The following is a 267,914-nucleotide window of genomic DNA, read 5'->3' as shown; positions in this document are numbered from 1 at the left end:
AAGGTAAGGGATCCATAAATGCTTGTCATGTGTCAGGTGTGGACAGTGAGCTCTGGAAGACCTCTTCCTGGCCTCTCTGCACACAGAGATGCCACCTCCTACTCCTGGTCTTCGAATCCCTCTACAACCTCCATCAACACACACACTTACAAAGTAAGACCACCGTCTTCTCTTTGCTCTCAGCCTTTTGAATTCACCCTTATCTGCTATATTAAGTAGAACTCTGGTTTCAAATAGTAAAAACAAAATCATATTAGCTTAAACCAAATGAGAGTGTATTATACAGTAGACGACAAGGAGGAATAGGAAAGCTATTAGGAATTAAGCAGCATTTTCTCTCCATTTCTGCCCTTCTCCATACATCTGTCTCATTGTTCTCTCTCTTTGCTTTACGTTTTTTTTCTGCTTTCCAGAATATGGCCACTGTTACTTAAATTTACTCATTAAATGGTCCATCCAATAGAAAGACTGGATCACTCTTTCATTACTATTTTCAAATACCTGGGAAAGGAATGATGATTGGTGTCAGTTGCTTTCCAATCAATTGTAACTAGAACAGACAGGGTCTCTTTGAACTGAAGTGGCTGCCAAGAGGAAGGAGATGCTGGTAGATGGCTGTAACACACTCTACTTTCCAATATGTCTAGGTTAAACCTTGAGTCAGTCAAGTCTTGACCAGGGCTTCTCAAAATTAATGTGCATTCAGATAACCTGGGGATCTTGTTAAACTGCAGATTCTAATTCAACATATCTGAATTGGGTCCTGAGAGTCGGTATTTCTACTAAGCTCCTAAGAGATGCTGCTACTAGTGGTCTGTGAACCATGCTTTGAGTTACAAGACACCAGACTATAAGCTACATGAGGGTGAGGACTTTATTTGGTTCACAACTCCATTCCTAGTGCCCAGAAAGTGAACACAATATTTATTGAAATTCCTTGTATAAAACCTTGTCTCCTTCTTACAGATAAAGCCTTAAATGAAGTCTGGCTTTTCCCCTAAGACCTTTTCAAAGGCTCTCTCTCCATAACCCCAAATAACCACGAGGCATGGAAAAGGCAGGATTCTTTGACTACTTTCAGGTTATTACTTAAATGTTCTCATATTTTAAAAACCTCCTTTAAAATTCATGTCTTCCCTCTACCCCTTCACAGTGCCTTAACTTATTGACTTCCTTAGGCAGTCCCCCCATTCACTGAAGGTTTGGCATCTAACAGCCTTCCATTCAGTCCCAAGCTATCATCATCATGGGTGACTTCAAAGGCCATGAACATTTGTATGTTCAAAGAATCCTTACCTCTAATGACTTTGATCCTCACACCACTTCAGCAATCCACCATCATGTTCATAACCCACACTTTGTCACCTCCTGGACCTGCTCCACCTGTGAAGTATTACATTCCAAAATCCTACCTTCTATCCTATCAACTCTTTGACCTTAGCCAGATGTCCAGTCTCTCAGCTGTTCCATAGTCTCACAAGCTATGAGCTTCCTCCTGGCTTCACCCTTTTCTATCTGGTCTAAACCCCCAAGAGATCAGAACTTCAGTCAAGGACCATTAGCCTCAAATTTCATATCCATTGCCATTCTGTGATACCTGCATTTCAAAATTTTAATTCTTGATCAGTCTGCCTTTTTCAGTTCCATTCTGAGCATCAAACGTATAACGTGGATCATTCAACAAATGATATTGATCTAATGAGGTTCACTGTTATTTTTCCACCTGGAAAGAATAATGTTGGGTTCCTACTTCACACTTTACACATAAGTTACAGATAAATAACAACCTAAACAAAACAAAGCAAAACAAAAAAAATATTAATATCACTAAAAAGGGAGAAATTCTTTTATAATTTCCAAATTTGTAGGTTTTTCACATGACCCACATGGTACAAAACCCAGAAGCCATAAAAGAAAAGACTGATAAAATCAACTACATACAAATAAAAAATTTTCTGTATGGCAGAAAGGAAGAGAGAAAGAGAAAGAAAGAAAAACATTATTTGTAAAATAAGTGACAAGGCCTAATTTTCTTTATGTAAAGAGCTCCCACAATTCATTGAGACCAACAATCCAATAAAATGTGGTCAAAGGATATGAACAGCTCATAGAAAAGGAAATACAAATGGCTCAAACATATGGAAAGATACTCAGTGACATTCACACTAAGAGAAATGTAAATTACTACCATAATGAGGTGTCATTTTCCTCCTGATTAGCAAAAATCAAAAAGCTTGATTATACACTGTATTGGAAAAAGTAGGGAAACAGGCATAGCCATACAGTACTAATAGGGATACAAATTTTTGTTGTTGGTGGGTTTTTTTTTGGCTGCGTTGGGTCTTTGTTGCTGCGCGTGAGCTTTCTCTAGTTGCGGCAAGCGGGGGCTACTCTTCGTTGCGGTGTGTGGGCTTCTCATTGTGGTGGTTTCTCTTGTTGCACAGCACGGGTTCTAGGTGCGTGGGCTTCAGTAGTTGTGGCTTGCAGGCTCCAGAGCACAGGCTCAGCAGTTGTGGTGCACGGGCTTAGCTGTCCCGCAGCATGTGGGATCTTCCAGGACCAGGGCTCAAACCCGTGTCCCCTTCATTGTAGGCGGATTCTTAACCACTGAAGTACCAGGGAAGTCCGGAAACAAATTGTTAAAAACTTCTGTGGAGGACAATTTGGCCAAAACTATCAGAAGTGTAAATGAGCATATCCTTTATCTCAGCAATCGCATGAACTTGTGTATATTCAAAAACATTCATCGTGGCAAAAAAAAAAAAAAAAAAAGAAATGTTAATAAGTGAGTAAATCATGCTATATACATACATTGAAATACTGTGTGTATATGTGTGTTTGTGAGAGAGACAGAAAGAAAGGGAGAGGCTTTATATGTGTTGATATAGAAGGATCTTCAGTATAAGTGGAAAAAAGCAAAGTGTTAGTATGGCAAATAGCAAAAGAAGAAAGAAAGAAAGAAAAACATCATTTGCACCTATGACAAGGGACTAGTTCCTTTATATAAAGAACTCCTACATATCTGAGGCATATGACAGAGGCAATATTACCGATCGGTGAGAAAGCACGGGCTATTCAATGAATCATAAAAAGAAAACTGATTATCCACATGGGAAAAAAGTAAGTAAAGTAAAATTAGATCATGGACATCCACATGCAAAAAATGAATCTAGACACAGACCCTTCACCAAAATTAATCAAAATGGATCATAGACCTAAATATATAACACAAAACTATAAAACTCCTAGAAGATAACATAGGAGAAAACCTAGATAATCTTAGGTATAGTGGTGCCTTTTTCAATACAACACCAAACACACAATCCATGAACGAAATAAATGATAAGCTAGATTTTAATAAAATTTAAAACTTCTGCTCTGCAAAAGACATTATCAACAGAGATAGAAGACAAGCCATCAACTGGGAGAAAACATTTGCAAAAGATGAATCTGATACAGGACTGTTATCCAAAATACACAAAGAACTTTAAAACTCAACAATAAGAAAACAAACAACCTGATTTTAAAATGGACCAAAGACCTTTACAGACACCTCACTGAAGAAGATATACAGATGGCAAATAAACATATGAAAAGATGCTTCACATCATATGTCATCAGGGAAATGCAAATTAAAACAACAATGAGATACCACTACACATCAATTAGAATGGCCAAAATCCAGATCACTGATAGCAGCACCAAATGCTGGAGAGGATGTGGAACAACAGGAACTCTCATACACTGTTGGTGGGAATGCAAAATGGTACAGCCACTTTGGAACAGTTTAGTGGTTTCTTACAAAACTAAACATACTCTTACCATATGATCCAGCAATTGTGCTCCTTGGTATTAACCCAAAGGAGTTGAAAACTTATGTCCACACAAAAACCTGCACATGGATGTTTACAGCAGCTTGGATCATAACTGCCAAAACTTGGAAACAACCAGGATGTCCTTCAGTAGGTGAATGCATAAGTAAACTGGTATATCCAGATAACGGAATACTATTCAGTGCTTAAAAGAAAAAAAAAAGAGCTATCAAGCCACGAAAAGACATGGAGGAAGCTTAAATGCACATTACTAAGTGAAAAAAGGCTGAAAAGGCTACTTACTATATGATTCCAACTATATGACATTCTGCAAAAGGTAACTATATGACATTATGGAGACAATAAAAAGGTCGTTGGTTGCCAGGGCGGGTGGAGAAATGATTAGGCACAGGCAAATCGCGGAGGATTTTTACAGCAGTGAAAATACGATGTACGATGTTACAATGAAGGACATATGTCATTATACATTTGTCCAAACCCATAGAATGTTCAACACCAAGAGTGAACCCTAAGATAAAAACCATGGACTTCAGCTGATTATGATGTGTCAGTGTAGGATGTAGGAACATCCTTGGTAAAAATGTACCTGGTGAGTGATGTTGGTAACAGGGGAGACTATGCAGGTGTAGCTATAGGGAGTATTTGGGAAATCTCTGTATCTTCCTCTTAATTTTGTTGTAAAACAAAAATTGCTCTTGGGGCTTCCCTGGTGGCGCGGTGGTTGAGAGTCCGCCTGCCGATGCAGGGGACACGGGATCGTGCCCCGGTCCGGGAAGATCCCACATGCCGCAGAGCGGCTGGGCCCGTGAGCCATGGCCGCTGAGCCTGCACGTCCGGAGCCTGTGCTCCGCAACGGGAGAGGCCACAACAGTGAGAGGCACGCGTACCGCAAAAAAAAAAAAAAAAAAAAAAAAAAAAAATTGCTCTTAAAAAAAGTATGACAACTTGAAGTGTTATCAATGGTGTGGACGAACAGGAGCTCTCCCTATGGGTAGGAGAAAATTGGTACGATCCCTAAGAAAAATATTGCAATGTCTAGTGCAATTGAAGCATTTAATCTCCAACTCAGGATTTCCATTTCTAGTTGCATAATCCAGAGAAGCCCTCTTATATGTATGATAATCATTATTGCAGCACTGATGGTAATAGCAAAATATTGGGAACTTAAATGTCTACCAGCTCACCAATAGTAGAATGAATAAATTAGGGTATTCGTAAAATGCAATACTATAATTCCATAAGTATAATAAATGAGCATGAGGGATTATCAAAAACACAATGCTAAACAAAACAAACAAAAAAACCAACATGCAAATTGCTTCATAATATAATGACATACTACGATGACACAGACGGTTCAGTTGTCAAGACTCCACCTTCCAATGCAGGGGACACGGGTTCCATCCCTGGTCAGGGAACTAAGATCCCGTACCACATGCAGTGCAGCCAAAGAAAAGAAAAAAAAATAACCTGATGATACACATATATATATTAACAACCTGCAAAACAATACTTTGTAATGCCTATGAATACACATATGTAGTGGAAGTATAAAGCATAAATGGGAAAGAACAACAACAAATGCTTGATAATGTTTATCTCCGAGAAGGAGGGAGGGGAATGGGATCAGAGAATTCACAGGAACCTCAACTGTATATATATTTTTAATTGAAGTATAGCTAACTTACAATACTGTCTTAGTTTCAGGTGTACAGCATAGTGATGTGATTCAGTTGTTTTGCAGATTACATTCCATTATAGGTCATTATAAGATAACGGGTATGATTTTCTGTGCTAAACCATATATCCTTGTTGCTTATCTATTTTATATAGTTTGTACAATATCTGTTAATCCCATACCCCTAATTTGTCCCTCCCCCTCTCTCTCCCCTTTGGTAATCACAGGTTTGTCTTCTGTATCTGAGTCTGTCTCACATATACATTCATTTGTATTATTTTTTAGATTCCACGTATAAATGATAGCATATAATATTTGTCTTTCATTGTCTGACATTTCACTAAGCATAATATTCTCTAGGTCCACCTATGTGGCTGCAAGTGGCAGTATTTCATTCTTTTCTATGGTTAATATTCCATTGTATATATACCACATCTTCTTAATCCAATTGTCTGTTAATGGGCACTTGGGTTGCATCCATGTCTTGGCTATTGTAAATGGTGTTTCTATGACCATTGGGGTGCACGTACCTTTTTGAATTAGTGTTTTCAGTTTTTCTGGATATATACCCAGGAGTGGAACTGCTGGATCATATGATAGTTCTATTTTTAGTTTTTTAAGGAAATTCCACACTGTTTTCCATAGTGGCTGCACCAATTTACATTCCCCATATTTCTTTCTTTAGAAAGATCTACAGCAAATATAATTAATTTTAAGATTTGATAAAATTAGCTGTATGAAATGATAGAGTGAACAGAACACCCAGATGGGCGTTCATTACCTTGACTATATTATTTGTATGATTGAAACAGTATGCAATTTAATAAAAATATTTAATTGGAATGAATGATAAAAGCTATGGTTGAAAGATTTTTTAGAAACAAGATATTCATGGTCTCAGCGTATCAAGCCACAGATTACTCATTGCAATGGGAAACAGAGAACCTTTACAATAGAGATGGTTTGTCAAATACTACCATAACCAAATGGTCAAACAATATAATGGGACAAACTGATACGTACCTCCTGATATGACACGCCGAGGCATATCACCTGAATAATTGCAGTATTCTTGCCAAAAATGTTTAACCTGAATCTAATAAAGAAAAACCAAATACCCTTTTCAAAACAGCTAAAAAAAGTCAATGTTGTAAAAGACCCTCTCCTCCCCCAAAAGACAGAGGAACTGTTTCAGAATGAAGGAAGCTAAAGAGATAATTAAATGTAACGTGTGATAATTAAATCCTGGGTTTAAAAAAAAGTTCTAAAAGTACATTTTCGGGGCAACTGAGACAATGTGAATATGGACTAAACATTAGAAAATATTGTTGGGAATTCCCTGGTGGTCCAGTGGTTAGGACCCCTCGCTCTCACTGCCAAAGGCCCAGGTTCAATCCCCGGTCAGGGAACTAAGATCCCACAAGCTGTGAGATACAGCCAAAAAAATTTAAAAAGGTAAACATCTTTAAGTGTGATAATTGTATTGTGGTTAGGAAGGAAATATCCTTGTTCTTACCTGCTGAAATATTTAGTGATAAAGTGTCATGATGTCTATGACCTACTTTTAAATAGTTAAGGAAGCAAACCAGTATATATACATATTAAAAAAAGAGATAAAGCAAATGTGCAAAATATTGATAACTGATGAAGCTAGGTGAAAGGTATATGGGTTCATTACTTTTCTTTCAACTTTTATGAAGATTCAAAGTTTGTCAAAATAAGTTGTGAAAACAAGAGACAAATACTTAGAAAAGACTAGATTGTGTATGACTACTTTTATAAATAGCTCAGCTAAAGCTCAGACAGCTACATTTAAACATCACTAATTTATCAAAACTAAAACACTAATAACTAGGAAGAAGGTACTCACCTCTTTTTGATTTTCTGATTCCACCAAACTAATTAACTCAGTAAAAACAACATATTAAGATCCTATATTTATTATTGTTGAGGAATAGATGAATCTACCTTTAAATGCTAAAACATTTTTAAACAAGCCATCTAAAATCTCTTTCAATCTCCTTTGCTTTGCTGAAGAGCACATGCTGCATCCAACAGCCTCTCTCCACGCCTCAGGAAACAGTGCCGAGTCAGGCGGCGCGTGCCTTTAGTGCTAGCCTCTCCCCATTGTATTTATTACACAAACAGCATTTCTGGCCAGTCTTTTAAAAGTAGCATACGTGCAGCTGCAATCGTTCCTTCTTCTCCCTCCCACACACTTCTCCACTGCCCTAACTTTTGACCCCCAGTCTGCTGTAATTTTGGAAGAAATGATGGGAAAACAAAATAAAGAAGCTTAGTAAATCCCAAATCTTAACTAATTCCAAATTAGCTAATATCTCTGTCCTGCAGAAGGCTTCACACTTCAGAGGTTTATAAGATGCTTTGAATCTGTGCCCCAGGCTCTTTTTGATTATTTCTGCGTTCATGCCTGTGTTCCACATGATAAAATTTACCATATGCCTCACCAGTGGAGCAACAGCCAGTATTACTATATCTTGGACCAGTTAATTATTCATTCACATCCCTCTAAGAATGCTATTTATTAACAGGATGCTTTCCAGCTAAGGCTTGATATTTATAAGCGGTAGGCAGTAGATTAATTTCAAAATACAATAACAATGACAAAGCCTTTTATAAATGCTTAAAAAGCCATGGAAATTTTATTATAAGATTAAGGGTAAAAACCCCATAACACCATAGAACTAAGTGTTAATTTTCTGCCACTACCTTAGAGTCAAGACTCTTTCCCCTCTCAGCAGTCTCTTCTATATATCAGGCTGAAATAATTTTTGGCTGGAAACAGGAAAACGGACTTTCAGATGAGGTAGTCACATGCACATAAATACTATCGGGCAAATTGGGTAAATTATTTTTTATTTATTTATTTATTATTTATTTATTATTTATTTATTATTCCTATTCTTTTTTATTGGGTAAATTCTTTTTCTCTAACTGCAGCCATCCTATTAACTATATGAGAAATACAGGCAGATGATTTATTTGAAAAGTTCCACAAATATTTTAAGGAACAAATGCAAGTGATTATTTTATCATTTACATGCAGAAAAGAAAAAATAATTTTAGTAAAGAGATGGCTTGACTTTAAAGAGCATTATCATAAAAAGTGTAATGTAGGGCTTCCCTGGTGACGCAGTGGTTGAGAGTCCGCCTGCCGATGCAGGGGACACGGGTTCGTGCCCCGGTCCGGGAGGATCCCACATGCCGCGGAGCGGCTGGTCCCGTGAGCCATGGCCACTGAGCCTGCGCGTCCGGAGCCTGTGCTCCGCAACGGGAGAGGCCACAACAGTGAGAGGCCCGCGTACCGCAAAAAAAAAAAGTGTAATGTAGCTACAAAGAGAGAAAAAATTAGAATTTTCAGACCATGGCTTTAATTTAGCATTCCGAATAATACCCCTGGGGGAAAACCATCACTGTGGAAGGATTATTTGTTGAATTCCTGATAATATTGACCATATTCTGGATAAAATTTCAAGAGACTGACCACATATTTGTTTTTTTTAAAAAGTATTTATTTATTTATTTTTTACTAGTGAGGACGAAACCAGGCAAAGAAGTTTACAGAAAAGAAGTCCATATATAAAGAAAGAAATAGCAAAATATCTTTTGGTCATAATTTAGAAAGAAACTATAAAAAGGAGACAGTTTTCCCCAATTCCTCTCTTCCTCAGAAGAGCATAAGCACGGGCTCTCAGTTCCGTGATATCCTCAGCAAGCCTCGGATACGTCTGACAAGAGCTTGTATGAAACTATAGCGAGATCGAACTTTTGAATACAATCCTTCAATGTCCAGAAGTTTCTTTTGTAGTGATTCTCCAAAAGCACTGATGGCATCGGCCTGAAGCTACAGGTAACGCAGGTGACATTTCATTATTAAGTAGTCTCAAATATTTCTTTTATTCTATGTCTTCCTATTTTAAATACCTTTGGATTTTTGTAATGTGGTCCTTTCCCATGTGCCAAATTAACTCAACATTCACATTTTCCACCCTAGAATTTACTGGTATGATACTAATGTTTTTCCTTCTTTCCCTTGTTGTATAAATGCGTAAAACTTAAAATTTGCTTTAAACAGCAATAACTATTGATATACGGAGTTTCCAGATCATGATGCTTACCCTTACTGAACTCTTACTATGTTCTAGGCACTACCCTACGAGTCTTACACATGAAACCTCATTTAATTCTGACAAAATGCTTAGAGGTTGAATTATCATTCCCATTTCTGAGCTGAGGAAATGGAGGCTCAGAAGCTAAGTAAATTGTTCTGAGTCACGTACCTAATAGGTGGCTATGCTAGAATTCAAACCAGGTCTTTGGATGTAAACTTGAAAACTATTATCTTACTAATATACCAGGCTTTCCCTTTTTACTTTCAAAAAAAAAAAAGAGTATGAGAATAGAACGTTACCTGGTCTATATCATGTTGGCTCACTATAGTCAGCCCACTTCTAAAATCCAGATTGCTTTCCGAAGCGAAGGAATCTAGAGATAAAGACACAGTCAAACCAGCTCTGCAGGTGTGTGTCTACTACACAATGGAAGAACCCGATGACAATGAACCACAGCACCGTGAAAAGCATGGGTCTAGACTGAGAACTCTATTTCAGCTTTCAGTAAATGGAAGCCCCTAGGAAGCATTTCACTGTTCTAGGCCAGGGTTCTCAAGCTTTCCTTCTGTTTCTTGCCACCTAAGGGATCCAATACACGCTCATCAGTCACAGAAGGGCCCTCGAGCAACAAGAATCATGGCCTAGGCTGACCCATTTCCATTCTTCTGGAAAATTATTTGTGACCAGAGGACTCTGGACCTGGGTCAGCCATTAACTGCAAGAAGCTGAGAAGCAGCTGAAGGCAGCCTCTACAATGCTCTGTCCAATTTCCCATGGACAGAAGGGAAAATACAAAACATAGCTAGCTATGCCTAGTAACTAAGTAGCTCTTGATTACCTAGTCCACCCTGTTACTGTTCAGTAACCTGCACAGTAAAAAGCAGATTAAATGTAACTAGTTTTTTAAGGTGCTAAAATCTATAGGCATTTATGGTTCACTAATTTTCAGAATAAAGTTTACCTTGTAGCCTTCTGCTTTTAAATAAGGTCCTGGAGGCAAATAAGGAGTCTTGAGAATCCGTGGGTGTGCAATGTAACAAGTAGTACTCCAGATGGCGCCAGAGAATAAACAGGCAGGTCTCTGTGATAACTATAGAGGAGAGCTCAGATTAAAGGAAAACAATCTCATCACATGATTTTGCAAAACAGTTTCTGAGCACGAGGGAAAAGAAGAGACTGCACCATTCAGTGATGTACCACAGCCTCAGTCTAATAAACTGGACGTAAGGTCTCTCCAGAAAGCAGCAAGATGTGCTGAGAGGAAGGAGGTGGAAACTGTGGGATGCTGGGCCAGCATAGCCTTCAGTGTCCTTGTCTCCTGTCCGGACAGAAAGTGTCTGTGTATATTATGAGGATTACTAGTTACTTTAAAAGGTAAGAAAAATATTTTCAATTTAGAAATATATCACACATTTAACTAGAAAAAAACTAACAGTAATTATGTCCCTTTCCATGTGATTTTGATACCCAAGTAATGTGAAAATAAGTACACAGTTCCCACATTTGAAAATTCTCTTAAAGGTCACCCTTCAAGCCCCACTATGATCTCATTAAGGATACAAGAACAAAGGGAAAGCAGTTTAGCTCGATTGTTGATCAGCTTCACCAAACGGCGTCTTGCTAGAACATATTTCTGGGTAGTGGAGATTTTATCAACACCAGCAGGCATCACAGACTGACACAACTAAGAAAAAAAACAAACACAGTATTAAGAATGACATATATTGTAACAAAAATTTAATGAAAATCTATACACTATAAGTAGTCACTTGTGATACGTACTGTGAAAAACATTCAAATAAATTTAAACATCCTTGCAGACAAGAGTTAATTATCTAATTAGGAAGCTAGTAATTTTAAAAAACGAGAGCCAAAGAAGCAGTTGAATTCACAAATGAACGTTCATCTGCTGCTTTCTGAAAGTCCAGTCCCTGAAACAGACATTTCCAATCTGCTGAGGGGCCAACCAATCCTGAATTTCTTGTCAAATTAAAACAAAACAAAACAGTGGGATTTCCAAGCAGTAAGTGTCACAATGCCGTGTGGAGAATTTCTATAACAGCTGTCAGGTATCTTCTGAAGAAAATGTGAATTAGACTTGCAGAGCATAATAAATATATGATCATCAACCAGAACCTCCCCTGATCCCTTCTCCATCTGGCATACTTGCAAGCACAGTGGGTCAATTTAACGTGCAGACACTGGGTTTGGCAGCAGGTGTTCTACAGTGGGACTGGTGGAGTGCCACATGCTTTACCGTGATGCTGCAGCCCCTCCTGTGTGTACTAGCATCACCCATAAGCTGTGCACGATGGGGAAGGACTGCCGGGTGTAAACCACACAATTTCAGGGGTTACCTGAACCCAGTCAATAACACCTGCCTCAACCTGTACTTGCTAGCTGTGTGGCTTTGGATAAGTTAGTCTGTCTTGCAGTGCCTCAGCTTCCTCATCTGAGAAATGGGAGACACAACAATATCTGCCTAAGGTATTCAGGTAGAATATGTAGCTCATGGCTTGGCACATCATAAACTCTCAATAAATGTCCCCTAGAATTATAAGAATGGTAAAAGAGAGTAGGCTCTGACTACTCTTAAGAGTGACATGGTGTTTTTCAGAAAACCTGGTGTGAACCAGGAATGGCAAAATGGCTCAACATGCAGGCTGCCACAAAAGACACGAAGCTTCAGCACTGGCCAAGGGAAGCCTTATAGCTCAGCTGTGCCACATGGAAAGAAAGAGCAGGCCCAGTAACTCAGCATCTTTAGTTACAATAAGTGCCAGGGTATGATTCTGGATCATTGAGAAAAGGCAGTCAAGTCTGATACGCCATCTCATTTGTCTGAAAAATTCACTTAACAGATACTGAAAATGCTGAAGGAACAGAGACATCTTGCCTAAGGAGTCACTTCTAACTGAAAAAGCATCTGCACCTAAGTTTCTCAGCACAGATTTTTAGAGTATAAATTACCAAACTCTTTATGCAAGGGCCAGCTACCGAAATTTCTACTGAATAGCAGGTGGTTTTCTTGAACAGGTACAACTTCCTGTCACTCAGTCAAGAGTTTCTATGCTCATGAGGTGTGCTGCTTAGGTGAGGAGCTCTTCTTCAAGCCACACAGAGCTCTGAGTCATTGTAATTCCTTTCATCTCACTGCACGCATCATCTTTACCTACAAGTCTGACATCAGACCCCTGGTCCTTATCAGTAAAAACAATGGCTTCTCAAAAGTCTCCATCGCTTGGGACCTCCCTGGTGGTCCAGTGGTAAAGAATCTGCCTTACAATGCAGGGGGCGCAGGTTCCATCCCTGGTCAGGAAGCTAGGATCCCACACGCCGCGGGGCAGCTGAGCCCGCACGCCAAAACTGCTGAGCTCGTGCGCCTCAACTGGGGAGCCTGCATGCCGCAAACTGCAGAGCCCAGGCGCTCTGGAGCCCACGAGCCACAACTAGAGAGAGAAGGCCTGCACGCCACAATGAGAGAGGCCCGCACACCACAACAAAGAGCCCGAGTGCCGCAACTAAGACCCGACGCAGCCAAAAATAAATAAAATAAATAATAAAATAACTCTTAAAAAAATAAAATTATCTACCGCTCATTATAAGATTTATACCTCTTTTATCTCATCTGGGGGAAGTTGCTCCACGTTCTGTAGCTTGTTGACACTCCGTCGATGACTGTCATAATAGCTGAAGAAATCATTAGCGCTCTGTTTCAGCAGGTAGACAATAATGCCCAAACCAGGTAGGCGCCAGTATGGAACCACTGGAGCTTGGGTATCTAATAGAGTTGATAAAAAACAATGTTCTACTTATAGCCATCTTATATGAATCTCAAATGACCTGTTTTTTTTAAAAAAAGGAAAGCCCAGGAACTTAAGGGCATGTAAACTATTATTAAAACCAATCCAAGACTACTTTTAAATACCACTGACAGTTCAAAGGAGTGGTTAGGAGCTACTGTAATGAGGTAGGTACATAAGGCTGGAGCCTTGAGACAATAAGGAGAGCTGGCTGATGGACACTGAGACAGCTTACCCTTTACTGGGTGAAGACCTCTTTGAGAACTCTATAGAAGTTATAAACCTTTACACCTGTCTCTCCACCACCCCCCACCCCGTGCACACAAATACAGTTTACAGTTTCCTGACCCCAGGTGAATAACTCCTGCCTCGCCCTGCGGCTCTACTTATATGGACTCATTTCCAGTCTGCATCTTTCTGGTTGCTGAGTTCCCAGATCAAAGTTATTCTTCCAAAGAGACAAGGAGAATGCTAACAAATAGTTAAAAAATAGATAATTAAATTTAAAGTTTAGTAAGTCTTCTACCACAATAACTCCATTTGGATAGCAAAACAAAATGATCTGCCTTTTACTTGACGACTTTCTGATGAAGGTATAAAAGAAAAACGTGATGTTGGAAAAGCTGTTTGTAGAGGAAAGAAAAACAAGGCGAGCAATAATGTTCCTATTCTATTGATAGAGATGGTTTGTGTGGTGCAAGTAAAGCAATTTCCTCTTGTGACTGAGGGATTTCTTTGAGAAACACCTTGGTAATTTCAGGTTTAATTTGGAGATAATCTTTGTTTAATGGCCCCAACTGCCATGAACACTGAAGGAGAGATCTACATTTGCTTCCTTCACTGCCACCCCCTTGAACTTTGCTCCAAAGTCCAATCTCATAGACCTTCATGTGGAGGGGAAAAGAGAAAAGAGTCCCTTGTCAGTGGATTCTGCCACCAAAAAAATATCCTATACTCATCGGATTTGCCAATTCTCCTTCACCAGTCTCAGTGAAGATATGACAATCTTTATGATACAGGTCATCACAGAGAGCCTTCTTCTAGTGAAATTAGGTACGCCAGTCCCCAGACAACATTTGTGTGACCTCAACTTGGTAGGAAGCTATCCATAAATATGATGGTCTAATGCTGAGAGTATTCCAAATCACTTCAGGAGTTCTTATATACTAACTTGCTTAAGCCTAGGAAATATTAGAGCATTCAGAGGCACCAGACTTAGACATCAGATGAGGATGGCCCATGAGATATCTAACTACAGAAACAGATTCTGCAGAAAAGACCATGAAGTCAAAGAAGTGGAAGTGCTACAGAAAAGGGTCCCTTGATCACAAGTAATAGTAAATATACTAGAGGATAACAATAATACAAGAGCAATAATAAGAATAATAATAGCTAACACTGATGTCATGCCAAGCACCAGGCACTGTTCTAAAGCACTTTACACATATTAACACATTTAATCCTTACAATAATTCATTGGAGGGAGCTTGTTATTACTTCCACTTTATAGACAAGGAAACTGAGGCACAAAGAGATAAGTCATTTTTCTTAAGTCACTTGTAGCACTGGGATTTAAATCCAGGCAGTTCATCATCAGTCCGTGCTCTTAACCACTAGGTTAAACTATCTCTCTATAACTAAATATTCTAGAACCTACCAGATACCTACCCATTCATATGTCTAGAATTGGCAGAGAAGAATATGCTTATTAACCCTTAAAAAAGTCTGAAGAAAAATAAAGACCAATTTATAAGGTTTCATAAAGTTCATCTTTAAGTATTAAAGATCAAAAAACAACATGGTATGCAAAAGATTGGCTCAAAATGATAAGAAACTAATGAAATTTTAATAATTATTAGTGATATTAATGTTTTGAAGAATAAATGACAAAATTACAATTTTGTTTAAAAAATCTTATGCTCAGGTTAAATTTGTTTTAAAAAGTTAGATTCAGGGCTTCCCTGGTGGTGCAAGTGGTTGAGAGTCCGCCTGCCGATGCAGGGGACATGGGTTCATGCCCCGGTCCGGGAGGATCCCACATGCCGCAGAGCGGCTGGGCAAGAGAGCCATGGCCGCTGAGCCTGCGCGTCCGGAGCCTGTGCTCCGCAGCGGGAGAGGCCACAGCAGTGAGAGGCCCGCGTACCACAAAAAAAAAAAAAAAAAAAAAGTTAGATTCAAAGGGGAAGAAAAGGATTGCCCTCTTGAGGCAGTTAGAGGTCTGCATCAAGCTACAGACCTACAGGGATTAGTAAACAGATTCATGCTCATTTACAAACTCCCAGACAGAAAGGGGACACAGCAGGTTAAATGTCACTGCTGTGTGGTAGGAAAACCACTCTTCTGAATGAAAAGGGGTCTCTGAGTAGGATTCCCAGTCATTCCATGCCCCTCCAAGTGAAGAAGACCTCCTTTTTCCTATCTGCTGAGCCACCTGAACTAGCACTTTTCCCGCATGCCGGTGAGGCTGCACCTTTGTAGTCTAGTGATCTTCCTGGCAGCAAACTTTTTGAATATAGGAGAAAGCTAGAACTATGTAGAATTAATTTGCTTAACTAAGTCAAAGAAATTGTTTTATATATCCAGTTTGAATGATTTAAGCACTTTACTCCATAAAATATTACTATAAATCTTTATAGTTACTTCCTCAATTTATTTAAGACATACTCTCACCCAAGGCTACTCCAAATGAATCACTGAATGACAGGTATTTTTAAGTAAAGGTATCTTACTAGGTTTTAAGAACTTCTGTTTCCAAATATGTCAAACTAAGACCATACTAGACAACAGCCCACTCCCCGCTCATGGCAGAAAATAAAAAACCTAGACATAACACAAAAAATAACTACCTAAAGTTACCAAAGTAAACAGAAGCAGACAGATGCTGGTAGGGAGTGCAGGCGCAGTGGGAAGAGGGCAGATGGAACCGGTACAACTCTAAGCTCACAGCTCATGGCCTTCGGCCTGGGGCTAAGTACACCCAGCAGTAGCACAAGCAACACAATGCAGAAGCAGGAGTGCTGATGGAAAAAGCATAGTCATTAACGCCTGACAAACCAAAAAAACAGCAGCTGAGAAGCCTGGAAACCATGACCAGTGAAGAAAGTTTTAGGGGAATCCCAGGAGAGTAGAGAGGGGATCCCTATAGCTACCCACATCACTAACTGACCCCTGAACCATGCACGTAACACACTCAAAACATCTCAGCTAAAGGCAAAAGACATAAACTGACGCAGCATCTGTCACCCAAGAAGCAGTGTTCACAGGTCAAAACAGCCAAGGTAATTAAGCCAAAACAAAAGAAAAACACCATACAGGGAAAAAATAATGGAATCTAGAACCTTCAAACCTTTGTAATGTTCAGTATACAATTTTAAATACCCAACATATAAACAACTAAGAAAATGGAACACATTCTCAAGAGACAAGAAAACCAAGCAAGTCTAATCCCTGATAAACCAGATGTTGGTAACTAATGAATGAGCATTTTAAAGTAGCTATTATAACTGAGGGAAAACAAACAATGAAAACCTAGTTAATCTCAGTAGAGAAAATAAAAATGAGATAAGAGAATCAAACAAAAATTCTAAAACTGAAAAATACAATTTCTGACATAAAAATATTCACTGGATATATTTTGCCAAATAGAGCTTATTGAGGAAAGAATAAGTGAACTTGAAGATAAAGCAACTGAAGTGGTCAAAAAGCACAAACTTCCAGTTTTAAGATAAATAAGCACTAGGGATGTAATGTACCATGCAATAAATATAATTCACACTGCTCTATGTCATGCATAAAAGTTGTTAGGAGAGTAAATCCTAAGGGCCCTCATCACAAGGAAAAAAATTTTTCCCCTTTTATTTTGTGTCTATATGAGATGATGGATGTTCACTAAACTTATTGTGATAACCATTTCATGATGCATGTAAGTCAGATCATTATGCTGTACACCTTAAACTTATACAGTGCTGTATGTCAATTATATCTCAATAAAACTGGAAGAAAAAAATTCCAGTCTTCCATTATCTGTAAATATAGTTGCTAACGTAAAATTTACATATTCATGATACCAAGATATAAACAAAAAATTACAAGGAGGAATAGTTGCAAAAAATAAATGATCTGACCATTACATTTACCTTCAGGGCCTTGAAATCATGCTAACATACATAAACTGTAATGCAACTTTACATGAGATAGTAAATCAAATAATAAAAAAGTATAGCAGGGGCTTCCCTGGTGGCGCAGTGGTTGAGAGTCTGCCTGCCGATGCAGAGGACACGGGTTCGTGCCCCGGTCTGGGAAGATCCCACATGCCGCGGAGCGGCTGGGCCCGCGAGCCATGGCCGCTGAGCCTGCGCATACGGAGCCTGTGCCCCACAACGGGAGAGGCTACAACAGTGGGAGGCCCGCGTACCGCAAAAAAAAGTATAGCAAATGTTCTCATCCTATTTCTTATAAATAAAGAGCATTACAAAAAAACCCCATAGTATCAGACCATCTAATATATGTTTGAAGAGAATGGGGCTGAAAATATTTGAAGAAAAAAAGAGTCAAAATTTCCCCAAAATTGATAAAACAAAGAAATGTATAGATAAAAAATTCTCAACAACACTAAACGGAATAAAAACAAAGATGCCCACACCAAGGCACGTTAACAGTCAAACTGTTTAAAGAGGAAGAGCACATCTCAAGTGCAGCAACAGAAAAACAACACTTTACATATAGAGGAACAATATTCCCATCAATGACTGACTTCTCATTATAAATCATGGAAGACAAAAGAAAGTGAAACCATATCTTTAAAGTACAGAAAGCACAAAACTACCAGCTCAGAATTCTATATCCAGCAGAATTATCCTGCAAGAATGAAGGCAAAATCAAGACATTTTCAATAAAAGAAAGTTAAGAGAATTCATCACTAACGGACCCATACTTATGTAAGAAATTTTTCTGCCTGAAGGGAAATGACACCACGTGGAAACTCTGATCATTGAGAAAGAATAAGGAGCATCAAATGTGTTTAATATCTAAATAAATGCAAAAGACTTTTTTTCTTTTTTACCCTTTTGTTCTTTACTTATAAAGCATTAAATTGTTTGAAATAAAAATTATTGTCTAAGGGAATTTATAGTGTATGTAGATGTAATACATGTAACAATTATAACATAAAAGAAGGGGGGAATGTGGGCCTATACAGTTGTAAGAGTTGTAAATTTTGAATGAAGTGGTACTATATTAACAATAAATAGGCTGTGAAAAACGATGGCAATTCCTAAAAAAAAAAAATACAAAGAAGTGTAGGTAAAAACCCAATGGTAAAATTAAAATCAAATTCTATAAAACAGACTTTTTTTTAAAGCAGGTAAGGAAAAACAAAAAAACAGAGAAAGGAGGTAGAAAGCAATTAATAAGTAGAAAACAATTAAATGATAGACCCAAGTCCAATCATATCAATAATTATATTAAATATTAAAGGACTAAACACACCACTAAAAGCAGAGATAGTCAAAATGGATTAAAGAAAAAAAGACTCAACTCTCTGCTGTGTACAAGAGATGCACTTTAAACAGAAAAACATGGATAGGATGAAAATAAATGGACAGAAAGAAATAAACCATGTAAACCATAAGCATAAGATATTTTGAAAAAGAAGAACAAAGATAGAGGATTTAAACCACCTGATTTCAAGACTTATTGTTGATATAAAGCTATTGAAGAGTAAGTATATAAAGACATTGTGTATAAAGTATATAAAGACAGTGTGGTATTAAGAGAAAGAACAGACATACAGATTAATGGAACAGAATCGAGAGTCCAAAAATAAACCCAAATTTATGTGGTCAATTGATTTTTGAGAAAAGGTACCAAAGTAATCCAAACAGAAAAAGATAATGTTTTCAACAAATAGTACTAAAACTGGACACAGGCTCATCACTAGTCATCAAGGAAATGCAAATTAAAATCACAGTGAGATATCACAACACAACCACTAGAATGGCTGACAAACCAAGCATTGGCAAGCATGTGGATCAGCTAGAACTCTTATACATGGCTGGTAGGAATGCAAAATGACTGTACTTTGTAAAACAGAATGGCAGTATCTTATTTAGTTAAACATACCACAGAAGCCAGCAATTGCATTCTTAGGCATCTAATCAAAAGATATGAAAACATTATGTCCACATAAAGATTTATATCCAAATATTCATAGTGGCATTATTCACAATAGCTAAAAATCTGGAATGTCTATCAACTAGTGAAGAGATATATTATGGTATATTTTTAATATGGAATACCAGCCAGAAATAAAAAGGAACAAAATAGTAATACACACATGGATGTCTATCAATGTCTATGTCTATCAACTAGTGAAGAGATATATTATGGTATATTTTTAATATGGAATACCAGCCAGAAATAAAAAGGAACAAAATAGTAATACACACATGGATGGATTTCAAAAACACTGAGCTAAATGAAAGAAGTCGAAACACAAAAAACACTACATATTGTATGATTCCATTTATATAAAATTCTGGAAAAGGCAAAATAATAGAGACCTTGACCAGGGGTCAAAGGAAACAATCACATGCAAAGGGACAAGAAGAAACTTTTAAGGATGAGGGAATTATTCTATATTTTGGTTGTGGTAGTGGTTACACACTGCATAAAATTACAAAAAGCACTCAAACTGTACACCTAAGATGGGTATATTTTGTTGTATGTAAATAAAAAACCTCAATAAAAAAATATTTCTTAATCCCACTTGCTAGGACATTTTATAATGGAGTTAGACAAACAAGAGTTCTTGGCATAACATATTTTTTCATAATATTATTCTATTAAATAGATACTTTACGTGATTAAGCAATTTTCAGAGAAAATAAGATCCTGAAGACGATGAAAATGTGACAAAATGATTCACAGAAATCTCAAACAAAAGGTTTCTTGAGATCATCACCAGTCCATCACAATACAACCACCAAGATCCAAACGGGCTTTGGCTTTTGAATGTCCCATGGGACAAAAGCTTTAACCAATCCATAATCCGGCCTCATATTCCTAATCTTCCCTACTGGGTCACTAGGGAATCATAGGCTACATCAGTTTACTAACTATCGAAATTTTACTTTGCTATGTTACAGAAATTTGGAGCTAAATACAAAACCTAACTGAGACACTAAATTCAGCTTAACATGATTTAACATACAAACTATTTTCATACTTTTCACCTGGCTAGTTTACTCTCCAATCCTAGAGCCTTTTGGGTCTCACACGCTACATAAAACTATACTCTCCCCACACGGCTCTTCCAGATTCATCCTCAGAAAATCTTAAATTTCTCTATTCTTTCCAGTTCTCCAGCTGTATCCACAGGTCTGACAAGAGTACCTCCTCATCACTCCTTCTTAAAGAAGTCGTTTTAAAAATTTCCCATTCATTACTCGTGGTTAAAAAAAAAAAAATTGCATCATACTGGGGCCAACTAGAGCTTGTCATAATCCTGGCAACTTAATTCCTCAAATACAGAAAGAAAGAACTAGCTAGCTCACCTTGCCGGGGCCCATCTCTATTAATGGTTTCTGACAGGCTAGGGGTGAAGAGACACACAGCATGCTGAAAGGTAGGGGAACTCTGTAACATGAGTGACTGGCAATATTCCATGACATTGGCACAAATCTACAAAGGAAGAACAAGCAGTAACAAAAATATTAGTTCCCCAAATGCCTCATATCATGGAAATCCAGATTTGAAGGAGAACAAAGTTATAGATCAGTTTGTAAAATTACAACAAAGTTACAAATCAATTTGTAAAATTACCCACATCTATTATTTTTCTCAAATATCTCCAAAAACATAAAAAGCTTAAAGAATAGCTACACAACTCTCACTCCTCTTACCTGCTGCATAGCCAGTTCGATCTCATCTTTCTTGCTCACTCTATCCCCCTCCACATTATCATCTTGAAATTTAAACTGACGCAGTCTGTCGGAGCCACCAAAGCGACTTAGTAGTCCTAAGCACTGGCGCTAAGGAAAGAAAAGATACTTCCTTGTTCATATCTAGTTGTATATGTTTAAAGTTAGTGACCTATCTTTCTTGAGGGAGAAAAAAAAGAAAAACTCAGCGGGGAATAAAATCACTCTTTAAAGCATCTAATTTCTTACTTCCAACTGACTCAACTAAAGTTAGCAATATTAAAATTTACCTTTCTGCAAATGTATTTACTTGGCAGACAACTCATTAAAAGAATATTAATTCTTCTAGCAGTTAACCCCGACTAAAATCTAAGTGCTTGCCAAAGATTTTTTGTATCACACCAAATAATTCCTTAGTAGATTCCCATTAAATAAATACTAATCAATAAACAATGAGAAACAAAATGAGATGGCAAACAGAAGCAGATTCGTGATAATTTTGTCTACTAAGGCTCAAATTTAAAGGCTCTAACTCCTGTGGCTGCTTCTGGGGACTTCAAAAAGGAGTTGGGAACACAGAAGAAACCTTGGCAGATAAATCGCAAAGCTCATTTGTTTGAAATGTTGGTAATTTTCACCTGAGAATATAATTGTTCCTAAGGTTCTCAGTGGGAAAGGACAAGCTTTGCAAAATTGGCAGTATGTCCAGAATCAGAGATGTGGGTTCCAATTACAGGTACATGACTTTTTGCTATATGTCCTGGGACAAGTTACTTAACTTCCTCAAGCCTCTGTGTTCATATTTCTAGAGTGATAATAGCAATTCCTACCTTATAAGATTATTGTTAGGATTACCTGAGACATTGAATTGTATTTAAAGTGCTTAGTACAGTGTTTTGCACATAGTAAGTGCACAATAAAAACACGTTTAAAACACTGGTATTACACATACACACATTCACCCCTACATATATACATCCATATATATTATATAATATCTAACTTAAACTGATGTTAGTTTAAATAATAAGTATGGATAAGGCAAAACATACTAAGGAGATTATAATGTAAATTTAATTTGTCAAAATACTCTTTTTAAATCTTAAAACTGGCTGTTTGCTATTCTTACAGACAAAAACAGATGCACTATCACATTTCCAGAGGCTACCTTATGAAAGATTCATCAAAAATATTTTTTTCTCCCCACCAATGAAAAAAGTTAGAAGGCTTAAAAAAACAAAACAAAACAGAGTATTTTGGCTTGGTTAGAGAGAGTACAAGCCTTTCTGGAGTGCTATTTGACAATGACTCAAAATGTACTACTTGTATACCCATGCACCCATTGATAACAATTATGCTGATGGCAGCATTTTTCTTTTGGAAACTTGAAAAACAGCTCATGAAAAGAGGACTGTTTAAGAAAATTACTGTATCAAAAATAATGGAATATAAATATAATTCTTCTGCAGCCAAAAAAAAGTGAAGGTGCTCAAATCAAAGCAGGCCAGGAGGCTCCCAGAAAGACTGCGATAAAATATCTAATTGATAAGCTATCTACTCTGTTTGAACATATTGAAAGAGATTACATAACTGGAGGAGAGTTCGGGAATAAATTAGAAATAAGTACATAAAACCAAGCAAATAAAAAAAAAGAAACAATTACTTACTCTAGGAAAAACAATGTTGTATAGAAAAGTAAAATATGGTCCATCCATGGCTTATTCATAAATGACATTTCATAGTAATAATAATATAACACTAAATATTAATCTAATCGAAATTATGATATGATTAGAGTTGGGGGTGGGGACACGTTACAAGCGAGGTACATATTGTATGACAGAAGAACAGGAGTAAAGAGATCTAAATTCTCATCCTTCTCGATGGAAGGTCAACAGATGACTCTTAAAATTGGAAAATCAAGTAGTAGTAACATAAGCATATTATTTAGAGATATGAAAGAATCAATTAAAACCATTGCTGGGTTTACCCAAATTCAGGGAGCAGAATGGGGAGGATCAGTGAGAGGACTGTTGTATTTTGTTACAAGTCTTATAGCTGCTCTTTAAAGAAGTAAAAAAAAATTTTTTAATTTAAAAAATAAAAAAGAAATAAGAAAGAATCAGTTACCTGGAATCTTCCAATATGTCCCTGTAGCTCCATTAGAGATCCTTCATTAACATCAACATCAAGTTCACTTAGTATACCTATAAAATTTGGAATGCTTTTAAATGTAGTGTTATAATCAAAAAATTAAAAACATTAAAAAACCAGGAATGGTAGTTTTACTATTTTATATTTATATATGTATACATATATATATTTATATATGTATAAATATATATTTTTATATATATATGCATAAATAGACACAGACTCTGCCATGAAGGAGGTTTGAGAAATACGACTTTACAAAGATTGTGTACCACCACACAATATGTTAAGTGTACCACATCACACATTCAGTCATATGCAAGCTAAATCTAGACTGAATCAGTAATTCAAAAAGGCACTTCAAAGTTTTTGAGAAAAATCGACTTTTTATTTATAAACATAAAAGTTAAAATTTTCTAAACTCAGCAGTAAATTACTTTCTCATGTAACAGTTCAGAATATAAAACACTAAAAATGAAATGCATTTTTTTTCTTTTATCTCGTCTATGTATTGTACCATTTGATTTTTTTTCTTTTCCCTTAGGTAAAGTACAGTTTACACATACACAAAAAAGTTGCCATTCAATTTCTCAGTTTGGACCCATTACGAAATCCCTAAAGCTGATCAACCTTTTATAGTACCATGGACTCCCTTTATTTCTATTGAGCCCTCCAAGCAAACCCATGGGTCATTCTCTCCACTGGTTTATTTCTTTGTTCTATGACTGTAGCCATGAGGAGAACCCAGCTGATCCTGTCCCAGCCACCCTAACTATCCATGTGTTTTCACAATCCCTTTAATCCATTTCTTACTTCCAAGCATACACTCCATAGCACATAACCTGGAACCTTATCCTTTGCTCCTTATAATGACAAGCCTTCCTCCTTTTAGATTTCTCAGCCCATCAACCTCTACACAAACCTACAGAAAATACTCATATCACTTGGCACATGCTGGCTTGTTACCTCACCTGCGCCTCACTGCTCCACTAGCTCCTTTCCCTTTCCCACCTCCACCTCCACGGGGAGTAGGTTCCCAGAATCACTTTATTTAATTACTTTCTAAAATTTACCCTACCGCAGAGGATTTTTCTGCACTATCTAAAACTGTGTTCAGGTCTCCCTTGTACTCCAAAACAAAACAAAACCAAGTAAAACCCTGATTAATATCAAATTCTTGAAATATTTTTTTCTCCATTTGTTGCTTGTGATTCTCATGCCCTCCTTTTCCATCTTAACCCCTTGAAAGCTGGAGTTTGCACTTAACACTACCGTGGAACTTTGGCTTTTTCCTGTTTGTCCTTAACCTTTCTGATCTCTGCAACCTGTGTTTCTGTTCCCCAGTTCTTTCATTCCTCCTGCACATCAACTGCTGCCTCTATTTTAAAAAACTAGCAATTCTCAGATTCTTTTTTCTTTTGGCAGCACCGAGTGGCATGCGGAGCTTCCCCAATCAAGGATCGAACCCGTGTCCCCTGCAGTGAAAGCACAGTCTTAACCACTGGACCACCAGGGAAGTCCAATTCTCAGATTCTTAAGACCTTTCTGCTACATGCCACCTGAGTGCTGTGGACCATATATATCATCCTCAACTCCAAAACACTTTACAGAATATCTGTGGGTCACAGATAAAAAATTAACCTGATGATAAGTAGTTGAGGAGGTACAACATATCTGGTACTGGGCTAAGCATTTAAGACAAAACCATATAGTAAAATTACAGGATAATACAAAACCATAAGTAATCAAGGGCTGAACTGGGCAGAGTAGGGTTAAGAGGAGTATAAATTATTTTTTAAAGTTATTTTAAAAAATTAGGAGGGTATTTTGCATTATCTTTTAAAATTATTTTAAAGTGTGTGTGTGTGTGTGTATATATATACACACACGTATGTAATGGTATATATGTATGTGTGTATATATATATAAAAGTATATTTATATCTGACAAAGCACTGCCAGGAACTTACCAAGCCTACCAGCTCAAATATACAAAAATGTATATGTATATGTATACACACACACAAAGTTATTAAATGCCATACTGTTTGACATTTTTAAAAAGATCGGAAACAGTCAACGTGTCACAGGGGTCTGGGTAACCACCTCACAATTGGAAAACTATTCCACCAATTAAAGAGTCAGGTAGGAACTATACATGCCGATGAGAAAAAATCCCCAAAACATAATGTGGGGAAAAAATTACAGAGCAGTGTGTATGGTATTTCATTTGTGTAGGGAGGAAAAAATTTTTACACCACGAGCAGAGAAACTGCTAGAAAAACAAAGTATAAATTGATAATTGGTTCCTTTTAGGAAGCAGGAATTGCTGGTCAGAGTGCTTTATTGTTTTATTTTGTTTGAATATACCATGAGCATGTTAAAATAAACTGTGCCTTTCTGAAGATAATTTTAATACAGTGACAGGGTTAAATGCTGCTATTAGTAAAATACAGAATATTTCAAGTATTTTTAAAAAGTAACGAAAGGGGACTTCCCTGGTGGCACAGTGGTTGAGAGTCCGCCTGCCGATGCAGGGGACATGGGTTTGTGCCCCGGTCCGGGAAGATCCCACATGCCGCAGAGCGGCTGGGCCCGTGAGCCATGGCCGCTGAGCCTGCGTGTCTGGAGCCTGTGCTCCGCAACGGGAGAGGCCACAACAGTGAGAGGCCCGCGTACCACAAAAACAAAAACAAAGAAAAAGGAACGAAAGGAAAATTCATCAATAAAATCACCTTGCCAGAGGATATGATAAAAGGTAAATTCTCTCTGTACTAACTCAGGACTTCTGGATTAAGATGGCAGAATGAAGTAGTATCATAGAATGTCCCTTCTATAATCAACTATAAATAAATGAAATTCACCAAAAAGGGAAAGGGGCCAACTTACGCCATAAATACTAAAGCATGGTGGTGCTTAAGGAAAAAAAAAAAGGGGAGGTGAAGAAAATTCCAGGGGAGTAAGTAGCATAATTCAACTCATGACCCTCATCCCACCCCTCAGAAGCAATACAGAGAAAAGAAGATAAGCCAACAAACTCTTGCAAATTCTCATGGAGACCCCACAATTTGCGAAGCAGCACATTCGGGTGATTAAGTAAATTAAGTAATTAGGAGAACTAGCAATTAGGAGAAACCAAGGTAAAAACCATTTGGAGAAGAACCACTACATAGCACTATGGGACCTTAGTAAAGGCAAGGGTGGCCTGTCTTGGTATCATCTCAGGACACTGGAATGAAGTGGGGAAATGAACATAATAAGCACACAGGACTAAGACACTCCAAGGCTGGGTGGAGTTGACCCTGGGATCTCCGAAGAATGAGCACAGTCTCTAAGTACCTTAATATGCACTGCACTCTGCCCTTCCAAACTCTCTCCTTCTCCCAACACAAAGGGCTCAGGTACTGAGGCATGCCCAGAGAGGAAAAAATATTGTGGGTGTTGGGGCAGAATCAGAAGTTGGCCTCAGACTTCTCCACAGCAATATAAAGATGGAGGTAGTATAGGCTAGTAGTTAAGCACACAGACTCAGAAGCCACAGTGCATGAAAAACCCTACAGTATTATTTGTGTGACTTTGGACAAGTTAACCTCTCTGTGCCTCAGTTTCCTCATTTGTAAAAAAAAATATGACATTATTATTAATAGTAGGCCATGCTTTCATTCAAGAATAAAGGTAACCTTTAGATGTCTGTAAACATTAGAGAGTTCAGGGAAGATTATATACTTTTTCTTAGGGGAGGGGACCTCAATACAAATTAAAAACACCAAGAGATAAATCAAAAGAAAGAACTCAGAAATGGTGAAGCTATAGGAGGAAAAAAAAGAATTGGTGTTTTTCTGTGAATCCATGTAAATATACAAGTAAAACTAAATAACTGAAGTTATTATGGTTACAAGACTGAATATAAATGATATTTACTTGTAAATATAATACAAGCAAACAACATGAGGGTGGAAAAAGAAGTGTAAAATAACTCATTACTTCATCTTTCACATCAGGAGTTAGTTGATTCTGTCTAAATTTTTTTTTTTTTTTTTTTTTTTTTTTTGCCATACGTGGGCCTCTCACTGTTGTGGCCTCTCCCGTTGCGGAGCACAGGCTCCGGACGCGCAGGCTCAGCGGCCATGGCTCACGGGCCCAGCCGCTCCGCGGCATGTGGGATCCTCCCGGACCGGGGCACGAACCCATGTCCCCTGCATTGGCAGGCGGACTCTCAACCACTGCGCCACCAGGGAAGCCCCCTGTCTAAAATTTGTAGTAAAAAAACATGTAGTAAAATATGTAGTAAAAAAAATGTTTTTAATGACCAAAATATCTTAGTAGTTTATCATAATCTTTTTTTCTTCTTAATCATAGTGATATTTTAAGAACTAATATCTCTTGTACACTTGTAGTAAAGAAACATTTGTCTGGAATTCATCAATGTCTTCAGTTTCTCTTCAATTAGTTTTTCATCTGTAAAGTTCACGTAAAATTAAATAGTTGTTTTCTAAAACTGAATGTAAAAGGTATCCCATTCTCGAAAAGTACCTCTGTATGTCTGTTTCTCTCCACCGCCCCTCCCCCCCACCAATACATACATATACATAGAGCAATGTTTGAAAAGCTACTTATCTATGTTAACATTTGATAATTTCTAGATAGTGGGATTTGAGTGTTAATTATTTTCTTGAACTTTTTGAATTTTTTATACTGACCATATATCACTTTTATAAACATATTACTTCAAATAAAGGCAGTTAAGGGGACTTCCCTGGTGGTCCAGTGGTTAAAAATCCACCTTCTGATGCAAGGGACACAGCTTCAGTCCCTGGTCAGGGAACTAAGATCCCACATGCCGCAGCAGAGGATCCCACGTACCGCAACAAAGACCCCGTGTGCCTCGACTAAGACCCGACGCAGCCAAAAATGAAATAAATAACTAAATAATTTTTTTTTAAAAAAGGCAGTTAACTCTGTTAGTTCCAATCTCAAATAAGTAATATATAGCTGCAAAGTAACAATAACCTCATTCTATTAAGTGTATGTCAGTCTGTAAAGCACTGGTAAAAATCCATTCAACATAATCAACTCACCAGGAAGTGCTGCTTTACTTATAATTCCTGTCAGCAGAGCCAATTCCTGCAAAGACCCAGCACTAACATCCTGACAGCGCAGGATTGCTTGTATGGTATCAGAATGAGAAATGAGAAACTGCAACACCTAAGACGAAGAAAAGGAGGGGAAATGGAAAAACAGGTGGAAGAGTAGAAAATTGTATTATAAATTTATATCCATCTGTTTAATAACATTGAAGCAAGTAATTTAATGTAATGAAGAATATTAGATAAGCAGTTGTCTTTTGCATTTACGTAGTTTATTTTCAAGAAGCAAACATCTAACTAAATTTTATAAGAAAGCTAAAGATAAGGATTATTTCAAAGTTTAGAGATTAATACACTTAGAAGCTACTATAGAAGAGTATAATATAACTTGGAACTACTGTATGAAAACTATTATTTGACCCCTATTTTTTAAAATTTTTGTCTAAATGGAACTAGAACATGAATTTAAAATGAGTGTGTTCAAAAATGACTTACTGGGACTTCCCTGGTGACTCAGTAGTTAAGAATCCGCCTGCCAATGCAGGGGACACGAGTTCGAGCCCTGGTCCGGGAAGATCCCACCTGCCGCAGAGCGACTAAGCCCGTGCACCACAACTACTAAGCCTGCGCTCTAGGGCCCACGAGCCACAAATACTGAGCCCACGTGCCACAACTGCTGAAGCCCATGCGCCTAGAGCCCGTTCTCTGCAACGAGAAGCCACTGCAATGAGAAGCCCACACACCGCAACAATGAAGAGTAGCCCCTGCTCGCCGCAACTAGAGAAAGCCTGCGCACAGCAACGAAGACCCAATGCAGCCAAAAATAAATAAATAAATAAATTTATTTTTAAAAAATGACTTACTGAATTCAAGTTTGCTCTGTGAAAGTCTGACTAGTGTGACATGGGGACAATCACATAAAAGCTTTTGTCTAACTCTCCTTTTGATATGATGAAAGTAAATGAGATACAAATCTTGACCTCTAAACTGTGCCCTTTCAGCTTAGCATTTTACAGTGTACCATCATAGAAGACTCTACTCATTTTCACATTCAAACATCTTCTTAACTAGATTATAGATTCCCTGAAGGCAGGGACTACACCACAACTGGCTGAACATTTGAATCTCTCAGGAACTGTGCCACTTTTATTTTTTAATACAAATTCCTGGCCTCAGAGTCCATCATTGTTGGACATGAAACTCAGTAATCTGTATTTTTTAAAGAACCTACTCAGGTAATTCCACTATGCTCAGTATAAGACTGGCCTTGTATCACAATGTCCCACTTCTTCTAAAAAACCTTAATCTCGAGAAAGTAGAAGACAAAGTTTTTGAGTGTTAAAGAACTGACTCAAAGGCTGCATATGAAAGGGGTAGAATGTCACTTAGACTAACGCAATATAAAATCAGGTAGCACACTAGAAACAGCAGCATTCTATCTTGGGAAAGTATGCCTGAAGACTGATGGCAGGGAAAGCAGATAAAATCACCATAAATTATTAGGATGTGTCCTAATTCCTGAGGGTATCATAATAATAGAGCAACACAATAAAAAACTGCAGATTCTTAGTGATAAGCCTAATTAATCAGTAAAAGGTTAAATTGCATATTGCATTATTAGTCTAAGAAACAAACATATTTTTGAAGATTTCACTGAAAAGCAATGAAAATAAAACTAATTTATGGTGTTAGAAGGAAAAATATTTTATTAGAAACTCACTTATTTAAATTACTCATTCTTTAAACATCACAACTAAATGTGGCATCATCATTTATCTTTTGTATTTTCTGCAAGGTCTAATAAAGGAACAGCATTCTCTAATAAATACCTGGTTAAATTACATTTTAGAAGCCAGCTTATTTCTATCACAATAACTGCTTCCTTTTGCAGAACAACAAATTTAGATCTCTTGCCTTCTATCTCACTATTCTATTAATTAGCTGTGGTGTTTCATTCAAACAAGAGTACAAAAACAGACCGATAAAGTTCAGAGCAAAGTGCAAGGGGTCTATGTTCAATACCCAGCTCTGCCACAAACAGAACGGTTACGGTAAATTCACGTTAAGCGTTCTATGCCTAGGGCTTCTGCATTTGTAAAATAAAGATTTTGCACTTGATGATTTCTACACTAAGGATCCTCTTACCTGCCCTGCTGCCTGCAAGTGCTGGGCCATACTAGACGTGAGGATGACCTGGCACAAGCGGAGAGCTGGAAGCAGAATCTGGCGGTACCGGTCCACTGGAGTAGGGATGAACACTGGGGCATCTCTCAGGCCAAACATGCTTGATTTGCATCCAGCGAACAAGGAGAGAGCAGCAGTCCAACAGTTAAAACAGTCCCCGACCATCTCCACGGCAAACAATCACAGGTGGCTAATTAAGATGTGAAGCTACTAATGAGGACTCTGTATCCCAGAGGTACAGTTAGTGAAAAAATCTGAATTTTTAAAAATCTTCGTAAAGAATAATTGCATAAATTTGAAAAGACAGTGCTAAAATTCCCCAAACATACTTATTCTACTCTAAATATTCCCTTGGGCCACAGAGACTATGTGTGAGAAACAGACAGAAACAAAAGTTACTCTCCCCAAATTTCCCTCTTGTACACCAAAAGCCAAAAATGAATCTACATTGTCCATTATATAAAATAAAACAAGATTTTAAAAATTAAAATGAGATTGTAAAATCACTTAACCTTTAAGATGAGGTCTCAGAACACTATTAATAAACTATTATTTATTGTAAATATTTCTATTTAAATTTTTGAACAAAAAAAAATGGTTGCCTGTTGAAGAGAAGAGAATGAAAGCAGAATATGGAAATAAAAAGAAATAACAGAAAGGCTTTCCAAAGACAGGCAATAATAATGTGCCATGAACTGAGGAATACAATTTACTCAATCCTCTTCACCTAAGGTGAAAGTAATAACTCTTGTGTTTAAAACCTTAGAAAGTTATACTAAAAAAATTTTCTTTTCTAGAAGTAAAATATTTCTATAGTTAAGCCTGAAAAACTCAAACATACAATTTGGTAATGGATCTTTTGAGGAAAATTACTCAAACTGACCTAAATCGTTATTTAACAGTAGGAGGGTATGCTATAGGCCCTAACAATGCTGCAGCCATGTAGACAAAAAAGAAAAAATTCATATTCAAACTCAACTGAGAAATCTGCTAGAAAGTTTGAAACTTAAAATAATTTCACTTGAAGCTTTCAAATTAGCAAGCAGTTGGTAAAATGTTAAAATGAGAAAAATATAAAATACTATTCAAGTCATCAAGAAAAGAAAATCCACAACAAATTATAATTTCATTACAATACTTTAAAAGACCAGTATAACTGAAAACATGTACTTCTACTAAACAGAACAATAAAGTTGGGAAGAAAAACGTCTAACAAAATGCTCTCCCATTTCCCTCTTACGTTACTGCTCTAAAATGGAAAGCACTAGGTCCCTACCCACTTTTACCCTATTAGCAACTTTCATTTATTAGTTAATGGCAGGGGTATATGACCAAACAAAACCATCAAGATGAGAGTACTGCTCCAACAGAATTATAAACGGCAAAATTATGTTTGAAATTTTTTTTTTCCCTTAATAATCCTTTACTGGTAACTTTAAAAAAAGCGGCAGGGGGTGGGGATGGTGGTGTGATGAATTGGGCAATTGGGATTGACATGTATACACTGATGTGTATAAAACAGATGACTAATAAGAACCTGCTGTATAAAAAAAAATGAATAAAATTAAATTTTAAAAAAATCATAAAAAAATAAATAAATTGATATGGATGCTTACCCCTGTGGGTCCATTTCTGGGCGCATGTCATAGACTTGGCATTGTGCCAGCCTCACAATCACCCCGGACCTCAGCAGCTCTAAAGCGCCCTGTTGTATCTTGGCCACTCTTGTGAGAAATGCCTAAGAAGTTATGAAACAAAAATCATCAGTACAGAGATCAGAGCCAAGCGTCTCACATTAAAATGAGACTTTCTCATAGCACATTTCTGATCTGTAATCACTGGTGAAGAGAAATTCTGAGCTAGCTAGGAAGGGGCATATTATACCACCTTAACCATAGGATTTTCATGAGGAGTAAATGGCACAGCGTATCTGAAGCGTTACATACACCTTGCAAGGATTAAGCATTCAACTAAATCATCATGTGGGCTTATGGAGGGCAGGGAAGATTGTTTTGCTCACAGCTGTATCTCTACTACCTAGTGCCATACCTGGCATGTAACAGATATTTAATAAATACTTGTTGAATAAATGAATGAAGGAAGGAAAACAGAATTAATGAAGAATCTAAGACTTTAGTGCTTCTCTTATTGTGACATTTGTGGTATTTTTAAGCAGGAGGAAACAGAAATTAAAACAGATTTGGAGGAAAGGAAATGAATTATATACACTGTACTGAAAAATCCTGTATTTAAAGTAGAACCAGCACATCTACATTGGAATTTCAACAGGCAACTAACAGTCTGATTTTCGTTGCGGAAGGACATTTTTGCTCACTCTTCTCCTCATAGACCACTGGGTGTCATGTGGCTTTGCCACCACCAGCAATCGAAGTGAGTAAGCAGCAGTCTCAGTACCCAACTAACCCTCTCAGGATCATTTCAACTCAACTTTGGCATGCTCAGAAGATACAGTTCTAGCACATGTGCCCAAATTTAAAACTCCTTAGAAATGATTACAGTTTGTATGATAGAAACATGCAAAATGTAGGCCACGTTAGTTTTCTTTAATATATCCTTAACCTCAAGAGGAAGTGACCTGTTGATCTAACTTCAAGTGAATATAAAGCCTTACCATTTTGGATTCGTATGTATAAAGGGCTTTTAAAAGGGGAGGCTGTGGAGTGAGTAAGCTCTGCAAAGTACGGTCATCTTCTACCAAGCTGTCCACAAGCACCTTCAAATAGCCACTGTTAGAAAGATACAGAAGCCACTGCTGCTGCTTATCTACGGAGACAATCCGATCAAGTAGAGCCAGTGCCAGCATCTGACAGAAGAACACATCAAAATCCAAAATGTGGAGATGGCTACCAAAATCAACAACAGTAACTCCCTTTATCTGGAAATGTTTAAAAGTTTTCTTATAAGGAGAATGGTTGCCTGCAATACAATTCTCTCTCTTTTTTTTTTGAGAAAAATGTATGTATGTATCCAGAATCTTGATTTATTAATAAAAGAAAAAATTTCAGGGTAAAGTTATATTTCTGAAACAAAACCTAACACATTAAAATAATGGCATTAAATATATTTTAGCAAAATCTAAACATTACTTGCTGGAGGAAAGGGATTTTTAAAAATAGCTTTTCCCCCCAATTGTAAAGTTTCACATGCTCCTTGTAGAAAACAGAAAACTTATACAGAAAATACATTATCTGAGAAACACAGATTACTTCGTTCTATGTCTTCCCAAATATTTTTTTAACATAATTGAGAGCGTACTACATGATTCAAATGCTATGTAATTTTCCACCAGCAGGGAATTATCTTCTCACTGTATTATCACCAGTATGACATAATATTTTAAAGACATATAAATGCAAATACTCATTGAAAAAGCAGAGAAAGATACACTCAGTATAAAAGCTACGTATCCAGCATTCTCTTATGCCAAGATCTTGATTAACCAGCATCTCTGCTGGTTAATTTCTACCAGTGTAAGGGAAATCTCAAAATTAGCAAAAAGATTATTCTGAGGGTACAGTCTGAACAAATAAAGGATTCTGAACGTAAGTAAACAAAACATATGAATGAACAAAACAGGAATTCAAAATTATAGTAAATAAGAAAATGCACTAAAATATATTACAGAAAATAATTCCCAATATATAACATACATTTGAAAAGCTGATCCAGTTTATGCCTTAATAAGTCAAAATATCTATCCAATTATAATACTAAGCAGGAGTTACTGTACCCTTCCAATCTCATGACCATCACAAGCATCTCGACAGACCACTTCCATGAGGGCAGCACCATAGCTCTCAATGATGGCTATGTTTTCTCGCTGTAATTTACTAAACACATCTTCAGGGGCGGTCAGCCTTTCCCACATGGTTTTCTTGGCTAAAGGGTTACAATAGAAGACATATAAAACACTCCAGCAAAAAGCAGTTTGGTAACTGAGTAATTACACCTCATACATGACGACAACAGAAAAATCCTTCCATTATTGCCTGCACACAAAGACCCATCAACCAATGAGTCTAGGCAGGTAAACTTTAAGAACACAATGCACTATTCCATGTATGTACACTGAGAACAATGGTATTAGGAAAAGGATAAACTATCCTTAAAGAAATCAAAATGAACTATGAAACCCCAGGAGAAACATTCCTGTATTTATTCCACTAATCAATCTGGTTTTATCTTTTATTGAGATCTATGAGAATTTGGCTACAAAGGAGCAGGTACAAAGTAGACAAAGATCTGCTTCCAAAAAACAGATATTTTATTCTTTTATATTTTTTAATTGAAATATTTATTAAAAAGAAAAGGTATACTCATTATGAAGATAATTTAAATTAATTAAATTTAATTTAATTCAAGGAACACTAATAATTAAAGATAGGATCATATGCTTTACATAGATTCCTATAAACCTTTTAGAAAAGTTTCATAAATACACTACATAAAGCAATAATCTGTATTTGAAACTAATCTTATGACTTTTCCCCAACTAGCACATGGTAGCAGTTTTTTTTTTTAACATCTTTATTGGAGTATAATTGCTTTACACTGGTGCGTTAGTTGCTGCCGTATAACAAAGTGAATCAGCTATACGTATACATATATCCCCATATCCCCTCCCTCTTGCGTCTCCCTCCCATCCTCCCTATCCCACCCCTCTAGGTGGTCACAAAGCATCAAGCTGATCTCCCTGTGCTATGCAGCCGCTTCCCACTAGCTAACTATTTTACACTTGGTAGTGTATATATGCCAACGGTAGCAGTTTTTAAACTGAGGAAAGATTCTCAAGACAGGGTGATCAGAATGGAGGGCAAAACAAAGCAGGTTTAACCATGAAAAATAAAAATAACACACAAGGGCTTCCCTGGTGGCGCAGTGGTTGAAAGTCCGCCTGCCGATCCAGGGGACACGGGTTCGTGCCCCGGTCCGGGAAGTTCCCACATGCCGCGGAGTGGCTAGGCCCGTGAGCCATGGCCGCTGAGCCTGTGCGTCCAGAGCCTGTGCTCCGCAACGGGAGAGGCCACAACAGTGAGAGGCCCGCGTACCACAAAAAAAAAGTACACACAAGGTGGCCTATATTCCACTATAAAGTTTGCAGCAGTCAAACCTTCAGAGTTTTTTTTTTTAACTTTGTTTGTTTGTTTATTTTTTCCCTAAAATATCTTTACCACTACTCTGATTTTATTTTAGTCATAGTTAATTTCCAATAGTGTCAAAGCAGGGTATGAGATTATTTTCTCAACCGTGTCACTTCCTTTGGTCACCTGGTCCCATCTACTTCTATTTCACCTCCCTCCACTCTCCACCTCCACCCCAATGCTGCCGCCACACTAGCCCTCAAATTCAGCACTTCCTTCAGTCTCAGGATCTTTGCACTAGCTGTTCTTTATATTCTTCCCCAGATCTTAGCATGACTGCCTCCTCTTCATCATTTCAGCCTCTATCAAATATCACTTCCTCAACTACATCCAGCTTCCCTCCTCCTCCCACCCCACACACAATATATCACAGTACTATTTTATCTTCTCCACAGTACTTATTTATCAGATTTACTCAAATTATGTTAGTTTTTAGTTTCCATGCTTGTATCTCTGTCTCCTCACATCGAATGTAAGCTTATTAACAATGGGATTCTGTCTTGTCTGCCACTGTTTCTCCAGAATTTAGCACAGTGTCTAGCACATAGTAGAAGCTCAAATATTAATTACTGATAGATTGACAGCTTAAAGGCAAGTTTAGAAACTTTGCTCCAGGGATGCCACCAGATGCTCTCAGGGTGGGGTACCATGGTGGGTGGGTTTTCAGGAACCCAGCCTGAGGAGCTATGGCATCTCCTCTTCTGTTTTACGCATAGGATTGCCACAAAATTATCTGAATAAAGGCTTTGGACAAAAGTCTGAAAGCCACTACTTTATAGGTTTAACATTTTTTAGCCATGAATTCCTTAGTTGAAACATTCTTATGTAAATGCAACCCCACCAGAAGAGTCCAGCAAAACTCTTAATTTCCTTTCTCTTCTTAACTCTTATAAAACTTGTAATTTATACTTGGGGTTGGCAAACTAAGGCTCGTGGGAAAAATGTGATCTCCCACTTGTTTTTGCAAATAAAATTTTAATGCAACATAGCATACGTCTCTGGCTTCTTTTGCACAATAATGGCAGAGTTGAGTAGTTGCAACAGAGAACATATGGCTTGCAAAGTCTGAATTAGTTATTATCTGGCCCTGTACAGAAAAAGCTTGCTGGCATCTGGTCTATATCATCCAATTTAAGGCTTATTGTTTTATAAACACATATATTGCCATTTTTACTAGGATAAAAGATTTTATGAAAGCAAGAACCCAATTAATGTTTCCTGCTTCCTGGAACAACTAAAAATAATCAACCACCAAATGATTACTGATTTTTGTTTGTATTGTAAAAAGGGGAAATAATCTAAATGTCCAAAATGGGTAGGCTAAATAAATTATGGTATATCCATAAGTGGCAAAATCTATACAGGTATTAAAAATGTTACTTAATGAGGCAGGAAAAGCTGAGAAAATACTAAATAGAGAGAAAAGGGAAGATTTAAATCAATAAAAAAAGATGGCTGGCTATAACCAAAATGTCGTGATAGTTATCTTAGAAGGTAAAATGTGTGACTTTTCCTTTTGTTTATTAGTGTGTTCTAAATTTCCTATAATCAATATTTATTTTTAAATAAAAAAATAGAAGCTAAAAGATTTTTTTTTTTTTTTTTCAGTATGCGGGCCTCTCACTGTTGTGACCTCTCCCGTTGCGGAGCACAGGCTCTGGACGCGCAGGCTCAGCGGCCATGGCTCATGGGCCTAGCTGCTCCGTGGCATGTGAGATCTTCCCGGACCGGGGCACAAACCCGTGTCCCCTGCATTGGCAGGCGGACTCTCAACCACTGTGCCACCAGCGAAGCCCTAAAAGATATTTTTAAAATATCTGATTATGAATTTTTAGTCAGGTTCTAAGGTTCTAGGACCTGCCTCAGGTTGTAAAAAAAATAAAAGGAGTGGTGAGAAATGTACATCTAAATTCACATCAAGCATAAAGCCTGCACCCACTACACACATATATATAGCCTCAGCTGGTATTTTAATTTTTTTTTTATTTTTATTTTTTGGCCACACTACGCAGCATGCAGGATCTTAGTTCCCCGACCAGGGATGGAACCCACGCCCTCAGCAGTGAAAGTGCGGCGTCCTAACCACTGGACTGCCAAGGAATTCCTGTAGCTGATACTGTATTTTTTTTTTTTTTTTTTTTTTTTGCGGTATGCGGGCCTCTCACTGTTGTGGCCTCTCCCGTTGCGGAGCACAGGCTCCGGACGCGCAGGCTCCGGACGCACAGGCTCAGCAGCCATGGCTCACGGGCCCAGCCACTCCGCGGCATGTGGTATCTTCCCGGACCGGGGCACGAACCCATGTCCCCTGCATCGGCAGGCGGACTCTCAACCACTGTGCCACCTGGGAAGCCCCTGGTACTGTATTTTTAAGTCACTTATTGGAGTCAGATTCACAAGAACGGAGTTAACAACAGGCAAGATGCTCTATGAAATCCTTTTAGTCCCACTACTTTATGACTAAAATCAGAGGTGTACTTGTACTATAATTCTAGATCATACTAACACCTAGACCATAAAAACTGAAAACCTCATGATAGGATCCTAAAAAATTTAATAATGGCAAGAGATTACCTTTTCTAATCTCTTTTAAAAAGATGATTGGATATTATGGTTTCATAAACAAAGAACAACAGGAATATTCTTGATCAAAAGTCGCAATAGCCCAGAAGAATTATGAGCAGAGCAGAAAATTCTTCATTCTTATTATAATTCCTAATTCTTATTTATAAATAAAAGATACTACTGAGTACCATTAACTTGTCAAACTTAAAAAGAAAAGCCAGTTTAGAAGAAAATAGAACATATGAGAAAAACTTATAATAAAAGTACTTAAAATTACAATTTAAAAAATTTTTTAATTAAAAATTCTAACTGACATCTTCCATACAGCTATATCAATCAACTATAAATTAAAGGTGAATGATAAGCTCCTAGAAAATAGAAAGTTAAAAATGAATCTGTTTTAAAAGCAATATAATCCATTTTACTGAAATTACAACAAAACATTCAAACAGGGCTAATGTCACAGAAATAAAATTAAGGAGGATGCACTATATCCTCTACACTGAGGTGTTAGCATAACTTTATAGGTTGGCTTTATAAACTTTTATTGAAAACATTAATCTGATTAAAAATATGCTGAAAAGTATATATCTTTGTCATTATCAATCTGTTTTTAAATGTGAAATATTTTTATAATACTAGAGCTTAAGGAACAGAACAATAGAGAAATTAAGAACATAATAATTGGGGTTCATATTAAACATTTAGGCTCTGGTCAAATTATCCACTTTTTCTTTCTAGTGGTCACTGGTAGAAAAGAGAGAGAATAAAAAGGTGAAAAAAATACAAAGAGAGATATTTGTGATGTCAATGGCTGTCAACTAAGCCCCAGTAATTACATATGCAAAAACAATGTCAGATTTGAACTACACTGTTCTTAATTAAGGAAACATATAAGATCCTCCAAATAATTTTATCAAAAAAAATATTGGGTTGGCCAAAAGGTTCATTTGGGTTTTTTCATATCATCTTACAGAAAAACCCAAATGAACTTTTGGGCCAACCCAATATATGCTTTGGTTCCTCCCCAGATCTACTGCATTGCCAGCTCAAAGTGATAGGATCCACCCATATGGATTTTCAGAAAATTAACTATATGCTTAAGAGACGTCTGAATTTCCTTTTCCCTAAACTGCTCATATCCTTTGCCCATTTTTCTGTTGGGTTATTGATTTGTAGATGCTCTTTATTTATTAGAAATTAGTCATTTGTGATACGAGCTACAAATACATTGCTGATACTGAATTCTAATTCTCAGATCTGTCAAAAAGAAGCAAGTCACTTAGCCTCTCTAAGTCAGATTCCTTTTATACCAAACAGGGAAAATGGCTGCCCAGTATTCAGTACATATGTTTATGTAAAAATAAAGAAAAAGTGGTATGAAAAAATAAGTATATAAACATTAAAAATTCAGTTTTTGTTTTAAAACAACAGAAAATAGGTACACTAGCACAGAAGTATGTGCTCAATGAATATTTATTAAATATAGTATTTCTAATTTGAAAATTAAAAACACTAGTATCTAGGGAATAAAGTACTTTGCTATCTATCTAAAACAAGTCAAAATAAGCAGTAATTATGACTAAGAAAAAAAAGGTACTTAAGGGATAAAATTGCTCTAAAAATAGATCATTTGAAAATTAAAAACAAAGGAGAGGGACTTCCCTGGTGGCACAGTGGTTAAGACTCCACGCTCCTGGTGCAGGGGGCCCGGGTTCGATCTCTGGTCAGGGAACCAGATCCCACATGCATGCCACAACTAAGGAGCTGGCGAGCCACAACTAAGACCCGGAACAACCAAAATAAGAAAAATAAAAATAAATAATAATAATAATAAAAAGATAACAGATTTTTTTTTTAAAAAAGGAGAATCTTCTTTTATGGTCACATTGCTTTTACCACATCTTGATAATGACTTCTTATAAAGCACGTTGTAGAGCTCCACCTAGTGGTTAAGTGGTGATTTTTGCCAATTCAACTAAATACAACGTTAAAAACTTTTTTTAGTCAAGAGGAAAATGGGGGAGGTGTATTGGCGGATTATCTCTCTTAAAAAAAGCTCCTATTTCTTCAAAAAGTTTCTCTGAACTATTATTTTTTGTTGTTGTTGTTGTTGTTGTTGTTTTCGTTGCGGAGCACAGGCTCCGGACGCGCAGGCTCAGCGGCCATGGTTCACGGGCCCAGCTGCTCCGCGGCATGTGGGATCTTCCCAGACCGGGGCACAAACCTGTGTCCCCTGCATCGGCAGGCGGACTCTCAACCACTGCGCCACCAGGGAAGCCCTGAACTATTATTTTTAACGACCTTAAAAATATTTTTGTGTATTATTTATGCTGGTAGGAAATTCCTATAAATACATCATTTGGCTATTATTACATTCTAAGAGAGATATTATACAAAAATATATAGCCAGTAATGAATAATATGAGATAATCTAAGTCTTACACACAGAGTGGTTTTTAAGAATCTGTGTTCAGGACTTCCCTGGTGGCGCAGTGGTTAAGAATCTGCCTGCCAATGCAGGGGACACGGGTTCGAGCCCTGGTCCGGGAAGATACCACATGCCATGGAACAACTAAACCTGTGCACCACAACTACTGAGCCTGTGCTCTAGAGCCCGCGTGCCACAACTACTGAAGCCCGCGTGCCTAGAGCCCGTGCTCCGCAACAAGAGAAGCCACCGCAATGAGAAGCCCGCGCACCGCGAAAAAGAATAGGCCCCTGCTTGCCACAACTAGAGAAAGCCCACGTGCAGCAACAAAGACCCAACGCAGCCAAAAACAGATAAATAAATTTATAAAAAAAAACAAAATAACAATACTCATTAAGGTTCTCAGAAAGCACAAGGAGCCCATTATGAGAAGGTACTTATGACAAGTTCTTAAATAGCAGAGTAACTCTGGCAAAGAGTATTATACGCTGGTCTCCTGAATAGTTAAAAACATTTTTCACATTTGGCAATGAAAGAATCCATATTATTAACTCTTATTTAAAAATGCTAACTATATGGGAATTCTTTGGCGGTCCAGTAGTTAGGACTCCGTGCTGTCCCTGCCAAGGGCCTGGGTTCAGTCCCTGGTTGGGGAACTAAGATCCCAAAAGCTGAGCGGTGCAGCCAAAAAAAGATAACTATAGTTTACAAAGTTGATTTATCATTGTTTTAAATACACACATCTTTGACCAAGAAATTCTACTCCTTGGAATTTATCCAAGAAAAACTTCACATTAGTACAAAAAGACATATGTATACTACTGATGAGAATTTAAGCTGGTAGAAGGCCATTTGGTAGAATCTATTAAAATAAAAATGTGCACCCTCTTTCACATGGAAATTCCACCATGAAGTATCCTTCTTGAGAAATATATAGGCATATAAAAGAATATTTGATGCAGCTTTTTTGTGATAGTAAAAAATTAGAAACAATTTAAACACTTATGAATAAGGCAAATGGTTAAACAAATGGTACTTCTATACTATGGAATAACAAAGCTATTTTAAAAGATATGTACTGTATGTATTGTTCAGTGGGACCAGAGGTGAGTGGGAGTTACAAAAATATATAAGCTAAAGTAGTATTTGAGGGTCTGTACTTACATTACTTTTGCACTATTGTCACAATTTTAGAAAACTAAACATTCTTCCTTGACTTTAGAGCAAGCACTTTGATTCCATAAAGACTCATTTATTATAGCTTCGCTGAGCCAAAAGATGAAAAGGTGATTTTTTTTTTAAATTTAAAGTAACCAATCTCTAAACACAGAAAAGACAGAAATCTAATTCTACCTGCTTCTAAGGTGTCTGGTTCATCCGGTCTCTGGGCAATCTGTAAGTAATAAAGCAGAGAGCCATACAGGTGTGTCCTCACTCGCTGGAATCCGCCACCTAGGAAAATATGGTAGCGTAAAAACCTTTTTTCAAATTAAGTTAAAACAAATACAGAAGTTGTAAGTTATAGAAAATTTAGATGAAAAAACCTGTCTTCAAAATGAAGTCTAACAGTTTCTTCAATATGATATGAAGTGAAGAATCTCCAATAGAAGCGAACCCCACCACTGCATTCTCTGCAGGCGGAGGTGAGGTGAAAGAGTTATCAAGCACAAAAGCATAATGAGCCTCTCCGGGTCCCAAGACTACTGGTTGCTTCTGTTCTGTGCGAACGGCTTGGCTTAGGTGAGCGGTCAGGGTGAACACAGCACCTGCTACCACTGGCATTAACTCCTGTGCTGCTTCATCATCCAGTATCTTAAAGCAGAAAGACAAATCAGAGTGGGTACCCTGCTTTCAGCTACAGTCATTAACATGTCTTATACATTTAGCTTTTCAATTACCATAAGAATAAAAGAATGGAATTGTATTGTTCAAAGACAGTAGAAGCTAATACACAAAAAGAAATTTAAATAGAATGCAGGGTAACATGTTCTTAACAAGAAGGGAGCCCTATCAGAATTCCCTAGAGGTTTTTCATGGAAATTAACATAATGCCCTCACCACTAGAGTCTCCCATTCAGTAGGTCTAGGGTAAGATGTGTCATGTAGATTTTTAAAAAGCTTCCTAGAAAATTCTGATACACACTCTGGTTGAGAACCATTACTGTACAGAGTTAATACCTTTCTCAAGAAAAGTCTTAACACTGGCATTGCACAACTCTGTTTACTCCAAATGGGAAAAAAGGAGTGGCAAACTATATGTTTAAATGATATAAATATTCGTTTGGCAGTATAAAGTAACTTATGAAGCATGTCACCTTATCATGCACATCTTGTAAAATATCACGAATAATCAGCTGTCGATCCTCTGCCTGAATGAGGTCCTGAGGGCAAGCTGTCAGTATAATTTCTACCAGCTGCCTCCATGACTCCAGAGCATGCCGTTTTGCATGAAGACACTGCAACAATTTGTTTCTTCCTACCACGTACTGAAGTATAGTGCTGATTTCCTAAAGCCGCAGAAATTGAATTGCAAGGTTAACACACAGGCAAATAACGTCTTTTAACCAACAGGTTCCTATTTTTAACACTGTCAGCTAATCCGAAAACATTTATAGAATACTCTGGAAACCTTCCACATGCTTGCAAGTCAGCAGATAACTTTTCACATTATACTGGTAGCCAGAGCTATGAAAAATAATAAATAAGGCTGTGTGTGTGTGTGCACGCACGTGCGCATGTGTAAGGCAGAGGGCAGAGGTGATATGCGTGGAAATGAGTTTTTAACCCCATCTTCTTTTTTCTTGCAACTGTCTAGTTATACTTACTCTGGAACACTAGAGTTCCCTAAAACCCAAGTTCAATGGCATGTTTCCTTGATGTGTCTTTTATTTCTTTGCCTCTTGCTTTGACCTCACCAACTGTGTTTCCACGAATGTGGTTCTTCCCACCTGCTCTCTGACCCGTATCTCCCCATTTGTGGTGACAAATGACTCCTTCCTCGCTGATAGGGAGCAAGTGAACTCTATTACACAATATGAAAAGGTTACAAAATCCTCAACTAACTTAGCAGAAAAGATGTTATTTCTTCTGGCATCCAGACACTAACTTCAGTTCAGCTTTTAACAGTCACAAAGTCAAAAGTGAAAGATACAATTAAAATTTAACTTCTAAGTAGTTTACTAATAATGAACTAGAAGTCAATTCACTGTTTTGTCTTCTAACTGGCAATTTAAGTAGTTAAGCAGTTAAAAGGGTAAAACTAACATATATTCAACAGGGCTTACCTCCATTAGTAGAGGTCTCTGTCCTATGGCTGCCATACCCTGAAGGGCATTTACTTCGGCTACAAGAACTCTATGAAGAAGCTATATAATTGAGAAATGAGAGAAAAATAAGACCATTTCAGACACTGGTAGAACAATAACCTAGCAATTACTCTAAACTGCCCTGGACGGAAAAGTTTCAGATACCTTTATATATAATCTAATAGTGGCACTGTCCAAGTTTCTGTCAAAAACAGTATATCCCTCACATGCCAGAGAGTGATACCAAAGAGCGTCTATGGCAGGAAAGTTAGTGGAACTGCACGGGATAGCTTCTTTCTACTAGTGAGGTGATTACCATTTACCTGGTAGAGAGTTAAATGGGTAAAACCACTCCATTGTGATAGCTGGGTAGCATGAATACTAAGAGGTAGGTGATAGGGAACCTTTTATAGAGGCAAAATTAGTGTGGCCTATTCAGTTTTCTTTCCTGACTGTTTGAAAAGTGAAAACCAGTCCAATAAACCAATATCTCTATTAGAAAATAAAAAGTTATTTTTTCCTTAACGACTCAAAGTCTGAACCACTTGATACTGCACATGCTCTAAAGCAACGCTCACCTTGACATTGCAGACTGTCTGTCCCCGTAAATTCTTGTGTTCACAGTTAGCAATAACTTGTTCAATCTGGGCCCGATCAAAGAAATCCAATTGCAAAGGCTCGGGGATCTCCTGACTGAAGTCAATGGAGTCGAGAATACTGAGAATTTTTCGACGTACTAGAAATAATAAAAAGTAGTTCTATTTCACTTGGGACACTGAAGAGAAGAGCTAACCACCGTACTCAGCTCACCCTCTAAGGCAGCACTATGTTCAGAAAGGACATCAGTCTGGAAATTGAAGACTGTGTTGAAATCTAAATTGGATTTTATTTCTAATACATTCATTCGCAAAAATATTGTTTTCCCATACTATCATCTTAGTTATAAAAAAAATTTTTTTTGATGAGAAACAATCCCTTATATAGCTTTTCTACATCAGTTCAGAATTTGCAGATACAGGCATTAATTACCTCTTGAGATTTTATGCAATTTAATATATACGTATCTACAAATTTATTACAAATTCAAAGGGTTTTACCTTTTGTAGTAGTATCAAAGTGCAGGAACCCAGAGACAGACCTATTTTCATCTTCTATTCCTCCTTCCCCATCTGTTGGAGCATCAGTAATAAAAATCAGAAAAAGAACAACACACTCATAAAATTTATTTGGAAATAACAAACACAAGGTATTTTATTTCTAAGTCACTGTTTCTAGGTCAAAGAGCCCCTTGCAAACGGATAATTAAAATGCAAAGATGATGAGGACTTATCAACAACATTCATCTAATTCTTTCCGTCTCTATGGGATCCACTTCACAATTGTACAGAGCATAATCAGAACTCCAAGAGAGGCAGGACCCAACCATGCCAGTGAGATGATTAGAAAAGCTTATGCTTAATTTGCATGTAAAATACGTATTAGAATATCTTGGGTCATGCTGGCTCAGTGTGACAAACTCCACTGTGTATCTGTGTGTATGAATACAGCAAAATGTGAATGCTCCAAACAACAATAAAATTGCAATTATGGGTGATTTTGTGTTTTAAGGAAAAGAATTCTAAAGGCAGAAAGAACTTGTTTGGCCTACAATCACATACTAACCATAAGATTCAGATTTGTGCTTGCATTCACACAGACCAGTCAGCAGCATAACAATACAAATGCCAACACATGTTCACCTGAGTATGGTTTCACTGGCATGTCATCCAGTAGGAGGTGAAGGAGCCTCTGGGTGTGTGACCGTTGGCGATTCAGAGAAGTCACCCTTAGTTCTATCGAGGCAGTCTTCATCAGCCATGACATTTGGTTCAGCATAGATATTTCATATTCTGGAATTGAAATATGAATGTTTAGTTTCCCAGTATAATAACACAAGATCAGAACAGACCTAAAATCCATAACTCACCAGATATTTTCCCATGTAACATAGTCAATATTTTATGAAAATTGGCACCATAATAATTTATCGCTCTAGAAAATTAAAAAATAAACAGATGCCAAGGGAGAAAAAATAAACTAGTATATGTGTATGAAAGTTGAGCAAAAGCAACTGAAGAACAAAAGAGAATCAAGTTTCTGTCAACAGAATAATTTCACACAGACGTAGAGGATTCTGAGTCTACCATACCAGATGCAGGCCATCAAGTGTGTGGTGGCGGGAGACGGCGCAATAGGTAAAGTTTGCCTCCTCATCAGTTACACGACCAATGCCTTTCCTGGAGAGTATACCCCACTGTCTTTGACAACTATTCTGCCAATGTTATGGCGGATGGAAAACTGGTGAATCTGGGCTTGTGGGATACAGGTGGACAAGATGACTATGACCTATTACGTCCCCTATCCTATCCGCAAACGGATTCTTAATTTGCTTTTCTCTTGTGAGTCCTGAAAATGTTCATGCAAAGTGGTACCCTGAAGTGTGACACCACTGTCCCAACACTCCTATCATCCTGGTGGGGACGAAACTTGGATCTGAGGGATGAGAAAGACACGATTGAGAAACTGAAGGAGAAGAAGCTGACACCCATCACCTACCCATAGGCCCTGGCCATGGCCAAGGAGATCGGTGGCATCAAATGCCGCTCGGCGCTCACGCAGCGAGGCCTCAAGACAGTTTTTGATGAAGCTATTTGGGCAGTTCTCCGCCCACCTCCCGTCAAGCAGAGAAAGAGAAAATGCCTGCTGTTGTGAATGTCTGGGCCCCTCCTGCCTGTCCCGTCTTCCCAGGACACTTTGTACGCTTTGCTCAATCAGTGGAGACTTTGCACTCAATGCCAAGTTTTTGTTACAGATTAGTTTTTCCATAAAACCATTCTGAACCAATCAGTAATTTCCAAGTTTTGTTTGTTTAAAGTACTTTCACATTCTATTAAAGTTTAGCCCTAAAATGACAAGCTTCCTTAAAGCCTTATTTTTCAAAGCCCCTGTTCTTGCTCAGATTAAGAGTTGCCAAAATACCTTGTGAACTAAGTTGCACTGCTGGGCTAAGAACACTAACCACTAAACTGTTTAAAGACTTTTGTTTGGAAGAGACTGTAGCTTCTGAGGCAGGAGATGCAGACGCTCGCTAATGAGTTTCAGACGTGAAGAGCAGTACAGCCTCCTTCCTGAAACGCTGTCATTTAATGCATCCTGATTTACCAGCCCGTGTTCACTACCTAACATGTACTTTACATCATAATGAATGAATGTAACAGCTCAGCTCTTTGGATCAATCTTTTTGATTTCATAGTGAGATTTTTTTTAACAAATTAGTGTATTAGCTTTTGTGAGATTTTGAACAGAGCTCTTACTGCCGTGCTCCCTCCGATGAAGCATTCTGCTCTGGCCGTGGGTGCACTGGGTGGAACACTTGTGATCAGATGAAGACAGTATTTTAACAAAATATGGAAATTTCCACTACATTGTATACGTAATAATTAAACTATGAAAAGTGTCACAGGTAAAAGTTTTAAAAGGTTAATTTCTGTCAAATGCAGTAGATGATGAAGAAAGGTCAGTATTATCAGTAAGTGTTTTCTTAAGCTTTTCCTTTTCTTTAAACCTGCCTATCCCTCCTGAAATTGGGCATTTAATGCATCTTTGATCTGGTCATTCTCATAGTTGCAAACTTAGTATAAGTGCTTTTCTTATAGAACCCCCCCCTTTTTTTTTTACAAACTTATTTATTTTATTTATTTATTTTTGGCTGCATTGGGTCTTCATTGCTGCTCGCAGTCTTTCTATAGTTGCAGCGAGTGGGAACTACTCTTTGTTGCGGTGCGTGGGCTTCTCCCGTTGTGGAGCACGGGCTCTAGGCACGAGGGCCCAGCAGTTGTGGCTTGTGGGCTCTAGAGTGCAGGCTCAGTAGTCATGGCGCACAGGCTTAGTTGTTCTGTGGCATGTGGGATCTTCCCAGACCAGGGCTTGAACCCGTGTCCCCTGTATTGGCAGGTGGACTCTTAACCACCGCGCCATCAGGGAAGCCCCTAGAACCCCTTATTAACGAGCAATATGCCTCCTTGTATTATAAAATCTTTCTGAATATGAATTAGAAAAAATTTTTTGTAGATTAGTAAAAGTGCATTCCTGTTTTCATGTTACTTTATTCAAAGCCAATAAGTGCTTTCCTTGGTCTTCTAGTAACTAGGTATAAAAATCATGCACTGCAGCTTTACAGTTTTTAAAATACTTTAGATATTCTTAAACTGTAAACCTTGCCAGATCACCGACACTGCACCTGGACTAATAACACTGATCTCCCACCGCTTGCCTCACTGAGTGCACACACACTTCCTGTCTTTGCCCGAACGATGTTCCTTGGGGTCTGTGAGGCTATGTAAACCCTGTGCTCGTGCTAACGAAGTTCTGCACAACTTACCCACTGGCAAGAATATGAGCTTGGACCTTTCAACCACTAGAACAAAATCGTTTAAGCTGACAGTTGCAGAATGGTGGAGTGTTTTTACATTGATCTTTTGCTAATGCAATTAGCAGTATGTTTTGCATGTATGACTTAATAAATCCTTGAATCATGAAAATAAAAAAGAAAACTCAAGTAATTCGCAAATATTTAACTTGTTAAAAAAACACTATCATAAAATTTGATTCTTATTTCAGAAACAAATACATTTTTAAAAACTAAAATAAATCTAAATTGCATAATTTTATGATGTCTTGAGATTATGAAGGACATTTGGTCTAATATATAATTAGGACTGGGAATCCCTTATACAATATAAGTTTTTGAATCCAATATTATTTCAATATGCCTGGCTTTGAAGTCCTAAATTATGACAGTTTTATAAATATAAAATTCACCAAACACTACTACTACTGCTAGTAATAATGATTACAAGCAAAGCTAGATCAATTTTTAAAAAGTAGAAAGCATAACAGGCAAGATATTAACTGTTTTTTTTTTATTAGGTATTAAAAAGGGTTTCTTAAAAACCTTATAAACAAAATCTTAGGGCTAAAAATAAAATACACTTATTATGAAAATGAAGTGAAAATTTTCTACCACTAGGTAATTCCCAACAGTCTCTCACACCATACTCTAAAAAGTAAATAGAAGCTGATAACTACTAGTAATGGAAATTTATTATGAAATTTGTGAGCCTAGATTTCCTAAAACATAAAGATAATACAAAATAAACTTTAAAAAAACTCAATAAAACCACTACTGTCTGGATATAATATGAACTCAGAAAACTTATAACTTGATCAAAAAGAAAATTATATAAAATAGAATCCTATAAAACATAGGTAGCCTGGGATAACTGTGTTGATCAGGCCAATAATCTAAAGTTATAGTTTCCATCGTAATTAGTTTTCTATTTTTCATTTCAAGACCTGAATTCGTTTCAATATATACACAAGAAACAAAAGTAAAACAGATTTTTATGAAACAATTTCACTCAAAATATCTAAATTTCCAGAATCTTCTTATATATTTTCTTATCCCTTCAACACAATTTAAAATTTTTATTTGTTAGTAAAAGGATCAAATTCCATCCTTAACAGGCTATTTTAAAATAATTTTATGCTGGCAGTTAAAACATCAGGTTTCTCAAGAACAAATTACAAAAGCAACCCAAAGGAACACAGAAGCAAAGTAATAAAATGAGAACAGAATTCCACAAATTCTAAAACCGCTACCCCCAACTGTTATGAAATTAAAAATCACTCAACACATACTTTACAGATTTGTTTTAATAATAAGGGAAAATAATGTCCTACCTTTGTTAGAAAATGGTAAATGTTGCAACTGAGAAAATAAGAAGTCCTGGCTGGTTCTCAAGTATCTCATAGTAGGACCAGATGTATCAGAGCATGCACATAACTGATATATCACCTAAAGAATTACAGTAAAATAAGAAAACTGCCAAATCAGCTTTTTTATATTATACATTTTAAGAAAAAAGGCAAACTTAAATCTACTAAGTGGAAACTAAGACCCATTAGCAACTAAAGCAAAATGGATAACACATGTACAAATAAAATAAAAGCTCAGAGTTACAAGCAGTTCTTGGCACACTAACTCAAAATATACTGGAATACAATTGGAGAATGCTGACAACAGTATTATGGGACTAATCTTGAAATCACCCTAAATGTATTAATATTGAGTTGGCCAAAAAGTTTGTTCGGGTTTTTCTGTAAGATGTTATGAAAAACCCAAACAACATTTTTGGCCAACTCCAATATATATACATGTAGTTAATTAACAGTTTTAGTATTTTAACTATTATTAGTAGCAAATTACTCAGAAGTAACTTCTAAAAACCAAAGTTATGTATTAATCAGTTGATAAAAACTTTGGGATCAGAGAATCCCTTGCAGGCATCTAACTCTATGTATTCCCAAAGAGCAATGGTTCAGTATTCACCAATTCAGTGTTCGCTGTGACTATACAACTAGTAACGACAACGGACTGTAAATTCAATTTGTGTCTAGAAATACAGTCTTAAGAAAAATATAAAATAACAAAAGGTAACTAAAGATGTTGAGTAAAGCAAAGTAAAAAGACTAGAAACAACCTAATGTAATTTATACTGTAACAGCATAGAAGTTTACGGGGGGGGGGGGTGGGGGGGACACAAAACTGTATGTCTACTGAACATACCTAAATAAATAACATGTATACCCAAGGAAAAGATAAGAAGGGAACACAAGGTAAAGCTTAAGTACTTGCAGATGTATGCTTGTCTTTCAAACAGCTTTGATATTGTTTTTGACACTCTATAAATACTGAACTTCTCAAAACAAAACCAAGTTATTCATATTAGATGGTAAGTTAAGAAGATTCAAGAACAGATGCTCAAATATGCTCAGATATGGGAGAGGTAATACTATTAGAGGGAGAAGGACACAACAGTGAGTTCCAAAAGCATGAAGAGCCACTTTGCAAGGGTTTGTGTGATACATTTCCTAGTTCCCAAGACCGGGTAGGAAAAATTTCCATCGTTAAAGTGAAGAGAGCAAAGGCACAAGATTCAGTGTCAACTCTTCAACCAGAAGACCTCATACTGCTGGATGATGAAAGTATCAATAAGGCCCAAATTATTTCCCTTCCATATGATCAAATTTATTTATTTTGATCAAATTTATTTTTAAACTAACAAGCTCTTCTTAGAGGTTTAATTTTTTCCTGAAGCATAGTGAAGTATAAACCTAGAGGTTGGAACTTCCCTGGTGGCGCCACAGTTAAGAATCTGCCTGCCAAAGCTGGGGACACAGGTTCGTCCCCTGGTCCAGAAGATCCCACATGCCGCAAAGCAACTAAGCCTGTGCGCCACAACTGCTGATCCTGCGCTCTAGAGCCCACGAGCCACAGCTACTGAAGCCCGCGCGCCTAGAGCCTGTGCTCCGCAACAAGAGAAGCCACCGCAATGAGAAGCCTGTGCACCGCAAGAAAGAGTAGCTCCTGCTCGCCGCAACTAGAGAAAGCCTGCGCACAGCAACGAAGACCCAACACAGCCTAAATAAATAAATAAACAAGCAAACAAACAAACAAATAAATAAACCTAGAGGTAAAGGAAGCCTCTTTCATTAAAAATGGAGCAGTGCTTCTTGTTAAAATGCAGATTCTGACTCAGCAGGTCTGGAGTGGGGCCTGAGATTCTGCGCTAACAAGCTTCCAAGAGGTGATGCTGATGATGCTGGTCCACATTTTGAGTAGCAAAGTCATAGAGCACGTGTAATAAACTGGCAGACTGCTGGTTTAGACATGTTTTGTTTGGCCAGTACAGTGTTTCGATAAGCAGAGGATCTGGCAAACCAGGGCCTGCATCCCAACAGGGTAAAAATGAGCAGGGGCTGAGTAGCAGGGCATGTGCTCTCCAGTCTGCCAGATTCTCCTCTCCCTCCCCTCCCCATCTATTTGTCTTAAATCTGGTTTCATTCACTTACTTCACCTGCCTAACTCCTTTAGCCCAGATGATTAACCTTATCAATTGCTTCTACCTAAATATGTCAAAATCTGTAACACTGTGCTAAAATATACATCAAGTTTGTTCCCAAATTAAGGGATTCACAGGAAGACCTAGCTGTAGTACTCAGAGGTGAAGGGCTGTTTGGATAGCTAGAGGATAGAGGAAAACAGTAAAGAATTACAAAAAGAAAAACAGGAAAATAACAAAGAAAAATCTCCATGTTACTAGAAGTTAATGACGCATTTCTTATCATGAAAATGAGAATCAGGGTGTCACTTAAATTGAGAAATTAGTCGTATCTTATAAAGCCTAGTTCTTAAAATACTTATAAAATGAATAAAACAAGAAATAAACAAAAGAATAAAACACAAGTAAGACAACAGTTCTCATTACAGTTTAAACTTACATTAATTTCACTGTCTACCACCTTACATATAGCTATAGGGCAGCATAATTTACATGGTTCTTAAAAAGTACTTTCACTTACATCCTTGCATTCTCATGTAAGTCTCACAACAGCCCATTTCACAGATTTAAAAACTCAGAGAAGTTTCATGGTATGCCCAAGGTGACGTAGCTAGTTAAGGGGCAGAGATAGGAACCAGAAGTCTTCTGACTCAAATCTACTACTCTCATCACCAAAAAGAAACAACTTGAAACACAGCATCCTTGAAAAGTTCCCACATTATCTGGTCTAAATGCATCCAACTTCCCTTATTTTTCAAGTGATCAACATATAGGATCATGTAGATCTACAGGATTTTTATCCATAAATGAAAGACTGGTCAAACCGCTAAATGAAACTCATTTCAATTCAGTCATACTGTTATTCTTTCATATCTGCGATGGAATCAAGCATCTAATTAAGCTTCTTCTCCTAGGTGCTACAAAGTGCAGCCCTCTGTATACCTGGTAACACAGCTCAGCGAGTTGAGGAGATTCTCTCACTGCCACCGGGCCTGTTCTCCCTTCAGTTCCCTTCTCCAAGATGTTTAAGATGGCATGAAGGCAGGTCCGAGGGCAACCTAACACTCCTGCATAAAACCAAAAGGAAATTCAGCTTCTCTTTTCAAATTTCTGCATTAAAAACCTTAATATCGTTATAAAACTTAAATTCCATATACATATACCCTACCATAAACATCCTTTCAAATATTGATACAGAAAATGTATTAAATACTAACTTTTCAAGGCTTAGTTTGTCCACACTTGATTTAAGTCCTAAAGATTGGCCCATCACATTACCTTTCATACATTATTTATTTCTTTCAATGAATTATCCCATGAGCCTGGAATTCAATAAATGACCATTTAGCAACATAAATATGAAAAGAAATAAATGCCTATGTGTCTTATGGCTATACCTGGGTCTTGTAGGTTTGTGGTACTGACAGGTTTCTTCAATTCAAAGCCCAATAGGTAGAGAGCAAGATTTGGTGGATTGCGTTCCAGAGAGGTGATGAGAAGATTCAAGATGTGGATTCTTGTTTCATGACGGATTCCAGCTAATTTCTTTTCAAGTTCTGATCCTTAATGTGGAAATCACAAAACAATGAAAAGTTAACATATAACAAATGGAAAAATATAAAACTTGTATCCCAAACCTCCATGTTTTCTTTAGTTTTAGTTTACTTGATTAGCCATTACATTAAGTTCAGATTTAAGAGGTTTCCCAAAAGCCTTATATACTTTTATGCTAGCAAATTCTCAAATTTCTCTTACATCACCACTAGACATCCAACAGTTTTCTTTACAGTAAGCATTTACATAAAATAAAAAATATACATGTTAATCTAAGACATACCCTCTTCTAGACGTACAAATTCTTCTGTATCTTCACTATCCAAACACTCCACAAATCCAGCCATCAGCTTCTGACTTACACTCTGAAGTCATATAAAGATTTTAAAGTGACTAAATATTAGAGAAACTATGATAAATATGATATATATTTATAAACATTTTTCTATAAAGAAAAAAGGCAAATCTGCTCCAAGGAAAGTATTTAGGTTTTAGTTACATTTTTAATTAATATAAAACTGAGTTCCTTAACTGAGTGCCATTTAGCTTGCTATAGAAATAAAGAAACAAAAACTTTTAAAGTTTATTGGTTTTAAAACTTGCTTCACTAATTTTCTTTCCCAAAGAATCAAACTAGTTTTTTAAAAAAATAACATTAAATTGCTATTTCATAACTTCTTCATTATATACTCAACGCTATCAGATCTTAACTAAAATATAAAATAAAATTCTCACCTTCTCTCTTTAGAAATGTACACATACACCAGTTTTATATTTCTGGGCTGAGAGACTAGATACTACTTTACCTCCTTTAAGAACTCTAGCAGGATGCTATGGGGACTTCCCTGGTGGTTCAGTGGTAAAAAATCCGTCTTCCAATGCAGGGGACACGGGTTTGTTCCCTGGTCAGGGAACTAAGATCCCACATGCCGCAGGGAAACTAAGCCCACGCGCCTCAACTAGAGAGCCTGCATGCCGCAGACTACACAACTCACACGCTCTGGAGCCCGTGCACCACAACTAGAGAGAGAAAACCTGCACGCCACAACTAGAGAGAAGCCCGCGTGCCGAAACGAAGAGCCCGTGCGACACAACTAAGACCCAATGCAGCCAAAAAAAAATAAAAATAAACAGATACACTTAAAAAAAAAAAAACAAATAAAAAACAAGAACTCTAGCAGGATGCTAAAATTGGTAATAACAATTCATACTCAAATGAATGCCAGCAAACTGAAAATCTTCATTCAACATCCCCTAATTAATTATGTGGTTTCATGAACTTCATCCAAAAACCAGATTAGACATCTATATTTTACTATAAATAATGGTTCTCAACTTGGGCAGTACTGCCACTCCAGAAGGCACTTAGAAATATGTGGGGGCATTCTGAGTCATCACAACTAGAGATTACTACTGACAGACAGTGGCAGGGAACCAGGGATGCTAAGAGTCCTGCAATTTGAGGGACAGTTACACATAAAATGAAGATCTGTCCCACCCAGAATGCCAGAAGAGTCCCTGTTTCAAAACACGGAAAGACAATAATATTCTTCAACTAGCAAAAGCAGTGATTACCAGCATAAAATACAAAAGGCCAAATGTCTATAAAGAGAAAGAAAAACAGCAGATTCCCCAATTATAGCTATTCAGTGAATAGAAAGAGAACTATTATAAATTGGACTAAAAGAGGAAAACATCTAAAAACGTTCTCCAGTGTATCAAATGAAGTGACACAAATGTGGGTCACCAAAAAGCCATGGAAGTAGACAACTCACAACAGTGAAATCAGAATAGCAGAGGCTCACTCACCACTGAGGAAGGGTGAAACAAAGGATGCAAAAAACAAACAGAAGTTGCACTTACAAACCTAATAATCACTTTAATGTGCCTGGAGTAGCAAGAGTCTCATTAGGCCATACAGTCATATACCATAATACAGAGTATAATCACATACTATAGTGTATATAGTATCACTGGGAATGGTATTATCGTCAAACACAAATCACAGCCCAGCACATGGGTAGGCTTTCATCCATCATATACAGATATATTTACTCTCAGAATTTTTCCACATACAAGAATAAGATGTACTCAGGAAACACCAAAAAATAACAACAACAAAATCAGTTACCTGGTCATGTGTGAAATCTCCAACCAATTTTATCTGAATATTGGAATTGCAAGAGATACAGCAGAGGATCTTGGCACTTTCAAAAGCCAATTCTGGATTAGTATTGCCATGATATAGGTATCTTTAAAACAAGAGAACATTTGAGGAACTATGTGATGAAATTTTTGCTTCTTACTATTCTCGATACAGAACATTTAGGATCAGGGCTTCCCCTACTCATACAGCACTTCTGGGTAAATTAGACAAAGGTTTTCCCTTCTAACTAGATGTAACCTGTTACAGGTTGAATCATGTTTTCCCAAAATTCATATGTTGATAGTCAAACCCAGAATGACCTTATCTGGAAATAGAGTCTTTGAAGATATAATTAACCAAGCTAAGATGAGGTCATCAAGGAGAATCCTAATCCAATGACTGATAACCTTATAAAAACGGGAAATGTGGACACAGACACACACACAGGGAGAATGCCACGTAAAGGTGAAGGCAGAGATTGGGAGATGCTTCCACAAGTCATGGAACACCAAGCACTGCCAGCAAACCACCAGAAGTTCAGATTATACAATGAAAAGTTTGCTCCCCAGTCCTATCCTCCAAACATCCAATTTCCCAAGAGGAGACAAACAATATTAAGATTATGTCATTTTGTACTTAGAAATTTTTAGGACATAGAGTAAGTTAGAAAGGGACTTCCCTGGTGACGCAGTGGTTAAGACTCAGTGCTCCCAATGCAGGGGCTCTGGGTTCGATCCCTGGTCAAGGAACTAGATCCCACATGCATGCTGCAACTAAGACTTCACATGCCACAACTAAGGAGCCCATGAGCTGCAACTAAGAAGCATGCCTGCTGCAACTAAGACCCAGTGAACCAAATAAATAAAATAATTTTTTTTAAATGTACTTAAAAAAAAAGAGTAAGTTAAAAAGAAGAGAAAGATTATAAGGTTCAGAGTAATTAAAATCAGAGAAGCAAAAGAAGATAATAATAAAATGAGACAAAAAAAAATTTTAAGCGATGCATTAGGGATCTGACCAGATTTGGAAATCAAAGCTAGAATGCCATCTCATTCATTTCATCATTTCTCTACCTACAAATGCAACTTACCTGGCAATGTTCACCACATTATCAGCCTTCTTAGTTCTGGGATTGATTCCCTGCAATAGCTGTTCTAAAGGACAGACTATTAGAGCCAGCTGACTCTCTCTTAGAAGATCCATAAAGAGGTTTTCCTTTTGCAGAGTAAGATTGAGAAGTGCAAGGCAATGTTGCACTGCTTTCTCCAGGTGTTTCTTCCCTATAGAGCAAAATCAAAATTAGAAAGTTCTACATGAATCTTAGAAACTCATAATCAATTCTTAGGAAAACAAGATAAAGGACAAGTTCCAGATTCAAAAAGACCTCAAGTTTTCAAACCTTCAGCAGTAACTTTACAAGACTCCTCACCCAGACAAGTCATGGTAACTTTTGTGACTCAGATTACTTTAATGCAATGGCTTCTCAGTAATTTTTCCTGTATCCTTTCCCTGATTATTTAGAGCAATGGTTCTCGGATGGGAGTGAGCTTGGCCCCAGAGGACATATAGCAATATCTGGAGACACTTTAGGTTGTCACAACAAGGGATGTGCTGCAGGCATCTAGTGGGTAGAGGACAACAGGACAGCCTCTACATTAAAGAATTATTCTACCAAAGGTGCCAATGGTGTTGAGGCCAAGAAACTGATTTAAAGTAATACATAACCATTGTGGAAAATCTGGAAAATAAAGAAGCAGAAAATATAAACAAGAGTCACCTATAATCCCACCATTCAAATTGAAAATACATGTGCTCTGGAGCCAAACTGCCTAAGTTCAAATCACAGCCCTGACCCTGAAGAAAGATGTGAAACCTCTTTATGCAGCAATTTCCTTATTCATTACATGGAAATAATATCATCTACCACATAGGGCTTTTGTACAGGTTAAATGTATTAATACATGTAACGTGCTTTTAAAATTGCCAAATGCAGGGCTTCCCTGGTGGCGCAGTGGTTGAGAGCCCGCCTGCTGATGCAGGGGACGCGGGTTCGTGCCGAGGTCCGGGAAGATCCCACATGCCGCGGAGCAGCTGGGCCCGTGAGCCATGGCCGCTGAGCCTGCACGTCTGGAGCCTGTGCTCCGCAACGGGAGAGGCCACAACAGTGAGAGGCCCGCGTCCGGCAAAAAAAAAAATAATTGCCAAATGCATAGTAAGCGCTCAGTAAATGATAATAACTACTAGTAATAGTAAATGAAATTTATTGAACACTATGTACCACACCCAATAGCAAGGGCTTTTACAAATACTGTGAAGAAAACAAAACAAAGATTAAAATTTAATTAATTAAATTAAAAAATTTAAAGTTAGACATGTTAAAGATGTTAAAGTGATAAGAGATAATTATGATTACCTACCAAAGATCCTGCAATAAGACAGTTATAATGAGAGTCTCTGTACTTTAGTCTGCTTTCACTTTTAATATACTTTCATTGTATGACTCACTAAAACAACACTGTAGATACAGAGAGAAAATCTTACAGTGGAAAGGAAGTTCAGAGGTCATCTACTTCAAACCTTCAGTTTACAAAAGACAAAACCAGCAAAACTGTTTTCAATATATGAAGACATTCAGGCACATACCAGGGAAAGGAGCATAGGTATCAAGCTGCTTAACGCCTTCCTCCAGTAAACTAAGAGCAAGCTCCAACATTGGTGACTCATTCAGAAGATGATACATCAGACTAAATCCTGGTGGCTTATAGGCTATAATTTCTTCTCCTAAATAGAATATAACATAGTGCAAAAGATGGTGAATTAGTATTTTTGTCACACCCTTGATTTCTATGAAATATGTGAGATTTGTAAATTAAATGGTATCTAAACAGATGAAGGCAAGTTTCAATTTAGAGACAGTGACACCAACTATATACAGAGGTAATTTCCAAAAGAGCTGATCTGCACAAAGCAGTTAGTTCACATGTTATATGTTAACTCACTAAAGAATCTGTAAGGCAATGTTCTTACTCCTCCATTCAGTGAAGTTTTACTTTATTTTATCTTGCTCAGAACAATCAAAATGACTTAAACAATGCACCAAAAAACATAAAATTATAAGTTAACTTATAACCAGAAACAATTTATAGCTTATGTATAATAATTTATAAATTATAAATAGGTTTATAAATAGCTGACACCTTGTTTGAAAGTGACAGAATTAAATTACCTTGTAGTTCCACAAACTGGTCTACAAAATCTTCAAGTTGAGGTTCATAATCTCCGAGCAATTTATAAAACACCGCCAAAACAACCTCAGCGACTTCCCACTATAGAAAAACATAAATATTTCAATAACAGTAACAGTTCAAGGTGATAACCTTGCTAAGTTTTTCATTCCTCCTACTTTTCTCTAGAAAATGAGTGAAGTCCCCTTTCTACTTTATTTATGCTAAGCAATATAGAAATCCCGGTTCATTTTGCTTTGTTTTGCTAAAGAACAATGGATTGGTTAATTTTTCAAGGTAAAACATTTGTAAAAGCATTAGTCTAAAAGAAACATTTCTATAGCAGATATTTGGGCTTTGTTAATAAATCTAAAGCACTCAGTACCTAGCCATAGTCAATTTATAATTAAGCAACACCAGATTTGAACACCTCTCCAAAGTGTCAAATATTTCAGTTTCTCTAAGAATCTCAGCTGGACAGGATCGGAGAAATCATCTCATTTAATCAACACTTATTTTGCAGGTGAAGCAAGTGAAGCTCAGAGCAGTGAATGATATCCCCAAGACCATAAAGCTTGGAAGCAAACGTGCTGGAGGTCCAGCCCTGCACTTCTAATTCCCAGACCAGTGTTCATGGCTCTAGCCAAAGTTAAGAATCAAAAAAAAAAAAAAAAAAAAAGTTAAGAATCACTGGTAGGCTTCCCCCAAATGACCTCATTATCACCTCTTTGTTTAAAATGTTTTTAAAAGCTAAGTAACAACAAGGAAAAATATTTATGCCAAAGGGAAAATATATATAACTGTACAGACAATAAAATTAAACTGTTTAAAAAATCCACTGCATAGAATTTTAATGAGGCTGAGTTTGGTAACTGTACATGGTGGTTTTTTAAATATTACTTTAGTCATTATTTCCACTGCACATTGTTTTATCACGGCTGATTTTGAGAATTGGGATAATCATTTTTAAATTATTTTTAAAAAATTATTTACTTTTCTCTATTTTCCAAATTTTTCAAAATAATTTGTTTAAATGAAAAATACTTATCACCACATAATAATGGATTTTAGGATTAATAAATATACACACTGCCTCTAACACTCTGTTTATAGTTATTTATCTCAATCCAAAGCACTGTTTTTGAGAAGCTAGTGTTCTAAAATACAAAGATGTAAGTTAAACCTTAAGAAGACTTCCTAGTGAAATAAATTCACAAAATTGAGGGAAAATTTCTTAGGGTAATATGTGGGGAAATAAATGGTAGCTGGGAAGAGCAGCAGTGCTAGAAATATAGAAATGCATGGGTGAAAAATAATAAACACGGAAACAAAGTTGCTGACTAAAGCTCTAAACCCTTAGGTCATAATGACCTTTGTAAGAAAAGGCAAATAAGATATTTAAAAGAAATGCCAAAAAGTATCACAACATTTTGTTGAAGAGATTGCAATTATCAGCATCCATTATCCATCGGAAATGACTTCTATTAATGAGGCATGGCTGCTGTTATAGTTTTCATCCAATAAGGAAACATATGTTAATAAGGTAATTCTAGGGCTTCAATAAAATGTATGCCCCTCTCAGTGTTTATTTCTACCACATGAGAAGCAAAACTTCTAAGGCAACTGACAAAAAATAAACTTGTTATTTGGGACTAAATATTAGAAACAAACTATGTCCAATGATACGGCAATGAAAAATAAACTATGCTAGATACAAGTAATGATTATGCAGTCATTAAAAAGACTGTTTTCAAAGAATCTTTAAGAGCATGAAAAAAATCCTCATAATACTGTTTGTGGCCAAAAAGGGATACAAGCTAATGCAGCTCATTATCTCAGTTTAAGTAGATATGCATAAGAAAAAGAATAATAGTTAACCTTCCCTCGGCAACAGGATTATGGGTGATATAATTTCTTCATATATTTTTCTATATTTTCCTAATTTCCAAAATTAGCATGAACTATATTATTTTATAGTCAATAATACAACAAATAAACCCAACAGGTTCGAAAACAGCAAACTATAAAAATAAAGCAGAAATGTCCCTACAAGATATATCCAAGGGTAGTCTGTGAACCAATAAACAGTATTATAGACTAAAGTGAATTACATCAGAACCTGGAAGGGTTTCTTACATAGCTTAGTGGTTATGAGCTTGGATCTGGAATCAGAGTCCTAGGTTCAAATCCTGGTCCTGAACCTTAACCAAGTTCCTTAACTTTGCTAAGCCTCCATCTGTAAAATGGGAATATTAATAGTACCTGCCTCACAGTAATATTAGAATTACATAAGCTGATATATACATTTAGCTCAGTTGTGAGTGTACTGCAACCAGAGCAAATATGTACATAAATGTCAGTGCTCCCTCAGCCGCTATCCACGGCAAACATACCTAATGAATCACAATATGCCTTTCCACTAAACCAGACTCCACGACCCAGAAGTGCTACTAATCATTAGAAATTAGTGCGCAAGTTTAAACTTATTTCAATCCCTAACCAAAATCATCCCAATAAAGAATAGTGTGTTTCCAACTGCCAAAGGTGTAACACTTTTGGTTCAATTTTGGTCAAAATTTGTTCAATTAAGGATCTAAATGACTATGACTTCATATTAATTAAATTACTGATCACTAAAAAGTCACTGCTTTGGTTTTAATGCCTTAATTTATTTTTTAATGCATATAAACCAATCAGACCATGGATATGTCAGTATAAGACTATGAATTTTACTAATTTTCAAAAGCTAAAATGAGCTTATAGCATCTTGTACCTCTAATAAAAGAAAAAGCAGCAATAAATGAGTAAGGAGACAAAAGTTTTTCTCTGAACATAACCTTTTCAGCTGCTCTCCGGTAAGCTCTTGTACGGAATCGGAGAAACACAGAATCTCTAAGGAACTGCAAATAAGGGTCAAAGCCGGGAGGCCGCAGTCCAGCGCCCAAATTAGAAGGAAAGGAGCTCTCCACCAGGGTACTAATTAGCTGGCAAAACGCACGAGTTAATGGGTATTCTTCACATCGGGATTCTATCTCATTTAGTTCCACCTTCCAAAGAAAAATAAAGGAAATTTGGTAACATAAAACCATCAGCTATAAAGTGCAAAGCATTTTTCAGACATTAACTCATTAATATCGGTATAATATCACACCCAAAGACCCACACAGATATTATCCTTTTTTATTTAGAGATAAAGACACAAAAGTTAAAAATGGAAACCTTAAATGTTTCTTTAAAAAAGAGGAAGGGAGCGTACAGAGAAGAAAAGAAACTAGAACAAGTAAATTCTCACTTTAGGGTTGACCCAAGTAGCCTAATTAAACTGAGTTCAAACCAAACTTTCAGTTTGGATGGCTGCCATCTAACATGCCTTTCCAACTCTGAAACCAAAAGTATTTTTATTTCTTTCATAAAAAGTTTCATCTCCATTTCAACACAAAAAACCCTCAAATGAAAATACATTAAAGTTGAAAATTACAGAACCCTAACAGGGTAAGAATATTTTTTCTTAGTCTTTTTATCATGTGAATGTATGAATATAGCATTTAAACTAAAAGGAAAGCTTTACCTCAATACCAATAGCTTGCCTCTGGCTTGGAACTCTTACGGTTTGCAGTACCTTAAAATAATAAGAATTAGATGTCAGGAGCACTCATTTATCAATGAAAAGAAGCAGCTTTGCAATAATAGTCATATACAACACCCACCACATTCTACATCTTACAATGTCGTTCAGAAATGACAACCGAGAAGTCTCTGATGAACTTTCATTAGCAATTGTGTCCAGGTTCAGGGAGAACTTCCAATTACCTGGGCTTCAGAAAATTGGTAATTTCTAAGTGCACACAAGATGTGTTTTCAGCAACTTTCCTCTCAGATATTCCAGGAATGAACCTTAAAAGGATTTATGAGAGGAAACCTCACCCAAACACACTTCATCTTAGGTATAAAGAAGCACTCAGGACAATAAGTACTGACACACTCATGAATGAAAAAATGAAGTATCAACACTAAACTAAAAGTGGCCAAGCCTCCAGCACACACCAACTCCCTTAATTTTTGTTTTTATAAAGTATCATTAACATCTTCAGGACACGTATGTCACAAAACAACTAGAATACTGCTTCAAAACAGTAGTTTTACCAATGTGTCAGAATCATAGGCTCCCTTATGTGGTATTATTTCTAAGACAAACATATATTCCTCCTAACCATTTTACTAGAAAAATCTCTATAGGACACATTCTTATTTTCCTTTTTTTACTTTACCACATATAGAATAACTCTATCTTGACATAAAAATTCTAACAGGGCTTATAACTGAAGAAATAAGAGTTGATAGAGACACTTCACTCGTCTGCTGTAAGACAGAAAGGGCACAGAAGGAAGCAGCAAAACAAATAGGCATCTCCCACATTTAATGAGTACAGATGACTTCGGAAGGCTTCTATCAGCCTAGTGTCAAAGACAGAGTTGAGGAATTTATTAATCTTACAAACACTGAAAAAACAAAGAGAAGAACCAGTCTCCAGTAACCCAGTGAAGCTGTCAGCTGATCCAAGAGAAAAACCCAAGCCTGTTAGTTTCTGACGCTATGCTTAGTACCAAAATCATAACTTTCTATCTGTGAAGTTCGTGGTATACTATACGTTTCAATTGGATGCACTTGCTTGTACAATATTATCAAATCTCACTTTCAAACTGTAATAATGTAAATAAGAGAGCTCATAATACTACCTGAGTATATTCCAACGACTGCCAGAGAGAAGCAGCAATTTCAGGAGATTTTCCAAACGCTGCAAGTGTCTTCAGTAGTTCGGCCTTTAATACAGGAGGGATACTGCACTGCAGGAGTCCCAGAATCACCACCACGGGGGTCCACTGAGGATGTTCACAGAGTGCCAAACGAGCATTTTCACTCTGAGTATTGAATTGAAAAGAACAAGAGAGACTTTCCATTTTCAAAAGCTAAGAAAAATGACCAGTAATCATCTAAATTGCTAACACTTACACTGAGTATTCATAGGCTTAATACATACTAAAACAAAGATAAGCCTACGGCAAATGCTTGAGCTCTACCAGTAGATCAAATCAGATCACTAGCTCAGTCAGTGTAAAAAATGGAGAAAAGATAGCCTTTGTAGAATTACTTTGACAGCTCTAAGAATGGAAAATAATACATACAAACAAAGAAAGTCTTCCAGGGTCACATAAATCTTACATAGGTATTTAACATCTTTTCTGGAACAATGTTAGATATGAATGAATAAAATACCTTGTCCTTTACTGAGAAAAAAATGGAAATACACACACACACGCATGCACACACACACACACACACACACGGTATCAAGTATCACTCCATTTTAATTCAACAAGAAATAATTACAAACTTTATGTTTCGACCTTTAATACTATTTAGCATTACTGGGAAAACCAGTAAGTTAGAAGACACTCTTCCTATCCTTTGGAGAGAATGTCAGAGTAAGGAACTTAGCTTTGCTCTAGTGAACAAAAGAAACAACTAGAAGAGCAAATGGGACCTAATTAAACTTAAAAGCTTTTGCACAGTAAAGGAAACCCTAGACAAAACGAAGACTACCTACTGAATGGGAGAAAATATTTGTAAATGATATGACCAATAAGGGGTTAATATCCAAAATATATAAATAGCTCACACAACTCAACATCACAAAAACAAACAACACGACTAAAAATGGGCAGAAGTCCTGAAAAGACACTTCTCCAAAAATGACATGCAGATGGCCAACAGGCACATGAAAAGACGCTCAACGTCACTAATCATCAGGGAAATGCAAATCAAAACCAGTGAGATACCACCTCACTCCTGTCAGAATGACTATCATTAAATAAAAGAACACAAAGGCGAGAATATGGAGAAAAGGATAAACTCTCCTACACTGTTGGTGGGAATGTAAATTGTACAGCCACTGTGGAAAACAGTATGGAGGGTTCTCAAAAAACTAAAAACAGAACTACCATATGACCCCACAATTCTACCCCTGGGTATACACTCGGAAAAAACAAAAACACTAATTTGAAAAGATACAAGCACCCCAATGTTCATAGCAGCATTACTTACAATTGCCAAGATACGGAAGCAACCTAACTGTCCATCAAAAGATAAATGGATTAAGAAGATATGATATATATATATATATGTATATATGAGAGAGAAAAAATATTCAGTAAATTTTCTAATTAAAAATACTCTTTATGTGTATATATATATGTATATACACAAGAACCTATATATCCACACCTATGCTAGGAAACCTTCTAGAAGGATGTGTATCCAACAGCTCATTCTTTTTTTTTTTTTTTTTTTTTTGCGGTACGCGGGCCTCTCACTGTTGTGGCCTCTCCCCTTGCAGAGCACGGGCTCCGGACGCGCAGGCTCAGCGGCCATGGCTCACGGGTCCAGCCGCTCTGCGGCATGTGGGATCTTCCCAGGCCGGGGCACGAACCCACGTTCCCTGCATCGGCAGGCGGACTCTCAACCACTGCGCCACCACGGAAGCCCCAACAGCTCATTCTTATTTGCCCTTCTGATTATTTTCTTTCAGGCTTAGGCTATTATTTTCATACACATTTATGGCAGTAAGCAGGGGCTACCAGAACTACACCCTCTAAAGGTGAAGAAACAAAGAACTTAAGAACAGAATAGCATAAAATACTAACCACAAAAAAAAAAAAAAAGAACAGAATGCCAAATATATATGCTAAATTTATCACTCATAAACTTCAAGCATTATAAGGAAACTTGGGGGCTCCTTACAATGCCACTGTGTTAGAATACAAAGTTACATTCTCACATGCGGTGGGTGGGTTACCTACCCAAGTAATGATGGTAGACGTGAGCTGTAAAAAAGCAATCAACCCGTCCTGCTCCTTCTGGGTGATGCCACGTGAAGGAAGGTGACGGTACTGGACACTATCTGCACTTGGAAGATCCTTCCGGAGGTGTTCATGGTAAAGCATCAAGGAGTGAAAGAAATGTTCCCAGGAAACAGGACTGCCGCCTGCCCCCTGAATATTTTCAACTGTAAAGAGACACAGCATAGAATTTCCTTTCAAAATTGTCTAAGCATTTGCTTGGAAATGGAGGAAGAAAATAAATTTAAAACAATAAACTTTGTTTGCCTTTGTCCTAGATAAGCTGTGTGTTGAAAATGGGTTAGAAACCCTCTTCAAACTAAACTCTGGATCAGTTTATCCCTGGGACTAAAACTGGGTGGTGCCCATGTAATGCAAAGGTAAATTACTTTGGATGTCAGTTACCTACTTCGAATCCAGGACAGTACTCTGTGTTGTCATGTAACTATACAAGGCTGCTTTTCCCATGAGTAGTTCTCAAATGTTGAGCTTAAATTAAATTCCCAAAGAGAGAGAGAACTACAATCTAGATTTGCAAATTACAGTACTCTATTACATACCAAGCACTGAGAGCAAAAGCCGAGCAGATAAGACAAGGAAGGCTTGACAGAATAGTCAAAACACAGGTCTTGGAGCCAGACAGATCTCAGTTCCTATCATGGCTTCCCTGTGACTCGTGACCTTCGGTAAATTACTTAACTTTGCTAAACCTCAGTTTCCTCACATGTAAAAACGAAGTAATAATATCTACCTGACAGAGGTGTTTAATAAATATTTCTTTCTCTTCCCTTTTGCACTATTTTTGGTGTAACCAGACTCAAGTCTGAAAATTAAGTGAGGAAATTGGGAGAGGGTTGAGAGAAAAACTGTAAGAACAGAAATTTAGAAAATAAGGACTTATGAAGATAAAGAAATCAAACTTATGTAGCAAAGGTGTATATTTTGCTTTGAGCACCAGATGTGTTCTTAAAAATGTATATTAATTCTCATTTCTTAAACTGAACTGTATTTTTTTTAAAGCAAATGGTAACTCTCCAGTCTGTGAGACCATAATCAAAGCATCGCCGTACATAAAACCAGCAGTGGGCTTCTCTCTGTTATAAAAATAACGTATACGCCCAGTAGAACCTAGCACATATAACCAATATGCTTTAATAGGTAGAAGGATACTGAATGTCACAACAAACTTAGACAACAACTAGATTTTTCTTACCGTGACTGCTACCATTGACTTTGAGTAGACTAAAACAGTAGTGGGCACACTGGGGCCCATTAGCCAATCCCTGGAGCATTTTCAAATAAGGAATATAAATAGTTGGAGGCAACAGGTCACCCATTTGCCTAACAAACTTGGACAAGACAACCTGAAATAGGGAAAAACCAACAGTTTACATAAAGCATATCCTAACTTTAAGCCAACATGGACTAGCTAATAAAGACTACATATGAACTAAAATGAATTATGTACTCTCATTTAACTCCCCACCCAAGACAAAATAATCTGGTATTCTATTTATGAAAAATTGCATTTTCAAGTTTGTCATTAGCAATTTAATGCAATTATAGAATATCTCTGTGAACATAAAGTATATTTTTATAAACATCGTAATGTCACAAAACGTAAGACTACTCACATTCTAAATATGTAAAACAACTGAAGAAATTTACTCATTTAAAATTAACTAGCAAATTCAAAGGTACACTTAGAACCCAGAGTTCCTAAATCCCAGTCAAATTTAGTATGAAGATCTAGGAACCTGAAAGAACTTTTTATAGTAACCTAAACATATTCTGTTTTGTGTTCTGGCCAATACATGTTCCTACACTCCTGTTCTCTAAGTCTACTTCTTAGATTTCTCTTTTCTCTTGCTTATGCCTTAAATCTATTATCAACAACTAAACATATTATTCAGACTAATTAGTTGGAACTCAGAACGAAAAATGTTACAGATCTCTGGAAATTATTGTTAAATCTGTTAGGTATAACAATTTTATGATTATACAGAAAAAATATCCTTATTTTTAAGAGATACTAACTTAACCAGTGAGAGGTGAAAGGTCATGCTGCCTATAATTTACTTTAAAATAACCCAGCAAAATAAAAGCAGTAGAAATAACAAGAGTGGAAGTGAACATGGCAAGATGTTAACAGCTATTAAATTAAGATGTTGGGGAATTTCCTGGTGGTCCAGTGGTTAAGACTCCATGCTCTCACTGCTGAGGGCCCAGGTTCAATCCCTGGTTGGGGAACTAAGGGACCACAAGTCGCAAGGCAAAAAAAAAAAAAAAGAAATTCTTCTGGGGAAATTCCCTGGCAGTCCAGTGGTCAGGACTCCACCCTTCTACTGCAGGGGGCACAGGTTTGAGGCCTGGGAACTAAGATCCCACATACCACAACGCAGTCAATAAATAAATGATTAAATGGAAAGGGGCATTTGCTGTAAAAAAATAAAAATAAATTAAGATGTTGGGTGTTTATTATAATTATTCTCTCTTCCATATGTTTGAAAATTTTCATAATGGAAATTTCTTTTAATATTTATAAACTTTTAATAAACCCTTCTCCAAAACTTTTTAAATGGAAAAAAGTGAAACAATAAATGTAAGAAATACAGTTACAAAAAGGGGGGGTCCTGATCTTAGACTCTAGCTAGCATAAATGAAAATTGTATTATATGGCATGAAAACATATAGAACAGAAAATCCCAAAGAGATGAAGACAGATATGGCAATCCATCTGATTTGCTGCTGCACAGCATCCTTTAGTTACTACAGGATATACAATGGACTTTTTCCTACATTATCTACTGACTCATAGGCATTCTGTCATTAATTATAACTTCTAAGCCTTTTTCCTATAGTATTTTTACCTCTCCTATCTTCCTCAACTTGCTAAGAATGATGTATATTCTTTGTCATGCCTATAGAGGACAGAGTAAGTTAATAAATACTAATTAAATCCAAGTAAGTGACTCATAAAGAAACTAGACACTTTTCTGTGTCTAATGCTTCGATGCATAGCTAGTATCTAATAAAAGGCTGACTATATAAACTCCAAAATGATCAGATCAATTTAAGAGTTTCAATTTCCTTAAATAAAAGGAAAAAGTATAAATGTCTAAAGGTTACAATAGTGTTCATTTGCATGAACAGCAATAACAGCAGGAAATACCATTTTTCATGTTTTTAAGATTTCCAGTTACCATCCCACAGTACAAAAGTAGAAAAACTAGGAGCTCACCTGGCGCTGAGGGGGTCGCTGATGAGCCACCCCAAGGTAAGAACCCAGAATAGTGGAAGTCTGAAGAGGCTCTGAGGGACACCAGTATTCTAGTGCAAGCTCCAAATTAAAAGGATTCTTTTTATATAGCTCACCAATCTGCAAACAGTAAACAAAGATTGTGGGAAAATGCCTGTAACTCAAATTACTTTTAAATAAAAATTTACATTTTTATTGAATTCACTTGTATATTTAAGATATTAGATCTGAAATTTTCCAAAGGTGGGGAAAAAATAACAGAGAGAGGGAGATGATAGTCCATCCAATATAACAACTTACCAAGAGCATTAATTGTTCCAGATCCCTTCTAAGTGAAATGGGGGGTTCGTTGCCCATCTGCATACTCATGTGAATCATTCGAGCATCTTCATCTGCCCGATTCCTCAACTGCTTCACCTATTAAATTTATTATATAGTTTATATGTAAATTTATTATATGGGTTAATAATAATGAAATGAGAAAATCAGGCAACTGTCTAAAAGTGATTACATAAAAGAAAAATATTGTTTAAATATCTATTCCACTTTAATAATGTGAAGAAATATGCTAGGAATTTTACTGCAATGTTATTAATCATAATTTATAATATCTTAAGACTTCAATGCATTTTCCACTACAGATAAGTTAATTTTAACTAAAGTGTTTCTCAATTACTGACATTTTGGGTAGGATACTTCTTCACTAGGTTGGATGATTCTAAACATTACAGGACATTTAGCATCCCTGGTACTACCTACTAACTACTAATACCACCACTATAGTCATGTAATGAGCAAAACTAGCTCCCCAAACATTTGCTAATTAAACAATGTACTTGTAAATAACTCAGCAATCAAAGAAGTCTCAAGGAAAACTACAAAATACATTAAATAGAATAAAAATGAAAACACAACATATCAAACTTTGTGTGACCCAGTTAAAACAGAAATCACAGATAAATTTATAACATTAAATGCCCATAGTAGAAAAAAATAAAGGTTTCAAATCAATAATCTAAGCTTCTGCAGTAAAAAACTGAAATGATTAGGGCAAATTAAAACCCAAACAGAGAGGAAAAAATAATAAAAGCAGAAATCAATAACAGTGAAAGAAAATATAAGAAAATCAATAAAGCCAAAGGCTGGCTCCTTGGAGAGATCAATGAGATTGATAAATCTCTAGCCAGGTTAAGAAAAAAGGGAGAAAACACAAATTAACCAATATTAGGGATGAAAGAAGAAACATCACTACAGATCATACAGACATAAAAAGTATGATATTAGGAATACTAGTAATAACTTTATGCCCATCGATTTGATAACTGGAATGAAACAAATTCACTGACAGACACAAATCTTCAAAGCTCATTTAAGAAGACATAGATAACCTAAATAGTACTATATCTATTAACAAAATTCTAGTGTCCCAAAATTGTGTGAATAAGTTCATTGTTTACCCTATTCAAGCCACATATGACTTTGTTTATTCAAACTCCTCTCAGCCTTTATCCTTCCAGATGACCACTATCTTTCCATAGTAAAAGTCCCTTCTGGACTAATAACTAGGAAAAAGTTAAAGCCTTAACCCTTTCTAAGGCTTCATTTCCACAAATGTAAAATGAAAGGATTTCTTCCAATTCCAAAATTCTATGATGTTCATCTACCACATCCTTCAAGGCTGATGAGGTCTCAAGTTACCTGTTAAACACTCCTTGACTATTCCAGTCCTAAGTGAGCTATCCTTAGCCTAAGAAATCCACTGTAATTTACTGTCTATACCTGTCATTTACTTACTGTTACTACCTGTATTTTTCTGTGTATATCTCATTTCTCCAACTAGACACCAGGGGTCCCCAACCCCCAGGCCGTGGACCAGTAGTGGTCCGTGGCCTGTTAGGAACCGGGCCGCACAGCAGGAGGTGAGCAGCGGGCAATAAGAGAAGCTTCATCTGCCGCTCCCCATCGCTCGCATTACTGCCTGAACCATCCCCCACAACCCCCTCCCCCCGCTTCCATGGAAAAATTATCTTCCACGAAACCAGTCCCTGGTGCCAAAAAGGTTGGGGACTGCTGAACTTGACTATATATTCTTTGCTGGCAGGGAATCAATCTCCTACTTATTTGTTTTCTTCACAATTCCTAGCATGGTTACCTGGAATACAGGAGAAACTCAATGAACACTTGATTCATTATGTCACGAGTAAGCACTTCATTCCCTGTTTGCTACCATTCTGGGTAGTTTTTCCATTTGCCTTATGTTTTTCAGTAGGTATGATATCAGAACTGCACATTGGAATTATAAGTGTAGACCCTTCGGGTGCTTTTTTTATGCACACACACACAAAAGGCAGTTTTATAGGACTTTACCCCCTCCTTTACTTCCTGCCACCACTCTGATGGCTTCCTTGACACAAAATGGCACAAAGAACATACGCTAGGTAGGAACTGTCTGAAATGGCTCTAAGAATTCCTTTTTGGATCAATGTTATAGCTTGAGCACTTTATTCAAATGTAACCTCACTAAAGGTAGGCAGGGCCCTTGGGCCCTGTTATTAAGAAAAAAAAAAAAGAAAAAAGCAACCTTTGCATTAGTGTCTTAAACCCATCACTTTACCCATATCTATGTGGAGGTCTATTTATACACTATAATTAAGAGTCTAAACAATTATCTATGAAACTATAAAACTGGAGAGTCTCCACTATACCTCTTCCAAATCATGTATAAAAGGCATTAAATAAGACAACCTTAGCACTGATTCTCCAGGGTAGCATGAAGTTAATAATTTGCTCCCCACAGAAGCATTTTCATTTGCCTATTATTTTCTCATTACAAACAATTCTCAATACCAAATATTTCTTCCTTTTAGCTTGTTCTCAGTTAATGGGTCTTACATTATTTCATTTTCATGAATCACAAACTAATTCACAAGCTGTAACATAACAACTACTGCCAAATATTAGTCTACAGTAAAAGGTTTTATTAGTTTCCAAAACATAAAGTTGGTTAATTAGTCAATTTTAAATTATTTTATAAAATTCTTCTACTACTTTTTACTCATCCTACATTATAACACTTACCTTCATTGGCATAAGTGCCAGGAAATCTGTAATGAGATTATGGATTCTACGAATATAAAATTCCTCCTGATAGAAGTTTTCTGACACCACTACGGATTCAGTGAGGAACAGGAAAACACTGTCTGCAATTGCGAGCTCTGCCATTGCTTCATCTGCTTCTGTGAATTCAGCCAGAGCTAGGAACATATTTAGAAAAAGAGCACATGGAGGAAAAATTACTAAACTAGATTACAATATCTCAAAATATTCTGCTGATAGTTCAAAATTCAGATCTCTTCTCAACCTTCTAATATGTTCTGTACACAAAATAAGACAGTGTGTAACTGTAACTGACTCACAAACCCCAAAGAACTACAGAAAAAGTACATTAGAAAATCATCGACTCTTCGCAATAACATTGAGAGCGATAAAAAAATTACTTAAGGGATTTTCCTGGTGGCGCAGTGGTTAAGAATCCGCCTGCCAATTCAGGGGACACAGGTTTGAGCCCTGGATGGGGAAGATCCCACATGCCACGGAGGGACTAAGCCCGTGCACCACAAATACTGAGCCTGTGCTCTAGAGCCCGCAAGCCACAACTACTGAGCCCGCGTGCCACAGCTACTGAAGCCTGCGCGCCTAGAGCCCATGCTCCACAACAAGAGAAGCCACCACAATGAGAAGCCCCTGCACCACAATGAAGACTAGCCCCCGCTCGCCGCAATTAGAGAAAGCCCGCGCACAGCACCGAAGGCCCAACGCAGCCAAAAATAAATAAATATATTTTTTTTAAAAATTACTAGGTAATTTTGTGATAATCTGTCTTCGAAAAAGAAATGTTAAATAGCTTATTCTGCTTCACTGTCATAGAGACCAAATACATTCTGTTACTTAAAGTACACTTTCAATGCCTTTAAAAGGGTCAGGAATAGATATAAACCAGGATAGTCTCAACCAGAGGAAAAGAGATTGGTTGGTTTTTCCCTTTTTTTGTTTATGTGTTGTTTTTTTGAAATAAAGCCTGCATATCTACCCATATCATACAAACTCCTTGAGAACAAAATAGTTTCTTAATTCTTTATTACTACTAACAGTAATGATTACTAAAATTATTAATTATTAATATTAATTAAATATTAATAACTAGTTCCAAGACTTCACTTGAATTCAGAAATACTGAAATTAAGAACTATTGCTTGAAGACTACTTACTTAGGTAATAAAGCACACTAATATCTTAATGTAAATTGAGTTCTATCGTCTCAAAACAGTATATAAAAATTTTAATCAGTTTAGTAAAATTCAAAACACACTTTTTATAAAATAATGTAATAAACATATTTTATAAAATGTCCAGAAGTCTACAAAAAGAGTAGGAACTAATTTATCAAAATTCACATCTTTGTTAAAACTCATCTGGATTATTTCAAGAAATGACCATTTCTGCAACATAAGCTATTCATCTTTTCTAGTAATTTTTAAAATATAAATTAAGAGATAAAAATGTATACTTTAAAATGTTCATTATAGCGAATTCTCTGGTGGTTCAGTAGTTAGGACTCCATGCTTTCACTGCTGAGGGCCTGGGTTCAATCCCTGGTCAGGGAACTAAGATACCACGAGCCATGCAGCACAGCCAAAAAAAAAGAAAAACATTCATTATAATACCCCTAATTTTAAAGATTATAAAAGGGTATGAGCATGTAAAACTAAAGAGATTAAGTAGCCAAAGATCTAGGACTTGAAACTAGGTCTGGATTCCTATTCTTATCTAGTGAAGTATATAGTATTTTCTACTGTGCCTCTCAAGATTAGGCCAATGGTACAGTAATTTACAGTATATGAATTTGATTAACTATCACATAGCTACTTAAAAGTACACAGTAATTTTATGCCAGAAAAGTACTGAAATAAGACTTGTAAATGAGTAAGAGGTATAGCTGAGAAACAGAATTTGTACATGATTGTAAATGTCTAATTCTCCATCTACCAGCTTTAATATAAAAAATACTTGGCCAGGGACTTCCCTGGTGGCTTGGTGGTTAAGAATCCACCTGCCAATGCAGGGGACACGGGTTCGAGCCCTGGTCCAGGAAGATCCCACATGCCATGGAGCAACTAAGCCTGTGCACCACAACTACTGAGCCCACATGCTACAATTACTGAAGCGCATGCGCCTAGAGCCCATGCTCCACAAGAGAAGCCACTGCAATGAGAAGCCTGCGCACCACAGCAAAGAGTAGCCCCCACTCCCCAAAACTAGAGAAAGCCCATGTGCAGCAACGAAAACCCAATGCAGCCAAAAATAAATAAAGAAATAAATTTATTTATTAAAAATTTAAAAATACTTGGCCAAAGAAAAACTTGTAACACAAAAAAAACTTTCCACAGCAGTCTTGAGGGAAAAAAACGGAGCTGGAGGAATCGGACTCCCTGACTTCAGACTATACTACAAAGCTACAGTAGTCAAGACAATATGGTACTGGCACAAAAACAGAAATATAGATCAATGAAACAGGATAGAAAGCCCAGACAGAAACCCATGCACCTATGATCAACTAATCTATGACAAAGGAGGCAAAGATATACAATGGAGAAAAGACAGTCTCTTCAATAAGTGGTGCTGGGAAAACTGGACGGCTATATGTAAAAGAAGGAAATTAGAACACTCCCTAATACCATACACAAAAATAAACTCAAAATGGATTAGAGACCTAAATGTAAGACCAGACACTATAAAACTCTTAGAGGAAAACACAGGCAGAACACTCTATGACATAAATCACAGCAAGATCCTTTTTGACCCACCTCCTAGAGTAATGGAAATAAAAACAAAAATAAATAAATGGGACCTAATGAAACTCAAAAGCTTTTGCAAAGCGAAGGAGGCTACAAACAAGACAAAAAGACAACCCTCAGCATGGGAGAAAATATTTGCAAACGAATCAATGAACAAAGGATTAATCTCCAAAATATATAAACAGCTCAAGCAGCTCAATATTAAAAAAACAAACAACCCAATCCAAAAATGGGCAGAAGACCTAAATAGACATTTCTCCAAAGAAGACATACAGATGGCCAAGAAGCACATGAAAAGCTGCTCAACATCACTAATTATTAGAGAAATGCAAATCAAAACTACAATGAGGTACCACCTCACAACATTTAGAATGGGCTTATCAGAAAATCTACAAACAACAAATGCTGGAGAAGGTGTGGAGAAAAGGGAACCTCTTGCACTGTTGGTGGGAATGTAAATTGATACAGCCAGCAGTATGGAGATTCCTTAAAAAACTAAGAATAGAATTACCATATGACCCAGCAATCCCACTACTGCGCATATACCCAGAGAAAACCCTAATTCAAAAAGACACATGCACCCCAATGTTCATTGCAGCACTATTTAAAATAGCCAGGTCATGGGAGCAACCTAAATGCCCATCGACAAACGAATGGATAAAGAAGATGTGGTACATATATACAATAGAGTATTACTCAGCCATAAAAAGGAACAAATGGGGTCATTTGCAGAGATGTGGATGGATCTAGAGACTGTCATACAAGGGAAGTAAGACAGAAAGAGAAAGACAAATATCGTATATTAACGCACATATGTGGAACCTAGAAAAATGGTACAGATGAACCGGTTTGCAGGGCAGAAATAGAGACAGATGTAGAGAACAAACATATGGACACCAAAGGGGGAAACTGGCCGGGGGCTGGTGGTGGTGGGATGAATTGGGAGATATGGATTGACATATATACACTAATACGCATAAAACAGATAACTAATAAGAACCTGCTGTAGAAAAAATAAATAAAATAAATTTCAAAAATTAAAAAAAAAATCTTTCCACAGCCCACTTGGGAACAGCATGAGACTAGAGAACAAAATGTTCTGGAATCATACAATTGATAAGATACTGGAATCTGCTGACACTCTAAGACTAGGAAACATTGACATGGACTGTAAACTTTAATAAAACCTTTCCAGATTTACAGTAAAAACCTACAGAAATGACAATTTTCGGGCCTTCAAATTACAACAAAAGCATAGCTCTCATCCTGTTAGAGTAAACCACTATTAGTATGATAATTAAATGCATGTAAACAGCAGAAGAGGATATGCTATAGTGGGTAACAGATTGTTAGATGTCAGATTCCACATCCATTGTTGATTGAACCAAATATCACCTAATATACTGTAATTTAAAATAACAGTAGTTTTTAATCTGACACAATGTAAGAAAAATTAGTCTGTCTGTGAACAAAACCAAAAAGAAAAATGTAAAAGTATTGTTATACTGTCATTTCAAATTTAAAACTCTTAAGGAAAAAAAGAAGCTAAAAGAGAACTGGCTGCAAGAAAGGGAAAAATTTTTTCGAATAATTTCTTTTGGGAGACAAGAAAAAAGGAAAAGGTCCGTACTTCTCAATACAAAATTTCAATTACCACAACTCTAGGTATCTTCCTAGGCTCATGCTTATACATGTCAAAGATAACACCTTTTCCTTACATGGCACAGCCAAAAAAAAAAAAAGAAAAAGATAACACCTTTTCTGAAATGCCATTAAACGCTGATATGTCATTTCCTCATAACAAAATGACCTACAATCAGTTTACCTGTCACATCAGGGAGCTGAGATATCCCCCTCAACGCCAGTGCCCAGGCAAGTCTCACAGTGGCTTGCAGCCCCGGCAGTTTCCAAGGCTGTGAGTCTTGAAGACGAGAGTGAATTGTTGCAATGTATTGTCTCTCTGTCAACAGTGGAAGTTGATGAATCATATCTGAAAACAAAAATAGACGACTATACCAAAGTAGAGAAATTTTCACTTTTGATATACAGGAATAATGTCTAAGAATCAGAAAGTCAGAGTATTCCCATCAAAAAATTATGACTAATTATAATTAATGTTTGAAATAATAAGTATACTATCATAAAAACAGACTACATCTACTTAATTCTGTGATTCATTTCATTCAATACAGGAAATCTGACCAATGCATTAACTGGCAGCATTCCTATATGAGAAGCACAGGTACTGCTTGTTATGTGACACACAATGTACTATGTGACAATTCGATTGGAGGTAAGGGGTAGTTTTATTTTAAATAAGCCTTTTGTAATGGCTAAGGATGATCACCAAAGAGGAGTGGGAAGTGTCTGGTCTCCTCACATACCTAACGAAAGGAGACGGGGATGATACAATCAAAAGCGGACAGTGGACAACTGTTGGAATAATTATAAATATTTATGACATTAAATGGCAATAAGCTTCCTTTGTGGGAATCATTTTTGAGATCCTCGGTTCTAAGCAGTAACTGTTTACAAGGTTACCAAGAGAAATTTTATCTACTTCACAGAAAAAAAAAAAGTTAAAGATAATATATTACTAAAAATTATAGTTATCCTCCCTTAGAATGAAAGGTTTAAAATGTGAATAGTAAAGAAACAAGCAAGTAGGGGAACTTCCCTGGTTGCGCAGTGGTTAAGACTCTGCGCTCCCAATGCGGGGGGCCCAGGTTCGATCCTTGGCCAGGGAACTAGATCCCACATGCATGCCGCAACTAAGAGCTTGCATGCCGCAACTAAGGAACGGGCGAGCCACAACTAAGCAGTCCACCTGCCACAACTAAGGAGTCCATGTGCCGCAGATAAGGAGCCCACCTGCCGCAACTAAGACCTGGCACAACCAAATAAATAAATTAATTTAAAAAAAAAAAAACAAGCAAGTAAATTAGGCATGCCTAATTCAACAAACATATATTGCAAATCCTTTAGCACGTTCCCATTCCAAAACCTCAAAAGATAACAGAAATATCTAACGGGGCTGCAATTACTTTAAAAATGTGATCTTATATCTAAATATTCAAATATGGATGAATTACACACAAAGGAATAAAATATACTATTTTTATCTTAGTTGTTAAAAAATCACCCTTCTTAAATGTTATCTCCACAATTAAATCTGATTTTTGAAATAAATGTATTAATAGGTACAAAATCCAATACCATCACGTTCCTCTGTGCTTTGTTCTATAAAACTGATATCAAAGCAGTACAGAAGTGCCATAAGAAGAGCCAGATTCACTGCATCCAACGAGCCATTAGCCTCAACAGTCACTCTTTCCAAATGTCCAATAAGGAGCAGAGTGTCATCTTTGCCTAAAGGTGATTGGCAAGCCCAGGCAAAAAGGCTTTCTGCCAGAGACTGCCTGCACTCCTTGATGAGATCAGAAACCTAGAAATAAAGATGAATGATTATCGGTATAAATAAATTACACTGAAGCCTGATCTTATTCCAAAATGTAAACTACGTATCATAAAGGCAAACTATATAAATGTATCTGAATCCATAAGCGACCCTAAAATCTCACCTCTGCAATTCTGAACAAACCCTACTATTAATTCCTCAATCTTAAGTCCCAACCTCCTCTATAGGACAATTTCTTAAAGGCCTCGGGGCTTCCCTGGTGGTGCAGTGGTTAAGAATCAGCCTGCCAATGCAGGGGACACGGGTTCAAGCCCTGGTCTGGGAAGATCCCACATGCCGTGGCGCAACTAAGCCCATGCGTCACAACTATTGAGCCTGTGCTCTAGAGCCCACGAGCCATAACTACTGAGCCCGCATGCCACAACTACTGAAGCCCACAAACGTAGAGCCCATGCTCTGCAACAAGAGAAGCCACCACAATGAGAAGCCCGCACACTGCAACAAAGAGTAGCCCCTGCTCGCCGCAACTAGAGGAAGCCTGCGCACAGCAATAAAGACCCAACACAGCCAAAAATAAATTAAAAAAAAAAAATTTCTTAAAGGGCTCATTCCAGAAAAAGTGCTAGCATGGCACATAGTGCCTAGAAAGAGGCTGAAACAAGTGCAAGTCAATTTCATGGACACAACCGCCTATACACTTTCCTAGGCATTGTTAATTTTCCTATGCCTGTATTAGAAGAATGTTCTAAGTGACATGACTTTTCTGCCTCCAAGATGTGACACAGACAACCCGTGAATTGATGTCATTGAACCCTTGCCTCTTTTCGATGTTTTTCACTGCCTAAACCTCTCTCACGCTGTAGTTTCTCAAACTCGTTGTTAACATCAATCTGTGACACAAGAGTAAGAACTTTGTAAGTCAATCCTTGCTCCATCAGCTCATCAGTAAACCGTGTTGTCATGGAAACCAGCTCTGGACTGTAATGAAAATAATCAATAAAGTTATAATGAACAGTAATGTTTATACTTTCTCATCACATGGATATAGCAAACACTCTTTTGATGATAATGTTAGGTTACTGGAAACAACCAGGATGAGTTATAACCTAGCTCTTGCCATTCTTTTTAAATCTTTGTGTTTCAATAAACTTCTAACCATAAATAACTGAATTACCTTTCATTTGTAAACAAAATAAAGCAGGTTTAAACTGTTGTGTCATTCTTGGCAGAATAAGGGAGTGATTTATTACTCAACTTAGGTTATACACTTAAATTATACATACTAAAGTGAATTTTTGTTTCTAAAATTATAATTCTTCAAGCAATTTCTAATTAACCCCTTGAAATCCTAGCATGCAAACAGACCTGAGTTCGAGGGTCCATGTCTTTCCTCGTCGAGACTGTATCAAGGCTTTCAGGGAATTTGCAATGCACCGCTTTCCATCCCAGTATAAAAGAACAGCTACTAAGCCTCTGGTGAGGCCAGGAAAATGTGGTTGCTGGTGCTCTCCTAGGAAAGGGAGTTGAGAAATAATTTAGTAAATAAACACATATGTGTTTAGGCTGAGACAAAAATCACTATACCAATGTTCAGTTCAAAGAAATCACAGAACCTTAGGGTTTAAAGGGTCTTAAGAGTCCTCTACTTGGGCTTCCCTGGTGGCGCAGTGGTTGAGAATCCTACTGCCAATGCAGGGGACACGGGTTCGTGCCCCGGTCGGGGAAAATCCCACGTGCTGCGGAGCAGCTGGGCCCGTGAGCCATGGCCGCTGAGCCTGCGCGCCCGAAAGCTGTGCTCCCCGACGGGAGAGGCCACAGCAGTGAGAGGCCCACGTACCGCCAAAAAAAAAAAAAAAAAAAAGTCCTCTACTTCAAACATCTACCCATTGTTTTATCTCTTTCACAAAAAGTCTTTCAAATATTTGTATGTTTCTTCCCCTAGTAAATTAAATAACATTTTCTTATGTTTCAGCTTTCACTGGCCCTTTTTTTTTTTTGCGGTACGCAGGCCTCTCACTGTTGTGGCCTCTCCCGTTGCGGAGCACAGGCTCCAGACGCGCAGGCTCAGCGGCCATGGCTCACGGGCCCAGCTGCTCCGCGGCATGTGGGATCTTCCCGGACCGGGGCACGAACCCGTGTCCCCTGCATTAGCAGGCGGACTCTCAAGCACTGCGCCACCAGGGAAGCCCTACTCGCCCTTTTAAACTGCTCTCCTTTGAATAAGTTCTACTTTGTCTTTTCTGAACTACTTTGCCTATAGTTTCTGTTTCATTTCCTATGGTATTTTTCGCCCCTTGGCCCAATCGCTCTTACACTCTACTCCCTTCTGTTCCCCAAATTCATCTCACTGCCTCACACCTCTTACAGGCGATTTCTTCTGTCTAGATGCCCTCTGTCTTCCTGAGTACACACCTACTCCACCTGACATATGCCTACTCATTTTTCAACAACTACCGTAAGCCTCGTTATCTTTGTGGACTTCCCTGTACAACCTGAGGTCAATTTAAATGCCTCCCCTCTGGACCATCCCTAAACCATGCATTAATCTACTTAATGGTGGCATAGTTATTGGTTTCTATGTCTTTCTCAATTACTAGACCATGAGCTCCTTTACACTAGTTGAAGTTTTATTCATCTTTATATCCCTGGAGTCTTAACACAGTGCCTGGCCCATAATATGCACAGAAAAAATAACTGTTAAATGAAGTTTTGAGTTAAACTCAAAATTCAAGCATGTTCAGTTAACATCTGCATCACAGAACGGGAAAACGACCTTAGTCATTCTCAATATCATATTTCTTTTAATGCAGCCTTAGGTCAAAAAGGATTCTGGCAGCCACATGCTACCTTCAGACATATTAGACTTTCTTTCAATTAAAATGCCCACCTGGCTTCTTCACATGGTTCCCTTGCTATAATTAAAATGAACTGCTTATTTTATGGAAATTTCAATCTTTTCTCTCTACAGCAGCCAGAGAAATAATTTCAGTTATTCTGGATTCTGTAACTCCTGCTTAAAGCCCCTGCCAACAACCTCCCACTGTAATTAGAATAAAATCCAAATAATCTTCATGGCCTGCAAGACTATGATCCGACTCCTGCTCTGTCCTCGTCTTCCTTCATTCTCCCTAGTTCCTGATGTTCCAGCCACAGTGGTCTTTGTATCCTTCAGCAGGCCTTTATTCGCACCTTGAGCTGTCTACTCTCCCTGGAACACCCTTCCCCAACAACTCTGGTATCTTGTCATCATGCAGGTCGCAGATCAAATGTCCCAATCTCAGAGAGGCCTCCCCTAAGTACCCTACTTACAGGTGCCCCCTATCATCCCCCATGTCTCTATATCCCACTGCCTTGTTTTATTTTCTTCCTAGAACTCAGTATTATCGAAATTATCTTATTCTTTACTCATTATCTGAATCACCCCCTCAAAAAGAAACTCCAAAAAAGCAGTGACCTTACCTTCTTACTCATTATATGACAATAAATGCTTTCTGCTACAAAACTTGAGATGCAGTCATTCTTTGCTAGTCAATTACCATGAAAAAGTCTATCTTAAAACAGTTAAATTTCCTTTAACAACTCTAATCACTAAACTAAAGCCTTCCCATTAGTCAAAGATAAACAAAAGGAAACACTCTGAATATCAAATAAACTACATCTTTAGAAACTATTTTGGAATCTAAATGATATAATATTTTAAATTACAAGTGAATAATTTTACATTTATGTACTACCTTACCATAGGTTCAGTTAAATGTCAACCTACCAGCAAGGAGAAGCTCAACAGCTGCCAATTCTCCAATATCAAAAAGGTCACTGAGGATAAAGGCTTCTTTAATAAGCTGTTCAGGAAGAAGTCGGGTTCCCTGTTGACCCTGGATAGCAACTCCCTCTGTACTGGCTTTCTGAACCTTCTCATGTTGTTGAACATTTTTGGGCTACAACAATAAAAATAAATAAATAGGATCATGTAATGACAATAGCACATGGAGACAAGGTAAATTGTTACCTAGAGAAGTTTATTCACAAGGCAGTCTGGTAAAGTGACAAACAGGAGCATTGCTTATCAGATAAAGGTCTAACTATCAGATATAGTTAGACCTTTATGAGGTAACATTTTACATCACTTTCAACTTTTTATACTGTTATTACCTTCTCAATAACTGCTTCTGCTAAACTCTGAACTAAAAAATGTTGAGAAATCACACAAAATAGCATACTATTTTTCAAATGTCTAAGAAACTTTCCAAGTATATCTTTAATAAATATAAAAACAATAAATCTTCAAGTGGGAAACAGCAAATCGAAAAAAATTATAGAATTAATTAGTAGGGCTAATGATAGCTTATTAGTATGTTATTTTAAAATGTAGTCTTATTTGCAAAAAGGCTTACTTGGTGCAAATATTTAACAAATAACATATAGTATAGAATTACTTGATAGATCATAAAATCTTAGGTATTTACACCTTGAAAAATGCCACATAGTCATTTAATTCAACTGCTCTATTAACAGAATGGAAAAACTGATGCCCAGATAAGTCAGGTGACTTGCCTGTGGTCATACAACTCTTTAGTGGTAGAGCCAAGACTGGAACTCAGCTCAACTGGCTCCCAGGCTAGGGCTCTTAAATAGTTCTTAGATGGTCTTGCTGGTCTATAAAAAAAAATTGTCAAGCAGCAGGGAAAGGAGCTTCCAAATATGAATCCCTGCCACTGAAGTACTCTATCCCTGGTTGAAAAGTACATCAAGATGCAGTGATTAACAATATGTAAGAATTAACTGCTAACACAACTTACATAGCATTATGAAGAGTTAAAATGTTGAAGTGTACCTGGGAATAAATAAAATAATCAATCTTACTAAGCTTAGACAGATTAACTATAAGTCAGAAATTCCAAGGAGGCTCATATTTCTGAAATATACGGAACTTTCTAAATTGTATTCAAATACTATTAAGATATCTCCTAGCTAGAGATAAATACAATATTAACGTCTATGGAGAAGAGAAAAAAGATAATAATTGCTCCCAGGAAACTTCCATTTTTAGAAAAAACTTGAATCAATGGACTAGAACAAGTAACATTTCATTTACATGCATTAAGAATTTACTTGCTCCTTCAATCTTTAAAGGAAAAAGCAAATCCAAGAAGCAAAAAAAGAAAATTTCCTACTGGGTTTCTGAACAATGAGATGAAGTCAGGTTTGTGTTTCTTCAAAATCATGTCAAGAAGGTGAACAGCTTCAGGTTGTCTTCTCCAAAGAGCATTTCCCACAGTCTGCCAAATGTCTTTGTAAGGACCCCACAGACTAGCAGCTTAAAGAAAAAAAATAAAAATCAGCATCAAATAAAACATATATTTGGAAAATAAGGTAAGGTTATCGTCTATACATTTTAGTCATGCTCACAGCTCCTTTTTTTTTTTTTGCTCACAGCTACTCTTAAATATAAGGAGTTATATATACAAACCAAAGATTAATATAAAAGAATATTAGAATTCACAAGCAATAATATAAACGTCATTTTACCTAACTTAATATAAAGTAAATCCTGACTTTAAATTGGAATATCAGCTGAACCTGGTTTTGTCACTTAATATTAGTTACGTGACATGGAGTGAGAAAATAACCTCTTTGAAGTTCAGTTTCCTTTTATATAAAATGGGGAGATCACCTGCTTCATAGGGTTGAACGAATTAAATGAGATAAACTAGGTAAAATATACAATATAGTGTCTGGCATATCATAGTCACTCAATAAATGTAACTGCCTTTCCTTCCCTCCCTATCATCTAGAGGAAAAGCAAGAATACGGGGGAAAAAAATCAGATTCTATAAAACTTGGAAGCTGAAAGAATAAGTTTTTGTTTTGGCTGGGACACTAGCTATTAAAAAACAACATAGAAATATGGAATTCTTTTGTAAACTCATATAAAAAGGATCACATTTTGCTTTGTAAAGGTAATAACAATAATAAGTAATACTTAGAGAGCTTTTGCTACTAAGCATGGTTAGAAAAACACGACCTGGAAGCCCAAAGTTTCTGTTTGCAAACAATCAGATATGGCACCCCTGTGTTTATAAAGACTCTGAAAGAGAAACTAATCAAAACCACTCACTCACTCAACAGATGAACTATAGCTTAAACCGTAAAGGGTGGTCTGCAAACATGTTTAACTGCCATCTGAGAAAACACAAATCCCACTAAAGTCACCAGAACAGTCAGAATGACATGCAAGATAACCTAACTAAATGCACTACAATCTTATGAACAATGTTGTCAGAAGAAGGCAATTTACTGGGCAAATTTTTTTTTTTTAAAAAAGGATGTGCAGGTTGGGCTTCCCTGGTGGCGCAGTGGTTGAGAGTCCGCCTGCCGATGCAGGGGACACGGGTACGTGCCCCGGTCCGGGAAGATGCCACATGCCGCGGAGCGCCTGGGCCCGTGAGCCATGGCCGCTGAGCCTGAGCGTCCGGAGCCTGTGCTCTGCAACAGGAGAGGCCACAACAGTGACAGGCCCACGTACCGCAAAAAAAAAAAAGGATGTACAGGGAGAGGACAGACTAAACCAGTCAAGCTGGATCAGCCATTCACTCAACAAACATTTACTGAGGGTCATGCATGTGCCAGGGACTACAGAGCAAGCAAGACAGACAGGATCCCAGGCCTCAGAGAACTTATAGACTGACAAGAAAGACAGGCATTAAATGCAGGATTCAAAACACAACTAACTACCAGGGCTTCCCTAGTGGCACAGTGGTTAAGAATCCGCCTGCCAATGCAGGGGACAAGGGTTCGAGCCCTTGTCCAGGAAGATCCCACGTGCCATGGAGCAACTAAGCCCGTGGGCCACAACTGCTGAACCTGCGCTCTAGAGCCCGCGAGCCACAACTACTGAAGCCCGTGCGCCTACAGCCCGTGCTCTGCAGCAAGAGAAGCCACCGCAATGAGAAGCCCGCGCACTGCAACGAAGAGTAGCCCCTACTCGCCGCAACTAAAGAAAGCCCACGCACAGCAACGAAGACCCAACACAGACAAAAATAAAAATTAAAAAAAAAAAACAAAACAGAACTACCAGTCTAAGGGAGAGGTACAGAGTGCTATGTGAACATATAAAAGGAAGACTCTAACCTAATCTGAAGGGCAGAGCAGGAAGTTTTGCATCAGGTCTTTGGTGTGGGGATGTGGAGGAATGGGAATCACCATGTCTAGACCTTACATAGAGACAACCATCCAACTCCCTACGTTGCTTCTCCTGTTTTGATCCTAAACTTGCCAATCTTCTAATGAAAAATATAGCTTGTCATATAAATTTCTAGAATTAAAAATGTGCTGATGAAATGAGTATCCATGCAGATGTACTTCCCACTAAAGATCAATTAATTGACATACTGGTTTATATATCTGTCTTTTCCCAATGTGATCAGAGAGCATCAATTACTGGAATCTACTCAACTGTGGATACACTAACAAACATCACAGTTCCAGGCCTGCCAAAATGAGGACCTGACCCTGGATCCTGGTGACTGCCTGTGAGGTGCTAGTTGGATGGTGACTAACTGACTTCCCTAGAGATCATCTTCTTGGCTCTTTCCAGCTGCAAAGGACAGAGTAGGTTTGAGCCTTGTATTCCTGGCCAAGATGGAAATTTTCCTGTTAGTAAATGGGAATGTTTCAAGTAGTAGATGACAAAATGAAATTGGACAATGGTGTGACCAATGGACTAACTAGAATATGAAGTGTCAGGACCCAAGGATGTTGGGTAGGTAAGCTACTCATGAGGTGATGGAACCTTAACCAGGATGAGGGCAGTAAAGTAGAAAGGCAAGGTCTGTTGGTAGAGTCAGAACTGGTAACTGATTGGCACAGGGGATGAAGGAAAGTTATCAAAAATGACTTGTAGGCAAATGTGAAACTTGCCTTACCACAGGTATTTTTAAAACCTGACAAAAAGCGAACAAAAGTAAACTGTCTATAAAAGTAATACTCAATAGAACCCCTGAAGAATAACTTTCTTTGCACTATACATACTTAGTTTGAATAAGCTCAGTGAATTCTAGAGAGAATTCCACTTCCCCCCATTTGTGGGGAGGCATCCAATAACAGATCAAAAATCTACACTAAAAAACCCCACAGATACCAGCCTCCTGAGTCCATCATTAACATCAACACATCACAGAAGGTAGTTGCAACAAAGATTTATATTCATTTTGTCTTTGGTTTGACTAATTTTGGTAAATATCTCCCTGTTATTGATTACAGATGAAAGGAGGCTATAATTTTTCCAAATTACTAAATATGTATTTTTAACATAAGTCATTTGCTTGTTTGAGGAATACATTTACTTTCCTAAATTTTAGGAATACCTCCAGCAAGTCAAATTTATTCACTCATTCATCATGTACTAGGTATGGGTAAGCTCACAGTGTAGTGAGGAAGCACATTTACCATATAGTCATACATAAGGGCAATATCCATTATGGTATGTGCTATGAAGGTGAAGTACCCAGGGCAACGATCACATAATAGGGGAATGTGACCTAGCCAGGGAGATCAGGGAAGGGAAGGATTCACTGAACAAGTGATAATTGGGCTGAAATGTGAAGGATAAAAGTAGGAGTGGGAGGGGCTTCCCCGGTGGTACAGTGGTTGGGAGTGTGCCTGCTGATGCAGGGGACACGGGTTCGTGCCCCAGTCTGGGAAGATCCCACATGCCGCAGAGCGGCTGGGCCCGTGAGCCATGGCCGCTGAGCCTGCGTGTCCGGAGCCTGTGCTCCGCCAACAGGAGAGGCCACAACAGTGAGAAGCCAGCGTACCGCAAAAAAAAAGAAAAAAAAAAAAAAGTAGGAGTGGGAGGTGGTGGATGTACACTCCAGGAAGACAGCATGTGGGTTCCCGAGGCAAGAGGAAATGCTGCACTCTCAAACCCCTGAAAATGCCAAGAGAGCAAGAGTACCAAGAAGGGATCAGCAAGGGAGGCAACTGCCATACCATGCAGGGCTTACCTGCCCATGTTAAGGATTTGGGTCTTTACCCTAAAAGATCAAGTGAGATAGATTTCAAGTGTCTGGTGGACTTAGTGAAACAGAAAAGCATGTAAATGTTGAGAGCTGTTCAGGAGGATGGGAACAGACTGGAGTGGGTAGAGGAGGAGAAGGTATGGCAACAGAGTCTGAACACTGATGAATCTTTGAAAGGTTTGACTGTGAAGAGGAGCAAGAGGACAGTAACTGGAATGAGGCATGAGATCAAGATAAAGATTTGGGCAATTAGTGGAAAGAAAAGGAACAAAAGAGAGAGGAGGGGATAATGGGGAGAAGAGTGTAAAGGGCAGGATTTACCTTAGACAGGAAGACACAGGGAAACTGACTCAAAAGAGTGCAGATATATCTAGGTTTGTAGGTTCAAGCGTGAAAAAAAGAGTTCATGCCTGTTGGCTTTTATTTTCTCTGTGACTAGGAGACTAGATTTGAGGAGTGTGGAAAAGGTCTGAAATAGACAATGCTATGAACAGGACAGGGGTGACCAGACAGCCATCCAAGGATTGTCAGTGTTAATGGTTGCTTACTCACAAGCCTGTAGGTCTACTCAGCCGGGCTGATACAGGTCACAATACTAGTAAATCATGCCGCTGAAACTCAGGCATAGGCCTTCAAACTCTACCTCTACTTTTTCCCCCTTCTACAACTCTGAGATGTTTAATTTTTTTTTATTATGGTAAAAAAGCACATAATATAGAATTTGCCATCTTAAACACATTTTGAAGTGTGCAGTTCAGTAGCATTAAGGGCTTTCACACCGTTGTACAACAGATCTCCAGAACTCTTTCATCTTGCAAAACTGAAATTTTGTACCCGTTAAACAACTCCCCATTTCCCCCTCCTACCAACCTCTGGCAACCAACATTCTTTGTTTCTATTACTTTCAATCCCTCATACAAGTAGGATCATACAGTATTCGTCTTTTTGTTACTAGCTTACTTCACTTAGCAGAATGTCTTCAAGGTTGATTCATGCTGAGCATAAGACAGGATTTCCTTCTTAACGCTAAATAACATTCCATTATATATCTATAGACCACATTGTTTACACATTCATTCGTCAATGGGCATTTGGGTTGCTTCGCTGCACATTTACTTTTTTAAAAAATATATTCTCCTGACTGGGCTTTTAAAAATGTTTCCCTTCAGGCTTCCCTGGTGGCGCAGTGGTGGAGAGTCCGCCTGCCGATGCAGGGGACACGGGTTCGTGCCCCGGTCCGGGAGGATCCTGCATGCCGCGGAGCAGCTGGGCCCATGAGCCATGGCCGCTGAGCCTGCGCGTCCGGAGCCTGTGCTCCGCAGCGGGAGAAGCCACAACAGTGAAAGGCCCGCGTACCGCAGGAAAAAAAAAAAAGTTTCCTTTCTACGTTGCCAATTAAACACTCCTGCCACAAGGCCTTGTCATACAATGTATACTCTTTGCAACTGTTGGCAACTCCTTTTCCTTCAATGATTTATGTTTAATGATAGTAACTTAAAACAAGTACATACTAAAGAGAAGTATATAACCACACATACAACACACAAGCCTTGTTTCAAGTTTACATCTGTGTGGGAGGGCAGGACAGCAGTACTAAGGAAGTAATTTCACTACTAACATTGAGATATATGGAAATATTACGTAGTGAAATGAATTAGGTTTTACTTAAGTAGGAGCATGTAGACGTTTAAGTATCAAAGACTGGCTTCGAATCATTAGCTGTATAATCTTGGAGAAGTTACTTAACCACTCTAAGACTCTATTTCCAAACCTGTAAAATGGGGTGTTTAATAGCAGCTACCCCAGAGTTGTATAAAGGGGACTAAATAAGATGAAAGTACAACGCTTAGTCCAGTGGCTGCGAAAAAGGAGGTACTTGATAAACATAATCATTCATTATTATAAAACAATTTATCGTAGTGTTTCCGAAATGGTTTGATTTGCAAAAGTCAGGTTTAGATAAGTTTTCAAGAATATCAGTCGTGTGAAAAGAACAAACCAGCAACAAAAAGACTGTATAAGGACGGAAAGAAAAGGCGCCCAGAAAAGACTCCTCTTGAGTGAGATCGTCTACGAGCATTTACCACACAGACGTGCTCTTAACCGCCCATTAAGTTTAGTACGGCTCAATCAAGGCATTCTGAGCAGGAAATTCTTCATTTTCAGGCCCGCTCCGGCCGCTGCAGCACTTTTGGCATCCTTGGCCCGCCCACTAGGAGCCAGCGGTGCATCCCAGCAATGTTGACAGTCAAAATGCACCCACTCTTTCAAACGCCCCGATGGAGACGGGGGGGGGGGGGGTCCGCCCCTGATTGAGAATTGCCCAGAGGACCCAATCCAAATCTTTCAGAGTTTCTTTACTCCCTTCTAGATTCTACCCCTCCCCGAAGATCTACTGCTCCAAAGGTACAAGAGCATCCAGGGGTGGGCCACACACGCAGAGCTGGGAGTCACGGCACTCCTGGCCCACCTTCCGGATTGCAGGCTTCGTAATTAAGGGGCCTCTCTTCCTGTAGGACCCCACCCACCCACCCAACCTCCAAGAAGGGCCCCAGTGTCCATTTTGAGGTGCGAGTTTTCAGCCTGCGCTCGTGGATGAAAAATATCTCAGGTCTCCCGGCCTCATTGCCGGAGAACTGCAAATCCTGCAGGAATTCGGACCGCAGACACATAATGGGGTGGGGAATGGAAGGGACCAGACTCGGCCCTGGGCTGCGAGAACTGCACGCCCGGTTCCAGGGGACCAAGCCTCCGTGCCTCGATCCTTAAGCCCCAACGCTAGGGCTAGAGCCGCAGCGCCGACGCGCGCCATTCAAACTGGGGAGGGGCGGGACTCTAGGCCCAAAGCTAGGGAGAAGCGGGAACTATGCACAAGTGCGGACCTGGACTCCGAGGAACCTCACTGCCCACGTCTCTGCCTGAAGAACGGACCAGCACCCTGCCCCACAGCTTGCCTTCTGGCCCGGCCGTACCTACCCGAATTTACCGCCAACAGCGTCGCCATCTTGGAGGCGAACTAACGGAGCCCTCCCGCCGCACGGAAGCCCCAGAAGAGGGTGAGGCTGCCCGGGGCCACGCCTAATCAGAAAGATACCACGCTGTCCCTTCCGAAATGCACGCTCGACCGACACAGGCGTACAAATACTCCAAAATCTGTTCTAAGTCACAGACGTCAATTTTCGCTGGGATTGACGAAAATTCCCATTTAAGTCAGGCGAGGGTAAGACCCGAGGTCCTCGAGTTGACGTTAATCGTGCAGTGCATCCTGGGACTTGTAGTTTATTTCTAGTGATTAAAGTTGGTTAGCTGGAACAGAAAGAGACTGTTTATTGAAATGACGCCCACTTATGATATTATGAAAGCCGTAAATCCAAATAATAATCTCCATTTCAAATTAAATCTTCCTTGCGTTACTCCCTTACTTTGGGGAGTGGAGTGGGGTGTAAGGTGTCTAAACCTCAAAACTCCACTTGATGGGTTGCCAACTAAGTTCATTACATTTCATCTACTGTATATACCAGTGTATTGCGTCAATATAGTTGCATGCAGTTAAACAATCATAACTTTTTATTATGAAAATTTCAGATGTATACAAAATTAGAATAATGAATGACCAGCTTCAATAGCTGGTCAGTTCCTGTTCCTCACCCCCAACACAGGAGATTATTTTGAAGCAATTTGCAGACATATCATTTCATAAACACCAAATATTTTTCTACCTAAGCACCCCAAATAACTGGACCTTCTTTTTTCACTTGCTAAATTTTAGTTTGCTAATTTTCAAACTAAAATACAGTCATTACCATTTGCTATCATATGCCAGATAATTATTAAGAATTTATTAAGAATTTGCTTTCAAACAACAAGGTCCTACAGTATAGCACAAGGAACTATATTCAATATCCTGTGATAACCATAATGGAAAAATATAGGAAAAAGAATGTATGTATATATGTGTATAACTGAGCCACTTTGTTGTACAGCAGTAATTAACACAACATTGTAACTCAACTATACTTCAATAAAAAATAAATTAAAAATGAATTTGCTATCATATACCAGATATTTATTAAGAATATTTATTAAGAATGTTGTTGTTGTTACATTATCTCATTTAATCCCTGAAACAATCCTACTAGGGAAATATAATTATAGCTGCTTACTTCATAGATGTTCCATGTACCTCACAACCTCACTTTATCAACTCCTCCAACATTCCACTGAGATTGGGAGAAAATAGAGTTTATAGTCTCATTTCACTACTGGAAATCAGAATTAAATAATTTAAACAAAATCACAGAGTACATTTTTAAGAATAGCAAGCATATTCATTCTTCTGAACAAATAATATTGAATGACACAATGTACATTAGGTGGAACACAAAAGTCACAGGTAATTTTTTTGAAAGTCATTGTTATATAGAGACAAATGCCGGATTACAGTGAAAGTGGTCTTAAGGAGTGAAGGGGAAGAGAGAATGAAAAGGTAAAGGGATTTTTTCCGAAGTTTAGCATGAAAGTGAGAAAAATATTGAGCAGAAACTTGGCAGGAAGTGGCATTCAGAGAAGATTTTCTTTCTCAGCACAACTATTATGAGCCTTCCCCTCACACACTCTTTAAGCCCACACATTTCCCTCTTGGTAGATCACTTTCGATGAAGGAAATCTAACTTCCTGCAACTCCCCCTCACCCATCATCTCACATAACAGGCATGCTCTCGCTTGATTGAGGTTTACTCAATCCATAGCAATTGGGTTATTTAGCTCCTCTAAAACTTCTCTCAGCATGGTCACCAGTGATCGCTTGTCAAACCCCACAAGCACTTTTCCGAATACCTTAGAAATTCTTTTCTCCCTTGACTTATGGGGCACCACCCCTCCTAGTTTTCCTCCTGTCTTTATAGTTCTCCTTTTTAAGTTTCCTATATGGCCTTCTCTTTCTCTCTCTCTTTTTTTTTAATAAATTTATTTATTTTATCTATTTATTTTTGGCTGTGTTGGGTCTTCGTTTCTGCTTGTGGGCTTTCTCTAGTGGGGCTACTCTTCATTGCAGTGCGCGGGCTTCTCATTGCAGTGGCTTCTCTTGTTGTGGAGCACCGGCTGTAGGCGCGTGGGCTTCAGTACTTGCGGTATGCAGGCTCATGTAGTTGTGGCTCACGGGCTCTAGAGCACAGGCTCACTAGTTGTGGTGCACAGGCTTAGTTGCTCTGCAGCATGTGGGATCTTCCCAGACCAGGGATTGAACCCGTGTCCCCTGCATTGGCAAGCGGATTCTTAACCACTGTGCCACCAGGGAAGCACCTTCTCTTTCTCTTCTCATCATTAAATGTTGTTCTTCCCTTTTGGTCATTCCCAGCCTCTATTCTACCATTCTACATGCTTCTGGGATCTATGGCTTCTTACCACCACCTGTCTGTTAATGAATTTTGTACTTGTATCTTTAATCCAGTCCTCTCTCCTAGGATTCAGATTTGTATATCCAACTTGTCTACCCACGCTTCTATTGACTGTCATAAGGTATCTCAGAATCAATTGATCCAAAGCTTAAATGAGCACTTCTCTCACAAAACTCAGTCCCCTGTATCTACTCAGTTGCCAAAGTTGGAAACTTGGGATTCACTCCATATTCTTCCTTCAACTGCCATATCCTATTCACCTTGCCTCATAAATATTTCTGGAGTCCTTTTTCTTTTCTCTGCTCCCTATGCCACTGTTCCATTGAGGTCTCATCTTCTTATACCTGGTATTTTGCAATAGCTTTCTCAAGGGTCTTCCTGATTTCCATCTCACCCCTTCTCATGGTCTCCCAAAGTGATATTCAAATACACAAATCATATCATGTACATGCCCTAATCAAAATTTCTCAGTGACCTAGTTCCTATGGGTAACATTTGAAACTTCTTAGGAAGGCACTCATGCCACTTCCTGATCTGGTTCCGCCTCCTTCTTCAACCTCCTCACGCTTATTCTCCCTCAAGTGCCCTTTACTCTAATCACTCTGAACTATTTGTTATTCCCCAGGTACAACATGCTTTCTGGTACGTACTTGTACATCTGCTTTCCTATCCGCCTGGAATACCTATCTTTCTTTCTATGCCCCTCTGTCAACCACCCACCAATTTACCACCACCCACGTCCCTGAATTCAAGCTATTATGTAATCATCTGCCACACTGAATCTGGGTGGGCCTTCTGACTTGCTTGGACCAAAACAGTACAGTGGAAGTGACGTTGGGTGAGTTCCAAGCCTGGCATTTGAGAGGCCTTGCTGCTTCCACTTTTGCTTTTTACTGCCCTGAGATATCATGAAAGGAAACCCCAGCCAGCCTCCTTGAGAATGAAAGACCAGGAGGAGAGAAGCCTAGCCAGCCTCCAGCCGTTCCAGCTAAACCAGCTGAGATGCTAGACATGAGTAAGGCCATCTCGGATGCTCTAGTCCTAGTTGAGTCATCACTTGACTGCAATGGGTAAGTGAGTCCAGCCCAGAGTTCCGAATTGTGAGCAAGTAAAAGGCTGCTGTTTTAGACCACAGTTTTGTGGTTGGTTATGTTCAATAAACAATTGATTTACTCCCAGAGAGCAACAGCTATGTCTTTTTACATTTGTATTCCCTGCTGCTGCCACATCCCTGGTTTACAGTCACAATTCAGGAAAAAACAAGTTGCAGACCTTGGTGCTTGCAAGATCTACGGGGGGGCGGAGAGAGAGGCCACTTGTATGCAATTGTGGCTAAGAGCACAGACCCTAAAGCTAGGCTTCCTGTATTCAAATTCTGTGTCCCTTACTTATTAGCTGTGAAACCCTCCTTAGTGGCTCAGTTTTCTCATCTTGAAATGCGGGTGATAATATTAGTATCTACACTGTAGAGTCGTTAAGAGGCTTATTCATAAAGTGCTTAGACTGTGCCTGACATTTAGTGCTCTGTGAGTGCTGTTTAAATAAAAATAAACTTTTTCTAAGGCAAAATAAGTGCTAAGTGGAGGTATACTCAATTAATTAGAAGGAGTTTAACCAAGTTGTAAGAGTGCACTGCAAACATGGAAGTAATAGCAATTAACCAATTTGTGATTTATCTGGGGTGAGTGGTAGAACTGCGCCCTAGTCTAATTGATCCATTGTTTGTAACTTCCCTCATTGCTCCAATTAATTGTTTTAACTGTATACACAAAATTCTTTGAAATCTTAAAATAAGAACAGTTAATTCTTTTTTCTTTTTTGAAAAACATGAAGTATAATTACATACATTACATTAGTTTCAGGTGTACAACATAATGGCTCAACACCTGTATGTACTGCAAAATGATCACCGTATAAGTCTAGTTAACATGGTCACCATACACAGTTACAGAATCCTTTTTCTTGTGATGAGAGCTTTTAAGATTTACTGTCTTAACTTTCAAATGTGCAATACAGTATTATTAACTATAGTCACCATGCTGTAATTCCATCCCAGTGGCTTATTGATTTTATAACTGGGAAGCTTGTATATTTTGACTCCCTTCACCCATTTCACTTATCCCCCAGCTTCTGCCTCTGGTAACCACCAATCTGTTCTTTGTATCTATAACGTTTGGTTGTTTTTTGTTTTTTTGTTTTTGGCTGCACCGCATGGCTTGCGGGATATTAGTTCCTGGACTGGGGATTGAACCCCAGGCTCCCAGCAGTGAAAGAGCTGAGTCTTAACCACTGGACCGCTAGGGAATTAGTTCCCTGTTTGCTGGGTTTTTTTAAGACTCCACATATAAGTGAGATCATATAGTACTTATCTTTGTCTGTCTGACTTATTTCACTTAGCATAATGCCCTCAAGGTCCATCCATGTTGTTTCAAATGACAAGATTTCATTCTTTTTTTTTTTGGCCGCGTTGTTTCCATATCTTGGCTGTTGTAAATAAGATTGCAATGAACATGGGGATGTAGATATCTTTCCAGGACAGTTAACTCTTATTTGGAGTCCAGGAAATAAAAATTGGAAAATTACATGAAGGAAGTGGCACATGAATGGACAGATGCTAGAATTTTACATGGTCACGAGAGCGTATGGGGGCTGGGAGTGGGGGAACAGATCAGTGAAAAAGTGACAAAGTCCAAGGTTTCATATTTACAGAGCTGCCAGAATTCCTCTGGACAAGGCTTAGAAATTTAGGTGAGTTTCAAGTTCTGTGATTTTCCATATCCTGCCAGGGGAGGACTCCAGGCATGACAGATTCACCGTCATGTTTGCCCCCAGTCAGTGGCCAGCTGTGGGTTTGCAGTGGCAGAGCTACTGGCCTTGGAACACTGGCAGTCTCTGGTGGAGTAAGAAATAAATTTTCCCCAGATTTTCCCTGAGAGAGTCGCAACCACAATGCAGCAAATGACTCTGTGTAAAAGCCTCCCTTCGAAGGCAGGATTATTCCAACAGCCCCCTAACTGGTCTTCCTGCCTCCAGTCCCACTCATTTCCAGTTTACCTTCCACAGTGTGACCAGAGGGTCCACTTCATCCTCCCCCTAAAACCCCTCAAGTTCTTGTCACTATCCTGAGGACAAGTCCACACTTCTTACAATGGAATACAAGGCAGTTCTCGACCTGGTCCCTTCAGGCCTCTTCAATTATACTCACACCTACTCCCCTTAGGCGCTTTAGTGATTACTGGGTTACTTAGATACACATTCTGAGCCTCTTCAGCTCCTGGAGCCCTTTACCAGGGCAGCTCCCTTCTTAATGGGGTATTCCAACTAGATGCTGGAGTCACTCCTTCTTCCCTCCAAATCTTTGTTGGCACTATCTTCTCGTTCAGGAATAACTTTAGCCCCTTCATCTGGTTACTCTTCTCAGGCATCACTTCCGCCCCGCCCCTCCTACCTCAGCCTGGACTACACACCATCCTGTGCTCTCCAATAATGTACTATAATTTCCCAAAAGTTTGTCTGTCCTCCTGGACTGAAAGCTGCACGCAGAAGAGTAGAGGCAGCTAGTAGCCAACAAATGTTTGTTGAATGAATAAAGGTAAGGAAAGGTCAAGCTGCTATCTTCTACCCATTGCCAGACTATACCATGGGCTCCTTGAAAATGGCTTCATATACCACCATCTCTCTTGCAAGTGCCTGAAAACTCTTGGAAAAGAAGGCTGGTCCCTCTTTTCCTCATGCATGGATTGCCAATACGGACCTGAAGGGGATAGGGTATTCCATACTTCGTTATATGAAAAACACCAGGGCTCCAGCTAAGGAATTAGCTGGTTGAAACCTCTTGAGAGGTTTTCCTATACATACATGTGAGAACTTGTGTCCTGACAGGAGGCATGTGCCACAGAGGTGTGTGACATAGAACAGGAAAACGAGCAGGAGCAAAGGAGTGTAAAAGTGCTGGTGGCAAAGTCAATTTACCTGATCAAAAAAGAGTCTGGGTTGTATTCTGGGAATTAGCATGAATACTTGGCTCCAGTCTTGGGCAGCAGTGTGTGAAGGACAGTGGGGAGTTACTGAGGAAAGCAGAGCTCTGTCTGAGTGTGATGAAAAAGCAGAGCATTCATCCTATCAGAAGAATACTCAAATGAAACTATGTACAAGGAACAAGAAAGCATTAATTGAAATAAACTACCGTACTGTTCAGGACATGATGTAAACTCAGAAACAAAGGACAATAGGAAACATTCCCAAGTGCAAACAAATGCAAAATAAATAAATTAGAGAAAGAAGATTTTAAGACACCAGATTACCATGAAGCTGTTGTGTGTGTCATATCTCTGCTTCCATTTTGGCCTAGGGCCATTCTTCAGTGATGTGTATTGTGTATCTTCTCTTCCTGCTTCATGGAAGAGTTGAGATTTTAGGAAGGGACTAATCAGCAGTGTAAGGTTTACGTGCTGGTGGAGTTGAGGAGAGACTTTTGAGACAGGTTGCCCTGAATCTAAATTTCTACCTTGGGCTTCCCTGATGGCGCAGTGGTTAAGAATCCTCCTGCCAATGCAAGGGACACAGGTTCGAGCCCTGGTCGGGGAAGATTCCACATGCCGCGGAGCAACTAAGCCCGTGCACCACAGCTACTGAGCCTGCGCTCTAGAGCCCACGAGCCACACTGCTGAGCCCGCGTGTCACAACTACTGAAGCCCGCGCACCTAGAGCCCGTGCTCTGCAGCAAGAGAAGCCATCTCAATGAGAAGCCCACATACCACAACAAAGAGTAGCCCCCACTTGCTACGACTAGAGAAAGCCCGTGTGCAGCAACAAAGACCTGATGCAGCCAGTAAATAAATAAATAAATTTATTTATTTTTAAAAAATAAAATCTTAAATTTCTACCTTGCCAGTGACTCACTGTGTGATAGTAAGCAAGTTTTTCAACCTCTCTGAGTTTCCTCATCCATTAAAATAGAAATAATACTTTCCCTGAATTGCTGTGAGGATTCAGTAAAATAACATATGAATATAATATAAAACACTTGTAAGATATTCTGCTGTAGTCATAGGACGATCAGTATAAAGAACAATGAGGGTAAAATATGGGGATTAAATAAAGAAAAAAGGAGCCATTGAATGAGTGTCTGATAAAGATACATTGTATTAATTGCAGTCAGCCCTCTGTATCCGTGGGTTCCACAACTAAGGATCTAACCAACAACAGATCAAAAAATTGGGGGAAAAAAAATTACAGAAAGTTCCAAAAAGCAAAACTTGTATTTGCCTTGTGCTGGCAACTATTTGCATAGTATTTACATTGTATTAGGTATTACAAGTAATTTAGAGATGATTTAAAGTATGGTTGGGGGGGAGGACATGTGTAAGTTATATGCAAATCCTATGCCATTTTATATAAGGGACTTGAGCATCCTCAGAATTTAGTATTGGTGGAGGGTCCTGGAACGAATCCCCTGTGAATACCCAGGAGTGACTGTGTTAATAATAGCATAGCATCAACGAACTCTTCTAATGAGGCTCTCATGGCAGCGTTAACTCAGCCATGTTGCATAACCTTATACATTTTAATTTACACATTTCATTTAATAAGCATATAAGTAGTAATAAGGCTAATTTAGATGCTTTTAAAATTAGACAGAAAATTAATGTAGCTTCTAGAACTTAGTTGAGTATATTGTGATTTTAAGATTTTTTAAAAATATATTTATTTATTTTATTTTTGACTGTGTTGGGTCTTCGTTGCTGTGCGCTGGCTTTCTCTAGTTGCAGCGAGCGGGGGCTACTCTTTGTCGCGGCGCGAAGGCTTCTCACTGCAGTGGCTTCTCTTGTTTCAGAGCACGGGCTCTAAGCGCATGGGTTTCAGTAGCTGAGGCTCAGTAGTTGTCGCTTGTGGGCTCTAAAGCGCAGGCTCAGTAGTTGTGGCTCACGGGCTTAGTTGCTCTGCGGCATGTGGAATCTTCCCGGAGCAGGGCTCAAACCCATGTCACCTGCATTGGCAGGTGGTTTCTTAACCACTGCACCAGGGAAGTCCTGATTTTAAGATTTTTAATCTCCAGTCATAAGCGTGACAATGCCAAAGCAAGATAATCATTTTTAAAATGTAGTTTTAAAAAAAAAAAGGTACTTTCTAGCATTAAAATATTGTTGCTTCTTGGTTTCTAAAATTACACCTGCACAGTACCTAGACCAAGTCTGGGTATTTATTTTTTTTAATTGTGATAAAATAAACATAACCTAAAATTATGACCATGTTCAGGTGTACAGTTCTGTGGCATTAAGTGCATTCACACTGTTCTCAAAGCATCACCACCATCCATCTCCAGAACTTTTTCATCTTTCCCATCCAAACTTTGTACCCATTAAACAATACCCTATTCTCCCCTCTTCCCAGCCCATGGGCAACCGCCATTCTAGTTTCTGATTCTGTGAATTCGACTACTCTAGGTACCTCATATAAGACGAATCATACAATACTTGTCCTTTTGTGACTGGTTTATTTTCACTTATCATAATATCAGTGTTCATCCATGTTGTAGCAGTTATCAAAACTTCCTTCTTTTTTAAGGTTAAATAATAGCCCCTTGTATGTGTAGACCACATTTTGTTTATCCACTCATCTGTTGGACACCTGGGTTGCTTCCACCTTTTGACTATTGTGAATAATGCTGCTATGAACATGGGTGTACAAATATTTCCAGTTCCTACATTCAATTATTCTGGAATTATACCCAGAAGTGGAATTGTTGGATCATATGATAATTCTGTGTTTACTTTTTGAGGGATCACCATAACGTTTCCACAGCAGCTGCACCATTTTACCTTCCCACCAAACAGTGCACAAGCTTTTCAATTTCCCCACATTCTCATCAATACTTGTTATTTTCATTTTTTTGATAATAGCCATTCTAACGGGTATGAAGTGGTATCTCATTTGGTTTTTATTTGCATTTCCATAGTGATTAATGATGTGGAACATCTTTTCATGTGCTTATTGGCCATTTATATATTTTCTTTGGAAAAATGTCTATTCAAGTCCTTGGTCCATTTTTTTTTTTTTTTTTTTTCTTGGTCCATTTTTTAAATAGATTTTTTGTTGTTGTTGGATTTTTAAAGTTCTTTATATATTGTGGATATGAATCCCTTCTCAGCTATTCATGTTTTGGTTTCATTTTATATGTATTTGGTTTTTTTACTGCATTATTTTAAAAACTGTCATCAGTCCACAAGTGACCAGGAAAAGTTGTTAATTATGTTCACAGTTGTTGGAGAGTCTCCTTACTTTGTTCATTTTTCAAACAGTGAAAGTATAAAAGAGAAAGTTTAAATCAGCATAATCCCAGAATTTTTTTTGTTGACAATGTTAGGAAACCTTGGTTATGGTTCAATCCTAAAGCTAGCCAATGCTTATGAAAATTCAGTCCATCTTCCTGAGTTCAGAGAGAACAAGGCATAAATATGACAGAGAAGAACACATCTCCCAATAAATACCATCTCTCTCAAAAAGATGATTATAAATTTAGGAAATATGCAGACAGGAGATTTGAATCTACTGTTTAAGTATAATATAAATAAGAGGCATTAAGTACTTTTTAAATGTAAAAGTCCCTGGTATCATTGCATAGTTGTAAATAAGTTCTGTAAAGCCATAAGGAAATATAGGAAGGAAATAGTATGTCAAGACTTCAAAAGGAAGGTGACCCTTTGATAGGAGTAAATACAGGCCAAATCATAAAATAGTAACTCCTACTAAAACATATGTTCTGTGTGGGCAGGGATACTTAATTTATTCACTCTTGTCTCTGAAGTACCTAGAACAGTACCTAGCACCTCATAGCAGGCGATCAATAAATACTTGTTGAATGAATGAATATACAGTAAAAAAAATGTTGGTGCACAAGGCAGAGTGAGATTGAGAGAGAAAAAACTACTGAGAAGGACCCAAGGAGAAAAAAATCACAAGCAAAATGAGAAGATACTTTAAACTGAATGAAAGTTAAGCATGTCTTACTCAATATTTTATAATAACCTACACTATTGGTGGGAATGTAAATTGCTGCAGCCACTATGGAGAGCAGTATGGAGGTTCCTCAAAAGACTGAAAATAGAGTTACCATATGATCCAGCAATCCCACTCTTGGGCATATATCCCAACAAAACTATAATTCAAAAAGATACACGCACCCCTATGTTCATAGCAGCACTATTTACAATAGCCAAGACATGGAAACAACCTAAATGTCCATCGACAGATGAATGGATAAAGAAGATGTGTTATATATATATATACAATGAATACTACTCAGCCATAAAAAGAATGAAATAATGCCATTTGCAGCAACATGGATGGACCTAGAGATTATCATACTAAGTGAAGTAAGTCAGAAAAAGAAAGATGAATATCATATGACACTCTTATATGTGGCATCTAAAAATTGATACAAATGAACTTATATTTACAAAACAGAGATAGACTCACAGACATAGAAGACAAACTTATGGTTATTAAAGCAGGTAGTGGGAGGGTGGGGAGATAAATTAGGAGTTTGGGAGTAACATATACACACTTATATATAAAATAGATAAACAACAAGGTCCTACTGTATAGCATGGGGAACTATACTCAATATCTTGTAATAACCTATAATGAAAAAGAATCTGAAAATGAATAATACATGTATAACTGAATCACATTGCTGTACACTTGAAACTAACTCAGTGTAAATTAACTATACCTTAATAAAAAAATAAAGAAAAAGAAAAGAAGAAAGGAAAAAAAGAAAAGGTACAAAATCCTTTCAACAACGAAAACCAGTCCAGGACCTGAACATAGATGTGAGTGGCAGTACTACCTACAATAATGCAGGGCGACATTTCTACTTAGGGCCAACCAAAAGAGGTTAGAGTAACAACACCTGCATCTGGGCCTCCCCAGAGGTCACTCCTGCAACAGGCCTTCTTGGCCTTCTTGACCTCTAACTCATCTCAGCATTTATCGCCCCTACCCCTAAACTGTTCACTGGTGGGTGACCTAATGGAGCTCTGGGAAGCATTTGCCTTTTTGCTGTTCTGGTAGGAAACTTGGATCAGTAGCAAGAGGAAAAATCCCCAGGGAGAAACCTCACTTGCAGGGGCTGCTGCTGGCCTCCTGGCTCCTGGGTGTTTCAGATCATGACTCTAATTTGCAGAGTCCTCATTTCATCCGCAACCCGATCAGTCTTGGACCTCTGCTGGAGGTGGAACTGCGTCCTTATAGCTAACCTTAATTTGCTGAATCTGAAATATGGAGCTGAGTAGCACAGTTAAACTTTGGGGCATAGGCCGTTAGCTGCACAGGTGACTCATTCTCTCATTCTGTCCTACCCAGAGTGAGAAAGACCACTGTTGCTCAACAGGGTGAAGGCAAGGTGAGGTTGAGGGCGGAGGCAGTTCAAGCAAGGTGCTACCCATCAGCTAGAGCCTGAGCAGAGACCGGGGGAAAAAACTGCGGCAAGGGAAGGCCCCCAGCAGGGTTTGGAGGATAATGGGAGACAGAGCCTGGGGCCATTGCCAGGAAATGTGAAAGCCAGGAAGTTGTTGCAGAGGGCAGCTGGCAGCCTAACCCTGAATCTAGAGGTGCTACTGATGCATCATCCCAAACTGGACTATCACAGTGTGATGCCAACTAGCATTAAGATGATTTGACTCTGATTTTGAAATTGCAAGCTGTCACACATTAGTAGATCTTGAAATCAATTTATTGGGCCTATGCCTCAATATTTTTTTACCGAAAAAAGATAGAATACAACAAAGTATCAGTGTCTCATGAGTAATAAGGGTATGTTCTGATTTGTAAAAATTTTGTTTCAGCTCTATTTTGCGTGGTGCAAACTAGGTCTCCATGTAAAATGTACTTCCGACTAGGGGTCATGCCAACAAAGTTTGCTAGCAATGGCTAATTCCCCTCGCTCTGATTTTTTGCAATCCCATCAAATAATCTATTGACTTGAATTTAGCTACCCATGTAAAAAGATGACATTAATCAATAAACACAAGAATTCAGTTGCCTGACTGTTTTATTTTTCATTGTGAATTAATAAATGGCATTTTGATTCTACCATTATCACTCTCTTGTGAATTTTTCTAGCATGAGTCAACTCCTTACTGCCCACATTCCACTGCGTAACTAATAAAACAGATTTCTAAGTCAACCAATGCGAGGACTCTGTATCAGAACAGGGTTATTTCAAAGCAATCACATCCTTACTGATCTTTTCCCTGCCCTCTGACCTGCCTCCCATCTATCTTCCACCCAGCAGCCAGGGTGATTTTTTAAAACATAAATCCAGTCATTGCAGCCCCTGCTTAGAACTTTTAAAGGTGTTTAACTGCATTAAGTTGAACCAAGTGAAATAGAAATCTAGCAGGACTCTGGGGGGCTCCTGGGCTCAGAAGCCTTTCTCTGTCCCCTGTTACTTGTTTATAGGGAATAGAATCCAGCCTCCATGACCTTCCCTGAGTCCCAAAGGGCAGATTGGAAGGGTTGCTAATCAGAGAATGGAGGGGATGCAGAGACACAGGAGGAGCAGCCAGAAACAATAGTGCAGCCTTGGGACAGGGTCCTGGTTCAGCCTCAAGGGATACACATAACAACATCTTTGAGCTCTTTACAGGACTAAAATCCCCAACAAATAGAAGATGTTATTATTCTTCATTCCAGAAGAAGACCACCTGAGGCCAGATTAAAGGAGTGCAGGCCCTGCACACACCCTAATCTTTATCAGCAATCCCGCCCTTGAACCATTGCTGTAAAACCCCTCACCAAATCTTCCCGGGTTGGGACACACAGTTTTGAGGGGCACGAGCCTGCTGTGTCCCCCTTTGCCTGACAAAGTAATAAAGCTATTCTTTTCTACTTCATCCAAAACTCTGTCTCCAAGATTCAGTAGGCACCGGTGCACAGAGGCTATGTTTTCAGCATCAAAATCACTGGTCAAAAGTGAAAATCAACAATTTTATGTTGATCAATCTAATAAAAATAAAACTGAGGGCTTCCCTGGTGGCACAGTGGTTGAGAGTCCGCCTGCCGATGCAGGGGACACGGGTTCGTGCCCCGGTTCGGGAAGATTCCACAAGCCGTGGAGCCGCTGGGCCTGTGAGCCATGGCCGCTGAGCCTGCGCGTCCGGAGCTTGCGCTCCGCAACGGGAGAGGCCACAATAGTAAGAGGCGCGCGTATCACAAAAAAAACCAAAAAACCGAAACTCCTCGCCTATAAGGACTTGTATGATCTGGATCCAATCTTGTCTCTTTGTTTTACGCATGTTCATATCTTCATCATGCGAGGTTTTCCTTTTTTTTTTTTTCTTTTGACAACCCACAATAAGAAATACATTTACATCATCATCCAGGATCCACATGTATATAAGAAAATGTAATGTGCTTCTGGCCTTGATTGCAACATTACTTTCTAAGAGAAGTTTTCTTTAACCAACTTATGTAAATGGATCCCACCTCATCCTTGATTCTCTATCATTGCATCCTATTAATTTTGTATAGTACTTAGCATAATCTGAAGTTCCACATTTACTTACTTACTTGTGAGAAAAAGTAGCCCCCTGATATCCAGGAGCTGGCCAGATATAATCACTTAGGCCTTGGTGTTGCTGTGAGTTGGCCCAGTGCTCGTAACTAGGTCTTGATGTTTTCCCACTGAATATAAACAATGTCACACAATATCAACAGCAGATAAAGGCACTCTGTGACCATGATGAATCAAGACCAAAATAAGACCACTCTGTAATCACATCTGAATAGGAGAGAAAATGATAACATTTTCCAAGCTATAAAATGCCAAATATCCTCCCTCCAGCTAATGTGAGTGACTGTCACTTCTTTCCCAGCTACAGTTTTAGCCTTACTCCAGTCTGCCCTCCCTATAGATAAGATAGATTGATATGATGAATCGTAGAATTATTCCTGCTTCGTGAAAGCACACAATCCAGACCAAACCTCTGTTTCCTTGAACCCTCCCCCAAATTACCCAAACAAAATCCAAATCTTTTAAGTCCTTTCTAAAACCTTCTTACTGAAACGCCCCTCGTTTCCCCATGGTGTTATTAATTCATTTGCAACAATGAGTTAATAAACTCAGCTTGTTCAGCGATACCTGTGTTCCTGGTATGTTATTCACCAATATATTCCCTGGGCTTTTCACAGTGCCTGGTACTTATGAGGTGCTTAATAAATATCTTAAATAAATAAATAAATGAGAATAATTTGTTAGTTTCCACCTTCCTGGGCAGAGGTGGGGGACCTGTCTGGGTGACTGGCTGACCTTCCCAGGACACTGTTCTGCATTGCTGTGTGACTTCTTAGCTGTTAGCTTTTGTTAAACTATTGGTGCTCTCTTCTCTGATCCTCTCTCCTACAAGACAGAGGGGTTTTCAATTCTTTTAAACATGTTCAAACCAAATTCTTCCACGATCTTGGCTTTCTGAGTTCTCAGTGCTTAAATATTCTCTGGATGGCAATAGGCAAAGCCCAGCTCTCACCTCTGGGTCTGCAGAGTGGTCCACAGCAATGCTCTTTCAGACAAGAATTTCTTTGACAAACCTCTCCTGACTCCCTCACTCACCCAACCTGGCTTCTAGTATAATAGTTTATCTCCGTGTTGAGGTTCACTGTTATGCATCCATAATTTTAAATTATTTTTTTCTGATTATAACAATAACACATGCTCATCACTGAGCATTTAGAAAACACAAACTAGTTCAAGGAATAAAAACTGAAATTAGCTGTAATCCCATCGTTAGAGATCTTGCTTTAATTCCAGCTGGACATATTGATATTAATATAAATTATTAATACTATGTATTTACATTGTTTCTTATGTGTAGTTTTTTTTTTTGGGCCGAGCAGGATCCTAGTTCCCCAACCAGGGATCAAACCCAGGCCCCCTGCAATGGGAGTGTAGAGTCCTTAACCACTGAACTGCCAGGGAAGTCCCTCTTATGTTCTTTATCATTAAATATTCTTCGAAATCACCATTTTCAACTTTGTCATTCTGCTCAGAGAACATTTATGTACTAAGAATTCAAAAGCCAGTGTATTAATCCAGTGCATGGATATACAGTCCTAAATTTATGTAGCTGAGCTTCTAATACTGAATATTTAGATTTCTTCTAATTTTTCATTGTTATAAATACTTTGATGAATATCTTTATGTATGAATCTTTGTCCATATTCTTTAGAAAGGTTTCCTAGCAGTAACATTATTAGTTTAACATGCAAGAATTCTTTAATGCTCTCAATAGATATTGCAAAATTGTTTTAAAGAATTTACTTTCCTTCCATAGAATGAACCTGATTCTCCAACCTTCACCCACACTAAGTACTATAACTTTTAAATATATGTTATTAGGTAGTTTTTTTTTAAGTGATATCTACTTTTAACTTGCATTTTTTATTGCTGGTCAAGTTCGGTAATTTGTTGAAATATATTTCTTTAGGAATCCAAATACTCTCCCTACCTTATGTTTAAAAACATAATTAAATAAATCATAATACCTTAAAAATAATGTCAGCTAGTCATTTTCTCACATAAACTATTTATTATAGGACCCCCGTAAATATGAAACAAAAAGGAAACAAGTCTGATACTGAGATAATATTTTAAATCAAAACTGTGGTGGAAAAGTCAGGATATGCAGTTGCCATATTTATATTCCATGTTGAATTCAGAATTATTGGTGGGGGAAGAAATTGCCAGGTCGTAATTTCAAGGGATGAGGATTTAGAAAAAGACTTCTATAAAATTTGCATATTTATTATGTGCTACTGGGTTAAGCTATGACTAAGATTAGAGACATGAGGGAAGAGAAGGAAGTGTATTCCAGACAGAAATACAACTCTGCCAAAGGTTCAAAAATACCCAGACATTTCCCCAGTGGTGTTTTGCAATTCTTCATATTTGCATTTTTCTCATTACAAAGACCCTAGCCTGCAGCCAGAGCTATTTTACCCCCTCAAAATTCTCTGAACAAAACTGCCTGGATCCAGATCTCTATTTTTACCCTCCCATGAAACTCTTTTTGAATAAATCACTTGATCTAAGTGTGTGAAATACACTCTGAGCTCTGAATAGCTTCAATTATATTACACTCTATTCAGGTAAATTCAATCCAACAAACATTTATTGAGAACACACCATGAAAAACAAACAAAAATAGAGATCTGTTGGAATAACAGATATATCAACACATAACTTCAATACACCATGACTCTCTATGTGATACAGATGGAAATAAAGGACCATAGAAATACAGATAAGGGACAGAAAGAAAAACTCCTCTTACCTCTTTTCCTTTTGTTGAATGGGCAGTTCAAAGGTTTTTCAGGAAGTAAAGGAGAGAGAGAAGAAAGAGAACGGGGTAAAAAAGAAGAAAACAATTTTAGTTTCTTTCCCATACCCACAAACCTACCTCTCTCGCAATTTAAACCCTAGTTAGGCCTCTGAGATTGATCTGGAATTGATATAAGTAGCCAAAGCTTTGGGGCAGATGGCTGAGGATTTATTGGGCAACATGAATGGGCCACAGGAGTGACCAGCTATGTGGAAAACTAGATCAGATATTCTAAGAGGTATATTCATGTGGTTGTATTTCTAATTTTCTTACCACTTGGTTGAGATATGATTCATATGTAAAAAGCTGTACATATTTAATGTATACAACTTGATGAGTTTGGGTTAAGTATATACCTGTGAAACCACCACTATCAAAGCCATAAATATATCCCACATTTTCCTCCCACCTCCCTCATTAGTATTATTATTGTTATTTGTGTGTCTATGTGTGTATGTGATAAGAACACTTAAGGATTATCCTCTTAGAAAAATACGGAGCTGGAGGAATCAGGCTCCCAGACTTCAGACTATACTACAAAGCTACAGTAATCAAGACAATATGGTACTGGCACAAAAACAGAAATATAGATCAATGAAACAGGATAGAAAGCCCAGAGAGAAACCCACACACCTATGGTCAACTAATCTATGACAAAGGAGACAAGGATATACAATGGAGAAAAGACAGTCTCTTCAATAAGTGGTGCTGGAAAAACTGGACAGCTACATGTAAAAGAATGAAATTAGAATACTCCCTAACACCATGCACAAAAATAAACTCAAAGTGGATTAGAGACCTAAACGTAAGACCAGACACTATAAAACTCTTAGAGGAAAACATAGGAAGAACACTCTTTGACATAAATCACAGCAAGGTCTTTTTTGATCCACCTCCTAGAGTAATGGAAATAAAACCAAAAATAAACAAATGGGACCTAATGAAACTTCAAAGCTTTTGCACAGCAAAGGAAATAATAAACAAGACAAAAAGACAACCCTCAGCATGGGAGAAAATATTTGCAAACAAATCAATGAACAAAGGATTAATCTCCAAAATATATAAACAGCTCATGCAGCTCAATATTAAAAAAAACAAACAACACAATCCAAAAATGGGCAGAAAACCTAAATAGACATTTCTCCAAAGAAGACAGACAGATGGCCAAGGAGCACATGAAAAGCTGCTCAACATCACTAATTATTAGAGAAATGCAAATCAAAACTACAGTGAGGTGCCACTTCACACCAGTTAGAATGAGCATCATCAGAAAATCTACAAACAACAAATGCTGGAGAGGGTGTGGAGAAAAGGGAACCCTCTTGCACTGTTGGTGGGAATGTAAATTGACACAGCCACTCTGGAGAACAGTATGGAGGTTCCTTAAAAAACTAAGAATAGAATTACCATATGACCCAGCAATCCCACTACTGGGCATATACCCTGAGAAAACCCTAATTCAAAAAGACACATGCACCCCAATGTTCATTGCAGCACTTTTTACAATAGGCAGGTCATGGAAGCAACCTAAATGCCCATCGACAGACGAATGGATAAAGAAGGTGTGGTACATATATACAACGGAATATTACTCAGCCATAAAAAGGAATGAAATTGGGTCATTTGTAGAGACGTGGATGAATCTAGAGACTGTCATACAAAGTGAAGTAAGTCAGAAAGAGAAAAACAAATATCGTATATTAACGCATATATGTGGAACCTAGAAAAATGGTGAAGATGAACCGGTTTGCAGGGCAGCAATTGAGACACAGATGTAGAGAACAAACGTATGGACACCAAGGGGGGAATGTAGCGGGGGTGGTGGTGGTGATGGGATGAATTGGGAGATTGGGATTGACATATATACACTAATATGTATAAAATAGGTAACTAATAAGAACCTGCTGTATAAAAAATAAACAAAATTCAAAAATTAAAAAAAAAAAAGAATTACCCTCTTAGCAAATTTTAACTAATCAGTAGTTACCTATAGGCACTATTCTGTATAGCAGATCTCCAGAACTTAATTATCTCACATAATTGAAACTTCGTACCCTTCAACCATTACCTCCTCATCCCCCTGTCCCCCCAGCTCCCGGCAATCACTTCTACTCTCTGCTTCTATGAGCTTGACTATTTTAGATTCTACATATACGGGAGATCAGCTGTATTTCTAATTGAATGGATCTTTACAGGTTACAAAGTCCTCCTTCCTTCCTATGTATTCTCATCTGTCCTCGTAACAACTCGGTAAATGAGGAGGTATTTTTAAAATTTATTTTATTTATTTATTTATTTTTGGCTGTGTTGGGTCTTTGTTGCTGCGCGTGGGCTTTCTCTAGTTGCGGTGAGTGGGGGCTACTCTTCGTTGCAGTGCGCGGGCTTCTCATTGCAGTGGCTTCTCTCATTGCAGAGCACGGGCTCTAGGCGCGTGGGCTTCAGTAGTTGCCGCATGCGGGCTCAGTAGTTATGGCACACGGGCTTAGTTGCTCTGCAGCATGTGGGATCTTCCCTGATCAGGGCTCAAACCCGTGTCCCCTGCATTGGCAGGCAGATTCTCAACCACTGCGCCACCAGGGAAGCCCAAATGAGGAGTTATTATTCTCCAGTTTTACAGATGAGTAAACTGAAGATCAGACAAATTAGGTGACTTGCCCAAGACCAGAAAGTCTTGCCATCCAGAAAGTGGCACAGCCAGGCATGAAACCTAAGTCTTCTGACTGCAAGTTGAGTGCTCTTTCAAGAAGCGGAAAGCCAAAATACATTAGAAGGCATGCTGGTATTATCCATGCATGCAATGGCTCCAGCTTCTAGCATTTTAAAGATCCCTTTTAAAACCTGTACTAAAAGCTGGACTTCAAGGACTTCCCTGGTAGTCCAGTGGTTAAGACTTTGCTTTCCAATGCAGCAGGTGCGGGTTCGATCCCTGGCTGGGGAGCTGAGGTCCCACATGCCTCAGGCAAAAAAAAAGAAACTAACAAACGTAAAACAGAAGTAAAATTGTAACAAATTCAATAAAGACTTTAAAAATGGTCCACATCAAAAAAAAAGAGAAAAACTTAAAAAAAAAAAGCTAGACTTCAAAGGGGAGGAAGTAAGGAGGAAGTTTTTAGTTATACCACGGATTTAGGCAAAAGATGCAGGAAAAACATAACACTCTAAAATGCTCTAAAATTTTCACCTGTCTCATAAAAGGAGAGGTAAAGCTGAAGAAGAGAGCTAGATAAGATCAACTACAACAGAGACTTCCCTGGTGGCACAGTAGTTAAGAATCTGCCTGCCACTGCGGGAGACACAGGCTCGAGCCCTGGTCCAGGAAGATCCGACATGCCACAGAGCAACTAAGCCCATGCTCTGCAACACGAGGAGCCACTGCAATGAGAAGCCTGCCCGCAACTAGAGAAAAGAAAGCCCACGCGCAGCAAGAAAGACCCAATGCGGCCAAAACTAAAGAAATGTATATTTTTAAAAAAAAGATCAACTACGACAGTATTATCATATTATCATCCTACTTTCAATTATTACTTATTATTAAGTAATAATACTAATACTCAAGTAATACTCATTATTAAGACACTTAAAATGTACTTACAATATTCCAGGTACTGTTTAAGTATCTTAGATGTGTAAACTCATTGAATCCGCACTACAACTCTAAGAGGCAGGTACAATTATGATTCCCATTTTGTAGATGAGGAACCTGAGGTACAGAGAGGTTAAGTAAGTTGCTCAAGGGCACATAAGCAGTAAGCGACAGAGATCCATGATACAGACCAAGAAAGCTGGGCTTCTCAGGGCCACTTAACCACTATACTGTACTGCCCCTCTGGTGCCTGCAAAGCTCCTCCCAAGAACAGCCAGACTTCCATTTGACATAGGCTAGGGATGTTCCTCCACACTGTGCTCCCATAATGCCTTATACATTCCTGGTCAAAATATTCCTCACATTTTCTGTTATCACGAGTTTAATTGTGTCTTTCTCCGTCGTCTTAAAGTTAAGGCGGCAGATTCTGTGACTGTCTTATTAACCACTGTAACCCAAGCATCAGGCTCAATGCCTGGACCATAGTAGTTGCTCAATGCATATTTGTTAAACTATTGAGTTAAATTAATCTAACAAGCACTTCTATAATGTTTACTATGGGCCAGGCACTGTTCAAAGAGCAAATGTTAAACACCCTATGAAGCACTATGTACTATTTTACAGATAAGGAAACTGAGGCACAGAGAAGTTGAATGATTGGAACAAGGTCACACACTAGCAATAAGTAACAAAGTGAAGATTAAAAGTCAGGCAGTCTGACTCCAGAGTCCACATTACTACTAAACTGAATAAATACATAAATGAATGAATGAAACATCTATCTGTATGCACTATGTAATCTGGGACTGCTGTTCCTTAGGCTTTTGTGGTCAATTAGCTTTCCTAGTGGCTTCTTGATGGCTCACACTTATTTTTCACTGGCCTCCCCCAGTGGAAAGATGATGAACATTACGATTGTAACTTGGCTGAGTAAAGTACCAGATATTTCTGTCTCAGTTACACTGCTTTTTATTTAGTCTCTACAAATGTCCCAAGGTGGAAATAGTTGTCTAAATTTTTGGAAAAGAACTAAAGAACTGGATTTTCATAGCATTGCTAGATGTCAGTAGAGTGCCAAATGGGGAAAAAAGGCTAAAAGAATGATTTTATTTCCAAACATGCAGCATTATTTTGCTGAAATCCCTCAGGTCCCAAGTAAATTTTGTGATAAAATGTTGAAACAAAATTAAATATACATATTTAAAATATTCAAACAGATTTCTATGACATTTTCTGCAGTTTATTACTTATTTGATTTGTCCTACAAAAGCTTGTGCCATGAAAATAGGATCCGGGTTTCTTAGAAATTATTTAATACCTACTGGAATATTGGGAGGAATAAAAGGCATAGTTTGGAAGTAAATGTGCCTGAACATAAAAAAAATTTTTTTTAATTCTTGAGTCTCTTTACTGGTATTTCAAGGACTTGGAATGAGAAAATCATACAGAACTGTGTTCTCAGTGATGGAGCAAGAGTTATTATAGTCAAGTTTATATTTTCTCCCACTTTATTCTCATCAGAATATGAAACCTGTTTGCAGCATATGGGCCACTTCAGTGTGTAGCACTGGCCCTGGTATCCCCACAGGTGTTCAATTAATACTTGTTGAAGAGAGAGTAACATAGAAGGTTAGATATCCAACTCCTGTGTTCTAGAATGGCTCTTCCAAAATGCAGATCAGCTTCTCCAAAGAGATAAAAGTGAAACCCCAAATCCTGTTTTCCCCAAAGTTTTTGTGGCAATCAAACCCAAATGCGAAATCAGAAACCATGAACCCAAAGTCTTTAAATGGAGTTGTTTCTCAAGGTCTTTCAGATGAATCATAAATTATTACGGTTTTTGTCTCTGTGTCTGAATTTTTCCCCAAGTAGAAATAATTTATTTTATTTTGGTACCACATTGAGCATGAAATGAAAAGAATCTCTCCCTCTCACCTCTTTCCCCAGGCAACAGATTCCTTCTCCAGAGGGAATTACTATTACTAGTTTTTTATATATCCTTCTGAAGACATTCTTTGCACATACATAAAATGTTTTTTCACAAATGATAATATACCATACACATACTTCTTGTCTCTCTTTTTCACATAGCAGGACGTGATGGACATGGCTCCACACCAGCACATATGGATCTATATCATTCTTTACATGAACTACACAGAGTTCCACTATATGAATATACTATAATTTCTTTAGCCAGTCAACTATCATTGGACATTTAGAATTTTTATAAGCAATTACCAGCTATTATAAACAATACTGAAAAGAATGTACCTAAACATACAGACCACAGGTATTTCAGAGGGAAAATAATATTAGGTAAACACAGGAAAAAAAGGCTCTTTGAAATCCTTTTAGGGGTACTTATTTTCAAATTTTAAAAAAAGGAAAAAAATTTAAATCTCCAGTAATTTAGTAGGACAATGAAGTATAATAGAAATTAGAGGTTTGTAACATGCCGAAGAAAACTGGATTTTTTTGGAATGAATGTCCTCTTTATGAATAGGTTGGTTTAAGAGTTAAGTGAAGGGCTTCCCTGGAGGCGCAGTGGTTGAGAGTCCGCCTGCCGATGCAGGGGACACGGGTTCGTGCCCCGGTCCGGGAAGATTCCACATGCCGCGGAGCAGCTGGGCCCGTGAGCCATGGCCGCTGAGCCTGTGCGTCTGGAGCCTGTGCTCTGCAACGGGAGAAGCCACAGCAGTGAGAGGGCCACGTACAGCAAAAAAAAAAAAAAAAAAAAAAAAGAGTTAAGTGAAGTGTTTGGATAGCAGCACAAGATGGTTGAAGAGAAACAACTTTAGCTACATGTGTGCAGATTTTTCCATTGTACAAAAGCCTTAAAGCTGGAAAAGGTATAAAACATGGGGCTACAAGTTTGAAATGATTAAGCCTGGGAGAAGGGTCTTAGTCATGAAAACAAAGTAGAATGAATAGGTTCAAATAGTTTTGCAGAGAAGCATGGCAAAGGGAAAGGCAGAGAACATGAGCAAGAGAGTTATAATGGAACTAAGGGCAAGTCTTGAGTTGAAAAGAAAGGCTAACTATCCAGAGGATGGCTATACAATGATCAGTCCAAATAGGGTCAGCATGAAATCTATGGAAGCCTCTTTGCCAAAGTGATTTTGCATCTCCATGACCGATCCTGATTCTTTCAACTTGGAGGAGTATCAGCCAGGGGAAGCCAGTGGCAACAAAGCAAAAATACCAATCAATATGCCACCAAGTTTTGCCTGAGTATCTGGACAGCTAAAGACCATGCATGTGACCTAGGGTCCGCAATTAGATGCTCTTTCTAGGACTCTGAGTGATGCAAGGAGGAAGGGTTAGTCAGATTTGCTTGTGGCAGTATGCAACAGAGGCAACAGCACAATGGTGATGGATGCGATGCCCGTGACATTTGTGCTCTTAACCAGACTGCTTCAGCTGCCAGCCCCCTGGTTCCTGCCTGTTTTCTGCATTTCCAAGCCAGCTGAGTGAGTCATCCAATGTCCTTCTAATACATTTATTTTCCACTTTTGTTAGCCAGGACCCATCACTGTTCTTTGTCTTCAAGAACCCCAACTGATACAGCGAACGTGAAGTGATTGGGGCCAGCCTCTGAAAGAAATAAGGACAAGGACAGAGATCCCCAGAACTGGGTCCTAAAAGGGAAAACCTCTGACACTGGCCTATAGACTTGGTCTCAACATGCAAGGCCAGAAAAGTAAAAAGCAGGGCAAAGGTACATAAGGGCTGCACTGGTCTCTGGGGATTAGATAACACTCCTTCCTTCCGATGAGGTTATTAAGACTATTGGAGGATAAATGTCTGAATGCTCTTCTCTCCAGCAAATGGGAGCTGGTTGCATGCAGGAGAGGGGAAGGGCAGAGTGAAGAGGAAATTGATGAAGATATCCAGGGTAAAACTGCAGATCCCAAATCCAATTGTTCAAGGGGAGCTTGGTGGAAGGCGGCAAAGGATCTATAACTTGGAAACAGTAAGACACTATGAGGAGGCTGAGTGATTCTTTGTGAAACTAGTACAGAGGGAGTTGAGCCCTTGAACTCATTTGCTTTCCTCGCTGCCATGTCCTCAGTGGTGCCTGGTACATTGTAGGTCCTCAATAAGTATTTGTTGAATGAATGAAAGAATCGTTAAAATTGGACACCCACCGTTAGTTGGGGCTTTATCAGGGCACCTCATGTAGGTAGGATGGGATAATATTTGTGGTTTCAATCTAGACCTGTCTGATTCCGAAGTCCAAATTCTTAATCATTGGTATATATTATTTACTTGGACTCCAGCAGCAGTAATTGCTCAGGGTTTTGCCACCTGCCAAGCCACGTGAAGTCTCCCATCATGGCTACTAGTGCTCACCAAGCTGTCACTTGCCGTAGTTGCCATCGCCTCCCTCTCTGAGCATCATCATGGAAGATATGCTGGATTTTTCAAGGTGCCCAAGATCTTCTGCATTCTGGGCAAATGTGCTTTGGATGTCATACTTTATGAATGAGTATTAATGACATGATATGCTCGTATATCAATGTCTCACAGAGATTTTAGGGACACTGCTCTTTCAGAGTTGACTCAGCTCACACTTCCTCCTCTCCCTGGTGCATACACCTGCACTTGGGTGCCCACATTACTCAGATATGAGTTTATGGAGGGGGCTGAACTGGGACACAAATCTGAGTAACACACATGAGTCAGTATCATCCCCTGTTCCTCCAATGACTAAGGCTCTGTTACAATCCTGTATACCAGGTTCTCCCCTGGAGACTCATGTCTCTCAGGAGATTTTTGGGGATCTTCTACAGGTGGAATTCTGGTGGCCATCCCTCGGTCTCCCAGAGGCCTCATACTTGTATGAATCCTAGCAGTAGATACAAACGAGATTCTCCTTGGGGTCCTTCTTGGACAAAATTAGCAGTTTCAATCACATATAATAAATTCTCTTTAAACTTCCATGCAATAAAATCAATAAGATGAAAAAAATTTTAAATCAAGTTTCCATTTTATATGAAAATATGTAAAAAGCAAAATGATAGTTATAGAAAGCAGGTCTGCAGTTGTTCGAGAATTGCATAGGAGGAGAGGATTGACTGCAAAGGGGTAAGAGGAAACCTATTAGGGTGAGGGCACTGTCCTATATCATGATCCTGCTGGGGGTTATATGATTGTATACCTGTTGTATGAGTTTAGAGTCCTTCAGAAGCAGACCCAGAGGTAAGAACTTGGGTGAAATTAGTCATGTGGGAGATGGTTCCAGGAAGTGCAGAAGTACAGGAGAAGTATGGAAAGTAAGAGAGGAAAGAGAGAAAAAGTGCACATTAATGATCAGTTTACCATAGTGGGCAACTGGTGCTCAATCCTGCTTTGTTTTGACTTGAGGTATATTCCATAATCTCTCAGTGTTTCTTAGACATTTTAATTTAAACATTACCTTTAGGATTAATTTAATTAACGTTAGTTTCCTCCAGCGGATTTTTGTTTTCTTCTACCAAGTACCTGATGGTACGAGAAGTCAAGGGCAAGACTGGGTTACTGAGATAACCCACTGAAGGGTACCTACCCTTACTTTTTGAAGTAGGGCATTTCAGGGCCCCAGCCAAGGGCAGAGAGTCTCCACCTTCAGATGTGTTGAATTCCAACCCCTGTTCCTTAAACCCCAGGTGTCCATGAAGCTACTCCACTTTTCAGCTGTTCCCCTCAGATTAGCAAATGGCACCAGGGTAAAATCAGTAGCTCTTTAGCATATTTAACAAGAGGGGGATCTTTTTTAAAAATTTTATTTAATTATTTTTTTTGGCTGCATCAGGTTTTAGTTACAGCACGCGGGGTCTTTGTGGAGGCATGTGGGATCTTTCGTTGCGGTGTGTTGTGTGGGTCTTCTCTAGTTGTGGCACATGGGCTCCAGGGCGCATGGGCTCTGTAGTTTGCGGCACGTGAGCTCTTTCATTGAGGCGCATGGGCTCAGTAGTTGTGGCTCATGGGCTTAGTTGACCCACGACATGTGGGATCTTAGTTCCCCGACCAGGGATTGAACCTGCATCCCCTGCATTGGAAGGTGGATTCTTTACCCCTGGACCACCAGTTATGTCTTTGATGCTTTTTAGTAAATGCTTCTGGTATTTATCCAACTTTTTTTCAGTTGCCTTTAGTGAAGGGATAAAGAGACTCATATCTAATGAGGCCCCAAAAGCCAGGAAGTGGAGTGAAGAGAGGCAAATCTGGACGGTCCTAGAGGTTCATTCCTGTCCCTCTTGCAGTATTGTGGTAGATTAGATTACTGTTCAGCAAATATTCATTCCACCCAATAAGAGGAGTCTACTTCCCAGCCCTTTTTTGTTTTGTTTTTAGCAGAGCAGCATGTAGGATCTTAGTTCCCAGACCAGGGATCCAACTTGCACCCCCTGTATTGGAAGGGTGGAGTCTTAACCACTGGACTGCCAGGGAAGTCCCTTTCCCAGCTCTTTTGATGTTGAACTTGGCTGTGTGACTTGCTTTGACTACCGAGATGTTGTCAAATGTGTTTGCACATTTGGACTTGCCCTCCTGCATCCCCAATTGCCATGAGAACTTTCCTCAGGAAGCTGCTGCCCCTTCAGCCTGGGCCCCAGAATGAACACACATGAAAGCAGTCCTGAGCCCAGCCTACAGAAGAGCCAACCCCAAGTGGACTTGCAGCTGAAAGCAGAGCCACCCAGATGAGCTCAGTTTAGATACATTGACCCCAAGCTGACCTATAGTTGTATGAGAGAAAACAAATGATAAGTCTTTTAAGTCACTGCATTTGTGGGTGGGGTCTTTTACACAGCACTTTTGCTGCAATAGATAATCATACAGGTAGTCTAACACGAAGCTGGCTCAGCAGATGCAAGTTATCGCAACAGATTTAAAAAAAGGCTATTATCGGAATCTGAGCTCCAGAAGCTTTACTTTTCTAACAGGTCATTCCCCAACCAGGAGGTTCTCATTGTTACATAATTGCCTAGATGCCCCCCATTTCCCATTTTGTATAAGTAGTTAAAACATCAGAGGAGTGTGGTCCATCACCTGGAAAACTCCTTTTCGGGGTATACCCACTCTATTTATGCCAGGCTTAAGCATGTGCCTGTGCGGGATAATGAGGAATAATGCTCGTGCTGCATCTCCAGAATGTTTTCCCCACTAAATCTTATTTTGTATTTATACTACACAGAACTAGGAGTGTGTGTGGGCCTCTGCTCGCTTTGCACAGTAAGGGGAAAGGTTGGTCAGAATCATCTTGTATGCTGTTACCAAAAACCAGAAATCCCAATCTCTCTGTTGAAAACCAATCACCCAAATTTAACAAATACCACTATTTTGTCATGTGCATTTTTTGCAGTTTCATATTGATATTGTTGATATATAGGAATGCTGCTGATTTTTGTATGTTGATATTGTATTCAACGACCTTGCTGAATCCTCTTTAGTTTTCATTGTTCATATATTCTCTTGAATTTTCTATGCTGACAATCATAATATTTGTATATAATGAGAGGGTTTTCTTCCTTTTTCTTCCTAGTTCTTATATCTCTTGTTTCATTTTGACGTCTTTTTGCATTGGCTAGACCCCCCAGTATGATGCTGGATGGTAACTATGATAACATGACATCCTTGCTGTGTTTTAAAGAAAATGCTTTAAAAATTCCACTATTATGTGTAATGTTTGCTGTAGGTTTTTAGTGGATTAAGGAAGTTCTTTTTTATTCCTGTTTTGCTAAAGTATATATTTTAATAATTGAACATTGTCTTTTATTGAGAGCTTTTTCTGCAACTATTAGAATGATCATATGTATTTTCTATTTTAATCTGTCGATGCGGTAAATTATACTGCATTTATCTCCATAAGTGAAGGAGTTGAATAAGAGAGGCATTATCGATTTCTTGAATGATTGGCAAAATAAGCCTGTAAAATTATTCAGATTTGGTGCCTTTCAGCAAGGGAAACCTGATTACTATTCAATTTTTTCATGAATATGTCCCTGAATAATATAATTGTTTTCACCGTGAAAGAAATCACACAAAGGCGAGTACAAAATGCATTTGCATCTCTTAAAAATAATGGTAACATGAACACCTGTAGGTCTACAAGATAGATTAAGAAATAGCATCAGTTCTTTAGAAGTTCCCTGTGCAACCCTCCAAGGTCATGTCCCTTTTTCTCCGTGTAGGGATAACCATGTCCTGAATTTTGTATAAAACATATTCTTATTTTTCTTTGTAATTTTAACTCTACCTATGTATCCCTGGATAATATTATTTAGTTCTGCCTATTTTTGAACTTCATATAAAATGTATCATACTGTTATATATTCATCTGTGATTTTCTTCCTTTGCCCTATATCTTGTTTTTGAAATTCATTCTTTGAAATTGAAATGTATACCTGTAGTTATTCCTTTTTTTTTTTTTGCAGTATAGTAATACACTGTATTAAATTACTCAATTTATCCATTTTACTATTGATTTACATTTGAGTTATTTCCAGTGCTCTTTAAAAAATTAATTAATTTTATCTGATTATTTATTTTTGGCCGCTATTTTCAGCAAAGAACTTGCCAGCCAGCTACTTATCTTGGTAAAAAAACTTTTATTGGAACCAGGGCCAGAATTAGTGGGAGGAAAGTGAGGCAGGGTTGTGTAAAACTCAGGGTCAGATTTTGTCTTTATTTTACATTTTAATATTTTGTTCATCATGGATTTGTTTTGCATTAATGTTGATTTTTAAAAAGTGTTCTATCAAAATGTTATTTACCTTGATGACTGCATCTTTGAGTGCTTGCTTAAATTTTGTGCCCAAGGCAAGTGTCTCCCTCACCTCATCCTAGTTCCAACCCTGCCATAGTCTAAACTACTTATTATCTCCAGGCGGCACTTTTGCAATTGCTTCCTAACTTGTCTCTCCACTTGTATATTTGCCACCCATCTTTGATCCATTCTCCATGTGGCTGCCCCCCTTGATCTTTTGAAAAGACAAATTGATTATGTCACTTCTCTTTTTCAAACCATTCAGTTGTCTCTCTCTCTTTTTTTTAATTAATTAACTTATTTTTGGCTGCCTTGGCTCTTCGTTGCTGCTTGCGGGCTTTCTCTAGCTGCAGAGACCCGGGGCTACTCTTTGTTGTGGTGCGCGGGCTTCGCATTGCGGTGGCTTCTCTTTGCTGAGGAGCATGGGCTCAGGCCCGCGGGCTTCAGTAGTTGTGGTGCACGGGCTTAGTCGCTCCGTGGCATGTGGGATCTTCCTGCACCAGGGGTCGAACCCGTGTCCCCTGCATTGGCAGGCAGATTCTTTAACCCCTGTGCCACCAGGGAAGTCCCCAATTGTCTCTTAATCTAGAACAAAATCCAAATTCCATATAAAACCCTTCTTCGTCTGGATTTTACCTTCTTCCCTAACTTCATCTCCTACCACTCTTTTGCACAGGCTCCGGACGCGCAGGCTCAGCGGCCATGGCTCACAGGCCCAGCCGCGGATGTGGGAGCTTCCCAGACTGGGGCGCGAACCCGCATCCCCTGCATCGGCAGGCAGACTCTCAACCACCGCGCCACCAGGGAAGCCCCTCCTACCACTCTTTGAATGTCACAACTTCACTGGTTAACTTTCCATTCCTGGAATATGCTAAATTCATTCCTGCATTGGGATCTTAGCCCAGGCCATTCTTTAAATGGGTGATCCCTTCCAATTTCATATTGTCATCTCTTTAGAGAGGCTGTCTAAAGTAAATTCTTTCCTGATATATCTATTACTCTGTTCTTTTTCCTTCTTAATCCAACAAATAAGTAGAGTTTTACTTGCTTATTATTTAACTTATATTCTGTGTTTTCTTTTAAACCCTAAGATCTTTGAAGGAGCTTAGTGCTTTGCTCACTTACATATACCCAATATTTAGCACTCAAATACTAAATAATTAAAACTAGAAAAGATAAATAATAACAATAAAACTCCAAGCAAATGGATTTTTGGAAAAAAAGCCTCACATATAAAGTGGCATTAATATTCATTAATATTAAAGCAATCTGGTCATAACAAGGATCATAAAACTGATCATTTCCTTTGGCCCAGTAGGTCTACATTTGAGACTATATCCTAAGAATATAACTTGAAATTTTTATTTATTTAAAATATCCATATATTAATAATTTGTGAAGGTTGGAAAAATGGGAAACAACCCCTGCTTTCATTCTCCTTCTCCAGCCTACATTTGAGACTATATCCTAAGAATATAACTTGAAATTTTTATTTATTTAAAATATCCATATATTAATAATTTGTGAAGGTTGGAAAAATGGGAAACAACCCCTGCTTTCATTCTCCTTCTCCAGCCTAGATAAGCCAAACTGTAAGTTGTTTCTTTGGCAGAACGCAAGCAGAAAAGCATTATTAGAGAAAAACCACTAAGTTGGGCAAAATATAATCAGCATGACTTTAAGTTCACCAGTCTCAGATGGGCAATCATTATTTCCCTGAAATGCTGTTGTTTTTCTGATGAAGCTGTTCTTCTCTCTACAGATGCTATTTTAATAGTCACCATTCTCCTTGGACCAAAGAAGCCACCATCTACAAGGCCATTTAAGTCAGAAAACATGAGAGCTATTCATGGGAACGCCTCCTCCTTATCTATTACATCACCAAGTCCTATTGTTTCAACCTCAGGAAATATCTCTTGAACTCATCACCTCTCTTCTATCTTCACTGCCACCACAATCAGAACCAAGAATATTCTCTTAATTAGTTGCTCCATTTTCATTCTTGCTTTACTCCTATCCATTCACCACACAGCAGAGTGACCTATTTTTTAATGTATCAAACTAATTCATACACATAATAGATCCATATAGCAATTCATAAAGACAAAGTTGTATACTCCCTCCACCCCTTTCCAACTGCAGTCCCCCCAAGTAAGCAATCACACACAAAATTTTGATGTGTTCGTATTCTCCCATTCTTTTTTCTGTGCTATACATAAACATTGATTGATTCTTTTTTATTTCTAAAAAAATGGGTAACATTATACACAATATATCATGTTATAACTTACTTATTTATTCTTTACCTAAAAACATGTCATGGACATTCTTTCAGGTCAATATATAGTTCTTTCCCTTTCTCTTTTTCATATAGCTATGTATTATTCCAGAGAATGGAAGTACAAAAATCAAGTTAATAACTTCCTCAGTGATGAACATTCAGTAGCATGTTCTTCTAAAAATGTAAATGAGATCATGCCTCTTTCTTCAAAGGCTTTCCTTTTCCCATGGAAGAAGATCCACTTTTCCTACCATGGCCTGCAAGGCTCTGGAATGATATGGCCCTTGCCTCTATTTAATCCACCTTACACCCCACCTCCACTTGCTTACCATAACTCACACTAACATTCTAGTAAGGTTTTTTCCACTTCATTCATAATCCCTGCATATTTTCTACTCTTAACCTGTAAAGATCTTCCCTGACTATCCTCCTCTTGCTCACCAATCTAAATTAGGTTCCCCTCAAAATAATTCCATTTGCAGCAACAAGGATGCAACTAGAGATTATCATACTAAGTAAGTCAGAAAGACAGGGACAAATACCATATGATATCACTTATATGTGAATCCAGAATACGGCACAAATGAACCTATCTACAGGGCAGAGATAGACTCACAGACATGGAGATTGGACTTGTGGTTGTTGCGGGGTAGGGAGAGGGATGGACTGGGAGTTTGGGGTTGGGAGAGGCAAACTATAAAAAAAGAAAAAAGAAAACAAATTAGGTTCCCCTCTTAAACAGTCTCATAACATCTTGTAAACACCTTCACAGTACTCATCACCAGTTATAATAATCTATAAGAAATTATATGTATATACTTTATTTATTTATTTATTTATGGTTGCATTGGGTCTTCGTTGCTGCGTGCGGGCTTCCTCTAGTTGCGGGAGCTACTCTTCGTTGTGGTGCGTGGGCTTCTCACTGTGGTGGCTTCTCCTGTTGTGGAGCTCGGGCTGTAGGTGCACGGGCTTCAATAGTTATGGCTCGCGGGCTCTAGAGCGCAGGATCAGTAGTTGTGGCACACGGGCTTAGTTGCTCCACGGCATGTGGGATCTTCCCGGACCAGGGCTTGAACCCATGTCCCCTGCATTGGCAGGCGGATTCTTAACCACTGCGCCACCAGGGAAGGCTCACTTGTATTTATTTAAATGTCTGATGATTTCTTCTCTGCCTCCTCCACGAGGCACCCTGCTCTATGAGGACAGAGACAGTGTTTTGCTGTACCACCATCACCTAGCACAATACTCAAAGGTAAAAAACATTTATGGAGTGAATAAATGGTATGTCCTACACCGAGGAAACATTAGGCAGCTAGAATTGCATATTAATTAACCTTTTAAATGATATGTGTTACATGGATGTCTATGAAATTACACATACAACATACACACATATATATATGAAAAATTTGTAAAACAGTGTAAAAGGAGCATTGGCCTGGGAGGATAGTGGCTCTGTCACTAATTAGGTGGTGACCTAGGAAATGTCACTTCCTTACTGTTAGTCTCCAGGAATAAATGACTGTCAGTACGTATGGGATTGTCCCCTAGTGTTGGATACTCTGGGAGGTACTACTGACCTTTAGAGGGTAGGGGCCAGGTAAGCTAGACTTTCTGCAAAACAGGGCACTGTTCCTTACATGAAAAATTATTTTTTGTCCCTCATGACTTTTAAAGAGGGCTCTTTTTTTAAAATTAAATTTATTTATTTTTGGCTGCGTTGGGTCTTCATTGCTGTGTGCGGGCTTCCTCTAGTTGCAGTGAGTGGGGGCTACTCTCTGTTGCGGTGCGCGGGCTTCTCACTGGAGTGGCTTCTCTTGTTGCGGAGCACGGGCTCTAGGTGTGGGGGCTTCAGTAGTTGTGGCACGTGGGCTCAGTAGTTGTGGTTCGCGGGCTTAGTTGCTCTGGCATGTGGGATATTCCCAGACCAGGGCTCAAACCCGTGTCCCCTGCATTGGCAGGCAGATTCTTAACCACTGCGCCACCAGGGAAGCCCATCCCTCATGACTTTTAAATGCCCCCAGTGCAGGTGAGAAACCTGTATATATGATCTGTGCCTAAAACCTGACCTATTTTGCATATGAACACAAAGCTGTTTTAAATTATTACAGAACTCTAAAAGTGAGTGTTTTAGGAATGCATCTACACTGGACACTGAGGACAGATTAGTGTTGTCACCAGAGGTGGTCAATCAGCATACTTGTGTCAGTTGGTATTTGGAGCTTTCACATTCATGGGGGTTTATAAGTGCCAGCAAATGAAGATTTGATTATATTTTCTATAATTGTCATGTCTGAGCATTTATATATTGAAATACAAAACATTGTACTATAAATTACTTTTATATCATATATAGGACATTATTTTGATTTAAAACAAGATCATGTATGTAGATGAAATTCATAAATTATCCATGAATTTCATTTTAGGCTAATACAAGAGATATTGTAAAGATACTGTTCTTAAAAAAAGGTGTGTAGGATAAGATGATGGATTAGATGATGATTAAGATCCTTTCCAGTCTTAATGTGGTGGTTCTTATCTTTAATAATGGTAAGGATTCTGTTTATTTTGTTCTTTTCGTTACTTGGTTTACATTTCACTGTAAAATCGGTAATATAAAAAACACACATTAAAATAATACATGTCTCCTATACTGAATGTTTAAATAGTTACCTAAAGGTGGTGACTCCAAATGATTTCCCAAGTTTCCTTGCTAGGTAATAATCTCATGATTCTACAATTTCAAATTTTTGGTGAATTGTGAGTTTATTACATATTTTAAGTTTTCACCAAATAATTGACTCTAGGCTTGATAGTAAAGCACAAAGAACTAATGTATTGCTAAAAAATGAAATGAAAGCTTCTCACTATGAGATTAAGTTCACAGATTTTATACTGAAACCTTCCCCCATTCTTCTTCTGTTTAGAATTTTTCATCAGTTACAATATACTATGCATTTCAATCATATGTTTTATAAATTGCCTCATCTCCCTTTTCTGTCACCCTAACACACACACTAGAATAGACACAGGAATTCCTAGAATAGGAACAGGGAATTTTGTCTATTTTGCTCACCGTCTCCTCCCCATGTATAGAACAGTGCCGGGCACACAGGAGGAGCTCAATGAGTATTTGTTGTATGAATGGGTGAAGAATACACACAATAAGCAAAAACGACTGCGTCGAGCGCCACTTCCACCAAAATTCTAGGAGGCATGTGGGAGGGACCGGTAAATTGACTGATTTTTTTGTGTATGTGTGTGACCGATTTTTGAAATTGAGGATTCCTCGGCGCTCGTAGAAATTGCGAACGCGTTCTTATATTCGTTGGGATGTATTGATGTGTGTAGGGTTTGTGAACTCCGCGCGCAGAGCTGTGCAGGCTGGAAATCGAACTAACAATTTGCAAAGTCCGCATACTGTTCTCAAATTTATATCATTAGAAACACATTTTTGTAAACGCGTGGGTATTCCCTTCTCTTGTACTTCTGTAAAGGACAATTTAGGATATCTCTTCACTGGAGATTAATGGTGAGGACTGGATCAAGGGTGGTGACTCCAAAACGCGCAAACAGTGGCAACGAGTTAACACTTTTCGCAAACAAACGCCAATTCAGTATCCAATTCCCACTCTAGATCAAATCCCGCGCTCCTCCTACCTCCAACCTGACTGTACCCCGCCCTCTTTAATACCCATGGTGGGCAGAGCAGAGAACGGTCTCGGTTCCCCCAAAATTGGTTACGCCCGCCCCGAGTTTTGGTCTCCCATATTTGAGCAAACACCGAGGAAACGGAACCACTAACGAAGGCCGCCGACCAAATGACAGCGGAGCAGCACACGCGGGTCAAGAAGGAAGCAAAACACGAAGAAAGGCAATAGTGTAACAGGCACGTGAGGTGGGCGATCCCATCCGCCCTCGGAGTGAGAACATCAACTCCCGGCTTGCCTCTGGGCTGTTACCCTCCGAGGACTACAACTCCCAGGATGCTGCGGGAGCAGTACCCCCGCCGCTCCTCCCGCCCCTCCCCCGCCCCTCCCTGTCGGATCGGCGTGCGCCTGCGCACCGGAGGCCGGAGGAGTCTTACCCTAATGTAAGATGGTGGCCCGTCTGGCTGTGGAACCCACCGAAAGCTGAGAGTCTCTCTCTCAGCCGTAAAGGTCGGACTCGCTGAAGCAATCAGGCCCGTTTCTGAAGAGTTTTTTCCCCGACACTCGTTCAGTGGTCTCTTGTGAGGACGCGGCAACGCGTGGAATCGGATAAGGGAAAAGCGAGGCAAGGCAGGCGGGTGAGTCTGTGCGGGGCTGGGCTTAGGGGAAACCCGGGGCTTACCGGCTACGAGAGAGCGGAGGCTTCGCTGGGACTGTGCAGGCCGCACCCCCCTTTCTCCCCACCCCCCGCCTCATCTTCAGCCTCCTTCTCGGTCTTCCTCCTCCTCCTCCTCTTCCTCCCTCTCCCCTCTACGCCACAGCAGTTACCGCCGGGAAAAGGGAGCGGGGCAGAAGGCTGCGCGGCGGCGAGCCTCGACTGCTTCAAAAATCTCTTCAATTGGGCAGCCGAGGCGGCTGCTCGTCTTCAGTGCTCTCCCCTACGTTTTTGTAGGGGCAGGAATCTTAGGTCTCAGGACTCCCTGTTTTCCCAACCCCCTTGCCCCTCTCTGACGTCCTTCTCCAGTGGCTCCCGTCTCCCAAGACCGAAGCCATCACTTCCACTCTGACCCGTGGTGCTCATTAATCCCACTGCTCGTTGCCCACTCGGTCCTGCCGCTTGTTTTTTGCTCCGCTGCTACCACTGTGGAGTTAGCCTTTGCTCCCCCCCGGTGCTTGCCATTAGTCCCCAGCCTATCTGCTACCCTAGAGCTTCTTCCGATTTGCAGTCTTTCCTTTAACCACATCTGTCATTTTAAAGCTGCCCCTTAAGTATCTAGATTATGCTGCTGCTCGTTCTGACCCACCTGTTTCACAGCGTTCTTGGGTATTGTCCGTTCCTTCCCTCTTTCCTATACAGATTCTTTCAGCATACACTTCCAGAAAAAAAGGGATGCCCCGTGTTGGCCCCTGAAAAGTCAAGGAAGTTGGGAAGTGAATGAAGTGAGGTAGGATACTGTTAAACATTTTGAGTGAAGCTCGTTTATTCAGGCTACTCCGGAGAGGAGCGTCTTCGTTTTGCTTTCAATGATCTATTTGTGGATTATTCGCTCTGTTGGGACGTGGTTTTTTTTTTTTTTTTTTTTTCCATTTTGGACCGGTTTCTCCATGCTACCAAGCCTTCTTCTGAATTGAGTCTCCCCAGGATACTTAATGTGGGCTCTGATTATACCAACAAATATTAGCCTGGGCATTTAAAAATAAGATAAATCTGGCACACAACCAAATTCATCTGTGAGCTCCACAAGCAAATATAAGTGGTGTTCTGATTATAAGCAGGTTATATGTGGGTTACAGATTCCTTCCAAATTGAGAATTGATTATTGACTCAGTTTTATTGATGTTCAGCTTAATTGATGACATTTTATTTATAGTTTGAGTGGAAATTTCCTCTCCAGCTAATATCTGACTTGATATTTTTGGATTTGGGAAGTTCTTTCTTTTAACATATCTAGAATGGTAGGTATCTGAATAAATTGTCTTCTCTTGAAAACCATTAGGTCTATAAGCAAAGGAAAAATCGATTTTTTTTTTCAAAACTAAATCTCATTTTTTCCATAGAAAAGAAGGGGGCTGGGAAAGAAATGACAAAGCTGTGCACATAAATGCATTTGGTAACACTCAGTGTCATTATTATTTACATTAAAAAGCAGAAAACTAGAAGCCGGTGGTGGCTTATGATGTCTGTTTTGTGAAGAAGGAGCTTTTGCTATAATCAGACTACTGTGAAGTAAAGAATTACCAGAAAAACAAACAGGATTACATAGATCAGATACATACATCTCAAATTTAAACATAAATAAGACATTGTGTTCTTAAGATGTATGTAAAAATATTAAGTCATAGTAGCAATCTCATGCAGCAGTATACCTCTTATTTGCAAAAGTAATAATACCTCAAGTGTAAATATAAATACATATAGTTGTCCATTAAATCACTTTTGGATGTTGCTGCATAATTGTGATTTTTTTACAGATTTTATCTGTAATACTTGATGGAATCTTACATTTGACATTATATTCGCTTGATTGTGATAAATGGTCTGTTTCATCAAATGTAAACCGAGGTTAGGAAAGCTGTTTATAAAACTTCATTTTTCCTTTCAGCCACTTAAGCCACAATTTGGGGAAACTAAATAAATCCCGACTTTTCTGAGAATTGGAAGCAATTTATATAGCAAACCTTGTCCTAAGTTATGACCTGAGGTTTTTTTAAAAAAAAAGTATTACTTACTTTTAGTTTATCAGTAGGAATATATTTAATACAATTGATCTTCAACTCTAAGCAAAAAATATATTTCATTTTTCTTTGTAATACACTGGTGGAGAAGCTTTCCACTTTGAACAAGCCTAACACACGGGTTTGGAAACCCTTGGCAGTCATACTTGGCTGAATTGTAAGCAGTGTGTTCTAGGAGAGGACTGTTTGTCTGGCAGAAGAGGGTAAATTATTTTAATACATCTTTTCTTTTGTAAAGATATTTTGCTTCAATAAAAGCATTCTCAAGTAATTTTCTCCACTCTATAGTTTTTTTCCTGCCATCATCAAATTCTTAGTTATCAGCACTGTGAAGTCAAAATGAATTTACTTTGGAATCTTTAACACATCTGAAGAAGATATCTAAAGTTCTTTGATATTTTGATAGGAAATACAGAGCTGAGAGTTCAAAGTATTTTTGTATGGTTTAACTTTTTTTTATTTTTATAAATTTATTTATTTATCCTTGGCTGTGTTGGGTCTTCGTTGCTGCACGCGGGCTTTCTCTAGTTGCCGTGAGTGGGGGCTACTCTTAGTTGCGGTGCGCGGACTTCTCATCGCAATGGCTTCTCTTGTTGCCGAGCACGGGGTCTAGGCGCACGGGCTTCAGTAGTTGTGGCTCGCGGGCCTAGAGCGCAGGCTCAGTAGTTGCGGCTCATGGGCTTTGTTGCTCCGCGGCATGTGGGATCTTCCCGGACCAGGGCTCGAAACATATCCCCTGCATTGGCAGGCAGATTCTTAATCAGTGCGCCACCAGGGAAGCCCGTGTGATTTAACTTCTTAAATGTAACATTTTGAGTATTGTAGCTTCATAATTTCGTGGGGTTCTTTTTTTGGGATAGTTTGGAATACTTTCTGCCAGTTTCAGTAGTTGAATTCTTCAACTGAATAGATTATTTCTACAGAAGGGTTTTTGAACATGAGTTACTTGAGGTTGACTTGTTATGAAATTTGTTTTCACAAAGTTCCATAGACAAATCTTTAATTTTATTAGGATGAGACAGTTATAATCAAATGGCAAAATACAGAAAAATTGTTTTGTAATGCCCTTCAACTTCAGTCTGATTGGAGCACTAGCGATAACTTGCAGTTTATTACTTTGTAAAAGAAAGAGGGCATTGCTTAAGGATGAACTCCTTGCATTAGGGGAGTTTTATTTTTAAAATGATGTTATATGTATCAATATAATGAAAAAATATCTTCTCAGTTTAAGCAGTATGATTTTAGAAATCTTCCCTTTCTCTCCTTCGCTACTCGTGCTTTAAGGTTAAGCTACACTCTTCATTAGAAAAAAGTTTCTTTTTTTTTTTGGTGCCTGTAGATAGCACTTGATTGAATCTATTTCAACTCAATGTTATTATTATTTTTTAAAATTTTTTTAAAAGTTATTTATTTGTTTGTTTATTTATTTATTTAGGCTGCATTGGGTCTCCGTTGCTGCATGCAGGCTTTCTCTAGTTGAGGCAAGCGGGGGCTACTCTTCATTGCGGAGCGCGGGCCTCTTATTGCCGTGGCTTCTCTTGTGAAGCACGAGCTCCAGGCACATGGGCTTCAGTAGTTGTGGCTCGCAGGCTCTAGAGCGCAGGCTCAGTAGCTGTGGTGCACAGGCTTAGTTGTTCCCCAGCATATGGGATCTTGCCGGACCAGGGCTCGAACCCGTGTACCCTGCATTGGCAGGCGGATTCTTAACCACTGTGCCACTAGGGAAGCCCAGTGTTATTATTTTTATAGACCATTCAAATGAAATAGAAAGTTTTAGTTTATGAAAACTTAAACCTCTGCTGAAAATTCAGTTAGCTTTCTGTCATTAAGTATAGTACTGTCTTGACTTTTTGTGAAGGAAGTTACATTCATCTGTTAGTTCTAAAGAAAAACAGTAGGGAAATAGGTTATAGAGAGTTTTAGTGCTCTAGAAATAGTATAACTAGAATGTACTACATACTTTTCTCAAAGGATTTCTTAATCTAAGTGGAACTTGTAAATGGTTTTCATCCCACTGGAATAGCATGTATTGGATAAAACTTGTTAACACATTTTGAGATTTAAAATATTTTGTGTTACCTCAGAGATATTAGGAAAAATCTGCAAATGCCCATGCTTATATAAAATGTGGCAATACCACTGATATTTTAAAGAGAGTAATATTTTTTTCTCAAAAGTTGAGAGTACACAAATTATAAAGATGGCATAATTTACTCACTTATTTAGTGATGCAATGAAAAGATAGTGGGACTGTTAATCCTATATTTAGTGGTTTTCTGAAAAAACTTTTTTCAGAATTGTTTTTAATCTGATATTTATGTGGCCTTCTTTATTAGAAAAGATTGTGTAGTAAATGTCAACTTTTTCATGTGTAGTAATATTAACCCAATGGGTTTTGTCACATTTCTTTTTTGTAGCATGATTCTTTTATTTGTTAATCAGAAAGTAGTTTATAGAAGAGAAAATTTCAACACTATTTTGGCCCCTTAGATTAGCCTTACCGTAACAGTTTTTCTTTTACTAGAAGAGAGAAATTACATGCTACTAAAAAGAAGATGATTACTTTCACTTGCTAGGAAAATGAAACTTTAAAGATAGGGCAAGTACAAAGCAATTTGAGTATGAGTTTATTTTTCTCCTAAGGAGTTTATTTGTGAGGATGGTTTCATTCTTTCTAAACTCTGTTTATACAAGAGAGTTGTCCTGTTTTAAACTTTAATTGCATTGGGTGATGGGCAGATGATGTATTGCTATTGGGATAAAGCTTGCTGTTTGTATACATCGGATATCTGTTCGCAATCAAATATGTTATTTAGTTATGGTATCTAAAACCTCCCCTCTTGAGTATTTAGAGAAAATATGGAGAAGGGGAAATCAGAATAATCAGATTGGTTTGTATATATGCCTAAAACCAGTTTTGGGGGAAAAAAGTCAAGGCAAAGAAGCAGTGTAATTAGAGCATTTAATTAAAGAAGCATTTAAAGATAGATGTTTGTATCACTGCTTTTGGAAGGAATTAGTGAACGATGATGTAGGGAAATAATGGTTGAATTTTGAAGAGTAGTTATAGACTGAAATATCAAAGGGGTGGAGCTATATGTTGTCATCAAGCCAAATATCTGCAATTTCTTAAGCATATTTTTCAGGTCTCAGAATAAAGAGGAAGTGCTAATTTTCCTGATTATTTAAGAACCTACTAATTCAATCTCTGTTAAGGGCAATTGGTGTCTTCAGATAGTGAATTTCTTGAAATAACATTGGCTGATTCGGGTTATTGAACATTGATTTTAGCAACTTTTTTTCTTTTTATTTTCTGCCTTTCATATTATGCTTTTTTTTTTTTTTTAAACAGTGTTTTGTGATTTTCAGCTATTGTTTGGGTGGACCCTTTTGTGAATGCTGTAATTGAATGAAAACTTGAAATATAAGCAGTATTGCTTTTTTTTTTTTAGCATCTTTATTGGAGTATAATTGCTTTACAATGGTGTGTTAGTTTCTGCTTTATAACAAAGTGAATCAGTTATACATGTACATATGTTCCCGTATCTCTTCCCTCTTGCGTCTCCCTCCCTCCCACCCTCCCTATCCCACCCCTCTAGGTGGTCACAAACCACCTAGCTGATCTCCCTGTGCTATGCGGCTGCTTCCCACTAGCTATCTATTTTACGTTTGGTAGTGTATATATGTCCATGCCATTCTCTCACTTTGTCACAGCTTACCCTTCCCCCTCCCCATATCCTCAAGTTCATGCTCTAGTAGGTCTGTCTTTATTCCTGTCTTACCCCTAGGTACTTCATGACCTTTTTTTTTTCTTCCATATATATGTGTTAGCATACGGTATTTGTTTTTCTCTTTCTGACTTTCTTCACTCTGTATGACAGACTCTAGGTCCATCCACCTCACTACAAATAACTCAATTTCGTTTCTTTCTATGGCTGAGTAATATTCCATTGTATATATGTGCCACATCTTCTTTATCCATTCATCTGTTGATGGACACTTAGGTTGCTTCTGTGTCCTGGCTATTGTAAATAGAGCTGCAATGAACATTTTGGTACATGACTCTTTTTGAATTATGGTTTTCTCAGGGTATATGCCCAGTAGTGGGATTGCTGTGTCATATGGTAGTTCTATTTTTAGTTTTTTAAGGAACCTCCATACTGTTCTCCATAGTGACTGTGTCAATTTACATTCCCACCAGCAGTGCAAAGAGTGTTCCCTTTTCTCCACACCCTCTCCAGCATTTATTGTTTCTAGATTTTTTGATGATGGCCATTCAGACTGGTGTGAGGTGATATCTCATTGTAGTTTTGATTTGCATTTCTCCAATGATTAATGATGTTGAGCATTCTTTCATGTGTTGGCAATCTGTATATCTTCTTTGGAGAAATGTCTGTTTAGGTCTTATGCCCAGTTTTGGATTGGGTTGTTTGTTTTTTTGTTATTGAGCTGCATGAGCTGCTTGTAAATTTTGGAGATTAATCCTTTGTCAGTTGCTTCATTTGCAAATATTTTCTCCCATTCTGAGGGTTGTCTTTTGGTCTTGTTTATGGTTTCCTTTGCTGTGCAAAAAGCTTTGAAGTTTCATTAGGTCCCACTTGTTTATTTTTGTTTTTATTTCCATTACTCTAGGAGGTGGGTCAAAAAGGATCTTGCTGTGATATATGTCATAGAGCGTTCTGCCTATGTTTTCCTCTAAGATTTGATAGTGTCTGACCTTACATTTAGGTCTTTAATCCATTTTGAGTTTATTTTTGTGTATGGTGTTAGGGAGTGTTCTAATTTCAGCAGTATTGCTTTTGGTAGTAAGATTAATTTTTCTTTTGATGGAGATCCCCTCCATTTCGATTAGATTTTTTCCTTTAATTTTAAAATTAATTCTTAGTTGAGAATTAGCTCTTACAAGTTTCCTGTCAAATTAGATCTTTCCAGAATTCTTTTTCATACTTTAAATGGGGACTTAGGTATTTGTTGGGTAAAGAAAAGTGTTATGATATGCCTTGGTTTTGTCATTTAAAGTGAAGTAAAGACATTATTAGTGTTAAAAAAATTGACTTATTAACATGAAAAATTTTAAACAAAAGTAGACACAGATCTCTATGTGTGTGTCACTTCAAAGATCATCAACTCATAGTCAGTCTGGGTTTACCTGTGCCCCCACTTAGTTTACCTATGCCCCCACTTAGTTTACCTATGCCCCCACTTAGTGTACTCTTTGACCTGGATTATTTTGAAGCAAATTCTCGTCATCACAATTATTTCATTTGTACTAGAACTCTTTTTGACATATAATATCCTTGATTTTTAAAAAAATCAGGATTATTCAATCAATTTTTCAAATAGTCTTTAAGTACTTATTATAGACCTACTTCTTGGGAAATGACCCAGCCTCTTCTAAGAGTTTATTATCTTGTTGGGTATACTTTCATAATAATATAACTAGCACTATCCAAAGCATTATACAACTAACGCTTTGATACATGGGTCTGAGTCCATTATGTTAGTATAGGGTTATCTAGGAGTAGGGCTTCCTTGAGAAAGTGGGACTTGAATAAAGAATATGTACTGTCTGCATAGGCAGATCATCTTCAGAAGGAGAACATTCCATACGTTCCATGTGGGGCTTGGAAGCAGGAGCAAACACTTGGTGGGAACCAGCATGATGTGAGAGAGGTGTAAGGAGTCTGATCTCAGTAGAATAAGGTGTTAATTTCTGAGAATGGTGTCAGAGAAATTAGTATGCTAGAGTAGGGCTAGATTATGAGGTGTATTCAGTGTCAGGTTGAATCTGATCAGCTACGGTAAGGAGCCAGTAGTTGGTTGGGGGCAGGAGATGACATGATGAAAGTACTGTTTAGAAAAAGATTCCTTCTTCAGTAGTGTGCAGCATATTTTGGGGTTGACAGTTGAATGTGAAAAATTAATGAGTAGGCCATGAGTAGAGATGTTGGTGTGGATATTCTACACGATTTGGCACCTAATTGATTCCATCTTCTCTTCAGTCCTTATATCCAGAAATGACAACAAGGTTTTGGAGAATAGAGGACTGAAGAAATGTCTATTTGTCTTTGATAGTAAACTGCAATTTGTTATCCAAGCCCAGCTTTTGAAAAGGAAGTGATGCATGATTACTCAAATAACAATCTCAAGAAAATTCAGCAGAAAATAGCTACTAGTGTTTTCAAATAATTTTAGATATGTATTCACTGGGAGTTTGGAAAATAAAGAAAATCTTTATTACATGATAATGAGATGGAACATATTTCATTTGTAAAAGGGAAATTGATGCCTCATCTGCTTCTTATGTGTGTAAGAGTTCAGAAGAAGTATTAGGAAATGTATATTTGAACAGCTTGTAACCAGTATATATTACTGGATAGCTTTAAAGTTTAATAATGACCTGATTAATGCAGAAGGAATGGCATAAAATTCTGATGAATAGGGCACTAATATTGTCAGCCCCAACCTCCTTTAAGGATGGATAAGGATAGGTCAGCAGGCCAAAGAAGAATGTAGGGACATTATTAAGTGAAAGTTTATTCTTTGATTTATTTTGATATACTTTGTTTTGCAAAGGTATTATTAAAAACAGATCTGGTTACACAAAAGCCATATTTATTTTATTTGAAAATGTTTTTTAAGTTCTCAGACCCTTGAAGTTATTCTTTTCTTTGTTTTGGTTTGTTCACTTCATTAAACCAACTTTCTTCATCTATTGTGTATTTCTGGATAGCATGCTTGCTTTGTTTTGTGAAGGATAATTTCATTTGTTATCTTAAAGCAGCAGGGGAAAAGTAGATTTCTTGTTTCTGGCTTTGTAAATAGTAGATGAATAATACTGTATTGCCATTGTTCTCTTCCTGCTTCCCTCAGTATCACATGTATTCCCTTTCTACAATATTTAGCATGTGGATCTCAAGAATTCTTATAGTTGAGTCTGAAAACATCTCAAGCTTAGGTGCTTACAGCTTCAAAATTTAATTTACCTTAATTTACCAATCATTTTCTTTCCTATTATTATAAAAGGTATAACCTACAATAATGCCATGGACCTTTCGGGTACTTGGGAAATATTAATAAGGATAAAGATAATGATGCAATATAGTGCATTGTTGGGAAATATGTGTTTTTCATGGATGTTCCCTCCATCCTAAACCTCCTTAATCCTGGTGATGTGACAGAACTATTTTTCACATTTTTTTCCTTCTTTATTTAGCGGGTTATGCGTACTATCTAATATGGTCACTGGAATAGAAAGCTTTTGCCTTCTGCTTGGGTATGTTTTAACAGAGCCTGTAATATTTTAATTGTGGATTTAAGATTGAATTGCTATCGCCTTTGTGCAGGAGAATCTTGAGGAGGATTATGCTTCTTTCTCATTACCACCCAGTGTATGTGGGAAGGAAGTAAATATCAAATATGCAGTATAGGAGAACCTTAGTATTTGAGAATATTTTCAGTGGTAGCTGCCAATCCATTCTTTTCCCCAAGAACTTTTAATTTAATGCCTTGAGTGTGGAGCCGCTTAAAAGTGTCACAGTGGGTGGTGGAGGGGAGAGGAGAAAATGGTTCCATGCTCCAAAAATCTCTCCCAGATTTTAACAACTTGAATTAATCTCAAATTATTAGTATTTTGCATAGTTTTATTCATGAAATTCTTGGGAGGGAGCCCTTTTGTGTGAGTGGCTTTGGGGTGTCTTGGGTAGCTGGGAGGGCAGGTGTATTTCAAACCTAGGAAAAGGGAGGAGAGGCAGAAAATACAGTGAAACACTTCAAATTCTAATAATGACCACGGTGCATTTTTGCCTAAGGCATTGATGGCACTGGCTCCTTTGCTGCCTTTGGCTACATACTTTAGGTTTTCTTTTCTAAGTTAGGCTTCTAGTTGGGAAGGCTACAGACTTTAGCCTTTTCTAAGTCAGACTAGCATCCTTGTCCAGGCTTGTGCATTTTAACCTCTCTAGCTCAAAACCTGACTATTTTTGTGTCTTTAATCTGCCAGAAGGAAGGGGGAAATGGGAAAGAGAAGAAAATGATATGTGTGATACTCCTCATTTTGCTCATGTATTGGCGTAAGGTTATTCTAAGATTGTTTTATAGAAGAACCTCTTCCTTTCATTTTTAATTTTATGTAATCAGTTATAAAGTAGTTTCATGAATTTACTAAATTAATACTTAGAAATCTTTTAAAATGTCCTTTAGCAATAGAGTTGGTGATAGGTTGAAGAGTACTGATGTTAGATGCTTCGTGGTACTTTCTTGGAATTTCTTGCTTCTACTAAAATCTTTTCTGTTGTCCTGGACCTAGTCCTAGATGTGAACTTTGCTTCTAAAAAGTAAAGCTAGTAGTATTTTTTAAGGTAGTTACCATCCCTGCACTGTATTCAAATCTGTTTGATCCTAATGAAAACGAGTATGACAGTAAAATACTTTAATATAGCTGTGCTAACAAAACAACATTTGTTAGTCATGTGTTGCCCTCTATTTTTTTGTCACGCCTAGCAGGTTTTCAGCAGCTTTGGAGAACTCTGAATAATATATGATGTGTTTGTGTTTACAGGTTGTACTTTTTATTATATACTACTAAATTCTGTAATTTTTAAAACTTGACATTATATTAAAGGAAATATTGCTCTTGGAGTAACGGGCTAACTTAAATGATTTTTTTTATAGTTGAACATAGTTTTCATTGGTCTATAGATTTGCTTGCCAGCCCTTTCAATTCCCCCTACTTTTATTTATGGCTTCTGCTGGGAGCATGCAGTTTAGTATGGGACCAGACTGCCTGAGCCTGAATCTTACTCCTACCACTTCTTGTCAGACCTAGGGCAAGTTACCTTATGCTGTCTGGACCTCAGCTTCCTCATTTGTAGAATGCAGCTATTAAGATTGTTGTGTGGAATAAATGAGTTAATGTATATAAAGTGCATGGAATAGCGTTTGGCATATAGTAAGCCCTGGATACGTGTTTGCTGTTTTTATATGTTTGAAAGAATTTTTTAAAAATCTATTTTTGAAGACTTATCTTTTTATTCAGTGTACTTTTTAATGTCTGGGTAGTAGACATATGTTTTTAGTAGTTACTTGACCAGCTGGAAACACAGGTAATGTGTTTTAGGGGGTAATCAAAGGACTGACCTACCTGGAATTCTTTTGAATCAAAGAGTAATGGAAAATGAACCTGGACAGGTATGATAGAAAATAATTATGGAGTATTTTGAACTAAGGCAGAGAAATTTAGATGTGGTTGATAAGAGGGGAATCATTGCAATCACTGCAGGTTTGTTTGTTTTAAGTCAGGGGAGTGATGTGTTTAAAATAGTATTTAGGGGAAGATGGTTTTGAGTGTCCTTGGTAGCATAGAATTATTTGATTTTACGTGGATAAGAGGATTTCTTTTTTTTTGTCTATTCTGTTCACTGATATATCCAAAGTGACCCAAATAGTGCCTGGTAGGTAGTAGGTGCTCAATAAATACTTATTGGATGAATAAACCTTAAGGGGGACTGAGTTAACAGAGACAAGCACAAAGGAAAGTAAGCTTTTGGATACCTACCTTTAAAGGGGTAGAAGTGAAAAAGTTTGTTCTTTTAAAATATTTATTTATTTATTTGGCTGCGTCGGGTCTTTGTTGCAGCACGCGGGATCTTCATTGTGGCACGCAGGCTTCTCTCTAGTTGTGGCGCACAGGCTCCAGAGTGTTCAGGCTTAGTTGCTCCACGGCATGTGGGATCTTAGTTTCCTTACCAGGGTTTGAACCCATGTCCCCTGCATTGGAAGGTGGATTCTTAACCACTGAACCACCAGGGAAGTCCCTGAAAAAGGTATTATTAAAGGAACAATTAGAGAGGTAAAAGGAAGATGGAAAAGTTTGTCTCAGAAAACAAAGGAAGAGATTTTCTAAGAGAGAGAAGTCACGGGGATAGGAAGATCTAGGATGATACCACTTCAACTTCAAGAAGAAAAAAGGAATTTACATATTTCAGTGCAACATTCAAGCAAAATGAGAATAGAGAAAGCCCTTTGGCTTGTGTGTGACAATCACTAATTACATGAGAGCGATTTCAGTAGACTGAGAATGTAAATCAGATTGGCGGGAAGTTAAGAAGGATGTTAAGTAGAGACTGTAGCTAAAGACTATTCAGTAGTAGGTAATGACTATAAAAGTGGCAAGAAGACAAATTATAATAGCAGCTTTCACAGTTATTGAATGTGTAATATGAGAGATTCTATTTATTAGAAGTGAGAAAACTTGAGGCAGTCTTTGTGCTGAATGTTCTTAAGTTTCACAGTACAGAAGACTTATTACACATGCTGCTTCAGGGCTCTGCTACTTGATAACTCTGTAATCTTGAAGAAAGTTGCTTAATCTTTTGTGCCTCAGTTTTCTTCCTTGTGAATGATGGAGATCTATTTCATAGATCTGTTATGTTCATAGATCTATGTTATTTCATAGATCTGTTAGATTACTTAATCTTTTTAAAACTCTTACAACAATGCTTGGTATATAGTAAATATTTGATAAATGTTAGCTGTTATTATCATCCACTGCTGAAGTAACGTAGAGAGTAGGATTGGACGATAGAAGAGAAGAAATAGAAAAAAAAATAATAAAATTATTGCCAAGTAGTGGTAAGAACTAAATGGAAAAGCCTTAGAATCTTTGCTCTGACTGTCCCTCTGCCTGGAGAACACTTATCTAATTACAACATAGCTGTCTCAACTCCCTCAGAACTTTGTTCACATGATGTCCTTTTCACTAAGGCTTGCCCTATTTATTTACAGTTAGCATCCAGGCCCCTCTCCCCTAATATTAATATTTGCATTTTAAAGCTTTTTTTTTTCTATAATACTTATCTCCCAACATATCATATAATCCACTTAACTCATTATATATGCTGTTAGTTGTTGATCTCCATCTACTAGGATGGGAATGTTTGTTCTTTGATGTAGCCCAGGTTCTTGGAATAGCACTTGGTACATAGTAGGTGCTCAGTATATGCTCATTGAATGAGTAACTTATTTTACCATTGAAGTGGGGTGGATGGGGCAATCAGTTTAAGTGGTGGTGGGGGTACATTTTTGGAGGAGAGCCAATTTTCTGAGATTGAGGGACACTACATAGAAGTTGATCTCAGAGACTTTGTCTTCTCAAATGGGTTTTCTGAGTCCATTTTGGTACTGGTTTTCCTGGAAATCACTTGGGATACTCATTTAGCTGAGGAAAAAAAATGTAAGATGTATCTCTTTTTTTCCCCTATAATAATTATATTTTATATTTGATTAATAAAAGCTTATATTTGTGTGCTTATTAGAATCTAGGAACTGTTCTAACTTCTTTATATTATTAATTTTTAAAAACTCTACAGCCTTACAAGTACATTACAGTTTCCTTGTAAGCTGTCGTTAGGGGTGAAGGAAAAGCCCTTTGCACTGCGACAAAGGGCAGTGCTTTCCCAGATTTTTGTGTTCCATTGACAGGGAGCTTCTGATACCTCCCTCTAGCAGTCACAGCCTAGACACTACTGCTTGCCTAAAGTCCATCAGGACTAATCTCATTATATCTTTTATCCCTTTTTATGTCAGTTACTACCATCCTTCCAGGTGACAGTTCATGTCTCACACTTGAATCCTCACAATTTTCTGAATATTTCTTATCTTTTCACTCCTCTCCATCATCAGCAAAATTTCTTGTATCCTTGTTTTTTTTTCCTGAACACTTCCTCTACTTTCTACTTTTCTGAAGACACTGCCTTGTACATGTTGGCTATAATGTTTTTCATTTTTTTCTTATATACTATCATCAGGGGTCAGTGAGGAGTCCATGCACTGAGATTTAAGACTGCATTTCCCATTCTGACCTCTTCCATGGAATAGGAGTCAAAAAGTGAGCCTGGTTATATTGTTCAAAAATCCTTATGTTTGCTGGCATTTCTTGCATTCTGAGTTACTCATCTCTTCTTCACCTCTAGCTCTTAACTTACTGTCATTCTTGGTAATAACACTATCCCTTTTTTTCTTTTTTTTTTAATGGTAAGCGGGTCTCCTACTGCTGTGGCCTCTCCCGTTGCGGAGCACAGGCTCCAGACGCGCAGGCTCAGCGGCCATGGCTTATGGGCCCAGCCGCTCCACGGCATGCGGGATCCTCCTGGACCGGGGCACGAACCCATGTCCCCTGCATCGACAGGCGGACTCTCAACCACTGCGCCACTAGGGAAGCCCAACACTATCCCTTTTAAAATTCTTGGTAATTTCAACATATACTATCTGTGTTGCTTCTATTACTGTGGCCTCTTAAGTTCTAAAATTCTTTAATGATCTTGCTCTCCACCCTATCTCAGTCACCACTCCATGGTCATATCTTTCTTTTTTTGGCCATACCTCATGGCATGTGGGATCCCAGTTGCCCAACCAGGGATCGAACACATGACCCCTGCAATGATAGCACAGGGTCCTAACCACTGGCCCTCCAGGGAAGTCCCCATGGTCATATCTTACACCTTGTTATTACCAATAACATGAACCCCCACCCCACCATGACTTGCAGTTCATGCAGCCCCTCTCTGACCACCATCCGTCTTTTCAGCTCCTTCCACGTACTTCCCAACTCAACAAGCTTACTATCATTAGGACCTCCAGTCCAATTTCTATTCCCTTTGCACTGTCCTTTGCCACCCTTGATTTCCTTTCTTCCCTTCTTACCTAGTGTATTACATTCATTACCTAGGTATCAATCATTATATTCATTCGCTTTCATTGGCCTCACCTCTCTTGCTCCTTTCTTGCTTCTTCATACTTACTTGGCGAAACCTTAACCCTAGTTAAATCAGATTCTCTGAGTTCTTCATGTCTGCACCTGTGCAGCTGACAGGGACTAAAGACTGAAAGTTACTGAAAAGCCCTTAATATTGTCTGGAAATCGTAGTCTATTTCCTTAGTCCATTTGGTTTCCCCTCTCCTAGATGACCTAGTTTATACCTTTGCCTTTCTCCTCAAACTTCCAACTGTCCTCATACTCACTCTCAGTTGTTGGACCTGCTTTCTACTTCATTGAGAAAGTAGAAGCAGTCAGAAGAATATTTATAGACTCCACCACCTATGTACCTACTGATATGACATTGCCTGCCTTCTATTACTATGGATGAATTGTCTTTGGTTCTGTCTAATCCCAGTTCCTCTGACTAATGCATTAGATCCCATCCCCTTTCATTTACTTTAGACAGTACTCTAGCAATTCTCCTCCCTCTCTGTACATCCTCAGTTCTTCCTTCTCTTCTGGGTCATTCCCATCAGTGTACAGGCATACTGTTTTTCTCATCATAAAAATATCTTCTCTTGATCACTATTCCTTGCTCTTTTTTATTTCCATTGCTATAGAACCTCTTAAAGCATTGTCTAAGTGCACTTGTTCTAATTGTTTTCTTATGTTCTTTCTTAAGCCTATTCCAATCAGGCTTTTGCCCCTATCACTATACTAACATTTTTTTGTTCAGGTCTCCCAACAATGACATTATTAAATCTAGTAGTCAGTTCTTTGTCTTATGCAATCAGTCTACATTTGACAAAGTTACTTTCTTCTTCCTCTTTGATACACTTGTTTCACATGCCTTTTAGGATACCACATTCTTTTGGTTTTCTTCAAAACTCATTGGCAGCTCCTTCTTAGTCTTTCTTGTCGATCCCAGGCAGGGCTTACTCCTTGATTATCTTTATCTGCTCTCACTCCCTTGGTGATCTCTGCTAGTTTCATGGCTTTGAATTCTAAATATTGATGAGACTCAAATTTATTTCTCTAGTCCAGACCACTCTCCTGAACTCCAGATTTGTATGCCCAGTTGCCTACTCACTATTTCCATTTGAATAATTATTAAACATCTCAAACTCAACATGTGCAAAATGGAATTTTTGCTCTTCCCCCCACCAAGTCTGCCCTCTCATACCTGCATCACCCACAAAGCCTTCCTCATCTTAGTTGTTGGCAGCTTCAAGTTGCTCAGGATAGAAACCTTGGTAAAATCATTCTTGATTCTCTTGTTCTCACATCCCACATTCATTTCATCAGGAAGTTGTTGGCTCTACCTTTAAAACATACCCGGAATTCAACCGGTTTTTCCCATCTCCATAGCTATCATCATCTCTTGCTGGGTAATTGCAACAACCTTTTAACCAACTTCCCTGCTTTTACCCTTTTCTTTATAGTCTGTTAACTAACAGCTGTCAGAATGATCCTTTGAAAACATAAATGAGATGGCAAGATTTGCTCTGAGTTTAAGAAATTTCATGAATTGATAAGAGATTATTCTAGTCTATCTTATCTTACTAAATCTTGAAGGCACATTTAATGTAGTCTTTGATTATGCCAATTTTTATGGCATAAAATTGGATGGGGAAGTTGTCATTACTGGATCACGGCCTGCTTCTTTTCTCCTCACTAACCCTCCTCTCCTCCACCCTATACACAGGAAGCCTCGACACCTATCTCCCAGAGGAAATTGGAAAGAGAAGCTATGAGTTGGTTGCTATTGCAGAAAGTTGCTTTGAGTAGAAGACTGGACCACCCTTTTAAAATAGAGATCTGTGGGGACTTCCCTGGTGGTCCAGTGGTTAATTCTCCATGCTCCCATTGCAGGGGGCACGGGTTTGATCCCTGGTTGGGGAACTAAGATCCCACATGCCACGTAGCGTGGCCAAAAAAAAAAAAAAAATAGAGATCTGTTGTTATTTCACTGCTACCTCTAACCTCCTTTAGCAATACTTGCTTTCTCCCCAACCCCTGCCAAATTAAGTGTCCACCCTCTACTCCTGCCCTTTCTGTTTTTCCCTACTTCCAGATGGATATATTGTATTTCTTAAGACTTTTGGCTCTATTTGAATTACTATTTTATACTCTAAACTCTTTTCAGATATCTTGATAACCCATTCTTAAGTCTCTGATGTGAGTTGGTTTTACTTTTATTCATAAAGTTTCCAACAGAATGATGCTGAACATGACAGTAAAAGGGAAATTGGTACAAATAGGTGAAGAAGACATCATGTGTAAAATTGTGGGGAAAATGATATGTTTTTTGGGTACTCTGAATGCACTTGTCATAATGCTAATGATTTCTAGAGGAGTTACACTGTAATGCAACATATAAAGAAGCTTGGAGATTAGTTGAAAAAAGAACTTCACAGTTCATTTCCTTTATGTCTTTACTTCTGTTCTCTGAAGGCAAATGTTCTTTAATTAGTTTTCTTTTGATTTCCTTTCAGAGTGTTCTCTTATACTGGGATCAGCAATGATATTACAAGTTGTGATATTGTGTATACTTTACTACTGATATCAGATCTTTTCTTATTATGGTGCATAGTACCATAGATTGGTACCAAGAGATTGGTCTGAGGGTAGATACATGCCTGTTTTCTCAAGCTGTTTCATAGACTTGTGTTGTTCAGTATGGTATTCACAAGCTACATGTTGGCTATTGAGCACTTGAGATGTAGCTAGTCTGAATTAAGATGTGTACTCAGTGTAAAATAATGATTACATGTTGAGTTCATAATATTTTGTATATATTGGGTTAAATAAAATTAATTACTGGTTCTTTTTTCTTAATGTGGCTGGTAGAAAATTTAAAATTCTCTGTATGGTTTACATTATATTTCTCGTTGACAATGCTGTGTTATACTTACCTTTCTTTTTGTCCTAACACTTTGAGTTATTTTAACTCAGTTAATAATCTGTTATGTATTCACTAAAAATGATTTTGGTATTATGTATTATAAAGGATTTTTTCCTGAAGTTTAATACTTTTATGTTGCTATCCTTCTTAGTATTCACTTTCTTAAGCTCTGAGTTGTCTTTTTTTTTTTCAACCTTTTGACTTTTGTCATACCCTTCTCATGGTACTACATAGGCATAAGTGATTCTTTCTGTATATTGCCTGGAAAATTTTTGGAGGAATTTAAAAGTTGATCTTTTATTTACTTCTTAAAATAATATTAGGACTACTAATAGTGTATTTTACAAATCATTCTGTTACTAATGTAAAATTTAAAAATTTAAAGTAAAGGCAGTTTGTATCTGGTAAAAAAGAAAATGGATTGAAAATTTCACATGTGAGGAAAGACTGATTGAACATACAAGTAAATTTGTATGATTGAGCAAACAAATAAACAAGCAAAAAATACCTGCACTGACTTGGTCTGTTGTTACAGGTTTTTTTTTTTTTTTGGCGGTACGCGGGCCTCTCACTGCTGTGGCCCCTCCCGTTGCGGAGCACAGGCTCCGGATGCGCAGGCTCAGTGGCCATGGCTCACGGGCCCAGCCGCTCCGCAGCATGTGGGATCTTCCCGGACCGGGGCACGAACCGTGTTCCCTGCGCCGGCAGGCGGACTCTCAACCACAGCCCCACCAGGGAAGCCCATGTTACAGGTTTATACACTTTCATAAACTTAGACCTTAGCATCATTACTATTGTTTTTCCCTCCGTGTTATAGTCCTTTAAGGATTTAAGCTTATGATTTTATTACTCTTACCTTTTTTGATCTGTTGAAAACAAGATTCATACTGGGTTCAGTGAATCCTTTTTTTAGGGTTAAGCCTCAAACTGTGTTTAAAACCAAGTGGTGTATAGCTCAGATCTGGGTAGTTTTTAAGTGAAAAACTGATTTGGGTAGCTGTGGATTATTTAAAGGGGGATTTTGATTTCTGAGCTCCAAAATATATTTCAAAGTAATCCATGATATGTTGTTACCATAAAGGTATTAATAAAAATGGGTTTGTTAGGCATTTGAAAATAATTTATTTACTGGAGAGCTATTTTATTAGTTTCACCTACTCAGAGAGTCCACAGCACCTAGGTATCGAAAATTATGTAAAAGCACATTCAGAAGAAAGTGTATAAGAAAAAAGTTTGGGCCAAAAGGCTTGAATTTTTTAAAAAATTTAATTTAATTTAATTTATTATTATTTATTTATTTATGTATGTATCTATTTTTTTTTTTGCGGTACACGGGCCTCTCACCGCTGTGGCCTCTCCCGTTGCGGAGCACAGGTACTGGACGCGCAGGCTCAGCGGCCATGGCTCATGGGCCCAGCCGCTCTGCGGCATGTGGGATCCTCCCTGACCGGGGCACGAACCCGTGTCCCCTGCATCGGCAGGCGGACTCTCAACCACCGCGCCACCAGGGAAGCCCCTAATTTTATTTTTTATACAGCAGGTTCTTTTTTTTATAAATGTATTTATTTTATTTTTGACTGCATTGGGTCTTTGTTGCCGTGTGTGGGCTTTCTCAAGTTGTGGTGAGCGCGGGCTACTCTTCGTAGCGGTGTGCAGGCTTCTCATCGTGGTGGCTTCTCTTGTTGCGGAGCACGGGCTCCAGGAGCGCTGGCTTCAGTAGTTGTGGCACGTGAGCTCAGTAGTTGTGGCTCGCAGGCTCTAGAGCGCAGGCTCAGTAGTTGTGGCGCACGGGCTTAGTTGCTCTGCGGCATGTGGGATCTTCCTGCACCAGGGATAGAACCCGTGTCTGCTGCATTTGCAGATTCCTAACTACACTGCACCACCAGGGAAGCCCCAGCAGGTTCTTATTAGTTATGTATTTTATACATATTAGTGCATATATGTCAATCCCAATCTCCCAATTCATCCCGCTACCACAAACCCCGCCCCCCCTTTTCCCCCTTGATGTCCATATGTTTGTTCTCTACATCTGTGTCTCTATTTCTGCCTTGCAGTCTGGTTCATCTGTACCATTTTTCTAGATTCCACATATATGCGTTAATATATGATATTTGTTTTTCTCTTTCTGACTTATTCACTCTGTATGACAGTCTTTAGGTCCTTTTTTTAATGACTGGAATTGATAAAAAGTAGGTTTGAAAATGACAATTAGGGGAGAAAAGATAAAAGATATCTAGGGAGAAAAGATAGAGAAATAGAGATAATAGGGATTGTGGGAAAGAAGAAGAAAAGTGAGCTCACTCAAGTTCACATTCTTAGATGCTCAGTGGAAGGATAATTTTGATAGACTCTTTGATAGACTGAAACAAAGATTTTGCTACCTGTCAGCTTTCTGGATCTTAGAATACCCTATTAACCTGTTTGGTTCCTCCTAAGTTTTGAGGATAGGCCTGATTTCTGTTGGCTGTGCAGACTTAGATTTGGGTTGATCTATAAGAATAATTTGTGAATCCATCTGTGTTGTTTACATCAAATGTTTGTACTTTTTTATTGCTGAGTAGTATTTCATGGTGTGGATATATCACAGTTTATTCGGGTTTTCAGTGTTTTTGGCTTTTACTAATTGAGTTGTTATGAACGTTTGTGTACAGATTTTTGCATTAATAGACGTTTCCATTTCTCTGGGATAAATGCCCAAGAGCACACTTACTGGATCATCAGGTAAGTGCATATTTAGTTTTAAAAGAAACTGTAGGACTATTTTCTAGAGTTGCTGTATGATTTTGCATTTCCACAAGCATTGTATTAGTGATTCAGTTTCTCTGTGTTCTAATCAAAGTGGGTGTGTGTTAGCCCTGTTTTTTTTTGTAGTCATTCAGATAGATGTGTAATGATATCTCATTGTAGTTTTAATTTGCATTTCCTTACGGTTAAAGATGTAGAACATCTTTTCATGTGCTTATTGGTCATTTGTAATCCTCTTTGGTGAAATGTCTGTTGACGTCGTTTGCCCATTTTCTAATTTGAGGGCTTTTTTGGCCTTGAGTTGTGAGAGTTCTTTATATATTCTAGATACAAGTACTTTGTCAAGTATGTGGTTTGCAAATATTTTTTCTCAGTCTGTAGCTTGTCTTTTCATCTTCTTCATAGGGCTGTTCACAGAGCAAAAGTTTTAAATTTTGATGGGGGCCAGTATGTTAGTTCTTTGTTTTATGTATTGTGCTTTTTGTGTCAAGTCTAAGAACTCTTTACCTAGTCCTAAGTCTTGAAGATTTTCTCTTAAGTTTTTTCCTAAAAGTTTTAGAGTTTTACATTTTATGTTTAAGTGTATGATCCATTTTGAGCTACTTTATGTATAAGATATGAGGTTTAGGTTGAGGATTTTTTTTTTTTCTTTTTAGTCCATTTGTCCTAGCACCTTCTGTTGGAAAGGCTGTCTTTCCTCTATTGAATTGCTTGCATACTGTTGTCAACAATTAGTTGGGCATATTTGTGTGGGCCTATTTCTGGGTTTTCTGTTCTGTACCATCCATCCGTATGTCTATCTCTCCATCAGTACCACACTGTTTTGTTTTGTTTTAATTTATTTTTTTATACAGCAGGTTCTTATTAGTTATTTATTTTATACATATTAGGGTTATATGTCAATCCCGATCTCCCAGTTCATCCCACCACCGCCCCCCTACCCCGAGTACCACACTGTTTTGATTACTGTAGCTATATAGTAAGCCTCAATATCGGGAAAAGCGATTCCTCCCACTTAATTCTTATTTTTCAAAATTGCTTTAGGTCTTGTAGGATCTCCTCTCCATACAGATTTTAGAGTAAGCTTATTTATACCTATAAAAAAATCTTTCTGTGACTTTGCTAAGAATTACATCTGTATCAATTATGGAGTATTGTTCTTTACTATGTTGTGTCTTCTAGTCAGTGAACATGCTAAGTCTCCAGTTCTTTAGGTCTTCTTTGATTTTGTTTATCAGCATTTTGTAATTTTCAGTATACAGACCTTGAACATTTTGTTAGATTTATAGCTAAGTATTTCATTTTCTTTGGAGTGATTTTAAATGGCATTGTATTTGTAATTTAGGTTTTCACATGTTTATTATTATTATATAGAAATGTGGTTGATTTTTATGTATTAATCTTGTATCCTCTGACCGTGCAGAACTCACTTATTAGTTCTAGGGCATTTTTTTGATAGATTCTTTGGTATTTTCTAGGTGGAAAGTCATGTCATCTGCAAACAGGGGCATATTTTTTTCTTCTGTTCCAATCTGTTTGCCTTTCATTTCCTTTTCTTAACCTTATTTGCTAGCTGGAAATTCCATTAACTATGTTGAAAGAGATTGGTGAGAACAGCCATTCTTGCCTTGAACTTGAGCTTATGGGGGAAATACATAATTTTCACTGTTAAGTTGTGATGTTAGCTACGGGGGAAGCATGGACACTATTAAGTTGTGATGTTGGCTATGGGTTTTTTAATATATATTCTTTAGCAAGTTGAGGAAGTTCTCTATTCCTAGTTTACTGAGAATTTTTGTTTTGAATTTGGTTAAATGCTTTTCTCTCAATTGATATGATCATATAATTTTTCTTCTTTAGCCCTTTTATCTCGTGGATTACAGCGATTGATTTTCAAATGTTGAACCAGCCTTGCACCTAGAATAAATCCCAGTAGTCTTTTTATACGTTTCTGGATTTTATTTGCTAACATAGTGTTTAGGATTTTTGCATCTAAGTTCATGAGGAATAGTGGTCTGAAGTGTTTATGTTTTTTGGTACTGTGTCTGGTTTTGATGCCAGAGTAATATTGGCCTCATAAAATGAGTTGGGAAGTGTTCCTCCTCTTTTCTGGAAGATGGTATAAAAATAGAAATAATTCTTTAAATTTTTGGTAAGATTCTCCAGTGAAGCCATCTGGACCAGGGGATTTCTTTTTCCTGAGCTTCTGAGCTATGGATTCAATTTTTTTTTTTTTAATGCTTAAAGGATTATTCAGATTATCTGTTTCATCTGTATTGAGTTTTGGTGATGTGTGGTTTTTTAAAAAATTGTTTGTTTTTATCTTTTTTCTTTCCGTTTTATTGAGATATAATTGACATATAGCGCTGTGTAAGGTTAAGGTGTACAGCATAATTTCACTTACATCAGAAATGATTATCACAATAAATTTAGTGAACATCCATCATCTCATGTAGATACAAAATTAAAGAAATTGAAAAAATTTTTTCCCTGTGATGAGAACTCTTAGGATTTACTCTCTTAACAACTTTCATGTATAACATACAGCGGTATTTTATTCATCATGTTGTACCTTACAACCCTAGTATTTATTTACCTTAAAACTGGAAATTTGTACCTTTTGACCACCTTCATCCAATTTACCCTCCCCCCAACCCCCTGCCTCTAGTAACCACAAATCTCATCTCTTTTTTTCATGAGTTTGTTTGTTTTTGAAGTTTAACTGACTTACAATACTACTTTAGTTCCTTTTATACAACGTAATGATTATATATTTCTATAAATGTCAAAATAATCACCATGATGTCTAGTTATGATATGTCACCATACAAAGATATTTACATGGTTGTTTATTGTATTCCCCACATGATGTATGGTTTTATAAGAATTTTTCTAAGTTGTTGAATTTATGAATATGAAGTTGTTCTCAGTATTTCCTTATTGACCTTTTAGTGGCTGAGAGATCTGTAGTGATCCCCTGTTTCCTTCTGATATGCTTCCAGTCTTTCCTCTTTTTGTTAGTGTTGCTAGAGGTTTATCAGTTTATCTTCTGTTTTCAATCTTATTGATCTCTGCTCTTTATTTTCTTCCTTCTGCTTGCTTTGAGTTTATTTTCCTCTTCTTTTTGTAGTTTATTGCAATAGGAACTAAGATTATCGACTTATGGCCTTTTTTCCCTAGTGTAAGCATTTAGCGCTATAAATTTTCCTCTGGGCACTGCTTTAGCTGTGTTTCACACATTTTGATATGTTGTATTTTCATTTTCACTTAGCTCTATGTATTTTTTAAATTTTCTTTGAGTCTTCCTCTTTGGCTCATGGATTATTCAGTAGTATCTTTGTTAAATTTCCAAGTGTATGGAGAGTTGTTGAATTTCAGTTGGATTCCATTATGGTCAGAGAACACAATCTGTATGATATCAGTTCTTTGAAATTTGTTGAGGTTTTATGGCCCAGGATATTATTTATCTAGATGAATGTTCTATGGGTCCTTGAAAAGAATATATGTTCTCCTACTTTTTTTTTTTTTAAATAAATTTATTTATTTATTTATTTTTTGGCTGTGTTGGGTCTTTGTTGTGGTGAGTACGGGCTACTCTTTGTTGTGGTGCATAGGCTTCTCATTGCAGTGGCTTCTCTTGTTGCGGAGCATGGGCTCTAGGTGCATGGGCTTCAGTAGTTGTGGAGCGCGGGCTTCAGTAGTTGTGGCTCGTGGGATCTAGAGCTCAGGCTCAGTAGTTGTGGCGCACAGGCTTAGTTGCTCTGCAGCATGTGGGATCTTCCCGGACCAGGGATTGAACGTATGTCCCCTGCATTGGCAGGTGTATTCTTAACCACTGCACCACCAGGAAAGTCCCCTCCTACTTATTTTTGACTCTATATAGTCTTACTGGAATACCACCTACCTCTCCCTATGCAACTCTCTTCTTACTCCCTGACCCATCCATTCTGTTTGGTTCATGTTCCTTATTATTGGTTTGTATAGCATCATTAACATTTATTCTTATTTTCTCCCTTTATAATTTTTTATTTCTCATAAATTCTTTATTTTTATGTACCATGTCTCATTTGATGTTTTCTGTAGTTTTAAACAAAATTTAATATTCTTTGTTCTAAATAGTCACTAGTTTTTATGTTGGCAATGTAATTTGTGCTTACACTAGTGGCAAATTGACCTTGAAATGTTACTACTCCAAGGTGAAATATGGTGTGTGTTTTTATTTTTCTTTAAAAAGGCAACCACAAAGTATGATTCTGTAGATAAACTTAGACTGAATAGAAATTATGTGCTAGGCATATTGCTCTGCATTAAATGGGAGGAAAATTTGTGTTCTCAAGGCACTTCATGGGGCACAAGATGAACACTTATGCAATGTTTTTAATAGTATAAGACAGCAGACACCAGCTGCTTAATGGAGAAGTACTATAGGAATTCAGAAAAGGAGTAATTAAAGAATGTGAGCAGGATTAATTTGTGTGATCTTGTGAAAAAAATAATACGATTGACCCTTGAACAATGTGATGGTTAGGAACCGACCTCCATGCAGTCGAAAATCCACATATAAAGAAAATTAAAAAAAAGAAAATCCGTGTGTAATTTACAGTTGGCCCTCAATATATGCAGTTCTTCCATTTCTGAGATTTCTCTTTATCTGAGGTTTTGCATTTGCGGGTTCAACCAACAGCAGATCATGTAGTACTGTAGCATTTACTGTTGAAAAACTTTGCATGTAAGTGGACCTGTGCAGTTCAAACCCATGTTGTTCAAGGGCCAACTCTATTTCAGTGAGTGGTAGATGGAGTGGGAAAGGAAGTTGAAGTGAAACTGGGGAACATTATATAAGGGGACTGCTGAACAAAAATGAGTATGACCTGTGGGAGACAGTGAGCGGGACATTTTGTGAGGCAGTGGGGTTATTCAGTAGTTGACCATTGAACAACTTGGGGGTTTGTGGTGCCTAACTTTACAGTTGGCCCTTCATATCCCCAGTTCCAAATCCGAGGATTCAACCAACTGCAGATTGTGTACTGTAGTATTTATTGGAAAAAAATCCATGTATAAGTGGATCCCCAGTTCAAACCCATGTTGATCAAGGGTCAGCTCTACTAACAAGTAGAGGGAGGGTTCCAAATACAAGAAAGAGCTTCAATTTGAGCAGGAGGCAATAGCAGATTTAAAGGTTCTCATTCTGAAGAGTGACTTGAAGAATGGAGTATAAAGCGTTGGCATAACTTGAGAGCTTGTTAGAAAAGCAAATTTTAATACCTTACCTCAGACCTACAGAATCAGAATCTACATTTTTTAAAAAAAATATTTATTTTGGCTGCACGGGGTCTTAGTTGCAGCATGCGGGATCCTTAGTTGCGGTATGCGGGATCTAGTTCTCTGAACAGGGATCAAACCCGGGCCCCCTGCATTGGGAGCACAGAGTCCCAACCACTAGACCACCAGGGAAGTCCCAGAATCTACATTTTTAATAAGATATTCAAGTGATTTGTATGCATGATCAAGTTTAATAAGCACTGGTCTGAAGGGAGGTTAATCAGACAGAACTGTGTGTGAATTGGATTCTAGAGGAGAGAGATTTCATGTAGATCCTATATTAGTTATCCAGTTGAAATGGCGACCAAAGGGCATATAAGAGAGTCTTATTAAAGGAATACAATCAGTAGGATTTAATGACCTTTTTAAAGGGTTTAGAGAATGGAGAGTGCTAAATTGGAGATTATGATCAAGTTTTGGCACTGGGCAACTGAAAACTGGGTGGGCCATTGACAGGAAATAAAAAGCCTGGGTGGCATAAAAAACTGATTATTCTTTAGTCTCAGGCTACTAGAACTTTTTGTTAATGGAAAATTGGCTATTATAATAAGTAACACTGGAGAAAATCTTGAAGAACGAATGGAAAAAACTTATAATTACAAAATCCTAAAATAAACAACATTTTCATTATTTTTGTATGTTATCTTGATTTTTTATTAATATGTGAACTTGTTTTTATATTGTTGTATACTTTATTTGTTTGTTTATTTATTTTAACTTTTGGCTGCGTTGGGTCTCTGTTGCTGCGCAGGGCTTTCTCTAGTTGCGGTGAGCAGGGTCTATTCTTTGTTGCAGTGCGTGGGCTTCTCATTGCAGTGGCTTCTCTTGTTGCAGAGCACGGGCTCTAGGGCACTTGGGCTTTAGTAGTTGTGGCGCACGGGCTTAGTTGCTCCGCGTCATGTGGGATCTTCCCGGACCAGGGCTCGAACCTGTGTCCACTGCATTGGCAGGCGGATTCTTAACCACTGCGCCACCAGGGAAGTCCCTGTTGTATACTTTAAATGTTTATTATATAAATGTTTTATATTTTTTCATAATTTAATTAATTTAAAGTACTTTTCCCATTATAAAATACATACTCTCACCCAAATTTTTAAAAATGCAAATTAAAAATAACAATGATTCCAGTATTTACATTTTAGATCGGTAAGGATTAAAATATTTGGTTCTAATAGGCTTTAGTGAGAATATAGATTGGTGCAACTTTTATATATATATACACACACACACATTTATTTATTTATTTATTTTTGGCTGCATTGGGTCTTCATTGATGTGGGCAATCTGTCTCTAGTTGCGGCAAGCTGGGGCTACTCTTTGAAGTGGTGCACAGGCTTCTCATTGCAGTGGCTTCTCTTGTTGCGGAGCACAGGCTCTAGGCATATGGGCTTCCGTAGTTATGGCACATGGGCTCAGTAGTTATGGCTCGCGGGCTCTAGAGCGCCAGCTCAGTAGTTGTGGTGCACGTACTTAGTTGGTCCACGGCATGTGGGATCTTCCCGGACCAAGGCTCGAACCCATCCATGTCCCCTGCATTGGCAGGCAGATTCTTAACCACTGCACCACCAGGGAAGTACTGGTGCAACTTTTTTTTTTTTTTTTTTTTGCGGTACGCGGGCCTCTCACTGTTGTGGCCTCTCCCGTTGCGGAGCACAGGCTCCGGACGCACAGGCTCAGCAGACATGGCTCATGGGCCTAGCCGCTCCATGGCATGTGGGGTCTTCCCAGACTGGGGCACGAACCCGTGTCCCCTGCATCAGCAGGTGGACTCTCAACCACTGCGTCACCAGGGAAGCCCCGGTGCAACTTTTTAAAGGGCAATTTGCCAGTGTTCATCAAAATTAAAAATTGCACATACCATTCTTGATCTAGCAATTTCACGTCTAGGAATGTGTTCTGCAAATATACTGTCTCTAGTTCAGTTAAACTGCAAGGCTGATTTGTCATATACACCAATTCTTTGTATCTATGTATTCAGGAAAATATTTTTCTAATGAATATAGACAAAATAGCATTTTTTATTTCATAGGAGAATTTTTCAGTTTACTCTGATTTCTTTCCAGTCCTTTGAAGAGTTATTTTATGTTTCTTTTCTAGCATTTTGATATTTTTAGGATTCTTTTGTCAGTTTCAAAAGGCATCTACCAGGCTTGGGTTTTTTTATGTATTTGACTAAAATTTACAGTTATTTATATTGGATGGAATGATTTTAATAGCTTTTGAAGATTTTTGATGGGATTTGGTTTACAGTTTTTCCCCTCCTCATTTTAAGGAATATTGGAAGCTAAGGGTCATAGGTTGGTTGATTTTTATGAATATATTTAATATTCAGAAAAACATTTCACAATCGGTAATTATTATTTCACTGTAAATCTTACATGTATTTTTCAGATATCTGAAAAATATCTAGAACAACCACATCAGTAAGAAATGCTAATATCTTGGTTATTAATCGCTATAAAAATTAAGAATGTCTTCATTGAGGCCTTGGGGAATAATAATAAAATTACCTAAAGACTGGAATAATGAAATATTTCATTCAAACAAGCGTGTGGAAGAACTTGAAAAAGTGGCCTAAATCTTGCCACAAAAAGATTAGTAAATTTAATGACTAGAAATATAAAACTAACAAATCTGTTTATTAATAAACATAAGATACTTATAGAAATATTTATAAATAAGTATGAGATATCTATATTTATTATATTAATAAATATACATATTTTTACATATAGATAACTGTAAGTACAGATATATCTATTAAATTAAAAATAATTTATACATACAGGTTATACTATAAATACATATAACAATGTATTAGTCAACCAATATGGTATATATTAATATAAAATATAATCAGGGTCATGTGTCTGATTTGTTCAGATCATTGAGATGAATATATAAATTTGGCAATTTCAGTGAATTTATTATTCAGCAGACTGAATTTTGGAGAATTGGTTGGTTTCTGATATACTAACATACTGGAACATATGTTCAAGGGTATGTATTGCAGTATTGTAATACCAAAAGACTGAAATTAATGTCAGTAGGGCTTGTTAAATTATGTGTGCATCTATATGATGGAATATGTTGTAGCCATGGAAAGGAAAGAAGTAGAGATATATGTATTAAGATAGAAAAATTTCTAGTGTCTGTTAAGTGAAAAGGGAAGGTTCAGAACAATGCACACAGTCCTTTTCATTTTCAGTTTAAAAAGGAGATGCATATGAGTATATGCTTATATATACATTGAATATATCTGGAAGAATACGTAAGAATTATTTACAGTGGTTGCCACTAGGGCCCTAAAAAGGTGGAAACAAAGTTAATAGGTACCCTTATTGTGTTTTAATTTTGATCAATTTTACTAACTAGTAAAAGTAAAATTAAACATTTACGGATATATTCACTGTAGAAAATGTGAAAATGACATGTAGAAGAGGAGTCTCCCAAAGCTGACGCTTGTTAAAAATTTTGTTTTACTGTGTTTCCTTTCAATCTTTTTATTTTCTCTCTCTCTGTTTTTTTGTGTTAGTTTATTTACTGCAACATTAGTGTTTGTTGTATACACTTTACCATACTTTCTGAAATAAGATGGGAATGTAAAATAAACTTATAAGAGCCAGTATTAAACATAATATTCCATTATGTTTCTGTTGGGAAGGCAGTATGGTTGTGTATGTTACCATATTGATTTCCTGGGTTGATGGCTGATCTTGGTGGGTTGGGTGCATAATGTCTTCCTCATGGTTGCATGTATGTCACTCTTAAAGCTCCCTAGTGGGTTGAAGACAGAGTCTCCCTGGGTAGGAAAACTTTCCCCCCCATTGGACTTCTGGGTATTTCTGTTTTTGATGTTAGAGTGTACCCTTTTTTTTTATACAGAGGTTCTTATTAGTCATCAATTTTATACACATCAGTGTGTACATGTCAATCCCAATTGCCCAATTCATCAAGAGTGTACCTTTTTAATTGAGTATCCTTTTGACCCAGTGGACATACTGATCCTCCAAGGATACTGCAAATGCAAGCATTTCAATCAGTTACACCAACATGAATGAATTTTAATTAGATTATTTTCTGTGGAAAACTGTATTAAATCATTTAAATTTATTGGCCAGTTTCTTACATAGTGACATTAAAATTTGTTTAACTTTCTTTTTCTAGGTTTTTTTTTTTTACTCAAATTATTTTTACTGGGATTTATTCTTTTCCTTTTACACTTTAGAATGAACATACAATTTATTGATTAGATTTTTATTCTTAATTTTGAGGATTATAGCTTTGGTATTTGTTAGTTTTCATGTGAAGTTGCTTCTACCAAATTCACTTTTCCTACATATTGTACACTGAAATTTTGTCAAGAAGAGTTGACCCATCAGTTTTTAGTAGAATGTTTTACCATGTGCAGTTTTTGTCATGGTCTGCTTAATTTTGTTTATTAACTCTGCCATTAATATTCTTTATGAATTGGGCAAAAAGCTGATGCTGTATTTCCTAGCTAATCAATGAAAAAGTTGTAAGCAACTTCTGTTTGATACTATAGGACTGCTAACTCTGTGATGTTCACTGAGTCTCAGAATTCTTTCAGTTCTTTTGTTATTTCAGCTCTTCTTCACCCTAAAAGCATTGGGCATGATTTTGACCTTTTATTTTGGAGGCTTCCTGTTCCAATGATAAGATTTTGAAATGTAGAATTCTGTCTGCATGTGACTTATTCATATCTTTGATAAAGTTTTGTTCCGTAGTTGCTATTGGTTATTCTACCACATAGATAAAGCCTTCGGAGTAGTGCAAGACAGTTTTGATCTTGGAAATACTGATCTTCACACTGACTGAAATCAGACTTCAGCTGGTTTAAATTGACAGCAAAATTATATTAACTGGACTCTCGAGTGCTAGGCAAGGTCGAAACAGCTTATATTTCTTTTAGCTAAATTATTTGCCTAAGCTGTGTTTCCAGACATGAAAATACTGGAGCAGAGGACATCATTATATAAGGCTTTTGCATTGTCTTTGCATTGTATTCAATCCTATTTTCAAAAGGATTGAATCAATTTATAATGCCATCAGCAGTGTATAAACACCTCAATTTCAATGTATTTTCTTTACCATTAGTTATCATTATTTGAAAATATTAACTAGGAGTAAAATGGTCTTGTGGAGTTATATTTTCATTTGCTTTGTGTAGAAATTCAATAGGAACAACAAATTAGAAGCGGCATGGGAAAATGTTAACTCCTAACTAGAGCATTTGGTTATGCAGCCTTCACTACATTATTGTTTTGAATCAAAACAGCTTTAAAAGTTAAGATTGGTTATTAGCATAATGAAAGAGAGTGTCCCTGGAATGAATGTCATGAAGAGTACTGTTGTACTCTTGGAACAGAGGAGTTCTTTTGTCTTATGTCCCTCTAGGCTCAGAATAGAATAATATGCTTCTTTTATCCAGGAGTTTGACAGTCACTGTGCTTAAATCTGTCTGTGTGTCTGCTTGGTTCAGTCAATTAAAAAATAACTGTTTGTTTCTTTGCCAAGTTAGTAATGCCATAATATAATTTGCAAGGAAGTGAATAAAAAACAATTTTTGTCATGTTTTAATAGCTTTTCTTGTTTATTCTTTTATATTTAACAAGAAAATTAGTGTAGCCCCGCTTTTATTGTTTTTGAATGTAGTTTTTAAAACTATAAGTAATTTAAGAGAAACTTAGAAATAATCTTTTAAATTCAGCACATCACTAGTTCAGTTGTTAGAAAATAAGGAATACTTAAATAGGTTAAGTGAATATTTTTATTTACTTTCCCATTTATGACACTTTTAAGACTTATTCAGCCTCCAAGCCATCCAACAATTTTATTAAAATCTGATTCTAAGGCAGGTTAATCACTTTTTTTAATATTAGCAAGATAAGAAATTATAATTGCATCTTTTAAAAGATTTATTTTTAACTGTTGTTTAGAATTTCTTATAATTTGTGAGGTGGATACTTAAGTTTCTTTTTTGTTTTTTTCTCTGTTTAATTTCTTGTGGAGCCAATCATTATCTTTAGAGCTAGTTTGAAAGGGTTGCTTAAGTGCTATTAGATGCTTTCTGCCATCACTTACTTGTAGTGAGGAACCTTTGATATGCTATATAACAAGAGCTCATTTGGCTACTAAGTGTGCCTTCCAGCTCTGTGCTAGGTGTAGGGACACTGCCTTCAAGGCGCTGGCATGTAGGCTGGCTGAATTACAAGATTCACAGATATAACGTAAGAAAATTATGAGTAATACAAGTCATTGTGTACATAGGAGCTGAATAAAGAGAAGGAAAAGAATAATCAATAATTCACTTTCACGGCTATTTTCTACCTTTAACTTTGCTTATCCCTTGATGATTTTGCTTCCCCAAACATAATTTTATCAGATCTCTTTAAAATTAGTCTTAACATGATTTTTTCATAAGTACTTAACTTATTTACAATTTTAGTACCAGTTGTGAAGGTGCAGCTTCTAGGCCTGTGTCACTACTCTCATAATAATTCATAATTGCAAAGTATTCTATAGTTTAATAATTTTTTTGAGGAATCTCAAGTTTTATAAGATAGGTGTCTTATAAAGTCACTTACAATAGAAAAGTTTCTTTAAAATATCAAGTTTTTCCAGTAGTTTGAGTGGTCTCTGATTGGTTTTGCATGCATAGCGACTTTTTATCAACTAGAATCCCCTATCTCCATTCCAGTCCACAGACCAATGGTACGTGGGCCTCTCACTGTTGTGGCCTCTTCCATTGCGGGGCACAGGCTCCGGATGCGCAGGCTCAGCGGCCATGGCTCACGGGCCCAGCCACTCCACGGCATGTGAGATCTTCCCGGACCGGGGCACAAACCCATGTCCCCTGCATTGGCAGGCGGACTCTCAACCACTGCGCCACCAGGGAAGCCCCTAAGTGGAATAATTTTGTGACTGGCTTCTTGTACTTAGCATAATGCTTCTGAGATTGTGCATGTCATATCTATCAGCAGTTCCTATTTACTGCTGAGTAGTATTGTAGTATTCCATTGAATAAATATACCGCAGTTTGTTTATCCATTCATATATTGGTGGACATTTGGGTTGTTTTCAGTTTGGCTACTGTGAATAAAGCTGTTTATGAACATTCATGTATAAGCTCTTATGGACATGTGTTTTCATTTTTTCTTGGGTAAATATCTAGAATTGGAATTGCTAGGTTATATGGTAAGTGTCTGATTAAAAAATGTTTTCCCAAGGCCAGTGTTTAGAGGGGAATGGAAGTGAGAGACACCTTAAAAGGCCATACCATGGGGCTTCCCTGGTGGCGCAGTGGTTGGGAGTCTGCCTGCCGATGCAGGTGGCGCGGGTTCGTGTCCCGGTCCGGGAGGATCCCGCGTGCCGTGGAACGGCTGGGCCCGTGAGCCGTGGCTGCTGGGCCTGCGAGTCCGGGGCCTGTGCTCCGCAGCGGGAGGGGCCGCAGCGGTGAGAGGCCCGCGTACCGCAAAAAAAAAAAAAAAGTCTATACCATGAATGACCTTCTAGGTCATATAAAGAAGATTTATCCCAAGTACAGTATAAAGCCATGGAAGGGTTTAAGAGGAGAGAGTAAAATTATCAAGTGTATAATTTTCCTCTGACCGCTCTTTGAAGAGTGGATTAAAGGTGAGGCTGAAGAAGGAAGATCTTGTGAAGAGGACTCTTTTATTGCAAATGACATAAAACTTGACCCAAACTGGCTTAAACACAAGGAGAATATTTTGGGTCACATAAATGAGAAAGCCCAGGTAGTATCATCAAAACCTTAAATGCTAAATATGTATCTGAGTTTAAAATTTATATTTCAATAGCCCTCATATCACTAAACTCTAGATAGGGTTATTCAAGTGACCCCCATGCTTAGGAAAGTGCATTGTGTATATTAGATGCTCAGTAAATATTTTAATGAATGAATGAATGTTCTTGGGCATCGCTGAGAGTCATATTGAGAGTCATTCTTAAAACCTCTTTCTCTTCCTTTCTCTAACATCTAGTCTATCCTCCTGCCAGAATATTTCTCAAACTTGTTCAGTTTTCTCAGTCTCTACTGTAACTATGCTCTTTTTTCTCCTGCCTCTCTCTCGAGTATCTTCATGGTCTTTATATGCATCCCTTTCTCCACTGCAGTCTCTACAAGGTTGGAATCACTCTGGTCTTGGTCCTGTGTCCTCATTTCTTTCTCTCTGCCCTTCCCTGGGTATAAGGTAGATTTTTTAAAAAGGAAGGTTAAAGGCGTGGTATTTGGAGTAAGGCATGGGGTTTTAAGTGATTGTGATATACAGTGAGCTACATACTGATTTGCTTTAAGGAGAAAGTAGAAAATATACCAGTGGTTATTATAAAACTTCAGGGAAGGAATAGATATGTAAAATTTGAAGGAAAATTTCTAGTAGAGTTCTTTCTGGTTTGCTTGAGAATTGGGAAAATATATTATGTCTTTGCTTTCAGTCTACAAATTAAATATCCAAAATATAATCTTAATGTACATATCAAGTAATCTGTAACCATTTTATTTTTCCAAGCCAATAAATGACTTTAAAATCTGTAAAGGAGATGAAGAAAAGAAATGTGTGCGGCCTAAATCAGTTAAAGTACCAGCATTTATACTTTCTTTTTGCTCTTGACTTCATCATTACCACTCCACCCTTTATTTTCCTCAGACATTCAGATTTTCTGGAAAGTTTACATCTTTGCATCACAGACTGTTAACTAAAAAGGGTTGACTCATAGTGATGATGGGGAAAATCACAGCAGCATGGAGTAGACAGAATTGCACAGTAGTTTGCACAGCTATGTTTAGAACATAGCTGATTTATTTTTAAATCTGGAAGAACCTGAAATTTGCCTGTGTAAATAGAGTAAAGGTCATTGAGTGTATAATAAATTTATTAGTCATTAATTTTTCTCCCCCAAGCAACAACAACTTCATTATGATTATCAACATCATCATCATCTTCTTCAGTGCCTAGCACTGTATCTGACACATAGTAGGTACATAGGATTTGCTGCTTTAAAAGTGATGAACTTCAGTTCCCTGGAAAATTCACAGATGGTGAAAGATAAAGTAAACACTGCTAAAAATGCTCAGTCCTAGAAATGGAAATGTATTTTAGGGAGGAGTAAGAATTTGGTCTAAATATCTAGTCTATATAAAGTTCTTTTTTTTTTAAATGTGAATTTATTTCTTGTCATTTATCTTTTTTCTAGACATTTAAATATAGCATGTAAACCTGCCCCAACCAGTGATCATTGTATTGTAGTAATATGACATTTTTCAAGTGTATTTTTCTGAAAAACTTTGTTCTTAAAAATTAAAAAATTTACCTTTAGTCACACAAGCTATGAATTTTTAGAAAAATTCAAACTGTGCAAATAAAGCAAAGTCCCTCTTAATTGAACCCCACTGCCCTCTGCCCATCCAGATCACTTAGATAGCTAACTCCTCTGGTCAGTTTGGCATTTATACTTCTGAGATTTTATACATACACACAAATACACACACTTAAAAAAGTGTTTAAAATTATTGTTTCCCTTAAGTGAGTTTTAGGAAGCTTTCTGCACTTTCTCATCTGGTTTTATTACATATATGATACAGAACTCTTGGTTTATGTAACCAAGTCCTATCCTTTTATTTAAAATTAATTTACTAGAACTAGACAGCAGCAGCCTAGAAAATAAGCCAGACTTATCTAAGAATCTGCTTTAGTAGCCAAGCTGTCTTCCATATCACCTTTGGTAATTTATGCCATCAATAGCAATCCTAATGTATTAGATACAGTGTGTATACAAAGAAGTACTCTGCTAATTCAGACTCTGCTCCAGTCTAAATTAGGAAAACTGTGTTTGTATAGGGAAAACTTTTTTTATACAGTAACTTTTTAGATTTTTCTAGCTATTTAACACTAAAATTAAGAGCCATTTATTAACATTAAATGTCAAAACATTGGGCTTTATTAAATAAATCTTACAATTTTCTTGAGAATGGTGACAATTTTGAATTTTAGAATCACAAGATGCTGGATTATCAGTAAATGTTTCCTAAGTAACATTTTATTTTATTCCTATTTTTGGCCATTATATAATCCCCTTAAAATACTTTGTGCTTAATTGTAGGAGGTTTAATCACTTTGCATTTTTAGAATTTTTAGAACCAGGAGAGACCTCAGTGATTTATCTAATACAATCCCTTTATAATACAGACAAAGAAGCCTCAGGCCCCTAGAAAGTCAATAACTTGATCAGTTTCCCAAAACTAGTTATTGTAAGAATCAGAACTGTAACCTAGATCTCCTGCTATATATACCTTATTTTCTGACCCGTTCTAACTTTGAGTTTAATTGAAATAGAGAATGAGCTCAATATTTGCATGTTTGTTTCTTTAATTGGTAAGAAAATCTGCCAAAACCTATAACGGCTGAAAGTAGTTTGGGAAAGTGAAATTGCCTGTGAGAAAGTCTTAAGTCTTTGTCTTAGTGATATGTGGTTGATAATTATCCAGTCTTTTATTATTCCATCTCTTTTTTACTTCTCTCCCTTCTCCTTTCTCTCTTTGAGTGCAGATAGCAAGACTGTAAAGTAGACCTATTATAGGGAGATTGGACCTAGGGAGACAGGGTCAAACTGGAGTAGGTTAATTATGTTTTGTAACTTTCCATACTGGTTCTGATGTTCCAGCCCAGTCACTAGAAACCAAAGGAACCAAAACCAGATTTTTAGAAGCATCCCCGACTTAACCAAAGTTGGCAGTACTATAAACGTATTGAATTCTCTTTCCATTAGTTTTCCAGCCTACACCTGTAAAGTCTATCTTCTATGTTTTCTTTTTTAAAAAACTCCTTTTATCCTTCTTCAAACATTGTTTGCTTAGTAATTTTTTTTTTACAAAGGAACATAAAATATAAAGTGAGTATACTCATAAGGCAGATATTCTTTTAATTCTTTGAAAGGTCACTGGTAAACAACTTACTTTTTAATATTATCTTTATTGTATTTCTTCCACTTGTTTTTTATAAAGATTTTATAGGTAAAACGAGGACACGCTATGGAATAAGATAGGTACAATTAGGTGACAATGTTTATTCTTATAGCTGTGAGTCATTATGTAGCCACAGTTGGGAGTACAGTGTTTGTTGGCAGTAGCCTTTCAAAGAGTATCTTCTGAATATTTGATAAAAGTAGTTGAAGAGTTATGAACATTAGCAAAACCACTGATTCTGATAAGCACCTTTAAAATTGTTCATCTGTGAACAAACTGTGGCCTGCAGACCAAATCCTGTCCACGGACTGTTTTTGTAAGGTCCATGAGCTAAGAATGGTTTTTAACATTTTTAAAAGTTTGTAAAAACAAAACAAAACAAAAAAAGAATATGCAATAAAGATTGTACATGGCCCTCAATGCCTAAAATATTTACTATCTGGCCTTTGAAGAAAACAATTGTCGATAGCTGAACAGAATCGTAGAGAAGGCTCTAAATGGTCATAAAGAACCATTTTAAGCCATTCAGATTTACAGTAAAAATAATAGAAATGAAGAAAATTGGAGCTTCCCTGGTGGCGCAGTGGTTGGGAGTCCGCCTGCCGATGCAGGGGACACGGGTTCGTGCCTGGGTCTGGGAGGATCCCACATGCCGCCGAGCGGCTGGGCCCATGAGCCATGGCCGCCGAGCCTGCGCATCCGGAGCCTCTGCTCCGCGGTGGGAGAGGCCGCAGCGATGAGAGGCCCGGTACCACAAAAAAAAAAAGAAAAAAAAAGAAAAAAGAAAGAAAATCAACACAGATGGACTGTTTGTTATAATATTGTCCACAGTAATAAAAAGTTGGAAACAAATTTTTAGTAACGGCACTGATTAAATAAATTACAGGACATCTGTATAGAAAAATATTACACATTGAGTGACATCACCCATGACTTATGCAAGGGAAGATATGAATTGCATTAAGCAGGGGGCTAGATTCCAGAACAGTGTGCAGGATGATCCTCCCCCTTTCAAAACACACAGACATTTATAATATGTACTTGAGGTGTGTAGGTACAGAAAACTTTATATACTAGAATATTGGATTGTGGATGACTTACACATTTTTTTTGAATTGTTGCAGTTTTGTAACTGATAATTATTTTATAGTGAAATTAAATAATTGACTTTTTGGTATAGAAAAAAATTAAACTTGAATAGAGTTTTAAGTCACAAAGTTCTAGAAGAGATAATATATTAATATGTAACATAGTATTAGAAGTATGGATACTCTGATGAAACTTAGAAGTCTTTGGACAAATGAAAGAAAATAGAACTGCTGTCAAAATCCTCTTAATATATTATCCTTGGACAGTCAGTAGGCTGAACATGTAACAATGGCATTTCAATGGGCTGTTCAAAGAAAATAATACAATTTTGTATCATAGAGAACACTCCCTTCCACAAAAGATTTGTTGGTGTCCCTAAATTTTGATTTAGACCATGAAATTTAGATTAAAATGGCACTTCTTTCCTTCACCTCCCTTTTCTTCTTTTCCTTTGCAGAGTACATAATTGAGGGACAGTTCATATAAAAGTAAACATTTGACCTTTTACATATGTATGCACACTTGTCTCCGACACCCAGATCAAGATATGGAACATTTACAGTCACTTTAGATGGTTCACTTTTGCCTCTTTCCAGTCAGTATCACCGTTCCCACTAAGAAGCAAGCATTCTGACTTTTGATTAGCTTTGCCTATTCTCAGACTTTCTGTAACGAAACCATGTACTCCTTTGTGCTTGGCTCCTTGCTCTCGACATAATACTTTTGAGATTTATCAAAGTAGTTATTTGTATTAGTAGTATCTTTTCTGTTAAGAAGTAGTATTCCATTGTATGAATATAGCACAGTTTATCCACTCTTCTGTTGATGGACATTTGAATCATTTCCTTTTTTCGTGGGGGAGGGAGGGGAAGCTATTATGAGTAATGCTGCTATGAACATTCTTGTACAAATCTTTTTGTAGGCATATGCACTCATTTCACTTGAATATATATCTAGGAGAGGATTTTCTGGGTTATAGGGTAGGTGTGTGTTTAACTTTATTAAAAACTGCTAGTTTCCAGAAATAGTTGTCCCATTTTATGCTCTAATCAAAATATGGCAGTTTTTAAAAAAATTAATTAATTAATTAAAAAAAATTTTTGGCTGTGTTGGGTCTTTGCTGCACATGGGCTTTTCTCTAGTTGCGGTGAGCAGGGGCTACTCTTCGTTGTGGTACGCAGGCTTCTCTTGTTGCAGAGCACAGGCTCTAGGCGCGCAAGCTTCAGTAGCTGTGGCACTTGGGCTCAGTAGTTGTGGCTCGCAGGCTCTAGAGCGCAGGCTCAGTAGTTGTGGTGCACGGGCTTAGTTGCTCTGCGGCACGTGGGAATCTTCCCGGACCAGGGCTCGAACTCATGTCCCCTGCATTGGCAGGCGATTCTTGACCACTGCGCCACCAGGGAAGCCCAAAATATGGCAGTTATAGTTGCTTCATGTCCTCACTAACACTTGGAATTGATTAAAGCTATTCTGGTGATTGTGTAGTGATGTCTCAATGTAGTTTTAATTTGCTTTTCTCTGATGACCAGTGGTGGTGAACATATTAAGTGCTTATTGACCATTTGTGTAAATTGTACTGTCTTTTATTATTAATTTGTAGGAGTTCTTTATGTATTTTGGATATGGATTCTTTGTTAGATGTGTTGTGAATGTTTTCTTGCAATATTAGCTTGCCTTTTCACTTCATTATTGGCATCTTTTGATGTGCAGAAGGCTTTAATTTTGATGAAGTCTGTTTTATCAATTAAAAAGTTTATGTTTATTGCCTTTTGTGTGCTGAGAAATCTTTCCCCTGCCCCAAAGTCATGAAGATATTCTCCTAAATATTCCTCTAAAAGCTTTATGTATATTCTCATTTACTTTTTAATTGAATTATTTGTTCCTTTATTTTTTGTAGGGATTTTTCATACAGTTGAGATACGAGTCTTTTGTCAACAATATATATCAATAGCTTGGCACTCAAATTTAAATCTGTGATTCACCTGAAATTAATTATGTATATGATGTTAGGTAGAGGTTCACTTTTTTCCCACATTGATATTCAGTTTCTTCAATATCATATATGGAAAGCACCTGTCTTTCTCCATTGAATTTTATTGGTGTCTGTCCAAAAATTAATTATCAAGAATGCCAGCACTGTTTTTACTTACTGTAACTTCACACTGAGTTTTGAAATCTGGTTGTGTAAGTTCTCCAACTTTGTTCTTCTTCAAGGTTGCTTGAGTATTTTAATTCCTTTACATTTCCATGTAAATTTTAGAATCAGCTTGCCAATTTCTGTTTTTAAAAAGTCCATTTGGATTTTGATTTGGATTGCATTGAATATATACATTAATTTGAGGACAATTGATATCTTAAAAATATCATGTCTTCCAATTCATAAACATTGTGTATCTCTCCGTTTATTGAGGTCTTCTTTCATTTTTCTCTGTAGTATTTTGTGATTTAATGTAGATGTATTTCACATCTCTCCGTATATTTATTCCTAAGTAATGTTTTATTTAATTCTATTATAAGTGGTGTTGTGGTTTTACTTTATGTCTCTATTGTATATTACTGGTATTTAGAAATACAATAGATGTTGTGTATTCCTTTTGTATCCAGAGGTCTTGCTAAATTCACTTAGTAGTTCAAGTAATTTTCTATTCCTTTGGATCTTCTACGTATGAAGTTACATCATTTGCAAATAAACAATGGTTTTAGTTTAACAATATTTGTTTGTTTACTTTTCTTGTCTTGCTGTACTGGCTAGGACTTCTAGTAAAATGTTTGAATAGGTAAGTTGAAAGCAGACTGTCTTGACTTGTTTTTGACTTCAGGGAAAGTGTTCGGTGTTTCACCGTTAGGTATGATGTTAGCTGTAGGCTTTTTATAGATACTCTGTCACATTGAGGAAGTTTCCTTTTATTTCTAATTTGCTGAGAATTTTTATCATGAATAGATGTTAAATTTTCTTACTTTTCTACATCTTTTGAGGTGATCATGATTCTTTTTTATTTGGTTAATGTGGTGAATTCCACTGACTTTTTGGTGTGTGTGTGAACTCGTAATGTTTATTTCACAAGTATTGTTTGTAGTTTTTAAATACCTTTTTGTCTTATACTTTATAAGACATTTATAATATACATATGGATGAATAAATGAGGATGAATGTAATGGGTCATTAGAGCCCACTGATAATTCAAGGTTTATATCCAAGCAGCTTTATTCTGATTCCATGTTCATCAAGCAACTTCATCTTCACATGAACTTGCTCACTGAGGCCGTGGGTTGTGCAGGCCAGTCTTCACACCTGGTCTGCTTGACATTATATTCTATTCTTCAGTGTTACTGGCATCCTGGTATACTCTCCTTGGCAGTTTGTACACTTATCCACTGACTAATTTTTGAATGTTAAATTAATTTTGCATCCCTGGGATAATCACAGTCATGATATATTTCCTTTAATATATTTGCTATATTTTGTTTGTTAAGTTTTAAAGAAATTTTTTTCTTTTGGTCTATGTTCATGAAGATTCTTGTTCAGTAATTTTCTTGTCATGATTTTGTCAGGTTATGATAACAGTGTGCTGCCTCATAAAATGCCTTGGGAAGTGTTTTCCTATTCCACTCTTCTCTAAAAGAGTTTGTCTAAGTTTGGTATTACTTATTTTTAAAATATTTTGAGGATTCACCCATGAAGCCATCTGGGAAGGTTTTAAAATATATATTAAATTACATTAGCCTTTAGAGGACAATCTAGATTTTCTATTTCCTCTTGGGTCCGTTTTATTTATTTATTTATTATTTTTTGGCCATGCCCCGTGGCTTGTGGGATCTTCATTCGATGACCAGGGATCAAACCTGTGCCCCCTGCAGTGGAAGCGCGGGGTCTTAACCATGGGACTGCCAGGGAAGTCCCTTGGGTCAGTTTTAGAAACTTGCGTTTTACAGAATCTAGGCATTTCCTTTTATGCTTTTACTTCCTCTTATGGTATCTGTAATAATGTTCCCATTTCATTATGATATTGGTAACACATGTTAGTCTTCTACATTTTGTTTTTAATTTTTCTTTACATATAATAATATTGCTTAATTTTAAATTTTTATATAGCATTGACTACAACTTCTGGAATAATGTTAATAGTAATGATAGCATCCTACCTTATTCCTGATTTTAGTGAGAATCCCTTTAACATTTCATCATTAGAATGTATTGGGGTAGATATCCATTATCACGTTATAGAATAATCTTTTTATTCCTATTAAGAGAGGTCATAAGGACAAGATAGTGAGTTTTATTAAGTGACTTTTTAGTATTTCTTGAGGTGGACAGTTTTTTTGTTTTGACCTTTTGAGGTGATAAATAATTCCCTATTATGAAGTCCTTGCACTGCTGGGAAAACTCTACTTAGTTTAATATTGTTGAATTTGCTAATTTTATACTTAGGATTTTTGTATTTATGTTTTCATGAGAATGATCTGTTGTTTTCTTTACTCAGATTTTGATATTAAGCTTATGATATAGTTCCCTCTTATCTGTTTTATCCTTTTCTCCTTCCCTCCCCATTTTATTGAACTTCATCCTTCTCTACAATTACACCTACAGAGCACTTTATACTTGTTCCTTACTGTAAGGCTAATTTGCTTATTAGTCTTTGTTTAGGAGACATAATCTTATAAATCTAATTTTGCTACTTGAGCAATTTTTTTTCACCTAGTAGGTTGTAGTCTAGGTTGCTACTCAGAAGCTTCAAGCTAGTTCTTCTCTGATTCTTAGTTTGATGTAGATTTCTGCTTGGTTAATGTATTCTTACACATTTCTGTTGCTTTAAAGCAGAATTTTCTTTTTTAAAAACAATTCTTATTTTGTGCATTAAAGCTTCTAGAAGCATTGTAGGTGTTCCAAACAGTTTACCGTAATTTGCCTCGTCCCGCCAAATTGGTGGATAAGTGCTGAAGTTCTAGCCATTATCAAAAGTTAGACCCTTTCACAGGTTATAAGTGTAGTAACAGAGTTTACAGTTATGTACAGCAGTTTATTATGCATGCATATTATTGATATTACCAGCTTGATTCTTAAACTTTCCCCTTAATAGGTATACTGTGATTTTTACAGTAATTGGAAGGTAATGGTTGCATACTTCTATATAATGACTACAACTCTATTGCAAAAATGATTGGAGGTGGATTGTAACTAAATGGTGACTTAATTTTAATGTTCTATTTTGATTATTTTCTTTTTTATTCCCTCTTTCTCCTTGCATCCCTCACCACTGTTATTCATATAAACTGTTTTCTCTTTAATAAAACCCAGCTGCTTCCTTTGTGATGCTAAACTCAGTAGGCTACCTTTGGCTATTCTCCTTTCTTGTTAAAACATAACTTAGACTCTAATAATTTTTTAATCTCACTTCCATACCTTTACTTTCTTTGCTCTTGCATTTTTCGGTATTCATATTTTATTTTCATTATTACTCCTTTTTGCACCCCCAACAGAATTTCTTCCTTCTATGAAATATGAAACTGTACCCAATTCTAAACTTCTAGATAACTTTCTCACTCTTTGTATTTTTATATACAGATAGTATGAGTTTTTAGAATTTTACTGGGGCCCTCAACATCAGGGACATTTTGTAAACGTTTAGTTAGTGTTGGTTAACATCACTAGGGACAGTTTTACTTAATGCTTCGACATGTATTATTGAGAATGATCTCGGTTTCATTGTAGTTGTCATGTGGTAGGTAAGTATTTCATGTCAGTATTTCTCAGTTACTGTATTTATTTCCTGAATTTTGTCTAATTGGAAAACAGGCTGTGACCCCGAATTATTTCAAGTTTGTGAAATTTTATAGTTAAGAGTATGAAGATGCAGAAAGAAATTTTTTTTTTTTTTTTTTTTTTTGCGGTACGCGGGCCTCTCACTGTTGTGGACTCTCCCGTTGCGGAGCACGGGCTCCGGACGCGCAGGCTCAGCGGCCATGGCTCACGGGCCCAGCTGCTCCGTGGCATATGAGATCTTCCCAGACCAGGGCACGAACCCGCGTCCCCTGAATCGACAGGCGGACTCCCAACCACTGCACCACCACGGAAGCCCCGATCATGAACTTTTAAAGTATGTGTATAGAGTATACTTATATGTGCAAATTAATTAATTATATTTTATTTTTTGGCCGTGCTGCGCGGCTTGCGAGATCTTAGTTCCCCAACCAGGAATCGTACCCAGGCCCCAGCAGTGAAAGTGTCCTAACCGCTGGACCACCAGTGAATTCCCTTATATGTGCAATTTAAAGATTACTAAAACAAGCACATTGGAAACACAGCCTTTGAGTTGGTTGAATGAGTTTCCATTTCTATGCAGATTTGAAGCCACTTTTTTTTACATAATTCTTTTCTTAGGGGGTAATGATGTGTGTTTTACTATTGTATTGGATCTAATGTCGTGTAACAATGGTCCTTTATTGTTTATAAAATGTTTTATTATTTAAAACATTCCAACACACACATTCTCTTTGAGACTTTCTCCAGAAATACAGTTTGCTTAACATTTTCTGTTTGAAGTAGGAATGAACTAGTTGTACATGTACAGAGGATTCTGAACTATGTACTATTTTTACTTGGCTTTATAGCGTAAAACTGTTACCATTCTGGATTTTACTGTGTCACAATAGAAGCAAGACACATGTCGAGATTAGGGAGGAAGAAAACAAATTGAAACATTGATTTTTGTCTTCTTTTTAAAGGAGAATTATTAGCTATTATTTCTATATCTTAGGCTCCTTAAATACCCTTATTATTAATCTTTTAATTTTATCCTGGGTGGGGTGCATGGTAATGTATCTAGAAGTACATAATACTGACAATTCCGGGAGTATTCATATATAAGCTTGATTCCTGTATTTGTTTGGCATTAATGTTTAAAATTCATTTTTTCCATTTAAAAGGCACTTTTAAACCAGATTATCTCATATCTTTCCTGTCTACTGTACCCTTCTGTGTCTCACCCAGACAAAAAATTGAAAGGATGTACTTCCTTATTAGTCGGTGCATGACATGAAGTGGGAACACCAAAGTGCTGGCAGGATAAAAGAACTTAGGGATGGTTGAATTGGAAATGATCTCATGGTGGAAGAGGAGCATTTGATTGGCACCATGTGATCTGGGATCAGAATTGAGGCGATGGTAGAATCTAGATTTGGGTAAAGAAAAGGTCACACTTAACCATGCTAATAAACATTATTATTTGTTTATTTTTTAATTCTGAGAGGATGATCCTGGCCCTTGCACTTCAGTTTAGTATTTCTCCTTGGATTAATTTTTTTCTATCTTATCTGTTACTACTGGTATATTGTAAATTGATATACAGAAGCCTCTCTAAAAGAACTAATTTAATAGGTCCAGAGTGACTTGGAGGGTTTTAAGCTTTTGGTACCTGGATGCATTTGTTTCAGATAGTCTCTGGGTCAGTTCTTAAAAACTCTATAAAATAGGCATACACTTCTACCAGGCACCTTCCCCCAAATAGATCTGTTCTTTTTCCTGAATTGAAAATACGTTGATGTAGGCAACTACTTCTGTTGACAACCTGCCCAAGTATGGCCGAGAACTAATTGGCACATTAATTAGTCTCTGCTTTGATTTTATACAGATTTGATTTTATCTTATTAATAAGACCTTCATCAGGCCTTTAATTTTTTATACTCCTAGCCTTCTTCTGAGAGAGCATTAAGTTAATAGGAAACACATTAATGCTAATTCTCTAATTATACATTTAAAAGTTTTTTCATCTCATCACTTTGTTTCTTTTTATTTGTCAATTGTACCTAGTTTTTAACTAATTTAAAATAGCTTTTCCCATTGTAAATATAAATGTTTATTTTCTAAAAATTGGGAAATGGAAGAAAATAAAAGGAAGAAAAGAAGCTACTTATAACTGCTCTACTAAGTGATAAAAGTCTGCTACTTTGGTATATTTCTTTTGAGTCACTCTTCCATATCTCCCTCCACCTCTCCCAGTTGTGGGAACCTATTATTTGCTATACATTTGCCCGAGGTACAGTGTTGAACACAATAGACACAATCTTTAAACGGAAAGAATTCAAAGTTTAATGTCCTTAAAGTTATTTTTAAAAATTAATTTGTTGTTATAGAGAAATGCATAAATATAGTCTGTCTTTACAAAAATCATAGACAAGGCTCAAGTTTCCAATCCATCCCATTTTCTTCATTGTTTCATAGATGTAGCCACTATTACCACCTTGTGTTTAATTTTTTTCTGTGATTTTGCATATAAAATTATATATTTTCCTTGACTTATTATGGGATTATATTCCAGTAAATTGAATATCTTGTCAGTCAAAAGTGCATTTAGTACACCTAAGATGCTGAACATTATAGCATAGCCTAGCCTACCTTAAATGTGCTCAGAACACTTACATTAGCATACAGTTGGGCAAAAACACCTAACAAAACCTTTTTTATAATAAAGTGTTGAATATCTCATGTAATTTATTGAATACTGTACTGAAAGCGAGAAACAGAATGGTTATCTGGGTACAGAATGGTTTAAGTGTATCGGTTGTTTACCCGTCTGATGGTGTGGCTAACAGGGACACGTGGCTGACTGGGAGTTGCGGCTCACTGCCGCTACCCAGCATCACAGGAGAGTTTTGTACTGCATATCGCTAGCCTGGGATAAGATCAGAATTCAGAATTCGAAGTATGTTTTGTCTTCTCCGAACACACATCGCTTTTGCATAATGATAAAGTTGCAAGTTGAACAGTCATAAGTTGAAGACCATCTGTATGTTTGTATATAAAGAAAACATATGGTTTCTTTTTTAATGTAAAAACTGTCATATAGTACCTGCAATTAGCTTTTTTCATTCAGTATGTTTGTATGTACAGATCTACCTTAGTCTTCTAAATTGCTGTAGTATTTCATTTTGTTGATATGCCATAAATTTGCCATTTCCTATTGATGGACTTCTTTTGTGTGTGTGGCCTCACTGTGGCATGCGGGATCTTAGTTCCCTGACAAGGGATCGAACCCATGCCCCATGCAGTGGAAGCGCGGAGTCCTAACCATTGGACCGCCAGGGAATTCCTTGATGGGCATTTAGATTTCCAGTTTTTTTGCTGTTACAAACAGTGCTGGAACTATTTGTACATGGTGCCTCATTAAAATGTGCACTGGTTTCTCTAAAAAAGATAAAAGGAAGTGCAATTAGTAGATCTTAGAGAATATGTGGTTATCCTTGATATTTTACTATTTGTATTGCTCTTAAAGTTGGATCTTATAGCAGTTTATCTTATATCAGTCCTCTCTCAACTGCCATGTTGTTGTTTAATGTTTTATTTTATCCTTGTTAAATCCAACAAGTTATATTATTTTATACAGAAATAGAATATTCTGTAGAAATATGATTCAGTTTACATGTATTTTTACTATATTCTTTCCTCACCATCTTCTTTAATCTCTGACTGTTCTTCTGAGATCATTTTCCTTCTTCCTGAAGAATATCTTCACAAATTCCTTTAATGGATGTCTCTTACTGGTAAACTGTCTCTATTTTTGTTTATTTGTTTTAATTTTAATTTAGCCTTATTTTAAAATCAGTTATTTTTATCATGGAAAATTTTAAGCATATGTGAAAGTAGACCAAATAGTGTGATGAAACCCAATTATTTCCATCCCTCAGTTTCTGTAGTTATGGACTTTTGCTATTCTCATTTCATCACTTCCCCATTCTGTGCCTCCTTTCCTGCTAAGATATCATACCATGAAGTCTGTAAATACTTTAGAATGTATCTCCTCTAGAAGAGCTTTTTAACAAAATAAACACTACTATCATATTTAACTAACGTCTTCTAATAATCAGTCCATGTGAAAAGCTCGATTATCTCAAAAAATGTTGTTTTATCATTTACTTTCATTCTTAAGGGTTATTGTTTTCAAGGACCACAACTGTAGGTTGACAGTATTTTCTCTCAGAATCTTGAATATTGTCTTTCCCTTCTGGCTTCACTTGTTGCTATTGAAAAATCTGCTGTAAAGTCTAATTATCATTTCATTGGGTGAAGGGTTCTTTTTAAATGTTTGCTTTTGAAATTCTTGTTGCCTTTAGTGTTCTGCAGTTTTACTGTCTTGTGTCTGGGTGTGGATTTATTGATCTCACTTGGGTATGTTGCGCTTTCTGGGGCAGGGGGTTGTTTTTAACCTTTCTGGGAAAATTGCAGCTATTATCTTTTTCTTTTAAGACTTTGAAAAAAGTAAAAACTGTATATTCAGAAACATAAAACATACACATGTAAAACATGTAGACTTTAATTATATGGCAAACATCTTTGTAACCATTTCCCAGGTCTAAAATAGAATATTTCATTGAAGGTGAGTCAAAGAAGGTGAGCAAAGTCAAATCCCATGCTCTTGGATTGAAAGAATTAATATTGTTAAAATGGCCATACTACCCAAAGCAATCTGCAGATTTAATGTGATCCCTATCAAAAATATCCATGATGTTTTCCACAGAACTAGAACAAATAATCCTAAAATTTACATGCAGCCATAAAAGACTCAGAATTCCCAAAAGCAGGAGGCGTTACCCCCCAGACTTGGGACAATACTACAAAGCTACAGTAATCAAAACAGTGTGGTATTAGCACAAAACAGACATGTGGATCAGTGGAACAGAATAGAGAGCCCAGAATAAACCCACACACCTATGGTCAATTAGTCTTTGACAAAGGAGGGAAGAATATACAATGGAAAAAGACAACCTCTTCAACAAGTTGTGTTGGAAAAGTTGGACAGCCACATGTAAATCAATGAAGTTAGAACACACCCTCACACCATACACAAAAATAAACTCAAAATGGCCTAAAGACTTAAATATAAAGCATGACACCATAAAAATCCGAGAAGAAAACATAGGCAAAACATTCTCTGACATAAATCGTACCAATGTTTTCTTAGCTCAGTCTCCCAAGGCAATAGAAGCAAAAGCAAAACTAAACAAATGGGACCTAATCAAACTTACAAGCTTCTGTACAGCAAAAGAAAACATAAACAAAATAAAAAGACAACCTACAGACTGGGAGAAAATGTTTGCAACTGATGCGACTGACAGGGCTTAATTTCCAAAATATAAAAACAGCTCACATATCTCAAAAACAACAACAACAAAACAACCCAATTGAAAAATGGGCACAAGCCCTAAATACACATTTTTCCAAAGAAGACATACAGATGACCAACAGGCACATGAAAGGATCCTCAACATCGCTAATTATTAGAGAAACGCAAATCAGAACTACAATGAAGTACCGCCTCACACTGGTCAGAATAGCCATCATTAAAAAGTCTACAAACAACAAGTGTTGGAGAGGGTTTAGAGAAAGGGAATCCTCCTACACAGTTGGTAGTAGTGTAAGTTGGTGCAGCCACTATGGAAAACAGTATGGAGGTTCCTCAAGAAACGAAAAATAGAGTTGCCATATGGTCCAGCAGTCCCACTCCTGGGCATATATTTGGACAAAATTATAATTCAAAAAGATACACGCACCCCCTATGTTCACAAAAGCACTATTTACAATAGCCAAGACATGGAAACAACCTAAATGTCCATCAACAGATGAATGGATAAAGAAGTTGTGGTACATATATATACACAATGGAATATACTCAGCCATAACAAAGAATGAAATAATGCCATTTGCAGCAACATGGATGCAGCTAGAGGTTGTCATACGAAGTGAAGTAAGTCAGAAAGAGAAAGACAAATACCATATGACATCACTTGTATGTGGAATCTAAAATATGACACAAATGAGCCCATCTACAAAGCAAATAGACTTGCAGACATAGAGAACAGCCTTGTGGTTGCCGAGGGAGAGGGGAGTGGGGGAGGGATGGATTGGGAGTTTGGGATTAGCAGATGCAAACTATTATATATAGAATGGATAAACAACAAGGTCCTTCTGTATAGCACAGGGAACTATATTCAATATCCTGTGATAAACCATAATGGGAAAGAATATAAAAAAGAATGTATACATATGTATAACTGAATCACTTTGCTGTACAGCAGAAACTAACAACATTGTAAATCAACTATACTTGAATTAAAAAAATAGAATATTTCAAGTACTTCAGAACACACACACCCCGCCCCCCACCAAGCATACACACGTCTTCCTGTTCACCTCTTCATAACCCTCTCCCTTTCACCCAGAGGCAATTGCTGTCCTGACTTTTTATCACCTTATGTGCATCTCTAAAAGTTTTCTTTTATCTGTTGAAATTTATATGAGCACAGTTATATTCTACTTCTTGCTTCCTTGTTCAATACTGTACTTCTGGGATTCATCTTTGTTGTGTAGCTATAGTTCTTCATTTTTATACCATTGTTTCTTCAAATATGTTTCTTCTTTTCCTTTTCTCTCCTTCTACTATTCCCATGATGTGTATGTTGACGTGCTTAATGGTGTTTTACATTTCTCTGAAGCTCTGTTCATTTTTCTTCATTTTTCCCCCTCTGTTCTTTGGATTGCTTAATCTCTATTGATCTATCTTCTCTTTCACCAATTCATTCTTCTGCCAGTCTACATGTACAGGCTTTGAGTGACTTTAATTTCAGTCATTGTACTTATAACTCCAGAATTTCCATTAAAAAAATAGCATCTATCTCTTCATTGAATTCTCTATTTGATGTGACATTGTCATTATATATTACTTCTTTAATTATGGTTCCCTTTAGTTTTTTGAACATACTTAAAATGGCTCCTTTGAAGTCTTTGTCTGTTAAATCCAACATCTGGTGGCTCTCACAGGCAGTTTCTGTTGCCTGTTTTTTTCCTGGCGTATGGGTTATACTTTCTTGTTTCTTTGCACAGTTGTAATTTCTGGTTGGAAACTGGACATTTTATATAATATTATAGCAACTCTGGGTACTAGTCTCCTCCTACCCTTCCCAGGGTTTGTTATTGTTATTTGCTTATTTGTTTAGTGCCTGGGTGGATTAATTTAGTGAAGTCTGTTTCCCTCTTGCCGTGTTAAGCATCTGTTGGTGTCCCTGGGGTGTGCAGATTTGGGTATGTCCACATGCATCCTGGGATGACAGTGTTTCGGGCAGGGCCCTCTTCCACTGTCTCTTTCATTGACCACACCCAGATGTTAAACTCCGCACTGACTGCTCAACAATGCCCTAGGACATAAATTGCTTCTCAGCCTGATTGAAAAAAAAATTGAGCTCACTTGAAGGCATAGTTCTTGAGGTCAGAGCTTGAAATTTATTCTGACCCCAGGAGGGTTCATCCAGCAGTTAAGAACCTGATTCTCCTTATTCTTTCCTGCAGAGTAGCTGGTTTACAGTTCAGCCTGTGTCTGACTCTCCTCCCAGTTGTCTTTCACTACAGCCTTCGTGGTTTTGAGATTGTGCTTAGGTTTGGACTTCAGACACCATCACAAATGAAGTCAGTTTTTTGGAAAGAGATTCAGAGCTATCTGTTTTAAGACCTGCTTTACCTTCCTGTTAAAATCTGGCTAAGCTCTGGCATTGAGTAGGGGGGTCAGTGGTGTACTTTTTTCTCCGTGTGACACTCCCAGTTTAGTAACTGAGCACTCATTGAAGGGGTATACAGTAACCTCAAGTCTCTTGCGTTTCCTGGTGCAGGACCCCAGCTTTATGAAGTAGCTGGTTGGAGGGCAGTCTGGGGTCATAGTATTTTCAACATGCAGCAGCAACATAGGTCCTCTTTCCCATGAGTGGCAGTTGGGTGGAAGAGGGGAGCCTCCATCTATCGGCTGCACTTAACCTGGAACTTTAGCTTCAGCATCGGGTAGCTTTGGGCAGGATGAGAAATGCTAATATCCTGCCCCTCCTAGGAAGATGGTTCTCTGAGTGGTAACCCTGTGTTCTTGGCAGCGCCAGCCTGGAGTGAAGTTTGAGTCTCACTGAACTGAGATGGGGGAGGGAAGGAGAGAGGGAACAGTTTTTAGTCAGATACCACATAGTATTGTTGTTTTTCCTGAGTTTTAGTAGATTTTCTTGAATAAGCATTTCTTCATTTGCCTTATGCTCTTAGCATCATTTCTGGATAGTTTAAATGGTTGGTTTTAAATAGTTTTCAGCAGTTTTGCTGGGGAATGAGCTCATGGAGCTCCTTACACTGTCACGCTGGAAGTGGAACCCAGAGAGATCTTTTGAAAATATAAGTCAAATCCATTGCCATTCCTCTTTCTAAAACTCTCGGGTCCTCTTCATGTATTTCGCAAAGAAAGCCAAAGCTATTCCAATGGCCGATGATGAACCCTTGCCAGTTCCTGGACCTCCACATTGCTCTGACCTTATCTCAAATTGTTCTTCCCTCGCTTATTCTACTCTAACCACTCTGAATTTGCTGTTCTTCAAGCATTTCAGGCAGTTTCCCTTCTTGGGGTCTCCCTACTGATTTTTTCCTTGCCTTGTCTGTTCTCAGTGTATGCATGGCTTACTCAGGTTCCTCTGTTAAATATTACCTTTTCAATGAAATCTACTCCAACTGGCCCATTTAAATTGCAGCCTGACTCTGGTACCTTTTCTCACCTTTTATCATACTTAATTTACTGACTTATTATGATTTTTGTTTAGATTTTGAATTAGAACAGGAAACAAAGGTGGAGATATTTGCCTGTTAGGGTCACTAAAGTATCCCAAAGACCTAGACTAGAATTTGAAACAAGGGCTTAATAACTATTTATTGAATCACTGAGTGAATGAAGGTAAAAACAAACTTTTAGATGGCAAAAACCTTCAGTGGGCAGCCATCTAAGTTTTCTAATAAAGTTAAAACTTTTTACCTAGAGAGAATAATAAGTAATGTTATTGGTATACTGGGTACAATTAGAATAATCAGCTTTCTTGATAAGAGAGCCTAAATGTGCTCTTTTTTTTTTTTTTAAACTCTCTCCCCCTTTAAAAGACTAATCATTGTTAAGTTCTGCCTACTATGCTTTTCATGGTAGAGATCTTTACCAAATTGGCTTGAATTAGATATTTTTACTTGAACCATTTTAAATGTGTTTGAAAACTTTTTTATTTAAAGGAAAGTTGTCACAAACCTTTTTTCTTTAAAATTGATTTTTCACAAAATGATCATCTTCAATCTTTTTATACATTTATATTTTCATAGTGTTAGGTTTTTGAAAATATATTTGTATGCAGCAGTTGCGTTTCTTTATGGCTTTGATTTAAATGGTTTGTCATCTCTGTTGTCTTTGTACAGCTGATAAATCGGTGGATTTTGTTGAACAACTCTCCCAAATCAACATCACATTGCTCTAACTATGCAAATGAATACTACATGCAAATTAGAAATTACTTTTTTTAGTAGTGTTACATCATAAGAAAATAGAAAAACCTTTGCCTTTTCAGTGAGGTGTTCACAGAAGTCTATTACTATGTCTAATGTGTATTTGCTACATGTAGACTTGTAAAGATTAGCACAGTTTTGTTCAGTGACTCTTACAATATGTGCTTGCACATTTATGGATGAATGAATAGGTACTTCCCTTTCCTTCACTCCCTTTCTTCCTCCATCCCTTCTTTCTTGTTTTCCTTCCATTTGACACATATTTGTTAAGTGTTTGCTATCTGCCAAGAACTCTTCTAGGATTTTTGGATACGCTAACAAGTGAAACAGTCTCTGTCCTCATGGAGGTTGCTTTCTATTGGAAAAACATTTATGGTCTCCTTCCACCCTTATCTATCTACCCCTTCTCCTGCAAAAGATACTTAGGGGACATGATATATTATGTGAGATGACTTGTATGCTGATTTTTATTTACATCTTAAGAATATAAAGTACAGGGAATTCCCTGGCGGTCCAGCTGTTAGGACTTGGTGCTTTCACTGCCTGGGACCAGGTTCAGTTCCTGGCTGGGGAACTAAGATCCCACAAGCCATGCAGCGGCCAAAAAAAAAAAAAAGAATATAAAGTACAAATAAGTTAATAAATAAAGAACAAATTGGTGGGGAGGTAGAAAGCAGCCCCACATAACCGATTTTTTTGTATAACTGCAGCTTAACCTTTTATGAGAGAGACTTTAAATTCTTAGGTAGATTTTTTTTCTATGAGAAAATGTCTAAACGAGATGTTTATTTCTATGAGAAAATAAATACGCTTTCCTGCCTTCCTAACTTGGGTATAGGCAGTCTTAAGTTCCGTTGTAAATGTACATTCATGGTATATGTATATTGGTATTTTGGTATTTAATTTAAAAAGGCAAAGAGGTATCGGTGCTGATATTTAGTCAGTTGACTTACCTTGCTCTTACACTTGCAAACTGTTCATAGCTACTGTTCAATCTGTTTTTGCCTTTGTGTAGTTTATATGAGTAACATGCTTTGTGAAGTATATGCCTAATACAGAAACAGTGAACAACCTGGAGCATTGTTTCCTACTTTTGAAGAGTGTTGTCAACCAAAACTGACATATAACAAATAATTCTTTCCTCCTTTTATTTATTATTCATTCATCAAATACGTGAGTGCTTACTGTTTACCCCCAGTCATGTTGTAGCTGCCTGGTATACCATCGTAAATGTGATGCACCAGTTAACTTCTCTCCTGGAGCGTCCATTGTATTGAGAATGGACTGATTGTTAAAGAAACAAGAATTTCTAGTTATAAAACATTGGCTAAGTAAAATATAAGCTGTGTGGTATTGTACGTAAATTTATTATAGGTTTTTTAAAAATGTTAGTTTATAGTTATATGTATATATTGAATTTATGGTTTTTATGGAAACTTAAGATGCTATTCTAGTTACCATTCAAAATGTATGTGTGTATATTTCATATCTATAAATAGCTTTTCTCTTATGTGTAATTATAGTGTACATATAATTTGGGATGTATAATGTATTCAGGAATGTAATTTCTATGTAACTATTCAGTGGAATTGCATCATACACACATTTATCACAAATTCACTGCCACATTGGCAGAAAATTAAAGGATTAATTAAATTAAGCAACCAAGTACTTTTTTCGAAAGTGCTGTTTATTACATATTGCATTTAAGTGTGTATAATTATATTTTCATTTTTAATTTTTATTGTAAAATATTTGTAACGTAAAACTTGTCATTTTAATTTTTTTTTTTTTTCTTGCGGTACACGGGCCTCTCACTGTTGTGGTATCTCCCGTTGCGGAGCACAGGCTCTAGACGCGCAGGCTCAGCGGCCATGGCTCACGGGCCTAGCCGTTCCACGGCATGTGGGATCTTCCCGGACCGGGGCACGAACTCGTGTTCCCTGCATCGGCAGGCGGACTCTCAACCACTGCGCCACCAGGGAAGCCCCCATTTTAAGTATTTTTAAGCATACAATTCAGTGGCATTAAATATATTCACAATGTTGTGTAACCATCACCACTTTCTATTTCTAAAATCCTTTTATCATCCCAAACAGAAACTCTGTACTTATTAAACAAAAACTTCCCATTCTCCCTCCCCCTCCCAGCCTCTGTTCTGCTTTCTGTGTCAATGAATTGCCTATTCTAGTTACCTCGTATCAGTGGAATCATACAGTTTTTGTTTTTTGTGACTGGCTTATTTTACTTAACATAATGGGTTTTTTTTGTTTTTGTTTTTTTTATGGTATGCGGGCCTCTCACTGTTGTGGCCTCTCCCATTGCACAGCACAGGCTCCGGATGCGCAGGCTCAGTGGCCGTGGCTCACGGGCCTAGCCACTCCACGGCATGTGGGATCTTCCCGGACCGGGGCACAAACCCGTGTCCCCTGCATCGGCAGGCGGACTCTCAACCACTGCGCCACCAGGGAAGCCCCTAACATAATGTTTTTAAGGTTCATCCACACTGTACCATGTATCAGAATTTCATTCTTTTTATGGCTGAATAACATTTCATTGTATGTATACACTACATTTTGTTTATCCATTCATCTGTTGATGGACACGTGGGTTGTATTGTGAATAATTCTGCTATGAAATTTGTGTACAAGTTCTGTTCAAATCCTTCCTTTCAATTCTTTTGGTATATCCCCCAAAGTGGAATTGCTGGATCAGATGCTAATTCCATGTTTAACTTTTTGAGGAACCACCAAACTGTTTTCCATAGCAGCTGCAGTTCTTGACATTTTATAGTGTTTTTTTTCTTTTCTTTTAATTTTTATTGGAGTTTAGTTGATTTACAATGTGTTAGTTTCAGATGTATAGCACAATGAATCTGTTATACCTATACATATATCCATTCTTTTTTAGATGCTTTTCCCATATAGACCATTACAGAGTAATGAGTAGAGTTTCCTATGCTATACAGTAGTGGCCCTATGTTGTTTTTTTTTTTTAACATCTTTATTGGAGTATAATTGCTTTACAATGTTGTGTTACCTTCTGCTGTATAACAAAGTGAATCAGCTATATGTATACATAGATCCCCATATCCCCTCCCTCTTGAGGCTCCCTCCCACTATAGTGTATTTTATACAAATCTTTTGAACAGGATCCTAAGTACAAAACCATGTACACAGCACTTTATGAGTGATAAGGAACTTTTGAGCATGATTTTGAGTGTATGATTTTTATTTTGTACACTTACTACATGGGAGGTTTTTGGTGATGCAGGAGCGTTTTTATGTATGTCAGAATTTGTACTGTGTTGTCTGTTTACAATAGCCAGGACATGGAACCAACCTAAATGTCCATCCACAGATGAATGGATAAAGAAGATGTGGCACATATATACAGTGGAATATTACTCAGCCATAAAAAGAAATGAAATTGAGTTATTTGTAGTGAGGTGGATGGACCTAGAGTCTGTCATAGAGAGTGAAATAAGTCAGAAAGAGAAAAACAAATACTGTATGCTAACGCATATATATGGAATCTTAAAAAAAAAGGTACTGATAAACCTAGTTGCAGGGCAGGAATAAAGATGTAGACATAGAGAATGGACTTGAGGACATGGGATGGGAGGGGGAAGCTGGGGCGAAGTGAGAGTAGCATCAACATATATACACTACCGAATGTAAAATAGTTGGCTGGTGTGAAGCAGCAGCATAGCACAGGGAGATTGGCTTGGTGCTTTGCGGATGACCTAGAGGGGTGGGATAGGGAGGATGGGAGGGAGGCTGAAGAGGGAGGAGATATGGGGACATGTGTATGCATATGGCTGATTCGCTTTGTTGTGCAACAGAAACTAACACAGTATTGTGAAGCAATTATACTCCAATAAAGATCTATTAAAAAAAAAAATGACCGCTTAGAGTTGAGCCCAAGAAAAGTCTGCCCCAACCAACACATGCTTGCTACCCTGCTCTCTGTCTCTGGCTCACTCTTAACCTGAAGTGGAGGACTGCCCTTCCCCAGCTCAGTGTGGTCCCCCTGCGCGCCCCCCCTCCATTTCTGGGATTTCTAAGTAATAAATCTTGTAACTTAAAAAAAAGAATTTATACTGTGTTGTGTTATTAGTTGCAGGTGATATAGAGAACAAGAACTTAAATAATGAAGTAGAGATTTCCTGTAGAATTTAAATTTTTGAAAGAGTAATGTCACTTTTACTTTGAGGACATTTGCACTATATACCGAAGAATATGCGACCGAGCCTTCAGTAATCATAACTTCTGTCTTACCATATTGGAAAGGACATGGGCTTTGAAGTTGTCAGTCTTACTTTTGCATTCCGTAACACCCCTCATTTTATTTATTTGTTTGTTTGTTTCTTTTTGAATTTTTATTGGAGTATAGTTGATTTACAGTGTTGTGTTTCTGCTGTACAGCAAAGTGAATCAGTTACTCAGTTATACATATACATATATCCACTCTTTTTTAGATTCTTTTCCCATATAGGTCATTACAGAGTATTGAGTAGAGTTCCCTGTGCTATACAGTAGGTCCTTATTAGTTATCTATTTTATACATAATAGTGTGTATATGTCAATTCCAATCTCCCAATTTATCCCTCTCCCCCTTTCCCCCCCTGGTAACCATAAGATTAAACCCCTCATTTTATATATGAGGAAACTGATAGTGGCAAAACTGGGTCTGCAGACCAGGATTCCTGAATTGTTTATAAATACATATACCATTTTTTTCTTTTTAAGAAACTTATATTTTGAAATAATTATAGGTTCATAAAAAGATATTTCATTTTATTTTTCTTCTAATTATTAACAAAAGTCAGATTTAATTTTCCTAAAAGAGATGAAAATAATTTCTTTTTTTAAGTTTGGCCATTTGAATTGCAAAAATGTTTGTTGTAGCAATACAGATAATACAGATTTTCAAAATAAAATTAGTACCTCCATTTTGTCTTTTGTGATATGGATAACATTTTGGTGTATAACCTTCAATGTGCTTTATTTTCTTCGAGAAACAAATCAAATATATACACATAGAGTTTTTATATTTATGTGGAAGTAGTTATATATTTACGTTAGTCTCCAATTTACTTTTACAAATTAAAAAATCGTATATAATAGACATCTCCTGATTCAACACACATCAACCTTACGGCTATATCATTATTTACTTAATGATTTGCCAGCTGATGGATAGTTAACATTGTTTGCAGTTTTCTACTCTTATGAACAATGCTGCAAAACATATAGCAAAGTACTTCGTGCACATGTGTGAGTATTTATGTAGGATAGAGTCTAAGGTGGTTTAAGGGAGTGGTTAAAAGCACAGATGTGGGGCTAATTCCTGGAATGAATCCAGGCCGCACCACTTAATAGCTGTGCAATTTAAGGCAAGGTACTCTTTGTGCTCCCATTTCCCTTTGTAAAGAGGAACTTAGATCAGTGATAATCTCTGCTTTGCCAGGGGAGACTAACTTTGACAGGCTGGTGGGGGAAAAATGCTACCTCACTGTTTACTAACTAAAGAGGTTGATCATCTTTTCATATGTTGTAATCATTTGTAATTCTTTTGTGAACTACTCATCATATTCTGATCTCATTTTTTCTTTTGACTTGTTTGCCTTTTAAAAATTGCTTGTAAGATTTCTATATATTCTGGATAGTGACTCTTGTATACAGTGAATATATCCTTTACTCTGTTGCTTGCTTTACTCTGTTGCTTTAATTTGTCTGTTTTTTTCTTTTCACATTGCTAAGTTGATCATATCTATCTTTTATGAATTTCTGTTTCTGCTTAGGAAGACTTTCTGTATCCCAAGATTTTTAAAAATTCTATTTTCTTCTAACACTTTAATAGTTTATTTCAGTGTATAGCTCTTTAGACAGATCATATGGGATTTGTTTTGATTGCAGTGTGAGATAGCTATATACTGTTTCTTTCTTAAAATGGATAGACCAGGACCCTGTTACTGCCTTTAAATTGGGTCCATCCTCACCATATTGATTTGTTATGTCCCCCCACACCTTTTTAAAATAAATTCATTTATTTATTTTTGGCTGCGTTGGGTCTTCGTTACTGTGCATGGGCTTTCTCTAGTTGTGATGAGCAGGGGCTACTCTTCATTGCGGTGCATGGGCTTCTCATTGCGGTGGCTTCGCTTGTTGCAGAGCACAGGCTCTAGGCGCATAGGCTTCAGTAGTTGTGGCTCGCGGGCTCATTAGTTGTGGCTCACGGGCTCTAGAGCGCAGGCTCAGTAGCTGTGGCACACAGGCTTGGTTGCGGCATGTGAATCTTCTCAGACCAGGGCTCTAACCCATGTCCCCTGCATCGGCAGGTGGATTCTTAACCACTGCGCCACCAGGGAAGCCCTTGTTATGTCCCTTTTATCAAATATTAAAATCTCATTAATTCATTGTTCTGTTTATAGATTCTCTATTTAGTTTCTTTGATCTTTTGTCTGTTTTTGTACCAATATCAAATTATTTGTTACTGTAGCTTTGTAGTACAGTTCAGTATCTGATAGTGCAGATCCCCACATTTCTTCCACAAAAGTTTCAAAGCACGTCTCATGCATTTACTCTTTCATGTAAACTTTAGAATTAGTTTGTCAAATTATGTAAACAAACAAAATATCTCCATTATTTTGACATAGCGTTTTAATTTAACAGTGACTTTAGCCTGAAAATTTTCAATTCTCCATAATCTAAAAAGATAAATTATTTAATTTTTAAAAAGACTTTGAGGCATGGATGTCTATTTGTTCTCTTCCCCCTTTCTGTAGGCTTTTTGTAGCATTTCTATAATAAAAAGGAATATTTTAATTTTGTTTAATACGTGTGTATTTTCCCAGAAGTGAACTTTTCATTGGCATATTAATACATATTTAATTGTAAACAATTAGGTTCTATGGCATATTTTTTTCAAGTCTTATGTTTTCTGTGGTAATGGTTTGATATTAACATGTAATTACAGGTAACTGAAACTGCTCTTCTTCATTAGTTTTATTTTGTAAACTAGGACACATTTTAGACTACTATAATACTCTTTTAGTTATGTGGCAGTATTACTACTAGCTTTTAGGTGAAAGATAAGACAGTGTAGAGTATGTTTTAAGGTGAAGATGTTTCTGCATAGTATTTATTCCCCTAAAATATGCTATGATTAGTACTGATTAGTATTAAATGTTTTAGCTAAAAAAAGGAAGTTCTTTTGTGTTTCTGTTGAATCAAAAAATTTAACAACCTCACGCCTTTTATCTTGACATGAAGAATATACAGAATTCCATCTTCTGAGATAGCAAAAATTGGTCTAATATTTTTCAAATTTTTTATGCAATTTGATTCTTGATCATTGAATATGCCATATTTTTTCAGTAGTAAGCAGTATATTTTGTTTTTTCTTATGCAGGTCTTCGAAGTTCTACAGTTTAGTTCCTAGCGCTGAACCTCCTTCTCCCTTAAATTATTATAAACTTTTGCTGCTGTTTAATAAACGTGAAGATGTCTCGCAGTCCTGATGTGAAGGAAGACCCTGTGGAATGTCCTCTTTGCATGGAGCCCTTGGAGATAGATGATATCAACTTTTTCCCTTGCACCTGTGGCTACCAGATTTGCCGATTTTGTTGGCATCGAATTCGCACTGATGAAAATGGGCTTTGTCCTGCATGCAGAAAGGTAAATACTCCAAAATAACTTTGTGTTTAGTTTTTTTCCCCATGCCTATGAGTAAGTAGATTTAAAAGAATCTACAAACCTCAGATGAGATAATGTGTAGCATTGTATTTTTAAGATTTAATGAAGTGGAAAGAACACTGCCCTGGGAGTCAGAGTCTCGCCTTTATTGTTAACTAAGTATATGACCTTGGTGAAGCCACATAACCTCTCTGGTTGGCCTTAGTTTTCTTATCTGAGGAGATTGACAAGGTTGGTGGTGCTGGCTGTTTAATAGGATTAGGAGTAGAGAGAGGCAGTAGATTTAGATAGGATGGTGTGAAATTGGAAAAGCACAATCAGTATTACATCTGGGGGGAAATTTGCTTTAGTTTTCTAGTACAAAATAGTAGAGAAGTTTTGATGTTTACTAAAAAAGATCATGAGTTAAAATGAAAAGAGAAATCCTGGTTTAGAAGGTAATACTTAACTTCATTTGTTGGTCCTTAGGACAATCCTAGGCTGATAGTGCTATCCCTATTGTATGCTTAAGGAAACTAGGCCTTTTAAGTAACTTATCGAAGGCATCAGCTAATGGGTAGTAGGTTTGGGGGTCAAATGCAAGTCCTTTGAATCCTTTCTAAATCTAAAGTGTCTATGATTTTTAAAATAGTATTCTGGGTTTTGTTGTTTTTATAAGCAGATGCAGCAGTTACAGTGTAGTAAGTGACCTATTAGGGTGAGTAGGATTGCTGCATCTCTGTTTTGAAGGTTTATTACCACCTTAGGGATTAATGCAAATAGCTATTTTTTGCCTTATCTTTAATGTCTGTTTGTATGATTTAAACTTTCTTTTGTTTACCCATTCAAAGAGCTCTTGGTTCATTATTACCAAATTTTGAGAATTGGAAATGTGTTTTAGATACCTAGGTTATTAAAAAAAATAATATCTCAGAAGGCAATGCATTGTCCAGTTTTTTTTTTTAATCTAATGGGCAGTTAATGTAGATGATATGAATGAAAAAAGGTGAGCTCTACTTAAATGTTAATTAATGTAGTTTATATATATATATATATATATATAAGTTATACAACAGTAGGTGTTTATAATGTATATAATATCTTTTTATATAGTTCATATACTTTAAGAATGTGAATGGAAAGGTAAATGAAAACGATAACATTAGCTTTTTAAATTTGTGTTAATGAATTTTAAAACATTCAGTTGTATTTAAAAAATCAGTTCCCCATCATTCCATTAGAGGACAATTGTACTGAACTATTATGTTGAAAGTGGTGACTTTCAGGATAACCTAAGACTATTTGAGGAAATGGCAAAGAAATTCATTTCAGTTTTAAGGGATTACCTAGAATCACCTCAAATCCTTAGAAAGTGGAGCAAAAAATAGAAAAAACTTTAAGATTAAAAACTAAACAGAGTAACTTCAGCAAAGCTGGTTGTTAGTAAAAGGGTTCCTTTCTGGGAGGACTAGTGTGAGGAATCTGGAGGGCAGAAGGCCATTGGGATCAATTTAAAGAAAAAGTGTTAACTCAAAACATATTCAGGAGAAGACTTGAAAAAGGGTAATAATAGTGGTGCTTCAAGATCCTCGGAAAACTGTCAGTGTGGTTGGTTGAGTACAGAGGCATTGGAACAACAGTCCAACTTTTATGCCAGGTAGCAGGTACAGATGCCCTCTGGGTGGAACACTGATTATAAATTTAAGTCGGAGCCTTAAAGGGGATAGAAATACCCTGGAGGAACTAGGACCTCCTATGCTCAGAAGATGAACTATTAGCCTACCCCTTTGAGCTGTTTTTCCTCTCTGTGGTCACAAAGAAACATCCTGCAGCAAACAGAAATAGTATTTTATAGACTGGTTGACAGAATTCTTACATGTGCAACAACCAAGAATCAATAGGTATTTCAGGAAAGCCAACATTATGGAAGAGAAGCACAAAAATCAGTATATAGAAGAATCTAACATAAGTAAGCAAACAGAAAGAAACTTTTTCAAGTGTCATTGGTACCTCTCAAAGAGGTAAGAGAGAATGACATATTCATGTAGAAGGAACATTTTTTTTAAAAAAAAAACAGATCTTCAAAATAAACAATCCTATAGATACGTTGAAGAAAAGAATGAACACAGTTCAAGAGCAAATTAGCGAGTTGGAAGACTGTGCTGAGTATTTTTTTGCAGGATATAGTGCAGAAATTTAAAAAATAGAAAGCATGAAAGAAAAGTTAGGCAATGTAAAAGAGAGATCTACTGGCTCTAATCTCTGCTAAGAGAAGTTTTAGAAGCAGTGGGCTAAGAATGGATCAGAAGAAATAATGAAAGAACTAATAGAAGAAAATTACTCACTGTGAAAAGCAGTTGTCCTCAGATTAGAAGAGTTCTGTAAGTATGAAGCAAGATGACTGAAAAATATCAACATCTGTTTACATAATTGTGAGATTTTAGAATATCTAGAATAAAGACAAAGTTCTGAAAGTCCATGAGAGAAAAATACATAGATCACAAAGGAACAAGAATAAAACTGATGTCAGTGTTTTTGTTTTACAACCATAGAAAAGAGAACACAAACGAAAAATTTGTTTTTCCAAATTTTTGAGTGAAAATAAGTTAATGAATTCTCAATTTCATTCAGATTTGAAAGCATAATAAAACATTTTACAGACATACAAAGATTAATCAGGTTTAATATCCACTATACAATACAACTAGAAGAGTTGAAGATGACTGCAAGATTTTGAACTGAGCAACTAGAAGTAGAGAATGGCCATTAACTGAGATGGGGAAGACTGCATCTTCTAGGAATAGGGTTTTTGAGAAGATCAGGAACTCGGTTTTAAACATGTTAAGTTTGAGATTCCTGTTAGAGACTTAAATGGAGATATTGACTAGACAGGTGAATATTCAAGTTTGGTTTGGGCATGGAGATGTAAATTTGGGAGTTAATCAATATATAGAATATTTTTATAAATTAATGACACTGGATGAAATCACAGAGAGGGTCAGTGGAAAAAATGAGAGATTGTCTAAGGATGAACACCAAGGCTCTCCAACATTTATAGAAAGAAAAGAAAAAAAAAATCCAGATTAAAGAAATATGAGACAACCTCCTTTTGGGTCTCCAACTTAGAATCTTTAGCTGAGGCACTTATTGTTAATAGTCAGACCAGGAGGTTTTTTTGTTTTTGTCTTTGTTTTTTAATTTCTTGTTGACTTAATATCCACTTAATATCCACAACTCTTAGAACCTCTCCTTAGTTTCTTAACTACCAGACTTTGCTCATACCTGTCTCATGGCATGAGTCACGGAAGGCAGACAGTGCAGGACACACAAAGTCTTGGAATCTGGCTTAGCTTTGCTAGAGAGTGCTGAACACACATAATTATGAAGCTGCCCATCTCAGTCAGGGACCAGCAAATCTTTACATCTCTGGAGCCCAGCCTCAGTGGTTGTGTTAACATGGAAGGAAACCACAAGTGTTTCTGGAGAGGACCGTGAAGCTACAATTTAGATACAGCCCAACCCTGCAGGGAGAAGCCTGTAGAAGGCGTTCTGTGAGATGTCAAATTGAGATGATTTAAATAAACTTGGAGATGCAGGTGGTGCTAGTTGAAGCCAGCTCCTGATTTTGGCTCACAAGATGAAACCTGTCTGCAGAAAGGGCCTCTTTTGTTTTAATAGCTTTGAAAAGCAGAGAGAGAGGCAGGTTTTAAAAACATATGAAGTTGAATGTTTCTCTTTGGTCCTAGTTGCTGAGCCTAGTAGAGTCAAAAGGACCTTAGTGCTTCCCTAAACAGGTGCAGGTCATTCCTTAGACTGCCTTTGCATGTCCTTTTCGTGCAGCATGTCTGAGAAAAATATCTGGTGGAAACAGCAGATGTGGGAACATGGGTGGTTTACTGATATAGCACCATACAACATTGGCTCACATGGAAATTAGAGACTGGCCAAGGAAATGAAAACTTCAACAAGGGTATTATTTTCACCTCAGAAATAATAGAAGATATTGAATCCATGAAACAAGAACAGTATGGTATAAAAAATTCAGTGAATAAGAAACAGTTATTGAAAATTAAAATATGATAGCAGAAATAACTCAGGCAAAGAGTTGGAAGATGAAGTTGAGATGATCTCTTAACAAGTAGTGCAAAAAGGCAAAGGAGAATGTATGAGAGAAGAGATAACTTTTATTTGAGGATCAGTCCAGGAGGTCACATAACAAATAAGTTAGTATTCTAGAAAGAGATCACAATGATACAGAGGAAAATTGTCTTCAATAATATATGATTGAAGAATATTCCCAGAACCAAAGGACATATTTTCAGATTAAAAAGGCCCCAAAGAACACGAAAACATTAATTCAGAAAGATATATGCACTGTTATGTTCCTTGTGGTATTATTTACAGTAACAAGATATGAAAACAACCTAAGTGTTTTGGATGAATGGATAAAGAAGATGTGTATTCCACACACTGGAATACTACTCAGCCATCAAAAGGTGGAATCTTGCCATTTGTGACAGCATGGATGGACCTTGAAGGGTCCATGCCAAGTGAAATAAGTCAGATGGAGAAAGACAAATACTGTATGATTTCACTCATATGTGGAATATACAAACAAAACAAAATAAATGAACAAACCAAATAAAAACAAACACATAGATACAGAGAACAGAGTAGTGGTTACCAGAGGGGAAGAGGCAGAGGGGGAGGGTGAAATAGATAAAGGGCATCAACTGTTTGGTGACAGATAGAAACTAAATTTTTGGTGGTGAGCACGCTGTAGGGTACATAGAAGTAGAAATATAACGTTGTACACATGAAACTTACAGGTTATAAACCAGTGTTATGAAAAGACATTTTCAGACCTGAAAGTTCTCAAAAATATTTTACCTTCTGTGCATTCTTTCTCAGAAATTTACTAGAGGATATGCCCCATCAATATAAAGGAATGAAGAAGATAAAAAAAAATACATGGGATAGAGGAAATAGGTAATTAAACATAGACAAGAAGCAGTGGGACTTCTTGGATGATGGGGAAGGATGAAAGATGTGACCTGTAGAGGGCAGTTAATCCAGAATGTGGCAAATCAGAAAGCTCCAAGGGGAATCTCTACAAAAAGATCAAAATGAAAGAATACTTGGTGTTTTTAAAGAGAAATGTCTTGTGAAGCCATTTCAACAAGTGGAGGAAATTTTATGGTTGAATTAGTAATAAACACATAGAGATCTAATCAGACAAAACACAGTTATTAACTCTACAGGAAACAAAAACTTGTACAGAAAAAGTAATCATATTATGCTGCAATGGCTCAGATATGAAGTAGGGGTTGAGATTTATTTTTTTCCATACAGATATCCTGTTGTTACTGCATCTTTTGTAGAAAAGACTACCCCTTTACTTTTGAATGGTTTTGGACTCTCATGAAAATCAGTTGCTGATAAATGTGTCAGTCTATTTCTAGAGTCTGTATCTCATCCACGATGATTATGTCTATCTTTTTGTCAATACCATACTGTCTTGACTACTCTAAATCTTCAAATCTGTTATAATAAAAACTTTCAAATTTGTTATTCTTTTTAGAATTTATTCTGTGTATCTGAACCTTAGCCTTTCCACATAAGTTTTTTAATTAGCTTGTTATTTTGTACAAAAAGACTACTGGAATTTTGGTTGAGATTGCATTGAATAAGCAGGTCAATTTGAGGAAAAATGACATCTTGAAAATGTTGACTCATATAGGTCATGAATAAGTTTTATCTTTCCATTTTTCTAGGTTTTAAACATTTCAGAAACAATGTTCTGTAGTTTTTATGTACAGAGTACAGCATGCTTTGTTATATTTGCCTATAACTTTTTTTGGGGGGGGGGAATTTTTTTTTTTGGGCCACACCATGTGGCATGTGGGATCCCAGCTCCCTCACCAGGGATCAAACCTGTGCCCCCTGTAGTGGAAGGGTGGTGTCCCAACCACTGGACCACCAGGGAGGTCCCTGTGATTTTGAGCTTTGGCACATGATACTGTTTTTAAAATTCCATTTTCCAGTTGTTCATTGTCATTATGTAGAATAATTGATTTTTGTTAAATAGATTCATTAGGACTTTCTAAATAGATGATCACATCTTTTGTGGATAAAGACAGTTTTATTTCTTTCCAACCTTTATTTCTTTAAATTGTTTTTCTTGCCTTATTGCAGTGGGTAAGCCCTACACTATAACCTTGGATAAAAGTGGAATGAACACATATCCTTGTTTGTTCCCAATCTTAGTGAGAAGACGTTGAGTATTTCACTATTAAGTATGTCACTGTTTTTTTGTAGGTGGTCCTTATCAGGTTGAGGAAGTTTGCTTTTATTCTTTGCCTACAGAGAGTTTTTATCATGAGTGGGTGTTGCATTTTATCCAATGCCTTTTCTGCTTCTATTGAGATGATCGTGTGTTATCTCCTTCGTTCTGTAGAAGCAGTGATTTAGGCTGATTTTTTTTAATCAACTTTCCCTCCCAAGGGTGAATCTCATTTGATCATGATGTATTATCCTTTTTACTTTCAATTTGCTAATATTTTCAGGAGGAGTTTTGCGTCTGTGTCATGAGAGGTATTTATCTGTGGCTTTCTTTTATGTTGTTTTTAGATTTGGTACCAAAGAAATACTGGTTTCAGGAAATGTTTCCTCCTCTATATTCTGAAAGAGTACATGTGACTGGTGTTCTTTTTTATTTCCTCCCTAAATTCATTGTTTATACTCACTCTATCAGGGTGTTTTCAGGAGGGCTGTTATGAAAACTGGCTACCACAGGATTCCTGTATGTAGATTTCTGGAATTCTTTTTGTACTAGTTCCCCCTGTGTGGTATTTTGCCCCATAAATTTCAGTTGCCTCAACGTCTTCAAATTTTGAACACTGTCCCCCTCTGCTCATTGAGACAGTTGGACCCAGTGCCAATGTCCAGTAAGTGCCAGAAGAGCAGAAAACTGGGACACTTGTGGTTTTCATCTGTCTTCTTTCTTTTCTCTCAGAGGTCATAGACCTGCTGTTCACTGTCTGTCATTCAGTGTCTGAAAACAGTAATTTCATATATTTTGTCTAGTTTTCTAGTTGTTTATGCTGGTAGCCCTAGTCTTTTATCACCTAATGTGCCATGGCTGGAGGTTGAAGTGTGTAAATAATATTTGAACTTCATAATAATGTAATTGTGACCCTTGACCTAACCAAAGGTTGGAAAGTGGGCTTGGAATGTATGGTTAGGCTGGCTGAAAGAAATCTAAATCTTCAATTTGCATAATGTAATAATATTTAATACTGAAAAATCAGGAAGTAGCAATACAAGCATGTTATTTAATGATGTGATAGTAAATGACAAAAGAATCATCTGAAAGAATAAGCAGATTATTTTTAGGGAGAGGCAACTGTTGAGGGGGAGGAAGGATATGGGGGACTGCTCTTTTTCCTAATAAACCTTGTAGAACTGTTTGACTAGGAACACATATAAGAAAAATATCAGTGAAACTAGGGGAGAAACGATAGAGTGGGCAAATGGAAATCATAGGAAAGAAAGTATAATAGTACTGATATTGGTTAGTCATAATCAAATTCAAGATCAAACACATTTTAAAAAGATAAAGAGAATATTTTTCTTACTGATGAAAGGTCCCCTAAAGTCACAAAACTTTTATTTACTTAACAGAGCTAAGAAGTGTATTGAGCTGATGTAAATACCAGGAGAAACTGCACCTACGTGCGTAATGGAGAGACTTCTAATTTCTGTATTTTAGAAATATATGAAGTACACAATAAAAAGGAAATGGAAAATTTGATTAACACAATTAGCAAGCATGTGTGTGTTTGTGCATGCACACAACTCTGTACAAATAAATTTGTACAAAACTTTAAAATACAGGTATAGTGGGTACAAAAATTGACTGTTAGGCCACAATGGATATATTAATCAGTTCCAGAAAGTAGAACTGACTTGTGTATTTCTATTTATTCTTCTTGGGGTTTGTAGCGCTTCTTGAATCTGTGGATTTGGTGAGTTTCATTAGTTCTGGAAAAAATTAAGCTGTTATCTCTTCAGCTGTTGCATTTATTCTCTCTCCTCTCTTTCTGAGACTCTGATTAAATATTTTCCAGATCTTTTCACTATCTGCCATGTCTTTTAATCTCTTTTCTGTTTCTTTCTATTTCGTCCTTTCATGCATTAATGGATGATCTCTTCTGATCAATCAGAATTTTTTCTTTTAGGTCTAGTCTACTGAGTTTTTAAATTTTGCCATTGTGTTTTCCATTTCTAGAAGTAACGTTTGTTCTTTTTTGATACTTGATTTTTTTAAAAAGCTTTTTATACCATGCAGATATTTTCAAGTTTGTATTATATTTGTTTAAACAGATTAGAATTATTGTTTCAAAATTTGTCCAGTAATTCCAGAAGCTGAAGTCTTGTGAGGGATGTTTCTGTTGGTTGTTGTTCATGTTGTTTTATTTCTTTATGTGATTTGTTGTCTGTATCTGCTTCATGGTTGTCATTGAATTATTTGTAAGGTTCTCCAAGGCCCAAGATGAATTTGCCCTCCGATAGAGAGGCTTTGATTTGACTTCTGCTGGATCCTGTAAACATTGCCATTAGGGATGCCTTAAACGTAAAGGTCTTTTGTTCTCCTGGATGCACATCTTCCCTGGGGTTGGTTTCAACTTCTCTAGGATGGTTTTCTTCACACCCTTTTCCTTTTTTCTTATCGTGTACTGACCTCTGTGTAGTTTTTACTTACCCTGAGCCAAAATGAGTTCTTTGAGAGTGGGCTGGGTCTCAGCTTAACGTGGGAGTGATCTCCCCCAAAATTCTTCACCTTGATTTGGCTTTGGACTTTTAATGCTGTCCCTCTTCCCCCATTTGTTCCTCTCTCCCATTTGTTGTTACTCAGACTTTCCACTTATCTCTCTGGGTTTTGACTTTTATCCAAAAATTGTCTTGGGACTTCCCCACTGCAGATCATTATTGTTTTTAAGATGTTGGTTAGGAAAAAGTTTTATACAGTATTTTTCGTTGTCTTTAGCAAGAGGAAGAGATAAAGCTGTAAATGCATTAATTAGGAAATGAAGAACAAAAATAGATGAACTTATTTCCAGGTTAAGAAACCAGAAAAAGAATAAACATTGCGACAGTGGAAAGTAGGGATTAAGTAGAATTTAGTGAAATAGGAAAAAAGCAATATTTCAGTAACGGTTAGAGCTGGTTCTTTGAAACAACGAAGTCTGGTAAGTCTGATCAGAAAATAAAACAGAAGACACATGTAAATACACATGTAAATTAGGAATAAAAGTGGAAACATAACTAAACATATGAAAGGAATTAAATGATTACATTAGAGACTATAAACCATCTTAATTAGTAGTTTGGCAATTTGTTGGCAAATTAACACCATTAGAAATATTTTACACATTAAAAATGCTTCTCCACAGGTGTCCTATTTAACACTAGTTTGTAACATGCAGTAGTACCTTTAAAGAAAAATTTTTTACTTGTAATTTTTATTTGATCCTATATTCCTAGAAAATTAGGTTTAACCTATCTGTTTCAGTCAAAAAGTAGACCAGATATATTTTTCTTTATATTCATTTTTAGTACTATTACTAGCTTTGTGGGTCACGGTCTCTTTCTGCAGCTATTCAAATTACGTGTTTTCATATCCCATCTTTAATCTACCTCCGTTCCTCATCTACTGTATGAGCTTATTAATTTTCTATTATTGGATTTGTAGAGTGGGTTTTTATGGTGGTGTGTGTGTGGAGGAGGAACGATCATGGAATTCATGGTAAACTAATTTGTTCTCCTGTGTTGGTATCTTTCTGTATTGGTATGTGTAATGTATCACTATGTAGCAGTTATATTCCAATAAAATTGACTTTAAGTTGACTTTGAAGCCTTATGGAAGTATATTTCCATAGAAAAAACTTGGAATAATATAGAAGAAGATTGGGGTAACCAGTGTTATATACTCAACATGGTGGTGCATCAGTAATATACTTGATGAGAATTGATACTGCGACCCAATTTTTGGTAATTGTCATTCTCCATTTTTGTGTGTGTGTGTATGTATTTTAATTTTTTTGGCATTTGTATTACTTTGCATCATCTTTTATCAGGATTTTACAGTGTCAGAGATTGTTAGCAAAGAAAAAAACCGGAGTGCTTGTCAAATCCTTCATGTTTTCAGAAGAGTTAAAAGTTACATCAGTGTTTTTCAGACTATCTCTGATGCAGAACCAGATTTTTTGTAACCCACCCCCACCCCCAACCACAGTCTGTTGGTGACTGATACAGGGTCCTATTAAGCATGCCTAGTACCCAGCTTGTGTCATGTGATTTACCACCTAAGTTCAATAACAACCACACAGATAACTATCTTATTCTTCAGAGCCCACTGATGAGGTACTTGAATGTTGTGGCAATGTTAAGTTGCTATAAAAGTTTCCAAATGCTTTTTCTCAATTTTTATACTTCTCTTATCATGGACTGGTAAGATTCAGTGCGTGGATTAGACTTTGAAATGGAACTAGGAACAATCTATATGCTTGATCCACTCAGGGAGTAGACTATCACCACTATAGATGTTAATGAAGGGCAACAGCTTTCAAATGAACTTAATGATAAACGCTCCGAAAGGAGCTACCCAGAAATCCTGTGGTAGAAAATAGCTTTTCCATGTGCAAATGAAAATTTTAAATGATCTTGTGGAAAGATATTTTAATTGGTTTGTATGTAGTTCATTTTTATACTTGTGCCCATATAGCTTTGAATAGCTTCGTGGGATTAAAATCATCCAGACAGATAGATTAAGATTTGAAAGGAGATATAGGTACAGAAGGGTGAGTGGAGAGAGAAGAGATTTAAATTGGGAAGATTACATCATTGATTGAAGAATTGAATTTATTGTAATAGATCCTTAACCATTTGGTTCCTCAAATTAAAATGTAAGAACACTTTGAAATAAGTTTGTTTGTTTTTTTAAAGATGGTAGCCAATTCTTTTTATTTATTTATTTATTTTTGGTTCCGTTGGGTCTTTGTTGCTGTGCGCGGGCTTCCTCTAGTTGTGGTGAGCGGGGGGTGGGGGGGCTACTCTTCGTTGTGGTGCACGGGCTTCTCATTGTGGTGGCTTCTCTTGTTGTGGAGCATGGGCTGTAGGCATGTAGGCTTCAGTAGTTGTGGCACATGGGCTCAGTAGTTGTGGCTCACCGGCTCTAGAGTGCAGACTCAGCAGTTGTGGCGCATGGGCTTAGTTACTCCGCGGCATGTGGGATCTTCCTGGACCAGGGCTCGAACCTGTGTCTCCTGCATTGGCAGGTGGATTCCTAACCACTGCACCACAGTGGAAGCCCGACATAAGTTTTTTTTTTAAAAAGAAAATTAGTAGTGCTAAATTTCCACTTCTAGAGAGTAGCTTGGTATTAAGGTGGCAAATATTTATTGAACCCCTAAAATGTGTGACATAAACTTTATATTTGATCCTGGAGAAAGCCCTCAGGTCATGCAAAAGTCAGGGAAATTACTGAGTCCTCTGTTTTCTGTGCCTCCCACTCACTAGTAAGTTGGAGTATGCCAAATAGATTCAAATTTTTTTTTTTTTTTTTTTTTTTTTGCGGTACGCGGGCCTCTCACTGCTGTGGCCTCTCCCATTGCGGAGCACAGGCTCCGGATGCTCAGGCTCAGCTGCCATGGCTCATGGGCCCAGCCGCTCCACGGCATGTGGGATCTTCCCGGACCGGGGCACGAACCCGTGTCCCCTGCATCGGCAGGCGGACTCTCAACCACTGCGCCACCAGGGAAGCCCCTCAAATCTTTAAATGTGGGAATTGAATGGTATGGATGCTTACATCCTGCAGGACCACCAAGAGTTATGCCTGAATATTTAAGAACAGGATTTTTGGAGACTTTATGTTATTACTAATAGACGTTGAGGAACATAAAAGGAAATCTCACTTCCTTAATTGCCTTCAGCATTAATCAAAGTGTGCTCACAAATTGGAGGATGTTTGTTTTTTTAATTAATTTTTAAAACTTTATGTATGAAAAGATGAAAGTTACTTTATGTTAAAGGCATGCAAGTTTTCATGCTTGTGGATACTCCCTCCTCTCTTCCTGATTCCCACTTCTTTCTTCATTTTTTTAAAAAATAAATTTATTTATATATATATATGTGTATATATATACACATATATATATATATATTTTTTTTTTTTTTTTTTTTGCGGTACGCGGGCCTCTCACTGTTGTGGCCTCTCCTGTTGTGGAGCACAGGCTCCGGACGCACAGGCTCAGCGGCCATGGCTCACGGGCCCAGCCGCTCTGCAGCATGTGGGATCTTCCCGGACTGGGGCACGAATCCGTGTTCCCTGCATCGGCAGGCAGACTCTCAACCACTGCGCCACCAGGGAAGCCCTATTTATTTATATTTTATTTGTGGCTGCATTGGGTCTTCATTGCTGCACGCGGTCTTCCTCTAGTTGCGGCGAGCAGGGGCGACTCTTTGTTGCGGTGCGCAGACTTCTCATTGCGGTGGCTTCTCTTGCTGCGGAGCACGGGCTTCAGTAGTTGTGGCACGTGGGCTCAGTAGTTATGGCTTGCAGGCTCTAGAGCACAGACTCAGTAGTTGTGGTGCATGGGCTTAGTTGCTCCGCAGCATCTGGGATCTTCCCGGACCAGGGCTCGAACCCCTGTCTCCTGCATTGGCACACGGATTCTTAACCACTGCGCTACTAGGGAAGTCCCCCACTTTTTTTCTTGATGGCAGGATTTCTGTTAATCCCCACTTCTGATATTCTGATAGACACAGTTTCCCATTTCTGGGATCTCTTCACATTCAGCTTTTAGATATTATTATTTAGTGTGTTCCATCTTCCATTTATTATTGACTGTTTTTTGTAGTAGTTAAGTTGTCCCTTGGTATCTGCACAGGATCGTTTCCAGGAACACCACACCCCACTCCCGCAGCTACCAAAGTCCGTGGATGCTCAGGTCCCTTATATAAAACAGTGTAGTATTGGGGTATAACTTACGCACATCCTCCCATATACTTTAAATCATCTCTAGGTTACATATAATATCTAATACAATGTAAATGCTATATAAATAGTTGTAAATACAATGTAAATGCTATGTAAACAGTTGCTGGGTGCATGGCAAATTCAAGTTTTGTTTTTTTGGAACTTCCTGGAATTTTTTACCTCAAAATATTTTCAGTCCATGTTGGTTGAATCTGAGGATGTGGAACCAGCAGATATGGAGGGCTCGCTGTTATAATAACTGACTTACTGAATGCTTCTGTAAAGAACACAATTTTAATTACTTTATAAGTGTGTTGTCTTTCTTAATTCTCACAGAAACCCTCTGAATAAAGTACTCTGATTCCCATTTTACAGAATAGAAGACTGAGGCAGACAGATTACATAACTTTGCCAAGGTCTCTTGGTAAAGAATGATCCAAGATTCAAAGCCAGGCAGTGTGAGCCCACAGCTCTTATTCAGGCCATCAGTAGTCTTGGCATTAGCAATAGGAATGAAAAGAAAATTATAATGATGAGAGAGGAAACCATTGTAAGAGTGTAATTACTAGTATTTATTGAGGGATTACTGTGTGCCAGTTACACATAATAATTGCTTTATGAGTGTTATTTTTACACCAGACTTTAAGATTATTTTCATTTTACTTATGAGGATATGGAGGCATAGAGTTTAATTGACTTGTCTACGACCACGTGGATAATAAGTGTTGAAGCTAAGTTCAAACTCCTGGGCCAGAGGATCTATGTATTGCTGTTTATTTGCTCATCTGTGTCCTTAGACTGGGAATGTATTAAGGAATAAGTACTTCATTAATCTCCAAGCACATAGTAAGTTTTCATTAAATATTTGTTGATTGTAATACATAAACCCATATTTAGATGAGAGAACTTATACTCTTTGCCTCTTACACAGTACCTTAGAAGCTTAATTTTCCTGTAAACTGTGTGCTAGGCATTGTAGGGAATACCAATATTGTTGTTTTAAATTTTAGAACCTTTGGTGATGTTTCAAATTTCAGCACAATAAGTGGTTTAAATAGTATTTTAAAACAATTCTATATAACATTTAACTTTTATTAAATAAAAACTGAAAAGATTCATAAAAAGGGAGTTGTAACAAAGGGAGATGTGATGTGCATACACATCATCCAGAATTTGATAATTGTTATTCATACAGTTTTCTGTTTATTTAATGCTAACTTCTATATTTGCTTTATGCCTACAGCCATATCCAGAAGACCCAGCAGTTTATAAACCACTCTCCCAGGAAGAACTGCAAAGGATAAAGAATGAGAAAAAACAGAAACAAAATGAGAGAAAACAGAAAATATCAGAAAATCGCAAACATTTGGCTAGTGTACGTGTTGTACAAAAAAACCTCGTCTTTGTTGTAGGTCTGTCTCAGCGCCTAGCAGACCCAGAGGTAAGTCTTCTTCTCTTTTCTTTCTCAACTTGGCATTTTTTCTTTTTGTATATTTGGAAATAATAGCTGACTCTGCCCAACTGCAGGATTTACCTGAAAATATTAAAACTTAGGAGAAAATGGGAAATATTTTTTTAATAATCACTAAGAAACCAATGACCAGTTGTGATCTTAGGCAAATGTATTAATCTTCCCTGGCTCATTTTCTTCAGTTGTAAAACTAAGCAGTTGAACTAGATCTCTAAAGTTCCCTTTAGTGCTAATAACCTGTGAAAGTTGGATAATGGTTCTATTTTGCTCTTAAGGCTAATGTGACATGACTACTCTGTGTGTGTTTCCTCTTTTCTGTAGCTGTATTAAGGACCAACAGTGGAGATGCAGTTTCATAAACCCACCAAAGATCCGTGTTTTTTTTTTTAAATCGTGCCCAAGTAGTGAACCTCGGTTATAGAACAGTGATAGAACTGTTGCTATACTGTATCATCATTCTTTACTCATTCATTTTAAGCCAGTTTTGGGGAAAGAGGGAGAATTTGATGAACGGAAACTGTGGACCAGGTTCTTTGTCATTCGTTTGGAGGCAGGGGACGTCTTAACCCTTTTGTTTATTACTTAACTCTTTTCTCTCCTTCCTCCACCAGCCTTATTAGAATAATGTTGAACTCATAACTTTCCTTGATGCCCATGGATGCACATCTGCTAACTTTTAGTTTCTGATATACCAGGAGGTGCTGACTAGATTGTTGGGAAGGCAGATAGAAACTGACTGGCAACCAGAATGTTGGAGAGAGCCGAATTTGGGGAATCTGTCAAAAGTACTCCTTGAGAAGGGTTTGAAGTAATGCTCATGATGGTCGCAATCAGAGGGAGGATTGTAGTGAATATGATTAGGGAGGTGGGAATCTTTGAACTTGGCTAAGTGGGCTAAAGGCCCCAGAAGGAGGAAATTTAAGGTGTCTATACATTGATTTTGTACAAATCAGTTTAGAGACAATAAAAAATATTTATTGCTGATAAGTTTACTGTGTATTGAGGCTGTGAAGGGCTTCATGATCAGTAGAGGAGAAAAATCAGGGTGACCTTACTAAGAAGGCTTTATCATTGGTAATAAATGTGGAGGCAGCTCAAGAATTACTAGGACCTAGGTCCAGAGATGCTGGCATTAGTGGGCTACATGATCTTCCGGAGACGTTCTTTCCAAAGTCAGAGGGTTCATACTGGAGAAGACTTCTTTAATAAGAGATGATAAGGAGAGAGCTCATTTTAGGCCTATGACTTAACCTCAGCAGCCACTTCTCCCTTTTTCCTAAATCTAATACTTAACTCCCCAGACAGGCAGAATCCCACTTCACTCTTGAACACTGCCACAACTTTGTCCCAACGCTTCTGTCTCCCTCTTTCAACACTATTTTTTTTTCCAACCAGAGATCATTTCTTACCTCTGCAAGTTTTTTATTTACCTACCTCTATTTATTCCTACTAATTTTTTTTTTTTTTTTTTTTTTTTTTTGCTGCACCATGCAGCTTGTGGGATCTCAGCTCCTTGACCAGGGACTGAACCTGGGCAATGGCAGTGAAAGCGTGGAATCCTAACCACTAGGCGACCAGGGAATTTCCTGCTACTCCAGTAAATTAATGGAACTTTTATTTTGATTTTATAAGTCTTGGATATGGATGTACTTGCTTTTCTTAATACAAAATCCAGTCACCTGTGGTACTGGAGGCATACAGAGCACCACCCAAAGGCTGGATAAAATTAAGCCATAGTCTCAGTCTGATGTTTGGATTATAGGTTTCCTACCTCTTCTCTAGAATCTGTGGTTTGCTTTTACTTATGTACAGAGATTTCTTATTTTCATTTCAAATAACATGATGTTAGTAAGATTAATCTGAAGAACTATTACACAGAAAGAAATTAATCTAGGGGTTGGCTAGTGAGAGAGAACATTTTATCATGAGTCTAAATATACTTAAAAATCACTGTCCTGGTTTTATACTTTTGAAATCATTGTGCTTGGTGAGAGGACAGTGAATTTTCTTTTTTTTTTTTTTTTTTTTGCGGTACGCGGGCCTCCCACTGTTGTGGCCTCTCCTGTTGTGGAGCACAGGCTCCGGACGTGCAGGCTCAGCTGCCATGGCTCACGGGCCCAGCCGCTCTGCGGCGTGTGGGGTCTTCCCTGACCGGGGCACGAACCCTTGTCCCCTGCATCGGCAGGCGGACTCTCAACCACTGCGCCACCAGGGAAGCCCGTGAATTTTCTTAAACATTAGTTTCTCTCTCTTATTTCTCTTGAAAGCCTAGGAAGACCAGAGATTAGTGTTTTAGTTATTAAATCCTACTACTTCTAAATATTATCTTTAAAATTTTTCTTAATGTAACTGTCTAACCCTTTCAGATTGGAAAAGTTAAAGTCAGCTTCATTAGAAAACTCGAAGTTTCAAATTGTTAGGGTAACTTTTGAGACAAAGAAGATCCCTGTGATTTACTTATTTTTGGATGATGACAGTTTGATATTTGACTGAATTCTGATTAGCAAAACAGGAACATTTAGGAAAATTTAAAGCTTGTTTTGAAAATAATTTTTGTACATCTGAAAACTTCATGCCAAGATTGATAGTCAAATGTATTCATTTATCGCTCAATAGAAAAAAAAAACTATCTTAGAAGATATGGTAATTAGAGGTAATGATTAGAGGTAATCATCTCCTAAATCCTAAAAATTTATATTGTCAGAACCTAATTCATTCATTCTGTAAATTAACTCTTGAATACTTACAATCTGTTAGGTACTTTGATGTTGGAGATGAAGTGGTTTAGCAGACAGTCTCTACCCGTACAAGCTTACAGACAGTGGAGAAGACAGAATTAAGTCCTTGTAGGCATGCTGAGCATTTATAAACGGAAGTACAGGGCTTTTTGAGAACATGTAACAGTGGGGAATTTAGCTAGTACAGAGATCCACAAAAAGCCTCCCTGAGGAAAGGATGATTAAAAATGATTAGGAATTAGCTGGGCAGCGAATAAGGACAAGGATGTTTCAGGTTCGTGACTGTGTGAAAGAGCAGCTTGTTGGAGGAACTGAAAGACTTTAAAGACGCAAACATTTCATTTTACAAACGGGAAACCGAGGCACAAGGAAGTTGAGTGACTTGCCTAGGATCACTCAGCTATTTCATAGCAGAGCCAGGGCTAGAAACCCAGCCCCATCCTCCCCTCCCTGGTCTTAAAGCTCCTATTCCAATGTATTTTACACCAGTGAATGGTCTGTTGTTCCTCCATCCGTCCATTTATCCATCCATCCTTCCATCTGCTTACCACATTTTTTATTTTCTCTGTGGTGTTCATGAACACTTGACTGTGTTCCCAAAGAATATATAGGAAGACATTTTACACATTAGGTATGCCATTGGGAATTTATAATTCTATCATGTGGCCTTTTATATGGTAATGAGTACTAAAGTTGGCTCACTGTGAAGTAAATATAGGACATTAAATATATGGGTAATGTGGTGATATGCAGGGTGTTCTGCCTGCCACCCATACTCTTTACCTTTTTTATTTACTAGAGTATTGTTTTGCTCGTTGACTTATGTTCAGACAGAATCTGTAATGTGCAACTTAATATAGAGCGTCTAAATTATTTAAATTTCCCTTGCCTGGGCAAACCATTTCTTATCAGCCATAGGCCATTTTCTAATACATTAAGGCCCACTAGTGTTTTATATCCATGTTATTCTTCTTTTTTTTTTAAGATTTAGATCTGTATTTATTTATTTATTTGGCTGTGTTGGGTCTTAGTTGCAGCGTGTGGGCTTAGTTGCCCTGCAGCATGTGGGATCTTAGTTCCCTGACCAGGGATCGAACCCTCATCCCCTGCATTGGAAGGCGGATTCTTAATCACTGGACCACAAGGGAAGTCCCCCATGTTACTCTTTTTGTTCAATACTAAGACAGTTTAATTTTTCAATAAGCATTTATTAAGTACCTACAGCGTGCCAGGCATTGTGTAAGACATTGAACATAAACCAATAAAAAGGTAGCCCCTGTTTATTTATAAAAGCAACAGTACACTATGAGGAGTGCTGTGTGCTGTGGAGGCACAAGAGATGGTACCTGACCTTGGGGGGAAGATGTGTACTCTCCTGCTATCTCTGGGGTAAAGTGCTTCAGATACAGGAATTATACAAATGCTTCTGGATGAGAAAGAGCTCAGTCTGCAAATGATTTGTTTGGCTGGAAAATTAGAGTGAAAGGGTGAGAGAGGAGGCTGACAAGGTAAGTGGTAAGGGATAATGAAGGGCTTTTAAAACATGCTAACGAGTTTGCACTTTATCTTAAAGGCAATGGGAAGCTATTAACTATTCTTAAGAACAGAATGACATGGCTAGATTTGTGCTTTGAAAATATTATTCTGGCTCCTCAGTGTAATTATGTACAAATCTTATGTTGTTATGAAGGTGTTATCCATAAGCCAGCTTTTAACCTTTCAGACCCAGTACCCACTTTTTTTTAAACTTATATTTTATAACACCCTTTAAGTTTCATGCAATGACTTCTTGATAATATCTGTCTGTGTAGATACATACTTTGAAAAAAATGAAGGAGAAATTAAAAATTATAAAAAGACTATTTCTGCATGTAAATACTTGGGTAGCTCTGCTCTAGAACCTTGCTACTCAAGGTGTGGCCGCTGGGCTGGTAGCATTAGTATCACCTGGGAGCTTAATTATGCGGACTCTCAGGGTCTGAAATATGTATTTTAACTAGATTCTCAAATGACTTGTATGCATATATAAGTTTGTAAAGTACTTTTTTTTCCAGTATGTTATAAAATAGGTGCTTGCATCTGTTTGTAGAATCACTGTGAATATGACAACTACAAAGGCAGATTGTTACAGGTGTATGTATTGGCACCTCAGGTACCATGAAGTGCCAATGATGTGATTTTTCTGAAACAATTCTTAGTAAAATTTCAAACAAAGCACTTGTGGTAGTCCCTTAATTACACACTGTTTGCTTTTAAATTCAACATATGTCAAAACTGTGGGGAACTACTTTATGTTTATAATTTGTTTCTAGGTTCACTTAATTGTAAACAGGCCTCTCAGCTAGATGAATGTCTTGTAGAACATTCAAAAGTGGTGCAGGACAATTCTTTGTGGTACAGGGCTAGCCTGAGTGCTGTAAGCTTTCCCTGGCTCCCATCCACTGAACACGAATAGTGTCTCCCAGTTACTTTGACAACCTCCCCTAATAAAAGCTCCCACAGAGTTCCAAAATGTTCCAGCTTCCCTTGATGCTGCCTTTACTGAGAACTACTGCCGTAAACTTGGATATGATATGAGCTGCTGATGCAGCACAACTTGTAACCAGCCTGAATCCTTTGAAGCAGGTATTTTGGCTGAGGCCTTTTGCTGAGTTGGTATGCATCAAGCTGGAATATTGAATACAGTTCTATACTCCACTGGCCAGAAAGCTTTTCAAGGTATACTCTTCCCTAACCCTCTGTTCTAAGACTTTTTTGTGAACAACCCAAGAGTCATTGCCTTTACCACACCTACCGCCATATCCCTCGGGGGATTTGGGTAGAAGAAAGATTGAAAGCCAATGTAGTCACTTCACCTTCTAATCCATTAAAATTGGCTGTAGAAAACATAAGGCCTAAACCCTATACTTATAAAAACCTAAAATAAAATAAGGTAAAAAAATTTAAATAAATCAAGTTGAAAACTGTTAAGAATTAATGACACCCCCAATCACAGACTGTTTCACAAAGCTTTGGTTCTGTCAGATGCAGAACATATTAGCTAAGTTGCAAGTATGTGAGAATATTATCAAGAGTATAAGAGTATTTGGTAAGGATACTTTGCACACACTTGAACAGATATGTGCATAAAGCTTTCATTGAGTGGGAAGCAGCCTCATAGCACAGGGAGATCAGCTCGGTGCTTTGTGACTGCCTGGAGGGGTGGGATAGGGAGGGTGGGAAGGGGGGAGACGCAAGAGGGAAGAGATATGGGAACATATGTATATGTATAACTGATTCACTTTGTTATAAAGCAGAAACTAACACACCATTGTAAAGCAATTATACCCCAATAAAGATGTTAAAAAAAAAAAAGCTTTCATTGAGAGAGAGCTTGCTATCTGGAGAGATTGTAAGAACAGTAGGTCTATAGATGAATTCTAGGAAAAGAACAAATTTAATTTTGAGGTAGTTGCAAATCATGGGAGAGGTTTTTGTATCAGGTTAGCCAAGGTTAAGTAAGTTTTAGAGAAGCTAAGTGAATGCATATAGTGATCACATAGTAAAGGAGATGACACAAGTATGAGGGAAAATGACCACAAAGAAGTAACCAAGTAGTAGAGAAAATATTGTATAAATTTGTTTCCCCAGTTTTTTTTTCATCCATAACCTCACATTTGTTATTTATTAGGAAAAAGAGAGAAAAAAAAACAGGAGACAGTTGAGAAATGGTGAAATTGACATAAGGAAAATTTATTGACACACACAGAGTAATAAAGCATAGAAGTTTGAAGAACATTCTGTTACCATATTTGGAATGCGTAACTTATAAATAATGCTTTAATATAATATATAAAATATTATATACAATAGATTTATGAGTAAAGACTGTCTCTACTGGTGTCTGTTCTTGAGTTTCTGTTTCTGTTTAATACATAATCTTGGTCATTGTTCTGAGAATTACTTTCTTATAATGATCATCTATTAATGAAAATGTGGTTAAGATATTTGATCTGTTTTGTGTTTAAGAATACTGTGAAGCTAAAATCCCTTAGATTATTGGTGTAGATATTAGAATGTAATAGATAATACTGAACTTAGTCTCAGTTTCTATTCAGTGCGTCAATAAAGAATAGCTTTTAGACATTGTTGATGTTTTCCTGTAGGTTAACCACACAAATTGTAATTAGGAAGTAGTCACATTTACTAGAAAACTTTAAAAATTATTTTATTTTCACTGAAGAGGGATGGTATATGTCCCCATTATAAGGATAAAGTTGATGAAATGGAGACAGTTTATACCTTATTTCTTCTTCTTTTATAGGTTTTAAAACGACCAGAATATTTTGGGAAGTTTGGTAAAATACATAAAGTTGTCATCAATAATAGCACATCATATGCAGGCTCACAGGTAACTAATTATAGGGATTTTTGCCTTTCCTCCCTATGGTCTGGGCTTGACCTGGGCTGCTCAGAAGGAAAACTTGCTTTCTGTGATTAGAAAGCTTAAGGGTCAAAGATTTAAGCAGTGTAGTGACCTCTGTTGGTTGGGTGGGGGAATTTTTGGTGCTTATTTGACCTTTTCAGGACTTAACTGTGATAGTAATAAGACGGAAATAGTAAAACAAAGATCTAGTGATGGTTTGAAGGGGAGGGGGAATTGAGTCTATTATCAGGCAGTTAAATTATATAATGATTTCTAATTAATAATGTTTTCAGATATTGTGAACTTAATACAGCGTCTTTGTTATGCTGGTATTAGCCGATAGAATACTCTTACAGATTGCATTTATTTTGGGGAGAACATAGTTTGACACTGTCTTCAAATCTTATTTTTTTTTTATCTAACTTTCAAAGTATGTTTTTTTGTAACCTTGACGAGCCTGTCAGATGACTTTTTTAAAAATATATGCCAAGCCAAAGATGATATTTTATTCATATTTATTTTAGTCTACTTAAAATCAGATAAAATTCGTTAAGTATGATTATCTTAAGATGAACTAGTATATGGTTTAATCAAAGCTACTACTACTTCTAATCATTGTCATTATTATTAATGAAAGTAGTAGTAAAGGCCTTTAGAATTCCTTAGGCAGGTTGCAAGATAATTTTGTTGTTGTTAAGTTTTTGTTGAATTTGATACTAATAACAGTGGGTTTTCACTTTAGGGTCCAAGCGCCAGTGCTTACGTAACCTATATCCGGTCGGAAGATGCTCTCAGAGCCATACAGTGTGTCAACAATGTGGTGGTAGATGGCAGAACACTTAAGGTAATACGGTCCTCTTGATTTTTTTTTTTTTCAAGGGGGAAGGGATAACATGTATTAACTAGAGAAGAGCGTAGCTTTTACATATTACATGAAGGGAGTCTAATTTGAAGATTGCTTCTTAGGCATCCATTCCAACCTATGACAGCTAATTTGTTTATAGCTGACCTATGTAGGGTCCTGTTTTACCAGCTAGGAGTAAACACATTCATTATTAAGGGATAATCTTTAAAAATCTCCTTATATTTACACATATTTTGTGAAAATGGATTTATTACTCTCCTTGTCAGAAATAGATAATTGTTCTGATTTGTTGTCCTTAAATATTTGGGCATTGATCAGTTCAGGTTTGCATGAAGGGTCCCACCAAGCAATGCTTTTAAGTAAGTGGAAGAAGGATGGCATAATTAGAAAAAGGAATTTGTCTTATGTGCCTAACCACTTAAAACATGGAACAGATTTTGTCTTTCTACTCTTCTGACCTCTAGGGAAATACTCTGGGTGCTCAAGCTCTGGAAACCATAGGCCGAGATTTTTTTTTTAGTTCTTTTAAATGATCATCTTTAATAAATCCTGCTAATAATAGTTTAGTTCTCTAGTATTCACAGCCATACTTTGTTTTGTTGTGCCTGTGCCTCATTTTAGGTGAAATGAAAACACTAAATATGGAAATTTTCATTGTGGTGTCAGTTCACATTTTGGGTCTTTTTCCCTCCCCCCCTCCGCTTTCCTCCTCTTGCTGCAGGCATCTCTAGGTACAACAAAATACTGCAGTTACTTCTTAAAGAATATGCAGTGTCCAAAGCCTGACTGCATGTACCTACATGAATTGGGGGACGAGGCGGCCAGCTTCACAAAAGAGGAAATGCAGGTAGTAAAGTAATGTGAATTATCAACTTTGCAGAAAAGGAAGTATTTTTCTTTATAAGTTAAAATTACAAAAGCAAAAACTAAGAATTTTCTTTTTCTTTAAACTGGTATTACTTTAAAGTAGCATTTTCCAAATACATAGTGTTCCATGGAATATCAGTTCTGCAGGATATTGTTACAATAAAAGTGGTTCTGTGGTCCACTAAGTTTGAAAATGCTTGATTAATAAAGATAAATAGATTCCCCCCCCCAACCCCAGCAACACTTCTTAGAGTCTTTAATATGCTAATACATATCCCAGAGGGGTATGTAGAACCAGGACTTAATTGACCAAGGAAAGCATTTTGGTAAATGCTACTTTAGGGGGAATGTCAGCAAAATGAAAGCCAAGTGGGATATTGTAATTATGAGGTCCCCCACCCCATCTCTACTCTTCACAGAGCATGCTAGAAAATAATACTCTATTAGATGCTGCTAAAAAGCTAACATTATTTTTATAAAATGATTCTTCCCATGAAAGTATCCAGTGAGTCAGTGTCCTGTAAAGGGTGAATTGAAGGCTTATTTTCCTGTGTTCTTTTTTACATTTCCTGTTCTCCTGTCTCCTTTCAATTTGTAGTATAAACATGCCTTTACAAGTAAAAATGTTGACCATACGGCATATTAAATGAGGATTATGCCAAAGCACAATACTGCACTTCCCTGTTATAGGTGAGGACTTCAGATTGTTGCTGTGGACTTTTGCAGGAATACTTCTCATTTAGAAGGTGGGGGGCATTGATTACTGCCTTTCATTCTCCAAGTCAAGCTAGAGACAGTCTAGGAGGGGCTCCTTTCAGAGCAGATTGTTAAATGAAATGAAATATTACCTTTTTTGACTTGGAGTTACTACAGATTAAATCCCATTATAATAAATATATTGGGATTTCTTGACAGTATGTATTGTCTTTATGATCTAAAAACAGTGTTAAAATAAGTTCTCTGTGATATTTAACGGGGATGGATGACTTACTTATTTCTTGCTTATCCAATAAATGCATCTTGATTTTTTTCTTCTTTTGGATGAAGTCTAAGGTTGAACCATTTCATGCTGAATTTTGACTAGTGGGAACTGTGCTTTACCAATGGGTACTATTACAATGAAAATCTCTGTCAAGGAATTTCTAAGCCCCAGTTGATCTCACTTAAGTATTATTGAAGAGTAAAAGGACATGGATGGACAGTCCCTTAGAATTTATTTGTAATGGGATTTAACCTGTCTCTATGAACTGCCCCTGTTAAATCATTTGAATACCAATTTGAGCTCTTTGTGGCTAACGAAAGCCATAATATCTCCTGAAGTATTGCTTGCAGAAAGAATTTTCAGGGCTTTTTATGTTTTAAAGATGTAAAATCCGCATCTAAACTGTGTTTTTTCTTAACAATTTAAAATTCATTTCATATTGTTGTCCTGAATTCATCTTGCTCTTCTTAGTTCAGAATTACTTTGAAAAGGGGTTTCCTCGTTAAAACACTTTGTCAATGTAGAAAGGAAACTTGAGCAAATTATATCATGGCAAAAAACAGATCTTTCCTTGTTACTGCATAACTCAAAATTTAGTACCATATGAAATATTTATAGACCCAGGTGAACAGGCAAGAGCCCTCTCAGAACAGGGAACAATGCATTGTGCAATATATATGATACAGTTGTGCTCAATTAGATGATACTGCCCTTGTTTTTATTGTTTTGTTTTTGCTTTGTTCTGTTCTGGTTTTGGTTTTCCCATAACATCTATTTAGACCACACTTTTAAAATAATTAACAACCCTGCAGGTAAGTAAAAAATGTCATTGCAGTCATAATATACATGCAGATAGTAAAAAGTTATTCAGAGTAATTTCATTGTACTGTAATTTATTTTTTGTATGTGCCTAGTTTCCACAGTCAGTCTTTCTGATTTATTCCATCACATTTGTGACACTGCCTTCTGATAGACAGCTACCAACTCCAGTAAATACAGAGTTGTCTTTGTTGTGTATAGAGCAGGGATTCACAAACTTTTTATGTAAAGGGCCAGTTGGTAAATATTTTATGTTTTCTGGGAATATGATCTCTGCAGCAACTACTCAACTTTGCTGTTGTAGCACAAAAGAGGTCATAGATAACACATGAATGAATGAGCATGAGTGTTCCAGTAAAACTTTATTTATAAAAACAAAGTGGCTGGCTCTAAATTGCCATCCTCTGGTCTAAAGTTTAAAATATATTAACTTTTATGTAAAAACAAATTAATGTGCTAATTAGTGTTAGGATAATGAAAAATACAGTAAAACTCTTCATCTGTGTGTTACTTATCAATCTTCTAAAAAGAGAGACTAATTTTTCAGTGATTTTCAGAAACTTCTGTAATGACCTGTTAGAAGACTTAATTCTTATGTGAAAGATGGGGAAGTAAGTTTAAAAGGGCCCCTCTAGTTTTTTAAACTAGCAAAAATGTTGTCTGTTAGTATTCTTTTCTCCACATAAAATGGGTGATGAAATGCCTTAGTTAATGGAATATGTCTCCTGTAGTTTTGTTGCAAGAACTTTCATTGGTCTAGAAGTTCTGTGACATTTTCCTCACAGGTTTCTCTGACGCCATGACAAATCCTTATGTGTTTTATTTAGAATAGCTTTAGTAATTCATAAAGTACATCAGCATTTTATACCAGCCACTTTGTGAGTCCCACTGCAGTTTTAATTTCTTCTTCCACTAGGCGGGTAAACACCAAGAATATGAACAGAAGCTACTTCAAGAGTTATATAAATTAAACCCCAATTTTCTTCAGCTGTCTACGGGTTCAGTTGATAAGAATAAGAACAAAGTGACACCACTGCAGAGGTATGATACGTAAGTACCGATATTAGTGTAATCAGATACCTTACCTTCATGTCTGTCAATCTTCTCTTTTCATTCTACATCTTTTTCAGGCAGGATCCTTCTTGACAGTGTCTGTCATTTGTGCAGAATTGTTGTACTATATAGGAAATGTTGAGTCACAATTTCTGGGTTTGAATATTTGCTGCCTGCTGCTCCCTGGTAATACTGCAGATGAGCCTCTTGATGCTTCCCCTTTGCATTGATTTGCAGACTACCCTGAGCCCTGGGAACACTCTCCTTGATAAAAAGGAAATTAAGAGATGTGGGTTATTTAAAAGGCTCTTGTCACCTAATTGGGGTTTCCCTCCTGATGTAATGAGGGGGAAAACACTGTAAAAGGGACAGTGGGCGTTATCTGAAGCATTTTTTGTTGGGGATAGAAGTATTCATGGTTGTCTAGTCTCAGGAATCACCGAAGTCTTTTGTCCTCTGAGTGAGGAGGGTATCCCATATTCAGATCTTATTCATCTTGGAGACAACTTATTTTTGCGTAGACCTATATTCTGTTGATGTTTAAACAAATTTATAATTTTATGTATTGAGTCTTATTCTGATATGGTGATCTTCACATCTTGGATTGTATTTGGTTATGGCCTGTGAGAAAATGGTATGATTAATAAAACAATAATTTGGGGGTTATACTTTATTCTGAATGTACCTTAAGTTTGATGTGTCAGGATCTTTTTTTTTTTTGATAAGTCTGACTTTTGTAAAGTGAATTCATTTAAAGTAAATAGCTGTAATTAATTTAAATAGGTCGATTTTCTTTTTAAAAAAATTTATTCCAAAGTTAAATTCGTTTAAGTGATGTTTTAAATGTCTGGTTATTACATAGTCCCATGTTTATTTAGCACTAAAATAATGTAAGGGCCATTTTTTAAACATAGCTAATAATAACTACAGGAATTGTTATCAGAGCCAGTTTCTTCAAAACTTATTCTTGTATTTAAATTCTTGAAGTCCTTGTTAAGTTTATTCACTTTGATAGTAAAGATTATTTATAAAGGCAATTCAAATTTAAATACTTCCTATTTATTTGCACACACATATGTACATGTGTATATAAATATATGAGGCCATAGAGCAAAACATAAGATTACTATATAATAAACTATGTGAAATTTGTTTTATCAAAGCTAAGAATAAAAGCTAAGTTTAAAATCTTTTTGGGTTGATAAGCTTTGACCCTTTCCGTTGATCTTTTTGTCCCCACCCCATATGTTTATTTTATTATGAACCTATGCTATTATTTACCTCATTGGTTGCTAACTCTGTAGTGCATTATATAAGAATGAGGTTATTGTAGTAAAAATTTATTTCAGATGCTTTTAAATACACATCTTTATTCTCATTAAAAGTGTTGTCATTCTAATTAAAGTCATATTCTGGTTTATAGCCCCTAGAGAATTCAGAGCAGAAACGTAAAATTTAGATGATCTCTTTGCTACATTTGTTATTCCCTGAATATAAAAGTCATGTTTCTATTGAAGGAAATCTGAAAAATATACAAAAGCATAAAGAAGAAAGTAAAAATTGTATGTGATCTCAATACTCAGACGTTTTCACTGAAAATGATTTGATGTATCTTCCTTGCAGTGTATATTTCCTTGTAGTCCTTTTCCTTCCTGTGAATGTATATATACACAAAACACATTGGTTTGTTACATTTTAAAATTTAATACCCATTATTATGAATATTTTCCCATGTTATGAAAGCAATTTTTATGACTGTGTAGTATTCCATTATATGTGAGTATTTAAAATTTATTAAACCAGTCTCCTGCTGATGTATATTATCTTACTTTCATTTTGGTGCTATTATTTATAATACTGTGATGAACATTTTTTCATGTAAACATTTTGGTTATAGTTTTGATGCTCTTAGAACCTCTGAGTCAATGATTGTGAGTACCTGTTTACTTGAATTGAGTATTTTTTTCTGCACATTTACCAATTTGATAAACAAAAAATCTCATTTTGATTTATAGTTGATTAATATAGTGAACTTATGCATTGTGAATTCGTATCTCTTTGCCATGTTTTATTGGTATTTAAGTGTTTTCTGTGCAGTATATAGACTGGCTTCTCCCATTAGTTGACCAAGTCTGTTTGTTTCAAAATACTTGAGTTTATAGATCAATTTTGGGAGAATTTATATTCTGCAGTATAACATTGAATCCTCTCAACCATTAATGTGGTATATCTCTCTATTTAAGTCTTTGGTGTCTCTCAGGAAAGATTTTTTTTGGTCTTTTCCCTGCATTTTAAAATCGGATCTCCCACCATCATCTCTTCCTACTTGAGAATCCCTAGGCTAAAAATTAAAGAACAGTGTTAGAAAGTGGTGCTAGCAGGCATCCTGTTGCATTACTTTTATAGAGATCTCTCCAGTGTTTTATTCACTCTTAAATATGATTTTAACCATTTATTTGAGATAAATTTTTAATCACAATGCGAAAATACCTTGCTATTTTTAATTTATGAGCTTTTTTCTTTAGATTGGAAGTGAAAATTGGAATTTACAAATGTCTTTTTAGCGTTTTAACAGTAGTTAGCTTTATTTTTTTTGTGATCCCTTATTAAAAGATTTACTAATATTTTATTGACTTTGCCTTCATATAAGGTGTAGTCAGAGCACATTTGTAACTGTTTCAGTAACAGGAGAGGAGTGTTATAGCAGCCACAAGTTGTAGAGGAAAAAAAGAAGAAAAAGGGGAATTTAAAACAGTATTCCCATTTGATAATTTTGCCCAAAACCAGTGCAACTGAACTTCAGCGGGGACCAGAATAAATTTTGACATAGTTACCTTTGCTTTTCATAAGTACATGATATAGGAAGGTTTTGGGGGGAGGGAGAAAGGTTGTTTTTTGTTTGTTTAATGCAAGTCCCCCAAATTTATTAAGGACAGTTAATGGCCCAGGTTACAGAGAGTTGTGGGTTTGTTGTTTTGGTTTTTTGGCAGCTCCTATAGTTTGTTTTCTTTCCATGCTAACCCCTGTAAGAGAGTAAGTTTGACTGTCAGTATTACTGAAAGTCTGCTTTGGTCTTCATTTCTACGTTGCCACCATACAAGGTACAGTGGTAGGGATGAATTTGTAGATAAGTTTGTATAAAGTTATATAAATTTGTAGATAAGTTTAGTCTGCCAAGTTAGAAAGATGAGCAGTACAACTCTTTCTATGGTCCTGCCCTACAGAGAACATTTTTCTTATTCAAGATAAATTGAGAATTAGACTTTCCAGGGAGACAAAGAAAAAGAATGGTTCCTTTTCCTCTTCTTGGCATTCCTGTGTAGTGAGTAGCAGTTTTAGAAGAATTGCAAGAAAACAAAACTTGGAACTTTATAGATTGACATTAAACTTAAAATGTACATTTTTCATTTGTAATTAATCCAGAGTACAAATATTAAAAGTATCGTAGCTACTAATCGTCACTGAACCCTGACATGGTCCCCTGATGCACATTAATGTTAGTAAGTGAAATTTTCTATAATATGTCTTATTCCTGTCTCACTTGAGTAATAAATTAGAGGATGTGTGTCATTTGTTCTTCACACACACATCCCCATTATTATGAGTTTGAGAGTGTATCAGTCAGATTGAGTATTGACTGTAGATATGCTGTTTTTCTATATTAGTAAGTTACTTTGAAATGATGAATACAAATGTAAAGAATGGGGAGTAAGGGAGCCATGCAGTAGTGATGCTTGTGGACTGGATGTTTTGTTTTTAAGTTTGGGGCTTTGAGATACCTTTATTTACATTGAGGCACTATTTGTGCACCAACTGAAGACTGAGACAGGAATAGTAGTAGCTAGATGGCTGCTATATGCCCAGGACAGTGCATAGGCCTACCTACAAGTATGTGGGGGACAGATTATGGGGTGTGCAGATCACTCAAGGTAAGTGGTTCTGACTTTATGTGGCTCAAAGAAGCCACCGTTGAAGGAATCAAGATGTTCAGCTTTAGATTTAGGTAGAAAGAGGGTTGAACAGAAATTTGGTGTCTTCTGTGTTCATTTAATCTCCTCAGTAGTCCTGTGTGGTAGCCATCATTGGTATTTTACTACTGGCAAGAATACTAAGTCTCAGAGAGTTTAGATAATTTACCAGTATCCTACACAAATAAGTGATAGACCAGATTCTGACCTAAAGTCTCTGTCACTTTTAAGCCCAAGCTCATTCTCCCACTCTGCCATTTCTTAGTCTAGAATAGGTGAAATTTAAGACTCTAACATGAATTAAAAACTCTGACATGAATCAAACTAAATCAATTAAATGAAACTATGCCATAACTGTATGTAGTTTGACCTTAAAGATCTCTGGTACTTAAGGCTTAAATATAGTGGATGTACTGTAAATTCCAAGGAAGGTTAAGCAAAACCTTCCCTAAACCACAGATTGGTGGCAGTAGAGGATAAGCTAAAGAAAAGATGAATGGAAAACTTCTATAGAAATTTGTCAGTTTTTATCACATTGAAGGAAAATGTACATCTTTAAAAAATATATACAGCTATATTTTTATTGAAAGTCAAATATAAGCTCTGAGAGACGGAAGCCATAGCCAGAGTGCCTTATTTATTTAGCAGAATGGGGGTAGTCACTGCGTGAATCCTGTTCTTCTGTACTAACATCATTTGGTAAATCCCTGAGATTTAGAAAGGATATGGTCCAGAGACTTGTACAAAATAGTCTCAGTAGAGCGTGTTAAATCACGCATAGGCTTCTGAGTATCTGTGATCTCTGAAATTTTATGTAAAATGTGTGTGTGTGTGTGTGTGTGTATGTGTGTGTGTGTGTGTGTCTAAATTTTTCTGGAGGAGGAGCAGTGTAAAGCAGTAATTCTCAAAGTATGGCCAAGTGCCATGAAAGGTAGCCTACATTTTTTTTTGTAAAATGGATCCCCAGAAAGGCATTCCCATTTTTGAAATAGGTAGATGATTTGCAGTTCCCTACTTTTATTTTTGTATAAAACTAAGGGCTGCTTACTAGTAAATTAAGTAGATAGTAAAGTTTGCTAAAATTGGATATTTACATTAAAATTCATGAATTATGAGATTTTTCTGAACTTATTTCTCAGTCTTTCCTTATTTTTCTTAAATTTTATTCCCATGATGTATTTGGATATATAAAGTTACTGCACATGTACACATACATACTTGGAAAACTAGTAAGTCAACTCTGGTATCTTGCTCCACCTAAGTAGAATATTTTCAAAAAGGATAGAGAGCTACTGGTATTTTTTCCAGAGGGTGGGTGTAATGAGGGAGGGGAAGGGAGGGGAAGGGTTATGTTGGGAGGGATGGGAGGAAGCGGTTAGAGATAGAGTTTTTGGTGGCCTTATTTCTTAGACTAGAAGAAAAGGCACATCAGATGAGCAATTGTGTGTTTAAATTCAACTTAGTATCTTTTTAAGATCAAACTTTATTACTGAAATACAAAATTATAATGAATAGATGGAGATTTTTCTGTTGTTTTTGAAAGCTTGCCACAGTCTTATGATATGTTTAGGATGGTGGATGTCCATCCTTCAGTTTTAATATTAATGATAATTAATTTTTTGTGCTTACTAGTAATCAGAACATTTATTTTCATTCATATTTGGTATGTCCTGGAGTTATGAGAAAATTCCAATTAGAATCATATTTGCCACCTACAGTTAGTCTAGGTTTATTGAGGCTTTTTTTTCTTGCCATGTTAATTGTGTCATGTTACTTAAGATGTGGCCATATTTTAGTAGCAAAGTGATATTTTCAATGTTAATGTATATTTGAAGCCCCTGTATCAAAATAAATTCTATAAAAGCAAGCTTCCTGTCTATAACTTAAATTCGTCCTTTGCAGTAGCAAATGTTTATCTCAGTTATTTAAGACTCTGGTGAGCATGAAAAATTAAAATGAATTATTCTCAATAAATATGGGAATACTTAGGAGCGGTGTGAATATGTACTTGGGTATATAGTAACATGACAGAAATTTGGAAATGTCCATTATATTGACATCTGGCTTAAATTTTACTTTATATTCAAAATGCAACAAAAATTAGTACAACCATGACTACTATTTTTATCTTGTGAAAGTGAGAAACAAGGGAACTAGACTTCCTCAGTATTTTTCCTATCCCACTCCCAGTTCTTAAAAATGAATTTTTCTTTGATTCTTCTACTATGTGACTACTTGTTTTATGTTGCAAATTTTAGAAAGCAGCCAAGAAGACTATATTTAGGAATTTGGTGCTGTCGCCACCAAGGAAATAAAAGGAAATCAAACTCAAAACTGCCCAAAGGCCAGTTAGAAGGTAGCAGAGTTGGCTGAGCATCTGAAGATCCAAACAGAGGCACAGCAGTGTCTCACTACCTGCTTCAGATAGTTGTGAATTTTGGTTTCTTTATCTGTAAAACAGAGTATTTCAATTTGATATTAATGATTCCTTCTGGCTCTAAAGTCTAATAACTTCAGAGACTTTGAGGAGACTTGATGCCTTTTCACTGTGTTCCTTTTGCACTAGTGCAGTGATCATCAGACACTAGGTATCTCAATTTGGACTAACTGAATCAGAATCTTCAAGGACAGAATCTAGATCTATATATACTCTATACTTTCAATAGATAAATATAAATATTTATATTTTGAAAAGCTCCATAGCACCAGATTCCAACTGTTGGGTTAGTTGGAAAATATTTAATCCTGAGAAATCTGTAATTTCGCCATAGGTTTCAGAACTATTTAGGACTAGAACTTAAAAAAGATTTTTAATGAGACTGTATGAAAACACGTTTACAAATTTTTATCTGCAGGGATTTATACACACAGCTTTACCTTCTGGAAATAATATCTTGATTGTTATGAACCCTAACTACCTATTAGAATTTCTCAATCCCACTTGAAGCCATTGCTTTTCAGTCAACTGTGTGGTTCAGGGGTCTCAATTTCTCTTTCCCTTCGTGTTATTACTGGACAGCAATGATTCCAGGGCTAACATGCTATTCTTCCACTTCTTAAACCAACTGAACTATGAGTATGGATGCAGCCAGGACCTTGCGTGTTTGTTACTACAGCACAACTTGCAAAAATTCTGTTGGGACATTCTGGCCTTTCCTCGGGGCCATACCTAATTGGCTGAGACAATCTTTGATCTCTTTAATTCTGATCCAGGCTCAGAGGGCTCATTCGGAGCAAGGAGAGGCAGACCTCGAAGCACCTGTGGAAAGCCAGCAGCATGAGATTGAATCCTGGACCCTAGAATTAAGGGCTATGATGGAGAAGCTGGTGAAATCCATCAGCCAACTGAAAGACCAGCAGGATGTCTTCTGCTTCCCATGTAAGACCCAGACCCCAGTGAGAATACCCTCTATGGGCGCCCGTCAGACCAGACAGCAGCAGCTTTTGCAGGAAATTCTCAGTGAACTGGACTAAAGGAGAAAGGAGGTGCTGGATGCCTCCAAAGCACTGCTAGGCCAATTAATCACCCTAATTAATGGAAGGTCCAGCAGCAAAACACCTGCATCTGGAGCCCCCCTGGACGATGGGTTGAATCAGCTGGAGAAGTGTTCACAGCTGGAGCAAAGTTGTTCTTTCACCTGAATCAGCTGCTGAAGGAACTCAGTTGCCTGGTTAGCTGTCAGGATGACCTCTGACTAAAGGGGTGGACCTGTGGAAGGCCCCATACACAGAGTTGCTTTTAGATCTGTTCCTAGCCTTTGTGGTAGAAACCCAGCCCTATGTTTCCTAAACTCCCCATTGACCCCTCATCCTCAAGATGGGGAGGAAGTTCACTGTCCAGACGAGGCTGCTGATGAGATTCCAGGAAGACAGTGGGTCACTGACTGCAAAAGTCTCCACTGACTGTAAGCTTCATCAATTACAGTCATCCTTCAGTATTCACGGGGATCAGTCCCTTAGGATAACAAAATCCTCATATGCTCAAGTCCCTTATATAAAATGGTGTAGTATTTGCACATAACCTACACACATCCTCCTGTGTACTTTAAATTATCTCTGGATTACTTATGATACCTAATACAATGTATATGCTAAGTAAATAGTTGCTGGCACAAGAGAAATTCAAGTTTGCTTTTTGGAACTTTCTAAAATGTTTTCTCCTCTGAATATTCTTGAATCTGAGGATGTGGAACCCATGGATATTGAGGGCCAACTGTACAAAGTTTCCAGAAGTTCAACATTCTGACTTCAAACCAGAAAGCTTTGTACCCCAAGAAGGAGCAGAGTCAGGCTTTAATTTGGTACTCTGGCTGCCTGACTGGTGGAGCCGTGTTCAGGTGGTTCTGGAAAGGGCAACAATAGGGGACTGCTGGGTGCAACAGGAATCACACATTTATCAGCTTCATGGTCGGATACACCTACCAGGATCTGAAGCAGGAGCTGAAGACAGATACCCTCTGTGTGGTGATTATTTCTAACATGAACCTACTCTTGATTGCCTGGTCCTTGGTTCTCTGGTTCAGTCTGGTCAGCTCACATCCCTAGAATCGGCAGTTCTTTTCCAACACCGCCAGGAATGCCAGCTGCTGAAGACCATCTCTGATACCTTTCTGTTGCACTTAAGTGAATCATTGGGAGGGGGTATTACCTGTTCTTGGTTGAACGATGATGAAGTGCAGCCCTGCACCAGGAGGTACTGCAGTCATTCGTGCTAACTAAAGTCCACCACTACCAACCTCTTACTGAGGCGGACTTACCCGAGAACCTGCTGTACTTCCTCTACTCCTGAAGCCCCAGGGATGAGGCTTTTGGGTGCTACTACCAGGAGAGAGTTAATCTTCAGGAACAGAGGAAATAACCTGAAACATAGGCTCATTGTGGTCTCTAACAGACAAGTGGATGAGCTAGAACAACCACTAGAGCCAGAACTTGAGTCATTAGAGGTGGAGCCCACACTGGCACAGGGGGCCAGAGCTAAGCCTGGAGTTAGAGCCACTGCTTGAGCAGGGCTGGATCTGGGACCAGCACTGGAGCCCACACTAGGCATGGTATCACAAAGAGTGCCAGAACCAAACCCAGGACCAGTACTAAAGCTGGAGCCTGTTCTAGAGCCATTCCCAGGGAACCCCAGGAAATAGGTCTCTATCTTCATTAGTAAATGTGATATTTATTAAAGTTTGCTTTCCTTTCTTCACCATCTTGGCATGATAATGGGTGGATGGATGTTGAATGTAAAACAACAAATTTGTTAGTATGACAGAGCTTAATGGAATTTGGACACCTGATGCCAGGAGAGTTGTGAGAACTCTGACCTGTTAGTGGTAGCTTTGAGATACGTGTTTTCTGTTCAGCCATCAGAGTGCAAGAAGTTCACATTTATTGCAATTAGACTTCAAAAATACACTTTTTCTTTTTTTTGGGTTTATACATTCATTTGCAGGGAGTCCCCCATCTTTATTTGCCATTTTTGCACTTACAGTTGCACTTACTATGGCAGGTTTAATTTTAATTGACCTTTTACCTAAAAAATAAAACTTTCTAGTTATATCCTTATTTCTAAAGCTCTCATTTATTATTCCTTGAATTTGTTAATTCTTAAAATAAATTGAAGAATATACTAAAACTGAATGGAACTTAAGCTTACTAATATCTTGCCCTGATCCTGATTTTTCAGCAGCTGTCTTTGGATTGATGACAGTGATCTAGAAATTTTGATCTAGAGATCTTTGATAAAACCTTCCCAGGTAAAGTGTTAAGTGTCAATGAATCACTGCTTATGAAACTGCAGGTGGCATGGTGGAAAAGATGATATAAGTTATCCTGATTAGTTGTAGTCCGGAAACAGTCTCAAGATTTAATTCTGAATGTCATAATATTTTCGTATATTGCCCTTGACATTAGCAAGATTGACTTCATCTATATTGAAAATTATTATTTAGTGCGTTTTAATGGTGGCGACTGAGGAGGTGAACCAAGATCAAGACACTGAAGTTCTTCCTATGTAATAGCTTGATTTCATCCATCTGTTTCTATGACTACTCCTTCCTCTCAACTTGAAGCCTGTATTCCCTTATTATAAGAATAGTGCAAATTTGGGGAAGGTGGCAGAGTAGATAGCCCCAGGAATCACTCTCTCCACCTGGACAACAGTTGCACTTGCTTAATCTGTCTGATGTAACTATTTTGGAACTCTGAGGTCTTTTGAAGGCTTGCAACTTCCAGGGAAAGACTTGGCAGTTAACTTCGGTCCATTTCAGCCTTAGCACAGTAGCAGCTACCCCTCCCCCACCCCCAGCCACATGGCAGGTGCTATGTACATGTTCCTGGAGCAGCTTGCATATAGCTTGCGGGAGACAGGGTGGAGAAAGAGGACCGTGTTCTCAAATATTGAGGATCTCTGCTCTGAATGCTGATTATTGCTTCCAATCACAGGTGCAGACGAAGAGGCAGGCAGTCATTGTTGCACCTTTCCCAAGTTGCAAGTCCCTTCCTCTCTGAAGTGATTTCAGGGGATTTAAAGGACTGACACCCTCCTGCCATACTCCTTTAATTTTTGCTTCTTCCCCTTTTGGGAGCCAGACACTAAGACCTAGGACATTCAAAAACAACCACATATAATGGGGAAAATTAGAAAGTGACTGCATGTCCAGGGAAGGCTCAGAATAGACCTGAGAAGACCTTAAGTTTACACCTAAGACCGATTCTCAGCACAGAGACAGCCTACAACAATCAAAAAAGAAAAAAACAAAACAACAACCAGTAACAAAAAGAGCAAACACTGGAGAAGGGGAAGAATCTGATTTCCAGAGGTACCATGTTACTAGATAGATTTCAAATGGCCAGTGTTAAACAACAAATCAGACGGCATAAAAAGAAACAGAAAAGAATGGTCCATTCAAAAGAAAATAAAGCAACAGAAACCATCCCTGGAAAAGACCTAATGGCAGATATACTGGACAGAGTCTTTAAAGCAACTCTCTTAAAGATTCTTAAAGAATTAAAGGAAAATGTGGAGAAAGTCAAGAAAGTGATGTGTGAACAAAAAAGGAAACATCAATAAAAGGTAGACTTCCCAGGTGGTCTAGTGGTTAAGAATCCGCCTTCCAGTGCAGGGGCCATGGGTTTGATCCCTGGTCCGGGAGCTAAGATCCCACATGCCGCAGGGCAACTAACATGCTCTAGAGCCTGCGTGCCACAACTAGAGAGCCTGCGTGCCACAACTAAGACCCGATGCAGTCAAATAAATAAATATTTTAAAAAATAAAAGGTAGAAATTTTTAAAAGAAACTAAAAAATTCTGGAGCTGAAAAGTATAATAATTGAAATGAAAAATATTCTAGAGGAGTCAAATGCAGATTTGAGCAGGCAGGAGAAAGAATCAGCAAACTTGAAGATAGGGTGATGGAAATTATCTAGTCTGAGGAACACACACACACACACAAAGATTGAGGAAAGGTCAGCAGAGCCTAAGGGACCTGTAGGACTCCAAGTGGACCAGCAGATGCATTACTGGAGTTCCAGGGAGACGAGAGAGAGAAAGATGCAGAGAGAATATTTGAAGAGATAATGACTGAAAACCTCCCCAATTTGCTAAATATAAACATCCAAGAAGCTTAACAAATTCTAATTAAGGTGAATTCAGAGATCCACAGTGAGACAGACATGATAATCAGGACAAAGGAGAGAATCTTGCAAGCAGCAGAAGAAAATCATCACATAGAAGGGGATCTTCAGTAAGATTATCAGCAGATTTCTCATTAGAAACTTTGGAGGCCCGAAGGCAGTGGGCTAATAGATTCAGAGTGCTAAAAGGAAAAAAATACATATATACACCAGCCAAGCATCTTCTGTACAGCAAAACTGTCCTCAAAGAGTGAGGGAGAAATTAAGACATTCCCAAATAAACAAAAGCTGAGGGAGTTCAGGACCTCTAGATCTGCCCTGCAAGAAATGCTCAAGGAGTCTTGCAAGATGAAATGAAAGGACACTGGATGGTAACCCAAAGCTGTATGGAGAAATAAAGATCTCAATAAAAGTAAATAAGTGAGCTATTATGAAAGCTAGTGTTATTATAACAATGGTTTGTCACTATACTTTTTTCTTCCTATATGACTTGAGGTTAGTACATTTAAGGTCCAGTACTTTAGCGTAAAAGCTGGTATTACTGAAACTTTGGTTTGTGACTTCAAATCTTGTTTTCTACGTAATTTAAGAAATTGCATTTAAAAGAATTATTGGGGGCACACAATGTATGAAGATGTAATTTTGTGACATCAGTAACCAAAAGGGATAGGGATGAAACTGTAAAAGAGCAGAAATTTTGTATATTATGAAAGTTAAGTTAGTGTAAATTTAAGGTAGACTGTTGTGACTTCAGAATAGTAAATGTATTTCCCATGCTAACAACAAAGAAAGGAGCTCTAGAATATACACAAAAGGAAATGAGAAAGGAATTTAAACATTTCACTACCGAAAAATCAAACATAAAAGAAATGAGGAGTGTGGAGGAAGCTATAAGGCATATAGAAAACAAATAGCATGATGACATAATAACTCCATATCACTAGTTATGTTAAATGTAAATGGGTTCAGTTCTCCAATCAAAAGACAGAGATTGGCAGAATGGATAAAAATACACTATCCAGCTATATGCTGTCTACAAGAGACTCACATTAGACCCCAGAACACAAACAGGTTGAAAGTGAAAGGATGGGAAAAGATAATTCTGTGCAAATAGGAACCAAAAAAGATCAGGGGTGGCTATACTAATATCAGACGTAACAGACTTTAAATAAAACAGGATTATATGAGACAAAGAAGGACATTATACATTAATAAAAGTTTCATTACAGCAAGAAGATAGGACAGTGATAAACATTTACACACCCAATGACCACCGAAATATATGAAGGAAAAACTGACAGAATTGAAGGGAGAAATAGTTCTGCAGTCATAGCTGGAGACTTCAGTATCCCACTCACAATGATGGATAGAACAATCAGACAAAGCATAAGGAGAGGATTTAAACAATACAAACTAACTAGATCTAACAGACATATACAGAACACTGTACCCAACAACAGAATACACATTCTTCTCAAGTGCACGTGGGACATTTTCCAGGATAGACCATATGTTAGACCACAAATTAAGATTCAATAGATTTAAAAAGATAAACATACCAAGTATCTTTTCTGACCACAATAGGATGAAATTAGAAATCATTAACAAAAGGAAATCTAGAAAATTGTGGAAATTAAACAACACTTTTAAACAACTAATGGGTCAAACAAAGAAGAAATGACAAGGAAATTAGAAAATACTTAAATGAATGAAAATGAAAGCACAACATACCAAAACTTCTGGGAAGCAGCAAAAGTGGTGCTAAGGGGGAAATTTATAGCTATAAGTGCTATTATTACATTAAAAAAAATAAGAAAGATCCCAAGTCAACAATCTAACCTCATAATTTAAGGAACTAGAAAAAGAACAAATAAGCCCAAAGCAAGCAGAAGGAAGGAAATAATAAAGATTCGAGCAGAGATAAATGAAATAGAGAATAGAAAAACAGTAGAGAAAATCAATGAAACCAAATGTTGGTTCTTCAAAAGTATCAACAAAACTGACAAAGCTTTAGCTAGGTGAACTAAGAAAAAAAAGAGACAGCTCAAATTACTAATATAAGAAATTAAAGTGGGAACATTACAGATTCTACAAAAAATAAAAAGGATTATAAGAGAGTACTGTGAACAGTTTTATGCCAACAAATTGGATCACCTAGATGAAAGAGACAGATTCCCAGAAACATAAAACCTACCAAGACTATGTTACAAAGAAATAAAATACATGAATAAATGTATAACCAGTTAGGAGATTGCATTAGTAATCAAATATCTCCCAACAAAGAAAGGTCCTGGATCTAATGGCTCCACTGGTGAATTCTACCAAATATTTAAAGGAGAACTAATACCAATCCTTCTCAAGTTTTTCCCAAAAATTGAAGAGAAGGGAATGATTCCTAAGTCATTCTTTGAGGCCAACATTCCCTGATAACGGAAGCCAGACAAAGACACTGTAAGAAAAGCAAACTTTGAACCCCTAATGAACATTGATGCATATATCTTTAACAGAACATGAGCATACAGAATTCAGCACATTAAAAGGATTATGCACCAAGACCAAGTGTGGTTTATTCCTAGAACGCAAGGATGGTCTAACGTGTGAAACTTGAGCAGTTCAATATGCCACATCAACAGAATGTAGGATAAAAGCCACAGGATCCTCTCAATAGATGCAGAAAAAGCATTTGACAAAATTAAACACTCTTTCATGACAAAAACAATTAACTTAGGAACAGAAGGAAGCTACTTCAGCATAGTAAGAGCCATATACGAAAAACCACAGTGGTTTTTCAATGGTGGAAGGACTGAAAGCTTTTCCTCTGAGGTGAGGAACAAGGTAGGGATGCCTGCTTTCACTACTTCTGTTCAACACAGTATTGTATTTTCTAGCCATAGCAATTAGCCAAGAAAAAGAAGAGGCATCTAAATTGGAAAAGAATAAGTAAAATTGGGCTTCCCTGGTGGTACAGTGGTTGAGAGTCCACCTGCCGATACCGGGGACACGGGTTTGTACCCCAGTCCGGGAAGATCCCACATGCCGCGGAGCGGCTGGGCCCGTGAGCCATGGCCGCTGAGCCTGCGTGTCTGGAGCCTGTGTTCCGCAACGGGAGAGGCCACAACAGTGAGAGGCCTGCGTACAGTAAAAAAAAAAAAAAAAAGAATAAGTAAAATTATCTCTTTTTGCAGATGGTATGGTTTTAGATGTAGAAAATCCTAAAGATCATACACACACACACACACACACACACACACCTGTTAGAACTAATAAGTGAATTCAACAGTGTAGCAAGATACAGAGTCAACACGCAAAAATCATTTGCATTTCTATACATGAACAGTGGACAATCTGAAAAGAAATTACAAAAGCAATTTCATTCACAGTAGGATCAAAAGAATAAAATACTTAGGAATTAACCAAGGAAGTGAAAGACTTGTACAAGAAAACTATGAAACATTGCTGAAAGAAATTTAAAAAGCCACATAAATAAATGAAAACAACATCTCATGTTCATGGATTGGAATACTTAATATTAAAAAGTCAATTCTACCCAAAGCAATCTACAGATTCAATCCCAATCATGTCAGAAATCCCAGTGACATTTTTTGCAGGTAAAAGATCCATCCTAAAATTCATATAGAATCTCAGAAGACTCCAAATAGCCAATATAATCTTGAACGAGAAGAATAAAACTGGAGGACCCACACTCCCTGATTTCAAAACTTATACAAAGCTGCAGTAATCAAAATAGTGTGGGATCAACATAAAGATAGACGTATAGACCAGTGAAATAGACAGTCCATAAATATTAACTGTCACAAATATGGCCAAATGACTTGACAAGGGTACCAAGGCCAGACTACTGGGGAAAGGACAATCTTTTCAACAGATGGTGCTGGGAAAACTGGGTATCTACATGCAGAAGAATGAAGTTGGATCCTTACCTAACACCGTATTCAAAAATTAATTCAAAATGGATCAAGCACCTAAATTTAAGACCTAAAACACCCCCCCCCCAAAAAACCTTAAGAGAAAGTATAGGACAAAAGCTTCATGACATTGAATTTGGCAGTGATTTCTTGGATATTACACCAAAGGCACAAAAGAAAAAATAGACAAATTGGACTTCATGAAAACTTAAAAATATTTGTAAGTCGAAAGACACTATCCACAAGCTACAGAATGGGAAAAAATATTTACAAATTATATATCTGATAATGATTATTAACCAGGATATGTAGAGAGCGCCTAAAACTCAACAACAAAAAAATCAAATAACCCAGTTCAGAAATGGGCAAAGGACTTGAATAGACATTTCTCCAAAGAAGATATGTAAATGGCCAATAAGCATATGAAAAGATGCACAACATCACTAATCATTAGGGATATGCAGCTCAAAACTACAATGAGACATCTCCTCATACCCATTCTCCTCCCACCCGTTAGCATAGCCGCTATCAAAAAAGCAGAAAACAAGTGTTTGAAAGAATGTGGGGATATTGGAGTCCTTGTGCACTGTTGGTGAGAATGTATAATGGTACAGCTATAGTGGAAGACAGTATGGCAGTTCCTCAAAAAATTAAAAGTAAAATTACCATATGATCCACCAATTCCACTTCTTTATATACATGTAAAAGAATTGAAAGCAGTATATTAAAGCGATATTTGTACCGTTACATCATAGCCCCATTACTCACAGTAGCTTAAATGTAGAAGCAATCTCAGTGTCCATGGACAGATGAATGGACAAGCAAAATGTGGTACATATATACAATGTAATATTCAGTTTTAAAAAGGAAGGAAATTCTGCAGTATGTTACAACATGGATGAACTTCGAGAACATTATTTATGGAATAAGCTAGTCACAAAAAAGACAAATACTCTGATTCCACTTATATACAAGGCATTTAGAATAGTCAAAGTCATCTAAACAGAAAGTATATGGTAGATGCTGGAAGGAGGGGAAAATGGGAAGTTGTTGTTTAGTAGGTATAGAATTTCATTTTCATAAGATTAAAAGAGTTATGTGTGTGGATGTTGGTGATAGTTGTACAACAAGGTGTGTGTATTTAATACCACTGAAATGTACACTTAAAAATTGTCAAGATGGTAAATTTTATATTAAGTGTATTTTACCACAGTAAATTTTTTAAAACTATTGCAAGTTTATCTCAGATTATCTGAATTATATTCAAGCCTGTTCTTCATGCTATCACCAAATTAATCTTTCTAAAACACTGCTTTATTTATTACATAACATTTCTGTGCTCAAAAAAATTTCCATTGGCCTCTGGTGTCTTACCTTTCTATCCTTACCTCCCATTGTTAAAATCATCCTATATGTTAGCTAAACTACTTACCTTTCTCTCAACCTTTTCTATGACCTTTTGATTCTTGAAACACTTGCTCTTCCTACCTTTAATGCCGTTTTTCCCCCTTTCCCTTCCTCCTCCCAATGTGCACATCTTTTTAAGGACCTAGTTAAACTTGAACTTCCCTAGGAGACTTTTCCTAATTGCCCCACTTGGGGTGGCTTCTCTTTCTTCTAAAGATTTATGGCATTTAATGTTTAAACAGTTCATTTAATAGTTGACACTGGCTGATATTTGTTGGTGTGTACCTGTTTTGTTTCCCCAACTGCCTCTAAATTAAGTGGGCTCAGTGCTGTATCTTAAAATTATTTGTATTACCCACTTGACAATATTATGAATTGATTTATTGATATACTGTGAATAATAAGAAGTAAATATGCTCTTCAAGTAAATTTCAGACTTATCAATCAGATTCAAGAGCATCTGGCAGTGTTTCTGCAGAAGATACACTTGGTATTCAGGTTGGGTTCTTGTTAAATTTTTCTAGAACAATTAAATATGGTACCAGTAAGTTGTCTGTTTGTAAGGTGACTTTGTATATGTTTCTAGGCAATAAAATAATTTTGAGAAATTTGGAATCTTAAATTTTTTTGCTATAATATTGTATCAGAAATAAGTATTAGTGTATGGGTACTAATACTTATCTTTTGTTCATGTGCTGGGTTAAAGTTAGTTGTAGAAATGACTTGCTAGGTCAGTGTTATAATGTTTATAAAGATTTTTGTTTTTAAGTCAGATGAGTTAAAATGGACTTGAAGTTAGCAAATCTGTGTTACTTTACTGTGATACTGCATTTTCTCTTGTGGAAGTCAAGTTTTACTGTTTTAGTTTGAGGCAATAGTTTGCACAAAAGTTTCTTTCTGTTACTCTCCTGTGTGTGTGTGTGTGTGTGTGTGTGTGTGTGTGTGTGTGTGTGTGTGTGTGTGTGTGTGTGTGTGTATGTATACTTACATATGCCTTCTCTAGGGTTATGATTAGGATATTGAAGTATTAAAGAAAGGTATTGCCTTTAAGAAATGTAGATAACATTTCAGTAACTTTTACGCCCTCCATTAAGCACCTAGAAAAATAGGTGAGTATTATTTCAAGAATTTTAATGGGGAATGTGTTTATCATGGGCACAAAACTAAATAATGGATTAGTATCCATTTTAAGCAATACTTTTCTTTTCATAAGCCATTGTTTCACCCGTTGTTTTTTGAGAATCTAATTAGACTGTAAATTGCTCAAGGATAGAGATTTTATCTTATACTTCTTTGTGTCCCCAGCATCTAACCTAATGTCTTACATCAGAGTGCTTCAATAAATGTTAAGATGATAAAATGTCTATTTTTCTGGCTTTGGTTGTGGGGAGTAAATGTACTCTGATTTGATTTTATTTTTTCCTATTTACAGCCCCATTGACAAACCTTCCGATTCTCTCAGCATAGGGAATGGTGATAATTCCCAGCAGGTAAGATTTTGATACTGTATTCTTTCATTTATCTGCCATCTGCTGAAACAAGACATTCTATGCGAGTGAATTTTCTAGATAGTGAAAAATACTTTAAATACTGAAACAATTTAAAAACACTTTTAGTGGACATCTTTGTTAAATGTATTAGCCCTCTTTTTCTCTACAGAATAGAGCACAATTTAACCCTTTCTTGATCACTCAGAATTATCATTATGACCATATGTTATTGTACTGTGTGCTAATACATTAGTGTCCTTGGAGTCCCTGATATTCTTGGTCTTTCTGACCCTACGTGAAATGATCCCAGACTAACACGCCTTCTGCATTCTTGATTTTGAGTTGTTTCTCTGCCCCACGCTCCCCTTGTCCCTTGCTGTCAACTTTAATTTTCTTTTCTTTTTTCTTTTAAATTTTATTGAAGTATAGTTGATTTACAATGTTGTGTTAATTTCTGCTGTACAGTACAGTGACTCAGTTATACATATATATATTCTTTTTCATATTATTTTCTACTGTGGTTTATCACAGGATACTGAATATAGTTCCCTGTGCTATACAGTAGGACCTTGTTGTTTATCCATCCTATAGATAATAGTTTGCATCTGCTAATCCCAAACTAACTTTAATTTTCTATTTCTCTCGGTGAACTTGACCCCAAGTTTTCCCCCTTCCCTCAAATGACTTTTGGCTTTGAAATGATAAACCAAATAGTTAACTTCAAAGTTGCATCCACTATGATACAGAATGAGGTCCTGATCTTTAGAGCATGCCTTGTATCATCTTGTCTAGTTGCTAGCTTTTCACTACTTAAGTTTCTGTACACCTCTTACTTTGGTTTAAAAAAAAAAAAAGTGTAGTTTCTAATCTCTTCTGTAAAGAACAGCCAGTTCCCCACAGTGTGAGAAACTTAGAGATCTAAAATACATTGTTTTTCTAAACTTGTTGTTCACAGTTTCCATGAAAGAATTTGAAAATCTTTATATCCCCTTGTATATTTTAAGTTAACATTAAATTTTTTTCATAATAAGTTAAAAATAGCTGCAAAGGATGTAATTTCCAGCTTATTATAAATTTTGGTATTTTTAAATAAACATGCTACATTGGGTTTTAATAAGTATCTGAGAGATTTAAGTATCAGAATGTTTTGTTACTCCCTCATCCATTTACACAAGCTATTCTTTAACAATCAGAAATTTTACATCATTACTTGAACTCATTTTTTAATTTTCACTGGTATTACAGAATTTTTTCTTAATGCAATATAGTTTACGCTTGGGACTTCCCTGGTGGCTCAGTGGTTAAGAATCGCCTGCCAATGCAGGGGACACGGGTTCGAGCCCTGGTCCAGGAAGATCCCACATGCCACGGAGCAACTAAGCCCGTGAGCCACAACTACTGAGCCTGCGCTCTAGGGTCTGCAAGCCACAACTACTGAACCTGCGTGCTGCAACTACTGAAGCCCATGTGCCTAGAGCCCGTGTTCCGCAACAAGAGAAGCCACTGCAATGAGAAGCCCGTGCACTGCAACGAAGAGTAGTCCCTGCTCACCGCAACTAGAGAAAGTCTACGCACAACAATGAAGACACAACACAGCCAAAAATAAATTAAATTAAATTAAATATATATATATATATATATATATATATATATATATAGTTTATGCTTGATAGGCATTCTCTCAAATAAAAGTAGACATATAAATTTTGAATTGGAAATAAAAATATTTTGTTGACACAATGCCAAACTTCTTTCTTCTGAATTTATTTGTAGTATTGATTTGATCAAAGCAATATATATATAAGCATAGATTTTGATTAAAAAATTAATCATTAAACATAAACACTAAAATTGTATTGGAAATTTACCTCTTAATGAAGTGGATAGGGCATTTTAAAATTAGTTTTTTTGCATGCATGGATGAATATTACCTATTGGTACAAGGAGATGTTTCAGCAGCAATCTAGCCATGTTTTCATTTTTCTAAATACAGGTGCTGAGACATCTTGTTCATATAAATAAGTAGATGGAAGAAAGAGTTATTATATCAATATCACTCAAATTTTTGAACTCCTTGTGAATTAAATACCTAAGAATCATATTAAGATTTCTTATAAAAACTATTTTTAATGATGCTTTTGGAAATAGCTTGATTAGATCTTCTTTCCATTTTGTTTAAAACTGAAGTATTGGGAATCATCTAGTTTGCCAAAGAATCTAGTCATTAGAGTCAGTCACTGTGTCATCACTAATCTTAATATTTCTAATAAAGTTTTGTTTGGCTCCCAGAAAGTTTTCACACTTGGGCAAAATACTATAGTTAGATCCCAGAGAGTGAGAAATAGTATTGTCTTTGTAAAGTAAGAGAAATTAGGTTGTAAAAGGAGAGGATACTGGCTGTGTCTTTTCAGGAGGGTCAGTTTTATAAAAGAGTACATATGTAAGTTGATGGATTTTTTTGAAAATTTATGCTCTCATAAAAAAGTCTTTAAGTACCCCAGTTTTTGAAAATCACTATTCTAATAGCTTTCATTGCAAGCCTTTTAAACTATGGCTTATTACATTGTATAAACTTATATTGATTATTCTTTTCTTTTTCCATTTTATTTAGATATCTAACAGTGATACACCTTCACCACCACCTGGTTTATCAAAATCCAATCCAGTCATCCCCATCAGTTCATCCAATCACAGTGCACGGTCTCCTTTTGAAGGGGCAGTAACTGAGTCACAGTCATTATTCTCAGACAATTTTCGCCATCCCAACCCTATCCCAAGTGGGCTTCCTCCTTTCCCCAGTTCCCCACAGGCATCCAGTGACTGGCCTACAGCACCAGAACCACAGAGCCTCTTCACATCAGGTATATAACAATACTATGTGTGTTAGTAATTATACTCAGACTAAAATGAGACCTTTGCTGGATGTGTTTTTATCCCTTTTTTGTCCACTCCCTTTTTCATAAAAATGTAAACTTTTAAATGGCAAGGAATTGGATGGTTAGGTAAGTAGTTCTGTGACCTAGAACTTACCATGTTAACAGACAAATTTCTCCAAAAATCAAGGGTTAGATCATTTTTCCAATAATTGAATGCTTATTCCTCTAGGAAGTATTAAGGGCTTACAATTTTTAATTAGATTTGTGTTTGTATAGTTATATTTTTAGAAATGTTTCCCCAGCTGACAAAGAAGTATGTTAGTTAATTTTTAAAGTTACATTTTGAGACATTTCCAATTTCATTCATTGTAAGTTCTCATTAATGTGAAGGATAACACAAAATCAAGACAATTTTTTTAAGACAATTTAAAAATATGAAGATTAAATGGATACTTTTTTCATTAAGTTATAGTAGTAGTATGTAAAGCGTATATTCAAACATATACTTTGTCTTTGATAAATACATTTCAAAAATAAACTTTACTAATTGAATTCTATTATATTTATTTATTTCATTTAAATGACTTACTTTGGGTTTTGATGATGAATAGTTGAGAGTATAATTTGGGTTTCAAGTAGTACTTTGTTTTCTTTGATCAGCAAAATCAGTCTATATCGTTCAGTTTCTGAAGTTAGTAACTTATGGATGAAATCATTGCTAGAAGTATCTGAGGCCTTTTGTAATTTTACAATCGTAATGTTCTAAGAAATTATGTAGATTTTGCATATATTTGCCTTTGTGTTATAGTATGATGTTGCACTAGTGTGGAAGTGAGCTATATATTTTAAATTCATCGCTCATTCTTTTTCCCACCAGAAACAATCCCAGTATCGTCTTCTACAGACTGGCAAGCAGCATTTGGCTTTGGTTCTTCTAAACAACCAGAGGATGACTTGGGTTTTGATCCCTTTGATGTCACTCGAAAAGCCTTAGCAGACCTGATTGAAAAGGAACTGTCAGTCCAAGACCAACCTTCCCTTTCGCCCACATCTCTTCAGAACTCCTCTTCACACACTACAACCGCCAAAGGTCCGGGCTCTGGATTCCTGCATCCTGCTGCACCTGCAAATGCCAACTCGAGTCTCAATAGTACCTTTTCAGTCTTGCCACAGAGGTTCCCTCAATTTCAGCAGCACCGAGCGGTTTATAATTCATTCAGTTTTCCAGGCCAGGCAGCCCGCTATCCTTGGATGGCCTTTCCACGCAATAGCATCATGCACTTGAACCACACAGCAAATCCCACCTCAAATAGTAATTTCTTGGACTTGAATCTCCCGCCACAGCACAACACAGGTCTGGGAGGGATCCCTATAGCAGGTAGGTTCATTTATAGCCTTTGAGAATTTGTGAATAACTCATGCCTTCAGGTTGTTGGGTGGGTAGGGAGGGAACTTTTGAATAACAGAAAGTATTTATCATCAGTCTTGGAAATTTCAATGGGAAAAACTATCATAATCTAAAAAAATTTTAATTGGATGGATGCCTTGTAATAGTGAGCTTTATAAGGATGGTGGAGTATTATACCTAGTTATTGCTTGGAAGCATTTTACTTAATAGAATAGTTACCAGACTTTCTTATGGCATATAAATGCAAAAAGACAAAGAAAAAAGAAGGGCTCTGAAATTATGGTGCCATAAAGTCCAACACCATGGTAAAAATTCTGATTATACATTCTAAAAGTAAACTGGTTCAAAAAAATTTTTTAGAGATGGTAATTAGTGAGAGCATGAGGGATAAAGCCACTCTCTTAACTCCTTTTGACAACTTACTTATTTTGACTGATAGACACGTACAAACACACACACACACACATCAAAACTGTGCTATATGTTAATAAAGGACTTAATATTTGAGAACTCTCATTATTAGTGTTTCACACACATATGTGTATAAGTATACTTTCTGTGAAAAAGAAATTGTTCAAGGAGAGATATTTTTCCTTTTAGTCTGTCATGTTTTTATTTCTGGGGTAAATATTAGGTTCCTGTAAGTGATGCCAGAATACTTCTGGTTTTGTACTGCTACCCTTGAAGGTTTCAGAACTTTTGGCTTTTAAGGTCCCATATGATATTTATTAGATCAAGTGACCTCTATATCTAAAGGAATCTTTCTTATTAATAGTTTTTCAAAATTTAATTTGGGCTTTAGATATGACTGGTAAAAGAGTTTGTTCTCTCCTGATTCTCTCAAGTAGAGTAGAATAGTCCTTCACTCTGTTACATAACTTATAAAATTTATTTTTATCCCTTTTCATGGCCTTTGTGATATGACGTGGCACAGCATTATTGTAATAATGTGCTGTTACCAGCAAAGCGTTCGTTCTCTTGTTTTTAGCAAGGTTGATAGATAAATTTACAGAGATCCATCAAAATTCTTTGGCTCTATTCTCTTTGTGACCAACAACATTTCATTTTCAAGACAAGTAGTTGGGTTAAGAGAGTATGGTTTGTGGCTGTTGATACAGTGAAGTTAATTTACATGTAAGCATGATAGCACCTAATGTAGTGGTTTGCACATTGGTGGGACTCATGTTATTTGTTCATCTGATATGGTAGTTAGTAGGTAATCGAGAGTGACATTTTTCAGTCCTCTTCTACATGATATTCACTTGTGAAACACTAAGTGTTCAGTTCCTGGTACTCTTTTTTTCATCCATTGTGGACAGCATATTAGAACATAATTGTGTTTTGTTTTGCTTTGTTTCAACCATTTAGAAATGTGGCATTTAAATTACTAGTAGTGTATCTCATAACATTATAACACTAAAAGTTAAAGCTAAGTTCCCCTAAATATTCTAAACATTTAACAATAAAATATTAAACCAATACTATTAATATTTGGGTATCTGTTTGCCCAACAATGAACTGGGCCATGTGGATAATACAGAACAAGTATAAAATATGGCTACTATTTCCAGGTACTGTACAGTATAGTTGACGAGATAAAATAAGACTGTGTATGAAAGTGGTAACCATATGGTACTGGAATCCAAAACACATCAGTGGAGCCTATAAATTGTTGGGGAGGCTTCATTGAAGAAATAGGAATTGATCTGTATCCTGGATTTGGGTTAGCAGGAGGGAAAGGAAAAAACCTTTTATGTTGATGGAAACTCCTGAATGAAGGCGTAGAGGCAGGATTTAGTATGTCATTACATTAAGAAGCATTAGAACTGCCTTCTATACCAGGAGGTCCTTCATATATTTTATACATAGAATGGATGAGAGGACGGAGAGCTCTGACGGTGAGGCAAAACAGTATGGACTTGATCTGATAGGAAGGATGATGCCTTTGTGGAACTAGTTCTTAGCTGTCTTCATTGTGTACTTTTATTTGACTTATTACATGACCATCTTCAAAAATTATCTGTTCTTCTGATTTCATAGTTATCATATTGTCCATTAGTACAAAATGAGCAGTTTTAAACCAAATATTTCAAGCCAGTATATATTCTGGAGATGCCACAGGGGTGATGAGTAATCACTGATTTTTGAGTGTAGTTGTCCTCATGTTAGTCATTTGAAATCTTCATCTAAAGTAGGTGCTTTATGAAAAAAATGTGGCATTAAATTATGGTCCTATCTTGGTGGGCTTTTCTTTTAGCGTATACTCAACCATAGAGCATAAAATACATTTTTTTCCCAGAAATTCTAAGAATGAAGTCACCAACTATAGGTTCTGAATCATTGTTGTATTTTGTGGGAGGTGGGGAGAGTTTGTTATTTCAGATTTTCAGTTTTTGACTATGCATACTACCTTGGTATTTAAATGGTGACTTATGATTAAGCTTATTGTTAGATTACTTTTAAGGCTCTCACGACTAGAGAAATTTTAGTTTTAATGTACCAAAATATTTTAAATTGTTATCAAGAGTTATAGAATCCTTCCATGGCTTATAAATATTTGGCAAATACCTCAGAAAGCTGAATGTGCTGAGCCTCAAAACAGAATAGTTTTATAATTGTAGCCAGATGATTGAGGATTTTCAGTAACAATTAGAAATGACAAACTAAAATTATGAAAAACTGTGTACATCTTAACTGTGAATTATTTGAAGCAATTTAATAGGTAGGCAATATCTGCCTCCCACCCCTAGCTGTAACTCAGTTGTACTTGAGTTGAACTATTGAAAAAGGCCTAACTCTGTATTCTGCAGTGAATATCATGGTATCTTACACAGGTAGCTGTCAAGTGCTTCATAGTGGAGAGTACATACTGTTTTAGTGAGGCCTGCCACTTTAAGATATACTTAGACAATATTCAGTACTGGAAAAGGCATGTATATTTATTCTTTAGATATGTAGAGCAAAATGAGGTTCCTGACCTTTAGGAGTAAATACTCAGAGGTGTCAGTCTTCTGTGTATCATACAGAAACTATGTCTATATTTATTATATATTTGTATTTAAATTTTAAGTTTTGGTTTGTTTCAGTTAATTATTAAAATTTGATAACACTGAAACCTGTCATGGGAAGGACAGTTGCCAGAGGTTTGACAGAAACATGGTTTCCATTTCCTCTGCCAAATTGAAATCATTTTTGTGTTTAAAATTAGTTATTTCCTTAATTAAGTGAAATCTTTTTAGCAGCATTTTCTTGGCTGCATATTCAGTTTGCTAAATTTAGAAGGATTTTTGGAATATTCTTGAGGGGAAACTTTGATCAGTGGGCAGTAATAGTGAAGTCCATTCAGACCTTTTTTATTATTGGAACCACGTGCTTTTGTTTTAAAAAGTGACTTTTCTAGTCCTAAAAATTGACCTACCTTGTTCAACTCCTTCATTTTAGGAATGACAAAGCTGTGTTCTGGAAAGGTTAAATAATTTGTTAAAAGTCACACATTCAATTAGTAGTAGAATTAGGATAAGAACCCAGATCTCAGATTTAGTAACTAAAATGGTTTTTCATTACAACATTGATGTTCTCCTTCTTAAATGAAAATTACTGGCATTTACTTTAACATGGCTTTCTTCCCATAGTAAGTGATTTTTGCTCTCACACAGTTGGGAGGTCCCTTTTTATCAACAGTATCTATTCATGAGACAATTGGCCCATCTCAGGAATATGACCTGTAGTTACAAAATAGAATGAATTTCATTGACTTGATGAAAATTAATCTCTTGCTTAGTTCTTCTAAGTACCACGTTCTCACCAAGAACTCTAGTCTAAAATTTCCTTTACACAGCCTCCTTGCTATGTATTTGGGATTTATAGAATCTTTGCCAATTTACTGAAACACTATGAAATAACCTGTTCTAAAGACTGAAAGTCTTTATCTTCATGTTATCAGTTAAGCTGTCTTTCCAAGTGTAACTTGCAGATGTGTTTTTCAAAGGACTCCCTACCAAGATGTTTTTATTCCATAATGCTAAAAATTATTTGGAAGACAAATAATAGTCTAAGTCTGTAAACATTGTTGTTTCGGAATATACCTAGAAAAATATTTGAAACTGTTTAGGATTAGATTTTTGTTCGTGTTTTTGTTCATTTGAATTTTACTTAAGAGAGGGCATTAAAAAAAAAATTCTTAGTTTCTGAATTAGCTGTTTTAACAGTGACTTGATTGAATTTTGAGTCACGTGTGAAACAAGTCACTTGTAGTCATTATCAATTATAATTGGGAGAACTGATCTCATTTCATGTACAGTTCTCTGACCTAGAAGTAGTCATCTCACTTTCAGTCAATTGGATCATTGTATTGTTAGCATTTTACTATTTGCTGATTACTTCAAAAGTGCACATTGAATTTTCAGATGCTGTATGGTAATTTGCTAAATTAATATTTACATCTTTTTATTTCTTTTTTCTAAACATAATTACTGCTTTTAAAACATGGATTTGTCATTTTTCCCTTTTAAAAAATCACATTTTCACTTCTGTGAATTTAGTTTTAATTTTTTCACAGAATACTGCTTACTGTTAGGAGTGTCTAAATATATAAGGGGTCCAATTGGCTTGGAAAAGAATGGCTTTCCTGGTCTCTTTTTTTTTTCCTTTTTGTATATTTATAATTCTAAATCTATTATATTTGTTCTTAAATCTGACAGTGTTAAATTTAAGGGTGTGATTGGAGTATAACTATTTTCTAGGTACTTGATAAGTTTATATTTTAAAATTCATGTCTTGTTTCACACCCGCATTCCAGCCATTACGCATGTATTTTATATATGTATCAGTATTCCAAATATTGAAGTCATTTTTAAAGGGACTGTTAACAAATCTAGTCACCCATAACTAGACCATGACTGACTTTTCCACAGGGGAAGAAGAGGTGAAGGTTTCGACCATGCCACTGTCAGCCTCTTCCCATTCATTACAACAAGGACAGCAGCCTACAAGTCTCCACACTACTGTGGCCTGACAACAGAACTGAGAGGAGAGGATTAGACTCTGGGGTGCTTGCATGGGCAACCGGATTTTTGCATGACTCCTTTCTGATTTTGCATTTAATGTATACACCCAAAAGAGCCAATATAAACGTTCCTCATGCCTACAACTAGTGTGTTACCTCATAGTTGCTAAAGTATTTCTTCATTAGGCCTTTAACACAATTTATTAGCATAATAATTTTGGCATTGTTTCTCATGAGTGATAATATTTTTTAACTCACACAAATAAACTTGTAGTACTATAATTAAGATCCCAGATGAGATTAGCTAGAATTGTTATTTTGGCTCTATTAATTGAAAATATTCAAAGATAATGGTAGTTCCTTGTTTTCTGATTTGTGAAAAAATGGTAATATCCTAATATATTCATGAAAATTTGAAAATTAAGAAGATAATGTCTTGCATTCTTTGAATACTTGAGAAGAAAGAATACATATAAAACAAAATTGGTGGTGTCATTTAATGCTCAGAAGAATGTTGTCAGCAATTGTTTGTAGTTGTATGGATTTATCCTATATTATGCATTACATGTTTAGAAACTGTCTTTGTTCTCTCTGATTTGCACATTTGCACTTTCTTTTTGAATGGTTGTTAATTATATAGAGACGCTTAAGAGATAATTATTACAGACTAAATGCAATATAATCTCTTTTCTAATGCACTGCCTAGTATACCGGGAAATTGCCTCAGAAACAGAATTTCAACTTACAGTTGATTTATCAGAAACTTGAATATGGGGTAAATATTGTATGTGAGAAGCAACCATAGTAGTGTAACATTTTTATTGGAAAAATGGTAGTTCTGTGGGATATTTGTTTGGAAATTTCATTGTTTCACAATTGAAGTGTGATAATAAAACTATATTACAAGTACCTGACCAGAATGAGACTAAGGTGGAAGAGAAGAGATTGGGGATCCTCTAAAATTAGGCCACGTAAGTTGTCATAGGTAATTTTAGTTAATCACAGAGAATAGTGGTGTACTTTATTAGGCTATAATGTTGAAGTGATGTTTTTGTATAATAGACAATTTCTTGAAATAGTTCTAAAGCTGATAATGAAAGAAAATAAACTGAATTCAGTTCTGAGCATTAGACAAAAGCTGGTTCAGAAAACATGACTATGTTCTGCCTAAATTAAGCATCTGGGAAAAAAGGGGAAAGTCAGATCTCCTCTTGAGATTTTAAAAAAAAACATTGTGATATAAAAGATACGCCTTAATTAAAAAAAATATTAAAAGAGTAGCATGAATACCAAAAAGGAAGCCTAGAGATTTAAAATAATAATAATGATAATAATGAAATACCTTACTAGGAGTGATACTTAATATCATGTTGGAGTTGGAGTTTTCAGGGTTCCCTCTCTATGTAAAGTCTAATAACTTTCTATTAGATATAATATACAAGTTAAATGGGTTTGTCCTGAGGTATAGTGGGTAAACTAAAATCTATTCTTAGATATCCTTCAATTTGGTTAGCTGAGGGTGTAGAAACAACTAATTATCTAGCCATTTTAATTATTTTTGTAAAATTCTGCATAAATGATAATCTCTGACTTCTATCTAGAAATGACTTTAAGACAGCGTTATGAGAAATTTAGAAAATACAAATAAAATATTGTAGATTTCTTAGCCTTTTAGCATGTGTTGAATATGAAGTCTTTTAGTATGTGTTGATTATGGTTTCATTTTTGCTGTGAGAGGCCAAGACATCCACTTAATGTCTCCCGTGGTGCTGAGGCTCCTTGGCTTTGTGAACAAACTTGGGCTCCCTGTAATAGGGCTTACTAGCGCATAGTTTTCTCCAGCCTTCAGTGCAAGCCTTTCATCACTCAGATCTTCTTACAAAAACATGAGGTGGTTAGCTCCCATTTACTTACTGTTTTGAGAGATATACTTGTTAAACAAGGCTTTTTTCCTGTGGTAGCTTTCTCTATCCTTTCTCATTCCTGGCCATTGCCATAAAACTGTCAGGTAGTTTACCAGACTTGCTAGAGCCCAGGACTGTCTTTCTGCCTGCTTCCCCTTCTGCCCCCGCCCCCACTTTCCACATACACACCATAATGGGAAAAATGCTTTCTTGGGTAATTAGGCTTCAACTTAGATATTTTCACATATACTAGCTAAAGATTATCATTTAACTAACTGTAATTCCAAGACTTTGTAAGCCTAAACAAGTAAGCTTCGCTGTTTTGCTTACTTAATATATATATTATGGTTTTAAAAAGTGAAGTCTTAAAGTCAGTCAGAATTAATTATACTAAAACACAGAAAAAGTTACACAACATGTGAAAGAAAGTACTGCTTCACTTAGCAAGTAAATTGATGAAACCAAATGATGGTAAAGAATGAGAAATTCTAAAAACTTCAAATTAGTTTTTGATAAATTCCTTCCTGATTGATCTGTCATACACAAGGGAAACTTTATATGCTTTTATATCCTTAACTTTTAAAAAAACATGTCAGAGCAGCAGTTCTTAGTGCCAGTGTGTAGGATATAGACCTGGGTTGAATGATTTTGATCTTACGATGAATGTCAAGTGCCTCTTTTTAATTTCTTAAAGATTCCATTAGAAAATATTTTCTGATTAATAATACTTTCCTTTTCATTCTACTGTTGCATTTTGTTTTTACAGGTGGTGCTTTTGTATACTCTCCTCTTATTTCAACGAAGCATTAATATTTGAGTGCCTATTCTTTGTAGTGACTTGAGCTAGATCTTGAGGGATACAAGGCTGAATAAAGTATAGATCCTATTATCAAGGGTAACAGTCTAGTGACAGTTTTATTTCAATTATTTCTATAGGGTCAGCTCTTGATATATTTTAACCACAGGAACAGCCAGAGCAGTCCAGACTCATTTCATTATTCATTGCTCTGACAGTGGCAACAAAGGGTATTGAATACTGATATTTGAAATTTTAAAATATATGATAATTTGGAGAGAGTGAAAAAAAATTTAACGGGAGAGACATACATTCATTATTCTAATTTAAGTATTTCTCAGTCGTGTGTGTGCTCATGTCTTACTCTTAGTGTTGTGGCGATTAAGTACAGCTTCCTCTATATATGTTCTTTTAAAGAAAACTTTAGGGCTTCCCTGGTGGCGCAGTGGTTGAGAGTCTGCCTGCCGATGCAGGGGACACGGGTTCATGCCCCGGTCCGGGAAGATCCCACATGCCGCGGAGCGGCTAGGCCCGTGCGCCATGGCCGCTGAGCCTGCGCGTCCAGAGCCTGTGCTCCACAACGGGAGAGGCCATAACAGTGAGAGGCCCGCGTACCGCAAAAAAAAAAAAAAAAAAAGAAAGAAAGAAAACTTTAATGCATTGTGTGCACATTTTTACTGACGTGGCTCCTATTTGTACAGTATTCCAAGCACCTTCAAGACTGACAGAGCTCTCCTCTGCTGTGATACAGGTACATAGGGAGCTACTCCCACAGAGGCCTTACCTCAGAAAGCCAAGAGAAAGGAATGAATTGCAGGTGCATTGAAATCTTACGAAATGAAGACCACCATGTTATTTATGCATATATAAAAATGGGGGGACATTTTATCCTATATTGAGTTGTAAGGTTTTAGATTCTTTTGTTTATTTGATCATGAAGCTTTCCCATATTTGCTTAAGAGTTGTATATCATACAATTGAGAGCACAATAACTTAAAAATGTTTTTTTCTTTTAAAGAGGTAATATCACAAAATGATGATATATATGTCTTTTTCTACAAAATATAACCGAGTCAATTACCTGGTTTCAAGCTAGTCCTTCTGCCATTAGTGCTATGTGTCTTCTCTCAGTCTTTTTATTTGAATATCTACTACGTTGTCTCCTTGTGCTGAATAAATGGTAGTAGTATGTACAGGTATTCACACATGAAATGTTTAGAAATGTTTGTAGTGTATCAGACACTTTGCTGATACAAAAGTAAAAATAGGAGAGAAGTTACTGTGAGCAGATTCAGGGAAAACCTTCATAAAAAGTGTGGGGCTTTTTGCTTTTGAAGGATGGCTTGAAATTAAATGATGGAAGTGGAAAATACAGTAAAGGCAACATATTGAACAAAGGCAACATATTGAACAAAGAATCGGGAATGGAGATTAGCATGGTCTGCTAAGGGTCAGGAGGGAAGGATAGTAAGGAGATGGACTCGTCTGAGGTATTACAGGTCATATAGGAAGGTGGGATAAGTGTGCAAAAGCCTTGAAAACTAGGAAGAATAGTTTAGTCTTGATGTGGATGTGGTCAGTGTTAGAGAACTACACGTTCTTTGGCAAAGATGTAACTTGATTGTAGCATTTTAAGAAGATTAATTCTGTAATACATTTGCTTGAAATTAGGACCAGTTAGAAAGCAGTTCCAGTATGTCATTGCAAATAAGATGGCCTGGGCTGGAATAGTAATAACTAGTAGGATTGGAGAAGAAATTATGAATTAGAAGTCAGAAAGAATGAGATCTAGGAAAAGGGCTTTGGGTTTGGCCAAGTCTCTAATGACCTTTAAAAATGTTACTTTCAGGGGCTTCCCTGGTGGCGCAGTGGTTGAGAGTCCGCCTGCCAATGCAGGGGACACGGGTTCGTGCCCCGGTCTGGGAAGATCCCACGTGCCGCGTAGCGGCTAGGCCCGTGAGCCATGGCTGCTGAGCCTGTGCGTCCGGAGCTTGTGCTCCGCAATGGGAGAGGCCACAGCAGTGAGGGACCCGCGTACCGCCAAAAAAAAAAAAAAAAAATGTTACTTTCATAAAAAGATACAGATGGAAAGCAGATTTCTAGGATTCATGAGGAAATGTCAAGGATATGGATACAGCAGTCATCGACTGAAGGCCTTTGGCAACAAAGGGGAAGAGAAAAACAAGATGCTAATTAGATGGGTGGTAGATCTTAGAAGGCATTGCTTTAAGATAAGGGAGATAGCTAAATTTTTAAAGGCAGAGCATATAGAGTCAATTGAGAGGACACCATAGATAGTGCGGAAGAGAAGATAGGCTAACCAGTAGAGTAACACATTTCTGTAGGTGCTGGGAGGAGATAAACTCCTGAGACGGAGTAAGGTTATGGGTTTGACTTAAAAGAGATGGGATATATCTTCCTTTGCTATTTGTAAAAACAATCAGAAAATCTAGGAGAGAGAATGTGAGATTAGAGAAAATGAGAATAGATGAAGGTGCTCATATCAGTAATTATTGAATGCATATTGTGTGAGAAAATGGGGGTGAAAGAGTGGAGTTGGGAACCTATTAAAAAAAAAAGAAAGAAAGAAATTAAATAAGTCTGTGAGAATAAGCCTAGAAGTGCATCGGAAAGAAATTTAAGAATTGCTGAGTCAAGATAAGAATCAAATTTAAAATTTTAGTGTCCAGATATATATGGTTTTGTATGTTCCAGTGATTCAACACAAAGCATCAGGAGTGGACAAAGCAAATATGAGAGTTTGGTTAGAGGGTGAAGAAGGAAAGGACACAAAGGTATTTAAGAAGACAAAACTGATATAACCTTGTGATCAGGAAGAGTCCAGTAAGGCAGGAAATATCCAGTGGTGTGAGTGTGTTGAAGGGAGTTCACTGATTTCAGGTTTTGATGAGGACAAAGAACAGGTATAGTATTGTTAAGGGAAGGACAGATTAGGAGACTGTGGTCAGTATGATAACCACTCAGTGCTAAATGATGAGTGAGAACCAGAGAAAGGATGGTAGATAGATGTCTAACATTAGGGCTAGAGGTTGGAAAGAAGGCAAGCTTTCGTTACCCCTGTGGTCTTTTCTCTCCCTGCTTTCCCTCCAGTCCTTTTTTGAGAGTAGGAAGTCAGACTGTGTGAGAGAGAATTGCAGAAAGCATGGTATTGCCTGCGGGAACCTGGATCACGTTTCCTATAAGTTGAAGGTGATTCAAAGGAAAACGTCCCACAGTGGAGTAAACATTGCTTTCTCAAAGCACAGTAGGAGGATGTGAACGCAGAGTGCAAGGGAATGCCTGGGAAAAGCCAGAGATGAGATTGGACAGGTGTACGTATGCCCAGTGAGTGTGTTACTTATGACATGAAAGGTTTAGACAGAGGGGGTAGGTGTGCCATATGATGAGTCTGCTAGCTTGAGGAGCCCATATTACAGGTGTGAACTAGTTTTTCCCAAGCTTAAATGCAAACTGGAAAGAATCAGCTTTCCACCTACATAGGGAAAGTATCTCTTCTTAGTTGGACTAGGTCATTCTGCTTTAATTATATGACAAGTTGGTATTAAAAGCAGTAGATTGGTGAAAGTAGAGAGAACTTAAGAATTTTATTATAACAGGTTATAAAAATATTTTGACAACTTTCCCCAAAAGAGAATGTGCTTTGTAAATAGACACAAACCTACAAGTTATTGAACTCAGAGATGGAGATATAAATATATAATATATATTTTTTCTCATTCAATTAATAGCAAACATGCCTAGTTTGAAAGCATCCTTAATTTCCTGACTAAATTAAAATCCTGCCTGAAGCCCTTCTAAAATATTTTTAAATTCACTGGACTTGTTCCGTATATGTCAGCTAAGATATCACCTGTGACATTTAAAAATGATAATGCTTCAAAGTATAAGTTATTGCTTAAGAATGCTAAGTTTGTGGAACCATATTGATGGATTGAGAAGCCGCTGCTCCTTGGATCTCCTTACTGCCCTGTGATTTATTAGTCTTAGCAACCTTGTATTGCTAGGCATATTAGACCACAGCTTCTTTAACCAGGAGCTTTTTCTAAAGAATCACTCTTGGGAATTCAAGATTAATTAAGGTGTATCTACTCTGTTCTGGCGCTTTGGAGAGTATACCCTGGGTTTGAGTTATATAAAAATCTAGTTTATACCTATCAGGTACCTAGAATTGAAGGCAAGCTTAAGTAATATAAGCTGCTTGAGAATTGGACAGAAGTACCTAGAAGTTCCATGAACCAGCTGGTAATTATTGTACTTGAGAACCAATCTATTTACTCCAGCTTCCTTCACACCAGCCTTCATAAGGCAGCTATTGACTTGACTTTGTTCTTAGCCTGCCTCACACTTTATGGTTATTTTTGAGGTTCCTGGAAGCTCCGACCCAACCCCTAAGAACATACTGTGCTTAGAACAGTTTTGTTGTTCCAGCTCCAGTTTGGTCCTAAGACCCACTATTGTGTAACACCCCAAAAGTTTTTTTTCCCCTCCATATAATTTATAAAGCCTTTAAAGCACCCAGTACCTTTTTTTTTTTTTGGTGAAATTCACATAACATACAATTAACTACTTTAAAGTGAACAATTTGGTGGCCCAGTAGGACTGTTCTTTAATTATCTTAATGTTAAAATTGAATAAATAACCCACTGTGGCTGTGAGAATTTTGGCCTGTCCTTGTTGGGGCTGTGTGGTAACAGCTGCATCTAGACTCGGGTAAAAACGTTTAAAGCAACTGTCTGAATAGTTCTTAAGTGGTAATAATAGTCCTTCTGTCTTCATGACATTTGATTAGCACATCACCTAAGAGAAAGCTTACTTAGCAAAGGAAATAAATAAGCCTGGCTCTGTGTCTGGGAGTGAGGTTGAGTGTTGTGTGTGTGCATGTACATTCGTTTATATATAGTAATTTTCATTTAAATCCTCCACTTAGTGAATGTGGCAGGTGAAAAAATCTCAGACCATCTCTCTGTGACTTTCTCTAAAGGTTTTTTTTTAAAAAAGAAATTAAGACCCTGTTTAAATGCAGCAGGGTTACAGTACAGGTGCCCACTTCACCCCTGGTCATGCTTTTATCTGAACAAATATTTTCATAGCTTTTTCTCATCAATTTTCACTTCCACTACTAAGCATATCCATCCCATGTCTTACTCTTTTGGAAAACCTAAGGAAAGGATAATAAGAAAAAGACGTTTTAGAATCATGAAGTTTCAGAGCTATGAGACATACAGTCTTCAACAATCCACTTTTAAAGACCAAATAATAATAACGCTATTAATAAACAAGGCTCAGAAGGATTGTGATTGCCCATAATCACATTCTAACCACAGTTTTATGTTTTCCTAGCCCTCACCATGTGAATATGCTTTTGTATATGTAATTCAAGGAGAAAAAAACTTCAAGATTCAGAATATGTCTCTTCTCTAAACTTTGTTGTGTCTTACAGTTTATTTTAGTAGTTCTCACAAGTCAAGGGCTTTCAACTGTGAATATCAGTGCAAGTAATGAATTGAAGACTTTCAGATTGTGTATCTGCTGGCAACTGTTATTACAGATCCTGTAAGTTGTTAAAACAGCCTTGTGTTAAATGTGGCCCAATGACCTTGGAGTAACTTTAGTGGGGGGAAATTGTAACCTTGCAGGTACTCTTAATGTAGACTTAAAGTACAAATGTCAGAACCAAAATAAACAGTAAAACAGGTGGCATTAAATTTACCCAGCATTTTTCTGCAGTGCCAAAGAGCATTTAAGGATCAACATGCATGACACCTAGACTGGTGATATCTCTAATGTTACAGAATGAAAAAAATGCTTATAGTAATGGCACCAGGATATACTACACCCACACTAAAGGGGTGATTTTAGGTTCATCTTTGAAGAGCTACTATATGCTACACTATGTAAAATGATAGCATATCTGCTGATTTTTTTTTCAATCAAGGAGGTTGTTGTTTTCAGCATAATGAAAAAGAGGGAAAGCTCCACAAGGATTTAAAGATGATAATACCATCATCATCTCCAAGAAGAAATGCAGGAATGCTGACTGCAATCAACTTTTGTAGCCTAGTGATGTTTCCTAATATGGTGAGATCTCTTCCCAAGGACTATACTAGCGTTTATACTCTGTTATCAGTCTTGCGTACTGAAATAATGTGTCTACGGAGCAGAACATAGTGATCTGGAACATTACTGGGATGTTTTTAAACATTGTCGTTTTATATGTTGGCATTTGCAAGAAGACTGACACTCTGAAACCATTCATTTTTTTCCTTTACTACATCTATAAATTGAGTATTCAGCTTAAGGTAAAAGGAGGCCCTGGGTTATGACTTCATCAACAAAGTAGGAAGGTTTCTTATTGGCCTTAAGCTGAGTGTTGGGCTACATACCATTGTTGCACTTACGTTTTCTCTATTAAAATACGTTTTTATAAAGTTTGTGATTATGGATTACTGATATATATATGCCCTATTCCCTCATCCCTCACTTAGGGTATGATTTGCTACCAGGTATGGGTTTTTTTGGTTTGTTTTTTGTTTTTACATCTAAACTATTAACATTCACTAATTAACCTAACAGTGGCCTTCCCCAGTCCCAGAGTCACAAATAAGAATGACATTTCTTGAGTCTTAGTGTAGTCAATGCTGCAAAACCTCACCTGTATTTTAAATGGTAGGTGATTGGAATGAAGCTTATTACTAAAGTAAGCAAAGATCTTACATAATTTCCAAATAAATACCTACAGCCCTGCAACCTTAGTTTTAGAACATGCTTTCAGGTTTTAATTCCTGACTAGCTGGAGTCTTATTCTGATAGTTTGTACTCACCTCTCTATCCAGTTTCTTTTTCTTTCTTTGGACAAACAAGAAATTGTTTCTATCTCTGTGTAACTTAACCACAATTAGAGGGGGCGGTCTTGACTAGATCTTAATGTGCACTACCTGTGTGATTACCCTACAGGATCCCTGACAGGCCTGAATTTTCCCATTTCAAAGGAGAAGAAAGTGCTCTGTCAGGCTGCTGTTTACTCAGAGTCTCTGGTCATTTACCTCCCAATTTCCTTCTCAGTATCTGGTCTTATTTCCAAACTAGCTTTTGATTTTAAATGATCATATTATTTTTTTCTTCTGTCTTTTAAATCAAAACAGCACATTTAAGCAGAAAGCACAGTCTGGGTTTGGAGTAGATTGAGTAACAAGTGTCAAATTGGTAGACTTTTGACATTGTAAGATTGGTGTTATTCACTGTCTCCTACTTCTAAGTTATTCTAGCTCTTTAAAAATACATTCTAGACAATACTACTAAAATAAAGTGCTTCACAAATATGTGTGATTTTTAATAGAACTAATTTTTTTTCAGTAAAATGTTCTAGTTCAGTATAAACCTGGATGTGGTGAAATAGGAATTGTAGTTTCTAATTTATATTTAAGATTGTGTTCATATGATCTTCCTTCCCTCGTTCCTTCCTGCTTTCCTTTCTTCTACACTGATTGAGATTTGGTTCTGTCAAGACCATCTCTGGCATTCTTTTGCAACTGAACTATAATAAATCATAGCAAAGGATGAACACTTAAATAAGTATATTTCAAAAATGATTTTTAAACTAAGGCCCCTTAGTGAACTGATGGTAAGCATATAGCTCTTTAAATTCATCAGCATATAGGCCTTTTGAAATGCTTTCCTCCACAGGAGTATCATCTTTTGTAGTTCTGGAAAGGATGCAGTCTTATGTTAAGTCTTTCTAAATTGAAGCATAATTTGAAAATTGGAGGCAAAAAGTTTCTGTATTTTCCCCAGTATAAGAATAAATAGTAAGGAGGAAGAAGAAGCAAAATAGTCTTATTTTTTCTTAAATCATACATTTCACATAGCTAAAAAATAAGTAAATTTCAAATTTGCATTCTTGTTTTGAAAAATCAAATGTTTATTTATAAAACAACCTCAAAACAAACTTTAACAAATATCTCTGGTTTGTGAAAATAGTGAGGGAGAAAGATGTATGCTTGGTCAGTTGGATTGGAAATGTTTATTACCATGACTATACCCATATCTATGTTATTTAGTTTCAGGATAATGAGGCATTTACTTCGTTTCCTAAAAATCTTTTTTCTAAAATTAAGAAACAAAGCAAATGATTATTTTAATGCCTAAAAAGATACTTTCTAAAAATAAAGCTCAGAGTTGGGTTATGAAGAATTTGTCAATTAAAATCATGTTTCAGAGCATGGATAATTTTAGTCTTCTTTTGGGGGGAGTTTTATGTCTTTGATATAAACCCTTAAGATAGGAGCCATCTTTCAGAAAAAGATGAGACTGATCTTCACTGTCAAAAGTGAGCTGTGTAATCAAATGGAGTAAAAACTGGCTGTATGTTTTTAAATAACTTTTAGAAAATTTAGAAATCTTTTAGTTTGGAAAATTACGAACATCAGAAACCTTAGGACTTTCAGTAGACATATAACCATATGGGGATTTGCTGCATAGGCAGCAAAATACTTTGGTCTTAGTGCAAGTTCCTCTTCAGGCCTGGAGAGGAACTTATACTCGCATAAAAATATTTTATTGGCACTAAACGATCAAAAGCTATCACTGCTTTGTTCCGAATAGCCAAACTCCAGGGATCCGTTGAAGAAATACAAAACAAGCAGAGCAGCAAGACTTCTAGGAAGCTGCTGTAAAACGTTATAGCATCAAGCCCCAGAGAAAATAATAGAGTAGGTATTCGATAAATGTTTGTTGAATGAAAACTCATGGCTGAGAGAGTAATGTTAGTGTCTGATTATTATTTCTGGAGGTCTGCAAAGCCTGGATCTAGATCTGCTTTGTGTTAAATCTGGACTTCTGGAGACCTTAATTAGATTCGTTTCCACATGAATTATCTCACCTCTTGGTTGAACTGTGGCCTTCAGTTCAGTGTTAAGATTCCCCTCACCACTCTATGATCAGTCCTTCTCTTCTGTCTTTACCTCTGAACTCTGGAAATTCAGCTCTTGACTGATCCTTATTTTCCCAAGGATCACACACTGCTCCCTCCCTTCACACACACAAACTTTAAAAAATTTCACCTAACCAATACTTTTCTTACCTCCAATTTCTCATTTGTGATACTCACAAATATATATATATACACACACATATATACACATACATATACATACATATGTATACACACAATTCAGAAAGTCTTTCTAAATAAATACCTTATTTTCCAGAACTCTCTGTGTGGGTAATGAAGAGCTGTTTGGGGAACTTAATACTTTCCTAAGTAGGGAGCTCTCTTTAGGGAACTTATAATTGTTAAAGAATTTTTTCTCTTGGCTAAACCAAAGTCTTTTTCCCATTTATACTTCTTGTCAAATATGTGAAGGCAGTTTCCGCTTGTCTAGTAACTACTAGACCTCAATGAAACAAACTTAGTCCTTTTAACCTTTTCACACCTAACATGGTTTCTAGTTCTCTCTGTAGCCCACTTCTCCTCTACACATATTTTGGCATGACGATGAATGCCTTTTTTTTTTAATTTTATATGTTTATTTTTGGCTGCGTTGGGTCTTCATGGCTGCACGCGGGCTTCTTCTAGTTGTGACCAGGGGCTACTCTTCGTTTAGATGCGCATACTTCTCATTGCGGTGGCTTCTCGTTGCGGAGCACAGGCTCTAGGTGTGCGGGCTTCAGTAGTTGTGGTGCACGGGCTCAGTAGTTGTGGCACACAGGCTTAGTTGCTCCACGGCATGTGGGATCTCCCCGGACCAGGGCTCAAACCCGTGTCCCCTGCAATGGCAGGCAGATTCTTAACCACTGCACAACCAGGGAAGTCCCTGAATGCCTTTCTTAAAATATGAAGCTCACACTTTAATAATCCAGACGTGATTAGATAATCTCCTTTTTCATTAACACTGTTCTTATTACTAAAGTTCGTATATTCCTTTAGAGGTTACAGAGTCTTTTTATAAAAATATCCTGTGGGGGGCTTCCCTGGTGGCGCAGTGGTGAGAGTCCGCCTGCCGATGCAGGGGACACGGCTTCGTGCCCCGGTCTGGGAAGATCCCACGTGCCGTGGAGCGGCTGGGCCCGTGAGCCATGGCCGCTGAGGCTGCGCGTCCGGAGCCTGTGCTCTGCCGCAATGGGAGAGGCCACAACAGTGAGAGGCCCGCGTACCGCAAAAAAAAAAAAAAATCCTGTGGGGTTATTATCCCTATTTTGTAAATGAGAAAACTGAGGCTCAGAGTGATTATCATTTGTGATTTGCTCAATGTCACACCATTGCTAATTTAGACACTTTAATGTTACCTATTTAGAAGATCCATTACCCAATTGTTATATCAAATGATATAAGTGAAACCACTAAACCTTTTTTCATACACATGACTGGTTAGATCTCTTCCATCCTACACTTTGCTAATGAATTTTTAAAAATCTGAATGTATATATGTTAAATTTTATGTGTTTGGATTTGGTGTAGTTAGAGTGTATCCTGTTGTATATCACCATCTTACAAGTTTATCATATGAAAAACTACATGATTATAATGTGATAGATAAATGTTATTAGTAACAGTAATAACATTTGTGTGAAGATTTTAAGAATTTTAAGAATAGGTATAATTTTAATTATTGATTCTGTCCTCTCTAGAATTAGTTTTCTGTTTGCATATTTAAATAAACTTTGTAGGTTTTGTTAAATATAATATAAAGCATGGAGTCAAAGATAAGCCAAGCACTATCTCAGGAACTTTCAGGCTAACACACAGTATCTTAAATTCTGTGACAGTTCATCTAAACACTGCTGTCATCCATGCTGTACTTTACTATCATATACCAAAATGTTACCACTAGAAAACTTTCCAAAAACTGCTGAATTCAACATCTGTTGTAGTTATGACAATCCTAGAAAGCCTGTACAAAGGTTAAATTACTTTGATATGGTTGGTTCTTTATGGAAATGCATTTTGGCTTTCATTGATCACTCTATTCCATTGGTTTTATGGGATTGATGTGTCAGTGGGTTGGAAGTGGAGTTTAGCTGCAAAGTTTTTGAGTTTGGGCAGGCAATAGAAGAAGAAAGGAAATGGACCATAGCATTTAGAAGGAGGACATTTCCAGTAGAAAACAATTGTCAGTAGAAGCTGCCTCCATGACTGCTGTTCCACCTCAAAGTTGAACTTCCTGTGTATTTTATTTGGAAAGGAGCTGAGGTTTTAGCCAAAATGCTACATATTATTTCTCACAAAAAATGCCTGCAAACGTAAGCAGTAGAGCAGTGCTTGCTAAACCTATCATATTCATTTCTAAAGAAATCCAGCTTCTAATCTGTTTCCGAATTTTCCCAAGAACTCATTTTATATTAATTATGTAGCTTCTAGAGTCTGCCTTTTCTTCCTTTCCCGGCACTTCTCTTTCTTTTTTTCTTGGCTGCATCGGGTCTTCATTGCTGTGCATGGGCTTTTTCTAGTTGCGGTGAGCAGGCTTCTCATTGTGGTGGCTTCTCTTGTTGCACAGCACAGGATCTAGGCACGTGGGCTCAGTAGTTGTGGCATGTGGGCCCTAGAGCGCTCAGGCTTCAGTAGTTGTGGCCCAGGGGCTTAGGTGCTCCGCGGCATGTGGAATCTTCCAGGACCAGGGATCGTACCCGTGTCCCCTGCAATGGCAGGTAGATTCTTAACCACTGCACCACCAGGGAAATCCCGGAACTTCTCTTAACAGTGGTTTTGTGATGACATCTGTGAGGATTAACACCCTGGAATAGAATCCATTTTGCACCTGGAAATTTTAAACTTACTTAAATTGAATAGATGTTCTTTTTACTGTCTTTGCATCTCTTCTGACTTACAGTTCTCTCTCCACATTGCTTAATCTGTCCTTTCTGGTTTGAGGATCATGCTGTTTTATAAAGAAGATGGAAGGAAGCAAAATGAAGATGGAACTACATAGTTCTGGCTTTTCTCAGGGCTTAGCATTATGACAGGCTGAGCAGTGGCTTTTCCTAATTTTCTCCTTTTCCAAACTTAGCTTTTTTTTGCCTTCAGCATTTTTCACAAGCTTCAGATCATTATGGATTCTGATTTTAATCCTCAAGGATTATGATACTCTTATCTACAGGTAGGTTACATAACTCTATCCAGCTTTTCTAAGCTTTCTTTTCACATCTTATCCCATGAGATTCTCCCTGCACAAGAACTGGTTTCTTTAGATTTCGCCCCAATTTCTTTTCCTTATTAGAATTATTTATTGCATAGTCAGAATGTTCATATTTTAGCATCTTCTGTGGCCTATGAATCACTGTCTCCTGTAACCAGGGGACCATCCTGACCTACCTTTCCTTTTTTTTTTTTTTTAAACCTTCTTTGGAAAGATGTTTTCTCAAAAAAACCTGGAAGCAAATGTTCAGGGCTGTTCATTTAGGAAACATTAAATACCTCTTTAGGTTCAGGTTCAGTAACTATTCACTGTATACATAGAGGATTAAATCAAGGCCCTTTCCTGGAGGAGCTCACAGTCCAGGCAAAAGAACTAATATATAAACCGGTGAATGCAATACACTGTGGTGATTGCAAAAGTAGCCAGGATGCCAGCCATCCAAGAACTCAATCTAGTTAGTCTCATTCCTTGCTTCTTAAAGTCCTAAAATTATGTCACATACTCTTAGGGCTTCTATTTTTTAAAAAATTTATTTATTTATTTATTTGGCTGCATTGGGTCTTCACTGCTATGCGCGGGCTTTCTCTAGTTGCGGTGAGCGGGATCTACTCTTCGTTGTGGCACGTGAGCTCATTGTGGAGCATGGGCTCTAGGCACGTGGGCTTCAGTAGTTGTGGCATGCGGACTCAGCAGCTGTGACTTGCGGGCTCCAGAGTGCAGGCTCAACAGTTGTGGCACATGGGCTTAGTTGCTCTGCAGCATGTGGGATCTTCCCGGACCATGGGTCAAACCTGTGTCCCCTGCATTGGCAGGCAGATTCCCAACCACTGTGCCACCAGCGAAGTCCTTAGGGCTTCTATTATATTCACAATAGCCAGCCTGTTCTTTGTTGGTCAGAAGTCCAGAATAAAATTTTCCCTCCTTGTTTCCAACTTGGGAAAGAGGGGTGGTCAGGAGGTGAATTTTCTCAGGTTTATTTTCTTCTGGTAGATTTAGATCTCAGAGATGTCAGGGTGGTTGACATCCTCCATGTCTCTGCAGTTTTATAATTCAGTGAAATCATATTCTGGTGGATCTGTATATCTTCTCCTGGATGATAAGTTCCTTCAGTCATCCTTGGATGTCCTCACGGGGCTTTTGTTCATAGTTCTCAGTTTTGTGCTCACCTAAACGCTTTCCTCCAAGCTTCCAATTTCAGATTTTATAGATTTCTTATAATGGCTTTTTGTCCCTCCCCATCATTTAGTTCTGTTTCTTGGTTCCATCTAATCCAGTTTATAATGCTTCTAAGAATGTATTTATCTTCTGCATTAACTTTTAAGTTTACTTTTTCTTCATTCGATGTACAGCTTTATATATAGACTTTTTTCCATAGATATTTTTTCCTGTTTTTTTTTTTAATAGATTTTACTTCCTTAGATCCTTCATAAAGCAAACATCTAGATGTTTTTCCTGGTTCTCATTAGATGGTCTGATTCTTCCCCCCAAACAAACATAGATCCTCGTAGGAACATTCTAGAAGAGAAAAGTACACATTGTGTAAAACACATCTACGTATATCGTGCAGTGTTCCTACTGTATTTTGTGATTAGCTGCTTCTCCTGCCCTCTCTGTACGGAATGCCGTTTCCCTTTTCCATATCAGCTTCTCTTCCCTTGAGCTTCTCCAGTCATCATTTATCGCGCATGCAGAATGGCAGAATTGTTCATTTTCTTCTTTGTGCCCCACAGGACTTTGTTCGTACCAGAACAACACTTACTATCACATGGTGTAGTTGCTTAAATGTGTCTGACCTCCCCTTCTCTTGGCCCATGAGTCCTGCCAGGACACGGACTAGTTGGTAGTGTGCTCAGTGGTGAGAACAAACACTTTGGAGTCAGAATGGATATGATTACTGACTTCAGCACTTTTGAACTATATAACCTTTGGCAAATTCTTTAAACTACCAGAGTCTACTTAGTCTCCTCATTTGTAAAATGAAACTACTACTTACTTAGTTCATTGGATTGTTGGTACTAAGGTAATCAAGTACATCAAGTGCATAGTGAGTGAATGAATAGTGTCTAGAGTAGAAAAGTGGATAGAATATAGCTAATAGTCCTGTTTACTATCCTGTACACATAATATTAGAATATCTTTTTTAAAAAGCATTCCTTATTTATTTTGGTGCATTGGATTTTAAAAATTATATTTGCTTGTGTTTTGGCATCTCAAGCAGTATTGAAAACAGCATTTTAGTGGCCTCTTTTTTCAGAGAGGCCTTTTGGGCCCCAAATTTAGCTCATTCCTGCCATCAGAAAGATTTGCATCTTTTTTGAGAGAACAGCTTGATTCGTAGCATTACACAGATGTGAAATAAATAGGCTTTTGGGGGGAAGGTGGTTTTTCAGCTCCTCTCAAGTTGGATCTTTGACTCAGCAGATATCTTGAAACACATCAAGTTTCTAAGACACTGAGCTGCATGCTCAAGTATCTATAAAATAGCCTATGGCAGGCCTTTCATTAGAGTTGTGAGAGAAGATGTGAGTACACATAAGGGTGTACATACTGGATGTCACAGCACAGTGTGCTGCCACATGAGTGTGGTTCAGACCACAGTGCTGTCGTCCAGAGTGATCTGAGTGGAAGACTTGGACTTTTGGAAGATTGAGTAAAAATTAGTCAAAGAGATTGGGAAAGCATTCTAGACAAAGAGAAAGGCAGGAAGTAAAGACAGAGTCCAGAAAGCCTAAATCATATTTAGCTAATCCTCAAGGCCTCTCTTTTCCTGTTTATGTCATTTCTACTTCCTTCTGCTAGTGGGAATAAAATTTGACTGTTTTTTGTTAATACATTGTTCAAGTTCTTCTGTTCTCAGAACTCTTTTTCACTGAGTTCTTAGAATTTTTCACATAGTTTAATCTCTACTTTCAGGTCTATTAAATCCTTAAGATTTTGTGCCCCAGCAAATCTGCTCTGCAGTAGTGGTCTATCTTGCTTTTTATAATAAAGCATAATCTTAGAAATTTGAGGGTCAGTTCTTTTTAAGTAGAATAACATTTTTTCACAAACAAACTGATTTTATAAATCTGTTTGAAAGAATTCATTCATATTTTAGTTAATACGTTGAAATGATTTTTGTGACTGTCCTAAAGAACAACATGCCTATGTCATGAAGGCTTTAAGTTCTGATAGGAGAAAGTGTGTGTGTTCTTTAAAGTTTGGTTTTGCATATAGGACAAGCATAATTCATTTATATTTGAGTTGCTTAGAGATATGTTGAAGTTTGAGAAAGTTTAAGCTTTCTTGAAATCATATACTGGTGGAGATGGACTCTGTCCCCAAACTCACAGGAATTAGTATCTAACAGGGCTGGGGGCAGAGTGGGGAGTGTAGTGAGGGGTAGAGTGGCTGAGACAGGCTGTACTGTATGTCCTTCTAAAAATGGATGAATATTTGAGAGTCTAACTGGTAAGAACTAACCATAATGGGAACTAGATTTCTGATGGACCCCTTGTACCAAGAAAGATTTGTTTCACTAAGTAACCTACCTATTGGAAGTAGCCTCTGGCTTCGAACTGTAAAGGACAGCAGTGAAGAAAAGGAAGATAAATCTTGTGAGAAAAAAAGATCAGATTGAAGACTGAGGCTTTGGGAAGTAGCTATGAGATAAGGATTAAAAACGGATGAACAGAAGAAACTCTTTCAAGAATATTTTGTGACTGGAACGCTCAGTGACTACTTCCCAGTTGGCGGAGACTGCTACCAGAAATATATAATAACTTGAAATAAGAGGTCTCTGGTCCTAGGGACTGCAGTCGGGAATGGAGTAGCCTAAGGATCAGGGCCGAATATGTGAGCCAGTTGTCCCTGCCCAAACATGAAAGTGGACAAATTGGTGGATTTGTGACTGTAGTTACATCTAGCTAGTTTAATTAATAAGGCCTATGTGTTTATAATAAAAAGACCATGTGGAGGGGGTACCAAAAAGAAGGTAGAGGCAAAATTCCAAGCGGAGACAGAATCCCAACCTGGTGGTGTAAACTGTATTAGAGGAAACAAAAACTTGGAATAGCCTTTTGTTTTAGGGTTCCCCCTTAAGTGTGCTTTATTTCACCATGTTGTCATTATACATAGATCTTCTGTCTTCCCTCTTAGCAGATCTTGTTTTTCAAATGGAATCTTATTGCTACCCTAAAATGGAAATAGATGAAATCAGGAGGTGGGAGGGATGTGTTGTCCTACTACCCTGTCCCCTTCCTCCCCAGTGGCTCCTGAGGTGGTTCTCGGTAGCAAAGTTTTACATTTTATAACAATATATTGCAGTTAATCTGAGGAAATCCACTTGGCCGCTGTAATGTGTGCTCTTGGCCTAAGCCATTCGTCTTTTCCTGCTTTATGATTTTCTGTGAAAGGCCTGATGTCAGACACAGCTTCATTTTATTTTGTAATATAATCATTGCTTATAAAATGTGTATGTGTATGTCCTAGTAAGTAGTTAGACTAGTTTAGTGTTATGTAAAAATACCAAAGATAGTTTTAACCTGTCGTGGGGTTTTCAGGCTCAGGGCATCTACGAATTTTAACTCCATGAACTTAACTCCATGAATGAAAGACTGCAACTCTTGTTCACCCACCAGCACATTTCCACACGTGTGCCTAACTAGCCTCTCTTTTTACTAAACTTTTATAGCCTTTATTAATCATGTACAACCCCATGACATTTCTTCTGTTGGTTTTTCAGGTTGTGGTTATTGAGTTTTTCCCATATTTGCATTGTCTCACCATCTAGACTTTAAGCTCCTTGAAAACAGGAGTCATGGCTTAAGGGCTTTGCCCTCCTTAGACACTGTAGGCATTCAGTAAATAGTTGCTTTGACTTTTATCTTGGCAGCTTTAACACATAGATTTTTTGTTGTTGCCACTGTTGCTAAAATCTAGACTTGTCAGCTGCTTAGTGAGCGATGATTGGCTTGTTACGGACTGGGTGTTAGGCTACCAGCAAACTGGCAGAATTTTAACCATAATTTCTTCTTTAATAAAATGTGTTCTGTGCTAGGTAAACTGAAGTATACTGGTACTTCTTACACAATGAAATATGAGAGTGTGGTATATGGCATCTTGAAAGTACTTTAAATTCTGTCTTTGAGTTCTACTCTGAAAAATAAAACTACTACAAACAACTTCACCCGCTCTCCTGACCTCAAATTATTTAGAACCGAAAACAGTGGTTTTGTACATATTTGGAAATTAAAATTAATTTTTTAACATCATAAAACATTTAAACATATTAGCAATCCTTTAAAAATATACAATCCTTCCCTAGTGTATTACACTACTACTAATTAAATACTTTAAAAATAAAATTAGTATCATTTAGTATAAAGTATGTTCAGTGACTTGATTTTCATTGTAGTTTGCTTATGGAAAGTTTAAAGGGCTTTCTATGTCTTCTTTGTCTTTGTACTGTGTTGGTGGTGAGAAGGCTTGTTAGTTAGATTGACTACACAGTACCTCTGTGAGAATATCGGGTATTATCCCTCCATTGCTAGGAGGAGACTGTTGTGCCCAGAGCCAGTTCCTGGCAAGTGAGAAATCTTCTTAGCTTGGCTTTTTGGAAACTACTATCTATTCAGTATTGAGTATTAGAAAAAAATTGTTGTTAGGCACCTATCAAGTAATAAATGGTCTTCAAATTGCTTTCCCTTCTCTTATTTTATCCTTACGAGAGAAGAAAGCAGATGTTATTCTTACTTACGAAGCATACTAAGAGACTTACTTACATGCTCCAGGTTATATTAATTACGGTTGCCTTATACAGCCCATCTGCAATTTTCAGCCCAGTGTTTTCTCCATTAGACCTACGGACTTGTACATAGTGAATCGTATGCCAGTGTGAAGTCGTATGTAAATAAAGGGAAATGAAGTTGCATCAGGTTGCATCCAGGTGTCCTGTCCTGGTACTATTTAAAAGGAAATGTGTATTCGAGTGGAATTATTTAGAGTCCTAGAAACAAAGGAATCAGCTTCCTTTGTGTCAGTGGTTATCAGCCAGGGATGATTTTGCGCCCGCCCCCCCCAGTAGCCATTTGGCAATGTCGAGACATTTTTCATTGTCAGAATTGGGGGTGGGGGGTAGTTGTGCGCACACTGCTAGCATCCAGCGGTGCTGCTAAACATCCTACCGTGCACAGAACAGCCCCCTCACGACGAGGAGTGAATTATGTAGTCCAAAATGTCAGTAGTGCTGAGGTTAATCAGCCCTGCTGTATGTATCGCAAGGAATGGAATTACCAGAAGCCCTCTCAGCCAAAACAAATTTGGGTCAGAGGTGGGGTGGGCGGGTGGGCGGGGAGGTAGAGGAGGTGATTTCAAGTGTGGCTGTTGAAATTTTCATGGGGTTAGGATTTATCTGATTTCCTTTTTCTTGCCCCTTCCTTGTGCCAGCACTTGGCATAGCAGTAGTAGAGAAAACAGTGAAGAAAACTTCTTTTCTTCTTGTAAACTACTTAGAATAGTGGTCCCATTCCCAGAGCTAATGCGTCAGTCCAGTTCCTAGTGACACTCACAACTCCACTATAAACCAATCCTCCATGCTATCAGGCTCCCAAGATGTCTAGGCACATGACTTTGTTTTTGGCAAGATTGTGAGAATTATAAACTAGCTAATTTATTCCCCAAGGTATCTTATAATCATAGTTCACCTGGGAGGATCTAAGTTTCTCACTGTTTCTATATCATGTGCCGTCTGTGAATGTCTTTGGCTAACATACTCTTGCTTGATTTCATTAGCCTAAAACCAGAGAAACAAATATCTGTTTTTTAAATAGATGTTATTTTTTTAGAGCAGTGTTAAGTTCACAGCAAGATTGAGTGGAGAGTACAGAGAGTTCCCATATATCCCCTACCTGTGAACAAATGTCTGTCGATTTTATTGTAATACTGATTTTCAGATAAACTTCATATAAATGCAAATGTTATTCTGTTAATGCAAAGTTCCTTAGTTCCAGTTCTCACTAACTGTAAAGCAAAAGTAAGGAGAAAATGGGTTTCACTAAGTTATGGGTTTTTTTCTTTTTCCCTGTGCAGTGAAAGAGGGAACCTCAAATCATCTGCATAGACTTCTTATTGACTTTGGCTACCTAAAGTTCAAGAGCATTAATCTTCCTTAAAATTTTCCCATGTAGTTGTACATCACCTTTTTATATCAGGGAGATTTTATTTCCCTCCTGTGAAGTTTTCCTTGTTTAGAGTTCAGTTTTTGGTTAATTGAAAACAAGTTAAGTTATTCAGTCTGACAGTGTGACTACTTTAAAGGTTAGAATGTAGCCACCGAACCTTCCTGTAATTGGGGGTATTCTAGGACTTTATTAGTGTCATCTTGTTAATGCCTCATGCAGCTGGAGTGGACTACGGGGTGGGGGGAATTGATGATTGTGTTGTTGATTAGAATTTTTCTCCCCTGGCTGCAAATTCCAGTTTGTTCCTTTAGCGAAGTATTTCTCCTACTAGTCATGGCTGATGGACATACTATAATGTTTCCGTGTTTCTTTTTTGCTTCCTTTTCATCATGGGTCTCACAAGCCCCTGGGATTTGCCTTAAACATTTAACCTATTAAAAAACCAGTTAATTGTCTATACAAATATAAAGTAAATAGTCTATATAAGAGTGAGAGCTTGGTGTTACTAAAAAAAAAACAACTCAGGGTCTGGGTTTCAGGTCTTGATGGTACAAGTCATGTGACATGTGCAAATTATTCTAGAGTCTATTTCTTTATCTGTTAAATGCACACTATTCCCCCTGCTCTGCCTACCTCACAACATGAGGATCAAATGAAATAATAATGGACTATAAGAGTGCTTTGTGAATTGTACAACACAATGCAAATGTCAGATAGGATGCAAATAGAAGGGTAAGCTTCAGGAAATTACACTGATTGTGAATTGGAATTCGGTTTGAAGAATTTATTTTCCTTTCTATTGACTAGTCTGTAGTGTAGATTGTCTTTTCTTCATCTAAGTAAATTCAGAGATGACTTTTGTGGCATTTGGTTGTAGTTTTTTGTCTTTTTATAAATAACATCAATTGGGTCAAAAGCTTCACTTGCTGAAATGTTATAATTTGGCATAGGTTAGTGATTGGTGCAAAGGAAACATTATAAAAAGAAAACTCTGAATTCACCAAATAGCATAGACTGTACCTGATCGAATATCGTTGTCATCGTCGTCATCATCATCATCAGTGGTGATTGCTCATCAATTCTGTAGAACCAGAAATAATTTTCTATGCTCTTCTCAAAAACCACAGTTGGTAGTTTGACCTACCATCCTATTTTCAATAAAGCAGTTATTCTAAGTAGTAGTTACACTTTATGCTTCCCCTCCCCTCCCCCCAGCCAATTAGTTATATACCATGTGGCTTCTGGATGGCAGTAGATCAAGTGAGTTTAGTCACAATTTATGAAAGCCTTTTTATCTTGATAGTATTTTATCATATTTGATGCTATTTGTAAATAGAACCAGAGAACTAACTGTAGTACTCCAGGACTTGTGTTTTAAATGATGGGCAGAACTGTAAGAATAGAGTGGGCAGACTGCTGGAAATGATTCCATCTAAAAGGTAGCTTCGCCCTTGTCTCCTTGGCCTTTGTGACTAATGGAAAAATACTCTTTTCAAATTCAAAAGCCTATTCATTACTGCCTTTCTCCTCTGAAATACATGATCAGTTTTATAATCAGGAAGAACTTAATTATTTTTCTTTTTCTATTGTCTTATGTTTATTCTTCATAAAATGACTTTTCTTTCATTTAATGGGCTCAGAATACACTCCTATATTGAACTTTACAGCCTTGCTTTTTTTTATAGCGTAAATCAGCTCAGCTGGCTAAATGCCCCACTAACTGAAACTTCATAATGTAGCTGGAACTAAATTGTGCTCTGGAGCATTGAGTCTTTAAACTGGATTATTGACTTACAAGTGAAAATGGTAAAGAGTCTGTAAGAAGGACAAGGATCCCTCTCCTGATCCTTGACCAATTTTTTCCTCACTTATTTCAGGGGCTCTGAGCTCATGAGCAAAATCCTAACCAAGTTTATCTTGCTAGGAAAACCCATTTTAAATGCTCAATAAAGAAAGAATAATTCTTCTCCCGCTTAACCACTAAAGAACAACATATGTTTCTAACGTCAGCTTTTTATTTTTTTTTTTATCTTTCATTTTTTTGTTGGTAAATCTCCCAGACAACAGCAGTTCTGTAGAGAGTTTAAATATGAAGGAATGGCAGGACGGGCTAAGGGCACTTCTACCCAACATTAACATCAACTTTGGTGGACTGCCCAATTCTTCTTCCCCCTCCAACGCCAGCCACAGTGCACCAACGTCCAACACTGCCACCACCGACAGCCCGAGTTGGGACAGCCCTGGCAGCTGGACAGATCCAGCCATCATCACAGGTAACTTTCTCACTCCTTCAGCTCCACTGACTGCCATCAGTTTGGTTTTTAGCACAGATTAACTAAAAACAAGAGGTCTCTTCAACGTAATCTTCCCAAAGCCACAAGTGTGTGGTAGCTTGTTTCGTTCTCCGGGGTCACGTAGCCTCAGTTAACTCTGTTGGCCTAGTTGTGTAACAAGGCATTTGGTACCTAGGTTGCTTCTTTTGGTGTAAGTAGGTGCTAACATCTGACAGAATGTGTGTATTTTGTAGGTCTCAAAGTACAAAAGGATCTGACTTATCCTCTCAAAGGAACATACTCCACTTTAAAAAATAAAGCTCTCTATTATAAGGCTATCTTGTTCATGTATCCCTATTAGAGAAGGAGAAGCACAATTGGGAAATAACATCATGCAATCCTGGGGACTCATTTTGGCAACTCTGCCTCTGTGACACTGGGGGATGATGTCTGTATAGTTGAAGAGGAGGCATGGGTTTGTGTGACAATAAATCGTGGTCATTGTGGGTGGGGAATAAAAGGAACATAAGATTGAGAAGGTATTATTTGGAAGGAGTTTAAAATTGTAATTCTTTGTTTCTTTTTGGAGAAACTAAGTGCCTTAAAATTTTTTGTTTGATGAAATTCTTATGCTTTCTGCACAAACTCACCATTTTCCTTCTTGTTTTCTTTTCTCTCCTTAGGTATTCCAGCATCTTCAGGAAACAGTTTAGACTCTCTTCAAGATGACAATCCTCCACACTGGCTAAAATCCCTTCAGGCCCTCACAGAGATGGACGGCCCCAATGCTGCTCCATCACAAACCCACCACAGCGCCCCCTTCAGCACACAGATCCCTTTGCACAGAGCCAGTTGGAATCCCTACCCTCCTCCTTCAAATCCTTCCAGCTTTCACTCGCCACCCCCAGGCTTTCAGACAGCCTTCAGACCCCCCAGCAAAACCCCCACAGATTTGTTACAGAGTTCAACACTGGACCGCCATTAGGGAAAGAGGAGAATTCATTAGAAAATGCAGGATTTGTCCCACCCTGTTTTTGCCCTCTCAGCCGACCCACAGCTCCCTTCTCATCTCTTATGTTCTGAAGAATCCAGTTCCTGATCAGTTTTGTTTCTCCCTACCCCCAGATGCAATGCGATCGCAGGGTCATTACCATCTTTTTTTTTATTGTAAAAGTTTCTGTTGATCCAGCATTTGAGTGACACTGTTGAATGTTTCCTAAAAATGCCTTTTTAAGGAGGAAAGAAAAGAAATCAAAGGGCAGTCTCGATACTTAGAAAATTACTGCTTGTCTGTTGCGCATAATAATGACATAATCTGCTTAGCAGAAAATGATGATTAATTTATAGGGAAGGTGAAGTAAATGCATTATCAACTGCAGAAGTTTGAAAACCAGGTTGATTGAAATGAGATGGCTAAATGCATGGGGGAAAGCAGTGGTCCTGGCATCCATCTTGTATTCAACTTATCACTATTGCAGGGAAAATGCTTTTAATTTAATTTTTAATTCTTTTGGCAAGTTGATGGAGAGGACTCGATTGTGTTGTTAAGCAAGAGAATTTATCGGAAGTTGATGGAGAGACAAATTGATCTGCGGTAGTAACTGGCCTATTGCTAAAGAGTTTAAGGAGGAGAGAAGTGATTTTTTAAAGGAGAAAAAATTTTGGCTTTAGATTTAAAGTAAATTCAAATGTTTTAAAGAAAAAAAGTATTCACAGATTTAATACCTATGCATAATATAAGTGCTGAAATATAAGTGATTTCTTCAATCTTTCTCCTCTGTCAGAATCTTTTTTTCTTTTTACCTTAAATTCACCTGACTAAGGGCACTCTGAGATAGCGCTGCTCTGGGGCCACCTGATCACCATCAGGAGCAAATCTCTGACGACCTCGCCTGCAGCTTTTACTTAACCCTGTGGTTTCTGGACATTTGTGCAGTATTGAAAAGACAGGAGAAAAGAAAACAGAAACCTGGTTATAACCTAATGCTAAAACTAAAAAAAGGAAATGTACCTCTTTCTTCAGAATTAAAACTAAAATCTTAAATAAAACAGAAAACTTGATGATGACCCTTGGGTTGTTCTTGTTTTTGTTTTTCCATTTTATTGCATGTGAATTTGAAACATTTTGTGGTGACAGTCGTCAGGTGTTTCCATTGATTTTACATCTTTAGCAATAGGGAGGATGGGTTAGAAGAAGAAATCAGAAAAAAATTCATTTTACTGTCGGTCGTTGCCATCTTTGAAGGTCAGCCCATCTTATCCTCAAGAATTCCTCTTCCGGTGGCTTTCAGTAGAAGATGCTTCTTTGTGCTGTTGTGTTGTGCAGACCAGAGCTTCCCAACTCAGAAGCTTCTCAGCTTCCCAACTGAGAAGCCTCATGGGCCACGAAGGAGCAGATAGGCTGGGTTATGCTGAGATGTTGGTCGTCTCGGGGAGACCTGGCAGCCCCCGCGGTCAGGGTGCCATACAATTAGCAGCACATGTGAGCGCCACGACAGGAAAGAGATCAG

The 267,914-nt window shown here is 37.3% G+C and overlaps 2 protein-coding genes and 1 pseudogene across 9 annotated transcripts; 2 read left to right on the top strand and 1 right to left on the bottom strand.

Moving 5' to 3' along the window:
- Positions 1 to 8,986: 8,986 nt before the first annotated feature.
- On the bottom strand, positions 8,987 to 90,809 carry NUP205 (nucleoporin 205). The gene is made up of 43 exons (XM_079931596.1): positions 90,542 to 90,809; positions 83,720 to 83,862; positions 82,312 to 82,483; positions 79,911 to 80,055; positions 79,364 to 79,523; positions 78,344 to 78,572; positions 76,953 to 77,117; positions 72,351 to 72,526; positions 69,573 to 69,689; positions 69,255 to 69,392; positions 67,227 to 67,377; positions 65,975 to 66,180; positions 63,854 to 64,036; positions 62,686 to 62,736; positions 61,955 to 62,164; positions 59,120 to 59,219; positions 58,537 to 58,674; positions 56,984 to 57,173; positions 55,879 to 55,999; positions 54,031 to 54,112; positions 53,591 to 53,755; positions 53,136 to 53,260; positions 50,032 to 50,146; positions 45,990 to 46,139; positions 45,348 to 45,419; positions 44,829 to 44,986; positions 44,230 to 44,310; positions 43,261 to 43,452; positions 42,490 to 42,757; positions 42,299 to 42,397; positions 34,542 to 34,690; positions 33,423 to 33,614; positions 32,407 to 32,528; positions 30,752 to 30,890; positions 28,598 to 28,724; positions 23,497 to 23,573; positions 21,349 to 21,477; positions 21,001 to 21,127; positions 13,259 to 13,425; positions 11,205 to 11,328; positions 10,606 to 10,734; positions 9,944 to 10,017; positions 8,987 to 9,376 (listed from the first exon to the last, which is right to left on the bottom strand). Exons 1-43 carry the CDS (start codon positions 90,567 to 90,569, stop codon positions 9,224 to 9,226), a joined length of 6,039 nt encoding a protein of 2,012 aa, XP_079787722.1. The 5' UTR covers positions 90,570 to 90,809; the 3' UTR covers positions 8,987 to 9,223.
- On the top strand, positions 46,189 to 48,059 carry LOC307191649 (ras-related C3 botulinum toxin substrate 1-like; annotated as a pseudogene). Its single transcript has one exon. The product of its transcript is annotated as a ras-related C3 botulinum toxin substrate 1-like (transcript).
- A 35,175-nt stretch (positions 90,810 to 125,984) lies between the features above and the next one.
- On the top strand, positions 125,985 to 267,465 carry CNOT4 (CCR4-NOT transcription complex subunit 4). 7 transcript variants are annotated; one of them, XM_079931198.1, is made up of 13 exons: positions 125,985 to 126,249; positions 126,969 to 127,056; positions 186,915 to 187,180; positions 201,460 to 201,657; positions 208,729 to 208,815; positions 209,573 to 209,674; positions 210,417 to 210,542; positions 213,280 to 213,413; positions 231,773 to 231,830; positions 234,442 to 234,691; positions 235,584 to 236,084; positions 265,192 to 265,404; positions 266,088 to 267,465. In XM_079931198.1, the coding sequence occupies exons 3-13, from the start codon at positions 187,007 to 187,009 to the stop codon at positions 266,387 to 266,389; spliced, it is 2,145 nt and encodes a 714-aa protein (XP_079787324.1). In that variant the 5' UTR covers positions 125,985 to 126,249; positions 126,969 to 127,056; positions 186,915 to 187,006; the 3' UTR covers positions 266,390 to 267,465. The 7 variants fall into 7 exon arrangements, with proteins under 7 accessions (XP_079787324.1, XP_079787325.1, XP_079787323.1 ...); XM_079931199.1 differs by lacking the exon at positions 126,969 to 127,056 and having other exon boundaries at positions 213,280 to 213,404; XM_079931197.1 differs by lacking the exon at positions 126,969 to 127,056.
- The last annotated feature ends 449 nt before the right edge of the window (positions 267,466 to 267,914 follow it).

The sequence above is a fragment of the Stenella coeruleoalba genome (genome assembly GCF_951394435.1).
Source record: "Stenella coeruleoalba genome assembly, chromosome: 9".
NCBI lineage: Eukaryota > Metazoa > Chordata > Mammalia > Artiodactyla > Delphinidae > Stenella > Stenella coeruleoalba.
Note: the sequence above shows the minus strand (reverse complement) of the source record. Positions and strands in the feature narration are given on the sequence as shown.

Bases quoted from the DNA above. Each gene is read 5' to 3' on its own strand.
- NUP205 (XM_079931596.1), bottom strand. From the start codon at position 90,569: ATGGCGACGCTGTTGGCGGTAAATTCGG. The intron at 57,174-58,536 runs GTATGTGCCTGA...TTTGCTCTATAG, and splicing joins TACCTATGCTCCTTTCCCTG to GGAAGAAACACCTGGAGAAA. The intron at 42,758-43,260 runs GTGACATGCTTC...TTCTGCTTTAAG, and splicing joins TACAAGATGTGCATGATAAG to ATACTGGATGATGAAGCAGC.
- CNOT4 (XM_079931197.1), top strand. From the start codon at position 187,007: ATGTCTCGCAGTCCTGATGTGAAGGAAGACCCTGTGGAATGTCCTCTT. The intron at 201,658-208,728 runs GTAAGTCTTCTT...CTTCTTTTATAG, and splicing joins AGCGCCTAGCAGACCCAGAG to GTTTTAAAACGACCAGAATA. The intron at 231,831-234,441 runs GTAAGATTTTGA...CATTTTATTTAG, and splicing joins ATGGTGATAATTCCCAGCAG to ATATCTAACAGTGATACACC.